The sequence below is a fragment of the Punica granatum genome, chromosome 6 (genome assembly GCF_007655135.1).
Source record: "Punica granatum isolate Tunisia-2019 chromosome 6, ASM765513v2, whole genome shotgun sequence".
NCBI lineage: Eukaryota > Viridiplantae > Streptophyta > Magnoliopsida > Myrtales > Lythraceae > Punica > Punica granatum.
The window spans coordinates 24,805,508-25,076,412 of NC_045132.1; the positions used below are offsets into that span (position 1 = coordinate 24,805,508).

At 41.0% G+C, this 270,905-nt stretch overlaps 41 protein-coding genes, 2 long non-coding RNA genes, 2 other non-coding genes and 1 pseudogene across 80 annotated transcripts in view; 21 read left to right on the forward strand and 25 right to left on the reverse strand.

The window, feature by feature from the left end:
* The window catches only part of LOC116209785 (linoleate 13S-lipoxygenase 2-1, chloroplastic-like), a 20,130-nt gene extending 17,320 nt beyond the window's left edge, over window positions 1–2,810 (reverse strand). The window contains exon 1 of one of the 2 annotated variants that reach the window (XM_031543477.1): window positions 2,385–2,810. In XM_031543477.1, the coding sequence (XP_031399337.1) occupies window positions 2,385–2,754 (370 nt within the window). In that variant the 5' untranslated portion in view covers window positions 2,755–2,810. The remainder of the gene's footprint in view (window positions 1–2,384) is intronic. The other variant, XM_031543476.1, reaches the window with a different exon arrangement.
* An 11,221-nt stretch (window positions 2,811–14,031) lies between these two features.
* LOC116210761 lies at window positions 14,032–20,950 on the forward strand (annotated as a pseudogene).
* A 2,968-nt stretch (window positions 20,951–23,918) lies between these two features.
* On the reverse strand, window positions 23,919–30,321 carry LOC116210758 (linoleate 13S-lipoxygenase 2-1, chloroplastic-like). Its single transcript, XM_031544795.1, is given in 10 exon segments — window positions 23,919–24,412; window positions 24,500–24,980; window positions 25,199–25,465; window positions 25,580–25,881; window positions 25,971–26,081; window positions 26,192–26,277; window positions 26,375–26,692; window positions 27,291–27,528; window positions 27,971–28,239; window positions 29,969–30,321. Coding segments are annotated over 10 exon segments (2,622 nt in total). The 5' UTR covers window positions 30,240–30,321; the 3' UTR covers window positions 23,919–24,133.
* Window positions 30,322–34,713: 4,392 nt separating this feature from the next.
* On the forward strand, window positions 34,714–38,006 carry LOC116210759 (pentatricopeptide repeat-containing protein At3g62890-like). 8 transcript variants are annotated; one of them, XM_031544800.1, is made up of 4 exons: window positions 34,714–35,454; window positions 35,761–37,014; window positions 37,088–37,316; window positions 37,519–38,006. In XM_031544800.1, the coding sequence occupies exons 1-2, from the start codon at window positions 34,774–34,776 to the stop codon at window positions 36,955–36,957; spliced, it is 1,878 nt and encodes a 625-aa protein (XP_031400660.1). In that variant the 5' UTR covers window positions 34,714–34,773; the 3' UTR covers window positions 36,958–37,014; window positions 37,088–37,316; window positions 37,519–38,006. The 8 variants fall into 8 exon arrangements, with proteins under 8 accessions (XP_031400660.1, XP_031400661.1, XP_031400662.1 ...); XM_031544801.1 differs by having other exon boundaries at window positions 37,098–37,316; XM_031544802.1 differs by having other exon boundaries at window positions 37,116–37,316; window positions 37,478–38,006.
* A 422-nt stretch (window positions 38,007–38,428) lies between these two features.
* On the forward strand, window positions 38,429–41,829 carry LOC116210762 (dTDP-3,4-didehydro-2,6-dideoxy-alpha-D-glucose 3-reductase). Of its 2 annotated transcripts, none has more exons than XM_031544805.1 (12): window positions 38,429–38,655; window positions 39,040–39,180; window positions 39,264–39,312; window positions 39,646–39,663; window positions 39,817–39,932; window positions 40,034–40,147; window positions 40,309–40,359; window positions 40,665–40,753; window positions 40,843–40,903; window positions 40,991–41,068; window positions 41,178–41,288; window positions 41,456–41,829. In XM_031544805.1, the coding sequence occupies exons 1-12, from the start codon at window positions 38,530–38,532 to the stop codon at window positions 41,582–41,584; spliced, it is 1,083 nt and encodes a 360-aa protein (XP_031400665.1). In that variant the 5' UTR covers window positions 38,429–38,529; the 3' UTR covers window positions 41,585–41,829. The 2 variants fall into 2 exon arrangements, with proteins under 2 accessions (XP_031400665.1, XP_031400664.1); XM_031544804.1 differs by having other exon boundaries at window positions 38,430–38,655; window positions 41,178–41,291.
* Window positions 41,830–47,996: 6,167 nt separating this feature from the next.
* On the forward strand, window positions 47,997–57,699 carry LOC116212509. Of its 2 annotated transcripts, XM_031547160.1 has the most exons (9): window positions 47,997–48,360; window positions 48,680–48,869; window positions 49,347–49,593; window positions 49,681–49,883; window positions 49,998–50,445; window positions 50,526–50,885; window positions 50,968–51,146; window positions 51,241–54,201; window positions 54,751–57,699. In XM_031547160.1, the coding sequence occupies exons 3-9, from the start codon at window positions 49,392–49,394 to the stop codon at window positions 57,337–57,339; spliced, it is 6,942 nt and encodes a 2,313-aa protein (XP_031403020.1). In that variant the 5' UTR covers window positions 47,997–48,360; window positions 48,680–48,869; window positions 49,347–49,391; the 3' UTR covers window positions 57,340–57,699. The 2 variants fall into 2 exon arrangements, with proteins under 2 accessions (XP_031403020.1, XP_031403019.1); XM_031547159.1 differs by lacking the exon at window positions 48,680–48,869.
* Window positions 57,700–58,536: 837 nt separating this feature from the next.
* Window positions 58,537–68,290, forward strand: LOC116212053. 2 transcript variants are annotated; one of them, XM_031546636.1, is made up of 9 exons: window positions 58,537–58,591; window positions 58,680–58,786; window positions 60,269–60,505; window positions 60,601–60,803; window positions 61,114–61,567; window positions 61,647–62,009; window positions 62,092–62,270; window positions 62,436–65,414; window positions 65,501–68,290. In XM_031546636.1, the coding sequence occupies exons 3-9, from the start codon at window positions 60,304–60,306 to the stop codon at window positions 68,075–68,077; spliced, it is 6,957 nt and encodes a 2,318-aa protein (XP_031402496.1). In that variant the 5' UTR covers window positions 58,537–58,591; window positions 58,680–58,786; window positions 60,269–60,303; the 3' UTR covers window positions 68,078–68,290. The 2 variants fall into 2 exon arrangements, with proteins under 2 accessions (XP_031402496.1, XP_031402497.1); XM_031546637.1 differs by having other exon boundaries at window positions 61,650–62,009.
* A 2,822-nt stretch (window positions 68,291–71,112) lies between these two features.
* LOC116210930 (lysine-specific demethylase JMJ30) lies at window positions 71,113–74,511 on the forward strand. 3 transcript variants are annotated; one of them, XR_004157581.1, is made up of 6 exons: window positions 71,114–71,715; window positions 72,618–72,827; window positions 73,042–73,176; window positions 73,315–73,458; window positions 73,644–73,844; window positions 73,996–74,511. XR_004157581.1 is itself a non-coding variant. In XM_031545090.1 (6 exons), exons 1-6 carry the CDS (start codon window positions 71,263–71,265, stop codon window positions 74,182–74,184), a joined length of 1,224 nt encoding a protein of 407 aa, XP_031400950.1. In that variant the 5' UTR covers window positions 71,116–71,262; the 3' UTR covers window positions 74,185–74,511. The 3 variants fall into 3 exon arrangements, 2 of the variants coding, with proteins under 2 accessions (XP_031400951.1, XP_031400950.1); XM_031545090.1 differs by having other exon boundaries at window positions 71,116–71,715; window positions 73,644–73,736; XM_031545091.1 differs by lacking the exon at window positions 73,644–73,844 and having other exon boundaries at window positions 71,113–71,715.
* Window positions 74,512–75,350: 839 nt separating this feature from the next.
* LOC116210929 (UDP-glycosyltransferase 92A1) lies at window positions 75,351–77,179 on the reverse strand. The gene has a single exon (XM_031545089.1). The coding sequence runs from the start codon at window positions 77,057–77,059 to the stop codon at window positions 75,524–75,526; it is 1,536 nt and encodes a 511-aa protein (XP_031400949.1). The 5' UTR covers window positions 77,060–77,179; the 3' UTR covers window positions 75,351–75,523.
* Window positions 77,180–79,595: 2,416 nt separating this feature from the next.
* On the reverse strand, window positions 79,596–83,092 carry LOC116211352 (IRK-interacting protein). Its single transcript, XM_031545698.1, has 3 exons — window positions 82,715–83,092; window positions 82,375–82,632; window positions 79,596–81,736 (listed from the first exon to the last, which is right to left on the reverse strand). The coding sequence occupies exons 1-3, from the start codon at window positions 82,829–82,831 to the stop codon at window positions 80,189–80,191; spliced, it is 1,923 nt and encodes a 640-aa protein (XP_031401558.1). The 5' UTR covers window positions 82,832–83,092; the 3' UTR covers window positions 79,596–80,188.
* A 5,985-nt stretch (window positions 83,093–89,077) lies between these two features.
* Window positions 89,078–89,806, forward strand: LOC116211374 (histone H3.2). Its single transcript, XM_031545732.1, has one exon. The coding sequence runs from the start codon at window positions 89,187–89,189 to the stop codon at window positions 89,595–89,597; it is 411 nt and encodes a 136-aa protein (XP_031401592.1). The 5' UTR covers window positions 89,078–89,186; the 3' UTR covers window positions 89,598–89,806.
* Window positions 89,793–91,138, reverse strand: LOC116211370 (histidine kinase 4-like). 2 transcript variants are annotated; one of them, XM_031545728.1, is made up of 5 exons: window positions 90,939–91,138; window positions 90,648–90,866; window positions 90,371–90,536; window positions 90,244–90,295; window positions 89,793–90,144 (listed from the first exon to the last, which is right to left on the reverse strand). In XM_031545728.1, exons 1-5 carry the CDS (start codon window positions 91,121–91,123, stop codon window positions 89,984–89,986), a joined length of 783 nt encoding a protein of 260 aa, XP_031401588.1. In that variant the 5' UTR covers window positions 91,124–91,138; the 3' UTR covers window positions 89,793–89,983. The 2 variants fall into 2 exon arrangements, with proteins under 2 accessions (XP_031401588.1, XP_031401587.1); XM_031545727.1 differs by having other exon boundaries at window positions 90,621–90,866.
* A 3,226-nt stretch (window positions 91,139–94,364) lies between these two features.
* LOC116211373 (putative disease resistance RPP13-like protein 1) lies at window positions 94,365–95,993 on the reverse strand. Its single transcript, XM_031545731.1, has 2 exons — window positions 95,172–95,993; window positions 94,365–95,094 (listed from the first exon to the last, which is right to left on the reverse strand). Exon 1 carries the CDS (start codon window positions 95,868–95,870, stop codon window positions 95,235–95,237), a length of 636 nt encoding a protein of 211 aa, XP_031401591.1. The 5' UTR covers window positions 95,871–95,993; the 3' UTR covers window positions 94,365–95,094; window positions 95,172–95,234.
* Window positions 95,994–96,593: 600 nt separating this feature from the next.
* On the forward strand, window positions 96,594–100,312 carry LOC116211369 (putative disease resistance RPP13-like protein 1). 3 transcript variants are annotated; one of them, XM_031545725.1, is made up of 9 exons: window positions 96,594–97,869; window positions 97,944–98,117; window positions 98,217–98,309; window positions 98,538–98,654; window positions 98,742–98,905; window positions 98,990–99,208; window positions 99,404–99,569; window positions 99,662–99,713; window positions 99,818–100,312. In XM_031545725.1, the coding sequence occupies exons 1-9, from the start codon at window positions 96,703–96,705 to the stop codon at window positions 99,937–99,939; spliced, it is 2,274 nt and encodes a 757-aa protein (XP_031401585.1). In that variant the 5' UTR covers window positions 96,594–96,702; the 3' UTR covers window positions 99,940–100,312. The 3 variants fall into 3 exon arrangements, with proteins under 3 accessions (XP_031401585.1, XP_031401586.1, XP_031401583.1); XM_031545726.1 differs by having other exon boundaries at window positions 98,274–98,309; XM_031545723.1 differs by having other exon boundaries at window positions 97,944–98,309.
* Window positions 100,313–103,283: 2,971 nt separating this feature from the next.
* Window positions 103,284–105,046, reverse strand: LOC116211375. Its single transcript, XR_004157652.1, has 4 exons — window positions 104,564–105,046; window positions 104,169–104,422; window positions 103,858–104,051; window positions 103,284–103,760 (listed from the first exon to the last, which is right to left on the reverse strand). It is a non-coding gene; the product is annotated as an uncharacterized LOC116211375 (long non-coding RNA).
* Window positions 105,047–106,806: 1,760 nt separating this feature from the next.
* Window positions 106,807–107,571, forward strand: LOC116211372 (histone H3.2). Its single transcript, XM_031545730.1, has one exon. The coding sequence runs from the start codon at window positions 106,924–106,926 to the stop codon at window positions 107,332–107,334; it is 411 nt and encodes a 136-aa protein (XP_031401590.1). The 5' UTR covers window positions 106,807–106,923; the 3' UTR covers window positions 107,335–107,571.
* LOC116211368 lies at window positions 107,529–110,898 on the reverse strand. Its single transcript, XM_031545722.1, has 8 exons — window positions 109,626–110,898; window positions 109,201–109,548; window positions 108,930–109,094; window positions 108,674–108,834; window positions 108,383–108,601; window positions 108,106–108,271; window positions 107,979–108,030; window positions 107,529–107,879 (listed from the first exon to the last, which is right to left on the reverse strand). The coding sequence occupies exons 1-8, from the start codon at window positions 110,787–110,789 to the stop codon at window positions 107,740–107,742; spliced, it is 2,415 nt and encodes an 804-aa protein (XP_031401582.1). The 5' UTR covers window positions 110,790–110,898; the 3' UTR covers window positions 107,529–107,739.
* A 182-nt stretch (window positions 110,899–111,080) lies between these two features.
* On the forward strand, window positions 111,081–114,800 carry LOC116211367 (histidine kinase 4-like). 2 transcript variants are annotated; one of them, XM_031545720.1, is made up of 8 exons: window positions 111,081–112,429; window positions 112,504–112,869; window positions 113,106–113,273; window positions 113,351–113,526; window positions 113,611–113,829; window positions 114,024–114,189; window positions 114,282–114,333; window positions 114,438–114,800. In XM_031545720.1, the coding sequence occupies exons 1-8, from the start codon at window positions 111,263–111,265 to the stop codon at window positions 114,569–114,571; spliced, it is 2,448 nt and encodes an 815-aa protein (XP_031401580.1). In that variant the 5' UTR covers window positions 111,081–111,262; the 3' UTR covers window positions 114,572–114,800. The 2 variants fall into 2 exon arrangements, with proteins under 2 accessions (XP_031401580.1, XP_031401581.1); XM_031545721.1 differs by having other exon boundaries at window positions 111,084–112,429; window positions 113,360–113,526.
* A 326-nt stretch (window positions 114,801–115,126) lies between these two features.
* Window positions 115,127–117,009, reverse strand: LOC116211371 (putative disease resistance RPP13-like protein 1). The gene has a single exon (XM_031545729.1). The coding sequence runs from the start codon at window positions 116,439–116,441 to the stop codon at window positions 115,818–115,820; it is 624 nt and encodes a 207-aa protein (XP_031401589.1). The 5' UTR covers window positions 116,442–117,009; the 3' UTR covers window positions 115,127–115,817.
* Window positions 117,010–118,500: 1,491 nt separating this feature from the next.
* On the forward strand, window positions 118,501–122,176 carry LOC116211376. 6 transcript variants are annotated; one of them, XR_004157658.1, is made up of 8 exons: window positions 118,501–119,258; window positions 119,364–120,450; window positions 120,557–120,627; window positions 120,715–121,239; window positions 121,329–121,384; window positions 121,572–121,634; window positions 121,724–121,791; window positions 122,007–122,176. It is a non-coding gene; the product is annotated as an uncharacterized LOC116211376 (long non-coding RNA). The 6 variants fall into 6 exon arrangements; XR_004157655.1 differs by having other exon boundaries at window positions 118,502–119,258; window positions 121,603–121,634; XR_004157656.1 differs by having other exon boundaries at window positions 120,715–121,384.
* Window positions 122,177–123,890: 1,714 nt separating this feature from the next.
* LOC116212406 lies at window positions 123,891–127,924 on the reverse strand. Its single transcript, XM_031547004.1, has 4 exons — window positions 127,286–127,924; window positions 125,310–125,593; window positions 124,878–125,105; window positions 123,891–124,773 (listed from the first exon to the last, which is right to left on the reverse strand). Exons 1-4 carry the CDS (start codon window positions 127,716–127,718, stop codon window positions 124,276–124,278), a joined length of 1,443 nt encoding a protein of 480 aa, XP_031402864.1. The 5' UTR covers window positions 127,719–127,924; the 3' UTR covers window positions 123,891–124,275.
* Window positions 127,925–132,760: 4,836 nt separating this feature from the next.
* On the reverse strand, window positions 132,761–136,051 carry LOC116211596 (transcription factor bHLH122-like). Its single transcript, XM_031546046.1, has 6 exons — window positions 135,072–136,051; window positions 134,275–134,558; window positions 134,032–134,196; window positions 133,875–133,940; window positions 133,728–133,796; window positions 132,761–133,607 (listed from the first exon to the last, which is right to left on the reverse strand). Exons 1-6 carry the CDS (start codon window positions 135,604–135,606, stop codon window positions 133,557–133,559), a joined length of 1,170 nt encoding a protein of 389 aa, XP_031401906.1. The 5' UTR covers window positions 135,607–136,051; the 3' UTR covers window positions 132,761–133,556.
* A 1,787-nt stretch (window positions 136,052–137,838) lies between these two features.
* Window positions 137,839–142,417, reverse strand: LOC116210843 (pre-mRNA-splicing factor CWC22 homolog). Its single transcript, XM_031544934.1, has 8 exons — window positions 142,226–142,417; window positions 140,752–141,969; window positions 140,437–140,626; window positions 140,110–140,213; window positions 139,518–139,620; window positions 139,132–139,424; window positions 138,682–138,987; window positions 137,839–138,530 (listed from the first exon to the last, which is right to left on the reverse strand). Exons 2-8 carry the CDS (start codon window positions 141,943–141,945, stop codon window positions 138,165–138,167), a joined length of 2,556 nt encoding a protein of 851 aa, XP_031400794.1. The 5' UTR covers window positions 141,946–141,969; window positions 142,226–142,417; the 3' UTR covers window positions 137,839–138,164.
* Window positions 142,418–145,865: 3,448 nt separating this feature from the next.
* LOC116210844 (AP2-like ethylene-responsive transcription factor PLT1) lies at window positions 145,866–149,730 on the reverse strand. Its single transcript, XM_031544935.1, has 10 exons — window positions 149,551–149,730; window positions 149,164–149,392; window positions 148,528–148,909; window positions 148,336–148,418; window positions 148,194–148,202; window positions 148,005–148,093; window positions 147,733–147,806; window positions 147,489–147,539; window positions 147,300–147,376; window positions 145,866–147,031 (listed from the first exon to the last, which is right to left on the reverse strand). Exons 2-10 carry the CDS (start codon window positions 149,309–149,311, stop codon window positions 146,286–146,288), a joined length of 1,659 nt encoding a protein of 552 aa, XP_031400795.1. The 5' UTR covers window positions 149,312–149,392; window positions 149,551–149,730; the 3' UTR covers window positions 145,866–146,285.
* An 11,992-nt stretch (window positions 149,731–161,722) lies between these two features.
* LOC116210743 (PRELI domain containing protein 3B) lies at window positions 161,723–163,635 on the forward strand. 2 transcript variants are annotated; one of them, XM_031544771.1, is made up of 2 exons: window positions 161,723–161,910; window positions 162,764–163,581. In XM_031544771.1, exon 2 carries the CDS (start codon window positions 162,800–162,802, stop codon window positions 163,355–163,357), a length of 558 nt encoding a protein of 185 aa, XP_031400631.1. In that variant the 5' UTR covers window positions 161,723–161,910; window positions 162,764–162,799; the 3' UTR covers window positions 163,358–163,581. The 2 variants fall into 2 exon arrangements, with proteins under 2 accessions (XP_031400631.1, XP_031400632.1); XM_031544772.1 differs by having other exon boundaries at window positions 161,725–161,961; window positions 162,764–163,635.
* Window positions 163,636–164,170: 535 nt separating this feature from the next.
* Window positions 164,171–166,376, reverse strand: LOC116210744 (zinc finger A20 and AN1 domain-containing stress-associated protein 8). Its single transcript, XM_031544773.1, has 3 exons — window positions 166,213–166,376; window positions 165,975–166,062; window positions 164,171–165,074 (listed from the first exon to the last, which is right to left on the reverse strand). The coding sequence occupies exon 3, from the start codon at window positions 165,059–165,061 to the stop codon at window positions 164,540–164,542; it is 522 nt and encodes a 173-aa protein (XP_031400633.1). The 5' UTR covers window positions 165,062–165,074; window positions 165,975–166,062; window positions 166,213–166,376; the 3' UTR covers window positions 164,171–164,539.
* Window positions 166,377–167,780: 1,404 nt separating this feature from the next.
* LOC116210957 (serine/threonine-protein kinase Nek6) lies at window positions 167,781–172,350 on the forward strand. Of its 5 annotated transcripts, XM_031545125.1 has the most exons (16): window positions 167,781–168,074; window positions 168,281–168,332; window positions 168,554–168,791; window positions 169,171–169,237; window positions 169,375–169,440; window positions 169,549–169,595; window positions 169,724–169,769; window positions 169,851–169,931; window positions 170,010–170,052; window positions 170,141–170,190; window positions 170,568–170,649; window positions 170,739–170,788; window positions 170,871–170,944; window positions 171,037–171,088; window positions 171,186–171,761; window positions 171,888–172,350. In XM_031545125.1, exons 3-16 carry the CDS (start codon window positions 168,679–168,681, stop codon window positions 172,170–172,172), a joined length of 1,632 nt encoding a protein of 543 aa, XP_031400985.1. In that variant the 5' UTR covers window positions 167,781–168,074; window positions 168,281–168,332; window positions 168,554–168,678; the 3' UTR covers window positions 172,173–172,350. The 5 variants fall into 5 exon arrangements, with proteins under 5 accessions (XP_031400985.1, XP_031400984.1, XP_031400983.1 ...); XM_031545124.1 differs by having other exon boundaries at window positions 167,783–168,074; window positions 170,760–170,788; window positions 171,186–172,350; XM_031545123.1 differs by having other exon boundaries at window positions 167,786–168,074; window positions 168,281–168,336; window positions 171,186–172,350.
* Window positions 172,351–172,621: 271 nt separating this feature from the next.
* Window positions 172,622–176,599, forward strand: LOC116210958 (zinc transporter ZTP29). Of its 2 annotated transcripts, none has more exons than XR_004157585.1 (12): window positions 172,622–172,983; window positions 173,723–173,781; window positions 174,076–174,168; window positions 174,267–174,356; window positions 174,443–174,524; window positions 174,624–174,679; window positions 175,029–175,085; window positions 175,245–175,415; window positions 175,541–175,608; window positions 175,773–175,829; window positions 175,939–176,056; window positions 176,140–176,599. XR_004157585.1 is itself a non-coding variant. In XM_031545127.1 (12 exons), exons 1-12 carry the CDS (start codon window positions 172,920–172,922, stop codon window positions 176,183–176,185), a joined length of 831 nt encoding a protein of 276 aa, XP_031400987.1. In that variant the 5' UTR covers window positions 172,714–172,919; the 3' UTR covers window positions 176,186–176,599. The 2 variants fall into 2 exon arrangements, 1 of the variants encoding a protein (XP_031400987.1); XM_031545127.1 differs by having other exon boundaries at window positions 172,714–172,983; window positions 175,375–175,415.
* Window positions 176,600–182,372: 5,773 nt separating this feature from the next.
* LOC116209844 (zinc finger protein WIP2-like) lies at window positions 182,373–185,352 on the reverse strand. The gene is made up of 2 exons (XM_031543568.1): window positions 184,617–185,352; window positions 182,373–183,006 (listed from the first exon to the last, which is right to left on the reverse strand). The coding sequence occupies exons 1-2, from the start codon at window positions 185,235–185,237 to the stop codon at window positions 182,533–182,535; spliced, it is 1,095 nt and encodes a 364-aa protein (XP_031399428.1). The 5' UTR covers window positions 185,238–185,352; the 3' UTR covers window positions 182,373–182,532.
* Window positions 185,353–190,432: 5,080 nt separating this feature from the next.
* On the reverse strand, window positions 190,433–195,502 carry LOC116211597 (outer envelope protein 80, chloroplastic). Its single transcript, XM_031546047.1, has 16 exons — window positions 194,680–195,502; window positions 194,104–194,197; window positions 193,784–193,866; window positions 193,574–193,671; window positions 193,399–193,468; window positions 193,103–193,196; window positions 192,794–192,875; window positions 192,654–192,689; window positions 192,168–192,321; window positions 191,944–192,084; window positions 191,738–191,808; window positions 191,558–191,639; window positions 191,347–191,462; window positions 191,083–191,230; window positions 190,919–190,988; window positions 190,433–190,745 (listed from the first exon to the last, which is right to left on the reverse strand). The coding sequence occupies exons 1-16, from the start codon at window positions 195,349–195,351 to the stop codon at window positions 190,591–190,593; spliced, it is 2,166 nt and encodes a 721-aa protein (XP_031401907.1). The 5' UTR covers window positions 195,352–195,502; the 3' UTR covers window positions 190,433–190,590.
* Window positions 195,503–198,931: 3,429 nt separating this feature from the next.
* LOC116211148 (copper-transporting ATPase HMA4-like) lies at window positions 198,932–204,095 on the forward strand. 2 transcript variants are annotated; one of them, XM_031545386.1, is made up of 9 exons: window positions 198,932–199,339; window positions 199,568–199,917; window positions 200,173–200,918; window positions 201,107–201,578; window positions 201,682–201,849; window positions 202,068–202,322; window positions 202,549–202,671; window positions 202,813–203,301; window positions 203,437–204,095. In XM_031545386.1, exons 2-9 carry the CDS (start codon window positions 199,633–199,635, stop codon window positions 203,842–203,844), a joined length of 2,946 nt encoding a protein of 981 aa, XP_031401246.1. In that variant the 5' UTR covers window positions 198,932–199,339; window positions 199,568–199,632; the 3' UTR covers window positions 203,845–204,095. The 2 variants fall into 2 exon arrangements, with proteins under 2 accessions (XP_031401246.1, XP_031401247.1); XM_031545387.1 differs by having other exon boundaries at window positions 198,932–199,200.
* A 1,275-nt stretch (window positions 204,096–205,370) lies between these two features.
* On the forward strand, window positions 205,371–207,354 carry LOC116211151. The gene has a single exon (XM_031545391.1). It carries the CDS (start codon window positions 205,958–205,960, stop codon window positions 207,185–207,187), a length of 1,230 nt encoding a protein of 409 aa, XP_031401251.1. The 5' UTR covers window positions 205,371–205,957; the 3' UTR covers window positions 207,188–207,354.
* Window positions 207,355–207,480: 126 nt separating this feature from the next.
* Window positions 207,481–210,997, forward strand: LOC116211149 (pentatricopeptide repeat-containing protein At2g22410, mitochondrial). Of its 2 annotated transcripts, XM_031545389.1 has the most exons (4): window positions 207,481–209,786; window positions 209,881–210,126; window positions 210,239–210,422; window positions 210,530–210,997. In XM_031545389.1, exon 1 carries the CDS (start codon window positions 207,660–207,662, stop codon window positions 209,682–209,684), a length of 2,025 nt encoding a protein of 674 aa, XP_031401249.1. In that variant the 5' UTR covers window positions 207,481–207,659; the 3' UTR covers window positions 209,685–209,786; window positions 209,881–210,126; window positions 210,239–210,422; window positions 210,530–210,997. The 2 variants fall into 2 exon arrangements, with proteins under 2 accessions (XP_031401249.1, XP_031401248.1); XM_031545388.1 differs by having other exon boundaries at window positions 210,239–210,997.
* Window positions 210,998–212,656: 1,659 nt separating this feature from the next.
* On the forward strand, window positions 212,657–217,992 carry LOC116211152 (E3 ubiquitin-protein ligase BIG BROTHER-like). 3 transcript variants are annotated; one of them, XM_031545392.1, is made up of 9 exons: window positions 212,683–212,905; window positions 213,816–213,920; window positions 214,083–214,248; window positions 215,034–215,271; window positions 215,807–215,841; window positions 216,214–216,258; window positions 216,401–216,528; window positions 217,152–217,260; window positions 217,525–217,992. In XM_031545392.1, the coding sequence occupies exons 3-9, from the start codon at window positions 214,114–214,116 to the stop codon at window positions 217,588–217,590; spliced, it is 756 nt and encodes a 251-aa protein (XP_031401252.1). In that variant the 5' UTR covers window positions 212,683–212,905; window positions 213,816–213,920; window positions 214,083–214,113; the 3' UTR covers window positions 217,591–217,992. The 3 variants fall into 3 exon arrangements, with proteins under 3 accessions (XP_031401255.1, XP_031401252.1, XP_031401254.1); XM_031545394.1 differs by lacking the exon at window positions 212,683–212,905 and adding an exon at window positions 213,045–213,450; XM_031545395.1 differs by lacking the exon at window positions 216,214–216,258 and having other exon boundaries at window positions 212,657–212,905.
* Window positions 217,993–218,703: 711 nt separating this feature from the next.
* On the forward strand, window positions 218,704–220,459 carry LOC116211150 (extensin-2-like). Its single transcript, XM_031545390.1, has one exon. The coding sequence runs from the start codon at window positions 218,730–218,732 to the stop codon at window positions 220,287–220,289; it is 1,560 nt and encodes a 519-aa protein (XP_031401250.1). The 5' UTR covers window positions 218,704–218,729; the 3' UTR covers window positions 220,290–220,459.
* Window positions 220,460–222,399: 1,940 nt separating this feature from the next.
* Window positions 222,400–222,483, reverse strand: TRNAL-CAA. Its single transcript has one exon. It is a non-coding gene; the product is annotated as a tRNA-Leu (tRNA).
* Window positions 222,484–223,292: 809 nt separating this feature from the next.
* LOC116211272 (extensin-2-like) lies at window positions 223,293–224,527 on the reverse strand. Its single transcript, XM_031545568.1, has one exon. The coding sequence runs from the start codon at window positions 224,482–224,484 to the stop codon at window positions 223,552–223,554; it is 933 nt and encodes a 310-aa protein (XP_031401428.1). The 5' UTR covers window positions 224,485–224,527; the 3' UTR covers window positions 223,293–223,551.
* A 1,171-nt stretch (window positions 224,528–225,698) lies between these two features.
* On the reverse strand, window positions 225,699–232,457 carry LOC116211268 (xanthine dehydrogenase 1-like). Its single transcript, XM_031545561.1, has 13 exons — window positions 232,088–232,457; window positions 231,630–231,729; window positions 231,442–231,550; window positions 229,468–230,955; window positions 228,797–229,354; window positions 228,467–228,706; window positions 228,087–228,371; window positions 227,781–228,002; window positions 227,436–227,597; window positions 227,148–227,282; window positions 226,778–227,014; window positions 226,522–226,695; window positions 225,699–226,282 (listed from the first exon to the last, which is right to left on the reverse strand). The coding sequence occupies exons 1-13, from the start codon at window positions 232,221–232,223 to the stop codon at window positions 226,040–226,042; spliced, it is 4,089 nt and encodes a 1,362-aa protein (XP_031401421.1). The 5' UTR covers window positions 232,224–232,457; the 3' UTR covers window positions 225,699–226,039.
* Window positions 232,458–235,473: 3,016 nt separating this feature from the next.
* LOC116211271 (1-acyl-sn-glycerol-3-phosphate acyltransferase 2) lies at window positions 235,474–239,184 on the reverse strand. 3 transcript variants are annotated; one of them, XM_031545566.1, is made up of 12 exons: window positions 239,120–239,184; window positions 238,896–238,993; window positions 238,444–238,566; window positions 237,928–237,967; window positions 237,641–237,714; window positions 237,226–237,285; window positions 237,066–237,143; window positions 236,816–236,974; window positions 236,436–236,561; window positions 236,212–236,304; window positions 236,044–236,130; window positions 235,474–235,942 (listed from the first exon to the last, which is right to left on the reverse strand). In XM_031545566.1, the coding sequence occupies exons 2-12, from the start codon at window positions 238,974–238,976 to the stop codon at window positions 235,721–235,723; spliced, it is 1,143 nt and encodes a 380-aa protein (XP_031401426.1). In that variant the 5' UTR covers window positions 238,977–238,993; window positions 239,120–239,184; the 3' UTR covers window positions 235,474–235,720. The 3 variants fall into 3 exon arrangements, with proteins under 3 accessions (XP_031401426.1, XP_031401425.1, XP_031401427.1); XM_031545565.1 differs by lacking the exon at window positions 239,120–239,184 and having other exon boundaries at window positions 238,896–239,107; XM_031545567.1 differs by lacking the exon at window positions 239,120–239,184 and having other exon boundaries at window positions 238,444–238,792; window positions 238,896–239,035.
* A 1,075-nt stretch (window positions 239,185–240,259) lies between these two features.
* On the forward strand, window positions 240,260–243,921 carry LOC116211270 (polyadenylate-binding protein RBP47B'). Its single transcript, XM_031545564.1, has 8 exons — window positions 240,260–240,604; window positions 241,215–241,698; window positions 241,798–241,874; window positions 241,984–242,114; window positions 242,432–242,528; window positions 243,051–243,209; window positions 243,325–243,419; window positions 243,520–243,921. Exons 1-8 carry the CDS (start codon window positions 240,449–240,451, stop codon window positions 243,605–243,607), a joined length of 1,287 nt encoding a protein of 428 aa, XP_031401424.1. The 5' UTR covers window positions 240,260–240,448; the 3' UTR covers window positions 243,608–243,921.
* Window positions 243,922–244,137: 216 nt separating this feature from the next.
* Window positions 244,138–249,948, reverse strand: LOC116211269 (origin of replication complex subunit 1A-like). Its single transcript, XM_031545563.1, has 16 exons — window positions 248,972–249,948; window positions 248,763–248,898; window positions 248,320–248,472; window positions 248,081–248,218; window positions 247,839–247,990; window positions 247,656–247,755; window positions 247,423–247,545; window positions 247,187–247,348; window positions 246,998–247,055; window positions 246,733–246,911; window positions 246,459–246,567; window positions 245,768–245,838; window positions 245,309–245,404; window positions 244,899–244,975; window positions 244,540–244,623; window positions 244,138–244,416 (listed from the first exon to the last, which is right to left on the reverse strand). The coding sequence occupies exons 1-16, from the start codon at window positions 249,841–249,843 to the stop codon at window positions 244,353–244,355; spliced, it is 2,574 nt and encodes an 857-aa protein (XP_031401423.1). The 5' UTR covers window positions 249,844–249,948; the 3' UTR covers window positions 244,138–244,352.
* On the reverse strand, window positions 248,335–248,412 carry LOC116212565. The gene has a single exon (XR_004157877.1). It is a non-coding gene; the product is annotated as a small nucleolar RNA snoR28 (small nucleolar RNA).
* A 454-nt stretch (window positions 249,949–250,402) lies between the features above and the next one.
* Window positions 250,403–255,267, reverse strand: LOC116210511 (aldehyde dehydrogenase family 3 member F1-like). Its single transcript, XM_031544395.1, has 11 exons — window positions 255,146–255,267; window positions 252,948–254,937; window positions 252,577–252,645; window positions 252,394–252,490; window positions 252,108–252,314; window positions 251,868–251,992; window positions 251,623–251,727; window positions 251,356–251,522; window positions 251,173–251,263; window positions 250,939–251,088; window positions 250,403–250,834 (listed from the first exon to the last, which is right to left on the reverse strand). Exons 2-11 carry the CDS (start codon window positions 253,287–253,289, stop codon window positions 250,577–250,579), a joined length of 1,611 nt encoding a protein of 536 aa, XP_031400255.1. The 5' UTR covers window positions 253,290–254,937; window positions 255,146–255,267; the 3' UTR covers window positions 250,403–250,576.
* On the reverse strand, window positions 254,972–263,233 carry LOC116210509 (GTPase Der). 2 transcript variants are annotated; one of them, XR_004157514.1, is made up of 13 exons: window positions 262,607–263,233; window positions 262,174–262,244; window positions 261,856–261,939; window positions 261,412–261,705; window positions 260,437–260,576; window positions 259,641–259,728; window positions 259,001–259,183; window positions 258,297–258,458; window positions 257,266–257,459; window positions 256,573–256,723; window positions 256,143–256,305; window positions 255,385–255,861; window positions 254,972–255,269 (listed from the first exon to the last, which is right to left on the reverse strand). XR_004157514.1 is itself a non-coding variant. In XM_031544392.1 (12 exons), the coding sequence occupies exons 1-12, from the start codon at window positions 263,004–263,006 to the stop codon at window positions 255,794–255,796; spliced, it is 1,998 nt and encodes a 665-aa protein (XP_031400252.1). In that variant the 5' UTR covers window positions 263,007–263,233; the 3' UTR covers window positions 255,359–255,793. The 2 variants fall into 2 exon arrangements, 1 of the variants encoding a protein (XP_031400252.1); XM_031544392.1 differs by lacking the exon at window positions 254,972–255,269 and having other exon boundaries at window positions 255,359–255,861.
* A 145-nt stretch (window positions 263,234–263,378) lies between these two features.
* LOC116210510 (pentatricopeptide repeat-containing protein At1g08070, chloroplastic-like) lies at window positions 263,379–265,875 on the reverse strand. Its single transcript, XM_031544394.1, has one exon. It carries the CDS (start codon window positions 265,649–265,651, stop codon window positions 264,074–264,076), a length of 1,578 nt encoding a protein of 525 aa, XP_031400254.1. The 5' UTR covers window positions 265,652–265,875; the 3' UTR covers window positions 263,379–264,073.
* Window positions 265,876–268,661: 2,786 nt separating this feature from the next.
* Window positions 268,662–270,905, forward strand: part of LOC116211259 (dicarboxylate transporter 1, chloroplastic) — a 3,224-nt gene continuing 980 nt past the window's right edge. Inside the window, exons 1-2 of the mRNA XM_031545551.1 lie at window positions 268,662–269,877; window positions 270,602–270,823. Coding sequence (XP_031401411.1) covers window positions 268,759–269,877; window positions 270,602–270,823 — 1,341 coding nt within the window. The 5' untranslated portion in view covers window positions 268,662–268,758. The remainder of the gene's footprint in view (window positions 269,878–270,601; window positions 270,824–270,905) is intronic.

Sequence of the window (270,905 nt, forward strand, 5' to 3'; positions counted from 1 at the left end):
ATTATTAGATATAATATTTTTTTGCACCATAATATCCAAAAGTTCAATGGGTCCGACTAATCTAATTCAAGCCGAATTGGCCTATAAGGGGATAAAACTCTCTTAGTATGGATTTTTTCCATTTGTAAGATTTGAACCGGAAATCTCGCTTAAAGGAAATAAGCGTCAAACCGCTTGAATTAACCCATATCGGTTATTAAATATCATATTTTTACTTGACTAATTAAGATAAACAAAAATTTTAAATGATCCACGTCTCACTGTCTAATTATGTTGTCTCTTCTCTTATCAGCAAGTCTCTCAGCAGTGTAAGCTTAGGAGAATTTGGCAACTCTAATTATTACCCTTTTTTTTTTTGTTACGACAGAGTTCCGTGGACCTAGTACGATGAAAATAGAAATCCTAAAAATTAATAAAGGACAAGAATAATCCTATTAAGTATCGAATTTAAAACCTCTTAATTATCAAATGAAGGTATATGCTACTGCACCACACTCTTTTAACAGAAAATATTACGTAAAAAATCTAATATGATTGATCACCAGTTACAATGCTAGTCATAATAACTATGACTGTTGAAAATTTTATCAAGAAATTGGAATTATATTTCAATATATAACTTTTTTTTCTTTCTTTCAGAATCATGAGAATTTTTAATTTATATATGTGTACGATATTCTTCCTATATTGAAAAACTAGGCATCCAGCCCTTGCTTTGCATGGTCTAAAATGTTATTCTCTGTTTTTCTAATCAATTTTATTATATAATAGAATCGTGATTTACATACAATAAGTTTAAAAATGTACTATAAAATGTACACGACTAATGTTAATTAAGTGATAAGAAAGGTTATATTAAAGAAGATCAAAGAATATAACTTAATATGTGAATAAATTATAATTACCTCTTTGGGTAATTTTTTTCTTTAACGGCGAAACTAGTTAGTCACAATCTGTGTATAATTCTTATTTATGATATGATGATAACGGATCGAGTTAATAAATCTCACAGTATATTATATAAATAACTTCTTATCTTATCAAAATATTTATAAAACAAAAAATTCAAGAATTATCATTTGAAAATTGAAAAATAAATTATGCAAATAAATCTAAGATATTAAAATATTATACTATAAATAGCCATATCTATCCAAAAATAGAGAAAATTCGTAATTTATTAAAAAAATTATAAAAACTGATAAAAATCATAAACTAAAGATTTATTTAATAGTATGTAGCTAAAAAAATTATATTAGAAAATTCAAAATATATTATGTTAAACTATTCATGATTTATTAAATATTTTGTGACTAATATCATCTCATTAGAAAAAAGGTAAATTGCACTAATGATCCAAAAAGTTTTACAAATGTTTTAATATGGTACAAAAAGTTTTTTTGCTACTTGACGGTACAAAATGTTTCAAAGTTATTTTAGCATAGTGCAAACCGTCATCTCGCCATTGACGCCGTCAAACTAACGCTGATGGTACAAAATCGATTTTTGTGGGACATTACATGATGGTGCAAAATGTTTTGAAGTTGTAACTTAATAGTGCAAAATATTTTACGTAAGTTACATAATGGTGCAAAATTTACAGATCTTGTAAAGGACGGCTTGACGGTGGCAATGGCAAGATGACGGTTTGTACTATACTGAAACAACTTCGAAACATTTTGTACCATCAAGTATGAAAAAAAAACTTTTTGTACCATATTGAAACATTTGTAGAACTTTTTGGACAATGCACCCTAAAAAAATAAACATATCATCTTTTATATCTAGATCTTATCAGATACTATTATTTATTTAAAATGATAAAAATTATACTAAGGTCGATTGGTTCAAGCGGTTCGGCGTTTGTTTTGCTTAAGCAAGGTCTCGGGTTTGAGTCATTGTAAATGTAGAAAATTCGTGCTGAGAGAACTTTACCCCTTAATGGATCAACCAGACTCAACTGAATTAGTCGGAGCCTAATTAGGCTTCCGAAGATCAAGGTTCACACAAAAAAAATGATAAAATTATAATTCATTAAAAATCATTATAAAAGCAAAAAAAAATCCGTGAAAATTTTATTAAGCAATCGAGCTTTCTAAGGCCATTAGGACGGGACCACCATGACTTCTTTTGGTGGGTATAATTCTAAGAAAAGGAGAAATGTAAATTTTTATGATGCAAAATATGTGTATATCATATTGATCCAAAATGTAAACTCCAATTAAGGAGTATTTTCTAAGTAAGGTTTGCACTAATTACACTAAAATTCCGGCATTTTTAATGGTTTTGATAAATCATCTCTTTGCTTAGTGGATTTCCATACGGTGAAAATCGTATAAATCGTTGCTATAATATGTAAATATATATCTTGATGAGCTACTTACTAGGGTCAAGCTCTGAGCTAACAAGCTCAAGGAGGAGGGTTTTCCCCATTAAATCCGTAATATCATCGAGCCCTCGGTTTATCCCGAACTCATATAGTGCCCCACCCGTCGGCGGTGTCACAGTGACCACCGCTTTGACAGTGGATGTCATTGTTGCAGTCTCACCAGCGGTCACTATAGCTCTGATGTTCCCCGGGACATACCCTAGTCGAGCTGCCTTGCGTGAGTTCCGGGCAGTCCTCAGTGACTTCTGGTGATGCGGCAGAACAAGACGGCCATTGAGGCCGTGGATGAATTGCTTGGTGAGGATGGCAGGGGCTAGGGTCTGGCAAGGAGTATGTGATGAGTGAACTTGTGGCCTCAACATCATATTTCTATCTTTGGGTGATGGCAATGAGATTCACTCGGGGCTGTGAAGTGGGCAAGCAAATCGTTCCGTTACATATATAGAGAGAAGAGGGGGGGGGGGGGGGGGGGGGGGGGGGTGGTGGTTGGGCGCGGGCGCGTGCGCGTGCGTGTGCCGGTTTGGAAATTAGTGTATTGGATAAACTAATTTTTCTTCTGGGCAGGAATTTAGGGCACGTTTTTATCACCGTGCACGTGATCGAGAATTGATTTATGGCTGAAGATTCAACATGGCAAAGAGTCCTATTTTTTCTTTCTTGCGTCCTATACTGACTTGCTTCGACTTATATGTACTTATATTAACTACATGCACCTCATTTATAATATCAAGATCCCGCCCACACGCATAACTCGTTGATGATATTGAGGCTCCGGTTATCACAATCAACTCTCTTGAGCACGATTTTTGCTGTCCGTTGGCTTCATACGATGCTGGAGCGTTACTTTCACGTCCCATTCAAAGGGACCATATATATGTATCTCTCAATGTAAATCTATCCCGCCATTGCTCTATGTAATACCATTCAAGCCGGAGATCATGGATCATTCAGGATATGCTGGATTGATTTTTTTTAACTCTAAGTAACATTGATGTATATTAAGCTATGTACCTATTAGGACGTGTTAATTTATGAATTATGAACGAATGTGGAATGCTCGATTTCCATATCCAAATTAGATGTATATATACGTCTCAAGATGTTATTTCTAAGATCAATCCCGACATTAGACGACTTGATCTGTCGGCGGGATGGTCATTGAATCATTATAGTTGTTCAAGTTAGAAACAATAAATTTTTGACCATCTCGTGGACCCCATATCTTACTGCAGGATGAAACTAATAATTATGCTTAGGCAATTAAAATTATATATTTCATCAAAGGGAGTACAGCGTAATGGCACACGCTATTGCCTGATAATTAAGAGATTGTAAATTCAATACTTAGTGGGATTATACGTGCCATTTTTTAACTATTAAGATTTATATTTTATTGTATTAGACCCACAGCCCCTACAACCAAAAATATATATATATATATATATTTCAGCTATTGAACGGCCGGTTAGATTAAATCTTTTTTGTTAATTTTGTTGCTATAAAGGAAAAAAATTATATATTTCAGCTATTGAATGGCCGGTTGGATTAAATCTTTTTGTTAATTTTGTTGCCATAAAGGACGAACATGCATGCACACTGATTGCTATTGATGCAATGGGAAGGGTCCCTAATTATTATAAAAAGTTTGTAACGCAGTGACACATGTTCTGACCTGTTAATTATGAAGTTGCATGTTTGATTTTCATGATGAAATTACTGTACCTATTTATTAGCTATTAAAATTAGATATTTTATTTTATTATATTATATCAGGATTCTCCTTCTTAACTAATTAAAATTTTTATTTCATTATATTGGATTCATGAATCTCTTTCTTCACCCAAAAAAGAAAATCCCTAATTATTGATCCCGGTCGTTCATTGGACAGACAGAGAGGACCGAATCATATCATATCTATACTGTTCTGAAGTCCTATATTTCTTTCCTTCCCCTTTTCGTGAAACGGGTTGAAATTGAATATAGGACGTGCCGGTCAACACCGACTATCGATCAAGCTGGGTTATGAATGCAAAAATTTCGTGAGATATAGCTTAACTATGCTCCACATGGGTATGGACTCGGAAAAATATCTCGTGTCCAGTTATCTCTCAAATCGAATTACCTCATTTTGCAACCCGTCCAATTATATGCCAGGCTTCCACATCCGGAGACCAAATTAACTCATCATTTCTAGTTTAGGAATGCCTTAATCGTTTGAGAATTATCTCAGATAATACTCTCTTTTTTTATAACTAATTACATGTATATCCATCTTCGGCGTCTTTTGAGCCAAAAAAAATCTTCGGTGTCTTTGATTTTGACATATTCGGGATTAACCTGCAAACTCACTGGAAAACCAAGAAATTGAAGCCGAACAGTACTTTCGTCATGATCAGCTCTCAGTTGTTTTTCTTCAGTTTTCAGATTTCCTAGTAATAGAACCATTAATTACTTCGCATAATTCTGAGAGAAGGGCTCTCTCGAGTATACATTGATCTTGAGAAAAATGATCTTATGGCTCGCCCGGGTCGTATCAAACTTAATTGATGTCACGGGTAGTTGTCTAGACCGTGATCACTTGTAGATTGATAGTGAGGCCAATGCCGTGCTGATTCGGCACGTATATCCAAATTTCCCTAGACTATCATGTGAAAATTACATATGGGGGGTGTGATGCAATGTCACACACTCTTATCCTGTAATTTAGAGGATACATATTTAATTATTATCAGTGGAACTATTCGTATCTTTTGACTTAATTTTTCTTTCAAGTTTCTTTATATTAATTTCATAGATTTCTTTTGTAACTTTAAAAAAAAATCATGTGAAAATCAATTTCCAAATCCACCGGCTTGATACTAATTAATTACTAGCTCAACTAGAAGTTCAAGATGCCTACCGTGATATATATGGCCCCTTCGCTAACATCAAAGGTTTGCGAGTGCGATCATTTGTTTATACTTTTGAATCATGCTGAACGTGAACGGGACGACGCACATGCACTCAATATCTGCATCAATTGCCGCCGGCTGCATCGATGATTGATTCTTCATCTTTCTATCCCTTCTCCCTCCTATATCCCCCACAGAGTTGTGTGGCTCTACTCAATGTAGGAGAACGCAAATGTTCCATCAGCAAAATTTCTCTGGTCGGACCACACGAGTTTTTTGTCTGTCAAACTCCAGTTAAGCTAACTGTTGGGGGTCCACGCGCAAGAAAACGTACCAAAATTGTGGAAATTAATCGAGCTCCAGTGGAATAATCCTCAACTATTATACAGATCCACAATATGGACCACAATATAATCAGTCCAGATTACATGAAGCCAGATCTCTTCATCGGTCTTCCACGTGTTATATATATCCGCAGATATCATCAGATAGCCTTCAATCACATACATGTACGTGATGTTATGTGCGATATTTGCTCAGTACACTAGACAACACATGTTCGTACATATATGCCCGTGCTTGGTAGTCAGGTTGCTGATTAAATCTCGTGCTTGATAAGTATTGTTCCGGGAGCCCTTTCCTCCAATTTAAATTTTACTAGGAGAATTTATTAGTTTTACGTTGTGGTAAACCAAAAGTCCTATATCTCGAACAATTTCTCTTCTAATTAATTCCTTTTACACTTTTTCCAAATTTTATAAATATCGTTGGCTGATCCCATGTGTATATATACATATATTTCAGTTACACGAGAAAGTCCATAGGTTCAGTATAATGAAATAGAAATCTTAATAGTTATTAAAAAAACAATTATAGTATCACCATGAGAATAAAATCTGGACATCGTCGTTACCGGCGGGTGAATTTGTACGCCCTCTTTCTCGAGTATATATATTTCATTAACCAGAGAGATGTGAGAGATAGATTTACTTCTATAACTATTTAATCGTTCTATTTTAATTTCAATTTGTAGTGGCTGAATCAATTGGTTACAAAATAATATTTGGGAAGTGAAAAGCGAGACTAAATTATTTTTGTTGGTTTGCCGGATCAAAGGAAATTATTATTGGGTTTGCCTGCATAACAATTTAGTAGATACATTTGGTAAATTGCGTCTTTTTCCATCCTTAGCTTTCAATAGAATCTATCACTTCCTAAGTTCCTCTCGATGTTGACACATCATGGATAAAGCTTAGGCGCGGCCATTAGAATTTCCACCAGACGGTAAGCATATATACTTAATTAAGTTTATATTATAATAAGTTCGCAAAATTTGATGAAAATTAATTAATCCAAGAGAACGAGAAGAAGTAGTGATGTGCCCTAGTTATCATCTTTACTTCCCCGTGTACTGCACATGCGTGGCTTTGTGTAGCTATGATGCTCTCGATCAACCATGCATCGTGCTATATACAAATGCACATATTTGTATCTATACTATATATAAAAAAAAAGTGTGAAATTTCTCATAATGATTCTCGGCTTTTGCTTTCCAAAAACACCCTTTGTATTTTTGAAAACATGCATTCGCATACCTCCAAGTGTGTCTTCAACTATGATTCTTTAAAAAAATAACAGTATATACCTTTTCATGTGAATTATATCCTATATATTTTATACTAAATATGAAAGTGTAAAATTCTGATTTTATTTTTTTCACATTTTGATCCCAAAGACACCCGTTATTTTAAATTCCTAAATGTCATTTATATAGAAAAGGTCCATGTACTTCTCTTTTTTCTCTTCATAGCCAGTAGAGAGGGAATATATGTTATTAGAAGGAAAGAAACAAATAAAGAAGAAAAATATCTTTTATTTATGGCCAGAAAGAACTTAGCCAACCCTCCATTTATTACAGATGACAGAATGAATTTTGTAAATTAAAGTTGAAAATAATAATGGTCATCCTTACATTCTTTTTTTTAAAAAAAAACTTTTCGTTTGTATTACTACTATATATATTATGTTGAATATTAGTTATAGTCTTGCTATCTCAGTAATTTCATTCTGAATTACTCTTTGTAATCTCTAAGACATGTTGCTTTTTTCTTTTATTAATGATATTGCTATGAGTTATAAAAATATATATTCTATGGATTTATGCTTCATTTCTTTGCATTATTAACTACGAATTGTGTTGCCATATCGAATGCAATGCACGCATGCATTTAACTACTCTAGTATACCAGAAATATATCAGTCACAATAGTTTTCGCCTAATAGCTGACTTAAACCCTAATTAATCAGTTAACCTTATGTAAACAAAGTATGATAGCTAAATTTTTTCAGTATGTATATATGATGGTTTCCTAAAACTCAACGGACACTGAGTAATCCAATTCGAGCCGAGTCGACTCACTAAGTGGGTAAAGCTAAATTTTAATTGCACGCATGCATATAATTGTAACCGTGTTAGGTTATGAGCATATTTTTATATAAAAGCTATCATCACCACCAATGTGGATTAATTAAAATGATTCAACACATATTCTCTTTAAACAAAGTATTGAATTCGAGTCTTGTAAATTATAAATATCTACGCTGGGAAAGTTTTAGCCGTTAATGGATATACCATACTCTAACTCGATTAGTCGGGACCATTGAGTTTTCAAATACCAAAATACACGTAGGAAAAGCTATCATCACCATTTGCAGATTATACTGGTAGACTTGTCACGCAACAAGAAAGTCTATAAATCAAGGGCCCGGCCGCGCCGCCGCCACCCCCCCCCCCCCGCGGGGCCGGGGCCCCTCTCCCCTCCCCCACGATTTGTCAGTATACTTTAGATATATGTCGTTTTTGGCCACATAAACTTTAGATATTTATCACCTAAAACCTCCTATGAAACTCAACTGGAGAGAAATCATGGAATCATCTATCAACTGACAAGGACGGTCAGTCGATCAATTGTTGTGGTAGCTTAGCTAGTTAACCTCGCTTGCTTCAGGGGCTTGATCACATGGGATGTCTTCTTTTTCCCCTCTTCCCCGTGAGAGAGACATCACGGGTGAGGGTGTTTCAACAAATATTTGCTGGGAGACTAATCTCGTTCTGCATTGGCTAGAGTTCTTCAAGCGAACGTCTTCTCATTTCAACAAATAATTCAATGGACTAACTAGCACCGAATGACAACCAAATGCGTGGGGCCTCCGCATTATTTATGAATGAGGGCATGCAGCACGTACCGGATTAGACACGAACTGACAGAAAGGAAAGGACCACTCATCTACCGATAAAATGAAAGGACCACTCGCACTTGCACTGTTATAAAATTAGAAATATCCATCAACATAAATGTAAATATATAGGATTAATTATAACATGTGTACAAAATGTTTTAGAAGTGTATCACTTCGATACAAAAAGTTTAAAACGTAGTAATTAAGTACACGAAAGTTGAAAATGTTTTAATTATATACATTTTGTCTGATTGACGCCCATACGCAAAATGCAGACGTGGCAAAATAAATAAAATAAAAACAAAATATTAAACCATAAAAATAATAAAAAATTAGAGAAATGCTTCTTGAAAATTCTCTCCCCTTATCTCGCCCTCGTGTCTCTCCCTCCGATCTCCGATCAAGGTCAACAAAGTCCAACAATGGCGACACCCTTCTGGCCTTTCGTACAATATCTCATGTTTCTAGGTTTCCTTGTTTCATTGTCAGGAGCAAGATCACAGCCTCAAGATCAAGGTCAAGGGGGCAGTCCCCATTGATTCAATATGCTTTTCCGATTTATGTAGATGTACTAAAACTAAGGCTTGGGTTGCCCTGTTTATTGAGAATCTTTGGTTTTCTGGTACCCCTGGTTGTGGTTCCTTCTTCGAAGAACACGGACTGATCAGCATCGGCACTGTTCTTCCATTTCGTGGAGAGACCCGCAGTTGGGTACTCCGAAAGGTTGAGCACGGAAAGGAAGAAGTCGAGGAGAAGACAAAGAAATGAGCAGCAGGGAAAAGGATTCCTCCTGCCTGCATATATGATTTAAGATTAGTGAAGAAAAGAAGAAGAAGAAAGAATAAGAGGAGTAAGAAACGGGGCAGCACGAAAACGAAAAAAAAATAATTTGAGGAGCCAGAATCGGGGGCATCCCACTTCCGGTTCGAGGTCACCGGCGAGCTCTGTTCCCACCGGTAACCTCGATTGGGGGTGGGTTCGCCGGTGGGGGCGGCCCACCCCACATCATCTCCCTCCATCAGTAGAGGGACATCTCTCGTTCTTTATTTATTTATTTATTTATTTTAATTCCTATTATATTTATATTTATATTTTTTTAAAATTTAAAATTAATTTTTTATTTTAAATTTTAAATCATGTTTGATGCCCCTTGCACGCAGTGTTATCAGAACCGGACCAGATGATGAACCGAAAAGAGTATGGGTCATGGGTTTATGGATCCAACCGGAAATTCGATGGGTCAAACCGCACATTTAGTTAAAATAAAATAAATGTTCATATTATTAAAAAATTATAATAATTAAGATAGAAGTATGATGATTTCAAAGAAATATAATAATAGTGTAAGAAAATATCTATATTTAATATTTCTTACTCCAAAATAAATATTAAATTTTAATAAGTACTTAAAAGTATAATTTAAAGAACAAGAAAGTAGTGGTGGCTTGATTTGTAATATGCTAGTATGGAAAGCAAGAGGTCATGAGTTCAAATTCTTACACAATCAAGCAATTTTTACACTAAATAAAAAACCCATAAATTAGCCTGTTCAATGAAAGTTTGCTCAAAATCGATTAGTTTAATGGGTCCGCAATTCAAATATGCAATTTGAATTTTTAGGCAAACCGAACCGGACATGTTGTCGATTCTCGATCCGATCCGGTTCTGATAACAATGCTTGCACGTGCACATCTCAACACGGAGTAATGACTTCAATTGAGAATTGACGGAATGTATTTGATTGTAACATTTTCAACCTTCACGTATTCAATTGTTATGTTTTATACTTTTCGTACCAAAATGATATATTTTTAAAACATTTTGTATTTCTGGTGTAATTAACCTAAATATATATATATATATACACCGTCAATTATGCCATGCACGTTAGATTAATGGCGTGGACAGCAAGGAAGAAAAAAAGACGGAAAATATAATCAAATTCATCGCAAAATGATTATAAATGTATTGTTAAAAATACTACGCGTGCCCATACATGGAATCTCCACATATATATACTAATGTATACGCATGAGACAACTAGGAATATGTGCAGGCATTTCTTTTTTTGTTTTTTTTTACTAACCTGGGTGTTCCGATTTCGCTCGACTAATCTCCAAGGCTCTGAACCCACGGTCGCGCACAGAACGAGTAATCAAGTCAAAAGCGCTCCGGTGACTTCAAAGAATTTCAAATTTGAAATCGAATGGATAATTATATTTCTTTTTATCTCTAGACAAAACTCCTTGATATTACAGTCATTTCATATCTAACCTTCTTAAAAGGCTGACCAGCTAGTGATCTATCAGGAAAAAAAAATTTGTTGACTTGTGAGCAGCTTGACCGTATACTCTCACATGATACCTACGATTTATGACTTTGGATACCTACGTACTCTTTCTAATAGTCTAACAATTATATATGTATACATATCGTGTATATATATATAAATATGCAATAGCACGTGTTCAACAAGCTAGTCTGACTCAAGATTGACAATATGTAATTTTGCATATATATAGAGTGAGGACCACAACATCGGAAAAATTAACTCGTGAATAGTTGTACCAATCAATCAAGTCGGCATGTCACAACCATTCATATCATCATCGTTTGAGAATTCCTAATTGAAAAAGTCCGTGAATTTACATTCACATTTTTTAAGCGTCATTTATCTTCACATCCAGCTATTTTGACGTACATGGTAAAGCGATTTGTGTGCGTACCTTCTCCATGGATATAAGATTGAAAAGTCACGTACAAAATTAGAAGCTAAAAATCAATAAAGAAAATTAAATTGAAATTAGCTTATCTTGATGTCCATATGAACTGAGTAAATATGAAATAGACTAGCTAGTTCTAAAAAAAAAGAAGACTAGATATAAATGTGCAATTTTTATATAAACTAGGTTGCTTATGATTAAACTAGATCGGTTTAGCTAATCTTGATGTACCTGGATTATGGGTTAGGTTGAGGATTCCGCTCCAAATTTCTACTGCATCTATGTTGAAACGTTGAAGAAGATCGAGAATTAGGAACTTGGTATAGGAAGGATTTCTACAATTATATTGTGCACCCACCGATGTGTTTTACACTTCCATTTTTCTTTTGGTTAGTTTCGATGAATCTACCGATCTTCCTGATCTCATGATTACCTCTTGTGTATTTTCCTCTAGTATTCAACTTTTTTTTTTTGAATGAATGAAGAATTCTCATTACTGTTTTGAGAATTTTTTTTTTTTAAAAAAAGTTTGGGTTTAGCTAGAGGCTTTTCATTGCAAGTGACTAGCTAGTCATATGAACTGCAGAATATAAAATTATCATCGACTAAGACCCTCTTCCATTTGCTATTTAATTAATTGGAAAAATTGAAGTTAGAGAACATGACAAAAATGTACAATTTGGTTTATCCTTTCACTTGATAAGACCCAGTTTTTTTGTGAATTAAAAAGATGCCATGAGTAAACGTAACATTATTTATACGGTCCGATCCTTATTTTTTTTAAAATAAAATTTAAAATTCGAATTTTGTGAATGGAAAAAATTAACGTTGGAAAATCTTTATCATTTAGTGAGTCGATACGTCTCGACTAGAATAGTAATCGAATAGTTTGAGTTTATTGAATTTCCGAATATAAAAAAAAATGATGCATAGAGCTAAAAAAGTAAAAAAATGCGTACAATTAGTCAGGATGGGTGGGTCTCTGATCTTGATAATTAATTAATTAATTAAAAAACAAATGTGTAATCATCAGCTGAAGAGCATCCAATTAGTTGACATAACGTGCTAAATCCCGTTGCCGTGTATATGTTTAAAGAATCGATCTATCTTCGTCCACAACTGTTACAGTGTTTGTGTGGATAGCATGTTTTAAACAAATATTTTTGCTGCATGGGGGGGGGGGGGGGGTATCGATGCGGTGCCAGAGAATCATAAATCACGTGTTTCATTGAGATCTCAGCATTAGCGATAAATTTAATTATTATACATCATGAGCCTAAATATATTCAAAAGAATTAATTATTAATTCTTTCTGAAATACTGCCAAAGTATTGGCGAGTTTCCCGAGTTATGCATGGATAGCTAAAAATGCTTCGCCAGCTGTCTTAGATTGACCGCAATTCATTCCAAAAAAAAAAAAGGTGGTAAATATATGCTACTCGTGTTTATATATGTGTATGTACGTGTATGTATGTATATATATTACAGTACTGTTCTGTTCACGGCCATTTATGTTATTATTTTGAAATATAAAAGGGGTCTACAATAAGCAGATACTGATCTTTTTCAATCACTTAGTTGGAAAGTCGAAATATAATAATAGATAAATCAGAAATGATATATACTAACCCGAAACTTGACCGCGCTACTCCGCAAGATTAATCAAACTTTATTACTTTAGAAGGTCCCTTTTTTTCTAAGCGGTCCATTCATTATTTAAATATTTGTATCTATATGCGAAAACTATATGCGTATTTGTTTATATTCATTTTTGTTTGTTATACTAAAAATGAGTTAATTTAATGATTTCAAAAGTTATTGGGCAGAAGATATACTGATCTAACATGATAAATGAGCACATTAGTCATTGGGAAGTATTAACAAAAAACTTTCAAAATTAACTTTAAAATAATACATTAAAATGTTATAAATTTAAATTTTTGACAACGTAAATAGCGGTGCTCGATTTCGAAATTAACTTTAGTAGGATGTACTTGAAAGGGAAGGAGAAAAATATATGAAAATTACAATCGAATATATTGAAAAGGATCAGATGGGCAAATGCAATCAAACATTTTTTTTTTTGTTCCTTTTATTTTCGGGAGTAAATTGCCTCACTGATTGAAAAAGTGGGGACCAGCACAGATAACAACTCTAAGCCAAGACAAAAACTGTCAACGATCGGTGCGTTGGAGTTCAACGAAACGAAGTACGAAGTTTTGTCATTATCGAAAAGGAAAAAAAAATACGAGGTTGTGTTCCTCAGCCGTGGGCCCCGTCGAGTACTTTCTTTTTCACATTTTTACCGATTTCTTTTGGTAACTTTCAATTTTTACGACGAAATTGACGATTTCGTCCCTGAAATATACACCGCAAGGCAAATTGGTCCCCGAAATATATTCTGTGTACTAATAATTAATTTGAACGTAGGGGTGATCGGTTTCGGTTACCCTGTATTTTTTATAATACCCGGACCCTACCCTGTAAGGGGCAGGTTCCAAGATTTTGGAATCGGACCCTACCCTGTTGAATCATGGAACCGGAACCTACCCGAAACCTGTATTATACCACAGGTTCCGGGTACCCTGTTGGAACCTGTAAATTTTTTCCTCTCGCTAAATAAAATCGAAAATATCACATACATAATCAGTAATCATGCCAAATAGATTATCAACAAAATTTAGATTAATCCACAACAATGAAATAATAATATGTCTCATCAATCTATCGACAAAATTGAACATCCATAATACGATCTCACACAACAAAGTACCTATGTTCTGATTCATTAGAGAAGATAGTAACTTTACTCTTTCCTCTTTTTTTTAAATAAATAATCGGTTCCGGATACCCTGTAGGTAGGAACCGAAACCGGAACCGATTTTCACAGGTTCCTAATTTTAATACCCGGAACCTATCCTATTTTCAATACGAGCTACCCAGACCCTACCCGTTAGGGTAGGTTCCAACCGGTTCCGGGTATACCCGGTACCCGTGCACACCCCTATCTGAACGTTGCAAATGTTTGAACCAATTGGTCCCTCCGTTCGAATAAATGCTGGTCCCTGACGGAGTTAGCCTCTCACGGCCGTTAACTAGCACAGTGAGGTCGTCCCTGACCTGTCAAACGCCGTTAAACGGCCAAACCTCTCTGCCACTCCTCGATTCCTGCAAATCCATTGACCATGTCTGGCAAGTCCATGCCCAGATGGTGTCGGGCCACATCCTCGGCCCCGTCTCGGCAAACAAGCTGCTGAAGCTCCTCATTGAGTCCAGCTTCGGGTCTTTGAGTTATGCCCAGCAAGTGTTCGATCGAATTCCGGGCCGAAACCGCGATGTCTTCCTGTACAATACGATGATCAAAGCCCAATCCTTGACGAACGGTTCGGCTAACAATTCTGTGCTGTTGTTCAGATCCATGCTGAGGGATTGCTCTTTCGGGCCGAATAGGTACACGTTCGTTCCTCTTCCGGGCGTGAGGGAAAGGTCTGGGAGTTTGTGATGGGGAGCAAGTTCGGGCCCATGGGATTAAAGCTGGGTTGCAGGGTAATCTGTTTGTTACGAATGCATTGATTGGGATGTATGCGGACTGGGGATTGGTGGATGAGGCCAGGCGGGTGTTTGATTGGAGTCCGAGTCGGGACATGTTCTTGTTAAGTTATGGAGCCTGAAGTACTGTGAATCCGGGTCGAGATCGGCGATCCAACCCATATTGTATTCGGCCCATTGGGGATGTAATTAGGGTTTGTTCCCTTTAAAACAGCAGTTTATATCTCTTGTAACCCTAACTCAAAATAGTGGATATACCTGGCTTGGCGGCGCCCCCATACGTAGTCAGAATTACTGACGAACTGGGTAATCAATTCCGTGTGTCACTTTTGCTTTTTCGTTCATATTGTCTTCTACTATCGTACATCAGTCGCAACAGTTCTCATGGAATATAATGGCTAGCGGGTACGTCCGGTCAGGGAAGTTGGATGAAGCTAAGGAGTTCTTTGAGCGAATGCCGGAACGAGACTTTGTTTCGTGGAGCAGTGTGATTTCCGGTTACGTTCAGGTGAGAGAAAACTCTTGCCATAAACAACAGCATAATTGCTCTTAGCAACTGTTAGATATGCAAAATAATAATGTTCACAGGGTGAATAATGGTCCCCGTGAAGTGTAAGCTAGCGTTACATTAATTGAATCGAATTGAATGATGTAGGATATTTCAAAGGTCTGAGATTATAGTAATAAAACTTGTGCTTCAGCATAATCTTTTACGAGTCGCGAATACCATCTTAAATTACAAACTCAAACTGTAGCATGCTTCAACATTTAAATGTGGAAAATTTTTTCTCTGATGTAACCTTTTGATATCTCAGGCGGGTTGTTTCTTGGAGGCCCTGGACCTATTCCATGAGATGCTGCAGAGTGGGGCCAAACCTAATCAATTCACGCTGGTTAGCGCTCTTTCAGCCTGTGCCAACCTAGTGGCATTATTAGACCAGGGAAGATGGATCCATGTTTTCATTGGCAAGAACGAGATTAAGATGAACGAATGGCTCCTTGCTAGTCTGATTGACATGTATGCAAAATGTGGGGAAGTAGAATTTGCGTCCAATGTTTTCTCCAGTGCACGTGGTCTGAGGGGGAAGGTATGGCCTTGGAATGCCATGATTGGTGGGTTTGCGATGCACGGGAAGTGTGAGGAAGCTATTGAAACATTCAAGCAGATACGGAGGTCGAAAAGGTTTGTCCGAACAAAGTCACATTTGTCTCATTGCTAAATGCTTGCAGCCACGGGAACATGGTCAATGAGGGGAGACGATATTTCAGAATGATGGAAAGTGCTTATGGCATCAAGCCCGAGATTGAGCATTATGGGTGTATGGTAGATTTACTTGGTCGTGCAGGGCTTTTAGACGAAGCTGAGGATATAATCTCAAGCTTGCAGATCACTCCTGATGCGGCGGTATGGGGTGCCTTGCTTGGATGATGCGAACCTCATGAATGATTGTGAAACTCGACGACCAACTTGAATTGATTCCTAGATTGCCAAACACAGATTTAGATGAAAATGATATATTGACTCGTTGTTTATGGAGAAACAAGAACCAACAATATCAAGACAATGATTATTGACCTATTGTTTATGAAGAAACAAGAACCGATAATATCAAATTGTGCCGAATATTTACAAGCTGTCACACTTGTTCGTTCAAAGGTGTTCAATGAAGAACAAAGGAGAAAATCTCACCAAAAATACCAGAGTAGTCTCCATGTGATCAGCTACTCAGCCTCCTTTATATAAGCCTAGGAGAAACTGGAAACTAATAAACTTGACAACTGGAATAACCTTAGTTTCCTAAAGTCAGAAATAACAGATGAAACTAAATAAAGGCTATCTAGAATAGTTGGCAGTCTTTTATTCCATCTTCAGCAATTCTCGACTTCCCTTATGCGTCTACTCCAATTTTGGGTGGGCTATCGACTATCTCATGGCAAGTCAGTTGAATAAAGCCATTTGGAAACTCAATTGAATTAGACTCCTCTTGGCCCAAAAAGCCCATCAACAAGCTCTCCATAGTTTGTTGGATTTGTCTGGCTTTCGCCTGAGTGATTGGCCCACTCGAAACATGCAAGCCTCTAAGATCTTATGCATCAGCTCCCTATTCACGAGAGCGACTTCTAAGCTCGTGTGCATTGGCCTCATTGTCATGCCCGCGATCCTCATCATTCCCCCGCTCTTCAAAAGGATTCGTCCTCGAATCGAGACCTACATCAATCGGAGAAATATCAGAAACATTAAAAGTTGGGCTAACATTATACTCACATGGTAAATCTATTATTGTAAGCATTATCATTTATCTTGGCTATGACTTGGAATGGTCCAATTCTTCATAGACTCAATTTGGATTTTCGGTGGTTTGGAAATCTTTCCTTCCTCATATGAATCCACACCCAATCTCCTAGTTCAAAAGTCACTTTCTTCCGTCCCTTGTTGGCACGTTCAACATATTGTTCATTCTTCTTCAAGATATGTTGCCTCGCTTCTTCATGAATCATTTTCACCATATCTGCCTTTTTCTTTCCGTCAAGACTAGAAATCTCACTCATCGACAAATGGATTAGATTCAAAGTTATTAATGGATTAAAACCATACATAATCTGAAATGGTGAGAAGTTAGAAGAAGAATGCATTGTATGATTATAGGCAAATTCAATAAACGGTATGCAATCTTCCCAAGACTTCAAATTCCTTTTATGACAGTGCGAAGAAGAGTGGATAACGTCCTATTAACCACCTCGGTTTCCCCATCCGTTTGGGAATGCCAAGTAGTTGAAAACAACAATTTAGTTCCTAACTTTCCCCACAAGACGCGCCAAAAATGACTCAAGAACTTAGCATCTTAATCACTAACTATGGTCTTAGGTATCCCATGCAATCGCACTACCTCCCTAAAGAACAAATTAGCAATATGTGTGGCATCATCAGTTTTGCTGCATGGAATAAAATGAGCTATCTTAGAAAATCGATCTACAACTACAAAAATGGAATCTCATCCTTTACTAGACCTAGGCAATCCTATGATGAAATTCATGGATATATCAGTCCAAGGCTCATTAGGAACAGGTAAAGGCATATACATTACATGTGGTTTGACTGTTGATTTCGCCTTCTTACAAGTAACACATTTAGAGCAAATTCTCTCCACATCTCTCTTCATATGTGACCAAAAGAAATGTTCTCTCAAAATATCCAAAGTCTTAACTACCCCGAAATGACCCATGAGACCTCCCCCATGCGACTCAAGCACAAATAATTCACGCATAGAAGAATTAGGAATGCATAGCTTATTCGCCCTAAATAAGAATTCGTCATGCTTATAGAACTTACCGAATGTACTCTTTTCACATGCACTATAAATAGCACCAAAGTCAGAAATAACAGAGGAAATTAAATAAATGCTATCTAGAATAGTTGGCAATTTTTTATTCCATCTTCAGCATCTCTCGACTTTCCTCATGCGTTTACTCCAATTTTAGGTGGGCTATCGACTATTTCATGGCAAGTCAGTTGAATAAAGCATTTTGGAGGCCCAATTGAATTAGACTCCCCTTGGCCTAAAAAGCCCATCAACAAGCTCTCCATAACTTGTTGGATTTGTCTGGCTTTCGCCTGTGTGATTGGCCCATTCGGAACATGCAAGTCTCTAAGATCTTGTGCATCAGCTCCCTCTTTATGCATCCAACTTTCAAGCTCGTGTGTATCAGCCTCATTGTCATGCCCGCTATCCTCATCATTGGAGCCTGTAGAATCCATGAAGATGTTGAGCGGGCAGAAAGGATCGGGAAAATCATTAAAGAATTGGACCCAAACCACATAGGTTGTCGAGCTTTGCTATCTAATGTGTACTCTGCTTCTGGGAGATGGAAGGAAGCCAGAACTTTAAGGGAGAAGGTCGAATCAATCGGGAGGACAAAAACACCAGGTTGCAGCTCGATTGAATTGAATGGTGCGTTCCATTAGTTCCTCGTGGGTGATCGCTCCCATCCTCAGACCAAGCAGATTTATTTGCTCTTGGACGAGATGGGAACAAAGTTGAAGACTGTAGGATATGTTCCTGAAGTCAGTGAAGTGTTGCTTGATATAGATGATGAGGAAGATAAGAAAACAGCTCTATCGAGACAAAGTGAGAAGCTGGCCGTTGCTTATGGAATAATGAATACCCCACCAGGAGCTACAATTCGTATCGTGAAGAATTTGAGAGTTTGTGGAGATTGCCATCAAGCCACGAAGTTCATATCTAACCGTTACAGACCCGTTGATTTGCGCACGAATATCGGAACTACGACCTTCTATACCTGTTGATTCTACGAATACCAGGAAATAGGCATCAAACTCGAATCGATCCGAGATTGGACAAAGCACGAAAACTCTGAATTTTATTGATAATCCAAAAGACGACTCTCCTTGCCCTAGGGCTTACAACGTTTAATTAGAGAAACGAGAATAAATCGAAAGAAACAAAATATCTTTAAAGATAAACTATCTCCTAAAATATCGAAATATTCTTAAAGATAAACTATTTCCTAAAATAGCAAAAAACACCCTAATTAACATAAATTGTTCGTTTGAGACCCTAAGCGATGGAATTCGCCTAAAATATCGAAATTTCACTGCCATAGGGCGTGAGTTTTGCTCCGGAGGCCGTTTTCCTTGAGACAAGGTCGTCAAAACCTATTTTTCTCGAGATATCGATTTTGTCACATCTTCCGCCGCATCATTTTCCCCTGGATGGAGAGAATTCGCTCTCGAATTGTCATCGTCCGAATTGCCACCTTTTTTTTTTTGTAGTCCCATAGAGTCTCCTTGTGGGCATGCACAAGGTCCTGAAACTCCGTGCTCGAGGCAAGGAGATGATCAAAAGGGGCTGCTTGCAAGATTTTCCCATCCGACATCAGCAGGACAGAATCGAAAGCTGGTAGGAAGTTGACTTGATGAGTCACCAAAAAGACTGTCTTATCTGAGAGTGCTCCCATGACATAATCATTAAAAAGGCTTGATGTTGTATGTGCATCAACTGCACTGAATGGATCATCCAGGAGATATATATTGGCATCTTGATAAAGAGCACGGGCAAGCCGAATCCTCTGCTTCTGTCCGCCGTTGAGATTCACCCCTCTTTCTCCTATTTCAGTGTGATCTCCATAAGGAAGCAAATCGAGGTCTTTTACTAAGGAGCAGCTCTCAAGAGTACGTCGGTATCTCTCAGTTTCAACTGTCACAATCTCCTCCTCCTCATCGAACTCGGGCTCTCCATCGCCTCCTGCTACAAAAAATGCGTCATTAAACGGATCCTCTTCGGAAAACAAAGTCTCGTCTGTGTCCCCTTCAGAGTATGAATCATACTCGACTTCCTCTCGATCAGGGTCAGAATTCGGATTAGGGTTTCTCCGATTCTGATTCTCCATAAATGCAGCCATCTGCTGTGTTAGCTGCTCCATCATACGATCCATCATCTGCTCCAGATGTCACAGATTGTCACGGTCATGAACATCTTCCACACGATCCCTCCTCCTGGGCAGCATCGCTGATCTAAGATCAACCGTAGGCTCTGATACCAACTGATGCAGCGTACAACGCGAATAATCATCACAGACCCGTTGATTCGCGCACGAATACCGGAACTACGACCTTCTATACCTGTTGATTCTACGAATACCAGGAAATATGCATCAAACTCGAATCAATCCGAGATTGGACAAAGCACGAAAGCTCTGAATTTTATTGATAATCCAAAAGACGACTCTCCTTGCCTAAGGGCTTACAACGTTTAATTAGAGAAACGAGAATAAATCGAAAGAAACAAAATATCCTTAAAGATAAACTATCTTCTAAAATATCGAAATATTCTTAAAGATAAATTATTTCCTAAAATAGCAAAAAACGCCCTAATTAACATAAATTGCCTGTTTGAAGCCCTAAGCGATGAAATTCGCCTAAAATATCGAAATTTCACTGCCATAGGGCGTGAGTTTTGCTCCGGAGGCCGTTTTCCTTGAGACAAGATCGTCAAACCTATTTTTCTCGAGATATCGATTTTGCCACGTATTCCGCCGCATCAATATCCAAGGTTTATTCTCGAGAGATAATCGTCAGAGACAGGATCAGGTTTCATCATATCAAAGATGGAGTCTGTTCATGTAAGGATTATTGGTAGGAAAGCAAACGGAATCGGGTGAACATCGATATGAATTGCAGGAATTCTTCAACCCTCGTAAGTCTAATGGCTCTGCTCCTCCAAAGGCCTTTCTGATTTAATTTCATCAATATCCTGTCATAACTGACACTTTTTGCAAGCAATTGGGCTCATGTCAGTTGTTTGGAAACTCTCTCTAGCACGTCCCGTTTGGAGGATGCCTACCATTTTCAGAGCAGTGACTAGGTGACGGTGGGGTCAACCATTTGCTACGCACGAGAAGTCATTCGTGTTCCAAGAGCATGAGTGTTGTCTTCATATCAATCTTCACTCCGCTGATCTGCTTAATGATGCTCAATAAAATTTTGTAACCGTTCACACGACTCTGCAGGTGAATTCTTCTTGTTTGTATTTTTCTCTTTTCTTAAGATTGCTATGGCTAATATCCTGAAGACAAGGATATTGCCTAAGTGTGTGATGGTTGTTGATTACCAGAGATAAGAAGTCTACATTGCTGTAGCTGATGATGATGATTCATTGCTGCGTATGTAGGATATGCGCCAGTGCTTCATTCACTGGATCATGAATTGCAGGGAGGCCGCCTGTCAGTGCCACCCTGGATAAGAGACGCATGAGAGAGCAGATTCACATGGTAAGGGACTGGACACCGACCAAGATCCGCCTGCGTTCTCACCCTCATGAGCCACCGAAGCCTGCCATGGGTAGTAGCAAGGAGTTGCGCCGTTGGTGGAGATAACCCAACCGGGCCCAGTGATGAGGCATGCATAGCTTATTGTCGCGACAAGACGTGATCCTGTAGCAGAAATAGAGAGGAAGATATCACAAAGATTACAAAAGGATATTCCCCTTGATGAATTCCGTAGTTATTATTTACTAAAGTACTAAATATTGATATCGCCAGAATATCCAGAGCCCACTCACTTCTGGAAATCGACTCCATATAGACAGCCAATATCCGTCTCTATCAGCCTATGGAGTCCAAAATTTCCCTCTTTCAATTCCATCTATAAAAATCACGTTGCAAATTGTAAGATGGAATTTGCCGTCTCGCCTAGGGTAAAGACGGAAACTTGAGACAGCAAATTCTGACTCTATACATCATATGGAATTTTCCATCTTTACTTCCGTCTCTTAAATTAAGACAAACTTTTCCGTCATAATGTAGGCTATCTCAACTATTGAGACGGATATTGAGAAGAAACTATCCATCTCTCAAGAAGAGATGTAATATTTAAAGGCTATTATAAGTATTATGTTAATATTAAATTCACTTAGAAATTAAAAGTGATGGTAAAGAATTTATTTATTAAAGTTCATAAAATGAATGAAATATTCCCTACCCTCTTTAATGCATCAAATTAAATGCACTTAAAATAGAAAAAAGAAATACAAGTAAATTAATCTAATAAATTTCAATTCCTCAAGCTTAAATATATTCTTGAAATCAAATTCAATTTTTTAGTTTTAAAAAATTCAAATATTTTTCAAAAATTTCCACACAAGTTATTTTAATTACAATATTGGAGAAGTAATTTGGAGAAGTTTGTTGGCTCGAATCGGCTTACACCGAACACAAGTATGCTGGAGTACGGAATTTCGTTGGATATCCTCTCTTCGAGACAAGAAGCTTGATGTGATTTGCCTAAAATTACTTTGGACACACTACATTTACAGCATATGGCGAGAGAGGAACGCTAGAATCTATCAAGGACAAGCCGCATCTACAGCGGCTATGGTTCGAAAGATCTTTGCAGATGTAAAAGCAAAGTTATATGTGCTCCCCCGTTTCTCTCACAAAATTGTAAACTCTGTCATAGTCCATCACATCTTTTACCCTCCTGATAGTGCTAATAGTTAATCAATTTTCTCTTGAGGTGTAGACTGGGAGTTATTTGATGTTGTTGATGATGTACTGGGTAAATGGTCTCTTGATGTAAACCCTTTTGATTAATAAAAGTCTCTACCATTTATCCAAAAAATTACAATATTGAAATAGTAAGGACCTCAGAAAAAAAATAATCCAAGTAAGTTAATCTAAGTATTCATACAATTTAGAAAGAAATATATCTTTTCAAATTCAATTAATAAAAAGTATTTTATTTTTCATTTTTCAATTGTACAAATGCTTAATTATATTCTTGAAAACGTAATTGGATTATTTTGAAAATTGATTGAAGAATTCGTATAATTTAGGAATAAATATAAAATTTTCACATTCAATTAATTTAAATTATTTTCTTTATCCAATTTTCAATGCTACGAATGCTTCATTATATTCTCAAAACATTAATTGTAATATTTAAAAGGCTATTACAAGTATTATGTTAATATTAGATCCAATTACAAATTAAAAGTGTTGCTGAACAATTTATTTATTTATTTAAAAGTTGATAAAATGAATGGAATAAACTTAAATTCTATTCTATTAAATTTTCTTAAAGTTGAAATATTTGAATTACATAAGTGATTTATTCATAAAAAATGTAAATCAAAATATCTTCTACAATTTTGATATTGAAAATTAAGAATCTTCTCTACGCTCATTAATGCATCATATTAAATACACTAAAATAGAAAAAATAAAACAAGTAAATTAATCTAATAATTTTCAATTCCACGAGCCTAAATATATTCTTGAAATCAAATTTAATTTTCAGTTTAAAAAATAATGAAATATTTCTCGAAAATTTTCACACAAGTAATTTTACATACATTATGGAAATCTTCTCTACCCTCTTTAATGCATCATAAGATTAATCCATACTGTTCATGTAAAATTTATTGTAAGGTGCAGTTGGTTTGCCGCGCGCCATTCATATTGGAAGCTTCTTGCAATACCTTTAAAAGGAGTTTGTGGGTTCGTTACAATTGAGAATAAGATTACTAGCTATTCCGTGCTTCGATGTGTTGAGACGACAAAGGTCGACTGTACAATGTGATGCTCAATTAGATATTTTCACGAAAAGCATATCGCATCCAACTTATATCTTACTTTATGCATTCGTTTGCAAAGTACAGTACATTCAAGGAACTGTTAGAGCCGCCCTAGTACATCACGATACATGGCGTATTGAACCGAACCGCGCGAAAATATCCCATCTCATCCGCCTTGGTCCCCACCTATTTGGAACAACAATAGGCAAATAATTAAGATCAAGGCGAGGAGGTGATGTCGATATTTCTCTAGATGGATATACTGTATGGGACTCCCTGCCCCGTCACGCCGGATTTCGAGAATGGCTTGAGAAGCTCATACGGCATAACCCCAGCCCCATTCCTGTTCTTCAACTTCATATCCTGGTTCCTCGCGTCGATGATCCCCTCGATCTCCTTTAATCTCCCATTGAACCTCTCAAAAGCTGCATTTATTATCGGGTCCTCCTTCCATGTCGCCTCGGCATTTTCACCCAGGTATTCCTCATCCGGTGAGTGGTTGGAAAGCACATCCAGGACGGCCATCACCTGATGAAAATGTAAATAATTTGTTGTCACAAAAAATGTAATTACGTGCACTCGGTCACACGAAGAAATCACATGATTTATCATCACCTTCGTTGCTTGCATCTGTGAGGGAAAACACTTCAAGAGGGAGGCCTCGGGCTTGTCCATGAACTCCTTCAGCTCTGGCTCCGTGGGGTCCTCAAGGGGTATTTTTGTCCTCGCGATGGTCGGCCGGTTTGGGAAGTAGCCGCCATAGTGGTACTGCCCGAAGTTCACGGACGCATGGTGGCCCGACGTCACCCACGCTATAGTGGTGACGATCTGGATAAGGTTATTGGTGGTCTTCAGCTCTGGCCACCCAGCAGCATCCCTCTTGTCACCGTGGCCAACGTTTCGGACCTCTTCCCACCACGCCTGCAGCTCCTGGTCGGACTGCACAAGGCTAGAATCCTGGTAGTAGTGATTGACGTGGTCGGTGACCCACTCCTTTAGGCTATCCCATATGAGAAGGCCGTCGTTGGCAAAGGGATAGTCTTCAATCGCCAGCTTCAGGCCGTGTGGTGCCGACGGATCTTCCACCGCCAATCCTCTGTCGATCAGCCAAAGAGAGACTTTCCATGTATTAGTAGACATAAATTCATGTGCCCAATCCCAGAATTATTGCAAATCCAACTACATTGAAATTAAGTTAGCTGTTAACGATGTGGAAGGACGATGCTGAAAACGTGAAGGATCGATATAACATAATTCCTAAAAACGTGTGCATTTATAGTTCATCGTGAGCTCCATGGATTGATTCATCCCTACCTGTTAATCAAGTCATTAGGCAAGGCTTGCAAGTCAAACTGCCACAGTTGATCGTAGGCCACAGAACTGAGTTCAATGGAATACTTGCCAGGGGAGAAGCAACTCTCGATGATTCCATCAGCGTTGATGAGGTGTCCACGGGCGAGGGCATTGATTTCCATTGTGTACCGAAAATGCGGGTGCAGCAGCTTGTATATAGGGTGCATCACGCTGAGCTGTCGGTTGGCTGCGATTATGTATGGTTCAGTGCAGCAATGTGTTCGCAACCTGAAACAGATCACCCGCTTTTGGTATCAGCTAAATTTGTTCAGGGTTGGTCTGCACAATCATAGATCTTATGTTGGTCGACATTGGGTGGTATACATATAACTGGAAGCATACCAGTGGCTAACGAGTTGGTGGACTCCTGAGTCATGAGCGAGCACAAGAGCCTTGGCAAGCCGCCAGAGCCAGCAACCGGTGGCGTGAGATGCAGGGGTAAAAACTTCCCTCCACTGTGGCTTTCCGTCCATCTGCAGTCTAGTTAGCTCTATAGCTACGGGCCTTAGCGTGCAATCCGGGGTCAAAAAGAACAGCGTTCTTGATCCATAGAGTGTTGTGCCTTTGAGTTGTCTTGCTTTGCTCACATATGGGAGTAGCAGATCATGGTAGTCCAGAACAAACAGCTTCTTCTGCTTTATCGCCTGCAAACCCGACCAATCCCGAGTTAGTTAGTATAGAAACAATTGACAGTAGAGAGTTCTATTCTTTCCCTTGGTTCTGCTGAAAGTACCTCGTCTACTGTCAGGAATCCTTTGATTTCCAGTTCGATGATCTCTGAGGTGATTGCCGACTCTGCTGGACCGTAGACCGATGGGTCAAGCTTACTCTTCATGGGCCACTCCTGGATATATTTTTAGGCGGAGCTTTAGAAAGTCGACGAAGTTATATATTGTCTATAATACCGGATTTTGTATGAATTGTTATATGAATGTGATCACTGATATTTATTACCGTGACCAACTGTATGGTGTAAGGGTTGATGCCGGCAAGTGTCTGTCGGCTGAACTCCTCATCCCTAAACCAGAAGAAACTGTCTCCTGCACGGTCCAACAGGAGTGGATTTATCAGAAAATTCGATATATTTCCTGAATATCGCCATATTCATGCACCGGGATGAATAGGATTGTTTCTTACGTAGCATTGTCTCTGGGGTTTCGAATCGCAGGACATTTTTGGTTGCGTCTTCGATGGCCTTAACTAGTCTCGGGAGGAGGTCTGAGAAGCCTTTTGTTGGCAGATGGGGCAATGTCACGCCTTCATTGAAGAGCTCATCAATGGCAGTGAAGTAAGGGAAGGGGATGTCAGTATCGATTATCGCCGACTCCAGGGAAGGCACCAAGGCGTGCAAGACCGAATAGACCGTCTTGGCAGAGAATGTCAGGTTCTTCACCTCCGAGAATGCCTCGTCCCTCGGTACATAAATATTGAGGCTCTTCGACTCTGATTCCGGGTCTACACAAATACATAATACCATATTATTACATATTAATAATTATGAATATAGACTATTTACATCCTATTATATTATATAGTTTTCTATAGAATATTATTTTAATATATTATTGTCGAAGTTTGTTTGTCATTCAACAAACGTATATATGTCAGCATCACCATGAAATGTTCACCGAGGTGTAGGCGGAGCTCAAGGGTAATTGTATCCATTCAGATCCTATTACGAACAATAAATGAAAAACTACTGCTCGATCAAGGAAGTGAAGTTTCGGCTTGGATATTTCGGGTAACTGATCTAATATGAGTCTCGTTCTCCACTGCTCATTACGGGGCTAATCCGCTAGGAACTCCTTTTTTCTTCGACTCGATAGTTATGAAACAATCGAAGCCAAATATTCATTTTCAATGGCAAAGGTATGAAAATCCAGACGAGTTGAGTTGCCTCAACGCGGGGCCCCCGACGTCTGATGATCCAAAGCTTAATATAAAGTAAGTCTTTTATCTTATCAAATGGTCCCTCTTAATTTAATGATATGATTGGAAATTTCGAACGGACGGATATTGTCATGTGTATGCATGGTATGCATTACAGGCTTACCCGTTTTGCACAGAGGTCGCCCGGTTCTGCAACGTCAAGGGTAAGGGAACTTTTTACCGCCGAGCACTGGTCGTTTCTTGTCCGAGCTGCTGTCGGGGTCCCCGACGTCGTTGTACACGTCATAGTCGTATATCCTCTCATACGTCTTCCTCTCCCCTTGCCCGTTCCCTCTCAGCACCTTCAGCTCCTCCTCCCTTAGCCTCCTCAGCCCGTCCGGCGTGTCCGAGGGCAAGTACAACTGCAGTATCGCGCCGGTTCCATCAAGAGAACCCAAGTCAGGGCGCCCCAAAATATCTTAACTATTCATGCGGTGCGTTCTAGCTAATTAGCCGACAAAATGTCAATCCATCGTTCAATTCAAAGTGTGGTACCATATTATTCTTTTGTTTGGAACGACTTGAAGTGGTACCGCATTCCTTTATAAACATATGAAAATCCAAACAAACTTTATCACATCTCTCAGAAAACTTGTTTTCCCATGAAACGTATATCATCTCCAAATTCAACATAATTCATTAATGAAATGTATTTTCGCAATTTCACCCCTAAAAAAAAGTACTTTCATAAATATATATATATATATATATATATGAATTTACATCGCGTCATATCTATAATTAAATAAATAAATTCTTAACGGATTCAAAAGTTATGACTCGTTTAGTAAATATCAGGCTGACCTTATTCATGAAGAAGACCCTTTTCTTAGGGTCATCGAACTTGGAGCACACCCAGGATGAACAACTTATGGTAACCGGGCCATCGGGGAGCCCGTTGACGACTATGTCTCGCAGGAACATCTCCTTGTGGTGCTCATTCTCCACGAGGACCGCTCCCACTTCCCCGAAGTCATCCCTGACCTTGAACTCGCACTCGTACTTCACCTCGTTCTCTTTCTGCTCCGTCTTGTGCGCATAGCCCTTGATCGTCGGTTTCTCCAATCCCGTTGCTTCAGTGGAAAATAGAAGCGCAATTAGCTAAAGAAGGAAAATTAATCGAGCGTATTATGACTGTACCCGGTGATATCAGGAAGACAGTAACTAGGTTTCAAAGTTATACTATACATTATTCGCCCAAAAAAAGTTAATTATACATTTCCACTTTTCAGGATTCACGAAGAAAAATGCGTAAATTTCCTTAATCCCCACATCACTTCTTTTACAAGATTCTTCCTCTTCTGGCAGATAATACGATAGAGTGTTGTTTTTTTCTACAGTTAAAGACAAAAAAATTTTTAAAAAAAAGTATTTTGGGTTTCCCTTAGGGACCACACCTACGTACGAATACTTTTCTACAGTGTACAATGTTGTATTTTTGGAGTATGTTTTTAATTTTTTAAGATATTATTAACAGATATATCACATAAACTGTATTATAATACGCAATAAAAAAATATATAGTTTTCTTCTTGAGAAAAAAAAATATATAATTTTTAAATAAGATTATGTCATAAATTTATAACTACTTAAAATGATATGTTTCACGATAGCAAACTACAATTGTATCTTTTTTCTTGATGTTCATTCAATCTTCCTTTGTAGTTTGTCCGATGGATTAACTGTTTGTTTCCGCTCTTGTAATTTCTAATCGGGCATTTTACCTGTATCCGTTTTTGCTATGGATTAATAAAGGGTCCACTTATCTTGATAAAAAAAAAAAAGAAGATATGTTTCACGTTTATTATTTATAATATGATGATAATGGATTGAGTTATTAAATCTCACAATATACTATATAAATAACATCTTATCTTATCAAAATATTTATAAAACAAAAAATTCATGAATTATCATTTGAAAATTCAAAATTTTAAAAAAAAAATTATGCAATTAAATCTAAAATATTATAATATTATACTGTAAATAACCATATCTATCCAAAAATAGAGAAAATTCGTAATTTATTAAAAAATATAAAAACTGATTAAAAATCATAAACTCAAGATTTATTTAATAGTATGTAGATAATAAAATTATATTAGAAAATTCAAACTATATTATGTTAAAATATTCATGATTTATTAAATATTTTGTGACTAATATCATCTCATTAGAAAAAAATAAACATATCATCTTTTATATCTAGATCTTATCAGATATTATTATTTATTTAAAATGATAAAATTATACCAATGTTGGTTGATTCAAGCGGTTTGGCGTTTGTTCCGCTTAAGCAAGGTTTCAAGTTCGAATCCTTGTGACCACAGAAAATCGGCGTTGGAAGAACTTTACCCCTTAATGGGCTGACCATGCTCGACAGGATTAATTGGAGCCCAATTGGACTTCAAGATACCGAGGTTCACATAAAAAAAATGATAAAATTACAATTCATTAAAAATTATTAAAAAAGCCAAAAAAACCCGTGAAAAATTTATTAGGCAATCGGGCTTTCTAAGGCCATCAGGACGGGATCACCATAACTCCTTTTTCGTGCGTATATTGCTAAGAAAAGGAGAAGAGTAAATTTTTATGATGCAAAATAAGTATGTGTATATCATATTAATCCAAAATATAAACTCCAATTAAGGAGCATTTTCTAAATAAGGTTTGCACTAATTACACTAAAATTACAGCATTTTTAATGGTTTTGATAATCATTTCTTTGCTTAGTGAATTTTCATTCGGTGAAAATCGTATAAATCTTTGCTATATATATATATATCTTGATGAGCTACTTACTAGGGTCAAGCTCTGAGCTAACAAGCTCAAGGAGAAGGGTTTTCCCCATCAAATCAGTAATAACATCGAGCCCCCGGTTTATCCCGAGCTCATATAGTGCCCCACCCGTCGGCGGTGTCACAGTTACCACCGCTTTGACAGTGGATGTCGTTGTTGCATTCTCAGCAGCGGTCACTATAGCTCTGATGTTCCCCGGGGCAAACCCTGGTCGAGCTGCCTTGCGGTCATCCGCTTTGACAGGGGATGAGTGAACTTGTGGCTTCAACATCATATTTCTATCTTTGGGTGATGGCAATGAGATTCAACCTCTGACTAGATTAGAGGTTTTAGAGGTTACTTGGGGCTGTGAAGTGGCGAAGCAAATCCTTCCGTTATATATATAGAGAGGGGGGCAAGAAAGAAATTTAATTAGTGCATTGGATAAACTTTAAGTATCTAATTTATTAGGGCACTTCTTTTTTCTTTTGGGCAGGAATTTACGACACGTTTTTATCACCGTGCACGAGATCGAGAATTGATTTATGGCTGAAGATTCAACATAGCAAGAGTCCTATTTCTTCTTTCTTGCGTCCTATATTGACTTGCTTCGACTTATATGTACTTATATTAACTACATGCACCTCATTTATAATATCAAGATCCCGCCCACGCGCATAACTCGTTGATGATACTGAGGTTCCGGTTATCACAATCAACTCTCTTGAGCTCGATTTGCTGTCCGTTGGCTTCATACGAGGCTGGAGCGTTAACTTTCATGTCCCATTCAAAGAGACCATATATATGTATCCCTCAATGTAAATCTATTCCGCCATTGCTCTATGTAATACCGTTCTAGCCGGAGATCATGGATCATTCAGGCTATGGTGGATTGATTTTTATTTTTATTTTGTAACACTGATGTATATTAAGCTATGTACTAATTAGGACGTGTTAATTTATGAATTATGAACAAGTATGGAATTCTCTTTACCGTTTGAAGGGTATAAAATTATCATCGACTAAGACCCTCTTCCATTTCCTATTTAATTAATTGGAAAGATTGAAGTTAAAGAAAGATGACAAAAATGTACAATTTGGTTTATCCTTTCAATTTATAAGACCCAGTCTTTTGTGAATTAAAAAGATAGCATCAGACCAATGTGAGATTATTTAAATAGTTCGATACTTATTTTTTTTAAGTAACATTTCGAGTTTGATTTTTGTGAATAAAGACAATCCACGCTAGAAGAATTTTACCCTTTAGCGAGTCGATACGGCTCAATTGAAGTAGTTAGCGTCTATTAAAATTCCGGATATAAGGGAAAAAAAAGGATGCCATGAGCTATAAAAAAAAAAGGTGCGTGCAATTGGTCGGGATGAGTAGGTCTCTGATCTTGACAATTAATTAATTAATTAAAAAAGAAAGGTGTAATCATCAGCTGAAGAGCATCCAATCACGTTGCCGTGTATATGGTTAAAGAATCGATCTATCTTCGTCCACAACAATTACAATGTTTGCGTGGATAGCATGTTTTGATTAGAAATTTTTGCTGCATGGGGGGATCGATGCGGTGCCAGAGAATTATAAATCACGTGTTTTCATTGAGATTTCAGCATTACGGATCAATTTAATTATTACACATCATGAGCCTAAACATAGTCAAAAGAATTAATTATTAATTCTTTCGGAAGTACTGCCAAAGTATTGGCGAGTTTGCCGTGTTATGCGTGGATGGCTAAAAAATGCTTCGCCAGCTGTCTCAGATTGACCGCAATTCATTCCCAAAAAAAAAAAAACGTGGTAAATATATGCTACTCGTGTTTATATATATAGGTGTGTACATGTATATATGTATATTTATTATAGTACTGTTCTGTTCACGGCCATTTATGTTATTATTTTGAAATATGAAAGGAGTCTACAATAAGCAGATACCGATCTTTTTTAATCACTTGGTTGAAAAGTCAAAGTATGATAATAGACAAATCTGAAGTGATATATACTAACCCAAAACTTGATCGTGCTACTCTGCAAGATTTATTAAACTTTACTTTAGAAGGTCCTTTTTTTTAAGCGGTTCATTATATTTTTTATTATAAATTATTCATTATTTTATATCATAAATGTACCATGTATAGTATGTTATTTACATATTCGTATCTATATGCGAAAACTACATGCGTATTTGTTTATATTCATTTTTGTTTGTCATACTAAAATGAGTTAATTTAATGATTTCAAAAGTTATTGGGCAGAAGATATATTGATCTAACGTAAATGAGTTCATAACTCTAAGGGATTTGGCCTAGTGGTTAATGAGCACCCAAGTTTGCTCTGAGACCCGGGTTCGAATCCCCTTGGGGCCACCGGAGCGCCTTTGGCGTGATTACCCGCTCCATGCGTCGCCGGGGGTTCACCAGGGATTAGTCGGGCGAAGCCTGGACAAAAAAAAATTTCAAAGATGGTTTAAAACATACAGAATAATACATTAAAATAATTATAAATTTAAATTTTTGACAATGTAAGTAGCACGTGCTCGATTTCAAAATTAACTTTTCAGGATATACTTGAAAGGGAAGGAGAAAAATATATGAAAATTATAATCAAATATATTCGAAAGGAATAGACGGTCAAATGTAATCAAACATATTTGTTTTTTTTTCCTTTTATTTTTTGGAGTAAATTGCCTCACTGATTGAAAAAGTGGAGACCAGTAGGCTCGTACGAGTCCGGATATCCCTTTTTTTTGCAATATCCGCGCTCTACCCTGTAAGGAATAGATTTTAAGATTTTAGAACCGGACCCCACCCCGTTGAGTCCTTGAACCTACCTGAAACCTATATTATACCACAGGTTCCGGGTATCCTATTAGAACTTGTAAACAGAACAATACAGAGAAGACCATAGAACACCACACGAAACCATAGAGGCACAACCACAGTACTCGGCAATTCACACAATAGGTAACCAATACACCACAAACCACATAAGAAGATGTATACAGTCAAATTGAACCTCAAAGAGAAGCAACAGTTGGCACCAGCCATACCACAACACTAGACTCGAATCGAACCTCAAAGCAAAGCTAATGCCGGCGCCGCACTTGAGGAGAAAAAGCAGCAGTCATTCGAAGCTCAAAATCCAGCGAATAAGCAAAAGGATAAGCAACAGTTGTGGTCGTCAATTGGAAATTTGGAACGAAAGGGGACGGGAGAAGGAGAAGGGAAAAGAGTTGTACCGTACTCTTTGTCGTCGAAAGGAGAACGATGGAGTCGAGAAAGGGGGAAGAGAATGGAAAAGACTGAATGATAGAGAGAAGAGCGATAGAATAAGGTTCGGTTTCACCTTTTAAAAAAAAATTAGTGACCATATTATCCGGGTTTCGGTTCCGGTTCTGGGTACCCTTATACAAAACCAAAATCGATTTTCACCGGTTCCTTATTTCAATACTCAAACTCTATCATATTTCTAATACGAGCTACCCAGACCCCATCATAACGGGTAGGTTCCGACCGATTCCGATTGTATCCGGTATTTGTGCACACCCCTACGACAAACCACACAAGCAGGTGCATGCAGTCGAATTGAACCTCAAAGAGAAGCAACAGTCGGCACCAACCACACCACACTACAAACCACAACACTAGCCTCGAATCGAACATCAAAGCGAAGCTACTGCCAATACCACACCTGAGGAGAAGAAGCAACAGTCATTCGAAACTCAAAATTCAGCGAATAAGCAAATGGAGAGGCAACAGTTATCACCATTGATTGGAAATTTGAAACGGAATGGGATGGGAGAGGGAGAAGGAGAAGGAGAAGGGGGAGGGGGAGGGGAGTCGTACCGTACTCCCCGTTTTCGGAAGGAGAACAATGGAGTTGAGTCGAAGACAGTCCCAGGGGAGTCGTACAGCTTGTGCTTATCGGGAGGAAAACGATAGAGTCGAGAAAGGGAGAATAGAATAGAGAAAACTGAAGAGATGGAGAGAAGAACGATATGATAGGGTTAGGTTTCACAATTTTTTTTTAAAATTAGTGGCTATATTATTAGGGTTCGGTATCGATTCCGGCTCCTGTTCATGATACCCTATATGCAAGAATCAGAATCGATTTTCACTAGTTTCTTATTTCAACATTCGAATCATATCCCATTTTCCATACGAGCTATCAAAACCCTATATTAACATATAGGTTTTGACCTATTTTGGATATATCCGATATCCGTGCATTCCCTTAGGGAGCAGCACAGTTTACATCATTGATGGTGTGTTTGGTTTTTTAAAAATTTTCAACTCAACTCAACTCAACTCCACTTATTTTCAATTCAACAACACAATCATTACTTTTCTCATTTTTTAATTTTTTTACCATTCAATTTAATTTTTAATATTAAATTCTTTCAACTATTTATTACTTTTTTCACAATTCGACAACACAATCATTACTTTCTCTCAACTATTCATTACTTTTTCATATTTTTTATCACAATTCAACAATACAATCATTATAAATAAATTAAAATCAAAACTAAACTCAATTCAACTAAAAAATCAAACGCATTATAAAACTGTCAACAACCAGTGAGTTGGAGTTCACATAAAAGAAGTACGAAGTTTTGTCATTATCGAAAAAAAAGAAGTACGAAGTTTTGTTCCTTCGCCGTGGGCCCCGTCAAGTACTTTCTATTTCGCATTTTTACCCACATTTCTTATGGTAATTTCAATTTTTACCCCTCATAGATTCCGTAATAGATAATCCACAGCAAGAGAAACCAATCAGCATCGCTCCCAGCGCCTGCTCCCTTGCCTGACGGCGTTCCCCAAAAATGAAACGCTGTTTCTCAACCGTCAGAACGCCGTTAAACGGCCAAACCTCTCTGCCGCTCCTCGATTCATGCAAATCCATTAACCATGTCTGGCAAGTCCATGCCCAGATGGTGGTGTCGAGCCACATCCTCAGCCCCGTCTCGGCAAACAAGCTGCTGAAGCTCCTCACTGAGTCCAGCTTCGGGTCCTTGAGCTATGCCCAGCAAGTGTTCGATCGAATTCCGGGCCGAAACCGCGATGTCTTCCTGTACAATACGATGATCAAAGCCCATTCCTTGACGAACGGTTCGGCTAACAATGCTGTGTTGTTGTTCAGATCCATGCTGAGGAATTGCCCTTTCGGGCCGAATAGGTACACGTTCGTGTTCCTCTTCCGGGCGTGTGGGAACAGTCTGGGAGTTTGTGATGGGGAGCAAGTTCGGGCCCATGGGATTAAAGCTGGGTTGGAGGGTAATCTGTTTGTTACGAATGCATTGATTGGGATGTATGCGGACTGGGGATTGGTGGATGAGGCCAGGCGGGTGTTTGATTGGAGTCTGAGTCGGGACATGTTCTCGTGGAATATAATGGCTAGCGGGTACGTCCGGTCAGGGAAGTTGGATGAAGCTAAGGAGTTCTTTGAGCAAATGCCGGAACGAGACGTCGTTTCGTGGAGCAGTGTGATTTCCGGTTATGTTCAGGTGAGAGAAAACTCTGCCATAAACAACAGCATAATAGCTCTTAGCAACTGTTAGATATGCAAAATAATAATGTTCACAGGGTGAATAATGGTCCCCGTAAAGTGTAAGCTAGCGTTACATTAATTGAATCGAACTGAATGATGTAGGAGATTCCAAAGGTCTGAGATTATAGTGACAAAACTTGTGCTTCAGCATAAATTTTTATGAGTCACGAATACCATCTTAAATTACAAACTCAAACTGTAGCATGCTTCAACATTTAAATGTGGAAAAGTTTTTCTCTGATGTAACCTTTTGATGTCTCAGGCAGGTTGTTTCTTGGAGGCCCTGGACCTATTCCATGAGATGCTGCGGAGTGGGGCCAAACCTAATCAATTCACGCTGGTTAGCGCTCTTTCAGCCTGTGCCAACCTAGTGGCATTAGACCAGGGAAGATGGATCCATGTTTTCATTGGCAAGAATGAGATTAAGATGAACGAACGGCTCCTTGCTAGTCTGATTGACATGTATGCAAAATGTGCGGAGGTAGAATTTGCGTCCAAGGTTTTCTCCAGTGCACGTGGTCTGAGGGGGAAGGTATGGCCTTGGAATGCCATGATTGGTGGGTTTGCGATGCACGGGAAGTGTGAGGAAGCTATTGAAACATTCAAGCAGATGGAGGTTGAAAGGGTTTGTCCCAACAAAGTCACGTTTGTCTCATTGCTAAATGCTTGCAGCCATGGGAACATGGTCAATGAGGGGAGACGATATTTCAGAATGATGGAAAGTGCTTATGGCATCAAGCCGGAGATTGAGCATTATGGGTGTATGGTAGATTTACTTGGTCGGGCAGGGCTTTTAGACGAAGCTGAGGACATAATCTCAAGCTTGCAGATGACTCCTGATGCGGCGATATGGGGTGCCTTGCTTGGAGCCTGTAGAATCCATAAAGATGTTGAGCGGGCAGAGAGGATCGGAAAAATCATTCAAGAATTGGACCCAAACCACATAGGTTGTCAAGTTTTGCTATCTAATGTGTACTCTGCTTCTGGGAGATGGAAGGAAGCTAGAACTTTAAGGGAGAAGGTCGAATCAATCGGGAGGACAAAAACACCAGGTTGCAGCTCGATTGAGCTGAATGGTGCGTTCCATCAGTTCCTCGTGGGTGATCGTGCCCATCCTCAGACCAGGCAGATTTATTTGTTCTTGGACGAAATGGGAACAAAGTTGAAGACTGCAGGATATGTTCCTGAAGTCAGTGAAGTTTTGCTTGATATAGATGATGAGGAAGATAAGAAGACAGCTCTATCGAGACACAGTGAGAAGCTGGCCATTGCTTTTGGAATAATGAATACCCCGCCAGGAGCTACAATTCGTATCGTGAAGAATTTGAGAGTTTGTGGAGATTGCCATCAAGCCACAAAGTTCATATCCAAGGTTTATTCTCGAGAGATAATCGTCAGAGACAGGACCAGGTTTCATCATTTCAAGGATGGAGTCTGTTCATGTAAAGATTATTGGTAGGAAAGCAAATGGAATCGGGTGAACATCGATATGAATTGCCGGAATTCTTCAACCTTTGTAAGTCTAATGGCTCTGCTCCTCCAAAGTCCTTTCTGATTTAATTGCATGAATATCATGTCATAACTGACAGTTTTTGCAAGCAATTGGGATCATGTCAGTGGTTTGTAAACTCTCTCTAGCATGTCCCATTCGGAGGATGCCTACCATTTCCAGAGCAGTGACTAGGTGACGTGAGGTCAACCATTTGCTACACATGAGAAGTCATTCGTGTTCCAAGAGCATGAGTGTTGTCTTCATATCAATCTTCACTCCGCTGATCTGCTCAATAAAATTTTGTAACCATTCACACGACTCTGCAGGTGAATTCTTCTTGGTTGTATTTGTCTCTTTTATTTAGATTGCTATGGCTAATATCCTGAAGACAAGGATATTGCCTAAATATGTGATGGTTGTTGATTACCAGAGTTAAGAAGTCTGCATTGCTGTAGCTGATGATGATGATTCATTGCTGCGTATATAGGATATGCGCGAGTGCTTCATTCACTGGATTGTGAATTTCAGGGTGGCCGCCTTTCTCTGCCACACTGTGTTGACGGGGATGGTCTCACTCAGGTCATCCAGGATGTTATGATCAGAGACACATGAGAGAGCAGATTCACATGTAAGGGACTGGACACAGACCAAGATCAGCCTGCATTCTCACCCTCATGAGCCGCCGAAGCCTGCCATGGGTAGTAGCAAGGAGTTGCGCCGTTGGTGGAGATAACCTAACCAGGCCCAGTGATGAGGCATGCATAGCTTATAGTCGTGACAAGACGTGATCTTGTAGCAGAAATAGTGAGGAAGATATCACAAAGATTACAAAAGGATATTCCCCTTGATGAATTCCGTAATTAGTATTTACTAAAGTACTAGATATTGATATCGCCAGAGAAGTGGTATGCAGGGATGATCATGTTGCTTTCGACTTCTATGCGCGTTAATCTCGACCATGAAATTGTTAAGAGCATGTTTCAGTTTGTGAATGGAGGAAATGGATTACTTACTCCCGAGAAGTGGTAAGTGGTGGAATGACGTTCGAACCTGAGCTGCGTACTAACCAATTAGGTCGATGGTAACATACATCAAAGTTGTAGCGCATTCTGACGCTGATCAAGCAGCCAAAAGAACTTGTTCTACGAGTGAAGAAGATAACACTTCAAACCAATACAACTTAACAGAGGTTCAGCATTCCTGTTGCGGCCGTCCAGGGAGCCCTTCATTGGGCTTACAAAATCCACGAAGATGTCGAGTTGCCCAAGGTCCCGGGTAGTGAAATACAAAATCCAAACTGACCCGAATCCCATATGCTGTCAAGTTCTGGTTGCGTAGAGGGTTGCTTTGGTAAAAACATAAAAAGAACCGGGGTAAACTTATAATTTTGCTGATGTTTGGGGGTCAGAAAATCACAGTTGTAAGTGTGTTCCGCAATTTTGCACGAGCAGAGGACGGATCCCAATCAACGGAAAGCTCAACCCTCTGTAATAAGAAGTTTCCGAGTCTGAGCTCTCGAGATCCCAACATCCAACTGCCATGGCGGAGAAGAGAACTCAGATCGCCATCCTCGGAGCCGGCATCTTCGTCCGTTCTCAGTACATCCCCAGGCTCTCCGAGATCTCCGATCTCGTCCTCGTCAAGGCCATCTGGAGCCGCACCGAGGTACTCGCTCACTCGCCTCCCTCTGTTGTGCTCTCTCTCCGTCTTCCCTCCCGATTTCAGTCAACATTCATCCATACAATCCTTCGCGAGTGGAGAAGTGGAATCACTAATCACATAGTAACGGAATTTTAGCTAGCTGCATTGAGAAGTTGAATCACTAATCACATAGTAACGGAATCCACATTGCTTCAGTGGCTCTCGACATAGCCAAACTGAATGAAATTCGCACGTAGTAGAACCCGATGAATGTATTTGCCTAGTAGGTTGCTATGATTATTGTTGATGTGTCTGCTCAATCGGCACCGATCGATGTAAATTATCATGACATGGTAAGACAGACATGTGGTCCTGTATTTACAGACTAGATGCTCTTTTGTGTGGTAGGAGTCAGCGAGAGGAGCAGTTGACATTGCCAGAAAGCACTTTCCGGAAGTGGAGTGCAAGTGGGGGGACGAGGGTCTTGAAGAGATTATAAGAGATGAATCAATCCCTGCTGTTGCTGTAGTCTTGGCTGGACAGACTCAGGTGGCTGATCTTCCATTTAGATCACCACTATATGCATTGAATTTTATCGTGGATGCTTACTTGCACGCATACGAATTGTGCAGGTTGATATGTCACTGAGGCTGCTAAAAGCGGGAAAGCATGTTCTTCAAGGTGATAACATGTAAAACCCACTATTTTGGTGGGCTCATAGGACTAGGCAGAGAATCCCCAATAGGTTTCTCGGTTATTTTATCATTTCTTATTCAAATATAGGAGGCTCCTGGTAGATGAAATGTGGAGAAAGCTAGTTCTGCAGTGTTGGTGGTTCAAACTCAAACACTGGTGCAGCAGCCTCATGGCCAGGACATGATTGATAGACATAAGTGCAGTTACTGGGATAACATTATTTACATTTTACCTTTGCAATTTATGTCGATTGATACTAAAGTTCTTTTTGTTTGGACATGTCATGTCTGCTCCTGGCTGATTTTGATGGATATGCAGAAAAACCCGCGGCAGCTTGTGAGTTCTTCAGTTTTAACCGAATTCCTTCATTTTCATAGTTAGATTCTTGCACTCACGCATTCATCACTTGGCTGCTTTTCTATAGCCAGGAAATGTTTTCTAGAGACAGGCCTTTTTAGCACACTGCTGAATATAGGTTCATCTCTGCAGCTACTACTGAGATAGAAATGGCTCTGGCAAGCTACAATTCTATTTTGGCAAACTCGCCTGGTCAACCAATTTGGGCTTTGGCAGAGAATTATCGTTTTGAACCTGCATTTGTTGAGGTACCACTTTGTATATTTCGGCTGTTCTTGCTTGGGGAATTCTTTTCAATCCGATTTTTGGTAAGGATTTTCTTGCATCATTCTTATGATTGCTTTGGCAGGGCAAAAGTTTATTGGCTGAAATTGGAGACATGATGACTGTCCAAGTAATTGTTGAAGGATCAATGAACAGTTCCAACCCATACTTCTCTAGCTCATGGAGGCGCAATTTTAGTGTACATTAACATGTTTACTTTTCTAAGATTCGAGGCATGGTCAATCAAACTTTAATTCTGTAACTAAAATAGATTGCATGACTCTTGCTGAGCATCCAATAATATTCTCTTAAACCCATCTCTCAGCATCTTTGTGTTGACAAGCCTCTTCCTTGTGGCAGGGCGGTTTCATACTTGACATGGGAGTGCATTTTATTGCTGGGTTGAGGATGGTAAGCTCTTGCTTCCAATATTATTTCATTAAATATTGCTCTGCAACTTATTTTTGCTTCAAACTGCCAGTTATTATGAAGATCACTTTGAGCTAAGGATCTCCTGAGTCCTTATTACTCATCATTGTTCTTGGTAGAAAGCAAAGTGGAATCTGTACATCAATATTCAACCAGTTAGCTGCTAGGGCGATATCCTAATCTGTATAAACTATTTGATGCATATAAACATAGGATCAAACCCATGCATTCTCAATTTGGAGAATGATAGCAGGAACTGAAGTTGTCTTCCTCCTCTTATTGAGCAGCTCGTTGGATGTGAGATCACCTCTGTGTCCGCTACAACCTCTCATGTGGACTTGAATTTACCTCCACCAGATATCATATCCTCTGCCTTGTAAGTCTCTTCTTCACGGGCTTCCTTCCTCGCAGGAAAATGACCTCTCAGATAGATTGGAAGTAATGTGACTGCAAATTTTCCTGCAGTCAACTGGAAAATGGATGTCCCGGAGTTTTTGTAATGGTGGTATCTTCCCAGTCGCCCAAGGCATGTTCCAGTTTGACAGGATAGATCTTTCCTCATTGTCGTTGCCTACTTTTTATATACTCTAACTCATGCGTGAATGATCCTTAGATATTCTGGCGGGTCGTTGGGTTGAAGGGAACTGTGCAGGTTGATCGTGGGACCCAAGACGGGAGACATGGTTATGTGGTATTGTGAAAACCTCCCGTCCTCCTGACAAGCACTATTTCGCACAAGCTCTGAGAAGTTTTATGTTCTTTAAACTGGGTATTCTTTCTGTTTATGGTTCCAATCACAGGTTTCCTTCTATGGCGCCGATGGTCAGTGCAAGAGCACCTTCTATCCTTTCAGCGGAGTGACTGAAGAACTAAAAGCCTTTCTACATGATGTATCGACAGTGACGGTCAAGGTGGTAATGACACAGATGACTTGAGCCATTGTTTATTACTTCCATAGATATTTTCATCAGATATGCGTGAAAATTGGAGCGAGCTCTTTTTTATGGCAGAAGCATTCGTACTAGTACAAGCACTTTGATCTAATTTTGCCATTCATCTCCATATTTTTTATATTCAGAAGGAGAGTGGATATAAAGCCGAGCCACGCTGCTCATTTGTTGAAGGAGCTCGGGATGTTGCTGTGCTGCTCGCAATGCTCGACTCAGGAAATAAACGCGGAGAATTAGTCCCTGTGACCAAATACTAGCTTCATCCGGACCCTTTGCAGGTGGTGGGCAAGGGAATGTACCATTACTTCACATTTTTTCAAGTTCTTAATCATCCACATTGCGACAAGTCGCTTCGGTTCTCGATTTGAACCTGTAATTTCTCTGAAATGCACGTATATCGCGCATAAACTTGGAAGCATGAAAGAACTGTAATTTTAAGATTTCAACTTTCATTCGAGAAAACTCTCGTCACACAAGGCAATAAATTTTTCATTCTGGATAATGTCTCTCTCGCCTTGAAATATTTCGACATAATCCGAGATTCCGAGGATGAACTAACTTAAAAAAAAAAAAAGGGAAAATGTCAAATTTGGTCCTTAATCTTTAACCATTTTTCTATCTTAGTCCTAAACTTTTTCTTTGGCTGGATTTTGTCCGCAATCTTTTTCGCGCGGTATGAGTTAAGTCATTCCATCCAAAATTCCGTCCATTTTCCCCGACATATATATTCGTCAAATGAGAGTGCGCCACTTGCGGAACAGATCACTGTAATTCTAAACCGGTTGTTATAGAGCAAATCCGATTCTTTTTTTAATCCTATCCGTAAACCGGACTAAGATATTTCCGGTTCTTTTAGGATTCTAGCCATCGCTTCTCTTTCATCGTCTCACGCACCGATAGATGGTTGGAATCCTAAAAGAATCGAAAAATATCTTAGTCTGGTTTACGGGTCTAATTAAAAAAAGAATGGGATTTGCTCTATAACAATCGGTTTAGAGTAACTGTGATCTGTTGCGTACGTAACACACTCTCATTTGACGAATATACATGTTATGGAAAATGGACAGAATTTTGGACGGAAGGACTGAACTCATATCGCGCGGAAAAGATTGAGGACGAAATCCAGCCAAAGAAAAGGTTTGGGATTAAGATGGAAAAAGAGCTAAAGGTTGAGGGCCAAATTTGGCCTTTTCCCAAAAAAAAAGAAAGGACATAATCCGATGACGATGGATGCCAAGGAATCAAGATCCAGTCTTGCCATCGCCAGCACTGGCTTCTCGCCTCGCCGCCGGAGATCCAGGCTAGCGGTGGCGTCTTGAGCCCACCGGTAGGCTCGCGAGCCTCTAACCCAGGCTCCTCAGCCACTCATTCAGGGCTCGCCCAACTTCGGAGAGTCCTGCCCAGAAGGCAAGCTCTCTATTTGTTCTTTTTAAGATCTTTGTATCCTATATCATCATACTAATTATTAACTATTTAAATAAAATGAATAAGCATCATTTTAACCTAAAAAAAAATAGTATGAATAATAATTAAAGATGTAATGGAAAATGATCAGACACCACACACATCAATCGGACTCATGCATTGTTATTGCACGACTTTATGCTATTGAAAGCGCGAGAAAGATTCATTTTCTACGTGTTCTCATCCCCATCAGAAATGATGGTTTTCCTCTAATCGCGGGGTGCTCATGTCATGTAATTTTACTATTTCGATGGAATTAATTTTGCTGAATTATGCAGCAGCAGCTGCTCTCTCTCTCTCTCACATTGCCACATGAATCTCTTCCATGAATCTCGATAGTTGAACTTCACCCTCTCTCTCGATCGGGCTGGGCTGGGCTGTAATCGGCACGAATTAATTCTGTCTTGCACGTGTCTGAGTTTTTCGTACAGGCAGATTATTATGGCACAAATCATGTCGTAATGATGGAATCGACATCTGAATCATGTTTAGGTTTGGCTACTCGATGTCATTGCGCATGCAAACCCTTTCATATGAACACGGAAAATTAGGTCCTTGTTATTTTTAAGGAGTAAAGTCAGTAAACTTGAGCAGTCAATCTATGGTTTATAGCAGTCGAAGCAAATCATTCTTAGCTTAGAACCTGTCTTTTTCTTTTTCTTTTTCCTTTTCTTGTCATACTCCGTCACAAAGCAAAACAGCTAGAAGGTTTCTTGGTTTAGATGATCAGTTTGTGAAAATTATAATAATAATAATTATTATTATTATTATTATTACAAACTTTATAACCATTCTCTGACTGTTGATTTGCATCGCGAGGTCTTGATTGTATGTGATATATAGATATTTCTCTTTTATTTATTTATTTATTTATCTTTTTTTAACGAGCGAGGTTCTCGTCAAACACCTAAGCAGGAGCTCAACCAGAACAACTTTTGGGATTCAGCCACCTCGACGGACCTGGAGGTCCAGGAGAAGATGTCCTTGTTGGAGTGGCTTGCAAATGAGTATAAGAGGTTCGGGTGCAGGCTCAAGATTGTGACAAACAAATCAATTGAAGGATGGCATGTTTTGCATATGGTTCGGTGGTGTTGGGGGTATCCTCCGCAACCAACCCATCAGACGATGATTCTGAACAGCAATCAATACAAACTTCCCCAGGTTGTTGGAATCGGTGAATCTGCATCATGGAACGGGACCGATATGGTACGTCTTGTTTAGCATAGAACTTTTAGTTATGCTTCAAGAATTGAGCTTGTCAAAAAACTGATTGGTTTTACGGTAGAGGGGATGTACCATTTTTCGTGCAGTTTCCACCTACTTAATGGTCCGAAATCACATTGAATGAGTTGCTTATTCAGCTCTCGATCTAGAACTGCACTTTCTCTCGAATGTAGCATCGCAAGTGGACTTTGAACGACCAGACAGATTGACTTCCAATAGCGGTCGATGATGTGTGCGTGCAGGGAAGTTAAACTATGAGGTTGCAAATGATTAATGTTACAGGTAAGTCCCTATCAATTAGAATCAGTGAAGCATTTGGAACGGAACCTTCAGATTGTCTAAGAACTGAACGAGTCTCTATTCGACCAAACTAACGAGGTCGACGGACGCCCGGTCTTAGGATGAAATTAAAGCACGACATAACAAATATTTTAGACGAACACTTCCGAGAAGCTTCACTAGCTGGTGAACAGGTAAAAGGAAATAAAAGGGACTTATTAAATTGGTGCTAAATTGGAAACACTTTTTATGAACGTGATTGGTTTTAGGTGATGTAGCACTTGTGATAGGGAAAGTTTTTATCTTTAACAGACCAGTTTCCCTTAAATCTAGGTTAATCAGATCAGTTATACTTTCGAATATCAGGTGGTGCATACCGAAATAACATGAATTTATATAGTTAAATGAATTAAAAATTTATTTAAAAAAATCAAATTTTATAAAGAAATAAATAAATAAAAGAGGAGAGTGAGTCCCCACGGGGGGAGAAACTCATCCTACTCGCCACTGAAGAGGAGGGGGAGCAAGAGATTTAGTTTATTTAAGGATTAAGGATTAAGGATACTACATGGAGGAAAAAGAAAAATATATATTGTTTTTTGCACCACTTATGCAAGATGCAATCGCGAGAAAGATTCTATTCTTCCAGCTAATTTTTGCATACTAGCTAATTCAACTTTGAACTCGATCGACTCATTAAGAAATAAAATTATCTTGGTCATATATTGTTTTCATTCACAGACTCGAACAGAAAATTTTGCTTAAGATTGATCAGATCTTGAACCACCTACACCAATTCATGTTCATCCATCTTCCTCTTTTTGCATATCATTTTCAACCGATAGGTGCTTACGTGATACTTCTATAAAATTACATTTGCTAATTTATCAGGCAACTGCCTTAACCTCGTATCATAGTATAACTAACACGGAAAAATGGAGACGACTCTTTGGGTTATCTTTACATAATTTATCCTAAATATTACTAATTAGTATATATCCTCTTCTCTAACACGGAAAAATGAAGACGACTCTTTGGGTTATCTTTACATAAATTTTTTGTAGATCTTGACCGGAGGATATGCCCAAAATATACTCTTTTTTTTTGGGTTACAATTACAAAAGAAGGTCCATATATAAGCATGGTATATGAAATACTTATTTGGAAGGCTTTCGTCGAAGGAACGGAAGTTTCCTATATATGGCAGCGCCGCGAGAAGATACTGGTTTTTTTTTTTAATTAATAGATGATACTGGCAATTGGATCAGATCAACCCTTTATATGAGGTCTTGTGCTTGTATGTATCCACTTGACTTCACAAACATGTGACAGATAACAAAAGGAAAATAATAATAATAATAATAATAATAAATGTTAGTGTCAAAATATGTACGGGACCAAAAGTGAGCCTGCGAACAATTCTATGGAAATTCTAATTTATTTGTCTCCAGTTGCGTATTTCTTGGGCTGAAATTAATAATTCGTATTATTTATTTATTTATCATTTTCCTTACTATAAATAGGCAATGTATGTGAGTGTTCTTCTCCACATCACTACTGCCTCGATTAATATTCATCTTGCTGCAGCTGTTTTCTTTTGGTCTTTCTCAAGAGCAAAGTCCCTGCAGGTATGTTAATAGATTTAATTAATGACGAATTATCTTCAACATTATTATTATTATTATTTGTAGTAATTATAATCTATTTTGCTCATCCTTCTTGATTTTAATTCCACTCATTAAGTTATAATGATACTTTTTTTTTGCCATTAAGTTATAAGTACACTTGTACGTTATATTTACTAACAACCGGTGATCGTGACAATGTACTAGTCGAATACAAGCAGAAGTCGGCATGTTTAACTTAACGATTGGTCGAGCTCCATAAACCCAAATAGGAAATCAATATTGATGGGGTAAACTAGAGATAGAGAGAGAGAAAATTAGGGTGCAAAACTCTGCACTATCGATTTGGATACATTCCTATATATATTAGGCCAGAGGCAAATTGAAACCAGGAGCAGGTAGATGTAAACCGTTAAAGCATCCATCTCCAAGGCTGCCGAGGAATGGTGGACTTGCATCTTTCAATGTGCAACGATTCTCAGAGTTTCCAGTAGTCATGTGATTCCCCTCGTCAATTTCGGGACGTGGGATTAGTTAAGAAGTTTCGAGCTAAGCTTACAATATAAGATGCCTCTTAGTCTTAGATCACATAAACACGTATATGCATGTTTTCCAATTTCTCTATTTATTTATCTTGGCCAATGAATGAGCATGTGTCCCAATTAATTAGGCTTACGTAAACATGCATCTACCTCAAATATTAATTGGTTCTTTTTTTCTCGGCTCCATAATTGTACTTAATTATACAGATTTATAGTTATATAATGGTATATAAGATAATGGACATGCCGGCGCCATAAATTGGCCTCACCAGCATGCATGCACGTGTCATGGAACAATTAATTAATTAATTCCACTTATAATACATATATGTGTACGAACCTAGACAAACAGACACACGCGCACACGTATAAATAATATTTCGATCCTTCTAAGTCAACTTTAGGATTTGATTTGATTTTCGTGAATTTTCAGGTTCAGTTCAGACTTGCAATTTGAGCTTTTCAGTTTTAATTTTTCTTTTTCTTTTTTTTTAAAAAATATTTTGGCATTAATGGGCTCATCTGCTTACGAGCATGCATGAAAATGACTTTTATATATATATATATATCAGCAAATTCATATACTTAACCCACCTAACGAAAAATTAATAGATATCACTATTACGGTACCTGACGATGGCCAGCGGAATTAAAATCTCCTTTAAGGTCGTCTCATAAGATTTCTGCAACTATCCATCGTTAATATTGTACGTTCTTATTCGAGTAGTCTTAATGTGTAAACAATTTACATCCAAAGTAATCTACTAGGGAAATAGCCACCAACCATGCAGTATTATGGCCTGTTTGGTTGAAACAAATACGTCCATGTGGCTAACAATACTTAAAAGTGGTGGAAAATTGGCCCCACAATAATCCCATAGATTCTCACTTTCAAATATTCCGATTGGTTGTTATTCATTCACAGTAAATGAGTAACACTTACTAAATATTTTCTCATTTGGTTGGGCTAATGGGTATACCGAGTAAGATCTATAGCCATTTTATAGTCTCCTTCTTGGCAATCTCCATGAATTGACCTTCACGGCAAACATCCCGGGCAGAAATGATTCATGCGTCCGTGTCATTTTGGCCAAAGTCTCTTCCTTTTTGAAACTGCGTGAAGATGAGTTCTAATGAGTTGGAGGGAAATCCTAGCAATACACAAACAAATCGCACGAGCTGAGTTTGAGTTTCTTTCAGCTCAAAGAAATAGGTCCAAAGCGGGTCTCCGGAACATGAAGTATAATATAAGTCTTGAATAGGGTGCACGTCCACTACATAACATGGTAGGGTCTGAGAGTGGTCTTGTAAAAAATTACATGTACGGGGACTCACGCATTCGGTTAGCATAATAGTCATTGATTTGATTGGGGGGGAAGTGATTGTTTCAAATGCAGCAAAACCTGCACGGACCAATAATAATAAATGTCCAGAAAGTATAGTTTTCCAATTCAGGGAAGGAAGCCACTTGCTGCAGATGATGCTTCTTAATGGCCTTTCTTCCTATGTCATTGGATGTGTACAGAGTCGAAACCCGAGGGCACCTACCATGGCTTTCTTCAGTTCCACCATTAAAACCTTCTTCAATTATAGAGCTTCTTGATCCTCTGCTTCTTCACTTAGTGCAATGAGAGCATACAGTATAGATACCACTTACCTCAAAGGTTGTAGATATATCTACGCCCTTCGTACTCGGAAACTTGGACTATGAGAAGGCAAAGTGGGAGAGTTCCTTGAACTAAAATGAACCTCCTCTCGTTTGCTTTCCGAGCTTAGATTAAGGTGCAGCCTCTCTTGTTTGGACCTAATCCTTCGCTTTAGATCGGTTCAGTTCTGCTAATTAGTAGCCTTTGCATTAGCAGAAGCAACAGAGAAGTTTGAAGCCTATTGCAGTTTAAGGTACGAGTGCAATCAAGCTTCTATTATTCCTTAATGTAGTCAGTCCGGCACTTTTCTTGCTGCAGAGGGGTAGGACATGGCTAAATCATTCGACAGTTTCTTTGAGACGGCAACAGTTGATATTTATTTGGTTTGGCTACAGATCTATGAAAATTGAACTTTACTTGGCAGACCATGTTCTCAGTCCTTATTTTGACTCAAAATATTATATCAATCTTTTGTTCTTTCCCTAAAATATGGCGTTTCGGATCTTGTGTGACTCTTGGGTTGATGATATGCTTAGAATATAAGCCTGCATTATATTGTTGTCTTGGTCAAGGAGACGACTAGGGAGAGTTGCACAAAGGGCGCTGCGGTGTTTTACATTGAAGTGGCTAGAGAAATGTGCATTATTTGCCCGGTGTCCTCGTGTTAAGAATGGCACTGCAGGTTGAGGCATAGAAGGTCCATACAGCTCGTGCTCGTGGTGTAGATCTTTGAGTAGATTTCTTTTTACCTCCGTCTTCAAGGTTCGGGTTTTATCCAGCTGCTCTTGCATGAATGTTCTATCATTATCAGGTCTCAGCAACATGATTTTTGGGCAATGTTGAATGTTCGTTTAGAGTTAGAAATGAAGAAAGGTTAGATGAGACAACTGAGGGAAAGAGAGGGCGATAGGACATCTCAAAAGAGGTTTGACTCAATGGATATTTCATTGAGTGGCTCTCCATGTAGTTAGCGGTTCGCTAAGTCGGTGCTTGAAAGCTCCCCTGAGATGTCTCAGGTCCCCGTTTCTCATTCTTTCCTCTATTTTTCCGTCCTAAATAAGTAACTCATAAAATTAATTAAGTTCAATACAATTGCGAAGTCTTACCTGGATGACTTTTCAGGAATAATTACATTCTCGGCTTTTGGTTATACTAAGTTGTAGATTGAATGTGTTCTGATATTAGCTAAGGTTTCAGTAAAGTGATTTCATGCATCCAAACGTAATGCTCTGCTTACAGGTCGATACAGGGTCTAAGGTGGGAGGGTCCAAAGCTTCAGGAAAGATGGACCCCGGAAAATCCGTTGAAGATCAGTTTGAGAAGCTGCATCCATGCTTGCCATTGAACACAAGAATTGGAATTATTGGAGGGGGGCCGAGTGGGCTATCAGCTGCCTACGCACTATCAAAGCTCGGATACACTGATGTTACCATCTTAGAGAAGTACCATTCCGTAGGAGGCATGTGTGAATCGGTTGAGATTGAAGGTACAGCAGAGATACTTGTTTCATATTCTTTTCATATTGTACTCATTTATAATATAATCTGATTTAAATTGCTGTTTCATCTTACAGGAAAGATATACGACTTGGGCGGTCAAGTTCTTGCTGCTAATAGTGCACCAGTGATCTTTCATTTGGCGAGGGAATTTGGAGCTGAATTAGAAGAAATGGACTCCCACAAGCTCGCTCTTATTGACAGCTTTACTGGGACCTATCAGGATATCAATGTTGCAGATGATTACATTTCTCTGATCTCGTTGACCTTAGAGCTCCAGGCAAGTATTCCACTCTAGGAAGTAGTAGTTGCAATCCAACAGTTTCTTGAATACAAAATCTTCACTCCTGGTTCATGTTATATATCGGCCTTAAATTTTGAGCCTTGTGTACAGGAAAAGGCAAAAGATTCAAATCGTATTGGTGTCCATGCTGTGAGTGACATTGCTTCTGACCTGACCCCAGCATATCTCGGGGCCCATGGGGTTGAATCCTTCCCCAAATCCGTGCAATATGGTTACACCGCATCGGGGTATGGATTTGTTCAGGATATGCCTTATGCTTATATTCACGAGTTCACTCGGACTTCCATGGCTGGAAAGATTCGACGCTTTAAAGGTGGATACACGAGCCTCTGGGAGAAGATCAGTGATTCCCTTCCAATAAAAGTTCTACACAACACTGAGGTAGTATCAGTTAAGCGTACTGCTTCAGGTGTTTATGTTGATGCCGTTAGTAGCAGAGGAGAAGTAGAGCGAATGGAATTCGATAAGATGATCATCTCGGGTTCATTTCCCTTCAAGAATGTGAAAACTTACAGATCTCCGGCATTGACTTGTAGAGGTTTGATGATTTTGACGGTTCTCAATTGTTTGATTCTCACTCCTTTTTTGGGGATATCTAATGGACATACCTTCCTGCAGAACCTGGCAAAGAAGTATTAGATATGGGCGACCTGGAAAAGGAGCTTTTCAGCAAAGTACGGACAATCGATTACTACACCACGGTCCTGAAGATCAAGGGGTTCCAACACATTCCAGTTGGGTTCTACTACTTTGGTGAATACGTGGATGACCCTTCGACGATCGGGAATCCTGTTGCGATGCAGAGATTCCATGCAGACACCGACATCTTCCTGTTCTGGTCTTACGGAAACTCGGATGATGTCGTAGGACTTGTCGTCGAGGAACTTGTGATGAAAGCAGTCAAATCCATGAGAGGGGAAGTCGAGAGGGTAATTCTGCAAAGGCAGTTCAAGTACTTTCCGCATGTTGACTCTGAAGGTATGTATGATTTTCCTGGTACATCATATTCCTTTATCTGATGCCAGAACCATGTGAATAAATCTTTTGAATCGGGATGCAGATATGAAGAACGGGTTTTATGAGCGACTCGAATCTGAACTTCAAGGCCTGAGAAACACGTATTACGTAGGAGGGCTGATGGCATTTGAGCTTACTGAGAGAAATTCATCTTATGCAATGGCTTTGGTCTGTAAACACTTCGCTAGTAATACTCCGTCACCTCCATTTCCATATGTGAAGGCAAGTTATGATTTTCTTAAATCCAGGATTCTGTAACCCAAGTGGATATACCATATAAGCGCCATATACTTATGCCTCTCATCTACTTCTGCAGAATTTGTTCCCCCTAAGACGGGACATAGCTGACAGGCGTCCCAAAATATTGGGCGAATTGCAGGAAGTGGAGTTCCCTAATCTTTCTACTCTTGATGGGTATCTGAAACATTGGGGTACTCATGAAGTCACGCGGAGTAAGGTTCTCTACTCGTGGATCGATGAAGAAGGGGCAGTCATAAGTCAGAGAACCTACGGGGAACTTGACGCAAGGGCTGCTTCAATTGCTCATAAGATCCTGACAAGCCGAAAGCCTTTGGTCAAGGCCGGTGATCGGGTCTTATTGGTCCACCTCCCAGGTCTGGACTTTATCGATGCCTTCTTCGGGTGCTTAAGGGCAAGCGTTATACCTGTCCCTGTTCTTCCCCCAGATCCATTCCAGAGAGGTGGACAGGCTCTCATGAAGATTGAGAACATCGTCAAAGTGAGTAACACAGTCGCAATTTTGTCGACCAGAGGATATCATACAGCTGTTCGGGCAGCTTCACTGAAGAACTTGGTTTCTTTCACTCGGAAAAATGCGAAAAGCACAACCTGCTGGCCTGATCTTCCTTGGTTGCATACAGATACTTGGATCAAACACTCCAATGCCTTGCCTCCTCAAGATATCTCAGGTATCCCGGAACCTCAGCCCAATGATGTATGCTTCTTGCAGTTCACATCGGGCTCAACTGGTGATGCTAAAGGTGTTATGATAACGCATGGTGGAGTCATTCATAACATCAAATTGATGAAGAGGAGATACCGGACAAGTTCCAAAACTATGACTGTGATTTGGCTTCCGCAGTACCATGACATGGGGCTGATTGGAGGACTTTTCACGGCCATGGTCAGCGGTGGTTCAGCAGTCCTTTTTTCACCGATCACATTCATCAAGAACCCCCTTTTGTGGCTGCAGACTATGAGCAAATACAGAGCTACACACAGTGCCGGACCCAACTTCGCCTTCGAAATATTAATCCGAAGGCTTGAGTCCACCAAGACAAAGTCCCACAATTATGATCTTTCCTCTCTAACCTTCTTCATGATTGCTGCAGAACCAGTGCGGCATAAAACTATAAAGAGGTTTATCGAGCTCACTCGGCCTTTCGGCCTTTCTCAGGAGGTGATGGCTCCAGGTTATGGCCTTGCCGAAAATTGTGTCTTTGTAAGTTGTGCTTTTGGTGAAGGAAAGCCCATCTCTGTAGATTGGCAAGGGAGAGTTTGTTGTGGGTATGTGGATCATAATGATGAGGATGTTGATATCAGGATAGTTGATCCCGAGAGTGGCGTGGAGATTGAAGAAGCTGGGGAGGAAGGAGAGATTTGGATTTCTAGTCCCAGCGCTGGAATCGGGTATTGGGGCAAGGATGAGCTTAGCCATGAAACCTTCAAGAATGAGCTTCAGAATCATCCTTCCAAAAAGTACATCCGCACCGGAGATTTGGGTCGAACAATTGACGGGAACTTGTTCATCTCAGGAAGAATTAAGGATCTCATCATAGTGGCTGGAAGAAACATATACTCAGCTGATGTAGAGCAGACAGTCGAGACGTCTTCGAAACACCTACGCCCGGGTTGCTGTGCTGTCATTGGAGTTCCCGAGGATGTCCTCTTGATGAAAGGAATTTCCATTCCCGATGCATCAGACCAGGTTGGCTTGGTCGTTATTGCAGAGGCCCGAGATGATAATAAGGCTCTCAAGCAGTATATCATTAGTCAAATCGAAACCCGTGTTGCTGAAGAGCATGGAGTCCAGGTTGCTTCTGTCCAGCTGATTAGACCCAGAACAATCAGTAAAACCACTTCAGGGAAGATCAGGAGATTCGATTGCCTCAAACAGTTCATTGAAGGTACTCTCGACCTTGTTTTGGAGCCAGTTCGATCTTCCACTACAGCAACTTGTGGGAAGGAGAAGGCACCTACATCTGAGCTGGCTAAAACACTATCACCATTGAGTCCCAAGCACAGCAATAAAGAAATTGTGGAGTTTCTTAAAGGGGTGGTGAGCGATCAGACAGGAATTCCCCTCAGAAGCGTTTGTGCAACAGAAAGCCTCATATCTTATGGAATTGATTCAATCGGAGTGGTAAGAGCTTCTCAAAAGATTTCAAACTTCTTGGGAGTGCCTGTTGCACCAATAGATATTTTCACTTCCACGTGCATTGCTGACTTGGCAAACTTCTTGGAGAACCTTCTTGTGAAGTCTCATCCCCCAACCATGACAACCCCTTCTGAACTTCCCGAGCCTGAGATTCTATCCTCTGAGTTTTCCATGGAAACTTCGAGATTCCACCGACTGGGTATATGGTGCTTCCAACTCCTTGCTCTTCTTTATATTACTATGGTCCTGGTCCTTCCAGCTTGCTTGTCTGTCTCACTTTTCACAAATTTGGTGTCGACAATCCCGGCATTTTTACCCCAGTTTCCCTGGGTTCCTTGCATAATTTCCATATTATTGGCCCCTTTGGCTTGGATCACCTGCATAATCTTGACTAGCTTTTCCATCGCCTACTTTGGGAATTGTTTCCTTCAACCGAATTATGTTCTGATTCCTGAAGTGCCAATCTGGTCCATCGATTTTGTCAAGTGGTGGGCCCTCTACAAGGCCCAGGAGGTTGCTTCGAAGGTTCTTGCGGTGCACCTCAGAGGAACAGTGTTCCTCAACTACTGGTTCAAGATGCTCGGGGCTAGGATCGGGTCATCTGTCTTGCTTGATACAGTAGATATAACAGATCCTGCGCTCATCTCGATCAAGGAAGGAGCTGTGATCGCCGAGGGCGCCTTGCTTCAGGGTCACCAGGTTAGGAATGGTGTCCTGAGCTTCCTCCCAATTAGAATCGGAAGGAATTCTACAGTTGGCCCTTATGCAGTCCTCCTGAAAGGAAGTAATATAGGGGAAGAAACTGAAGTACCAGCCCTGCAAAAAGTCGAAGGTGGGAAACCCGAGCTTCGATGTACTAGAAATAGTACTCGTCAAAAGGTTAGTGATATATTGGAAAATTATTTCCCATGCGTTAGCATAAAAAAAGAAAAAAATTACATTTTTGCTTTCCTTGAGTGCGGTTGTCAAATTCAGATTCTTTTGCTCTCTTTCTATATAAATTTACTTGATATACTGAAAAATCTAAATCTAGGACTTATTTAATTGCAAAAAATTTATCTTTTCCCAAGCATCAGTTTTTCTCAAAATAAAAAAGTAATGCACCAGACAATCTCTTAAAAAGTTGTCAAAATACTGGCAATAATTGAGAAGAACATAGCGTCCTGCGTGTTCATATATATGTTGAATTTTTTGTTCTCCATCAATGAATTTGGCCTGATTATATGGATGATTTGTTCATATGGATGACATACACAAATCGAGAAGTGGTCCAAATTTTACTTATCCCCAAAAAACAGTTTTTGGTGGGAAATGCATAGCATAATTTCAAAAATCTATTATGGAAGTGTAACAGATTCAAGCTAGCATTATTTCTTCCTTCTATTACCAGTAAGGTCTCTGACATGCACTGCGTGGTCCTTATTTCAGGATAGTACATCACTATATCTTTCTGCTGAAACTCGAAGCGAGGCCATTTATCATTTCATAGGCATCTATGTGATCGGGCTCCTCAGCTCCGTGTCTGCTGCTACCATTTATTTTCTCTACATTTCGGTCTTTCAACAGCCACCTTCTCTTCAGCACTTGATATTCATTTGCATCTCGGGAGCATTTCACTGGGTCCCTTACACCCTCATCGCTTACACCATCATGTTTCTTAGGCCCCCTCCAGACCTATTATATTTTGCCATATCCTTGTCCATCAGTTACTTTGCTCACGGCTTGATCCTCAGCCAATTCACATGCATCTTGGCCCGTTTACTTGGACGTAAAGAAAATCAAAGTCGGTCCCGTCTCAGACAGTGGCTTTCCCATAGAATCACCGTGGCCTGCCACCTCAGATTTGCTAAACTCCTCTCTGGAACCGAAGCCTTCTGCGTCTACTTACGCCTATTTGGTGCCAGAGTGGGCAAGCACTGTTCTATCAGAGCCATTAACGCTGTCGCGGATCCTCAGGTTATCTCTCTTGGTGCTGGGGTCCACCTGGGCGATTTCAGCAAGTTGATTCCAGGATTCTATTCCTCTGATGGCCAATACGTGCGGGACAAAATTTCTGTGGAAGACAATTCAATGGTGGGAAGCCAGAGCCTGCTCCTTCCCGGTTCTGTGGTTGAAAAGGATGTAATTCTCGGTGCATTGTCCGTGGCTCCTATGGGTTCCACTCTCCAACAAGGCGGAGTCTATATCGGGTCCCAAAATCCGATCATGATCAAAAACACAATGTACGCTTTGGACTTGAGGATTGAAGAGATGGACGCTAAGTATAAGAAGATAATCGGGAATTTGGCTGCAAGTCTTGCTTCCACAACTCTCAAGGTTAAATCGAGGTACTTCCATCGCATTGGTGCTTGTGGGAAAGGATACTTGAAGCTCTACGACAGCATGGAAGGCTTGCCAGACCATGCTATCTTTAGCCCGAAAAAGAGGTACCCTGTGATCATTCGGCACAGCAATTGCTTGAGTTCGGATGATGATGCAAGGATCGATGCTCGGGGAGCCGCGGTCAGAATTCTCTCAGAAGATAGTGATTCCCCGCTTCTCGACCTTACCTTAAAGACAGGCAAGGCCTTCCATGCCCGCACCATCTCAGATTTTGCCACATGGCTAGTTTGTTCGCGCACTGCCCGAGAAGAGTGGGTGAATCAAGCCCCCCATATCGGTGATGCAAATTGGACCTCCCTTAGAAGGGCCGACTCATACACTGAGCTACATTATTACTCGAATCTTTGCAGACTCTTCCGATTCAAAGATGGAAAGGAAATGTATGTTAAGTACAAGCTTAGACCACACGATGAGAATATAGGTGAAGATTCAGGTAAAGTTGAGGCATCTGCAATTCTTCCGCCAGAAACAGGGTCAATCCCAAGAGACGAGGATGATCCTCGTCCATTGCTTTTCCTCGATGAAGACTTTCAAAAACGTGTGAAGTCTCCTGCTGGCATCCGCTACATATTTCAGCTTCAGGCCCGCCCGATTCCAAAGGAAAAAGCAGCTCAAGATATTGCCCTCGACTGCACCAGACCGTGGGATGAGGAGCAGTTTCCATATATAAGCATCGGGGAGATTACCATCGATCAGAGTATTGCCAAGGAAGAATCAGATAAGCTTGAATTTAATCCCTTTCTCCGGTGCAGCGAAGTAGATGTGATTCAGGCCACCTCAAGTTCCCAGAGCGCTTCTCTCGACCATGGCCGTTCGTTAATTTATGAGATTTGCCAGCATCTTCGGAACAAGAAACCTCTTCCGGAGGCCTGGAGGGTGTTCCTAGAGCAATCGGATGTTAAAGTCGACCTCTCGGGCTGTCCTATGGCAGCTTCATTTGAGAGAAAGGATGTCGCGAAGGTGACCCTGGCAAGGTCCTGGGCTCAAACATCATGGCTCCTATTCGTCCAACCAATGCTGCAGACAATCTTGCCATATTTCCTCATCGGGTTGATAGTCTACGCTCCTCTGAGCTCAGTTTTGCACTACAAGAACATGAGAAAAATCGATGTTTACTGGCTGTTCCCCTTCTTCTGGGTCTCCTCGGGGATCCTAGCAGCACTATCCTGCATTGTGGCAAAATGGGTCCTCGTTGGGAGGAAGAAGGAAGGCGAGAGTGCATTCATTTGGAGCGGGGGGATCTTCATGGACACGATATGGCAGGCTTTCCGGACCATCATCGGGGAATACTTCATGGACATGACCTGTGGATCCCACTGGTTCCTTCTGTTGATGAAGCTCATGGGATCGCATGTCGAGCTCAAGCGCGGGGCCTATGCGGATTCCATGGGTGCCGTGCTTAACCCTGAGATGGTTGAGATCAGAGGAGGTACATCCGTGGGAAGAGAAGCTTTACTGTTCGGGCACGTGTACGATGGAGAAGGAGGGATGGTGAAGTTTGGGAAGATCGTGGTTGGAGAGGGTGGATTTGTGGGGAGCCGAGCCATGGCCATGCCTGGCGTGACTGTTGAGAGTGGGGGAAGTCTCGGGGATCTCTCGCTCGCAATGAAAGGCGAGATCGTGAGCTCAAGGTGAGTGGTACAGGTCCTTCCCACAGCTCCACACCGTGGTCAAGTGGCATCGCTAAAATGCCATTAACAGCCCCGACTTAATTTGAGCTGATTCAAAGGAAAAAATGTATTAAGGACAGATTGGCCCGATTTAAATGCGGGCTTTTGCTATGGCAACTCAATGAGTAGTAGGAGCAAATTTATTAGTCGTGCAAGAAAGTGAGGATGCTTCGAGAGTCCGCACTTCCATTGCGATGTGCATCCCTACGGATTGTGTCCGATACCGCACGGAAACAACAGACGTCAGTGTGCTGAATTTCAAAATCAAGGGTGGACTGTGTAGTCTGTGTTATGCGCTTAAATGTGATGTGTATTTTAATTTTTTTGTCTGTCTGATGTCATTTGTTGTAATTGACTGCCCAAATTAATAACCAAAAGAAAATCTCCTGATCGACAGTAGGCAGTCTTACGTTTCTAAGAGCATCCCCATGATCATCGTCGTCGTCATCATTTAATTAAACAAAACCAATTTGTCGAAAAACCTAATGAAATCACATTCTCTTAATCTAATAGATCTTTTCGTTGTGACGTCATAGTTCATGATTAGCCATTAAAAGTTTACCCGAAAAAACGACCTCCCTTCTCTGCCCTTGCAAAAATTCCCCCCCAAGATTCAAACTTTCTGCATTGTTCACAACACAGCGTTGATGGGTCGGCCTCGTTTCAGCCAGCTGGAAGATCCCACTCTGACTCCGCCCCCATTTGTCGCTTCGGACCTAGAAGATATTCCTCTGGCCTAAATAGACCGATCCTTCTCTTTTCCTCATATTCTCTCATTTTATTCGCATCTGTCTTGTCCGTTTACAATCCCGTCATCTATCCATTCGTCGAAAGACATTTAAAATTTCATAAAGCATCAATTACGAGTGACCGGATAGCTAGCGAGGGAGAGATGTGGGGGTTTTCTATGACGTTGACATCCCCTTGGCCACAAGACAGACATAAGATGATACGAGGCGTGTGTTTTTAAGTATGGCTAAATGGTGGAATATCTTAAAAGTCCTGACGGGAGATTCTCGGAGGAACCGAAGTGAAAAGTTGATTACGAAGTCCACAATCTGGTGTTTGTCGTTTACTGCTTGGACTTTGGAAGCATCTCATCTGTTTAAATCCAGGGGAGGGAAGGATGGATGAGTTCAGCAGCTTCGCTTCTTCCTTTCTTTATCGCGCCACTTGGCATCAACTTCGACATCCGTTTGCCCATTTCAGTTCTCTGGGTTAGTTTTCTTATGGTTTAAAGGCTCCGGACATGAAAATCTTTAAGCTTCTTTCAAGTCGAATAACCAGCAGTGATCCTGTAATCAGGGCCGGACAGCATTGTGATGCCGGTAATCGAAAAATGAGGAGTTTGGTTTGAAGATACTCGGCACGTTGCCTTGAAGGAGGCCTTTGCTTCATCTCCCATCTCAAAGGTTCGAATATTCAATTCTCCTCAGCTGTTTAGCATACTCTTGTAATGTCAATTGTCAGCAGTTCGTAAAGCTCTTGGCAAATCTATTCACAGCATCGCTGATGCCTCGTCACGGTTACTTATTATTCTTTTTCACCCAAGCGAAAATAACTGCTAATTACCTTCTCGTGTTTACCTGAGAGAGATGTGAATTTCTAAATTCAAACTCTCGAAGGAATGTCTAGTCACTCTCCTCCGGATGCACCGAATAAACAGGTTATCTATTTATTGAGTGTTGTAGAAGGGGATAATAGAAATTTAAGATGCATTTGGTTTCATAGTAGAATTTTAAAATCAGATTTTGATTTTAAAAAAGAGTGGTATGAATGAGGTTCACCATTTAACTTTGTATAAATTATGTTGTTTTGTTGTGAAAAAAAGTGGTATAAATGATGCCTACTCTTTGACTTTTTATGAGTTATTTTGTTTTGTTGTTGACAGAATTAGGCTAAAGTTGTGATTTTAAAATTATACTCACAAACCAAACAAGGCATCAGTACCTGATAGAATTGGTTGGGATTAAGATCAATAGGGAATTTTGTTTCTCGTCTTGTCTTCCTCTACGTTCTTGAGCTGTCTTTTCCTTCGTGAGCGAATACGAGAACTTGTTTGGTCCTTTGAGCTCTCCCTTCACCTTGTCCCATCTCTTCAATTTCACCAGCATCAGGAACTCGTTAAATAGAATTCATCTGGAGGATGCTGAAGTTAGCTAATAAAAGAGCATGGGTAGTCCAACATAAGTATCAAACTTGTAACCTCTAGGTTAACAAGTAAGGGAGTGCGCAACTGCGCTATAGCCCCTTTTGATAATGGTCGAATATTTAAAAGGAATTTTTTCCCTCTATGCTCATAGACATGTATTTTTGCTGTTATCTTTGATTGGATAAAGACAGTGATACTTCCCCGAGCAGATCTATAGTTTAGTTTCTTTTTATTTTCACTTACGAGTCGGACAACTCATAAGTGATTTGTGTTCTTAATCTTGCCTTTTTCATTTTTAGTTCTTTGTTACTTTCTCTTTTTCTGCTCATATATGATTGTTTGAAGGGCTTTGTACACCCCCGTGTACTTTGTTCTTTCACTCATAAATGAATCGCTATTGACTATATATATTAAAAAAAAAAAGAGTCGGACATCTTAATGGTGCATGACTCTGCAGATTCGATTTTCTCAGCTGTGAAAATTGGGCTAACTTTCTCTCATGTCAGCATCTATTATGAGTGATCAGGAACATTGTTTTGAACGCTAACTGTTTTGTCCCACATGAATTCCTTCCCCTCAAGCATTACTTCTGATCTGGAGAAAAGGACACATAAGAATTTGTGTAGTCTTCCTGGTTTTATTGATTTTTTGGACGTTTGTCGTTGGAATTTAGATCCTGAATCAGTTACAGAAACCATTTCCTCTTATATAAACCTCCTTTTGCAAACTTGGCTATCTGCAGTCACTAACGGTTGGGATCTAAAGATTCTGAAAAGGATGGATCCAAGAAGTCCAATAGAAGATCAGTTCTCTAAGCTGCACCCATGCTTGCCATTGGGCACGAGGATTGGGATCGTTGGGGCTGGTCCCAGTGGGATATCAGCTGCCTATGCATTAACCAAGCTCGGGTACACGAATATCACTGTCTTTGAGAAGCACCATTCTGCTGGAGGCATGTGTGAGTCGGTCGAGATCGAAGGTACAGAAGAAAAAAAAACTTTAGTCCTATTAATAAGGGCTTTTTTCCCCAGTTCTTCAATTCTGATTTAAATTATTTGATATTTCCTCTCACAGGAAGGATCTATGATCTGGGAGGACAAGTTCTGGCTGCTAACAGTGCGCCGGTGATTTTCCACTTAGCAAATGAAATTGGAGCCGAACTAGAAGAAATGGACTCTCACAAGCTCGCTCTAATTGATAGCTCCACAGGAGCTTACAGGGACAATGAAGTTGCAAATGATTATGTGTCCGTGGTTTCACTGACATTAGAACTGCAGGTAAATTTTCATCAAATTGAATGAGAAAACAGTTTGTTAAGTCTACGGTCATGGCCATTTGATTTTGTTAAACTGTACTTGATACACATCATTGGTGTGATTTCGGCATACTTAAGCCTTCAGGAAGACCAGCTATCGACAATAACATGGTACTAGAGTACAGGTTCCGGGTCCAAGACCTGGAAGTTCCAATTCTGTTTTTGTGCTGTCTATTTTTCTTCTGTGGCATTGTTGGTAAACCTTCCTACCGGTTTAAACTTTCAGGAAGATCGATCATTAAGAATTTATGATACTATCATGCAATGTGTAGGATAAAGCCAAGGATTCAAATCGTATCGGTGTGCATGCTGTGAGCGAATTTGCTTCAGACTTGACCCCTGCATATCTTGAGGCCCGTGGGTTCAGATCGATCCCCAAATCAGTGCAATATGGTTACACCGCCTCCGGATACGGGTTTGTGCCGGACATGCCCTATGCATACATCCATGAGTTTACTAGGACTTCCATCGCGGGAAAAATTCGGCGCTTCAAAGGAGGATACACAAGCCTCTGGGAGAGGATCGGTAATTCAATTCCAATAAAACTTCTTGCCAACACTGAAGTACTATCAGTCAGACGGGATTCCTCGGTTGTTCACATCGAAGTAAAGAGTAGTAGTGGAGGAGCTGAAGCAGAACACATAGAGTATGATAAGATCATCATATCGGGCTCGTTTCCCTTCAAGAATGCAAAAGCTTACCGATCGCCAACCTCAACTTCCAAAGGTTTGTCGATGTTTGTTCTTCTGTGTCGTCTCAATATCTTGTTTTTTGTTGAATCCGCCTGATAGAAAAATTTTAACAGCAGAACCTGAGAGTAAGGTATTGGATATGAGTGAGCTAGAAAAGGAGCTTTTCAGCAAAGTGCGTACGATTGATTACTACACCACTGTCCTGAAGATCAAGGGGTTCGAACACATTCCCGTGGGTTTTTACTACTTTGGAGAATACATGGAAGACCCCACAACAATTGGGAATCCGGTTGCTATGCAGAGATTCCATGCCGACACTGATATTTTCCTATTCTGGTCTTATGGAAACTCGGCGAATGTCGCAGGACCCGCTGTCAAAGAACTCGCCATCAAAGCGGTTAATTCCATGGGAGGAGTAGTCAGAAAGGAGATTCTGCAGAGGCGATTTAAGTACTTTCCTCATGTTGGACCTGAAGGTATCCTCGATATTCCTATTCATACACCTAACACCGTTCCGCATCAGAATCTGAAAGATGAATTTATCGAATTCCCTTGCAGAGATGAAGAATGGATTTTATGAAAGACTGGAATATGAGCTTCAAGGCCTCAGAAACACATATTATGTAGGAGGCCTGATGGCATTTGAACTTACTGAGAGGAATTCATCTTACGCAATGGCTCTGATCTGCAAACACTTTGCAACTACCAATCCTGCACCTCCATTTCCCTATGTGAAGGTAACTAAGCATTTTCGTATATGCATACGAGATATTTGCTCGGTCCACCTTCAATTGACTTTGTTTTTCCTTATCACATTCCGTGTTCATTCTATTCTCGGTTAATTTGCATATGATCCGTGTAGTTCCAAGGCAGTCTGTTTAGTGTATTTTCATCTTCTTCAGAGTTTGTTCCATTTGAGACTGGATCAAGACAAGAAACATCCAAAGATCCTGAGTGAATCGCCTGGAATCGAGTTCCCCGATCTCTCTACGCTCAATGAATATCTCAAGCACTGGGGAACTCATGAGGTCTCAAAGAACAAGATGCTCTATACGTGGATCAACGACGAAGGGGCAGCGGTGGCTCAAAGGACCTATGGAGAACTAGAAGCAAATGCTGCTTTCATTGCCCATAAACTGCTGACGAGCCAAAAACCTTCCATCAAGAGAGGCGACCGGGTTTTGCTTGTCCACCCCCCGGGCTTGGACTTTGTTGATGCCTTCTTTGGGTGCTTAAGGGCCAGAGTCATTCCAGTCCCGGTCCTTCCTCCTGATCCTCTGCAGAGGGGTGGACAGGCTTTGATGAAGATCGAGAATGTTGCGAAAGTGTCTAATGCGGTCGCAATCCTGTCCACTGTGGGCTACCACGTGGCGGTTCGGGCAGGTGCAGTGAAGAGCTTGATAACCTTCCCGGGGAAAAATGTTAAGAACCCTGCTCGCTGGCCCGATCTCCCGTGGTTGCATACAGACTCTTGGGTTAAGAACTTGAAGATCGCGCCTTCCCATGAAACCTCCGATCTCTCCGAGTCTCTGCCCGATGATCTATGTTTCCTGCAGTTCACTTCAGGCTCAACAGGCGATGCTAAAGGTGTAATGATATCTCAGGGAGGACTCATTCATAATGTGAAAATGATGCGGAGGAGGTACCTCAGCACTTCAAACACGGTGCTCGTGAGCTGGCTTCCTCAGTACCATGACATGGGGCTGATTGGAGGTCTCTTCACGGCTCTCGTCAGTGGCGGTTCAGCCATCCTATTCTCACCAATGACGTTCATCAAGAACCCACTCATGTGGCTTCAGACGCTGAGCAAGTACAGGGCCACTCACAGTGCAGGCCCCAACTTCGCATTGGAGCTCGTAATTCGGAGGCTTGAGTCAGACAAGGCCAAGACCCATTACTATGATCTCTCATCCTTGGTTTTCTTCATGGTTGCTGCAGAACCTGTTAGGCAGAAGACACTAAAGAAGTTTGTCAAGCTTACCCGACCTTTTGGCCTTTCTGAGGAAGTTATGGCTCCAGGTTATGGCCTTGCTGAAAATTGCGTCTTTGTGAGTTGCGCGTTTGGCAAAGGGAAGCCGATCCTGGTAGACTGGCAGGGGAGAATTTGTTGTGGGTATGTAGTTTCAAACGACGAAGATGTAGATCTCAGAATAGTCGATCCCGATAAAGGTGTAGAGAAAGAAGAAGGGACTGAAGGAGAGATTTGGATTTCTAGTCCTAGTGCCGGAATCGGGTATTGGGGCAGAGATGAGCTTAGCCACAAAACTTTCAGGAATGAACTTCCAAACTACATGGGAAGAAAGTATACGAGAACGGGAGACTTGGGTCGAATAATCGATGGGAAGTTGTTCATCACTGGAAGAATCAAGGATCTAATAATCATAGCCGGAAGAAACATATACTCCGCAGATGTAGAAAAGACTGTTGAGAGCACATCAGAGCTCTTGCGTCCCGGGTGCTGCGCTGTCGTCGGAGTTCCTGAGGATGTTCTCTCCACAAAAGGAATCTCTGTTCCTGATATGTCAGACCAGGTAGGACTTGTTGTCATTGCCGAGGTTAGAGATGGAAAACCTGTGGATAAAGATGTTGTTAAACAGATCGAGGCCCGTGTGGCGGAGGAACACGGGGTGGCTGTTGCTTCAGTAAAGCTGATCAGACCTCGAACTATCAGTAAAACGACTTCAGGGAAGATCAAGAGGTTCGAATGCCTCAAGCAGTTCGTTGACGGGACGCTCAACGTGGTCCCAGATCCAATTGTCTCGAAGCGATCTTTGACTCGGTCCTTCACCACCGGAACTTGCCAGGCAGGGAGAACTCCTCGACCGGAGCTGAGCACAAGTCTTTTATCACCACCAAGTCATACATTAGGCAACAATGAGATCGTGGAGTTTCTCAAAGGGCTCGTGAGTGATCAAACAGGAATTCCCATCAAGAACATCTCTCCTACTGAAAGCCTCACTTCTTATGGAATCGACTCAATCGGAGTGGTGAGAGCTGCCCAGAAACTCTCGGACTTCCTCGGGGTTCCTGTTGGAGCAGTAGACATCTTCACCGCCACATGTATTGCCGATTTGGCAAACTTCTCCGTAGGCCTCCTAATGAGGTCTCAGCCCCAACAAAAAACTGCTGCAGCAAACCTTCCCGAGCCTGAGATTCTCTCTTCCCAATTTGCGACTGATGCTTCAAGGTTCCATCAGTTGGGTATCTGGTGCTTCCAACTTATCGCTCTTCTTTATGTTTCCATGATGCTCATCCTCCCCGCTTACTTGTCAGTTTCGGGCTTTTCAAGTTTGGTCTTGAGCCTCCAAGGATTGACAGACGGGTTTCCCTGGGTTTCTTACACCCTATCACTGATACTAGCTCCTTTTTCATGGATCACATGCATGGTTTTGACGAGCTTTTCAATTGCATTCCTTGGAAACTCTTTCTTGAAACCAAACTATGCATTGACTCCGGAGGTATCAATCTGGTCCTGTGGTTTTGTCAAGTGGTGGGCGCTCTACAAAGCCCAGGAGGCTTCTTCGAGAGTCCTTGCAGTGCATCTCAGAGGAACAGTGTTCCTCAAGTACTGGTTTGAGATGCTTGGAGCAAGAATAGGATCATCTGTTTTGCTTGATACAGTGGATATAACGGACCCTTCGCTCGTGTCAATTGGAAATGGAGCTGTGATTGCTGAAGGAGCTCTGATTCAGGGTCACCAGGTTAACAATGGTATCCTGCAATTCCAACCAATAAGAATAGGCAGGAATTCTACTATTGGCCCGTATGCTGTGATTCAGAAAGGAAGCATTTTAGGCGACGATTCCAATGTACCAGCCCTCCAAAAAGTCGAAATTGGGAAGCCTGTTCCTAGGTCAACCCGAATGACTAATCCTCAAAAGGTGAGTCTGTTTTTCTTTTGGAAGTAGCAATCAAGCGTAATCCTCAAACGTAGAAATGATACTGATGATCTTCCGTCTTGGTTCAGGGTGTCATACCAGCAAATCCCCAAGACGAGGCTGTTTACCACTTCATTGGCATCTACAGCATCGGGTTCCTCAGCTCCCTCTCTGCTGCTATTGTTTATTTCCTATACATTTGGGTCTTTCAACAGTTGCCTTCCCTTCAACATCTTACTTTTATCTGCATCTCGGGATCATTACACTGGATACCATTCACCCTCGTATCCTATGCAACAATATTCACTAGTCTACCTGCAGACCCGGCCTTCTTTGCCATCGCTCTGGCCATTTCCTACTTTGCCCACGGCTTGATCCTCTGCCTGTTTACATCCATCCTGACCCGTTTACTTGGTGACCAAGAAAATCAGACCCAGTCACACCTCAAAATTTGGCTTTCCCACCGAATCTCCATAGCCTGCCATCTCAGGTTTGCCAAACTTCTATCCGGAACCGAGGCCTTTTGCATCTACTTAAGGCTTCTAGGGGCAAAAGTGGGCGAGCACTGTTCGATTAGAGCCATTAACCCGGTCGCTGAACCGTGGATGATTTCGCTTGGTGCTGGAGTGCACCTGGGTGACTTCAGCAGGTTGATCCCAGGATTCTACTCTGCTGCTGGATATGTCCGGAATAAGATTTCCGTGGAGGATAATTCTGTCATCGGGAGCCAAAGCCTTGTCCTTCCTGGTTCCACAGTTGAAAAGGATGTCATTCTCGGGGCGCTGTCAATCGCTCCAATGAACTCAGTCCTCCAGAGAGGAGGAGTTTACATTGGGTCTCAGAATCCTACAATGATCAAGAACACGATGCACGCTTTGGATGAAAGGATAGAAGAGATGGATGCGAAGTATAAGAAAATCGTTGGGAATTTGGCAGCAAATCTTGCTGCCACGACTCTCAAGGTCAGGACGAGATACTTCCATCGGATCGGTGTCAGCGGGAAAGGATACTTGAAGCTCTACGATGATATCAAAGGCTTGCCTGATCACAGTATGTTTGGTCCGGGAAGGAAATACCCATTGATAATTAGGCATAGCAACAGTTTGAGTGCCGACGATGATGCAAGGATTGATGCTCGGGGAGCATCAGTAAGAATACTTTCAGAAGGCAGCGGATCTCCACTTCTCGACCTGACCCTCAAGACGGGCAAGGCCTTTTATGCTCGCACAATCTCAGATTTCGCAACGTGGCTTGTGTGTGGGCTCCCAGCCAGGGAAGAGCATGTCAAGCGGGTTCCACACATCCGTGACGCAGTGTGGAACTCTCTGCGAAGGGCCAACTCATATGCCGAGATGCATTACTACTCCAACATATGTAGGCTGTTTCGGTTTAAGGATGGAAAGGAGATGTATGGAAAGTTCAAGCTGAGGCCTTATGATGAAACAATCGGCGAAGATTCGGGGAAGGTTGAGCCCTTGGGAATCCTCCCACCCGAAACAGGAGCCATCCCCAGGGACGAGGATGACACTCGACCATTACTCTTCCTCGACAAAGATTTTAAGACCCGCGTGGAATCACCGGGGGGTGTCCGCTACATATTCCAACTCCAACTCCGTCCAATCCCAGACGACGAATCTGCTCGGGATATTGCCCTCGACTGCACCAAGCCATGGGATGAGGAACAATTTCCAAAAATAGACATCGGGGAGATTGGTATCGATCAAAATCTCAGCAAAGAAGACTCAGAAAGTCTGGAATTTAATCCATTTCTCCGGTGCCATGAGGTGGATGTGATCCGGGCCATGTCAAGCTCTCAGAGCGCCTCGATCGATCACGGTCGTTCGCTGATTTACGAGATATGCCAGCATCTTCGGAATGGAGACCCTCTTCCTCAGTCCTGGAGGGTTTTCCTGGAGCAATCTGACGTTAAAGTTGACCTCTCGGGTTGTCCAATGGCAGCTGCCCTCGAGAGGAAGGCCGACAATGAGAGAGTGACCCTAGCCAGAACCTGGTACCAGACCACATGGGCCCTGCTCGTCCAACCACTGCTGCAGACGATTTTCCCATACTTCCTCTTAGGACTGATCATCTATGCTCCACTGAACTCGGTTCTCCGGTACAAGAGCACCGCGAGTACGAATGTGCATTGGCTCCTCCCCCTGTTCTGGGTCTCTTCAGGGATCCTGGCGGCACTGTCATGCGTCATTGCCAAATGGGTTCTCGTCGGTAAGAAGGAGGAAGGCGAGAACATGTTCATCTGGAGCCGAGGGGTCTTCATGGACACGATATGGCAGGCTTTCAGGACCATCGTCGGGGACTACTTTGTGGATGTGACCTGCGGGTCCCACTGGTACCTCCTCTGGATGAAGCTCATGGGGTCCTACGTCGAGCTCGAGCATGGGGCCTACGTGGACTCCATGGGAGCCACGCTCAACCCCGAGATGGTCGTGATCGAGGGAGACGGATGTGTGGGGAAGGAAGCCTTGCTGTTCGGGCACGTATACGATGGGGAAGGAGGGCAAGTGAAGTTTGGGAAAGTCGTGATCGAGGAGGGCGGGTTTGTGGGGAGCCGGGCCGTGGCCATGCCCGGCGTGACCGTGGAGAGCGGAGGGAGCCTCAGCGACCTCTCGCTTGCGATGAAAGGCGAGACCGTGAGGTCGAGGTAAAACCATTAGTTCGGAGCAGTGACAGTTTCAGAGTACTCCTCGCGTAACATATAATATACTATACTAAAAATAAAACACGAGCATACCGACTTACTAGTATACGTACCGATTGAGATTATAATCTTTCTGTACGTAGAATACTTGTATTTCCGTAGAAGCTGAAGACAAAGGAAATAAGATCTCAACGTCAGTGCAACGCATTGCCGTTTGGAATATCAAAACTATGATTGATTACATCACACCACAATCATTGATTTTTGTCATTGGCTCGTGCCCCACCCACCTGCAAAGTATCCAACCAACCATATCAATCAACACCATCACCATGATTGGCCATGGAAACTTCCCTCTCAAACATCCAAACGCAGCCTCTCATAATATAATCAATCAATAAATATCTAAAAAATGGCACTATCAAGAAGAAGGTAACAGGCGTTTTACCGAAGATGGCCCAGTCATAACTAGCCGTGCATAAGGGCACTGGAAATCATCTGCACAGCATTACAGAATCTATATATATATATATATATATATAAATGAGAGACACGAGGTGAACTCAGTAAAATAATCTCAGAACCCTAGTTTCTGAATGAAATTTTCTTGACTTTTTGAATTTTTAAAATTTTAAGTTATCTTTTACTATGAAATTAATAATAAATTTCATTTTAAAAAATAAAAAATCATAAAATCTTTTGCATACTATGGTGATCTCGGCAATATGAATCTTCTGAATTGAATTTTCTAGGTTTTTATTTTTATTTTCTTAATTATTTAATAAAAAATATTTTTAAAAGATACTTGATCATAAAATCCGATTTTTAAAAAAGACCAAAAATATCATAAAATCTTTTGGATACTATGTTCATCTCCAATTGAAGGCAATATGAATATTCTAAATGAAATTTTCTAGTTTTTTATTTTTGGAATTATTTTTAATAAAAATATTTTTTAAAGATATCTCATCATAAAATCCGATTTACTGATTTGGTTAATTTTTATAATATATATATAGTAACATAATGTATTTGAAATAAATGAGAGGATTTTATAATATGTATAGATATTATATAATAATCTTGAATTTTTAAATAAAAAAATAATATTTCATCACATAAATTTTAACATCAAAATAAGAATATATTCATGCATAATATAAATATATTAATAGATGACCTTAGAACGCTTGATTTCTGAGTGAAATTTAATAAGTATATATTAGTATATATTTTATGAAAAGAATTTCTTAGGTTTTTATTTATTTATTTTTATTTTTAGGAATTATTTTAATAAAAAAATATTTTTTAAAGAGATCTCATCATAAAATTCGATTTCTTAATTTCTTAAATTTTTGTAATTTATATAACATAATGTATTTGAAATAAATTAAAAGATTTTATTATATGTATGGATATTATTTAATGATCTTGAATTTTTTAAAATTAAAATTAATATTTCATCACATTAATATTAACATCAAAATAAGTTCATATTAGCATATATTTTATGTAAGGAATTTTTTAGATTTTTATTTATATATATTTTTGAAAATTATATTTAATAAAAAATATTTTTAAAAGATATCTTATCATAAAATCTGATTTCTTGATTTTTTTTCAATTTTTATAATTTATATAACATAATGTATTTGAAACAAATGAGAAGATTTTATTATATGTATAGATATTATTTAATAATCTTGAATTTTTAAAATAAAAATTAATATTTTATCACATCAATATGAACATGAAAATAAATAAAAATATATATATACATAATATAAATATATATTTATTTATTTTCGGTGATAGAGGGGGCAAAAGCCCTGTACAATAAAATAACTACACTACGCAAAGATGGGGTATGGAAGTCCCTACAAAGTCGCCCTTCAGGAGGGCGTTAATACCAATCGGAGTAGCAACAAAGAAATAAAAGTCCAATGAGAAGCTAGTTGCCCATCGAGCCATCCAGTCAGCGCACATGTTGCCTTCTCGGTATGTATGACTGACTTCTACATGCCAATCACGATGGAGGATGTTGTTGATGTTGTTTACTAGGGGATCGAGATAGGAATTGGTCGGTGGCTGATTTGATAGCAATCGCTGCACCACTTGAGAGTCGAGTTCTAGGACAACGTATCGGTATCCTTGATCCCAAGCTAGTTCGAGGCCAACCAAAACTCCCCACAGTTCAGTTACATAATATAAATATATTAATATATTATTACATGGACAACCTTTAGTATATATAGGAAGAAAAATATATATAAATTATATGTTTTATAGATATATATTTTAAAAAATACATTAGATAATATTTTCAAAAAACAAATCAAATTTGTTCACCAAAAAAGGTAAACAAATCAAATTATATTTTATTCAGATTTTTTATGATAATTATAAATATGAATCATCATACATGAGCATGTTTGGCTCTCAAACAATACATTTACAACTAAACGTGAACTCGCGAAACGTATGTTTATTCTTAAATGCAAGTGAATCGATTAAATTTATACTTTAACTTTTTTTTCTCTCATTTAATCGTAATATTTTATTTTTTTATTTTTTCTCATACTCTTTTTCAAAATTGATGATGTGAGTTTCATTTTCTAGAACGGCTATCCCTGACTAGTATATGTATATATCGTGTTATCCATCATACAATTGGAATTTACATGTACAACAGTCATCGATCTAATCATCGAAACAAGCTTAGTCATCAGGTATCGTGTGTTTGTCTTTAGACCATTGTACATCACTATTGTTGATCATACGACGATATACTATTAGTATATCCCGTCGCGATTCTTTAATAATTAATAATCGGCACTTGTGGACTTCGAGCTTATATGGGAAAATATCCTAAATATCTTCCGTGACCTTTGATCCTGCTGATGCAGATTCATAAATATCTTCCTCCTTTTAAAAGTGCTGTAAAATTGATTGAATGTCTTAATTTTTCATTTACAAATAAAAATATCTTCCCCTTCTTTAAAAAAAAATAAAAATAGAAAAGGCAAAAGTTGATATTTAGGGGCGTCCGTCGTGGCAATTTTCTCCCGCTACCCTTTTTGCCCTTTTTCTTCCAACCTCCAGCTCCCGCGTCTTTCCACTGTGAGAGAGAGCTTCTGATATTCTTGTATTCCTTTCGCCGCCGCTGCCGCCGCCGCCGCCTGTGTGACGCAGATGTCAGTTCCAGCCGGAGACCACCTAAAGACGCCCACTCTGGACAGGGAGTCCGGCGCCCTCCTCCAGGAAATCGCGGCGCACGGCGGGTATGCCTACGCTGCCATGTCGGCCCAGGCCGCGGCCGGCGACATGCGGGCGGCGGAGGCGTCGCGGGAGATGGCGTGGGAGCAGCTCCACTCCGGGCCCTGGCACTCGGTGCTGCCCATCTGGCGGGACGCCTACTCCATGGCGTGCATCCACGTGGCGAAGTTCCACTACCGGGACGGAGACTTCAAGGAGGCGCTGAGGGTTCTTGACATGGGGCTTATCATGGGAGGGACGCTGTTGAAGAAGGATTTGGAGTCCGCCGTGGAGAAAATCACCGTGAAAGCGAGGGAGGCTAGGGTTTCAGAAGGCGAGCACAATGGTGTCGGTAAGAGGCTGGTTCAGGAGGACATAGATATGGAGGAGGTGAGGTTCGTCCGCTGTTTTCACCATACAATTCGGAATGCTGGCTCTTCAATCAATAGAAAATTGGCTCAAATCAAGCTGAACCAATGCTTGTCGAATGAATTCCAGCCGACAATTTCTGAACTTTGAGCAGATAAAATTTGAAACTTTGTTTGCTACTCCGTGACATCCTCGTATGTCCTTGCATTAGACTGATGATGCATTTATCTGTTTCCACCTGTCAGTTCAAATGTCCTGTATTTGATGAAATTATGCATTCGGCCCACTGAAAATCTGAAAATCCCCCGGCCCTTGATCCGACATCCCTGCGAATAGTAATAAACTCGTTTTACATTTTCTGATCTTGAATGCGGCTAATATACCCACCGGTCAATCGTTTCCTCACTGTAAACTTTCCAATGAAGAGAAGGTGATTTCTTTATTGCTTACCAGTCTAGCCGCAAAGGTCACTCTTCTCTGTTTAGTAATCTGTTAGAAGTCCAGATGGTTCCAGATGATTCAAACTGGCTGGTAAAGAGAATGTCAAGTTGTTTTAACTATGGAATTTTTGAAATCAGTATGTATCCGAGAATGTCTGTGAAGATGTGCTTACAGTTTAGAAAAGGAAGAGATTTTGATACTAGATTGAAATGACATAAAGCAGCTAAGGACCCAGAACTTGAGCCAGTGCCTTTAAGCATTCTATCATGGTGTCCTGCTTCAAATGTATGGTTGTTCGGTCACCTGTTCATCTGAAAGTTCAAATATCAGCATTCTGTCTTCTTATCTATTTAAATATCGTGTTTGGTATTTGTATGACTTTCCAATTCTTCAAATGGAGCTTTCACTCTTACTTTTTCCTGCTGCTAGCTCAAAGTATTGAAACTTTTCTTATCTATTTTATATTGACTTCAAACTTGTAGGTGCTTCGGATTTTGCCTTTAAAATCTCTTTTTTCAAAGATTGTGGCGAAGAGGTCCGCCTTATCTTTGGAGGGATTCCTTCGTGAATTTTTCCTGTCAGGTTCCCCGGTCATAATCAGTGACTGCATGTCTCACTGGCCAGCTAGAGCGAAGTGGAATGACCTGGATTACCTGAAGAGTGTTGCTGGTGATCGCACAGTTCCAGTTGAGGTGGTTACTCTTTTCCTCTTGTACCTACGAGGTGTATTTAGCAGCTTAAAATTTAATATGCAACTCTGTATGCCCCCATGAAAGTGTATGATCTTATTTGAATATCAGACCATATTTAAGAGCATAAATTTCGTCTTGTTTATTCTTGATCTTCCATGCTTAATCCAGTTGGTCCACTGTAACTGAAAGCTGGTAAAGCTTTAATGCTCCACAGGTTGGAAGGAATTATCTGTGTAGTGATTGGAAGCAAGAGCTTATCACCTTTTCCCAGTTTCTTGAGCGAATGCAATCTAGTGATTGCCCTCCTACCCTCCTCACATATCTTGCACAGCATCAATTGTTCGATCAGGTATGCAGGAAAGCTGCTCAGTTTCGTGTCCTGGCATCTCTTTCGTTTATATATATGAGAATACTGCAGTTCACTACTCGGATTTTGATCACAAGTATTGTGGTGGATACATCTGAGTTCTACAAGCTTTGACCTTAGATAAGTGAGCTTCGGAAGGATATCCTTGTTCCCGACTATTGCTTTGCTGGAGGTGGAGGGCTAAGGTCTGTAAACGCTTGGTTTGGTCCAGCTGGCACCGTGACACCACTGCACCATGACCCGCACCACAACATTCTTGCACAGGTACTGTGATTCGTCGTTTATATCTCATTGAGAATCACAACTTGGATCTGGAACAGAGGGCAACAGGATTTCTAATGTTCTGAAACTATTTGTGTTCTTCAACTATTAAACACAGCCGGATTTGCACCCAGCCAAAATCTTGTCTTAAAGTGCCTTTAACTACCCTTTGTCTGGCCCTCTTCTAGGTTGTCGGCAAAAAGTATGTGCGGCTTTACTCTTCTTCTTTGTCGGAGGAACTCTACCCGCACAGTGAAACAATGCTTTGCAATTCCAGTCAGGTAGCTGTGTTGCTGATTTTCTGCTTATTGTCGAAAGAAGGGCGCTGCATGTAGATGTTTACAACTATATATGGTGAAGATGTGGATAGTTTGGTTTAGTTGTGGAGAGTGAGTCTACTATTGTTCTGGTCATACTTGAACTTTTGTATTAAAGTTTGGCAAAAGGAAGATTTCTCTTAAATTTAAATTTGCTTTTGGTCCAATGACTCCGATCATCTTGTTTAATGTGGGAATGCTCATCTCTCCTTCCTGTTTGTAGGTTGATTTGGACAACATAGACGAGAAGGAGTTCCCCAAGATTGTGGACTCGGAATTTGTGGACTGTATTCTTGAGGCAGGCGAGATGCTTTACATCCCACCAAAATGGTGGCACTACGTGCGTTCTCTAACAGCAAGCCTCTCAGTCAGCTTCTGGTGGAGCAACCCCGAGGATTCAACGGACTCATGACATGGGTATTCTGCTTTAGTAACCGTATCATTCTTTCGACGTAGGTTACTCAAGAAATCCCACACTACAGCTGATAGATTGCTTTTTACCAAATGATTGATCATGGTGCTCTCACTACACTGCAGCAGTTGATATGCTCGTGTATATAGATCTTCTATTAGTACTCAGTTATACAACATGCGTCTGTCGTGTGTGTCTACCCACTACTTTCATGCGCTAGCCGTGGCTCGATTAGTTTTCTTTCTTGTGGTGTTATAATAGGGTTCACTGTATTAGACCCTGTGACATCTAATATGAATATAGAGATGCTCTTTCCAATTATTCTCATGCGATTCCGGAGAAGTCGTTTTCATTATGCTAAAAGTGCTATGGAATCCGACGACCGGTCACCAGTTTGTGATGGCAATTGGCATCACTCTAGTACTGGTGAGTAGTCTGTGGCCTTTTCAACCGAATCAGGTCCGCGGAAGGCCAGCAAGTACAATTGGGACAAACAGTTTCCATGCTATTGTTTTTGTATGTGTTCTTCGTGGGCCTCGTGGCATGTTATTCATGCTTGGCCGTCATGATTTTTCTAATCGAGATCAACGACGACTAGTAATACGATGGAATTCGGATGGGGATTGCCCTTGTTGAAACCTACAGTTACATTCCCCTCTATTTGGAGCTGCAAAAGAACACAGGTCAGCGGTTGACTGCGATTACTGGAGTTAGGTAGATGCAACCACCGCCATCCATTAATTAGAAAATGAGGACCACCGTGCACTTGTCCCGTCTGCTTAATTTTATTAGTTGTGCTCGTGAAGTGATATCGGTGTTACTTGTAATTATCAAAATTGCAACTAATGCGGTTTGGTTCAAGCGATTCGGCGTTTGTTCTGTTTAAGCAATGTCTCGAGTTCAAGTCCTTGTAAATGAACAGCGTATGCACTGCAAACTGCACTGCAAACTATATAAGGAGCAAGGAACTTTTGTTGAGCTAATCAGGTCAGGATTCATCGGGAACATAGGAATTGGCGGTGTTCGATGATGTCTGCACTGTCTGATTCTGAATGATAGTAATCAGTAGAGAAGTAAGTTTGCAGAAAGACAATGAGCTCAAAGACACCTGAATGTTGGTTTTCTGGGGACACTTCCAGGAAGAAGGCAAGGATTTCAACGTATTCTAAGCTTCTAACGCCCATTTTCCGGTCGTTAATTCTTTCATTGCCCAAAATATAAGTGCCGGCTTTGTATAAAGTATTAATGCCGTAGAATTACCGATATTCGGTATGATACATTAATCTTCTCAAAAACACAAAAGATTCGAGAAATCGAGTTCTTGGGACAGTTTCCCCGATCAAATGAGGACACCGTTCCGCCCGTCCTCTGTCTTCTCCCTCGATGTGGCAGCCACCTTGAAGAACTCATCCAGGGCCGTCAGGGATGGCCCCGTACAGCCACCCTCGACCTTCATGGCGCTCTCAATCATCGACCTCACCTCCGAGGCCCTCCTCCTCATCTCCTGCCCCTTCTCGGTATCCCCCATTACCGCCTCGATCTTATCTCTCACGTCCTCCCACCTGATCTCGCTTGCTTTCCCCCTCGCCACCTCCACGCACACCCCAACCTCTGCCTCCAGCAGCCTTGCATTGAAGAACTGCTCTGCCGCCATTGGCCACCCTAGCAGTGGCAACCCCCTGCTCAGCCCCTCCAGCACCGAGTTCCACCCACAATGCGTCAGGAAGGCCGAGACCGCCTCGTGCGACAGTATCTCCACTTGTGGAGCCCACTTGCGGACCAACAGGCCCTTCCTTGACTCCTCCATCCTCCGCTCGAAGCCCTCAGGTAGCCACTTCTCAGTCTCGAACTCCGAGTTGACATCACACCCGAGAGGTGGCCTCACCACCCAGATGAAGTCCCGTCCGCTCGCATCCAGAGCAGTTGCTAGTTGCATCATCTGCGAGGCCGATATTGTATTTTGTGACCCGAATGATATGTAAAGAACTGACTGTGCAGGCTTCGAGTTGAGCCACTCCGCGCAGAGCTCCGAGTTGGGGCCTGGCTGGGTCGAGACCGAGCTCCTGCTCTCCTTCGGGAGGAGGATTGGCCCAACCGCCCACACGGGCCTTTCGAGCTTCTTAACAAAGTACCGAAACCCGATGTTATCGAATTCCTCCACCGTGTTGAACAAGATTCCGTTTGAATTCACCCAGACGGGCAGGTTCTTGGCCTGGAATAGGGACCACGGGTCGGTCCCATCGGCCTCAAGGATACTCAGGGGGAGCTGGGACAAGTGGAACTTGGAAGTCTCCGGAAAGTCCGGAAGCTCAAACTCGTCGTCCACGGGGCCTCCCCTGTTCCGGTGGGGGAGGTTGATCCAGGCAGAGTAGTAGCATGCAAGCCCATAGCCGCTCGCTCCGCTGAAGACCGCGTGGAACACGCCGAGCTCCCTCGCCACGTCAGCGGTCCACCCGAAGAAGATGTCGGCGATCACGCAGAGGGGCTTCCTGCCGCCGAGCTCGGCGATGAGGCCCAACAGGAGGGCCCTGAAGGCAGGGCGAAGGGAGGTGGAGGCCTCGAGGAGGTGGATGATGAGGTGGTAGGGGAGGACGTCAGTGTTCTCGGCGCCGGGAGGGAGGCGGGAGTCAGCGTCGGAGGCGGAGAAGGGGATCTCGAGGAGGCGGATGGAGGAGGAAGGCGGGAGGGAGGAGCGGAGGGATCGGATGTTGAGAGGAGTGCTGACGAAGTTGATGGTGAAGCTCTTGTTGTTCCTCTTGGCCGTCTTCTCGATGTGGAGGGCGAGGGCGAGGAAGGGGATGATGTGGCCCTGCGCCATGAATGGGAATATCACTATGTTCTCGGCCGCCTCGTCCTCCGTTTTCGCCGTCTCCATGGCTGCTCTGAGCGAACGTCGCGGCCGTCTGCAAGAAAAAAGCCGCAGCTCCGGTTTAGCTGTTTCCGTTATTAGACAGGAGATGTAGTAGTCGTTCCGTTCCGTTCGTTGAATATGATGGATTGGGCGGGGACTGAGGTTAAAATGGCATAATTGCCCCCACTATGTCCAACAGCTAAGTACAAAACTATAAAATTTTGTTAGAATTTTCCCCCCACTATCATGTTACATTTTCCTTAATCGATCTATCAAATCAAATTAGCCAAAGGCAAGCGTTCATGAGCCCATGCTAAAGTTTCAATCAATTCCTGCCAATATCCACGCCGGGAAATTAAGAACATAAATTCGGTAACCTAAACAAGATGTCCAAATAAGAACATCCACGCCCGTTATAAAGATTTGAGAAGAAGATAATCTTCAGTAGAATTTGCCAATGTGGGGGCAATTTCATCTTTTTGATGTCGAAAAGAAAAAAAAATACCATATTTCCTATGCTTAAGGATCGAACTTTCATTCCAAGAAAAATGATTGAACTTTCAGTAGGGTCTTACATTGATCCACGACATTTATAATTAGCCTTTTTTCTCTTTTTAAGATTACATAATTTTCTCAGCTTATTTTGTTGAGATTAATTATCATTCAAGTACTGGATTAACCATGATTGTAAGGTGTATTAACGAGTTTCGAATATTATATTGCAGATAAAGATTGTTCATATAAAATATTGTCTGTCAATTGTATTACATCTTGTAGTTGGTCATCGGGGAGATTTTTTTTTTTCGTTGAGACCATGAGTATCATCAGCATATTGGCCAAAACATCCAATTCCATCATCAGCTTGATTCAAACCGGTGTCAAACTCTTATATTTTTAGACAAAATCCTTATGCTAAAAGTTCAATTTTATTGAGTCATATGTCGAGATTAAGATGACATAATTGCCCTCACTATGTCTAAAAGGAAAATACAAATCTATAATTAATCCATCAATCATCGGATTTTCTCCTCTCTTTTTTTTTTAAAATTAAACAATCATAATATCATGTTATCAAGATCCGTGAAGGGGACTGGATCTTCCATGTGAAGGGACAATTTCGTCTTTTTGATGCCGAGAAAAAACACACATGGGACCGTATTAGGTATACTAAAGGATCGAACTTTTATTAAAAAAGAAAAAAAGAAAAAATAGAACTTTCGGTGGGGTCTTACTTTAATTGACGACATTTACGACTAGCTCTCTTATTTTTCTTTTTCTAAAGATCGCATAATTTGCTCAGTCTATTTGGCGAGATTAATTATCATTTAAGCACAAACTTTGACCAGCTTATAAGAAATGTTAGAACCTTCAGCCTAATAACAACCTAGTGACTGAAGAAGACACGTGTCTCATTTTAATCTCTTGCAAATAATTATGCTTCTCTCTCCTTATCATTTACTTTTCTTCCTATTTTGCCCTTAATTGCCCCAAAGGCGTAATAAAAAAAATTTCCTTTTTTTTTTCCTTCCCAAATATGTACCCTTCAAATACATTTTTAAGGATAATTTCTTATGAGGATTTAGCATTTTTCATCGGAGACATAAGGTGATTTTTAGGCTAATTTATTAAAAAGATTTTAAGTTACATGGTGTTTTCAATGAGTTTAAAATTTTTATATTACATATAAGTTCGTCTATATAAAATGTTGCTTGCTAATGTACTTTGTTTCGTTATTGATGGGAGCGATATTTTATTTCTTTTATTGAGATAACGAATATTATCAGTTTAGTGACTGAGTCATTCATTTTAATTCGGCTTGATCCAATCCAGTTTCAAATTCTTGTAGTGCAAATAATATTTGCCCACTAAAAACTCAATTCGATTGACTCGTATGCCGTGGTCGGTGGGAGTCATTCTTGATGGGCGATGTGTGCGACTCTTGTCTCAACTTGTTAAGAAGAAAAAGTATTCTAGACAAAGAAAAAGGGGCGAAAAGGGTCATGAATAAAAATTTCTTGGTGGAAGTCAAAATTTGCACACTGATATTTTAATGGTATGTCGAGGAAGCCACTATCGGTCTTTAATGGAGTATTGAATTTAGGCGGCCAATTTCAGTCGATTTCCCAGTCTCACGGTTCTTCAAAAATTGGTTCACTCTTTTCTACTTTTTCTCTGGCTGGTCCTAGTCGTACAACATTTGTAGTTCAACGTCGCAGTCGTAATACCCGGCGAGGGTCTCACTGCACGAGAAAGTTGCGTGTATAACGGATATATTGGGTGGCATTGTGTCACAAGACTCAACGATTTTTTTCCCCCCTTAAAAACGGCTTGTCACAAATTTGATACCATTTGCATATGTTTAATAACCATTAGCTCGTAATATAAGTCCTGTGATATATTCGTTATATGCGTAATCCCTTGGCCGATAATATACCAGCCGACTCAAGCCGAGGATCCAGGGGTCCTGATCTCATCCCATAGAATGGCCTTTGAAGCCTTCTCAAGAATCCATAGGGCACTGAATGCAGTCTTTGGGGCTAGATAGAAGTCGATGCAAATGCAAGGTGCCATAGTGCAGCATCTGGGCTTGGTCATTGTTACCTATGACTCAAAAGGAAGGACACATAGGTACGTAGGGCAGACTGTCCTAATGGGCCCTAAATAGAACATGGGCCCAATGGACCCTAAGTAGACCTAGGCCCAGTAAGTCCTCAACATAATATTGGCCCAATGGGCCCAAATGGTTTCCCATTGAGCTACTCATGCTTTGCACTTTTGCTGCTGAAATATATACTACAGATAGCAAAGTCCATATGGCACATCAGCCTATGATCCCAAGATCATCCAGATTGCCGGTGCCGGTCGCGTCGTTGTTGGTCAGTGGGACTCAGGAAGGGGTCCAAATTGCCTCCACGGGCCGAGCCAAGCCCTTTTATTCGCAGTTTCGGGACGTCAAGTTCTTGGCTTCTGTGGTTAGGTGGTGGTGACGGAATCAGCATCAACTTGTCTCACCTAATCCTCAAACACTTCTTGCCATTTATTGACAAACCACTATTCAATAAACTTACACCTACAGACCCCTCTTTCCCTGAGACTGCTTTTAAAAAAAAAAATCTGAAGAAAAATTAACAGTATGTCTAAAACTCACTCAAGCTAAGTTACTGACTTATATCTGCAGAGAACTTTGCACCTCAAGACCCTGCCTTGAACATAAAACCCAGGCATCACCATGACCTTTACCTTACTCGGTCCGTTTGACCTCTGCCTATCTACTAGCATGTCCTCCATGTAGTGCGAGTCGAATGTTCTGTTCTCTTCTACCCTTAGAATCCCGAGTGGGGGACTGAACGAGAAGGCCAGCAGGTGAAGGAGCCAAATGCATTTCGCTGCCACAAAGAATGCCTGGAGGAGCTGCTCAGGCCACGGCCTTGTCCAGTTCAAGGTTGCGATGATGCCGCTCATCTTCTGGTCGCAGAACTTGCTGAACTCTTCGCTGTAGTACTTTGTCCCCTTTCTTAGGACTTCATTCCAGCTCAGATTCCGGAGCGCGACGAAGGATGTGAACTGGGCTTGTCGGTCTTGTTGGGGGTCCAAGATCTTCGGGGAGCCATTTTTCTGAAAGACGCAGTTCTCAAAGTCTTGGTAGAGGGTTTGGTTTATGATTGCTTCGAGGTGGTAGAGGACTGCCTTCGAATACCGAGAGTTGAGCGACAGTTTGTAGGGCTGAAGCAGCGAGTTTAGATTGTCCATTAACGAGCTGTCGGCTTCTTCAATCTGACCGATAAGGGTCTTGCAGAACTGCTTGATTGATAATCTCGCTTCCGACACAATTTGCAGGAATCCTTCTGTCATCACTTCCTCGGTCACGGGCATAGCATTCTCTCCATTGCTATTGAAAGGCTTCCCCTTCGACGGGAACATCACCGGTTTCTCAGGATTTTGCATATCCTTGGCCGGTGTTGCTTGCCTCAGAGCTCTCTTCAGCCCTTCACAATACGTCTCGAGGTACTCGAGCTTCTGTCTCAGCTCCCCCAAGGAAGACTTCATCTCTGCAACCTCCACTAACGCCGCATCTCTGTGCTCATTTGCCTCTATCAGCTCCTTCTTCAATGCTTCGACTGACATTATTCCCAGGTCCTTGAAAATCTGAGATACTTCCTCGGACTCGGTCCTGTTCGGGGAAGCTTCGTTCTTGTGTTTCTTCTTCAGCCGAGGAAAAAGCCGTGAGAGAAATACCCCACGGCTCTTAGTCTGCGACGATTGAACTGATGACTGAGAATTCGTTACCGGAGCAACCACATTTGAGTTCTTGCTGTTCCTGGTGGCACTCTCCGATTCCGAAGTTATAATCGCAGGCTTGCACTGATTGCAAGAAGATACCGACTTAAAGTCCGCCATACTGTTCCTCCTGCTGGACTTGTAAAATTCAGCTCCCGGGGAGGTCTGAAGCACGGATACGTTATTAGCACAAGAACCGGTGACTGACTTTTGATCCTCAGCGGGGCAAATATGGGACTCTAAGCTGACAAAATTAGAGGGCAAGCCTTTCCTCGAGGACAAGTTATCCCTCCTATACTCGGACAAAATTGTCTCATCATAATTTTCCAATCCCAGCAGCCCGTAGTCGTCCCAGCTCTCTGATAAGGCTCGACTTCTTGACACCGTCTGATGGTATCCATGGACGGGGTCGTCCTCGTAACTCTGTCCAGGATCAAAAATCTAAAAGGCTCAGTTGTTTATTCGACTACATCACCTTCTACTTGCTTTTTCGACCGGATAACATCATTTCATTCAAAAAACGAGTCGATGTCTTGGCATTTACGGCTTAATTCAAAAAGCGGATCGATGTCTACACAAGAATGGCGTCAAAGTCTAATGAACGCACTATAATCAGGAATTCCCATTACCAGAAAGACATGGAAGTTATGGTTCTACGAAAAGTCAACAAAATCTGCAGCACAAAGTCGGCATCTTTGTCACTCTGTTGAGTCTAAAATGAATTCTTCGTCTTTTTCCCTTTTGCCATTCCAAAGATATATCTTTGGAGACTCCATTAACGGAACAATAATGGGTGGCGACCATCCACTGAATCAGAATGGACACAAATGGAAGTAAATGAAGACACAACGAACAGTCTAATCAAATCAAGACCTCCCCCAGATTCATCAAGAGACCTCTGAACTCTCTCCCTCCCATTTATACATATTACTTGTAGGGAGCATATAAAGTTATAAACTTGACTATCTACAATGGACCCAATGAAGAGAAAAACATAAACTGCAAAAGCCAATGAGAAAATTCTGCAAAAGATGAAGAGGATGGCCGGGAAGAGAACTCACCGGGGTGAAGACAGGGTAGTCCTGAGCAGAGAAGTGGGAGGCATGGTGAGGAACAGGGGAGGACAAGGAAGCTGCTACTGCCGTTGCTGATGGTGCGGGGAACCTGAAATTGGACGAGGGGCTGCTGGTGTTGGTGTTGCCGTGCATGAGGGCGGCGTGGAGAGCTCGGAGCTCCACGGCCTTGGCAATGGCGGCCTGTATCTCCTGCCGGCTGACTTCGGGGTTGCCAGCGTTGGTGCTGGTGTGGTCTCGGAAGACCTGGGAGATGGCAGCAGCCATTAACAGAGCATGGAACAACAGAACAGTGAATGCTACAAGCCTACAACAGAGAGAGAGAGACCAGAAGGCTCAGTTCAGGCCAGCAGATGATATAAGGAAAAGCTCCAAGAAAGGAATAAGATTGGTCAGCAAGTGGGAATTTAACGGCTGGATTTGGTTTTCTGGGGGTGAGGCTCATCTCCTGGAAGAATCTTGGACAACCAGAGATTATAGAGAGAGAGAGAGAGAGAGAGACAAGGAGTGTCTGTGAATCCAAAGAGGTCTTGTTTTGTTTTGTGTTTTTAAAGGAATTTGTGAAGGCATGTGAGGGGGGAGAGAGAGACAGAGGGACAGAGAGGATGAGTAGTTTTCACTTCAAGAGCCCAAGAGCAGAGTATGACCATGGGGTGGGAGGGCTGAGATTACCAAACTGCCCCGGTTTCCCAATATGGACCGTGCCCACAAACATGAGGTGGTGGGAGGTTGGGGGAGGGAGAGAGATGGTGTTGCTTTCAATACATGAATACATCATTGCTCCTTTTGCTCCTATATATGCCTAACATCATTGGATGCCCCCCCCCCCCCTCAGGTCAGTTCGGTTCGGTTCGATTGGGTTAGGTTAGGTTCTCACGAGGATTCGACATTTTCTGATTTGGCTCGAGTGCCAAGCCAATCACGCTTTGAAGCCGAACGCTAATTCAGTTCTCCAGCGGAGATCAAACCGAACAAACAGCTAGATAAGGCCTCAAGCCAAACTCCGAACCACGTATACGCGACTCACGTGACAGTGCAGTTTTTTTTGTTACAAGGGATACCTATGCGCTTAGTATAATAAAATATAAATCGTAATAATTAATAAGGGGCATAGGTAGTCCCACTAAATATCGAATTTAGACCCTCTTGATTACCAAGTGCGGCATGCGACACTGTGATAAACTCTCTTTTGTAAGATTGTATTTTTTTCTATGTAAATCATAGTATTCGGAAATCCAATGTGCATGACTAATAAAGTCGAGCCAAGTTGACTTACTAAAATATAAAAACTCTCCTTTATTTGTGTAAGATTGCGTTTTTACAGTGTTACTTTTCTTCCCATGCAACTCTTTCCTATTTTTGAGAATGAGCAAAGCAACGAGACATGTACACGGAATATATTTGGATCGAAGGACGTGTGTGGATCGAAAGTAAATCATATCTCGCAGGTATCGTGAATTAGCTCATGATTCTTGAGAACGCACAAGCACCTGAAAAGGACGGTCTGCACTCGAGTTTTAGTCGCTTTTAAATCTCCTCGCACTCGCATTCGCAATTATGCCAATATGTCTCGTCATGGCCCTTTGAAATGGTAGTTGCCAACACAGTACCAAGTTCCATTTTTCTTGCAAGCACACTAAGAGGGAGTGGAAACCTAATTTGCTAGAAAGGAAAATTACATGAACCTAATGATGCCAATCTTGGTGACGTGTAGGTCTCATGAATAAATGAATAATATAATTGAGAGACTTTGCATATTTATTATTTGTTAAATATAAATATAGTTATCAACCAAATTTTGCGCCTTCTTGCATGCAAACTTATCGATCGGGTCATGAAAAGGTATGTTATTGACAGCAACAGCAGAACCATAAAATATCGGATTAGAAAATTATTTTCAGCTGAGGCACCTTTTATCATGAAAACCAATGCAATAACTAATTAATAAATAAACATACATAGAAATATATGCTTAAGTTTCTTAAAATGATTTGATGGAAAAAATGAAACACCATGCCAAATCTATGCTATTGAACAAATGCATATAAATAATATGCGATATATCAAATTGATCGAGAAGCCGTTATGGCAATTAATAAAAAAGAACCTGATTTCGATACCTTTTATATGAAAGAGCTCTCTCCCTCAAATTAATTTAGAGTAGAAACTTGAGTTGTTCTGCGATTAGATGGAAATTTTTATGTTAAAAGTTAAAAAGATTCATGGTCTAGTATAAGAAAATAAACAATCTTATAAACGTCGGACGTATAGGTAATTTTATTACGAAAATCGAACTTAAAATTTTTAAATTATCAGGTGAAATCATGTGTCACTGTATTATACTTTCGTTTTGAAAAGAGATAAATTTTTATTTTTTTTTATTTACCCAAAAAAAAGTATGAATTTTTGCTTGAAAAGAGTCGAAGGTGTGTGGGGGACAGATAAAATTATTACACATAAACAGAATGCCCTCCATATCAATTTTAATTCTCTCTCTCTCTCTCTGTCTATCTCTTTCTTGAGCAATGAATCCAGTGATGAGGGATGATCCTAAATTGATCAGTGTGGGGACCTAATGGGATGGTGTAGATGCTCATCAATCCACTACTTCATTCGTAAACCCAAAAAAAGAAAAACAGAACAAAATTCAATATCATCATAGATTCAATCACAACTTAAATTGTAAATGAATTTAACGTAAACTTTTGCAGAATCGTTTTCGGAAAGACCCGTCTATATCATAATGTGAGCTCTATTGGGAGAAAATTTGGGAGCTTTTAGAGCATTTTTTAAGCCACAAATAAAGGTCGCAAACATGATTCCCTTTCCTGAGATTACAAAGAAGAAAAACCATTGTATTATTTGTTTATTCATTTTTTTATGTATTTTTAAAAGCTATACGATAGAAGAATAATTACTATTATTATATAAGGATATGGAATTACAGGTCGGAAAGAGAGATTATTTATTGAAATACTAATTGTTTAAATGCATGAAGCTATAGCTTGCCTCCCTTTTTTCTATAACTACTCCTTTGGATAGGAAAAAGGGGTGCATATATGTGTGTGTATATGTATATATTATCAATTTATGAGTATCGTCCTGTTATCATCAGAAAGTAAAAACTTTTTCCGACTGAGTTTGGTATGAGGCCAACCAACCCCCACATCCCCACAAAGCAAAAAGCTATACATGTCAAAAGTTTTGTCAACCTCCGCCCACATGCAGCAAAAAGCTCTCATAGCTTTCCCTTCCTTCCTAATTCCTAATTCCATTTTTATCTTTCTCCCCTTAATATATGCCAAATTCCATTATTATCATTATCTTCTGTGGCTGGCTAGTCCGTCATTTGTTGTGCTCGTGATTAATGTTGATGTTGTATCCTTTAATTGCGTGTAGTAGGTATAGTTTGTCTGCGGGTATTTCCATAATTTCTCCCCTTGCTGAATCGAGAAGCTGCTCGTACTCGGTTATCGAGGAAACGCGTCAAATTAACTATGCGTCATATGAAAATTTGATTAGTATATATCCTGATCTAGAATAGATCAATACATATGTCTTCGACGCGATAGAAAGAAATATAAGCACTTTGTTTCTCTCGATGGGCATACAAAATAGTGGTTTGTCATATATTACCATCTTTTGATCTATATGAATAAAACCCAAATTTTAACGAGTTTGGTGATCTAAATAAAAGGAATAGTATCATCGTATTAAGTTTATGAACTTTCCTCCTAATCGAAAGAAAATAATAAAAGGATCCAATGGCGGACTCAAAACTCTCTCTCTATATATGTATATATACATGTCATGCATTCAAAAGAATCTTCTCAGACTCGAAAGTGGATAATTAAAACGAGGCAGGGATCCGTAGGTGCAAGAATTTCATATAGAGAAGTTCTCAACAATATTAGTAGTTGGTCTGATCATCTTAACTGGCTGTTATATTGTCACCATTCGAAAACTGCCCGATCTATCGAATTTTTCTTTTCTTGGGCAAATAAATTATTTGCAAGCTTTATCTGCATGGCCAAGTTATCCAAAGAAGATATAAGTGACAAAAAATGAAGGGAATTGAAGAACAATCATTGAAATCTCCGGCCACATGGTTAGCATCTTCCAATGCAAGTCCGTTAGCCGTGAGTGGATTGTTTCAGAGCTAAAAATGGCATTATCTGATCCGTGAGCTGCCCCCAAGTTGCTTGTGTCGTCCTCGGTCCCGTATAGATATTTTTTTTACGTACGTAGACAGACTTTCTCAGCCAATAATTTTGTATATAATATATATATATAGATAACACGTTGCTTGTGCCAAATTCTTTTATCCTTTGTACACGTGTCCGTGTAACATATTTTGATATATCGTTCTACATAACCTCAGAGGAGTTGGCCTAATAGCATGAAGGAGTACCAAGCATTCACCCAATCACGGGATTGAGGGGATTAGTTGGGAAAATCCAGGTAACCCCTCGTATAAAAAAAAGAAAAAGAAGATATAATGTTGCATATATATATATATATTATATATATATATATATATATTTCGGTGTGAACCTTGGTATCCGGAAGTTTAATTGGATCTCAACTAATTCAGTTGAGTCGGGTCGACTTACTAATGGGTAAAACTCTCATGGTGTTAATTTTCTACATTCACAGGACTCGAACTCGATACCTTATTTAGACGAAATAAATGCCGAATTGCTTGAACCAATCAACATTGATTATATCTTTGTACATTTGCCAAAGTGGATATAAATATATATATGGACACTGCACGGTTATATATATACTTAGTGTATGTATAAAAGAGACAGACGACCTGCCGAGCTAGCCCTAAGATTAGACCGATCTGGTTATTCGGTCGGCCTGATTTAACATCAATTCATATATATAGAATGTCTTTCATGCAGCCCTACTTATCGTGGGGTATAGTGTGTGTGTCTATATATATATATATATATATATATATATGCAGTTAATTTTTAACATAAAGTATACTTACAGGCATAGTACATATAGATAATTGTATGAATATGATGAGAATAATGGTATAGTAGACAGCATGTGGGCATGTTTGGATGATTTCCAGTGTAATGGAGTATGTTTGTCTCATTCAGTTTCAGTACTTACTTACAGCTAGCATGGTATGATGCACAAACATGCATGAAAGGAACGATAGAGGATCAGTGGCCGATGGGGGATCGAAAATGGGACTGTCTGTGGTCTCTCTCTCTCTCTCTCTCCTTTTCTTTTTTCTTCCTTTTCCCCGATTTGTTTCCTGCAGAGGCATGCCATTGCCATGCACGAGACATTATATATGACAGATAAGATAAAAACATATATGATTTTTACATTTTACATGCGTATTTACGTACACAGACAGGCAGACATGGATGCATGCTTGCTTTTGTGATATATATATATATATATCTTCTCTTGAGCCAAATGCATGAAGTATTAGTATTGAACAATTTGGTCACACTCCCCGCGGCCGGCCGGACTGGTCGGATTTTTTATTTTTTCTTTTAGGGTGTTGGGCGAAAGCGGAGGGAGACAGTTCGAGAGGAAATATTCTTTCCTCGTACAGTGTTCACAGTTTGTCCCCTCCCTGTTGTTTCATCCTCCCGAATGTTGATTCGTCGTCAGGCACTTCTTTTTTCTTTTTCAAAACAAAAAAAAAAATCAAAACCCTCTCTAATATTGATTCTGTAATGCAATGAAATAAGTATAATCTACACTAGTATTACATAGTCTTTATGTCTCGATAAATTAATTTCGCCTACATCTTGCTCGGTCATTCCAATAATAAAATTTCACCGCACAATACTTTACGATGTGATGTCGGTCCTTCGAAGATGTAAGTCTCGATATTTTTATCATGATAACAAGTAAGCGTTATTCATCATTCTATAAACTTTTGCGGCGTGCCATTTTGAATATTGTGTATATATAGGACCTATGAAGGGCTTTTTCTTGGCATAGTAAGACCTAAGTAAGGTTCCGTTGCAAGCATGGTTCCAATTGCCATGATAAAATGGCATATTTTGACTTTGTTATACATATTAGAGTAGGTTTTATATATACACACAAATATTACACAATATATACTTATAACAATTCTTTTTCTAATACAGTCTATTTTTTAGTAGTGTGCCCTAGAAGTAACACGACTAATTAATTGTGGATAGCCAATTAATAAACATTGTATATGTTCTATAGCTACGATCCAAATTAAATTAGTCCAATAGCCTCTAGCTCACGGCGTCTCATGGGCACCTAACTAGCTCGACGTGTCGAAAAAGTATGTATATATTTATAGTAGACTTTTTATTTTTAATTTCGTCGTAATTAATTCAATTTCAACACGGAAGCTAAGACCCCGTTTGGTTCATGGTCCAGGATTGGAAACAGATAACGGAATAAGTGGGCCTGATGGGCTTGGGCAGATTATGGCATGTTGGGTCTGACGGCCAGCCCATAACACACCCCAACTTAATTCAAGGCCGCCGCTTAAAAGAAACTCTCTCATTGGCTGTTCACAGAGTCCACGGATCTCTATCCGCGTGAAGTCCGTATTAGCCTCTTCTGACTGCCCGATTAAGTATCGTTCAACGGTTGAGATCTTCCTCCAAAATCTGGAAACATCTGCTCAAACATTTAAAAATCCCGCCTTTGCGCCTCCTCTGCTATATAAGCCGGCGACAAGATTCCGGCCATCTCCCATCGCTCCATTTCGCCGACAGACGCACGGAAGATCTGTTGATCAGGAACCGAAATCATTTCTCGAGAGAGAAGCTGAAATGGCCCGCACGAAGCAGACTGCAAGGAAGTCGACTGGAGGCAAGGCGCCGAGGAAGCAGCTGGCCACAAAGGCTGCCCGGAAGTCGGCCCCGGCGACCGGAGGAGTGAAAAAGCCGCACAGGTTCAGGCCCGGGACGGTGGCGCTGAGGGAGATCAGGAAGTACCAAAAGAGCACGGAGCTGCTGATCCGGAAGCTGCCGTTCCAGCGGCTGGTGAGGGAGATAGCCCAGGACTTCAAGACCGACCTCAGGTTCCAGAGCAGCGCCGTCGCCGCCCTCCAGGAGGCCGCCGAGGCGTACCTTGTTGGGCTATTCGAGGACACGAACCTGTGCGCGATTCATGCCAAGAGGGTCACCATCATGCCCAAGGACATCCAGCTCGCCCGCAGGATCAGGGGTGAGAGGGCTTAGAAGCCGTTGGCATAGGACTTTTGGTAATTAGGGCATTGCAATGCAATCTTTGTTAGCTAGTAAGGCTGTTTGTTCTTGGGAGGAAAGGGATGGGATTACGGCAATGGTGCTGTTTCTGGGTTGAAGTTGTCTGATTCGAACTGAAGATTACAAATTATTGTATATTGCAATCTTATGAACAAGAAAGTTTGAACCTTTTTGGTGCTCAATATAGATTGGATCTCTATTGCTTCTTTCACAGATGGCAAACACGTTCATAAAATTCACAGCTTTATTGTATTGGGGTTTGTTATCATTGCTGAGTTTGCCTTTCGAATAGCTATCAATGCCTAAAGATTCGCTGACCAAGGAGACTTGTTCATGTTCTGCTCTCTGTGGATTGAACTTCAAAGGGCAAGTTGCTCTGTCACATCTGGAGGTTTGAGTTTTCCCGGTTCAAGAACCTCGTAGATCGAATCTATCAGTCTCTCCCAGCCTTCTCGAGCAACTTGAATGTAGTCCCTTTGGGGTGAAGTTAGTTCCATTCTGAGCACCAGTCTCAGAGTTTCTGCAATTGTGGGAAATGAATACATTAGGACTGTTAAAAATTTGTGTTGCTTTGGAAGTTCATGCCTGTAAGTCGAAGACCATAAGAGCTCAATCTTACCGAGTACACTGTATGCAGGCTTTCTGATTTCCTGGGAAGCTTCTGACAGAAACTGAGAGAAGACAGAAAACAGAATAAGGATGCACAGGATAGAGTAGAATAAAAGATTCGGGAAAATTGTAAGTACCTGAGAATTTGTGGTGTTGAAGGCCTCCGCTTGAGCATTCAATTCTTGAATTTTCAGACTATGAACTGTCGATCCTATAAGTATACATCCTAGTAGGAGTTCGATCAGGATGGTTAAACCTGAGAACACTATTGGGATCCAAGGGAGGGGTGCCTTGTGTTGGTACCTGCAACATCAGAGAAGAGAGTATGGGGAATTCAACTGTCTGCTTGGTAGAATGGAAAGAATTGGCTAAGAGTTGGGGCTGCACCGGATGGAGCAATTTTGATGGACTGACCGGCACATGACCCTATATCTCCGGCATGGATCCCCGAGTTTGAGCTCGCTTTCATGCAGAAGGGACCGAGAGTTCTCGTGATTTCCCCACCGATACAAAAGCAGGCAGTCAGGAGATTCAGTTGCATCATATATAGACACAGAGATTGTATGCCTTACATCTATTTGCCCTAGTACGTGCTCAGCAAATGAGTCGAATCTGAAGATCGCTCCCATGTACCTGTGCCGAGTAGTAGACTGATGAATATTTTTCCCTTCAAAGGAGAGGAAAAGGAAGGAAAAAGATGCTCACCCTGCAGCGGCTTTGCAGCGTTGGTCCACTGTCGAGTTTCCGGAAAATGATAACTTGTAAATGGGGTAAGCCATTGCGAAACGAACATGATGAGAATCAAAACGCTTGAAAGCTCTTGAGATAACAGTCTTCCCCGTGGCCAATGCCTTAAGAATATCTCCCTGCAGATAAGGACAGGATAGCATTTCCGGAAACTTGCAGCTCAAGAAGAAACGTTTATCATCACAAGATAAATGTTTGAAGACTATCTGTCAGCACCCAATTTCGGTCCATCGGCTCCAGGGGGGCAAAATTGTTATTTTTCTATTTATCACCTTTTAAAAAAAAATTAATTAATTAATTAATAATAATAAAAAATATATATATATAATAATAAAAAAGAGGAAAGAAAAGAAAAAAATCTCGGGCAGGGCCGGGCAAGGCCGGGCAGCGTTGACCGGCTGCCCGTGACCCGCCGGCCCTAATTTAAAAAAAATAATAATAATAATTTCTGTTCTGGGCAGGCCGGGCAGTGGCAACCGGCTGCCCGCGATCTGGCCGGCCGCCCAGAATAGGAAATCGCGGATTCCGCGATTTCCTCCCCAAATCGGCTAAAATCTCGACCGAAAACTGCAATTAAAGGGGGGAAAACCTAATTCGGCGGACACACAAGGGAACCCACAGAAAGAAATCGCGAAATTCCTCTCGGATTGGGAGAATTTTGCAAATCGTTGCCCGATCGGAATAACGCCGGAAAACTGTGAAATCGCCTTGATTCCGACCGTCCCAGCCATCAGCGAAGCCCAGATCGGAGCCGGCGTGACCCAGGCGGTGCTCAGACCCCTCACCCGATCCTTTTCGCGTCGTCGTCGCGGCGTCCAACAGCCGGAACCGCCGCTCGCGGCCGATCGGCGCCGCCAGCACCACCTTCCTCCGGAGCTCCTCACTGACGGGCTTCGGCCCACTATTTCTTTGTTGCAGGTCCAGCCCAGTCGGCCCAATCCGCCAACCTCGGCCCATCTATCCTTCCGCAGCCCAAGTCTTCGTCCGGCCCGAATTGCTCCAGACCAGCCCACTCCTTTCGGGCGGTTTTTTCCTTCGGACCGGCCGACCGATCAGATCCGATCCGACCCGTTCGTCCGACAGCTTTCGTATATTACAGAAACGCCCCCAAACTTTTGGTTAGGTAAAACCTCAACTTAGCGGCATGTTTAGGGCTTTATATTAAATATCATGCTTGCTTGAATGATGATGACATGAAATAATTGCTTGTTGGTTGCATAGATTATCAAAATTATGCCGAATCTGATTATTCTAATTTTCTGATTTGTTCCATTCTAGTCCTGCAACGAATTTTCATATTTTTCAATCCTGCCCAAATTCCCAAATCAAATTTAAACCAGTTCCATGACATTTTTGATATTTTCATCACGTCCCTAATTTTTTTCAGAATCAAATACTGCTCCAGCAAACTGTTCCATTTGTTTCAATTCAGTCCCTGGAGCATTTATTATTTTTTAAAAATCAGCCCTAAATTTCAAAATTCATTTCAAACATACTCTGGGCTATTTCATTATTTCTAGCACATCCTCCGAATTTTTTAGAGTTTAAAATCGCTCCAGTAAACTTTTCAATTTGTTTCAATTTAGTCCCTGCAACATTTATTCATTTTAAAACCAGCCCTGAATTTCAAAAAATTAATTTCAAATAAACCCTAGCCCATTTTATACTTTCCCGGACATTCTCCAAATTTTATAGAATTTAGAAAAAAATCATTCTCCAAATTTTTTTTTTGATTTGTTTCAGTTTAGTTCTTGAAACCTTTTTCTGTTACTTTATTAGTCCTTATTATTCTACATTATGTTGTTCGATCTTTATGCAAATTTTTCGAGATGACTGGAAATTAGAGTTTATCGGGCGATCTATTATTGATCGTTTCGACGGCTCGAAACCCAAAAAATAAAATAAAGCATTCAGCGGATTTTAATTAAACTTAATGATTTCACCAATCGGGTAAACGGGACGTTCATTTGACTAATTAATTCACTCGACCTTAATAATTTTGCACGAATTGGTAATTAATCAGAAATACGCGTCGATAAATTGCAAATACGTGTTGACGCCTTCTTTTCAAAATTCGCAAATTTCATACTAAAATCTGAGACTCGTGATCCGATGTGACATGGACGTCTGGGAAGAACTTGCATGTTTTGACTCGAGGCCTCCTAATTTTAGGTAACTCAAGTCGGGGTGTGGAAGTTCTTTTTAGATCACTTCCGGATAGATTGACCGTTTCTTTGACCTTTTGGGGTTCTCGCATAACCCTAGAAGAATCAGGGAATCAGTCAACGCCGGTCACAGGCCGAGGTGGCCCGCATTGCGCAGTCTCTCTCTTTTCAAAAAATAAATTTTCTATACAAAGGCAAAAAAAAGGCGTATTTACAATTTATTGTTATCTATGCATGATCTTGGGTAGTTAGATCGGGAATAACGATTTAAGATACCAAAATTTGACTTAATCGCATACTCGGCCTAATAGAAAACATAATGGGGATAGCGGGCTAGGCACTAGGTTGTAGGATTCTCGTGTCAAAATCCACATTCTATAATAACTTATCATAATCAAAGTGTCACGATACATAACAATTTAAAATCAACCCACACATTCGAGACTTGGTCACTGACACATACAGTCTGTCAGGTCCGGTAAATGATGCTGAATGCTACATGCCATTCCCGTCTTGCCTTTTGCTTGTTTTAGGGTAGGATTTGTATGCCAAGATTCCTTGGTTAATAATCAATTAATCCACGTAAATTCGGTGATAACAAAACCCCATTGATTGTTTATTTGAGCTTACCTTGTTACATCTTTTGCACTTGATTGTTATGCGGATCGAGCCCGATCCTTTAGGACTCGATTCACACTGGGTCCAACGCCTATAACCGTCGATTACGGGGTCCAATGCCCCCATACACCGAGTGCGCATTTAATTTAATTTTTGGTCTTTTCCAAAACTATACGGTGAGCATGAGTGAAATCATGGCCGAATGCGAACCGACCGGGATTCAATTGTTGTATTTTATATTTTTATTTATTTGAGAGAACAATGTAAGGGTTTATGTTGTACATTTATTTATGTAAGAATTCCGGTCGGAGAGTGGACGGTCGGAGTGTTCTTTCGAATTTACGGTGTCAAAACGCGCGAGATGAGCGAAACTTAATTAAGCGGTAATTAAATAAAAATGGCAAGTCTAGACAAGCTAGAGTACCGATAGGGCATGCGAGATATAGGCTCGCATGTAACAGAACCCCCGAATTCGGAACCTCGGGTTTCGCAGACCATATGCCTTAGTTATTAGGTGTACCTCGTACCCCTAGACCCGGGTAACTTGCCGGCCCTCGACCTTTGGGTCGTAAAATGGCAAGTGGCGACTCCTTCTCACGTGCGTCCGTCGCGCGTCCCCGGGAAGGTGGACACTCCCAAGCCGCGTTGCATTTAGGCTCGCGCATGCGTGCCCCGACGAGACGAAATTCGGGTGCGCACACTATACATTTACCTTTCCTGGATTCAGGCATAATGCAGAACTGTCCACATCCATGCTTTGAGTCGCCATGACGGAATTATATACGTTTCTGATAATTGAACCTTCGATGGTCACTGCTTCCAGGAATGGATGGATGTGGACAGTAGCCAACAAGTAGTTCCTGAGAAATTCCTCGCTCTTTTTTTGCAAAATCACATAGTACCACAATTAGAAGAGCGTCCCGACATTGCCGATGCTTAAGTCCCTCCGAATGGCAAAGGGACTTAAAACAAGCAGCTATTACCTGTTCTTTGTCTAGGAGGCGATCTAATCTATGCAGTTGTGTGAGAAAGATTGCGAAGGTGTTGGTGTTGTTAACGTGGTGCTCGAATTGATCCTGGAGCGTCTTGGCCCTGCCGTTGCACATACCGGCCAGTTCTTCCTTCCTCTTAGTAATCTGAACTTTGTTTGCAGTTTCAAATACTGCAACACTCAGGATGCCCAATACAATGAGCCACAGAACACAATATATCGGAAGCCTCGCTCGCTTGGTCTGAATATTCCTAATCTGCCAATGCTGTTTGGAAGCCATCAAAGAGTTGCCACTACCCACAGCAATTGGTTCTCGCCCTTTGGCAATTCCATTTTTGATCTATACTTATATCCAAGAAATCAACATATGAGGCATGAAAACATACCATAGAAAATCGATGATAGGCTAAAACTTACCCTTAGCAGAACGGTTGTCATGTCGTGTGATGAGTCCCATATGTCATCTTTCGGTATCCTATCTCACTCTTCACGATCCGGCTTTGTTCGGAGAAGAATCCCGAGGCTCTTGATAGCTAAAGGAATCCCTCTGCACTTGTTAACTATCTCTCTGCCAATCACTTCTAGCCCCGGATCAGTAATCAAGGATCCACCATCAAATGCATATTTGGAGAGCAGAATCCAACTATCTTCGCAAGGCAGCGGGTTCAGATGATAGGCTGGGAGAGTGCGTATTGTCCCGGCGACATGTTCACTCTGTGTAGTGACAACTATACCACTCCCCTGCTGGCAAAATTGGAAGGGGCTTCTGAGAACTTCCCATTCTATGCGATCTTCAATATTCCAGACATCGTCTAACAAAAGTAGAACTCTTTTGCCAGTAACTTCTTCCTTCAATCTCAGTTGAAGCAGATTAAGATCCTCGATATCACAAGGCAACTTAGTGACTGCTTCTAAGATCGTCTTTGTCACCGTGTATATGTTTAGGTCAGTTGAAGCACAGACCCATACTTTGAGGTCAAAGTACCCTTGGACTCTGCTGTCGCTGTACATGAGCTGAGCAAGTGTACTCTTACCGATCCCAGGAACACCCACGATCACGATCACTCGGGTTACATCTTGGCCAGTCAGATTATCTGAGAGCAAAATGCTGACCATGGCCTCTTTATCATTAGTCCTGCCGCATATACTAGATTCATCAACTGAAATAGAATTAGTCGGCAATATGTGTGACGGGGCCTTCCAGTTGAAAACATCCTTCTGCTCGCTCACGTACTCCAATCAGTTTAGAATCTCATCCAAGAGATTCTTCGCATCATTTACGGTTTCTTCTAGCTCATTCAACCATTCTTTTACAGCTGGGTTTGTAGTTCGCCTCTTCAGCGCATTTTTCAGTATTGCCTCCACCAACAAGATTGTAGCTGTGAGCTTCTTTACAAGCAATCCCTCGTCTGATCTTCTTCGGAGGATGAAATCTATGATGCTCCGGGAAGCTAAGCGATCAAACAATACCTGCAAAGAAGCGGAGAGAAAAGCACCGCCCACCACTGCTGTTGCCATGTTTATGCAGGTAAGGCTAAAGCAGGCATAAACAAGATGAAGAAGGGCAAAGCTTAAGGTCCACAAAGGAGGAGGTATTCCATTAATTTCCAACCTGGGACCCCATGGAAATAGTAATCTAATTCATTCTTGATCCACAACTGTCTTGTGGTCCAGTGGATGACGAAGTTTCCCTCTGAAAAAAAAATGGATGGGCATTGATGCATGATGTTGAACTATAGTTCTTCCATTGACTTCTTGAGGCCCTTTGCTTGTCCTATATCAATGATCCTACTTGCCCTGAAACTTCCTCAATCAAGAATGGGTCAACATGTATCTTCCGGTGCGGGTCCCGTAATCAGAACCTGCTATTCTTTCATTTGACATAACCCTCACTGCTTCTTTTCTTCACCACAACCTGCTATTCTTTCATTTGACATAACCCACCCAAATGGCAGGAGCATTGGTCGGCGGAGCCTTTCTCGCGGCTTCCTTGCAGGTGCTTATCGATAAGTTGGCCTCCCACGGGATCGGAGACTATATCTGGGGAAGGAAACTCGAGGAGGGCTGGCTCGTGAAGAAGCTCACAGTAACACTATTGTCTGTTGAGGCGATGCTGCATGATGCTCTTAAGAAACGAACTCTCAATTCAGCCGTTACGGAGTGGTTGAGCGAGCTAGAAAGTACTATAAATGAAGCACAGAGCCTGTTGAACGAGATTGCTGCTCAAGGGTCAAACGATAAACCGAGAAGCAGATCATCGAGAAGCAAAGCCATCCGGGAGATTCTCGAGAGGTTAGAACACATGAGCAGGCAAAAGGACGTTCTCGATCTGATTGAACTGTCATATATTTTGCCAACAACCTCAATACAGGTGCACGAGTCAGATGTAGTTGGGAGGGTGGATGACAAAGAGGGCATAGTCAGCATTCTGCTGTCGAATCATACAGCTGATGAGGACTCGATAAAGGCGATCGGGATCGTCGGTGTTCCCGGTGTAGGTAAGACCACGCTTGCTCAGCTTGTGTACAATGATAACAGAGTGGGAGAGCATTTTGATCTCAGAGTATGGGTGTGTCTTTCAAGTAGAACAGATGTTTACTCTGTGACAAAGACTATCTTCAAAGCAGTCACTTCGGCTGCTTGTGACGTTGATGATCTTAATCTGCTCCAAGTTAGATTACGAGAACAACTGGTGGGCAAGAAGCTCCTACTTGTTCTGGACGATGTTCGGGGTTTCGAGGATTGTAGAGAATGGGAGGTCCTGAGAAGTCCTTTCAGATTCTGCGCTCTGGGAAGTTGCCTTATTGTAACTACACGATGCGAAAATGTAGCGGGTACTGTGCGGACTCTCCCGCTCCATCATTTAAACCCACTCTCAGATGAAGATTGCTGGAGTCTGTTCTCAAGGGACGCATTTGATGTTGGATGCCCCGCTGCTGATCCTAAACTAGAGGCAATAGGAAGAGACATTGTCCGGAAGTGCAGAGGGCTTCCTATAGCTGCCAAAACATTGGGCGTTCTTCTCTGGGAAAAGCCAGATCGTGAGGAATGGGATAAGATTCTGAAGGATGAAGCATGGGATTCGTTGCGCAATATGACCGACATTCTTTTAAAGGTGAGTTCATGTAAGCCCTTTCTCATCCTGTTTGGCATCTTTCCTGGTCTAATATGCTAATTTGCTGGAGACAGCTAAGAAAAGGAACTAAAGCTCGAAAAACAGTGCAAAAGAGCAGAACCGAACAGGCCACTGATCGAAACCTACATGTTATTGGAAATAACTTGGTGCCACTGAGTAGGAACAGCAGGTCCAAGAAAGCAAGGCTTCCCTTGTACTGTGTGCTTTGGCTCATCTTATTGGTGATTGTAAGCATCTCTGTCTTCAAAAGTGCAAATAAGTTTCACACTAACAAGAGGAATGGAAAGCTGGCCAGCATGTGTGATTTACGAGCAAAAATGCTGCAGGATCAATTCGGGTACCACGTTAACAACTCCTTCTCCTTTGTGATCTTCCTAACACAGGTTTTTAGAATGCACCCCGTGTTAGACGACGATCAGGTACATGCAGCTTCTTCTTGGAAATCTATTTTCCATTTTTTCTGTGTTTAACATTTGGTAAATATTGTTTTGAAGTGAATGAAGAACTCCGTTTATCAAAAACAAAAAGCAAAAAAAAAAAAAATTGGTAGCTTGATCTGCTCGTGTAGAAGATTGTTTGAAAGATGAATAAGCAAGAACTTGCAGGATAATCTTCTGATGAACATTTTTATATTTCTTATGTAATAGTGCAGGGAAGTCTTCTATAATTACGTTTTGGGACCTTTCTCTATGTTCCCGTTTCTGGGGGGAGTAACGTTTCCGTGCCGGTCTCTACCCAATGTCCCCCATGAATATATAGCCGAGGTAAACGAGTCATTTCCGGTTCCCCAACGTATTGTCCTTCTTGCAACTACGAGATTCAATAAATCTAACCATTGTAGCTAATTGCAGACGGACATTATGAATGCAATAGCAACAAGCGACACTGTTATATCGAGGCCATTCCATTTCAAGCAGTGTCATCATCGCCTTCATTTTGCACTGATTGTCCCCCTTGATTCCGTGTATCGAATCTTCAATTCAACGAGGGAAGAGCACATTAGTGCAGGTTCTGGGTGAGGATTCCTCTCTTTTTCCTATTCCAAGAAAAGGAAATATCTGAAGCAGTTGCATTTGTGAATATTGGGAATTGGGTCCAGGTACATTGCAACGTTCTTCAAGTTTGACTGCTTGGTAAAGCACGTACTCGGGCAACTCGATGGAAATCAGACGATCTCAGTGGCTGTACATGATGTAACCAACTCCACTGAGTACTTTCTGCTGTTTGATTCTGGAGATTATAAGAGCAACCAGTTTCATGTTTACGAGAGCAGGCTTGAACTGGGGGACCCGTTCCGGAAATACAAGATCACATGTTGGTAAGTCCATTGATGTACTGCTCGGTTCGTTGCAGTTCCACTCTTCAATATTCCAAATACTTTACAGGCAAAAACAATTGAAAAGCCGCTGCAGTGTTGTTTCTCATCCTCTATCAGTTCTGTTCCCTGGAGCTTTGTTGTTTCATTGGTTCCGTATCTGCAAACACACTCACTGTTTGGAAACTGATATTGCAGGTACCACCAGAAGGCGTCCCTCTCTTGGATTGTAATCTCGATCACATGCTTAACCATTGTAATAGGTTTACTGTTGGGATGTATTCTTCTTGGAGCAGCAATCCATAGTCTGAGAATTCAAGAATTGAAGGCTCAAGTGGAAGCTGTTAATGCTGCCAGCTCCTCGGTACTTTTCCTCTCCTCCACAAATTCTACTCTACTTCATCCACACAAAGTTTCCTCCATGTATCTTTTGATATTGTTTTCTTTTCATCTCAGGTCCTGAGAGCGGCTTCAGGGGAGATCAAAATGCCAGCGAACAGCATCCTTGGTATGATTGAACTTTTGCCCTGTAGGAGACACCCAAACGAGTTCAGTTAGTGATGCTGCCTTTAGGACTCCTTTAATGTTCTTCTCTCTTTTCTGGAATTGCAGAAACTCTAGTGCTGGTTCTGAGCACAGAACTGCGATCTCCCCAGAAGGACTATGTTCGAGTTGCTCAAGAAGGCTGCAAGAGGCTGATAGATTTGATAGACGAGGTGGGTGGTCGACAATAAAAATCCTGACATCCCGATTCGACAGAGTTAAAGTTCGTTGCATGAAGTTTGATCATCGCAACAGGTCTCCATAATGGTCTGGACGCGACTTGGTGCCCGTATAGTATTAAATGGAGCGATGGGGTGAACATAAGAGAATATACGATACATTAGTAGCTATTGTATTTCTGTCATATCCATTATTGCAAAGTATAAAAGGGTGTATTCTGCTATATTGATATTACACAAGAGTGACCTCCTAACAATTGACACCAAATGGTCCCCTAGGACCTCTAGGAACATGCGATCACCATTGGATTCCTTGTGAGGGACGGTCCCGGCGGACTGTAGAAAATCCTTAAGCTAAACAATTATGAATGCTTTATTGGACCAATCGTGATCCAAAGTATCTCCTGTTGTAACTGCAATGTTGCGTTCCAACGGATGAAAGGTTTTGGAGAAACAGTACAGATGGAAGAAGAACAACCCGCTAGTAAGTATGTGAGGCGAAACTGGGAGAAGGGATGCAAAGAGAAAATTATGGAATTCTAATGATAGAGCATCTCCACTTGGGACACACGAGAGGTCATACATCTTATATTCTTATCATTGCTCTGAAGTCGAAATTGCGCGGAGGAACATTGGTTTCCATATTGTTTTACTGCAGGATACAGAAATATGAATCGAGCCAACACCTCATTGTTAGTACCAGAAATCTAATACCCGAACCATCTTCATTTCCAAGAGCTGACCTGTCCCACCCAAAACAATCTTCAGACCGCTTTCCAAAAGTGAATGAGGGATTTTGGATGAAGGGAGGATGGAACAATCATCACCGAATTGATTGCAGCGTTTCAACTTTGGACCCACTCATCCCATACAGAAGTGCAAAGACTGCAAGTGGGAACAGAAACTTTAAATTCTAAGAAGTATCGGAATTTGAATGTACAGAGAAAAAAATACAAAGGGTAATCAACAGGACATAAAAAATGATAGTCCTCATACAAATCGTGGCACACAATTTAAGCACTACACAATTGGATGCACTACGCAATGTCCCCGATGAATATAAGCCTGTCATGAGATGTTACACAACCAGAACTGATAACCCTTTGGCACCTCTCATCTTAGCCAAGGTAAACTAGTCATTTCCGGTTCCCCAACGTATTGTCCTTCTTGCAACTACGAGATTCGATAAATCTCACTATTGTAGCAATTGCAGACGGATATTATGAATGCAATAGCCACAGGAGACACTGTTATATCAAGGCCATTCTATTTCAAGCAGACTCATCCTCACCATCTTCGTTTTGCACTGATTGTTCCCCTTTATTCTGCGTGTCGAATCTTCAATTCAACGAGGGAAGAGCGCATTAGAGCAGGTTCTGGGTGAGGATTTCTCTCTTTTTCCTATTCCAAGAAAAGCAAACATCTGAAGCAGTTGCATTTGTGAATATTGGGAATTGGGTACAGGTACATTGCATTGGTCTTTGATTTTGACTCCTTGGTAGAGCACGTACTCGGGCAACTCGACGGAAATCAGACGATCTCAGTGGCTGTACATGATGTAACTAACTCCACTGAGTACTTTCTGCTGTTTGATTCTGGAGATTATAAGAGCAACAAGTTTCATGTTTATGAGAGCAGGCTTGAACTGGGGGACCCGTTCCGGAAATATAATATCACATGTTGGTAAGTCCATTGAAGTACTGCTCGGTTCATTGCAGTTCCCCTCTTCAATATTCCGAATACTTTACTGGCAAAACAATTGAAAAGCCAATGCAGTGTTGTTACTTATCCTCTATCAGTTCTGTTCCCCGGAGCTTTGTTGTTTCATTGGTTCCATATCTGCTAACACGCTCACTGTTTGGAAACTGATATTGCAGGTACCACCAGAAGGCTCCCCTCTCTTGGATTGTAATCTCGATCACATGCTTAACCATTGCAATAGGTTTACTGTTGGGATGTATGTTTCTCGGGGCAGCGATCCATAGTCTGAGAATTCAAGAATTGGAGGCTTAAGCGGAAGCTGTTAATGCTGCCAGCTCCTCAGTACTTTTCCTTTCCTCCACAAATTCTACAGTACTTCATCCATACACTGTTTCCTCCACGTATCTTCTGATATTTTTTTCTTTTCATCTCAGTTCCTGGCAGTGGCTTCAGGGGAGATCAAAATGCCAGTGAACAGCATCCTTGGTATGATTGAACTCTTGCCCTGTCGGAGACACCTAAACGAGTTCGGTTAGTGATGCTGCCTTTAGGACTCCTTTAATGTTCTTTTCTCTTTCCTGGAATTGCAGAAACTCTAGTGGTGGTTCTGAGCACGGAACTGCGATCACCCCAGAAGGACTATGTTCGAGTTGCTCAAGAAGGCTGCAAGAGGCTGATAGATTTGATAGATGAGGTGGCTGACAATAAAAATCCTGACATCCCGATCTGACAGAGTTAAAGTTCGTTGCATGAAGTTTGATCATCGCAACAGGTCTCCATAATTGTCTGGACACGACCTGGTGCGCGTGTAGTATTAAATGGAGCAACACAGTGAACATAAAATAATATATGATTCAGTAGTAGCTATTGTATTTCTGTCATATCCAATATTGCAAATTATAAAAGAGTGCAGTCTGCTATATTGATATTACACAAGAGTGACCTCCTTACGATTGACTCTTTATGGTCCCCTAGGACCTCTGGGAACCTGCGATCACCATTGAATTCCTTGTGAGGGACGGTGTTGGTGGACCGAAAAAAATCCTAAAGCTAATCGATTATGGATGTTTTATTGGACTGATTGTGATCCAAAGTATTTCCTGTTGTAACTGCAATGCTGCTTTCCGAAGGATGAAAGGTTTTGGAGAAACAGAACTGATGGAAGAACAAAAACCTGCCAGTAAGCATGTGAGGCGAAGCTGGGAGAAGGGATGCAAACAGAAAATTATGGAATTCTAATGCTAGAGCATCTCTGCTTGGGATACACGATAGGTTATACATCTTATATTCTTATCTTTGCTCTAAAGTCGAAATTGTGCGGAGAAACATTGGTTTCCATATTGTTTTACTGCAGGATACAGAAATATGAATCGAGCCAACACCTCATTGTTAGTACCAGAACTCTAATACCCGAACCATCTTCATTTCCAAGCGCTGACCTGCCCCACCCAAAGCAATCTTTAGACCGCTTTCCAAAAGTGAATGAGGGATTTTTGATGAAGGGAGGACGGAACAATCATGACCGAATTGATTGCAGCGTTTCAACTTTGGACTCACTCATCCCATACAGAAGTGCAAAGACCGCAAGTGGGAACAGAAACGTTAAATTCTAAGAAGTATCGGAATTTGAATGTACAGAGAAACAAGACGAAGGGTAATCAACAGGAAATAAAAAATTATAGTCCTCATCCAAGTCGTGGCACGCAATCGTGAAATTCACGTTGATTCCTTAATGATCATCTAGCATGATTTTATTCTGTCATTCAGCGGACCAAGCAGACTGACCGCAGGAATATAGCAGCAATGAAAGGATCAAATTTCCAATATCAGGAATGTTACTGTGGTTTTGGCGGTTTTCCAGTTTCTTCCCATCAGCAACTCATGGACCAAGGATATCAGTATATTGCAGCATGCCAGAGATTACAAGCATAGTCCCCTTTGGTCGAACTGGACTCCATGTTTAGAAGCAGCCCAGGATTTTCTGCAGTCATGTAGGAAAAAATTAATGCATTTGATGTTCGGAAGGGGCTGGATCATGTATCGCAAGAGAGATGACATTTCCAGTAGAATCAGGCTGATATTAAGGATACCATATGCGGTCGTTCAGATTCTCGTGAAGCAGTGGCAATGAACTGAGATGAGAGAAAGCAAAAGACACTCAAATTGTGAGATAATAACTTGCACTGTGTTGGCGAACAACAGATCTTTAGAGTGTCGGCCTTGAAGTACCTGCGAGTTAGCCGTTAGCGGAATTAGCAGCTTCTGCTCGAACTTCTAGTTTCTCGATTCTGAGTGTAGCCTGTCCAATCTTTAGAACATAAAATGTGGCACCACAAAATACAGCTCCTAATAGCAGCCCAACCATGAAGAATAAGAATGTGATGAAAACTGCTACACAAAATACAGGCGCCTTCTCACAATACCTGCAAGATCAGCGTATAATTAATGCTAAAACCGTGGAGTTTTATTTCTTCGTCGCTTCCAAAAAGAGAAAGATGCCTGAGTCAATTTATATGTTGTGATCAGATCAATGCAGTTACCTGCATATCATCTTATGCTTCTGAAACGGATCACCTAATTGAAGGTTGGTTTCATGGGACAAAGAGTGATCCTCACTCCCGTTGTATTGTTGTTGACCATACAACAGAAAGGGCAAATCAGAAGAGTTCGATACATCATGAACAGTCACTGGGACTGTCTGAATTCCATCATGTTGTTGCTGGAGTGTACTCTCCACGAGAGATTCAAAATCAAAAACTCCTCCGAGATATCTGCTTCCAGTTGCACGGTCACACTGCAGCACAGTATATAGTACAATAATTCAAGATATCCCAAAAATAGCAAAGATTTATTAGAATTAGTTTCTTACAGGACACAGTAGTAATTGCAAAAGGTTCCGCTGTTTTACTAGAAGTTAGAACCTGATGATACTCACCCTCCGGTAGCTGCAACGTGCTCCTCCATTGTCGTGTTACGCAAAATCTGAGTTTTGTAAACGGGATAATACAGCCCAAAAGCAAAATGATGAGACCTGAAGAGCTGGAAAGGTGAATCCGCTTTCTCATGCCTTCAGAATGTGAAGGCGATCTACCGGCATTATGCTCATGAAAATGTAAATAGCTGGAAATCATGTCTCCGGAATAGAAGCCTCACCTCAGGTTCCAAAATTTGCCTCCCCCGACAGAACATCCTTTGAAAACATACTAGGTTTGGCTTTAGCATAGAACATGATCGGCGCATGCATGTCTTGGACGGGTGCAACTTCTTTGTCTGTCTTTATCTTCCAGCCATGCTGTCTTTCCAAATTCTCCCTCTCGCCACTGGTCACTCTTTCTGCGTATAACAGATCTGCTAACAGCGGATACTGAAATGCAATGGTGGTGATGTAATTCACGAGAAATTCCTGCATCTGTTACATTCAGAAAACAATCAGAAGAATGAGAAGAATCGCAGCATTCACTTCTCTCTCATAACGTAAGGAGAAAAAAAAAATGATACTAAAAGCACAAGTAAGAGAAAAGCCTTTGAGTGAAAATAAATACTCGTCCGGACTTTTTCTCACCAAAGCAGCCATGTTTTTTATGTCCAAGAAAATAAGGAACAGACCTGTTTTCCATATAATTCATTCTTGGAGTAAAACAATCTCATAAGAAGGATCCCAAGGAAATGGATTTGATTGAGGATCAATGGGCGATGGGGATCGAAAAGGGGACTGTTTGTTTCCTGCAGGGGCATGCCATTGCCATGCATGAGATATGATTTTCACATTTTACATGCGGATTTACGTACGCAGACAGGCAGACATGGATGCATGCTTGCTTTTGTGATATATATATATATATATCTTCTCTTGGGCCAAATGCTTGAAGTATTAGTATTGACCAATTTGATTCTCTAATGCAATGAAATAATTATAATCTGCACTAGTATTACATAGTCTTTATATCTCGATAAATTAATTTTGCCTACATCTTGCTCGGTCATTCCAATAATAAAATTTCACCGCACAATACTTTACCATGTGATGTTGGTCCTTCGAAGACGTATGTCTCGATATTTTTATCATGACAACAAGTAAGCGTTATTCGTCATTCTAAAGACTTTTGTGGGCGTGCCATTGTGAATATTGTGTTCTATAGGACCTATGAAGGGCTTTTTCTTTGCATAGTAAGGCCTAAGTAAGGTTTTGTTGCAATCATGGTTCCTATTGCCATGATAAAATTAAAATGGCATATTTTGACTTTGTTATACATATTAGAGTTTATATATATATATATACACACATATATTACAAAATGTATACTTATAACAATTCTTTTCTTTTTTACTGTTATTCTTTTTCTAATACGGTCTACTTTTTAGTAGTGTGCCCTAGAAGTAACACGACTAATTAATTGGGGATAGCCAATTAATGAACATGGTATATGTTCTAAAGATAGGATCCAAATTAAATTAGTCCAACAGCCTCTAGCTTACGGCGTCTCGTGGGCACCTAACTAGCTCGACGTGTTGAAAAAGTATGTATATATTTATATTAGACTTTTTATTTTTAATTTCGCCCTAATTAATTCAATTTCAACACAGAATCTAACGCTCCGTTTGTTTTTAAAGTCGTGATTTAAGATTTTAACTTTAACTTTAACTCAAAACACTACACAACAAAACACACATTTCAAAAGTCAAATTGGTGGGCCCCATATATTATTAAAATACAATCTCATTATAATTAATTATCTCTACCTTCCATTCATTTTATATTTCAAAAGTCAAACTGGTAGGCCCCATATATTTTTGTCTTCTTCTACAATCACAATCACAATCACAATCACAAATTCGTGACTTTAACTCCGAAAACAAACGCATTGTAAGACCCCGTTTGGTTCATGGTCCAGGATTGGAAACGGACAACGGAATAAGTGGGCCTGATGGGCTTGGGCAGATTATGGCATGTTGGGTCTGACGGCCAGCCCATAATACACCCCAACTTAATTCACGGCCGCCGCTTAAAAGAAACTCTCTCATTGGCTGTTCACAGAGTCCACGGATCTCTATCCGCGTGAAGTCCGTACGAGCCTCTTATGACTGCCCGATTAAGTATCGTTCAACGGTTGAGATCTTCCTCCAAAATCTGGAAACATCTGCTCAAACATTTAAAAATCCCGCCTTTGCGCCTCCTCTGCTATATAAGCCGGCGACAAGATTCCGGCCATCTCCCATCGCTCCATTTCGCCGACAGACGCACGGAAGATCTGTTGATCAGGAACCGAAATCATTTCTTGAGAGAGAGAAGCTGAAATGGCCCGCACGAAGCAGACTGCCCGGAAGTCGACTGGAGGCAAGGCGCCGAGGAAGCAGCTGGCCACGAAGGCTGCACGGAAGTCGGCACCGGCGACCGGAGGAGTGAAGAAGCCGCACAGGTTCAGGCCCGGGACGGTGGCGCTGAGGGAGATCAGGAAGTACCAGAAGAGCACGGAGTTGCTGATCCGGAAGCTGCCGTTCCAGCGGCTGGTGAGGGAGATAGCCCAGGACTTCAAGACCGACCTCAGGTTCCAGAGCAGCGCCGTCGCCGCCCTCCAGGAGGCCGCCGAGGCGTACCTTGTTGGGCTATTCGAGGACACGAACCTGTGCGCGATTCATGCCAAGAGGGTCACCATCATGCCCAAGGACATCCAGCTCGCCCGCAGGATCAGGGGTGAGAGGGCTTAGAAGCCGTTGGCATAGGACTTTTGGTAATTAGGGCATTGCAATGCAATCTTTGTTAGCTAGTAAGGCTGTTTGTTCTTGGAGGAAAGGGATGGGATTACGGCAATGGTGCTGTTTCTTGGTTGAAGTTGTCTGATTCGAACTGAAGATTACAAATTACTGTATATTTCAATCTTATGAACAAGAAAGTTTGAACCTTTTTGGTGCTCAATATAGATTGGATCTCTATTGCTTCTTTCACAGATGGCAAACACGTTCATAAAATTCACAGCTTTATTGTATTCGGGTTTGTTATCATTGCTGAGTTTGCCTTTCGAATAGCTATCAATGCCTAAAGATTCGCTGACCAAGGAGACTTGTTCATGTTCTGCTCTCTGTGGATTGAACTTCAAAGGGCAAGTTGCTCTGTCACATCTGGAGGTTTGAGTTTTCCTGTTCAAGAACCTCGTAGATCAAATCTATCAGTCTCTCGCAGCCTTCTTGAGCAACTTGAATGTAGTCCCTTTGGGGTGAAGTTAGTTCCATTCTGAGCACCAGTCGTAGAGTTTCTGCAATTGTGGGGAATGAATACATTAGTACTGTTAAGAATTTGTCTTGCAATGGAAGTTCATGCCTGTAAGTCGGAGACCATAAGAGCTCAATCTTACCGAGTATGCTGTATGCAGGCTTTCTGATTTCCAGGGAAGCTTCTGACAGAAACTGAGAGAAGACAGAAAACAGAATAAGGATGCATGGGATAGAGTAGAATAAAATATTGCTGCAAATTGTAAGTACCTGAGAATTTGCGGTGTTGAAAGCCTCCGCTTGAGCATTCAATTCTTGAATTTTCAGACTATGAACTGTCGATCCTGTAAGTATACATCCTAGTAGGAGTCCGATCACGATGGTTAAACCTGAGAACACTATTGGGATCCAGGGGAGGGGTGCCTTGTGTTGGTACCTGCAACATCAGAGAAAAGAGTATGGGGAATTCAACTGTCTGCTTGGCAGAATGGAAAGAATTGGCTAAGAGTTGGGGCTGCACTGGATGGAGCAGTTTTGATGGACTGACCGGCACATGATCCTATATCTCCGGCATGGATCCCCGAGTTTGAGCTCGCTTTCATGCAGAAGGGACTGAGAGTTCTCGTGATTTCCCCACCGATACAAAAGCAGGCAGTCAGGAGATTCGGTTGCATCATATATAGACACAGAGATTGTATGCCTTCCATCTATTTGCCCTAGTACGTGCTCAGCAAATGAGTCGAATCTGAAGATCGCTCCCATGTACCTGTGCTGAGTAGTAGACTGATGAATATTTTTCCCTTCAAAAGAGAGGAAAGGGAAGGAAAAGGATGCTCACCCTGCAGCGGCTTTGCAGCGTTGGTCCACTGTCGAGTTTCCGGAAAATGAAACCTTGTAAATGGGGTAAGCCATTGCGAAACGAACATGACGAGAATCAAAATGCTTGAAAGCTCTTGAGATAACAGTCTTCCCCGTGGCCAATGCCTTAAGAATATCTCCCTGCAGATAAGGACAGGATGGCATTTCCGGAAACTTGCAGCTCAAGAAGAAACGTTTATCATCACAAGATAAATGTTTGAAGACTATCCATTTACCTTTCCCGGATTCAGGCGCAGTGCAGAACTGTCTACGTCCATGCTTTGAGTCGCCATGACTGAATTATATTCGTTTCTGATAATCGAACCTTCGACGGTCACTGCCTCCAGGAATGGATGGATGTGGACAGTAGCCAACATGTAGTTCCTGAGAAATTCCTCGCTCTTTTTTTGCAAAATCACATAGTACCACAATTAGAAGAGCGTCCCGACATTGCTGATGCTTAAGTCCTTCCGAATGGCAAAGGGACTTAAAACAAGCAGCTATTACCTGTTCTTTGTCTAGGAGGCGATCTAATCTATGCAGTTGTGTGAGAAAGATTGCGAGGGTGTTGGTGTTGTTAACTTGGTGTTCGAATTGATCCTGGAGCGTCTTGGCCCTCCCGTTGCACATACTGGCCAGATCTTCCTTCCTCTTAGTAATCTGAACTTTGTTTGCAGTTTCAAATACTGCAACACTCAGGATGCCCAATACAATGAGCCACAGAACACAATATATCGGAAGCCTCGCTCGCTTGGTCTGAATATTCCTCATCTGCCAATGCTGTTTGGAAGCCACCAAACAGTTGCCACTACCCACAGCAATTGGTTCTCGCCCTTTGGCAATTCCATTTTTGATCTATACATATATCCAAGAAATCAACATATGAGACATGAAAACATACCGTAGAAAATCGATGATAGGCTAAAACTTACCCTTAGCAGAACGGTTGTCATGTCGTGTGATGAGTCCCATATGTCATCTTTCAGTATCCTATCCCACTCTTCACGATCCGGCTTTGTTCGGAGAAGAATCCCGAGGCTCTTGATAGCTAAAGGAATCCCTCTGCACTTGTTAACTATCTCTCTGCCAATCACTTCTAGCCCCGGATCAGTAATCAAGGATCCACCATCAAATGCATATTTGGAGAACAGAATCCAACTATCTTCGCAAGGCAGCGGGTTCAGATGATAGGCTGGAAGAGTGCGTATTGTCCCGGCAACATGTTTACTCTGTGTAGTGACAACTATACCACTCCCCTGCTGGCAAAATTGGAAGGGGCTTCTTAGAACTTCCCATTCTATGCGATCCTCAATATTCCAGACATCGTCTAACAAAAGTAGAACTCTTTTGCCAGTAACTTGTTCCTTCAATCTCAGTTGAAGCAGATTAAGATCCTCGATATCACAAGGCAACTTAGTGACTGCTTCGAAGATCGTCTTTGTCACCGTGTATATGTTTAGGTCAGTTGAAGCACAGACCCATACTTTGAGGTCGAAGTACCCTTGGACTCTGCTGTCGCTGTACATGAGCTGAGCAAGTGTACTCTTACCGATCCCAGGAACACCCACGATCACGATCACTCGGGTTACGTCTTGGCCAGTCAGATTATCTGAGAGCAAAATGCTGACCATGGCCTCTTTATCATTAGTCCTGCCGCATATACTAGATTCATCGACTGAAATCGAATTAGTCGGCGATATGTGTGACGGGGTCCGCCAGTTGAAAACATCCTTCTGCTCGCTCACGTGCTCCAATCTGTCAAGTATCTCTTGCATCAATTTGATTCTTGATCTGCTTCCTGGCTTATTTTTTGACCTTTCGGTGTGCATCTCATCCAAGAGATTCTTTGCATCATTTACGGTTTCTTCTAGCTCGCTGAACCATTCTTTTACAGCTGGGTTCGTAGTTCGCCTCTTCAGCCCATTTTTCAGTATTGCCTCGACCGACAAGATTGTAGCTGTGAGCTTCTTTATGAGCAATCCCTCGTCTGATCTTCTTCGGAGGATGAAGTCTATGATACTCCGGGAAGCTAAGCGATCAAACAATACCTGCAGAGAAGCGGAGAGAAAAGCACCGCCCACTACTGCTGTTGCCATGGTTATGCAAGTAAGGCTAAAGCAGGCATAGACAAGATGAAGAGGGCAAAGCTTAAGGTCCACAAAGGAGGAGGTATTCCATTAATTTCCAACCTGGACCCCATGGAAATAGTAATCTAATTCATTCTTGATCCACAACTGTCTTGTGGTCCGGTGGATGACGAAGTTTCCCTGTAAGGAAAAAAATGGATGGGCATTGATGCATGATGTTGAGCTATAGCTCTTCCATTGACTTCTTGAGTCTCCTTTGCTTGTCCTATATCAATGATCCTACTTGCCCTGAAACTTCCTCAATGACGAATGGGTCAACAGGTATCTTCCGGTGCGGGTCCCGTAATCAGAAAATATGGCTTATTTCAGTGGGATGAGAAGTTTTGATAGACGAAACATATGAGATTCCCCGTGTGATGACCTTCACTGCTTCTTTTCTTCACCACAACCTGCTATTCTTTCATTTGACATAACCCACCCAAATGGCAGGAGCATTGGTCGGCGGAGCCTTTCTCGCGGCTTCCTTGCAGGTGCTTCTCGATAAGCTGGCCTCCCACGGGATCGGAGACTATATCTGGGGAAGGAAACTGGAGGAGGGCCGGCTCGTGAAGAAGCTCACAGTAACACTATTGTCTGTTGAGGCGATGCTGCATGATGCTCTTAAGAAACGAACTCCCAATTCAGCCGTTACAGAGTGGTTGAGCGAGCTACAAAGTACTATAAATGAAGCACAGAGCCTGTTGAACGAGATTGCTGCTCAAGGGTCAAACGATAAACCGAGAAGCAGATCATCGAGAAGCAAAGCCATCCGGGAGATTCTCGAGAGGTTAGAACACATGAGCAGGCAAAAGGACGTTCTCGATCTGATTGAACTGTCATATATTTTGCCAACAACCTCAATACCGGTGCACGAGTCAGATGTAGTTGGGAGGGTGGATGACAAAGAGGGCATAGTCAGCATTCTGCTGTCGAATCATATAGTTGATGAGGACTCGATAAAGGTGATCGGGATCGTCGGTGTTCCCGGTGTAGGTAAGACCACGCTTGCTCAGCTTGTGTACAATGATAACAGAATGGGAGAGCATTTTGATCTCAGAGTATGGGTGTGTCTTTCAAGTAGACCAGATGTTTACTCTGTGACAAAGACTATCTTCAAAGCAGTCACTTCGGCTGCTTGTGACGTTGATGATCTTAATCTGCTCCAAGTTAGATTACGAGAACAACTGGTGGGCAAGAGGCTCCTACTTGTTCTGGACGATGTTCGGGGTATCGAGGATTGTAGAGAATGGGAGGTCCTGAGAAGTCCTTTCAGATTCTGCGCTCTGGGAAGTTGCCTTATTGTAACTACACGATGCGAAAATGTAGCGGGTACTGTGCGGACTCTCCCGCTCCATCATTTAAACCCACTCTCAGATGAAGATTGCTGGAGTCTGTTCTCAAGGGACGCATTTGATGTTGGATGCCCCGCTGCTGATCCTGAACTAGAGGCAATAGGAAGAGACATTGTCCGGAAGTGCAGAGGGCTTCCTATAGCTGCCAAAACATTGGGCGTTCTTCTCCGGGAAAAGCCAGATCGTGAGGAATGGGATAAGATTCTGAAGGATGATGAATGGGAGTCGTCGCGCAATATGACCGACATTCTTTTAAAGGTGCGCTCATCTAAGCCCTTTCTCATCCTGTTTGGCATCTTTCCTGGTCTAATATGCTAATTTGCTGGATACAGCTAAGAAAAGGAACTAAAGCTCGAAAAACAGTGCAAAAGAGCGGAACCGAACAGGCCACTGATCGAAACCTACATGTTATTGGAAATAACTCGGTGCCACCGAGTAGGAACAGCAGGTCCAAGAAAGCAACGCTTCCCTTGTACTGTGTGCTTTGGCTCATCTTATTGGTGATTGTGAGCATCTCGGTCTTCAAAAGTGCAAATAAGTTTCACACTAACAAGAGGAATGGAAAGCTGGCCAGCATGTGTGATTTACGAGCAAAAATGCTGCAGGATCAATTCGGGTACCACGTTAACAACTCCTTCTCCTTTGTGATCTTCCTAACACAGGTTCGTAGAATGCACCGCGTGTTAGACAACGATCAGGTACATGCAGCTTCTTCTTGGAAATCTATTTTCCTTTTTCTCTGTGTTTAACATATGGTAAATATTGTTTTGAAGTGAATGAAGAACTCCATTTCTCAAAAAAAGAAAGCAAAAAAAAAACAAAAAACACATTTGGTAGCCTGATCTGCTTGTGTAGAAGATTGTTTGAAAGATGAATAAGCAAGAACTTGCAGGATAGTCTTCTGATGAACATTTTTACGTTTCTTATGTAATAGTGCGGGGAAGTCCTCCATAATTACATTTCGGGAGCTGAGTCCATGTTCCCATTTCTGGGGACAGTAACATTTGATGTACTACGCAATGTCCCCGATGAATATAAGCCTGTCATGGGATGTTACACAACCAGAACTGATAATCCTTTGGCACCTCTCATCTTAGCCAAGGTAAACTAGTCATTTCCGGTTCCCCAACGTATTGTCCTTCTTGCAACTACGAGATTCGATAAATCTCACTATTGTAGCAATTGCAGACGGATATTATGAATGCAATAGCCACAGGAGACACTGTTATATCAAGGCCATTCTATTTCAAGCAGACTCATCCTCACCATCTTCGTTTTGCACTGATTGTCCCCCTTTATTCTGCATGTCGAATCTTCAATTCAATGAGGGAAGAGCGCATTAGAGCAGGTTCCGGGTGAGGATTTCTCTCTTTTTCCTATTCCAAGAAAAGCAAACATCTGAAGCAGTTTCATTTGTGAATATTGGGAATTGGGTACAGGTACATTGCAATGGTCTTTGATTTTGACTCCTTGGTAGAGCACGTATTCGGGCAACTCGACGGAAATCAGACGATCTCAGTGGCTGTACATGATGTGACCAACTCCACTGAGTACTTTCTGCTGTTTGACTCTGGAGATTATACGAGCAACAAGTTTCATGTTTATGAGAACAGGCTTGAACTGGGGGACCCATTCCGGAAATATAAGATCACATGTTGGTAAGTCCATTGAAGTACTGCTCGGCTCGTTGCAGTTCCCCTCTTCAATATTCCAAATACTTTACTGGCAAAACAATTGAAAAGCCGATGCAGTGTTGTTTCTTATCCTCTATCAGTTCTGTTCCCTGAAGCTTTGTTGTTTCATTGGTTCCGTATCTGCAAACAAGCTCACTGTTTGGAAACTGATATTGCAGGTACCACCAGAAGGCGCCCCTCTCTTGGATTGTAATCTCAATCACATGCTTAACCATTGCAATAGGTTTACTGTTGGGATGTATGCTTCTCGGAGCAGCAATCCATAGTCTGAGAATTCAAGAATTGGAGGCTCAAGCGGAAGCTGTTAATGCTGCCAGCTCCTCGGTACTTTTCCTTTCCTCCACAAATTCTACTGTACTTCATCCACACACAGTTTCCTCCATGTTTCTTCTGATGTTGTTTTCTTTTCATTTCAGTTCCTGGCAGCGGCTTCAGGGGAGATCAAAATGCCAGCAAACAGCATCCTTGGTATGATTGAACTCTTGCCCAGTCGGAGACACCCAAACGAGTTCGGTTAGTGATGCTGCCTTTAGGACTCCTTTAATGTTCTTTTCTCTTTTCTGGAATTGCAGAAACTCTAGTGCTGGTTCTGAGCACGGAACTGCGATCACCCCAGAAGGACTATGTTCGAGTTGCTCAAGAAGGCTGCAAAAGGCTGATAGATTTGATAGATGAGGTGTCCGACAAAAAAATCCTGACATCCTGATCTGACAGAGTTAAAGTTCATTGCATAAAGTTTGATAATTGCAACAGGTCTCCATAATGGTCTGGACGCGACCTGGTGCCTGTGTAGTATTAAATGAAGCAATGCAGTGAACATAAAATAATATACGATCCAGTAGTAGCTATTGTATTTCTGTCATATCCATTATTGCAAAGTATAAAAGAGTGTATTCTGCTATATTGATATTACACAAGAGTGACCTCCTAACAATTGACTCTCGCCTTCAGAATGTGAAGGCGATCTACCTGCATTATGCTCATGAATATGTAAATAGCTGGAAATCACGTCTCCAGAATAGAAGCCTCGCCTCAGGTTCCAAAATTTACCTCCCTCAACAGAACATCTTTTGAAAACATATGGGTTTGGCTTTAGGATAGAACACGATCGGCGCATACTCGTCTTGGATGGATTCAACTTCTTTGTCCGTCTTTATCTTCCAGCCATGCTGCCTTTCGAAATTCTCCCTCTCGCCACTGATCACTCTTTCTGCATATAACAGATCTGCTAACAGCGGATACTGAAATGCAATGGTGGTGACGTAATTTGTGACACTTCTCTCTCATAACATAACGAGAAAAAAAAAATTGATGCTAAAAGCACAAGTAAGAGAAAAGCCGTTGAGTGAAAATAAATACTCGTCTCTCACCAAAGCAGTCATGTTTTTGAGGTCCAAGAAAATAAGGAACAGACCTGTTTTCCTTAGAATTCATTCTTGGAGTACAACAATCTCATAAGAAGGATCCCAAGGAAATGGATTTGATTAGCATTGCCCGTGAACTCATCCTTCAGCATCCTTGCTTGGTGATCGCGAATCCTCCCCAGGATTTTAACTGTGGAAGCATCGTTCACAGCGTTAAAAACTTGTGCACTCAAGATGACAAATCCGATGAACCAAAGCACCAAGAATAGGGGAAGCATCCCTCTCTTGGAATGAAAGCCGCATATGCTCTTTTCATTGCTGTCTGGTGGTTCCCCATTCGAGCCACTGGGCAGTCTGCACTTTTCACAACATTGGGCGCTAGTGGCTTTGCTTTAGCTCTTCTTTGTTCTGCTTTTAGTTTCCTCCATCGGTTTGCCCCATTCATCCAAAAGAGGAACCTATTACCAACATTATGATAAAGAGTATGCACAACACAAATTTCCTCTTGATTTACACTTACCGCAATCAGGACTGCATTCATGTCGTCTGATGAATCCCACATTCAGTCAGTCAGAAATTCATCCCATTTCACAGGATTAGTTTAGAACGAAGCAGAATACCGAGGGTTTGGCAACTAAAGGAAGTCCTCTGCATTTCTTCACAAACTCTGATATAAATATTGCTTCTATAGCTGGGGACCTGCCATACCGTTTCACTAGCAAATGCACAGCTAACAAAGAGATTACAGCAATTTTCATTGGACAGAGGGTTCAGATGATAAATTAACATCAAATTTACCATTTGCAATGTGCTCTCGCTGTAAGGTGTCACAACGATTCTGCTTCCTCGCCTACATGATCTGAAAGGACCTCTCAGGACATCCCAGTTAAAGCAGTTCCTGTTCCAACCATCTAGCACGAGTAGAAATCTCTTGCCCCGTAGCTCTTCTCCCAATCTAAGCTGAAGCAGATTCAGGTCCTCAATATCACAGGCCACTGTGGAGACTGCTTCTAATACCGTCCTTGTTACCTCGTATATGTCCGTAGTACCATTTGTAACACAGATCCACACCCTGAGACTGAAATGGTTCTCTACTCTACAATCATTGTACACGAGCTGAGAAAGTGTAGTTTTTCCAATCCCACTGGCACCCGTGACAGTGACCACTTGCATCAGGTCAGAACTTACATCATCTCTTGCTCGCAGCAGCATTCTTACGACTGCCTCTACATCATCTTCTTGGCCGTATACATGAGATTCCTAGACCAGGGAAGTTGTTACTTTAAGTGATGGATCTTCTCCGAGTTCAATTAAAATGAAGGCATCCTTTTGTCTTGCCATATACTCTAGCCTGTCGAGGACATTCTGTAGTGTTTTGCCTCTTGATGGTCTACTTCTGGACTTTCTAGGCACACTCTCAGGTTCGGCAATCCCCTCCAATAGATCGCGAGCATCATCCACTGTCTCTTCTAGCTCAGTCAGCCACTCTGTTACAGCTGGGTTCGTGATATGTCTGTCAGCTGAATTATTCAGCACTGCTTCGGCAGATAAGAGTGCTGACCTGAGCTTTCTCACAAGAGCTTCCCTTTCATGTTGTCTTCCCTGGGAAGAGTCTATGATGCTCAGAAGTCAAGCTTATATCTGCAAAAATTTCGTCCATTTCCCAAGTGAAAAATGATACGACTTAAGCGAGAACCGACGATTCCCAACAAGAAGCTGATCGAGTATGTACTCAGGAATACAAGCATAACTCGTTTCGTGATTTTTATCTAGAATACCCATATCATGTCACGCCAAATGATCAGCAACACGATGGACGAAGTTCTTTCATTTTGATGATGAAACATCGACAGAAAAGGGGTGAAAAGTACATATGGCGAGACCCCTTGTGAAATACAGCACAGATCCCCTGTATCCTGATCTAGTAGGTGGGAGTCAGAGGCTCAAACTTTACGTAGCAGGACTGTTGTTATGGCTCTGAAGATTTGGTTCTTGTTTACGAAGCAACTCATGAGACACTAATAGCAGCCTCCTACCATATGCCAGTGCAGTTCGGGCGTGCTCCACCTGGATTGGACTTGACTCTGCATTGAGAATTAGACCAATATTTTCTGCAGCCATGAAAGAAAGAGTCGATGCATTCAAAGATCAAATGGGTTGAAGCACTTCCTCGCCAAGGGAAAAATTATACGATCATCCATCTCATACCGAGGATGCTATACACAGGCGTTCTGATTTCACGAAAAGCGGCTGCATGAAACTGGGAATTGGCAGCTGCAGTGGCTTCTACTCGAGTCTCTAAGTTCCTGATTCTATTGGAAGTCACCCTTGCTGTTGGTCTATGAAATGCTGCACCTTGAGATATGCATCCCACTAACAATCCGATGACAAGGAATGAAGATGCAGTTATGACTGCAGTCCAACATATGGGTGCTTTTTGACGATACCCGCCCAAGAAATAGTATCTTGATATCAAGCAAAAACCATATTTATCACACGAATTTATGTTCCAGACAAGACTCTGAGGTCAGCAATGCGCATACCTGCATACCATCCTATGATTCCGAGACGGGTCTCCAAGCTTGAGCTCGCTTTCATGTAAATGGGACTCATCATTCCCATCATATTTGCCTCTACCATACATCAGTAAGGACTTCGAAGAATTGGTAATATCATATACAGTCACCAGAACAGTCTGATTCCCATCGAATTGTGAAAGTATGTTCTCCGTGAAGGACTCAAAATTGAAGACAGCTCCAAGATATCTGGTTCCAATTTGTTACTGAGATAATTCCGTTAATTAATACTTTTCAATATAGATTTCGCTTCTCGTTTGGATTAGTGATGGGGTTTCAGCCTGTGTTCGAATCTTTGGGGTTTCTGAACCGTGTTAATGGAATTCACCGCTTATCTGGAGAAAAAATTATTCCAATATTTTATCTGAACTGTACTCACCCTATAGTGGCTTCAATTCGCTGTTCCAGCGTTGTATTGGGTGGTTTGGTTCTATAAACAGAAAAAGAGAATACAAAGCCAAAATGACAAGATCGAAGAAGCCAGAAAGGAAGTGACAAACTAACTGATCCAGTGCTTCTTGCCTTAAGAATATTTTCACGATCTTCCGGCAGTGCACAGTGGTAGCAGATGCTCATCAAATGACAGATTAGAAACTATTAAGAGTGAACAGAGGAAAACAGGAGAGCATGACTGATATTTTCAGCGGAGAATATGACCGGCACGTACTCATCTTGAACAGGTGAAGTGTCGAGCGCCCCATCAATCGTCTTTATCTCCCATCCATGGTCCCTCTCAAATCTATTCCTTTCAGCATATGCTTCTCCACTCATATATGGATGGAGGATGGTTGTACTGCTGATGTAATTCACGAAAAATTCCTGCATCTTTTCAGGCAGCAAGTATTTACAACATACAGCCTGATCAAACCGTTCTATGAGGATATAAAATGAACTGTTCGTTTCAAATGTCTGAGCCTCGTGTGAGACTTCTTTCCTTCATTTCTGGGCCAGTTCAACAACAAAATCAACAGGAAGAGGATGGCGCAAACCTGTTTGCTGCCGGATGCATTCTTGGGGTAATAAGTTCCTGTGAGGATCCCTATGGCGTGGATGTGATTTAGACTGAATAAGAACTGATTCTGCAGCATTCGTGCTCGCTGATTTCACAGCCTGCCCAGAGATTCCTTTCCTTTCACAGCATGAGCATTCTTCACGACACTGAATACGAAACCGCTAGGAATGCTCAGAAATATGACCCAAACGATAAAATATGTGAAGTTCATCAATATCCAACGTATCAGTGGCTGCTGGCTGCACTCCATCGGATCCACTAGAGCAGTGCACATCATTCCTGCAATGCTTTTCACTCCTTGTAGTCACAAGAATCGCACTTTCTCTAGCACAGCATGTAAAAGGACTTCTAAAGGTCTCCCACTCCAAGGAATTCTCACTCGAACAAGTAGTCTTCTTGATCTCGAAGTGCTTGTTCGTGAATCGAGCTCTGACTGCAAATGTAAGTCAATTTTCTTTTCAATTTTGTCCGATTTTAGTCTGCTTCCAATAACTCTGTTTTTGAGTTTCCCGGCCTAACTCTGATTGACGGCCAAACTATGTCCAGGTTAGTTTCTTTGATTTTGACTTCTTTAAATTGCGGACAATGATGATCAAAGCTTTGCTCCTCTCAATTTCACCGAGCTTCAATCACGTCGATCGGAGGTTCAATTTTGGATTTTGTCATCTCCAATTCCAAATTTCATCTCTATCTCCCTCTTGGTCTCTCTGTCTTCATCTATCTCTAGTGTGGTTGTTTACTGCCACAATGGAGCAAGCAAACCTGTTGGTGGATCCATGAAAACGCTAACCGTAGGTTTGATATCTCTAGCTCAATATCTTCATCTATCATTTGAATGATAAATCACCAATTCCATAGCTTCTAATGATATTTCAGATGTTATGCCATGTCTAGTCTCTATTTGATATTTTGTGTCATTGTTCTGTTCTGCTGCTTCGTTGTTTTTGATCTGTTTGACTGCAATTGCAGAATATATTAAGCTTCGAAAATGATTTTGTACAGAATTACTGAGTCCGTTACTAATGATTGAAGCTGCTAGTTTGCTTACTTGTCGAGGTTATGCGAAGGTAAATTTAGATATTTTTTTTGTAGATAAGTGTGCGTGGACTTTAGTCGGGATATCTAGAAGTTTTCTGTTCTGGATTTGAAGTCTCTGCTTCTGATCGCTATAGATTAATCCTGTGGATATATGTTTGTTTGATTAGCTCAAATCTCTTTTAGTTCATCTTTTTGCGTAACTTTTCTGTGCGTAGATGATCAAATGTATCATATGGGAATAATGGGACTCATTGCTTCGGATATGCCTGATATTGACTGGGAATATGGGAATAATGGCAACTTCTTGTTGTTCCCTGAATATGGGTTGTTTCTAAGATTTGAATAAAGTTGTAAGTCTCTTATATCTTGCATTTCTGATGCACAATAGCCACAAAGATCTCAAACTAAGGTTCTCCATCTGAACGTCTTCTATGTGAGATTTAAGCAGAAAATTAGATATTCAGAAATGTGTAGGCTATCTTCTGACTAGCTTTGTCGAATTCTGATAATGTTGCAGGGGATTTTGAGTTTGAGTGTGGAGCCATGCATTGGCAAGACTCTCATAGTTACTCCTTTTATATTCAATGGGTCTGAGGTATACATGAATCACTGCATTTCCTTTCTTTTGCATATTTTTCAATTCCTCTACTTGTTCTAATGCTTGATGCAATTTATTATGTCTGCTTTTCCCTTGGGATTAGCTTACCTTGTTGCCTGAAGAAGGAAAATTCCTGCATTTATCGAGAGGGAACTTGAGTTTAGATTTATCGCTGTGAGTGTCTACAATCACCTGTTTTACCTATTACTTTAAGCTTCTGTTTTCTGTTCGAGTTTTCAAATGTGGTTTTCTCCCTTGCAGGTTTTGCTTCGCACACTTGACATATGATAATCTAGCTGCCCATGCAAGTTGACCTTTTTTCATGTTTAAATGATCTTATGGTGCTTTCTCTTTGCATTTTATGGCTAGCCAGTGTGCTTTGTCGACTAAATTTCTGATTAGTGGTAACAATGGGCTACAGGCGTTATGTGCTTTTATAGTGATGAGGAATTCTTTCAAGTCAGATATAAAGGTAGTCATTCTCACCAACCTTGAAGATGCCGTTCGCATACATGTTGATGGGCTTCCTTAATTATATAGGACCTGTCAATAATTTCAAGTCGGACTCTGTGGTGATGGACATGAGCAAGCCCTTCCTCAACGTTACGGTCTACGGCTTCCTCAAGATCGGTGTTGTAAATACGAGCGAATCGCTCCACCAATTTCCATCTCCATATTTTGCACCCTCGATTTCCACTGTTTCATTATTCGCTCAATTGTCTGAAGAATTCTCAAATGCAGTGACCAGAGTAGCTGCTGAGGATGCCTACTACTACATTAAGAGAGGTCTTCGCCTTATCCTTATTACTCATGGAATAGTCGATGGCACTACCTGAGATAATGAATTTCATGTAATTAATAGCTTTGACTTGTAGTTGAATTCATGAGGAACTTGTGGAGGAAGTTTATCCTACAACAAGATTAGCACTCAGTGAGTAATCTCAGGCTACCTATTTGGTCTGATCTGCCTGTACTTTCTGTATTTGATGTAAGGTTTGAACTTGTAATTTACTGATGAATGAGTGAATTCTTTGTACATATAAAGGCCATTATGCTGTTTCGACATGGTTTCCTGTATAATTGATTTGTATTGCTAATGCTTTGGAACTTCAATGGAGGGAGATGATGTGATTCATCTTATCAATGCAGTTGAAGATGTACAAAGAAGGTGTCTACTGGGGGTAAGACATTGCATGCAAATTCTGTTGCTACTTTCAAGTACTTCATGAGGTGATGAAACTCGGTTCAGATTCCTTTTATTGGTGAACAGGAAGTGTTGCTGGTGTTTATGACAGGATGTAGTATGGAGTAGAGAGGATCCGGGGTACAAGAGACTGGGTATGCTTACGAGAATTTTTCTGAGAGTCCATTTTGATGCTTTGACAAACTTTCCTCAAAATGAATACATCGTGTGAGAGGCTGTTTCTCTATCATCTGTGACCTTTGAATTGGCTTCTGAAGGGAACGTGATTATTAGTAATTATGTTGAATCTTAATTTTGTTGAATCCTTCGCCCTTTTTATACTATATTAATACTGTTTAAAATTTTGCAGGTTGCCGTAATGAAGCTTTTACGAGAGAATAATTTTTACCGAATAGCCTTTATTTTTTGTTAGTTTAGAGACAATGTTATGGATACTTTTGACTACACATTGATAAGCAAATATTGTGTATGCTTTTGCCCTGGATTATCAGTACAATTACTCTTCTTACATTTTATTAATTTTTACTGAAGTTTCTATTATTAGAATTTTCGTTTTGAAAAGTTTTTTTTTTTAAAAAAAGGATAAATGGATCCTTAAGGTGGCAATTGTATCAGTTACTTCTTACTTGTGGCGGTGACTATAAGAACCATTAAATTTGGTAAATTCATAGCAATTGTAATTGCTACAAAATATAGCTACTAAAAATATAAACCTTTAGTGGTGATTGTTTTAGCCTTTACCAGCAATTGTGTAAATTGCTTCTATAACTTTTAACCACAATGGATTTTAGTGGGAATTGCACAATTGCTGGTAAAAGCTTTTGCAAGTAATTACAATTGCTGCTAATTGTCATATCGATCGCCAATAAAACGATTATATGCAGTAGTGTCTTCACTAGTATTCCTCTGTTATGTTCTCTTCCGGATTGGGGAACTCGATGGATCTTTAGATGTTTCTTGTCTTGATCCAGTCTCAAATTAGGGAACAAACTCTGCAGAAGAAGATGAAACACACTAAGCAAACTGCCTTGGAACTACATGGATCGTAAGCATGTAAACCGAGTACGGGATTGTCACGAAATGTTAATGAGAGGGAAAAAAAATAAATACAAAGTTACCTTCACATAGCTAGGGAAATGGAGGTGCAGGATTGGTAGTCACCTAATTTTCACGGCTGAGAAAATCGAATCTGCAGAACTATGTACCAGTAAGTTGTCGGACTCATAAGTGAAATTGATAAGAAAACTAAACTATATATCTGCTTAGGGAAGTCTCACTGTTTTTATCCGATCAGAGGTAACAGCAAAAATACATGTCTACGAGCATAAATGGAAAAACCTGCCGCAACATGTTCGACCATTTCATGCATACTAAATTGAAGATCTTTTGGAGATAAAACACTCGAGAGTGACCTTGGACAAGAGAGAACAGGGGAGCAGTAGCATGTTTGGACTCTGCTTGGGAGAGGATCATGGGACATAGATAGAGAGAGATCACCGCGCCCACCTTGCATCTTCTCCCTTCTCTCTCTCCGTTTTTTTTTTAAAAAAAAAAATTTAGAATTATTTTATGAATTATGAAATCAATAAATTAAGCTTTGTTCCGGAAAAGCGATAGGAAAAGTAGATGGGGTGGCACTTTACTTCCTTTTAAGTAGGTTGGTGGGTAGAGTGCAAAATTTTAAAGGTTGGAAGGCACTTTGTCTCTATGCTCAAAACTTGGAGGACAAACTGCATTTTACTCTTTTAAGTTTTAAGAGACGTTAAGTACCCTTGACCTTTTATCATAAGAAAGATACCGTGATATCTGTTATTTTTCTTGATTTTTATCTTTCAGCGAATAATCTTGTGAGGAGCAACTTGATATACAGAACATCGAAGGAGCTTTAAGATACAATGGTCTTTCAATTGTTTATTAGCCTGTTTATCTTATGAGACCTCTTAAGTCTAAATAATCTACAGTTACAGTCGCTTTCAGTGCTATGTATGTTTAGGTGCATGATTGAGTCATAAGAAACTTCTCTGAAGAGAACATTGCTTCAGTGAGATCATCCAATTTGTCATTTACTTGAGCCGAAGGTATCCCTGAACTTTCAATCATCGATCCCAGAATTCGAACTGATGTGAAACTCACATTAAAAAAAAAAAAGGAAAAAAAAATTGTAGCATAACCATGTTTAGTTGGAAAGAATACAGCAGCGAAGAGCATAAACAAACAAGATTCCGTATGATTGAACCTCCAGTCGCTGAATCACAGGAAATGTGTTAAAACCTCCATCTTTCTAACGAAATATGATGAGATTCGGAACCAAATTTCGAAGAGGAAACATTGAAACAAAGGGGAAGGTCCACTTGCCATCGGAATATTACAAGCCATATAACATGGAAAAAACGACGTTAAATAGTGCTTAAAAGTCAGTAGATGTCCTTTGTCTCCAAATTCATGGAAGAAGCAGATTTTGTGATGATCAATCCCTTTGCAGTACGAAAAGCACATATCTGCTCTGCTTAAAAGACCTCAACAACTCAGATTGATCTCTACATATTTACAAAGCACAGAGAAAGCAAAGAAGCTTCATGACATATGATATAACATATATTCATCCCCGTACAATAACTTCACACCCAGTTGTTTGGGGTCGAGAAATCATGAAACCTGAATGAGATGTCCCCAGCTGTATCCCTATTGAGTATGACGTCAGGCTTGTTACTGATGGTATCATCATTGGACATGCCGGGAGGGAGAGGCTGCACCTGATTCTCATTTGGCTGCCTTGCCAAGTCGACTTCAGGGGGCAATGGTATTGGAGCAGCCATGAAGTTAGAGCTGTCCGATTTCTGTGGCAAGGTCGGTTTGTCCCATAGGATAAGGTGGATAAGGATGGGCATCTTTGCGTGCCTGTGCAAGGAGAGCTTTTGGCTGAGGGAAACGGTGTCATAGCATCGAATGGCTCCCGTCGAAGAGGCGATCCATGGAAGGACTTTCTGGTTTGAAATCCTGGAGACGGCTAAAAGTTGAGACTTGCTGATGGCTTCCCTGTACAGGTTCTGGAGCCCCGATCTGGTGGAGGGTGCGTCGTCATCTCCATCGATGACAGAAGAGATATAAATAAACCCCTGTTAATTGCAAAGAAAAGTTAAGGCAATTTTCAGTCTGTGTGAAAAACCAGTAACTGTAAGAGCTTAAACTTAAAAAATAAATCGAGGAATAGACAGGAAACCTCTTCTGTGCGGCTGATGGCAAACCCGAGCTTCGTGTCACCTTCTTTGAGCTTGATCTCTATTGGAATCTCTCCTCCGAGAGGAGCATACCAGAGACGAACTGCCCTCACAACTCCAATGTCCACGCCATGGTAGTCCTCGAAACCATACAAGCTCGCATTGGCAAGATTGGATAAATCAGACAATGAACCAGTATTCGCTGTGGAAGAAGCCGTCTCCCCGGAAATCTGTACCAAGTGAAGAAAGTCTACATTATACCAAATTATTGTAAGAGATCAAGTGAATATAATTTTTTGCACAATTCCATGCTGCTCTCTTTATGTCTTTATATTCCAATTTTTCCATTGAGTCTCGTGATGTCCTTATTACCTCGCATCTCTATTCTGGTATGACACGTGATTTTCTATTCCATACCATTCTGGTATGATTACCTTTGTGAGCAGGGACTCGGTTTGAATGTTCATGAAAATGATCGGGACGCCAGAGGCTTGGGATGCATTAAGCCATGCATTTGCTCTAGCAAGGGTGTCTTCCAAGTCATTATATCGAGAGCCAATTCGATCAGAAGCTTTCGGAAGGAAGAGTATGGAAAGGAAACAGCTTGAGTTTGGAACTTGAAGGAGCTGATTCAGCTTCTTCTCCCATCTATAAGAAACGTATCCATCCTGAAGCGGGGTCCTGGTTAGCGCCTTCACCATCCTTGAACTCCTTGAAGCTGCAAAACATGACACACAATCTCAGACATCGAACAATGCTGTCTTAACGTCCCAAATCACATTCATTCCTTTCCTCCACCATACTGTTCAATTTCATCTATATAACTTTCTTTAATGGATGACTTTATTTCCAAATCGACATGATTTTGATGCAAAGCTTCAACATGCTTCGAAAGAAGGATCATCAATGAGGTTAGACACATGCATACGAATGCCAATTAATAGCCTTTTAAATCTTCCATTTATGCATCTTTGTTATGGTTTCGTTCAGAATGCACAGCCAAGATCTGTATTCCCAGTGAAATCAATCATGAAATGCTCGTTGGAGAGAGGACGGCGACAACATCTGAAGTCCGATCGAATCAATCTTTCTAAGGAAGCTGTCCTGTTTCCCTGTAGTGTGGACCAGAACTCGTCGAGTCAAGGAAAGGCAACATGGGACTGAGAAAAAGCAAGCCCACCATGAATCATGACCGGTAAGACAAACTTTTAGGTGAACTGACAGAGACAACACAAGACAAAGTCACACAACTTAGTTAGCAGTCAAATCACACAAAAAAAAGGCAAAAGTGACGAGTCCCATGCGGCTGCTAACTTTCAAAGAAACGGAACACGTTCTCGATTTCATGTTTTCACTCAAAGTCAGCAGAATAAATTCTTTTCCTCTGCAAAGGGGATCAGTCGGGGTGGTTGAAGCCAAATGAAACCCCAATATCAAATCCACAAGGTTCCTAATTCATATGGTGATCAACTTTCCAAGCTGAGCTCGTGCAAGAGCTGTTGCCTCCTATGAATTTTGACCCATCCAAGCTCTTGGTCTCATTCATAATGCGGTCGTGCCCTGAAGAACTATGCTAACAATGCAATCAAATGTTAATCTCACTGATCTTGGGCTAGATTGGGTTATTCTACTACTGCATCCCTACCGAATCCAAGTCAGATAAGCTAACGCAAAACAAACTTAACAGATAATTATTAGTCAGCACGAGTCTCGGAAAGCTTTGAACTTTGGCTAATTGTATGTCCCATGGTATACAGTAAGGCTTCCGTACCAGGACGTGGCAGCATTATTATAAGGCCAACATATAACTTCCTAGCATAGGAAATTTATTGCACCAGAATTAACTTATCGCAACTTTCTCTAGTTCTTTGTTTAGTCTGTTAGCTCTAGGATTTAATCGAGCTACAAGACCAAACGAATCAATCCAATCCTATTTCCATCGAAACGATCGAATACTTAACGGTTACATTGACCTGACTGATTGGGAGAATAACAAGGTTATACTGGAGGTTAAATTCGGATCTGTAGCACCCCAGGGATCGTGTTAGGGTGGCTGGGAACCCGGGACAAGACACGGAAAGACGTAGCCACTGTTAATGCGGCCAACTTCCCGACGAGAGAAACATATCCTAAGATAAGACCCTTTTCTCAATAACATTATATCCGCGATTCGACTCGACTGGCCAATGATGTTACAAAGTTTTAAGCGAGCAGCGGTTCGTTTCGATCCGAATGTAAATGCACGAGACGGCGGCCAAGTAAAGTAGTTGCAGCTGCAATGAGAAATATGGTCGTGTGACGGCCGCCTCACACGTGCGAGGAGGAGCCGCACGCGTGTACGTGACCAATAGAACAGCACTTTTAGGAGCCGAAGAAAAGTCAAACGGAGACTCGGAAAAGTCAGACGAACCTATGAGGTGGAGGCAGTCGGACTCGGAGCGGTCGCAGAAGCCGACGGCGTAGTTGGGGTCGTCGATGGAGCGAAGCATGTACTGCTTGTTCTTCCCGAAGGAGTCGCTGCAGGGGACGATGCAGGCCTGCAGCTCGGAGAACTCGGCTGGGCCCCGGCGGACCCTGACCACGATGGACGTGTCCTTGCTCTTGAATGAGCTGTGCAGTATCTTCTGCACGCCGATTTTCCCGTTCTTGAACGGCGGCCTTATCGTCACCGACCCCCCGCCGATCCGGAGCTCCTCGACAATGTCCCCGGTCTGCAGCATGTCCCCCGTCCACTCCTCCGCCTTCGAGCTCCCCTTCAGGCACTCGATCGACAGCACTATCGGGGACGACGACGACCTTGACTGATCCGATGACTGCGACGTCTGCGTTCGGTCCATTGTCATTATCTCCCTACCAGCAGCTCGATATCAATGAATCGGAGGTGCTTACTGGCTCATCAATTGTTTCTATATATGTATATAAATATAGATATATGCATGTGTGAGTGTATGGGTAGCTTCAGAGAGAGAGAGAGAGAGAGAGAGGGGGGAGGAGCTACGGAAGGAAGGAAGGAAGGAAGATGAGGAAAAGAAAGTGTACGTATGCACTGAATATCAGCTGTTGACATTTATACGATAAAACAAAAAGAGGAAAGTTGGAGTAAAATGTTTTTTTTTTTTAAATACAATTCATGTTTTCTTAAAAATAGTTGTTTATGTTCATAGGACATTGTCTCAGTTAAGAATTCATATAAAATAGCATTAAAATCGATGCTTTTGATCTGCGGCAAGAAATAATAACTCGTGGTTTCGATTTTAACCGGAGCTTTTCATGCACTAGACTTTGACTAAGGTTTTTGGGTTGAGCATGACTCCATGTTTTTCGTGCTTGAGAAGGGATTGATTGATGTTTTTTTGGTTCGAAAATAATGGAAATTTGTTTTGTGAATGAAGAAAATCAATACTAGAAGAGTTTTACCTTTTAATAGGTTGACTCGACTCGACTGAATTAGTCGGAGCTCAATCGAATTTTTGGATACCGGAGTGCTCCCACCAAAAAAAAAAATAGTGAACAATTCACTGACAGAACGATGGGAGGATGATCATAAGTTTCAACCGCAATCGCGGAAGAACAGCTTCTAGAAGTTATGATAATAATATGCAAATTGAGAGAGGACCAAGGAATTATATGTGTTTTCTATTGGTCATGTTTGGAGAGAGGGAGAAAATGTTCATTTATGTATACAAAGTCAAATATTCAGAATCAAAGTATTATATAGGTAGTTCTAACACTTTTTTTTTTAAGTAAAGTTTGGAATTTGAGTTTTTTTAATAAAGAAAATTTATATTAGAAGAGTTTTATCTCTTAAATGAATTGACTTGATTTGAATTCAGAATAGTCGGAATCCGGGATAATGCAAATCGGAAGAAATTTTAAAACCTAGAAGATAATTCCAAAAAAAAAATACTTAGAGGATATTTTTGGACTAGTAGAATATTCAAATGTAACCAAAATCTTCAGGATATATTGGCCAGAGACTTTCCCCAAATTGTAATTATTGGCCAGAGATACTTTGGACTTTCCACATTCTTCCTTCTGCAATCGAGAAATTAGAAAGGAAACCATGATGAGTGAGTTTGAATTACTTCATATCGTAATATATGCATGCATGTAAAATCATTTAAAATTTCTTACAATTTTCATTCAACTCATTTGATTACGGTTATACTTATGGCTTCGTTCTCTATAGAAAGTATGGCCTCGTTCTCAATGGATCAATATCAACCATATTGTGCACTGTCCAAAATATAAGTACAATTGTTCCATAGTAATCATATGGCATGCATCTCCATACGGATCCTGGGATAAAAAGCGGACACATCGATTGACATGTAGTTTCTCAACATCAGCCTAGAAAATATACCCACACCGCATACAAACTCGGGGCATATACAATAGTAGCTTCACGTGGAAGGAGTTTGGCATAATGGTAAAGAGGAGTTTAAGTATCCATCAAATCCTAGGTTCAAAACCCCTTGGAGCCACCGGAGCGCCTTTGGCGTGATTACCCGTTCCGTGTGTCGCTGGAGATTCACGGAGCCTTGGGGATTAGTCCGACGAAGCCCAGACACCCCGAGTTAGCAAAAAAAAATCTCCGAACATGATAAATCTAACCTTTTCATTGTGCATGTATATATGCAGTGAATCAATATATATAGTAAACTAGAATTGGTACATATTTATTATTAAATCAAATAAAAGTAAAAATATAAAATGTGTAATAACATGCATATGGTATTTTAAGTATCCACACCCCATCAATCATGAAAAAAAGAAACTTACGTTCCTAACAATATATTCTTAATAAATTGATTAAAATTCGAAATATCCACAGCATTTGAGTGAAAAATGCATGCAATATTTACTATGGGTTCTATTTAAATAACTAAATCGATGAATCGTAAAAAATACAATTTGTGGCCTTAATGTACAATTTTGACAAGTTAATTTATTAGAACAACAAAATATCTTGCTAACTAACTTAAAATACAAATACTCAAGCACTTGATCCTGAAAATAATTAATATGCTAATTACTTTAATAATTTATATGATTTATTATATTTATGTATATGTATAGCAATTGCATTTATAAAGTGGATGATCTAGGTAAAATACTATATAAATATATGTTTATGATATATTTATATCAAGTATACCATGCTAGAAGAGTTTCTTTCTTTATATGTTTAAAAAATATTACTAAGTAGGGGCGAAGCCAGGAAATTATTTTAGGGAGGGCAAAATATAAAACGAAAATAGACGTGTATATCTCGGGGGCAAATACTTTAACAAAGGCATATTTTATAATATTTTGAGGGAAAATTGGGGTTTTGGGAGAATCTCAGGGGGCCGCCCCTGTTACTAAGGTAATAATCAAAAAAAGAAAAAGAAAAAAAATCTTATAATAATTAAGACTAAAACTTTTCTAAGACTAAAAGTTTCTCACTTTAATAATTTATATGATTTATTATATGCATGTATATGTATATCAATTTTATCTCTAAAGTGGGTGATCTTGGTAAAATACTATATAGCTGTATGTTTATGATATACTTATATCAAGTAAACCACGTTAGAAGAGTTTCTTTTTTTATATGTTTAAAAAATATTACTAAGGTAATTATCCAAAAATAAAAATAAAAAATCTTGTAATAATTAAGACTAAAGTTTTTCGCTATTTTATTATATTTCTATAATTATAAATGAAGTCAAGTTAATTATACATTGGGAGGCTAAAAAGTTGAGATAGAAATTAGAGTATGTCCAAAAAATTAAAAAGAAACTCAAGAGAATATCAATCCTATTAAAATCTTGTGCAAAACTTTCGCTTATGTTTAAAAAATAAGCAACGATGCACTTATGTTAGATAATTAACGCGTCGTATTTGATTATGTTAAAAGCATTATAATATATAAACATGATATATTTTTATCTAAAAAAATATTTGTATTAAATCTTGAATATCTTTTCATTGCTAATATATATAAAAAAATGATGCTAAAAATATATATAAATAGAATTACGAGACATGTAATCAAGCATAATTTTTTTTCTTTTTTTTTTAGTTACAATAGAGGCCTATGAGCATAGTATATAAAATCAAGTATGAAATTATATATTTATACGATAAGTATAATTAATTTTACTAATTTTGATTAATAACATATGTAAAACTTCGTGCAACGCATGGGGTAAACATTAGTATGTTATGATAAATAACAAGTCTCGTCGAAATTTCGTAATTGCAACCTTATAGGGAAATAATGTACATGAAATCATCATGAATATCGTGCAACGTGCCATTCGAAGACCATGAATGAGATATTAATGAATGTCCCTTCTTTTTTCAAAGAATTTCTTTGTTCCCCTCCCTTCTCCTGCCTAAGTGGAAAGATGTCGATCTTGACCCAGACGCATTGACACGAGGATGCGAGATGGTATCGTGGCCTCAACAATTCTTTCTCCCCGGCAGCCAAATAGGGCTAAGGGACCAACCATATGTTACTGTAGGGAGAAGCGTACAATAACATCATAACTTGTCCAAGAATTATCAGCTTTCGTTACGCGGACGACCCCCTTATACCTCGAAGGCCGACAAATCTACGCCGACAACCGAAAGAATAGTGGAGATCTATAATGCACGCTAACGCGGCGAAGAATAATGATATAATTCTTCGCGTGGTGAATTAGAATTTGAGAATTTGGACAAGAAGGAAAATCGCCTGGGTTGGGCCCCACACTAGAATTTCCGGGCTTAATCATCGTTACGAAGACCACTGGTGATCTGAGGAATTTATTTCAGCAGTGTAATTAAAAACAAAACAAAACAAAACAAAAAAGAAAAAAAGAACCTGGGCCAACCAATGAGGGAACCGAGTTGAATGAGATCTGACGTAGCCAGACCCGATGAGGCTGACGGCGGGCTGACGTCGGCCTGGGTTTTCTTAGATGCCCGCTCCGACCGAAGCACACGTGGACTAATCTGACGCGTACGGACATGATCGGTTCTAGTCCGCATCTTGTGCGTCTGGTAATAATCACATGCTCCATATAATCGTCATTGTATTTCGAGACATTATCGATCATGACATTGGCACGAGCAATTGAATTCCCCAGTCAAATGCAAGTGTGGTCGGTTTTGATATCTTGACAGTCCCACAAATTATTTTTAGTAGCTAGGCAATGGCGACAATGCTGTCTCGGCCAGTGATCGGGTAAATTCAAGATGAGTTCATCCCATGCCTTCCATCGACGGCTGTGCAAGAGCCATGCTCATCAACGTTCAAGATATGCCGAAGGCAAAAGCACGGCTTTTGGGTTTCGTTTTCCAAAATCGGTAGGGCTCGGTGGTAATTACTCGAAGCGGCCAAGTGAAAGTCTCTCATTTAGATTCATAATACACAACGGGCCCTCTGGCCCATTTACTGCTTCCAAGATAATCTTAATCCATGGAACCGAAAAGCATGCAGTCGACTGATTGGCCTATTTATTGCCGAAACTCCTTGAACTAGTTAATGTTGGATCATGTTTCGCAGAGTCTTCCGAAATATCTCTTGCCATTCTTACCATAATGCCAAGGCGGGATGATATCTGTCATTGATGATTATGCACCCACTTCCATTGATTAGGAGAGACTATTTGCCGAGCCAAACCATAGTGTCCTGGGCCTGTGGAGACTACATGGATTCCGCCTGCGATTTTGCCCACAACTGATGCAAAGAGCCGGATCAATCGGATGTGTTAAGGCGGTTATCGAAATAACCGGATCCTCCCTACGCGTAATAATTAAAGGGCAAGAATCGGGTGCCGCCAAAAAGAAAAGATGATCTTTCAAGTGATCATCGAATCACCAAACCAAAAGTGAAAGAAAAGGCAACTCAAGAGACCATCCCAAAGGAATTGCTTTTCCCTATATAATCGATTGTGGGGAGGAATGGAATCATTGTTCACTTCACCAAACATTATTCATCATGAAAGAAGAGAGGCCCAAACCCATAGAAAGAAATGCCAATAGAGGAAGGAACAAGACAACATAAGATTGGATCTGATCCCTAAACAGACAATAAAGAGGAGGAAGAAAGAAAGACCCAACAGTGGCCCTCCCCGCCGGTCTGGCTGTCTTAAATGAAATGAGATTAGACCTCTTCTCTCTCTCTCTCTCTCTAACACGAGACCTCATCTCCTCCACTCATTTCCTTCCCTCTCTATTAAGATAAGACTCAGATCCAAGAAGGAGAGCAAAGCAAAAGCAAGGGCAATGGGGTTGTTGGTGGGCCCCCCACAAACTTTCTGCCCTTCTCCCGCCAGTAATGGCCCAGCCATTGACATCAACATGCCCCCACCCCCCCCAACCCCGCAACTAACAAATCCCCCCCTGCCTCTCTCGCTCTCTCCATATTGTACACATAAAATCATCTAACAAAAACTATAATATAAAATCACAAACCTGAGCAGTTGCTGTACAGCTTTCATGTCTTTGCCCTGTTCTTATTTCACTTTTCTTCTGCAGGTTGTGGCTATTGTGGTCGTCTCCTACTGCCCCCTTTTTATCCCTTCACCACCTAACGGCCATCTCTGGTTGACTTCCCACTTTCTTCCCATAATTTGTCCAGCACCATTTCTGCAACTATTCCTCGAGATTTGTCTGTGGACAAGTTAATTCGGGGCCTTTCGATGCTATCACATCTGTCTGTTCGAGCACACGCACTTCAATTTGCTGTCTAAAAGCGCCTGACCAAATAGAAATTCGAGAAGGGTCATCACTTTAGTAGTATCATGAAAGTAATATATTTATTAAAATGGATAATGGATTGTTGTTTTTAAGAAAACAGTCATTGATGTTTTTATTACCTCGACCTGTTCTTGGAGCTCCTTGATGTAATCGACAGCTAAATCCAACATTTCTGCTGTGTTCGTTTGCTGCAAAGAGAGACATTCGATGATTGGTATCTCGTAGATGACGATGAACATCAGCAACTTTGAGAATTCTATGTCTACCTTGTCCATGTTGGGAACAAGATCCTGCAGCTTCCGTATTCTTTCACTGATTTTGGTTCTCCTGACCTGAACAAAGCCGAACTCAATCAGTTAACATACTCATTGATGTGTGCACAATAACCGGAACGGAAAATGAGGACGAGCGATCAATCTTTACCCTCTCAGCAATGCTTCGTGGGTGCGTAGCGCACCCCCTCTTGGCCCGAATCTTGCACGGGACTGAATCTTGAAACTGCAGAAGCCTCTCAATCTCCAGTGAACTTTTAGGGAGGCTCGAGTGGTGAGCTAAAAGAGTGGGAGGATCTCTCCTCCCCTGCCCCTCCTGAATTAAAATCAGATTTCATCACAATCAGACAATAGAAAACAAATGAAGCTATTAATAAGAGAGAGAGAAAAGTACCTCAGCTTCCGATGCATTTAGACATGAATCATCCCAGGAACCAAGCGGGAAACTCGCATCATAGTTAGTACCATCACCTTCATCAAAACCTCCACCTTCAGGGCTATTAGTACTCTTCCCTAAGCCCTTGCTTTCCATTTCAGCAATCGGACTCATCTTCCCCGAAGACAAAGGTTGCCCGGCAGATAGATAGTTCACGGCGTCACTGAATCTGGGAGCGGGAGAGTAGGATGTTTCTCTAGAACTCGTACCGAAACTTCCCATCCCTCTCATAGTACCATAGCCTGCCACCCCGACAAAGAATCATCAAAGTCCAGCTCACTTGTCATAGTTCATTTCAGAAACAATCGCCGCTGGGGTATACGATCCAAAGAGCCACAGCTCGAGCAACTTGATCAGTTGCATATTTAGCCTCGGACGATGAATACAAAATTTAATGCAAAGACATGGCCAAAAAAGTGCTAATAAATATGCGGCAAGTTGGAATGAGAAGAAAACATATACCAAATCGAAACTTCTTGTCTTAGCATCTTTTTTTTTAATGGAAATATTAAATTACGCTCTCTTTGTCAAATTGGATTGTTCCCAGCAGTCAAGTACCGAGATCATTCATTTCATTAGCTTTTGTCTCTCTCAAGAATTGCTTCGTTTGTTGTTTGTACTTCCCACCGTGCAGGAGGAGAAAGAAGGCAGACACATGATTGCAGAATAGTGAAAGGAAGAAAAAGGAAAGTTGCAGACAGGGAACAGACACAGAGAGAGAGAAACCCTTTTCTATGAGTTTCCGAGACAAAGACCTTCAATGCTGTTTGAATTGTTCAAGAAAAGCCCTGCAGGTGAGCTGCTCTGCCTCAGAAGACCTGAACTGTTACTCCCACTGCCAATGGAGCCCACGGCCCGGTAGTCCAAGCTCTGGTTAGGCAACGCTCGGTGGTGAGAAGAGCTCTGGTTAGGCAACGCTCGGTGGTGAGAAGAGCTCTGGTAATAGTTCTGAGAAGAGGAAGCGGAAGCAGAGTAGCTGCCCTGCTGGGGTTCTTGTTCTAGCTTCGGTTGCCGCGGAAAAATCTCGGCTTTACTCTTCCCCGGCCCAGGAACCTCCGGCTGCTGGCTACCCGCCTCATCCCTCGGCCGGAAATCCCCCGACATGAGGCCGCTGAGTATCCTCTCGGTCTCGGGGCTCGTGGGCCGGTTGAGGAACTCATCATAGAATTCTCTCTCGAGCAGATTGGTGAAGTAGGAGCTGGGAGCTGATCTGTATCTCGTTAGGCCCGGGTTCGTCTGCTGCTGGTTCTGAGCTTGGGATTGAAAGTTCTGAAAAGGATCGGACTCCATGGCTTCTCTGTCACAACACCAGCAAAGGTTTGTGCTTTCAGAGCATTGTGCTGTCGGGAAGTTGTTGCTTCAGCTCACAATTGCAGGAACGGAGGCCAATTCCTGAGGTTCGAGTTCTTGCTGGGGGAAGGAAGAGATCAGACCAAAATCTGATGACGACCCACCAGAGCTTTTCTTGGTCGGACTGCTCCGAGGAATGAAGTGGCCGGAGAGAACACGCAGAGGAAGAAATCAGTCTGTGACTGAAAGTTCCTAACTGTTTCAGACAAGCAAGGTTCGTTCTGATCTCAGAATGATGCCATTGAGAGAGAGAGAGAGAGAGAGAGGATGAAGAGTGGAAATCAGTCATGTGGAGAGGGACATCAGAAAAGGCAGAATATTGTCTTTCAAGCTTCCTACTTTTTGGGTTACCTGAGCTGAGGGGAGAAGCTGTTTGTGGAGGTCCAGACAATGAAATGGAAAGCCCCCATTTTCAGCTAGAAAAAGAAAATGAGTCTACCAAAAAAAAAAGTTCAAATAGTTGGATTTTTATTATTTTTAAATTAAATAAAATCTTATATTTAAATTTAAATCTTATAAATGAAAAAAATCTTTAATTGGAGTGATTTAGACTTTGTTTGGGAAACTCCATTCCATTCTAATTATAAATAATTATATTTATTTGGAATTGTAATGATTGTGTTGTTGAATTATGAAAAAAAATAGAAAAAATAATAAATAGTTGAGATAATTTAATATTAAAAATTAAATTGAATGGTAATTAAGATAAAAAAAAATTAAAAAAAATAATAATAATAGTATTATTGAATTGAAGAATAGTGAGCTTAAAATGAAGTAAAATTTTAAAAAATTATTCATTTATCAAATAAGGCTTCACCCTCGATGAGCCGACTGAGTTTGATCAGCTTTTTGATACCGGAAAAAAGAATGATTTTGCTTTTCTTTTCTTGCTCCCTCTCTATCTAACAAGTCCTTGCGTTCACATGTTATTGTGGAGCAGCCCCTAATCTATTTTCTTCTTTACATATGACAACAATACTTTTTCCTGCGTGATTAGAGTCCACACTTTTTCTAGTTGCAATTTCGATTAATGATTATCACGTCAAAATGATGAGAGCAACACTTTTGTTTGTGCAAGAAAAATGAACATTCGTAAGCATGAACTTCTAAAAATCATCTGTCAAACTTCATCTCTCTAATTAATGAAGAAACATCTCGAACTAGAAGTAAAACGATCTCCCATTCTATCGTATTAGGTTTAATGAACTGGCAGTCAATGGAGAAGGAATCAAATCTCCATCAATTTTGGAAAAGGGATTACGCATCACTAACGTGGATTATTATATGTCACATCTTGGTTTGGCAATGAAAAGGTTAAGAAAAAATTAAGGACAGTTTTATTATATTTTATCTTAACTGAATTTATATATTTTGGCAACAACAAAAGTCAGACCAGGCACAATCATTATTGGCAAGTGTCTTTTCCGAACACAAAGACAATCCCATCCCTGCTTAGGGTGGACTTATCTTATGATAAGAGGGGCAATTCCGCCTTCGTGGCTTCACCGACAACGTCGAGATTATTTTCACTTGCGGGGAAGGGTTTTCCACACCTTTATGCTAGAAATATCATGTCTAAACCTCGATTAATTTAGCACATTCATATTACGACTTAGGAGAGCTTTTGGTATCCTGCCAGCGGCACGGTAACGCTGGCTTTACTGCCATTAGATTCGATATTTCATTTATTTATCAATCCAACGGCTATATCGTCAGTATTATCATACCGCTGATTGATGCCAAAATCTTCCTACGGCTTAATATTCAAGAAGTAATGTCTTTATTGCGAATTCTGTAATAATAAGAGTATGAAAGGCACTCCCGCACTTCCAGGTCACATCCTCTATAAATTATATGTTATCAGATGTCAATGCCCTTCCCGTGTTCGACGATTTATGTGCGGCTAATTATGTAATTACCCGTACCATCACTGTCATTGCCTCGTTTAGACCCCGAAAAAACAAAACATTAATGCCAGCCCATCATCTCAAAAATAATGTAATTTATCAGTCTGGAACCTATCAGAGTCCTCTAACGTGATTCATGAACCTTAACTTACTGAAATTAATTAACAAATCTTTCTCGATTATGTGAAACATATGATACGTACATATCAGATCACTACACTAAGTGACAAATCAGCATTTTGAGTGGGAAAATTTACAGGTAATGTTGGCATGAAAGGTTCTCCTTTGCTGATCTTTATTTGTATTTGGGCATCCAATTTGATGATATTAACTTACATCATTCATCAAATATTAGTATGAGTCTCGATTTGCGAATCCGTAGAATATCGCCACGAACTAGCGGAATACAAGTCACTGATAAAACGGGCAATAATGGTACACCGTAACCTGATGACACAACAACCGAAAAATATCAGTGAAAGCAAACGGGGAAATTGCTGATGTTGCAGATGCTGCTATTGACGGAAGGTCTGCTTCACAGTCAAAATACTAGGCAGAACAACTATTTGAGATTCGTATTCCTCTTCGGTACTAATCTCTTCTCCTCCGCTTGCTGCGTCTTCTCCTGTCCCTTTCACTTCCATCGGAGCTAGAGGAACCCGAGTCGGATTCAGAGTCTTCTTCCGAGCTTGACGTGTCGGAGCTTCCAGATTCATCTTCCGACTCTGAGCCTGATGGTGCTGCCTGCTGCTGCTGCATGATGAGGCGCGGCATGTTCTTTAAGTACTCCCTCAGGTTCTCAGTGATGCCACCAAGACCGATGGAGGTGAAGAAGTTGATGGAAAATCTCGTGTTCTTGGGGTTGTCCTTCGGGAAGATGGACTCGAACGAATCCTGCATAGTCGGATCGTTGAGACGTTCATTTAGCAAGCGGATCCCCAGATGCTCCGACAGCTCCTGCAGTAAGGAAAACAGATGAGAATTAAAGTATGAACGCCTTTCTTCAATCAAATTATCCCCTACTACGCATTACACACAAAACTGACAACATGGGATGACTCGGACCAGAGTGGAAGAAAATAATAAGTGCCGAAGCTTTCTAACTTACCTGGAACAGAATTTTGATGAATATACGTGAGGAGGAAGTGGTGTCCTCTTCAGTCAATCGGATATAAGCCAAAACATGCCATGGCAGAGCATCAGTTCCAAGCAAATGAGCAAAGAACTTTGCCACGTTTCTCAACTTATTGGTCTCAAGCCGATGGATCATAGAATATTGCTGGACAAAGCACTTCTCGAAGTTCTCCTGATGGACTTTGTTGATCATGCAGAAACGCTGGCCCAACAGACCATAGTAGCGGAGGTAAGTTCTCTCCTGACTGCAGCACTCTAAAAGCATAATGCACAGCTCCATCTGCGAAAACAATGCAATGCGACAACAATCGAGATTCTCAGTAAATATGCAAAGTAAAATAATCAACAATGAGCAGAAAGATGATAGCAAGAAACAGGAAGTCAGAAGTTGTAATGCTGCAACTTGAAAGAGACAATGTCTGACCTCTTGCCCTGGCTCTAGCTTAATTTTCAGCAGCTTATGCCCAGCTTCCTCAAAATCCACACTTGACATAATAGTGAGATAGATTGTCCTCCGGAGATTTATAAGATTAGTTTCAGTCTCATCCCTAATTTTCATCTCCTCCTCATCTTCTTCATCAGATTCCTCATCAGATTCATCATCTGACCCTGCATCGGACTCATCTTCTTCCTCCGACTCGTCACCCAGTATGCTTTTCTTTATTTCCTCATAACGCTTCTCGTTCTCCAGAAACTGAGGATCAGGCTTGAAAATATCTGATCCACAGACAACGCCAATAATCAAATTCAGAATATCTACGTAAATAAAATTTCCGAAAAGAAAATGTTCAAGTCAATGTTGAGACATACCAAGAGCAATCTCAGGGTCAACTGGATCCTCCAGTGATATCTCATGCGTCCACTGGTCTTCTGGCTCGACAAGATCCAACTCCGGACGAACAGCCGGGTACCCCTATATACACACAAAAGAACCAATAGTTCAGCACTTGCTCTACAGTGCATTCTGAAATTAACCGCGAGAGATTTTTTAAATACAAGTTCTGCAAGGCTTAAGCTTTGAGAACTCAGAACCGCAGTCCTTTCTTACGTAATATTTAATATGGCACACTGGAAAATGAACCCTTTTTTTTATTTATTAAGATTTTGGAGAAGTCAAAGCAACTTAAGGCATCAGCGATACATCTAAAATCTTTCGACTTCAAATTCCAAAAAGAGAACATATAGCCTCTTTAAGTATTGTTTTCAGCAGTTCATTTAACAAACTAGAAAAATTACTTCTATCTCAAAGTTTTAAAGAGTAGAGAGAGAACCATTTGAGAGAGCGATGGTTTTTGGTTCATCAAACAGGGTTATACAGAATTCACCGAATAATCAAGTAGACTGGATAGCACAAACATTCAAAGTGCAATTCAAATTTCCAAGCAATTAAAAGATACCACACCTGAAACTTAGCCTTCCTTATTGCAAAGAGACCTTCAATCAAAAATTGCACTCTCTTGTCTATTTCACCCTCATGTAGGATTCCACGAAATCGTTCAAATATACCTGCATTAATTACAAAAATTTTAAATAAAATGTTAATCAGATAAGCATAGATCACTCTACATACGGTCATTATCTTATGAGAAGAAAATGCACAGAATGAATATTTTCAAAAAAAGAAGGGGCCACAAGAAAAATCTTAAAAGTGACATTTTGCGGCATAGAAGAAAACCGAAACATGGAAGAGCAACATAATTTGAACCCATAATTCCAACAGAATACCCACCATGTAAGCCTTTTGGTGAAACATCTTGAAGCATTGATCCACATTCAGTCACAAATCCAACCGCCACTTCTACGCTATCGTCAGTTGGCTTCTCGAGCAGAACTGTTAACAGCTCTAATGCGATGATTTCATGAGCCACTTGTTGATTTACCAGATGGGCTATGAACTTAACAGCGGCAAGCAATTGAGGCTGTTCGGCAAATAAGACATTTAAGCGGGCATAAGAGCATGCAGAAAGATAGGCATATGCAAATATGATCATCAACTTAAAAGTAGCATCACATGATGCAATAGCCAAAAAGAAAAACATCATACCTTGTCGTTCCGTTTATATGCTCTCTTGAGCTGCAAAACAATCCTTCTCAACAAAAGCTCACCCACCTCAGGAAACTTTGTGTTCACGACAGCAACCAGTGCAGCAAAAACATCAGTAAATCCAGGAGAAGCCATTTGAGACTTCATACAAGACCGGCAAAACAGACCTCTTCCACGGATCAAATTCTCAGCAAAGAGCTCCTGAATGATATTTTTTATATTGGTTGCATTGACCTTGTTAACAAGACCATTTATACTCTTGCGAAGAGCATCCCATGTCAACCGTTGGTACTCCATGCTACTCTTGTCTTGAACCTCTTTCATCATCCGAGCTAACTTAAATGGGGGAATATAAACTCCTCCACTTCTGCCCAAACTCGAGGCATCAGGATTTGTATTGTTTCCTGGCCCTGTTGATTGTCCAGCTGACTTTAGACTTTCAGGCTCTTTACGATCTCCATCTCCCTTCTCCTTTTCCCTACGAGTCTCCTTCCGTTCATCTTCCTTTCTGTCCTTCCTGTGTTTCACATCACCACCATCATACCGCTCCCTGTCATATCCACCATGAGCAGTCCTGCTTCGGTCCGATCTCCTATTTGCATCCCTATCATCCTCATCGTGTCGATTCCGTCGGGAATGGCTATCTCTATATCTCTCTCTATCCCTATCCCGCCGATCACGCCCATTATCATCTCGATGGTGTCTCCTTCTATCCCGCGATTCCTCACCCTCCTCAGACACATCATCTTCTTCCACTCCTCTGCCGTCCTCATCTTTCTTGGTTCCTCGCCTACTACTACCATTTTCATGCCTACTCCGACGGCCATCCCTTTCCCGTCTATCTCTCTTTCTGTCTTCCCATCTATCATCTTCTTCAGAACTCTCCCTATCTTCCTTCCGTTCTTCTCGCTCATCTCGTCTAGCTCTAATTTCGTATCTAGAGTCCCTGCCGTCAGCCTTCTCCCTATCTTCCGTCCGTTCTTCTCGCTCATATCTAGAATCCCTGTATTCAGCCTTCAACCTATGTTCTGGCCGTTCTTCCTGCTCGTCTCGCCTCGCTCTACTTTCATATCTGGAGTCCCTGTCACCATCCCTCTCCCTATCTTTATCCTCACGATGTCGACGGCGGCTATGCCTGCTCCTTTCGCCGTCGGAATCATCGCCACCCGATTCACTGCTGTACCTTCTCGCCATATCACTGTCGACTTAACTCGATCCCTGAACAAGCAAGAACCCTTCAAAATTAGCGCCAGCACGCACAAAGACGATGACAAAATGGGGGCACGGGGGCAGGCAGCTGACCCCAATGAGATTGGGGAGTAGGCAGTCCCCAACTAAAAATTGATACTTTCTCCAGCTTGAGCTGGGATCGTAAACATCAGGGAAACAACTAATTGGCAAATTGAATGACCCATAAGCTAACTAGGGAAACAGAATCGAAGAATTTGCAAAATGGAAAGACAGAAACTCTCACCTAACCAAATTGTAACGGCAGAGCAGATGCAGAGGCGGAAGAAGTTGCAGTCGAAGAGATCAGATGTCGCCGAGAGCAGAGATGCAAGCGGACGAAAACGAAGGCTCGGGATCAGCTTCACAACCGGCCGGAGGACAACGGACGAGCAGCAGAGCGGGGAAGATGAGAAGAACAGAAGAGGGTTTAGGAAGGGAAGACGATAATGGCCGACATGGGCCTGTACGGAGGCCCAGGAGACAATTATATTAGGCCTTACACAGTCGGTCCTCTTTTTTTTGGGGGGGAACTTCCTTCTTATTATTTTCCTACCAGAAAAGAAAATACAAAAAATAATCTAAACAAAAATGTGATTTTGGGTTCGTAATTCGTCGAAAAAAAATATATTATTCATTGATTATTTTGGGTTAAATCTTATATCTGGATTATATAAGGGGGGCAAGTGTAAGGAATATGGGGAAAATCAAATTGAAAGAAAACTGTTTTCGATAATTGTAATTTCAATATGGAACACTAAGAAATAGATTTAGAATTTTAGTCGAAGACATGATTTTTTTCCCTATATAACCCTTTCAATCACTTTAATTTCTTGATAATTTTTAATGATTGTGTAAAAACATATATCTTGTTCGATTAAATTGTGAACTCTGTAACTTTTTAATATTATTATCTGCATATGCATTATGTTGTGCTCATAGTTCTAACACTAATGGATGAACTACGTTAATAACAACATATATAATCGTCGCATAGCAATATTCATATTAACATACGACATGTAAGATTTTATATATGGACAAAGACATATGGATCAATAATTACAGCACATCAATTTTTCCATCATACAAATTGATCATTTTCAATTCCGTAAAAATGATGATGAAGCATTTGTAAATATGATTCATTGTCATGTCATTGATGGACGCTATTAAAGATAGAGAGACTTAAATAGTATTCTCTTAAATGATTATTAGATTTCTACTTGTGTTACGTGCATAATTGCTCAAATTTTTATTAATTTTAATAACGGTTTTATAATTAATTAATGCATCATTTAATATTTTTAATTGAAATACAATCCATTTTAGTAATAATTGAAATGTAAATAGATTTTTTTAAAATATTAAAATTTACAAAACCATTTTTATTATAATTAAGTGAAAAATAAAGAAGGAAAAATATAAAAGCAAATGGCGAGAAAAAAGAAAAAGACGAGAGATAGACAAGAGAGGAAGTGAAAGAAAATAATGGTGGAATGGTGAAATGCGTGATTAAAGAAAAATAATAAAATTACAAAGAGGGTTAGCGCATTGGGTTAGTGGCATGCCTCATCACCTAATAACCAATATATTCTATGTTTGATACTCACTGTGGCTTTATAAGACTACTCGTGTATCTTAATTAAATATTAAAATTTTTATTTTATTGTACTAAGTTCATAGATCTATCTTGTAACAAAAAAAATATCAACTTGTCCTTTTAACTTCTTGATAATTAAATAGTTCGAATTTAATCAACAATGATTAGTTCACGGGTCGCCACTTGTTCCATTTAAGTAAATGTCTCAGGCTTGAGTCGTGCGAATGGAGAAAAACCCTTAATTGTGAGAGTTTAATTCTTATTGTTCCAACTTGACTCATATGGAATTAGTCGGAATTCGTTGGATTTATAATACAAACAGAAAAAAGCTTAAATTTATAATTTTTGTTCCTATAATAAGCATTTGTTGGATAACGAAAATTACCCACGTTCCTTCCCCTTTTCTAATAATGTATATTATAGATAATTGTAGATGTTTGTAACAACAATTCATGCAAATATGATTACTTTTTTATTGGGTTACAAAAAAAAATTGAACTTAAACTTTCATGGATGGAATAGTTCGGGAGTTATCTAAACTGTGAACATTATATTGATAAAACAGTAAAAAAAAAACTACTATTTACATTGGTAGCGAAATTTTTTTTTTCGATTATAAAGAAGTTCATAATTCTAATACAACAAAATAGAATGTTAACGATTGTAAAATAGCTTTTCCGGTTTCGTCGTATTGGATGGGTTCTCGAGTTTCGTTTAAATTTAACTTACACCCCTAATGAAATGGGTGATTAAAGAAAATAATAAAATTAAAAATTTATCCTTTTTTCTCATAATTTAAGTAGTTAGAATTTATAATTTTTTACTCTTACAATCAAATTTTTTGGGATAACGAAAGTTATCCCAATTACCTTCCTTCGTCCTTTTTTTAGGCTACATTTGGTTCGCTCGAATGGAATTGATACATAATAGAATAGACATGGATTAAAATAAACAGATAATAAAATATAAATACTGATGAACTTTTATTTGTTTGATTGGAGGAAATGCCAAAACTAATAATTATAATTCTGAAATTTTGTTGACTTGATTAAGGAATGGAAATAATAGAAATATAACGAAAAGACAGAAATGCCTTTCATGCCAAATCTAATAGGATTTAATAGGATAAATAGATAATTTTAATGATAATTTTTATAATTAAAACAATAAACATTTTAAATAATTAAAAAAAGTAATTTTTTTTAAAATTAATTATTTTAATTAACGTTAATGAAAATTGTGATTATTAATAAAAGTAATTATTTGAACACGGAAGAAGCAAGGATCCCACTCCAGTTTCCATCGTCTCCTTCTTATCCTTTTTCTCCTCTACCATGCCCTTGAAGCCCCGAAACTCCGTCACCATCACCTCGATGCTATCCCTCACATTCCTCGCTCTCTTCTTCTCTGGCCTCCTCCAATTCCCCTCCCTCTCCACCCCTCTCCCCTCCTTCAGGAACCGGCCCTCTTCTCTGGCCCCAATTCCACGCCGGACCCGTTCACCGACCTACTCTCCACATACAAGAAATGGGATTCCCAGGTGGGCTGTACCCAGTTCAGGGAGAGGCACAAAGTTTCGATCTTGACTTCGAGGGAGGAATCAAAACCATATGAGGGAGGAATCAAAGTGGTTTTCGTTTGCTCTGCTGCAGGTTTTGTGAAGGCTCTGCTGAAACCGGGGCAATCTGCAGAAGATAAAGCTGGATGGCATGAGATTGTAATAACTCAAGAAAGTTGAGAGTATTTATAGTTTTTCACGTCATTTTCCGCATGGAGAATACTCATTCCAGACATTCGAGGGAGGCACATGTATTCCTGATGCAAGTCGGATAGCTATTTTGAACCTGAAAGGTATTCCACATTCCGTTGTTACCAAACGTCGGAATGAGTACTCCGTACGGAATATGTAGGAAATGGAATACCATAAGATGTGAACCGAACATGCCCTTAATGTATAGATATATGTAATTGTAACTTACAAAAATATTTGTAGCAACTTATTTTAGAAAAATATTTTTAATTTTTTCCGTTAAAAAAAATTATTAACTTAAACTTTTATGAATGGATAGCTCGAGAGTTACCTGAACTATGAATATTAAATAGATAAAGATTGTAACAAAAGATTCCTACTATTTAAATTGAAAGTGAAAGTAATTTTTTTCCCGGCTAAAAGGAGGTTATGAGATTAATATAACGAAATCGAATGCTAACGGTTGTAATTTATGCAAATCACTGGAATGATACTGCCAATATAGACATAAATATAAAGAGGAGAAAGTGACAATGGACAAACTTAAGTTAGATATCATATAGCATTTGGATCCAAAACTGAATTTGGATCAACAGTATACAAAATTTGGGTCCATGCTTTTGTTGGAACCCATATGCAAATGCTATTTTTGAGTCGGGTGAGTTTTTATTTCCCGAAAATGATTCCCTTCCCTAAATAAAGTATGCCTCCACAGGAAAATCATAAACCAAAACCCTAATTAATAATGTAAAAGAGGTAGCTTAGACGATTAAATATAAAATTAGAAAAGAAAAAAGGACTTTTGTAGTAATTAAGCTGCCCCCCCTACGTACCCCTTCGAGCCACCCCTTCAGATACACTCTCCATGTCAGATATTATAGATCGACATTGATAGATCATGTTATTCAATCATAGAGTCAGCACTGCACGAAGTCCCCGAATTCGGACATCTTATTAGTCGTTCCACATCGTGAACACACCGGTGTTTGACCCCTGAACGGAGTCCGTGGACCAGCTCCCATACCCGCCCGCTGGCTGTTGCATATCATAATCGACCTTAACCATAGGCAGTTGCTCCTCCCCGTTCCCAGGACCAGTATTCGGTGCCAAACCTAGCCCGCCACCAAAGTACCCACCGCCACTTCCACCACCACCGCCACTATAACTCCCACTGGAGCTTCCAGTATTGTTAGTGTCCATGACAGATGAGGAACCCACATGGCTCATCAGCCCGTGATATATGGCCGGGTTGCTCTGAATGTAGCTGCTATAGTACTGGCTTTGGCTCGACGGGTAGTTCAAATTATAAGCAGTCCCAGAATGGATGTGAAACGAGTTCGGGTCTTGCTGCGAGGTGTATTGGGTTATCTCTGGGTTCTGGAGGGTCAACAGAGGCTGTGGGCTCTCATAAGATTGGTGCAGTAGTGGGTAAGCCTGATGGTGAAGCCTCGCCCCTGATCCCGTTCCCGACCCGTAACCAAAGCTCGAGCTGAGAGCCATCATCTCCTCCCTCTGCCTGGAGGACTCGATCGCCTGGGCCTCCTTGAGCCGCTTGGCAGCCCCGCCTCCTATTGGCAGCGTGTTGCTCTCGAGGATCGCCTTCACGTCGTAGCGGTTCATGTCAAAGTTGGTTACTGCACTCGGGCCTCGGAACTTTATCGCTGCAATGTCATAGGCTTCAGCTGCTTCCTCCTCAGTGCCTGCGATAGGATAATCTCATGAATTAGAATGGGATGCATGAAATTATTCATGCATGAACGTACTTTTGTAGCTAGACAGAAATTTATATTAGTGATGAATACAAATTCAACTTATTAATTAGTAAAAGTTACAGGAAACATAAATCCAGATATTGGGATCTTGTCTCGCTTGAAAAAAAAAATCAGTGGTCCCGACCAATTAAAAAAATCAAAACGATGCAGCTTTGTATGTGTATATCCACAGTTTAGTTCATGATTAACAACTTACTGAAAGTTCCCAGATAAAGGTCCTTATTTCCTGCAACCCTTCCAATCCTCGCCTGCCAACGACCATGCTGGTGATGCCTGTTCAAAGGGATCATTTGTTCAAGGTGGAGCATCGAAAGGATGATAAGAGACACAAAACCGAACATTAACCAACTTAACTGCACATTACTAAGAGTATTTTAGTTTATACCTCGTAACTCCACGATACATGGAAGCACCCCTAGAGAAGCCACTGCTCTTCCTGAAATATGTTAACCCCCAATAACTATATAAATATAACATTCCATTTGATTATATCACTTCAATATTGCAAATTCAATATGTACCGTGAAGAGGAATTTAATATATATATATATATATATATATATAATGTATGTATGTATTTAAAAAGCATAAGACTATTCTTATATAGGACGATACGAGTTAGTTCAGACCTTCGAATCGATGCCACAAATTCCTGTCTAGTCATGTGCTTCATTTCCTCTAGTTCCTTCTCATAGTTGCTAATCTGCAATTAGCAGTAACTAATTATTGTAAAAGATCATGTACAACTACCATCTCAAAGATCGTTTCTCCCTTGATAAATTCAATTTCCGCCTGAATTAGAGAAAAGAAATAATTTCATTCACAAATATTTATTTGTTGCTTTCATGCTAATTACGTAATTTTTTCCCTCTTTTTTCTTGTGTAATGAAATTTTACTTACGGGGAAATTGGTGGTGGTAGAAGTCCCCCAGTATTTAAGTGCAGCTAGATCGTATGCCCTAGCAGCTTTCTCCTCCTTGTCATACCCGCCTGCCAAAAACTCGACGGAAAAACTATTAGTTCGATGTCCTCTTCTTATAAACAGGTCTATAAATTGAAAATGAAATTGCTTGCAAAGAATGGTGCTCACCCAAGTAAACTGGCATCGAGAAATTTGGTAGAAAGGATAATGTATCCGTGCACCACAAGATAATAACGCACAATTAAGTTAGTACTTAATAAGGTAGAGAAAAATTCAACTGATTAATCAGTGCAACATTAGTTTACATTACCTTGTCGACCTTTCCTTGATTGTCCTTCTCTTCTACAACTGTTGTCCCAAAGATGTGCCTCGTACCTCCCTGTCCATCTATGCCTGTAAAATTGAGTTCCGCTCGCCATTATATATATATATATATATATATGCATATGGATTTATAGAAGCTCCGGTTTGATATAAGAATAAATTGTTCGTGATTAATCACCTAGTCACACCACGATAAATTGATGTCCTTTGTCCGAACGTGTCCAAGGTCCTTCTTGGAGCATTTTCAGCAGTGTTCGGACTATTAGTGTTATCCCCGCTGGTTTCACAAGCAGAACCCTTGCTGCCACTGCCCATAGACAAGGTCAGTGATTGTAGATTGCCGACATTCTCAGGGTACTCATAATTGCTTGAGGTGGCCACTATGCTGCTTTGCACCGGCACCAAGCTGCTGTTCGAGAACATGTAGTCAGAATCATTTGTTTGAATATCATTCAGGGCCACAAGATCAGAAGATTGGTTCTCTGCCGACTTGGTGACCCCCAGAAAATCTGCAACCTTTGGGACCTCGCCTCCCCCGTGAGCCGCCATCAAGTTCCATTCTGAGATAAGTTAACCACATAAAATTAGCTTATTCTGGAATATACTTGTAAATAGAATCAAAGTTTAATGGTTAGTCTAAACATGAAAGAACTAACTACCACGTGTATACATATCGGTAAAGAAATCGACTGAAGGCAGTATGGAGCAAAAAGTAGATTTGTCTTTAAACTTCAATACATATATGACAAAGGGTTTGTGGAGGGAGATTCTTGTGTGTGTGTGTGCGCGTGTCTATATATGTATATATTTGTACCTTGGGTTTGAAAAGGGCTGTCCATGGGTTCATTGACTAACCCTAATGAGAACTGATGGGACTGAGATGCCTGCAGATTTGCTTGTAAAGAGGACTGATTCGGCGAAAGAGGAAACGAAAGCCAGTTGTTCGAATTCACAGAGCCCATCTTCTCAATATTCTCTTCCTTTTTCCCGTTCTTTTACAACGAAAAAGCCGATTTACAGATACTCCCAGCTACGTCAAAAACCTGAAATGATAAAGAAAACCAAAAGATAAGAAATTAAGCAGACCATAACCATATATATATATATTCATGAGTATCTATATATAGATATACACATGCAATAATAGCTTGAAGGAAACAAGAAAATTTATGACAGACTGATAGGAGAGGGAAGAAAGTACAGGCAACTTAGGGTTTCAACAGTGCTATCTCTCTCTCTCTCTCTCTCTCTTTCTCTCTGATATATCTGATCTTAAGTTGTTGAGCTTATGGGAGAGATGGAAGGGGCTGTGTGGACATGGGAGAGGAGAAAGGAAGGGGGGAAGAAGAAGAAGGGAAGCTGAAAAAGAAGATACTTCATCAGGGATGACCTATTTAAATTGTCCTTCTTCTTCCTCCTCTCTCTCTCTCTCTCTCTCTCTCTCTCTCTCTCTCCACTGCCGTTTCGGCTCTGCGTGTTCAGACTGTGCTTACTGCTCACGTATTCCAGAACGTATTAACAATGATCAGGGTCGTCATAAATTAATTAATACCATAACATTTTTAATATACACAATATAACACGACGCACAGGAACATGAGTCAGCTCTTGCACTCTCAATTCATTGAATATAATTTGAAGGTTCGGTGACTATAATAGATCAGAAAGCACCTCGTACATCATATATATATATATATATATATAGTTTGAGTTACTAGTCTCTCCTTTTTTTTTTTTAAGCAAAAGTATATCATTAATAAGAAGAAGCGTTTACAATATTAGTAAGGTTCGGATACCGTTCAAAAATACAAAGCGATTGAAATGATTTACTAGTCTCTCGATATACAATGAAAGCCTGTCATAATATAAAATTAAGAACACAATATTGATGAAATAAGAATAACAACAATCATATACGCACACATATATTCTTAAATTAAGAATCAACTAATTTGGTCAAATGGGGTTCAAATGGCCTGATGGTTGATTGGCTGGTTTGAGCTAAATTGAATTTTTTTCTGCTGCCAAGAACAATAAGACTGGCTAGCTGTAGTGTGTGTGGAAAACTATAAGATAAGGTCCAATTATACCAGTCTCTGTACTGAGAAAACCCCCACAATCCCAACTGGAAAAAAAAAATGAATTGAATTGAATTCAACAGTATATGTTTGCATACACATTCTCTCTCTGTATCTCTCTATCCCTCTCTCACTTCAGACCCCACTTGTGTTCATCGGAACTCTCGACCTCTTCTCGTTCTCTTCAACATATGACTCCCCAAAGCCCAGCATTCCCACACTCCCCACATCCTCTCTCTCTCTCTCTCTCTCTTTCCCCCCTAAAAATATCCACTACATTTACTAATTATATATATATATATCATTCTAAATGAAATAATTATATACTTAAACTGATTAATTGATTAATTACCTCTTTCGAACTTAAAAAATAAGAATATCCATCATAATATGATATGATGATGAAAATCGTAAGTAATGATATCTATAGAAAAAAATATGTGAGCCTTCGACCGCACGGGTAAAGTTATATGATAATGTAAGTTTTTTTGGGTGAATATACGATAGAGTAAGTTTTAATTTTCTCACTCCTGGTCAATCAGTCATAGGGCAACAGCCAAAATTCGTAGATCCCCGAGTCATGCATGTGTTAAAGATGTATTTGTACGGACATGCAATATTTTATCCTGAAAACCCCGACATATTAAATAATAAAAGGACTCGAGGTTAGAGTAAGAATTACTTCAGTAAAGCTTATACATATACTATATTACACACCAATGCTCTCTCTGTTGATTAAAAAAACTTCCCCTTAAATTAAATTTTTGGAAGATTGAAGGGATTTTTAAGTTTGGTTCCCAAGTAGAAATCTGTTGACCACTTAATTGGTATTCGCACCCAGTCAAAATATTGTAAATAAAAGGAATTGGTGGGGCTGTAAAAAAGTAAAAAATGAAAAAAAAGGGAAGTCTTTTCCAGTGCATGCATGTCCAATTTTTACATTCACTAGAAGCTTGTATTGGGCAATCGTAGATCTTTGTTTCTGTGCCCTACTAGTGAACTCCAGTGAGGCAAGCTGGTCTACAAATATAATAAAATATCTTTGATAAAATTAAAATACAACCCTTCATGTAAATAAAAAATGCACAAGTTGAGCATATAAAAATTGCTTTGATATAATGTGTGTGAATTGTACATGAATTGTGTATGCATGTTATGACCTTTTGCAATAATGGACATTTATTCACCTTCTAAGATATTTTTGTTCCCCGGAGACTATGATATTTACATTATTACATATATGCAAAATATATCAACTATTTATACTTTTCCACTCACTGCAACTGCTCTAGTAAATAATGCTTTTCATCGATACATATTGACAGATTAATTAAAGAACATATATACATTATAGATTCATGTACATATATATGTATTTTAACTATTAAAAAAAAACCAGCAGGGGCCAGGGAGGAAACAAAAAGCATCAACTGCAGAGCTCGAATTTGTCAGAGTTCTATTATAGGAAATGTCTGATAATTCCTATTAATATGTAAGGACTGCCAGTATCATGAGATTATCGGTGCCCCTCGAGTTCAACCCTTAATGAGTTCACTTGCATGCGGCTAGAACAGTACAAGTAGAATATCCCTGGACATGACCTATCCCATAGGTAATCACATATATACATACATGATACATGTACATGACTTGTGAGCCCCTAAGCTGAGTAACACGAGTCATACCATATGTAGAATAATATATAACCTATATACGTACTTTTTATTGCCTATGCATTTTTACCGAAAATATACAATGTAGCTAGAATAAGCTATGCATTATATATATCACCAAAAGAAAAACCATTATATAATTGAAACTAGATATAGTAATATGCTAGATCATGTGCGGGTTATAGAGATAAAGCATGTGCCTCGTCTACAACCAAAATATTTTTTATTAACACAAGCTTGTATGTGGAAATTATGGAATTATCTGTATTAGTCAAACGTTTGATAACCCACGTTTTTAAAGTTGGGAGAATTAGGGCAAAGGTTCTTGTGTGTCAGAGAATCTATCGTGTGCTAACAGATAATTAGGACCATGCCTCTCTTCTGGCCACATATATCAATCTATATATCCTCGGGCACTTCTGATGAATTAAACTAATAACTGAGAATCCGAACCCCATTGACAGAAATAATAAGTTCAAACACCTCCATGCATACAAGAGAACAAAAAGAGATCAGAGTTGGAAGCAGATAATAATTAAAAAGATAAAAAGAAAATCATCACCTGCCCCTTTTGTTTATCGAATAAACGATGATGCTACAGCTTTCTTCATTAAGCTGGTCGGCCCACTTTCTTCACCATCTTCATCTTCCCCTCATCGATCAAGCCTAGAAACAGAAGAAGAGAGAAAAAAGATTGTTCGACTTGATCTTATCGAAAAAATCAAGGAAAAAGAAAATCGAAGGTATACGTATAATTTCAAATCGAAAAGATTTGTATTTCTAAAGGGAAAAAAGAGAGAGGAAATTAAAGTTAAAAAGATTGAAAATGTACTTCGAAACTGTATCGGCAAAGGAAAAAGAGATATCTTTTGGGTCTTGTCATTCTCTTTGTCATTAAATTAGAGCATTGAAAGATGTTGCCGGGAAGAAATTTCTCAGACCATCGGGCCGGTTCATATTTTGCGGCCAGGTTCGGACTTCGGGGGAATTAATGATAATATCACCGACACGTGGCCGTCCGAGGAGCCACGCCAGCCGGTTTTCCGGTTCGTATGCCCGCAAAAGAAAAGGCACGATCATAACAAATATATTTATTAAGTAAATTGTATTAGTTAATTAATTTTAAAAAAAGAATATACTTTAACAAAAAGGAGAAGTTTGACGACTTGTTGACCACCACAGGACACCAAAGTCATTTTCTTTTCTTCCCCTCCGTAATCCTCTTTTGTTTGCAGACAGCTCGCTCAGAGACTTGGAAAATTTGTCTCTTAACCTATGTGTTTAATAATAATTAACTGCAATAACAAAATGTCTAGTTGTTTATTAATTTTCATATATTAATAAAAAGCTTTGACTAGTTTGTTGACTGATGTATGGGCAATTACATACGTATAGTACTCTCTTCCATTTCTAGATTTGACAGAACTATATATAGAAATTAATATTACTCTTCGAATGCATATATAGAATGCCGAAGTTATCATGTTAGCGGTATTGATAAAAACTGAGCTTTTCTCGTACGCTTTTGCTGCAATTGTAATTTATACACGTATTGTGTGTGTCTTCGTGTATAGCATGTATATATATACAGACACACAATATTCTTGGTTAAAAACTGTATATATACATAGAGAGAGTGTGTACGTACGTCGAGTGGGGGAGCATGATTCAGTAAATATTAATGTTGTGTTCTAGTCAAAGATTGGGCGGCGAAGGTTTTACTTTCGGTCTCAAAGGTAAATTTTCCTTTCTAGGAATTGTAAAAGAGCGTTGGAGTGGAGATTAGAACATTAATTAATTAATTATATATTTTTTTCGGTTACAAATGAGATCCATGGGCCTAGTATATTAAAGTAGAAATCATGAATATCTAATAAAGAGATACGGATAGTCTCACTGAATATCGAACATGAAGGTTGTGTTTGGCAAATGAGTTAAAAAAACTCAACTCAACTCATTTACACTAGAAGACAAATTTTTGTGTGTTTTGCAACTCATGGTGGGCCCCATGTTGCCTTTTGCTTCCAATTTCAATTTTCCTTCCAACATCAATTTACCTTCAAGACACCATTTAATAAAAATTTGACACTTTCAATAGCAAAACAGTACAATTCGCTCACTACATTCAAATACAAATAAAAGAGCGGGTCTATCATCGCCCTCCTCTTTCTTCGCGCCATAAGCGATTAGCGATACGGTCTCGCACAACATTCATTTCGTCACTACTCATATCCACTTGAGTTCTAATTCCTTCTTCTGGCGGTGGACTTCGAAATTCATCGTATTCTGTCCACGCATCGCCGTACTCCGCAAATAATCTGTCGTGATAATTATTGCGTCGTATAAAATTATGCAAAACAAAACACGCAAGGGCAAGTTGCCCTTATCTTAACGGTATGAAGTTTGGCATTAATCTTAGTATGGCAAATCTCCTCTTCAAAATACCAAAGCAACGTTCGATGACGTTGCGCACTGATGCGTGACGCTGATTAAAAAGCTCCTTCTCTGTTGTCGGTGGATTGCGCCGTCCGAAATCACTTCGGTGATATCGTTCCCCCTTGTATGGAGCCAAATATCCAGGAATGTTTGAAAACCCTGCATCGACAACATAATATTGGTCTGGGAAGAAAAAAAGGAAAATTGTTCAGTTAAACATGTTATGGTTGAAATTTTATCGAAAAGAGAAAAGTAACCAGTAAATACTAACCACCACGTGGCGCTGGAAATTGCTCCAATGTAGCAGCTTCGGAAAATATTCTTGAATCATGTGCCGAACCCTCCCAACCTGTCATGACATATGTGAACATCACGTCGTGGGAACAAGCGGCCAATATATTTTGTGTTATCTCAGCATTTCTATCGAGATATGGTACTCTATTCTCTCTGGGGATACATGCAGCCACATGTGTTCCATCAATTGCTCCGATGCAATCCTGCGTGACAATACAAAATTATTATGTAACTTACATAATTTTACGATATAAATTATTCATAGCTTGGCTTTATTAGGAAAATACCCTAAAGAAACGCCAACGTGGTTCCCTTTCAATTTCCGGCTGTACAGCTACGTTCCTCGGTCGAATATACTCGGGTGATAAGGCTAGTATACCTCGGAGAATTTTTATGACTGATCGTGACACCGTTTCTTTTGAATGTTGATACCTTTCCGCCACAATTGCATAGCGTGAACTATGTGAAATAACCAATAAGAACATTCCTACCATCTCTTCCACGGTGATACCATTCCTACTGTCAGTGATACCACAGCGCAGCCGAAGTGTGTCGCAAAGATTTCTAAACACATACGGTTCCATTCTAAACGACTCGAAACATCTAACGTCATTCCCCAAAACTTCAATTGTGTATTGTCTTCCCTGAAGTGCCGAAGTTCTGCATGGGATGTTCCTTTGAACCACTCGTTCGGCCTCCATTAGTTGTACCATCAATAAGAAGAACCACCGCTGTCTAACAACGATCTCGTCATCGTCAGAGTTCTCGGCATACCGTGCAGAATTGCTATTCCTTGGCATATTGAGAATTGCTACTGTACGCCTATAACTGTTGTAAGAATAGCACACTGTACGTTAACATTTAAAAACCACATTTCATACCACACAAGACAGTCAAAGCACGCATTAAAAATATTCAAATGAAATTATTCCAAACACCCGAAACAAACATTCTGGGGATAAGAAATGTCATAACAAAGTAAAGTAAAAGCAATTAGCGGAACATGTTCAACTAAACGTAAACCAATATACTCTGCGCGTCGATTCAGGAGTCGGCAAGGTTCTGCAGCCATTCAATTCGCTCGTCCTCGTCTAAGAACATGAAAACCTTCCTTATTTCCTTATCTGCCAGCGCCATTGCGGCTTTCACATAAAAGCGACGCGGGACCTTCTCCTTCAATTTTTTCAACTCTAACATGGCTTCGTTGACGCTATCCTTCTCTGGCTTATCAGGGCTTGATACGGACTTGCTTCGCTTTGATGCCGATGGGGTTTCGAGACCATTCTTGTTGAAGCTATCCCTAAACAATTCCATGCACTCATGCATTATGGACTTTTCCAATGAAGCTCTTTTAGACACTCGACGTCGGGACTCTGATATTATTGGATCTTCAACATTGACAGGGTCGTCACTCTCGTCGGAGCACTCCACGATGTTGACAGCCTGTTTCTGCTTTCCCCTCGACGCTGATATGAATGCCGCATGCAGCCGTCGTTCCTCAGATGAAGTTGTCGGTGGATTGGTGGAGGAGATGCGAAGAGCACCGGTAGCAGTTGAAGAATTGAAAAGCTCATTCAATAGGCTGTAGTGCTTGCAGCCTTTGGTCCGGAATGCCTTGAATGCCCTGTTCTTCTGCACATTGAGATACGGTATATGTTACGAGAACAGTAACAGTAAATAGTGAGGAACTATAGAAAGCCGACGACATCCCGTGAAGGACATGCCAATATCTAGAAAATTGAACAACCAGTAGGCATTTTAAATAAAAGGAATTGTTAGCATTGCATAACTCATATTATGAACTCAGCTTCAAGCACAGAAGACAGTAACATATTTGAAGCGTGTACCTTGCTAAACATATCCCAGACATCGGGACTGGCCTTGATGGTGTTCGTGTCTGCATCCCATCCCACTCTAGTGTGGTTCCTTAGCTCAGTGAATTGCCTGTATGTCCCTTTCAATCTAGCACACTTGTCCCTTACCTTCGTCCAACAAAGTTGTGCTTCAGGAAATTGCTTCTCTATTTCCTTAGTCATCTCTTCCCAATGAGATCTCTTCCAGGAAGTCGTTTGGGTCACTTTGAAGACTTCAAGCATGATATGTATGAATGCCAACTCCATCTCATCACTCCATTCCAGTACATTCTCACCCTTTGGAGCCATTATCGATGCAACTTTTGGACCACAACTTCCACACATAATAGGCAAAAAATAATATTAACAGACCAGAATCAAATTGTGTAAAATTGGACATCTCCATAAGCAGAGAAGGTCAGCTATCAAACATAAGATTCAAATGACACTTCCTATGAATGAAGACATACACTAATTACTTTGACAAAGAATTAAATGGTCTTCAAACCATTCAGATAGTAAGCTACAGGACATATGACTTCATGAGAAACTTACAAAGTGAGTTGTCCTAGAATAATTGGACATGCTAAAGATATTCAAAGAACATGCTAGGAAATGGACCACAAACTACATTAAAATAGGAAGACAATCACAATACTAGTAGATAGTTAGGGAGAAAGGCTTTTAGGGATTTGACTGGATGGGATTGCAGTGCCAAGGAAAAGGCTTCAATTGAACTTCTCCCTATTAAGATGAGACCAAACATGATTAACCAAGAGAGACCCATTACCATTCTTCTCTAATAATTGAGCATGCTAGCACCCGAGATGGGCCAACCGGGTCCTCGGAACCTATCGGATAGTAAGAATAGCACTCAACAAACAGAAAGAAGAAAGAAGAATAACAACTTCACAGAAAGAAGAAAGAAGAACAGCAGCTATCGGCTAGCACCCGAGAAGCCAACCGGCTTCTACCTTTCAACTTTGGATGTACTATATCTTGTTCAAATGCCATGCTCGACCTGTTGAATGTTATTCGATAATATTTCTAAACTGTGGCTACATAATATTTCTTAACCGCGGCTGACTCCAATAACGAGTAATGTCCCCAATAATAATTTCGCGTACTGGTTTGATCTTCTCCCAAAATAAGAATAGCACTCAGCAAACAGATAGAAGAAAGAAGAACAGTAGCTTCACATTCGTATAAGAGCTAGACACAGAATCAGTAATCGACATAAGGCGATAAGCATAGCACTCAACAAACAGAAAGATAAACTGTAACTGCACATTCGCCGAACACGGAACAACAGAACAACCTTCACACGGGGTTTCAGCAAAACAAGAACAACATATTGGCTCTCAGTGACCAAAGAATGCAGTGGAAGCCATAAAATTATGCAACAAACATCTTCAACTGGCGAGAGGAAATGTAGAAATTACTTGAAATGCAGAATGCGTTCGACACCAGAGGAGACGCCGGGATTTAAAGCCTCGCGTGCTGGTGAATTTTAGCAGTGCAAGGACCCTCGAAAAAACCGAAAGAAGGGAATCTTTGTCCTTCTGTGGCAGACGTTGCTCAGTTGGGGGAATCGTATTCCTGACAAAGGGGGGCCTTTGCCCTGTTCTTGCAGGTACTTTCTACCGATTCTTCTGCGCAATCAAGACCCATAGGGAAAAATGTGCAAGATGGGATGTTATATCCGTGAAATCATCTATTGCCTATTGTAATTGCGAAATTCGGACATCGCTTACCTTCTTCGAGCGGCCGATTGCAGTGAATTCTGGACCGATTATGACTCGGCAATGTCGATTAGGAGGCTTCGCTGCCGATGTCGATGTCTTCTACGCGGCGACGCCCCTAAAATGGAGTTGAAATCGGGGCAGATTCAACAGCTTCACCACCGTCGAAGTCCGATTTCAAATCTCGGTTAGCAAGATCGACGACACAGAGGTTAGATGGAACTCGGCTGACCGTTCTGTCTGTGAAACAAAAAAAATTAGGGCAACAGAGGACGGAGAAGATGAAGGCTTCTGGCAGTGGGTCCCTCCATATTACCGTTTGACCCCCATTTTTTGTCCGTTTGCGAGTTGAGTTAAATTTTTTTCGGTTGCCAAACAGACCCGGAACCTCTTAGTTACCAGGCGAGAGGTGCGCCACTGCGCTGTACACTCTCTTAATTAAATATTTCGAAAGAACATGACATGTTATTTGGAAAACCCTAGCGCCAATCAGAGAATATATATATAGGAAGAAGAGGAAACCCCAGAGAAATAAGAAAAAAAGTTAAATTTTTTCTTTTAAAAAAGCCTCCAGAATTCTCATCACTAAAATTAACATCTTGATCTCTGCTATATATGTCATCAAGAAAATCAATTTAAATGCAATAATATACTTCTACTTTATCTTAAAACTAGGTTATTAATTCCTTACTATATATATATATATAAATATATGCGTGTGTGTGTGGTAATCCCTAGTAATTAACATAGTTGTTAATGCTTCGACCATCCATATGTATTTCAAGAGTTTAAATTTTGGCTTGAAATTTAGCACAGACTCAGATTGATAATATTCCGAGGAGGAAAATTGGTATATCAGACATCGAGAAACACGAGCTGGGATCCAACAAAACCTATAATTTATATAATTTTAATATCGAATCCTTGGGGATGTGGCCACCCTCTCTAATTTCCATATAGAAACAATTTCATGCATTAATTCCTCCACTGGAAGCGCGAGCAAACATTTTTCTGCAACAAAAAAGCGTCATAATATTTTAATTTGGCTGAGTTTTCGTCACTCCAGCCGGGAACGAGCATGGACATGGAAACACATGCATTCGCGCGTGCTCGTGTTCGTACGCATATGATGCAATACCATTGATTTGGTACAAAAATGAGAAGGGAAATGGGGATGAAACTGTTGTGGAAAGGGGGTTTGAATCCTTTGATCTTTTCTGCAATTGAGTGTATGCATGATGAACTGAAGCTGAAGTTCAGAGAAGACATGAGTGGAAATAAAGGGAAGGGGCGAGGGCAATGTTGGGAAAAATGGCACACGAGAATCCATGCAGAAGCGTTGAGAGTTTCCAAGGGAGGGGAAGTGGTGGGTGGTGGTGGGAGGAAACGCCGGTAAAGTGCTCGTGTCGCCTCGATTATATATATGTATGTACGTATGATTGTATGTATATTTATAAGTTTAATTTCTGATAATTATTGTTTTCTTGTTCATAAACTCTTCAGTTAGGGTTATGGCTAGGGTTAAGACACACTTAGCTAAGGGACATGGATTAATATATTAATTAGGTTATAAGGTCTTTATCTATATACACATATGCAGCCGCAGCTAGCAAGGACACGGTTAATTATATATCAAAGTTTTAATTAGGGTTAGGGCTAGGGGCTAGGCATTCGTGATGTTCTCTTTTGTCTCCTGACTGAGGTCATTGAGAACAACACAACATGCGCACAAAGACAAATGGTCCAAAAAATATAAAAGGGGTGAAGGTAAGGATTCGATTTTTCTGGTTTGCATAAAGAACGACCATGGCACGAGCAAAGCCCATTCTATCTTCTATTATTATATTTCTGTACACGCAAAGCAAATATATTATTGGACCTCCGACCTTCCAGGTTAAGGCAGGGTGAGGTTGTGAGCATGAATTAATCGATGTGTGTCCCCCTCCTTCGAGAGACCCGACACGAAATACTTATAGCTGGATGCAATTACTGATAATATATCCTTGTGATCATATAGAGAACAATAGTGCCCTAACACATTGCTCTGCTCTGCAGTGTTCCTTAGGCTAGAAATTTCATTGTTTCTTGGAGGGAAAGGTTAATAGTAAGAGGAGATTGTGGGCCCATTGGGCCCAATACTTGGGGATGCTTTGGGTTTTTGCCCCTAACGACCATGCAGAACGTGAAATTTCCGTTAAGGTGGAATGGACGCACATGTCTCGAATTCAGATCTTCCCAATCATAAGTTGAGAACGTTGTACATTAGATAGATGCATTGCTTCTCTGAAGAAAACAATCTATTATGAAACTTATAGGGCACCTGAATTAAGGCTCTTTTAATGTAAAATGATATTATTGACCCTGCCTCAATCTCATGTTTCCAAAATTTGCCACAAAAGAAGAACAATGAAGGGGGACCGCAGGTGGCCCAAAACTAACGACCATCGCACCAACCAGATCACCAGCTGCACTAGGACTTGCTGGCAACCTAGACTGGGGCAGTAGTAGTCGGTATCAGGCCTCCATTGCCAGAAAATCATTCCCTTCTCTCCTCTTCTCGAAGAGAGCGAGGGAGAAGGGGGCGGCAGAGGCTCGACAACGGCAACCACTGCCTTAATCAAAGTTGTGTTGCGGCATCACCGGCAGCAAAAGACAGTGGTTGTCCGCGTTGAGCCACCACCATCCCCTCTCTCAGCTCCGCAGTTCGCTGCGTTTCCTTTTTGCTTTGTTTATTTTTTTTAATCACAAAAATTATAGTTTGAGGAATTTAAACTAGAAAAATAATTCAAGAGCATTTTGGTCTTTTCAATTTCATATCCCGATCCTATTCTTTGACATTTATTAAAACTGATTAAAATATCTGACATTCATGGGATTTTAAATTCCATTTTATCCTCTCCCGGAATCATTATCCAAAAACATAGTCATATTATTATATGCTCGCTTATAACTAATTGACTTGCTCAGGAAACCAAAGCTCATATACGTTGTGATGTTGCATCTACGACAGGCTATTATATTTTTCCTTTTTTTTTATATAATAGTAATTATTACTTTTCCCATTTGATGATACGATATATTTGATTGATATATACTATTGGGCCCATCGTTTGGTTTCTTGGCCCACGGGTTTACTCGCCGGCCCGGCCCCATTGGCCGACCTAGGTTTTATGCTCATCCAATCCAAAATCATTCATTAAAATAAAATAATTAACAAAAAGGGGCCTAATATCTGCTGCGTCCGGTCCCACGTGAACCTTCGGGTACGGTCACCGCCATCCAACCTCAAGCAGGAGTAATCCCATTGGCGGAGCACGTCGCCGTTGCATAGACTCGGCCCACTGTATAACATAGTCCTCGTCTCTCTCTCTCCCCTCCTCGGCCTCCTTCCTCCTCAAGCTTCGCAGGTCGGAGATCTTTAAGGACTTCCATCCTCAGCTTGGCGGCTCCTCATCCCCATACTCACTTCCCCTATCTACCTCAAGGTGCGAGCTTAGGTTCCTCGTCTCTTCTTTGAATCGCTCCCGTCTTCTGCGGTATTCATTCTTCTACTCGTCTAGGTTTGCTAACCTGAACGAAATTGATCTGTAGTCCGAGCTGGGATTGAATATCGATCGTATTGATTACTGGGCTTTTCTTTTTTTCTTGGATTGATTGCCTCTTTAATCGATCGAGCATCGTTAATTTGAGAGGAATGTGGTGGAACATTGATCTCAATTATCTATAATCATCTCATTGATGAGGAATTCCTGTTGTTATTTCTGGGTTTTTCCTGCAGTATTGATTTAAGCTGCAGGAAGATGCGACCTTGACGATTCACGGTGTTCCCTCGGCAGACAGAGCCTATTAAGTTTTCTGCCAGCGAAAATTTGGTGTTTTAGAATAGATGGGATGCTTCAGATGGATGTGAAACAATGTAGACTTCTTAATCAAACATAATTCCGTTAGCCATTCCGGATGAGATCCACGCGAGTATTAGAATCGTTGAAAGGCATTATTATTATTATTATTATTATTATTTATTTATTTATTTTTCATGCTGGATCATAGGTTCTGATTTTGATCAAATTATCTGTGTCATATTTGACATGGAATTTATTTGTATTCATATAGCTTGCCATTGTCCATTGATATCATAGCTGCCAGTTTGTGTTTTAAATCGCATCCGTGATCATTTGGAGGCATGGATCCTCTTTCTTGAGGTCATCCCAATTCGTTTGCCCTGACATATGCTGGCTTTTGTTAAATTTGGATTTGGATTTGGATATGCTAATGAATCAGATATAAATTAGTAAATCTGTCTTTGCATTGACTAACTTGAAGTATTTGTCTGGGCAGAGAGCTATTTGATAAAATAGAAAGGAAAAAGGCGTGATGGTGAAGGCATATAAGCAAGAGCATGTTTACAAGCATCCCTGGGAAATCGTAACATCCGCCTCTTGGCGCAAGTTTGCCGACCCCGAGAACAAGCGGACTCTATCCCACGTACTCGAGGTTGACACATTGAACCACAAGCTCGATTCGGAATTGGGGAAGCTCTATACAACACGTGCCATCACCATACATGCTCCTGGACCATGGTTTGTCCGCAAGATTGTGGGCCAAGATATATGCCACTGCGTTGAATCAACTGTGGTAGATGCGCAGTCTAAGTCAATGCAGCTCACGACTCGAAACGTCAGCCTCCAGAAGTTCATAGAGGTGGAGGAGAGAATCAGGTATGATCCTCATCCTGATGATCCTGCTCGGTGGACGGTCTGCAGGCAAGAGACTAGCATCCGCATCAAACCGCTCTCGGCACTGGCTTCAATGGCTGAGAAGGTGGAGCAGAGATGCGCCGAGAGGTTCCTGCAGAACAGTGTGAAGGGTAGGGAGGTAATGGAGAGAATCTGCAAGTATCTCGAAGCGGAGTCGAGGGGAATAGCATTTTGACTTTCCTGGAGTCTTTTTGGCCTTTGATACCATAGCTTTCGGGGCTTACATGGCCTTTCGAACATTAGAGAATAACAGAAAAGTTAGTATCTGTGCCGCAAGGTTTCCATCCATCTGGACTTCAAATGTGATGTTGTAAGAAAGATTATAAGTTAGAAGCTGTGATGTTTATTATTGCTGTTCTCGTCTTGACTAATAAATAGGACGATGAGCTGCTTGCCCCATCTTTTCTTTCTGGAAATGGTAGATGCAAGTGCGATCAGTTTGCACTCTTTCGATGAGAACCGTTTTGCTGTACCAGCTTTGGAACAAGGACATCTCGTCAAACTTGCAGATTACAATCGTTCGAGATTGATCATTAGTAACAACCAACTTGAGCTCACACTCTGCCATTGTTTGAGGATGCTTGGCAACTTTACAGGTTGTGGCTGTTCAAACAAAGCTTGAAGGACTAGAAAATGCTTCTAGCTTAGGAACAACAATTGTCCAAGTGAGATGTCTTGATCTAGAGAAACGAGAGATCTTGACGAGGCATTGCAACCATCGGCGATGATTCAGGTTTGATTATAAGTAGTGATCAACCATTGCTCATGATTCGGGTTTGATAAGTAGTGATTACACGAAAAAAGATCAACCAAGACAAATGTTATATGTAAATTAACACAACTCGTGGGAATCTGAATGTTCATGCCTGCAAAGCAGCTTATATAAACGCGAATACATTAAAAAGAAAAGGACCTACGAAACTAAAAAATATAGTAAGAATTGTAGCAGTTGAAAACGTGAAGATGATGTACAAAGCAACCTGCAAGATCTGTCTAAAGCTCGTCTTCTATTCGGTTCAAGATAGCACATACCATTCTGACATGCACTAGAATGAAAAAAGCATCCATCTTTCAAAGCAGAGCATGGAAACATAACGAAGCTACTAATCATCACAATATCCATCAAACCACCACATACTCGAACTCGAGAAAACACCAGAGCCATCACAAGGAAAGATAAAAGAGTTCATCGCACCACAAGGATGCTCTAATCTTTTTCTTATATGCCTCCCAGCAAATATAACACAAAAGTGACACCACCACCTCGCAGATTATGCAGCAGCCAACTTGAAGTCGCCACCTCGTGACTGAGAATAAAGCATCAAGACTCATCTGCTGAGACTTCTTTTCCCCATCATTATATCTTATCGAGTTTCTCGGCCTTGATAAGCGGGTTTGCTTTAGCAATAGCGTCACGGGCAGCAGTTCTGTAATCAAACGGGCAATCATGTTTGTCGGAGTAACGATGGGTGCCGCAGAAGAGGTTCCCGCAGCGGCAGCTAAAGCCTGTTAGGCCAACGCGTTTCTTGCAGGTGGTGCAGCGGTTAGGGCCCTCCTTGGGTTTAGATTCAACGTTACCATTTGAACTCAAAGGGACAGCGGGCTGTCCGGTGACTATCGGAGGTTCCACTGGACCAACCTCTGCATCAACAGTAGCTGCAGCAGCAACAGGTTCAGTTTCCATGCTGCTTGATGATCCATTCACTAGGCTCCCAATGGAGGATTCTGCCAGCTTTGCTTGGTCCTGTTTTAGGAGAATGTCCTTGTGGCACTTGGAACACATGTTCATAGTTGCAGGACTCCCGAAGAAGCCGCAGTTGTTAATGCACAGGATGGGACCCTCTGGTGCAGCTTGGCATCCGGTCTCATCGTGTTCCATTTTCTCGATCCTCCTGCAGCACAATCACATCAAGCCCATGAACCTAGAAAATGGCATATGCACATACATATATAGACATACATAGATGTAAAAGGCAGTGAAATCCAAACATTATCAAGCAAAGTCCTGTTTCGAGTGACAACTCCGGAAACTTATCAAACAACAAAGAACAATTGAATTTGTTGTCTCAAGAATTCAATTATTGTGTGAAAATCAACTTGCTTATAATGATTGTTTCTCAATACGCCCTTCTCCTTATTTGTTTCAAATCAAATGAGGCCAAAGAAGAGGCATTTTCAATTAACCTCACAGTTACAAACTGCCTTCTGCACTGATTCTACAGTCTGAATAAATTCCAAGGAATCAACTTCCAATAAATCCTAAGTGAAATTTCGATATGCCAACATCCAGCTCAATCGAGTCATAGTTCAAGCAACTTGAAGTTAATGCTTTTAATTTGCTCCAACGCACAACAACTCCTTAAAATCGCATATTAATTCAAAAAGGATTCAATCAACAATCAAAAAATTCAACAGAGCCTCACATTTCTTCCCCAAACCTATGCAAAATGACATGATGATCACTCTGAGTTTAGAAACAACACGCAGCTCTATTTGACTTGTACCACAGAACACTTCAGATCGAATTAAACCAAAACCAATTCGTTCCCACACACAGGAGCCGTCAAATTCAGCTGCAAAATCACCATTTCCGCCAATATCTCTTAAAATACTCATAATTTTTCAGGCTTCACTCCTAAATTACAATAAAGAAGCTCGAATTGATCACTACCCGGGGAACAAAACCTTCATCAGCTAACAGCGGCATAAACTCAAAAAAAAAAAAACTTTGTGACATAAACTGTACAGGGTACGGAAACAAGAAAACCAAAAGGTTTGTCATAAACCCTAACCTGTTCGCCAGGGTAAAGAAGGAGCTCTAGAAATGAATCCTCCGACAGCCGATCTCGGAGCTCAGAACCTCACCAGACACGGGCCCCCCTGACAATCACACAAGAATCAGAAAAAACTAGTCATTCCCACGACAACCGAATCGTCGACAACCAAACTACGATCCGACCCAGAAAGGGATTCGAGAGAAATGGACGGAAAAATCGAAACTTTACGACCGAAACACGATCAAACCCTAACCCTGTGTTGAAATTGAGCCCGTCGAGGCGAGAGAGAGAGAGAGAGAGAGAGAAAGCCGGAGAGAGGGGGAGACGGAGGGATGCGATTTATTATATTTTTTTCCTTGCCAATTTTCTCCCCCCTCTCTCTCTCTCTCTCACAGTGCGCAATTTAACGAGAGGGGACCTTTTTCTTTGTGCCAACGAACGCACTCTTACTGATGAGGGTCGATGTGTAACCTTTCCATTGGCACAGATGGCTACTAACCCTTCGCCCCATTTTCTCCCCCAGCCCCCTCCCAATTAACGGTTTTTGCCACTCGATCTTTCAGCCAACCGCCGTTGCACTACTGTGTTTTAGAGCTCGGTCGGGCCACCTGTGCTTTGAGCTTTTAAGGCTAGTCTCTGTCTCTTTCGGAGCTCCACTTGTGTAGTCCTCATACGTGCTGCGCCGGAGGCAATGCGCCGTGAGTTCCGGTGAAGCAGCCGACGAAGCCGGTGTTTGTCTGGGCTTGGGAGAGTGGATGTCCATCGACATGGGGCCCAAAGGCTTCATCAGTTCACATGGAAAAATAAAAAATAAAAAAATCTTGCTGATATTTTGTTGATAAGCAGAAAGATCTTTCATTGATCGCACTGTGCCAATGTGATTGGGAAATAAATTAATCATCAAAGATTCTGATTTTTATATTTCCTGCTGTGATTCACATATGTTGCCTAATATGCGGTAGAAAGAGGAAGATGTTTTTTTTTTTTTTCCACATGTTGGGATTTGAATGGTCGTTTGAGAGGAGAACTGTGATAGAGACATTATTTCTATCTGCAGGCCAATGCTTGCCCAAAATCTGTCCCATTTTAATGGACCAATCAGGCTCAGTTGCCCCTGGCAACCCTCTTGATCCTTAATCTAACCAAACTTTGTCCAACACAAGTCATCATCTTCCCAGTGGAAGACTCGATAGAATTCTTATAGCAAGTGCTCGGTTCCTACCTTGAAAATCTTTCAACATTCACTATGTTGTCTCGGCGTGAGTGCAAAGATATTGAACGATGGCTCTTGCGGTGTGAAATTTGAAATGCGGGCATCGCTGAAAGCATCTAAAATATTGAAATATTCCTCACCTTTTATCGCCATATATCTATAAAGAGAGAGGGGGAGAGGAGCTTTTGACAGCTCAAGTTGTCTCTTAACCACAATGGCCTTTTAATTGGCCTGCCTTTTTGTTGCCCTGACAACTACCTCCATAGAATATGTCTATGGGGCTTCCTTTCCACCACATTCTTTCTGGGTATGTTAAATAATGCAGAAGACAATTACCAAACATGATGAATAATCAAAATCAATAATTGATTAGCTCAAAATCCTTTCCAACTTCGCTCAAATTCAGCTATTTTAGGCCTTAATGATCTGGCCATTAAGCCTTAGGGGCAAGAGTGTGCGTCTCTTGTTGGGTATAATTGAGTTTTACTGAAGTTCCTTGTTCTTGCCGCTGAACTTCAACTCACAGCCAGTGGCCCCCACCAAAGGGTGGATGAATGAGACCTTTTCGGAGTCAAACCGCAGATCATATCTTAGCTCTGGATTGGAATCGAGTGGACATTGGACATTTGGCACCCGCAAGGGAAGGGGGGAAAAAAAATAAAAAAGGAAACCATTTTCAGCGCTCGCTTGCAAGGAGATCTGTCAACGGAGGATTTAATAGACCACAGTGTGAAAGCTGGGAAAGCTTTCGTCCCATTTGTGGCTTTGATGGCGGCCTACCTCCAATCCATGGAAGACATTCTAAAGCTGCTTCCTTTCCTTTCCTCCTACCCCGTTCTTGCGGGTGTGGTGTCAAATATAATGAAGCTTCAGATGGAAGCCAGTGACCCATCACCAACAGGGTCAGTAATGATTTCCCATGAACCTCTAAGTTGAAGCAAAAGCTCCCACCTTTCTTTTCCATTCTGTGTTCACTGCCCCCCTTTTCTCTCCCTTTGCCCCACTTTGCTTTTGTCCCAATTTTCCTTTCATTCAAAATTTTGAACCTTTGATGTGGTCGTGCCGTTCCTGGGTCGTTTCATATAGTCGGGTTTCCATCTTCTCGCAGGCTTCTTGAGGTTCGGCAGTTCCAAGGACGCCCCTTTGCTGGTGTCCATCAGGTAAGTAAGTACGTCTCTTAACTGCACCACTTGATGGACTTAAATGTGGGAATTCAATGCTGTACGTTTGCTCAGGTCTCTTGCATGAGCTTTTTACTATGGACATTGTCTCCTGCAAAGAGTTAATTCAAGATTCCTGAGGAGCCTCTTAAATTCAAATTTATTGTCGAGGGGGAGTTTTGGTAATACTTAAATGCATCCTCCTGAAAATTTATCTGCAGAGAATTGAAGAGCTTGGAGGAGGAGGAGGAGGAGGAGGAGGAGGAGGGGGAGGAGGAGGAGCTGCAGCCATTTGAGGAGAGCTTGTCCTGGTTTCAGGGCTTCAGAGCCAAAGGTTGTCCGGGACATGGAAGAGAACCGAGTTTTGTCGAAGATGGACTGCTATGAGGTGATTGAGCAGATTGGGAGAGGAGCTTTTGGAGCCACATTTCTTGTTCTCCATAAACTCGAGAAAAAGAAGTAAGACAATGCAGTATCTAAGTTCCATTAACTCGAAGAGCATCTGCCTTTTCCTTCTCATTAGAAAGATTGGTAATTTTAGCTGTAATAAAAGCATATGAGATGAAGCTTGCTGTGCCTGTGGATTTAGGAGCAATATCGTTGTGAGTTGTGAAGTTTGAGTTACTATTTGGTGCTGGATCCATTGTCCTGGCGTTAATTTTGCAACTTCTGTTGGCAGTCATAATTTAAATGCTTCCTTCAAGGATCCTCGTTTTTGCTCATGTTTTCTTAAGCTTGAGTTCAGTTTAGGAGACTGTTCCATTAAGTTTCTTTAAACTCAGATAGATCCTTCAAAAATTGCTTTCTTATGCATTGGCATATTTGCTCCTGCTCTTAGGTATGTTTTGAAAAAAATTCCTTTGACTAAGCAGGCGGAGAAGTTCAAGCGTACAGCACATCAAGAGGTTATCTTCTCTTAGCATACTCTAACCTCGTATTGATGGCTTTTGTTTTACACGCCTGCTTACCAGCAGTCGGCTCTCTCCTCTGAGAAGGAAAAGAATCAGATTGTTCGCTTACGACCTTTGTTGCTGTACTGCAGATGAATTTGATTTCAAAGCTCCAGAGCCCTTACATAGTTGAGTACAAAGATTCATGGGTAGAGAAGGTATACTTGAAGCATTTATAAACTCTGTTTCTGCAGATTTTACTCATATTCTGAGAGCAGTTTGGTCTGTATTTGTAATGACTTGTATTCTACATGCATCTCTAACAGGAATGCTATGTGTGCATCGTAACCAGTTATTGTGAGGGAGGAGATATGTAAGTGATAGACCTTTCTTATATTTGACCTTAAGAATTTGTCGTTCTACAGCTAATGTAACATAATTCAAACATCGGAATTTATGCAACTTTCTATTTTTCTCTTTGGTTCCTGATATCCGGAGCAGGGCTGAGGTGATTAAGAAAGCTAAGGGATCATTTCTTCCAGAAGAGGTAAAACCACTTCGATAATGAGGCACCATAAAAGAATTGGACTGCAGTTGGTGATCATTATCTCCTGTTCTCCTCTTACAGAAGCTTTGCAAATGGCTGACCCAACTACTGCTAGCCGTGGACTATCTCCATTCGAACCGTGTCCTTCACAGGGACATAAAAGTGAGTGCCCTGATCTCTTAAAAAAGAAGGAAGTATGTAAGCTAGCTTTCATCTTAAGCTGACTTCGTTTCATTTCAGTGCTCTAACGTGTTTCTCACAAAAGACGGTGACATCAGGCTTGGTGAGTGGAAAAAGATGCGAGTTCCTCAACTAATACCGTGCATCTTAAATAGTTGCCTTGCTGTCTTACTGTTATGTTCTGTAAATAGGTGACTTTGGACTTGCAAGATTGCTCAAGAAAGATGATCTCGCTTCCTCGGTACGGACAAAGACCTTTCCCCTGTCTTGCACTAACCTAGCTTGGTTCAGTTCGTGTGATATTTCCCTTCAGGCAGAAAAATAAAGTAACCTTACGAAAAATTACAAGCAATAGATAGATAAAACAGACTTGGAACTAGATTATATGTCGAATCATGCCATCATTAAGCATATAACCCCAAAACCATTTGAAACTTCACCCCACTTTCTGCTTAGAAATACTTTATGCTTCTTCTGCTTAAGCAGCTGAGCTTTTTGTCATCAGTTTGGGACCTTTTATCCTTCTTCCTTTGTATCGTCCTTCTATTCATTGTCTTACTTTTCTCTTTTCACTCGTCCTTCTAATATGTACATTTGAATCATTGACGAAAACTGTAGGTGGTGGGAACTCCCAATTATATGTGTCCTGAACTTCTTGCGGACATACCATATGGCTACAAATCAGATATGTGGTCACTAGGTCAGAGAAACCACTGGAACACTTATTTCTTACTGGGTTGGCATATCTCTGAGTTTTCGTCTTGTCGAGTGATGTTTATATGCAATCAGGTTGCTGCATGTTTGAAATAGCTGCACATCAACCTGCATTCAGAGCGCCTGTAAGTGTTCACTGGGAACATTTTTTGTCTGGAGAAAAGATATGTTCCAAAGATCTAAAGAACCATTGTTTTACTTTTTCAGGATTTCTCAGGACTCGTGAAGAAAATAAACCGTTCTTCCATTTCTCCACTGCCAGCTGTTTATTCATCCACACTGTAATCAGCTATTCACATTACTCCCCTTGATATTTGGCTAATATTGCAAAACGGTTGAGCATTTTCACTTCTCGATGTAATTTTAAATGCAGGAAGCAGCTGATCAAGAGCATGCTTAGAAAGAGCCCAGAGCACAGGCCAACTGTAAGTTTAAAATTAAAAAATGACCAATATTTACCGCAACTAATATGAACCAAAACACCTATTCTGACAATTTACTTTTGGCCGTGTTTTTTTTTAGGCTGCTGAGTTATTGAGGCACCTGCATTTACAGCCCTACCTTGTTAAATGCCGTAACCTTTCTCCGGTATTTCTCCCAGTGAAGCCATCTGAAACCAGCTCTGACGTCAGACTAAAAGGGACCCCTACGCAGAACAAATATGGGACTCGTATTAACACTGCTATTGACAAACATGAAATGACAAGCCCATCTAAGGAGTCAGAAAGAGCTCAAGCCACATTTTTTGATCACTCTTCTAGAAATATTCGAGAAAATGGCACCGACTCTAGTAGGAGCAGTTGTGAGGACATAGTCAAAGCAGCAGATGCTCTGATACCGATGTCGAAGTTTGAAGAATCAAGACGTGCCAACTCTATTGGGCAAATTAGTTTCCCGAAAGTCTCTGAGCATCCCAAGATAGAGAAAGAGAAGCTAACTGGCAAGGGACAAATGGAATTAGAATATCTGGATTCTCATGACGTCATATTGAACTCCAGTTCGTCTTCTGCAGCTAGTGCTGTATTGGATGAGACGTCACCGGAAGCAAAAGGTAGTAACCCTTTTCCCTCTAAGCAAAAAGGAAGCGGTCATACGCAGGAGCTGAACAGAGCTTTCAGTGAATTATCTTTGCTCAGTACAATGACTTTGCTGAACGGAGAAGAGACGAAGATCAATTTGCCTCCTAAGAACCAGCACAGAGCAGATGGAAGCGGTCATACGCAGGAGCTGAACAGAGCTTTCAGTGAATTATCTTTGCTCAGTACAATGACTTTGCTGAACGGAGAAGAGACGAAGATCAATTTGCCTCCTACGAACCAGCACAGAGCAGATGCCCTGGAGTCACTGCTTGAGCTTTGCGCAGACTTACTTAGACAGGAGAGGTTCGAGGAACTCGCCGGCGTGTTGAGACCGTTTGAAGATGACACAGTCTCATCCCGTGAAACAGCCATTTGGTTAACAAAGAGCTTAATGAACATTCATAGAAAGGAAAATCAAGCAGCAACTTGAAGTGGAATGTCCGTCTTCCTTCCTTTTTTTTTTTTTTTTTTCACTTCTTTGTCTATTGTTTGTTAAAGATTAATTGTGAGAACCATAAAAAGTTAAGGTTCTATTGGTACTATCAATTGTAGCCGTCCACAAAGTTCTTTTGCGGTACGTCCGAGCAAAGACACGTTCGACCAGTAAATAGAGCGATCTAAGTAAAATGTCGACGTAGTCCATACATACATATGGATTCTTTGCAAGGTATGGGCCACGCATTAATGACCAAGGATTGAATATTCAATCAATACGTTCTGCAATTGGGAAAAAGATCTATTTTTTATTATAAAAATTGGAAATATTTGGTCTTCTTTGCACATGCCGATCGTCTATCCATCAAGAAATTCCATTTCTACGGGGGGAATCGCCAATGCGAATCAGTAAAGTTAGGTATAAGGACCAGTACAGAATAACGAAAGATCATCAATTGAGGGCATTTTCTTGAACCTCTCCCAGCAGCATTTTCTTTCTTCCGTTGCACACATTCTCTCTCTCCTCTCCTCCTCTCTCCCCCCTCCCCTCCCCCCCCCCCCCCCCCCCCCCCCCCCCCCCATCTAGAAAAAGCCCCCCTTTGGCCGGTTTTGACTAGGGACTGGGACATCCTTAAACCCTTTTGAGAGCTGTCAACGAAAGTCGCGGGCTTTTCGCTTCTTGCTGTCTGATTTCATCTGGGTTTCGAGGACTTTGCCGGTGTAAGCTTTGGGAGGAGCTTCCATGGATTCTCAGGTCATGGTGGCTCTTGCGCTCTCACTTGTGGGCGGGCTCAGTACCTCCGTAGGTGAGATGAGATGTCCTCCCTGCTGTTTGTTTTGATTATGGCTGTGTTTCATTAACCCTCAGTAGACTGTGGAGTAATAGTTTTGAGCTGCTGTTGATGCTAGAGTACCCTTTCGCACAGCTACTTGTTTGTGTCTCCCGCTTCAGAAGCTTGAGAATTGTAGCCGAAAATCTGCTCATCAATAAGATTTCATTGTCTCAATAATGCCAGTCGTAATTCATAGTATGCCTGCTGGCCCGTTTTCGAGGTCTATCCTCCAAAATTTTCAGCTTTTCCTGTTCTCTGAAGAATGGCAAAGTGAGCCGAATTCATTGTCTCGATAATGCCAGTTTTAATTCATGGTATAGCTGTCGGCCCGTTTCCGATGTCTATCCTGCAAAATTTTCAGCTTTTCATGTTCACTGAAGAATGCCAAAGTTTGTGCCTTTCTCCACTGCCCGTGTTTTTGGGAAGGATCAGTAAGCATACGAAAGACATGTTCTTCTATTTTCTGGATCTCTCCTGTAGACCAAACAACTTTCAAGTCATTTTCCTCTCGTTTTTTGGTTATTCAAGCCCGATCGTTTATTCTCTTTTCGATATGATCTGGGGATTTGTCCCATGACGCTTCTGGATTTTATTTTATGAAGGACTAGTTTTTTCATCCTGAGCACAGTGTAATTGATGTTCAGATTGCACGTTTGAGATATTTGTAATTGTTCTCTCTTTCAGTTCTAATTGTTGGTGAAATGTCGAACAGGTGCACTCTTTGTAATTCTCTATGAAGCTCCCAATTTAAAGATGCTTGGGCTGCTGCAGGTTTCTTTCTGAAACTAGACCTTCTGTTTCTACTTTGGCGTACTTGATCCTTTAAATGTTTTACAAGAACTCGATATTTTTAAGATATGCGATTGAGCTATTTTTGTAGCTTTAGGTTCTAGCTGTGAGATGCATTATGCCGATGTCTCATAAAAGCACATGTTGAATTCTCGGGGCCAGAGGATTTGAGTGCTGGAAATCTCTGATGCTGTGTTTTTAATATTCCGCTTTTGCTTTTGGAACTTTATTTTGAAGAATTTTTTATTGCTCTAAACTGAGATGGCCTGTGGGCAGGGGTTCGCTGCTGGTCTGATGCTCAGCATTTCATTCCTAGATCTAGCCCACAATGCAATGAACTCTATTGGCTTTCTAAAAGGAAACCTTTGGGTAAGCCTCTATTGTTTTTTAATATTTAAGTATGTTCTATTTTGCCATGAACCATTATGTTGATCTAGCTACCAATGATATTTTGGTCGGAAATGCAGTTTTTCGCTGGTGTCATATTCTTTGCTCTTGTTGTCAACTTTATCCCTGAACCATCTATGTCTCCAAGTTCAGATGCTAAGGAAAAGAAGGTATAATATTACAGCTTATAAAATGATCAGGTGAGGTAGATCTTGCAATTGCAAATGGACTGTCTTCTGTGTTTCTTTCTTAACAGAAAAGTGGTGATCACGGTGGTAAGGACATGATAAAGAAGCATCGGCGCCAAGTTTTGTTCAGCGGTATTATTACGGCAATAGGTATGGCTTTTTGGGCAGTATTATAAAATCCTTTTCTCTGACATCATGCTGCATTTCTTCCATTTTTTGGTACAATACCTTTTGTTAAATGTATTGCAGGCATTAGCTTGCACAACTTGCCCGAAGGAATGGCTGTTTTCCTTGGTTCCCTTAAGGTAAATTTCCACTATATGAATTTTCTAACTGCTCAGTCAAAATAATCGACTCTTCTTTATGGTGTCTAGTTGACTTTTTGTCCACGTCCCTTATTTTTGAGATGGCATTTGACTAAGAGCATCCCATGCTCTCATGAATAATAAGCTGGTCTTTGAAAGACTAAATGTATTATCTATGGATGGTTGATTTTCTTGAAGGAAAATTTAGTGGTTGCATAGACATGAAAAATGATCCGGTCTCAATTTGGACCGTTTGGGAAAGATTCATTGAAGTGCTTTATGAAGGAATTTTGGAATCTGTGAATGTATTAGCAGATGCTGTTAACTAAAAGGATTCTTCTTGTTGCAGGGTCTTCGCGTGGGTCTTAATTTGGCCTTGGCTATAGCTCTGCATAACATACCAGAGGTATATGACTATTGTTCTGAATCTTAAGGTTATGAAAACTGCGGAGTTGTTTCACCCAAAGGTTCAAACTATGCAATAACAGTTTTTCCACCAAAACCTTGAGCCAGCTCTATCACCATGAGTCGGGGCATTACCTTAACATCGGGTTTCTTATTTCAGGTTGGACAGAATTTTAGCAGTTTCTGGCCTCTCTTGATGTTAATAGATGCATTTCTCTTGCTCAGAATTTCCCTAGTGAAGGTACTTGGCTGCTATTACTTTGTCCTAACTTCATGCTCTCTTTGTACAGGGTGTGGCTGTTGCACTTCCTGTTTATTTCGCTACACAGAGGTAAGAAGACGTAAAGTATTGGTGTAAAATTTCCCTGAAACAGAGCAAATACCTCTGCAATCACACGATTATAAATTTTTGCCTACTTTTACTGGCAGCAAGCTAATTACCTTTCCTTATCTCAGCAAATGGCAGGCATTCAAGCTTTCCACACTGTCTGGTTTTGCAGAGCCTTTGGGTGTCATAATCGTGGGTATGTGGACAGATCAGTTGTTTCTGTGAATTATATCAGCTTGATATAGGACTTAAGGGTAGGAAAGAGAGAGCTCGGCACTGAAACATGCTGTAGCATTGTATTATTAATTAGATTATCATACTTGCAGTGACAGCTTAGATATTTTCTCGTGAACTTTACAGCATATCTATTTCCAAGCAGCTTAGACCCTGAGATTCTCGAAGGCCTCCTGGGTGCAGGTCAGTAGCCTCACCATTCTTGAATGAAAAGCATTGTTATCTCCCGTTCCTTTCTCTGTCCTTCTGTAATAGTATTACACTATTCATCCGTTTCCTGTTGCAATTGCAGTTGGCGGAGTAATGGCCTTCCTGACATTGCACGAGATGCTTCCGCTGGCATTTGATTATGCTGGACAGAAGCAAGCTGTGAAAGCTGTGTTCTTCGGGATGGCTTTTATGTCTGCAAGGTTCTCAGTGTTGCTTTATCGATATTATATGTCTTTTTCTTTTCTCACGTTCTATGATGTTCTTACAAGTATTTCTCATGCAGCCTGTACCTGTTAGAAATCAGCTTACCCAAGGAGATGAGCTTATAACCGAATCAGAATCCGGAACATTGCTATGAACAAGCCCAAGGAGCCTCACATAGGACAATCTTTTCTCAGTAGCAGAAAGCCCGACTGAAACTCAGAGATGAACTTGCACCCGAGAACCTCAGGCTTCTCAGGTGCTGCCAAAATCATGCCTGCCAATGTAACAGCATTTTCTATTGATTTGTACAGATATGTTAACATTTAAAGAAAATTTCGCTGGCTTGTTATCATCCTATCAGACATTCGAAACATCTGTCCAACTGAATGAAAGCTGATTGTCTGCAAATTCTGTCGTCGGAAAAGTTCTCTTTTCCACAGAGACGTTTTCCCTTCTCTCCTTGTTGAGAGAGAAGGAGGGGAAATGTACAATTAGTTGATTGCGTGAAACTCTACTACCGAATGATAAGTGTTCGACTATATAACACTCTCTTTCTTATTTTACAAGTGTCATTCATGATAGAGTTTTATACGGCTACTTGATTGTGCATTATTCGCCTGATATTTTCTCAAAAAATGAAGGGCCGAGGGGAAAGATCGACTGGTCATGGTCTTCCTGACATTGCTAAATATAAGGGCTGGCTCCATGGTGCAATTGGAGGACATCCGACAATCACGTGAAATCTGAATTACAAACATTTCTAACCTTGGTTGTCCTTCTATATCGTATTTTCCGAATCAATCTAAAATGAAACATTTATAGGTATTGACTGTTTAGAACGTATCTTGACTCATGTTGGGACCACAATCTCTTGTTCTCATCGGTCCAAGCTTTGGCCTACATCGGAATACGGGTTTCTGAATCATACGAAGATCCTCTTACTGTTAAAAACGACATGGCAATGTCCCATCCTTTTCTTCATGCTATGAGAAAGGTTTTTGAATGTGTTTGGCAATAAATTCATGGAGGTAATATATAAGAAATGAATAAAGATACCTATGAAAAAAAAAAAGGGTGCTTGAAAGTAGAGAAAAGGAGGAAATTTCTTGGGAAGAGCAATTAACTTTTATGATTGGATCAAAATTACCTATGAACTGATTGATTAAAAATCGACACTTTTGGAAAAGGCTACAAAGAAATAAAAGGAGGAAGGGAGAAAACAGCAAAACCATTTGGATTGAATCACTGAAAACGAAAGGCCTGGATACCATAGGCTCGGCCTGTCACGTCGCAATAATTTACGTTATGGAAATTGGATTAATTCGTCTTTCTAACTTTATGTATCATGTTCACTTCACACGAAGACGGGATCCCTAATATATCGAATCGCATACGCCGTTCTCCCATTGATCCAATTGCAATTTGCAGCTTTGCAACTCTTGATCTGAACTGAGGGATCCTGGCAACGTTATATAAGGTACTCTTCTGTTGGATAAAAGGGTAAATTGATTATTCTTTGCGGCCAGATATTTCCGCTTCGGATCAGTTTTGCACCCCCGAAGTTTATATATCGGGCCAGTTCGCGCCCCTTGCACATGCAGTCGTGGGCACGTAATAAGATCTTTTTGAGGATTAATTGGCAGTCTTCTGCACGTTTATATGTAGCAATTTTTATCAGTAAAATCGTGTACAATATTGTAATCGGGTGCAACAATGACTGCAATCGAAAGTTCACATTCGCAATTTGCAATTTGGGTCCCTTTTAAAAAAAAAAATTCCCAGCTAGATCAGACAAAAAGCGTATATATTTAATTTAATAATTGAAGAGGCAGCAAAACACCAATTTACACGCCTTTTCTGCAATTTTTATCACTTTCTTATCCTTTTTCTTTTTCTCCTTTTCATATGTTTTGTCCAAATTTCTCACACCAACATGACCCCGCAAGTAATTCGCAACTTGAATTAACGCAAACTAAAGGTCAAATCTAGTTGATCGATCACTATATGATGAGCAGAGTCATGCTCAGAGTTAGACACGATAGCCAAAAAGATGATTCAACATACACGATATCGGTATCGATTTCTTTTTCTTTTTTTTTGATAATTACATGATATCGATATTGAACTTTCCACGGCTAAAAGAAAGATTGGTTCAATTGATTGAAAGTCCGGGTATTAATTTTCCGAGTCGATGAATCAGCCAAGAGCCGAGACAAGTATTCGGATCGAGCAATGACACATTTATTTAACAAGCCTTCAATGTTTGAGAGACATATAATATGTCCAAAAGAATGATTTTTGTCTTTTTTCCTTCTCTGAATTTCTCTTTTTCCACCAACATCCCTTTCACTTTTGTTTTTCAAAAGGCAGTGACTAGTAAAAATTATCAATCAAGTTCCTAATTATTATTTTATTTATCTATTTTTTCTTTTACCCCATTTCTTTTCTCTAGGGTTTGCTTCATGAAATAGCTTAAAATAAAAAAATAAGACATGTATATATGTAGTAATATATATGTATGTGTAGGATAATTACAGCGATCAATCAATCATCTCTGTTTCTCTTAAGTGGGTTTTTTTATTCTGCATCCATGACAGATCATGGAGATCACACACTGAGGAAGACCATTCAGTTATTCATCCAAAAAAAAAGAGGAAAACCATTCAGTATATAAATCTTTGTATGAATATTCTATGGTACTAATTCATCATCATTTCCTTGTTGTCCAGATATCTTTTCGCATCAAATCTTAATATAGTCCGAATTCCATGCAGAGACACAACATGGGGATTTCTTACATATATAGCCAGAGCCCCCACAAGAACACATTGTAGTACTATTATCATGATCGGTGGGGCCGGTGCAATCGACATGAGAGTGGATCATATGTAATTTATCAAATTAGTATCTTAATTAATTATCATTAGTTTACTATTGGAGAGGGAGAGAATAGGACGATGCTTAGGTTCAGTCGGCTGAAAATTCAATCATCCCCAATTACAAATGTGTACAATAGTTTTGTGTTTTGTATATTGTTGTACAAAAAGTCTTTGTACAAAATTCAAAACTCTTATACAATAAAAATAAATATTTTATACTTCAACAGTCGATTGAAAAATTCGTGACCCGTCTCAAAAATTTCCGGAGAGAATATATATAGAGAAGAGGAGATGTGTGGGAGAGGAGAGGGGAGATCCCAAAGTATATGATATGTCTGTCTGGTCATGGGATCTTTGGGGGTGGGGGGGACAGTTGCTGTTAGGGGACAGTTCCATGTCCTCAAGGGAGTAAAAAGGAAAGAAAGAAAACCAACTGTGCCCTTTGAAATGACATCTCATGGCTCTCCTGATGATCTGATACAATATCTGACCTACACTCCATCCTTTCCTCTCGTGTTTCAATTCTGTCTTCACTAAGATTTTTATTTTATTTTATATAATATATTTATAAATGTGTGTATATATATATATATATGATAAATGCATTCGCACTACGTACAGGTAAAAAAAAGGAAAAAATAAAATAAAAAGGGGGACAGGTGAGGAAAAATAGAAAGAGGGTGAGAGGTGGAGAATAAAGTGAATGAATGGATTTGAAAGTTCTTTGATTGAATTACTATATCGTCCAACGTATAATTGTTATAATTAATTAAAGAGAATATATCATGTAATTTGAGAAATAAAAAGTTTCATAAAAGAGAAGGTTTTGGCTAGTGTATATATATATATATACATATATATGTATATGCAATGTGTGCAATTGGATTGCATTAATTAATCTCGAATTCTGCAATATCAGCTAGCTGTTGTACTATGCAATGATGGGTCTATAGTTGGTTGCCCGTGTACAGTTTCATCTCACCTGTCGTCGCGTGGACCAGCGTACCGGACGTTGTGATAGATTGAATTTTGTTCGAACATGAAGTAGTCTTGGCAAATAAAATTAAAGAACCGTCAACTTCAATATATATGATCTATTTCGTTAATTCTTTTTCTTTTTAGCATCTGGGTAAGTCATCTCGATAGAATAGAAAGAGGTATGAAATAGGGGCGGAGCCAGGATTTTCGTCCAGGGGGCAAAAATGTTATTCGATATAAATAATATATAAATGATTTTTTTCGGGGAGGTAAAATACTAATTTTACATAGTTTTGAGATAAAATTTTAAAGAAATTCAAAGTTTAGGGGGGCAATTGTCCCTGCTAATGAGCTGGCTCCGCCTCTGGTATGAAATCATGACCTGATTGCGATTGGAAAATATCTATGGCGGATATTCATCGATTTTCCCTATGCATTCTCTAGCCACCAAACATGTCATGTACAGGCATGAGATGAGAGGTCATTGTGCATAGTAATAAGAAATGCAGCCATTTGGCCATTGGTCCAATTGGGAGCATGGCCATTAATTTGTGCAGTAACTTCAACAGTGTGACACATATCTTTCTCTCAAATAATATATATACACACCTCACGGTTATATAAATAGATCAAGGTTTATATATATGAAAAAACTAAAAAGCAGATTCAGTTCTTCTCTGTATTGCTATATATGAAACAAATATATAATAAACTGAGAAAATTAAATGATCAATCATTTGATAAAAAGGATAACTAATTCTATATAGGATTTACATGAGTCCCTATTATTCTATGTGTGTGTATGTGTATGGGCTGCATATTAATGATATTTGATATAGTTTATATTCTGAATGTGAAAATTATACATAGCATATGGCACTCGCGCCATCAATATCTATAGGGTATCCCCTTGCAGGACAAAAGGCCACTCTTTTTCTCTATAAATAAATATATATATATGTATATACATATATATGTCCATTTAACTCTTTGGTAGTAGCTTTTTTTCGTGGGAGGATCTTATTGCCTGATCTCTGCCGGTTTCCCTTTTGTCAATATATATATGTTTATATATTTCAGTTTTATATAATATATAGGTCCTACCAACGTGACTTGATTCAAATAATTTGGAACCTATTTCGCTTAAATAAGATATCAAATTCGAGTCTTTGTGAATGCATAAAATCAACTCTTGGAGAGTTTTACCCCTAAGTGGGCCGACTCGACTCGACTGAATTAGTCGGAGTCCAATTGAGTTTTTGAATACCAAAATTCACATTGAAAATAATACTGGCCCTAAAAATAGAAATATACATAAACTAATTAATTATCCATGTAAAAGGGAAAAGAAAAAGAAAGAAAGAAAAAGCTTGATTGTCTTTAGTTAATCCCAAAATCCAATTAGGCTTTTAGACATTTTATAATAATTTATAATTACGTTATGTGCAATGGGTCCAAAGAATCTTGTTGAAACTTGAACTGGCAAAAAGCAATTAATAATTTGCAGCGGTATGCAATGATTTTGACAAAAGAAAAAGGGAAAAAAAAAGAAAAAAAAACTATCCCACTTGAAATTAACTAATTAAGAAAAAGAAGTAAAAACTACAGTGAATAGTAAAAACAACATGTTGATTAAGGTTTATGACCCGTTCCAATTTGTCATGGCGCTACTGCTTTTATACATTAAATGAAAAGAAATCCCTTGGCAAATACAACAAGAACTACCAAGTCAATTAGGTCTAAGTTAGTAGGCTCGAGGTAGGCCGATTAACTTTACTAGTTGAGCCGATGTTATTCCCGAATTAAGTTTGTTTCAAAGCCAAAGCTTGTTATACACACGAACACTAATTTAATCATTTATTTCTACCCGAATTTTTTTTCTTGTGATACTTGTACGCGAACTTATATTTGTAGAAAACAGTTCAACTTTCAGATATTCATATATCTTATAATTTGCTAATTATTAGATAATAAAAAGAACCAGACAACTCCTACCGGGGGGGAAGAACAAGACAACATTAATTTTTTCGAAAAGAACTTCCTTATAAACCTTGGAAGAGAAATTAATCACCAAAAAAGCAAATGTAACAACCAATGTGACTTGATTCAAGCAGTTCGAGATTTGTTCCGCTCAAGTAAGATCTCGAGTTTGAATCATTGTGAATACAGAAAATTCACGCTCGGAAAGTTTTATCCTTTAGTGGGCCTACCTAGCTCGACTGAATTAATCGAATTCTAATTAAATTTCCGAATACTATGATTCATAAAAAAAGAGCAAATGAAACATATTACTATGCATAGAGCATCAATTTAGGATGACAGATCTAATCAAGAGCTTTTGCTTCAATTAAAACACCGACTAATTCAAAAGAAGGGAGGGACTGGCTCGTAAGCTGGTAAAATCTTGCCTATATATCGGTGTCCATGTTCCACGCATTAAGGATCGGCTGTCACATACTTTCGAATAGCATGGACTTTTTATTGCTTATACACCAAGTTTAGGCAGGTTGCAGCAGGGATATATATGTAAAGATCGAGCCCTCGGATCGTATTAACTGAAAGCTGGAAATTCAAAAGGAAACCTCAAAAACCCTAGAAAGCTAGCTAACTTGATATCACTTGGAGCTGGCGGACTCACAATTACAGCAATTAATATCCTGCTGATCGATCTCCGAAGCGGGCTCGTCCTCCTCAAACAAGCAGCACTCGGCATCGTCGATCCCAATTGCCTTGTGGCCGCTCCCGAAGGCCCTGATGTGGTCCTTGAGGGACCTCTTGTGCTTGAAGTCAGACCCACATGAGCAGTACCAGAGCCTCCCGCAGTTCTTCTCGTGGGTCCGCCAGTCCCCTCTCACCGCGAAGGCCTTCCCGCACTTGCGGCAGGAGAATGGCTTGATCCCGTGCTTCCTCTTGTAGTGCGTCTGCAGGGTCCGGAAATCCTTGAGCGGCCTCGCCCTCGGGTGGTCGATGTTGTTCTTGCACCCGGGGGCGCAGCAGTAGCACGGGAGCCTCAGCATTGCCGTAGGCTGGGTCCCTCGCAGGGACTCCGGGCCCCTCCTGTACTGCGACCCATGGCCCCACATGTGCATCTGCAATGATACAAGTGAAACATTGATAACAATGATTCTCATGACTGAAGGTCATACATACAACATTGTCAAATCGCATGTACTAATAGTATCCGTCCCGGCATTTCACAACACAACTGATTAAACCTATGACCTTCAGAACATACGGCAAAAGTTCCCAAATAATAGTACATGTCACAAAAGGGAAAAAAAAATCCCAATAATTTGAGAACAACCAAGAGTAAATTAACACTACACCTTCAGGTCGAAAAACGTACATAATTTAAAACATATTTGGTTCCGGAATGCAATTCCAAGAAGAAATTTTCACACCTAGCTGGCTAAACAGAAACATAAATATATTGATTATTGTTCATATGTCAAATGTTCATTGATAATTTACAATGCGCATGACATATATCAGCTTGGACGAGCGTGAGTAATGCCATATATTGACTGATCTATTTACATCAATAAATAGGGTCCCATGTCCTAGAAAAACATTGACCAAAATATAATGTCAGCCAAGATTCAAACTTTTCATTTTTTTTTTCACCTGAGAGGTTGGTTTTTTCCCCTTTCTTCTGCTCTTTGAACATAATTATTTAGTCAGAGATTGATCGGAAAGAAGAGTAAAGTGAGTTATTGGTGTTGGTGAAAATCGAATTTATGAATGAATCTAATTCTCCACCGAGACATCATCAAACACGTAACTGTGTGTGTTCGTGGGAAAGTTCTCATCAATCATCATCATCATTCAAAAAGGGGGGGGGGGGACACAAACCTCAAGAACATACAAAAAGGCATAATGACTGACTGAGAGAGAGTGTTGTTCAATCACATAAAGAAAAGACCCCTCTGATCATATTCCTTTGTGTTGGGCCATCCAAATGTACATATGCATGTATCTCTCTATGTATTGATTGTGCAGAAGAATATCATCGTAAAGATTTGTTCTTATATATTATTTTTTTATATAATAATACATCTGAAAAATCCCCCAAATATACTCATTCATGCAAAAGGTATATATAGTGTGTGGGCTCTTCCTTTTCTTTTTTTCCCTTTATTTTTGTTCATCTATCCTTTGGTTTGAATAAAAAGATGAGATGGCAGGGTAAATTCATAGAAGTGAATCCAAAAAATCTTCAGGGAAAAAAATGTGAAATATATATAGAGTGGGAAAATGGAAAAGGAAGTAGGACCCTAAAAGTGAGATTCTTGAAATGGAGGTAACTAACCAAAAGAAGGTCAGTGAGGAAAGGAGATAGGGTGGATTCCTCTTGTTTGCATAGTCAAATATGGGAAGAAAGGATATGCAAGAACGCTCTTGAGGGAAAATATATATATATATATATATATACATACATATATATTTATGCATAGAATTATATATAAAACAATGGATATACTCTAAACTCAGGTCTTCAATTTACAATAGTTAAACACTAATGACTGATGGCGCCCAAAGAGGAAGATATTGAAATGGGAAACCCTAATTATTCTCTGGGTAATGAAACCGTTAAAATCAATCAGCCAGAAATTGTGTAATAAGACAGGATTATGAACTGACGACTGGCTTTTACTTTCTTAAATTTTTAAGGTTAATTAGGGAAGACATATATACACACCTGCATGTTGTTGTATCTATTGAAGGTCTTGAAGCAAAGAGGGCAAGAGAACTGAGTTGGGCCGATCAGAATCTGGGCAGGAGTTGGTATCCAATACTGGCCCTTGTTGAGCCTATTACTACTATGATCTTCCTTGTCCGATGCAGCCTCCACGGAATTGTTAGAGATCGAATTGCCGTATCGGCAATGCGAGGGGCTGGAAGTGGAACTAGGGCTCGGAAGCCCCAAGTGGAGGGCAACTGTGACTTGAGCTCCATCTTCATCATCGTTATCATCAACTTCCATCGGGACCTGGCCTTCTCTCTTACGGTCATCATCGTGCCTCGTGGGGCTTAAGCTGAGCAGTGGGAGGGCTTCCTTCAGGGGTGGAGAGGAAGGTGGTGGCGGCGGCGGTGGTGAGGGAGTGAAGTCGTTGTTGGTGTTGAAATTGGTAAAAGGAGTGGTGGAGGCAGCAGTGATATTGTTGTTGTGGAAATTGTGGCCATGGAGAGAGTATGCGTATTGACCAGAAGAAGAGGAGGAAGAAGGGGAAGAAGAGAAGTGGTGATGGTTGAAGTTGATCCAATATGCATCATTGATCAAGTAATTACTAGAGGATGAATAGCAGTAAGGATCAGTCATGATGCTAAAGTTGTGGGAAGGAGAAAGTGGGAGAGGAGAGAAAACAACCCTTTGGATTAGAATGGGATGGGAAAATTATTTGAGAGAGAGAGAGAGAGAGAGAGAGAGAGAGAGAGAGAGAAGATTAAAGGTGACCAAAAGTTTACAAGGTGAAGACTCATTAAAGGGAGGGGGGAGGGGGGAGGGGTGAGGGTTGGGTGGCTCCCACATGGTCCCATGGCGCAATAATCTAGACGGACTCGAAATAGGAGACAAATACAGAAGACGGGTTAAAAGAATTCGGTCAAACTGTATCAGTGATAAAATGTGATATTAAGAATTACTCTTACCAGTAAACAATTATACGCACCTCTTTAATCTTTGACAATAAAACCCGTTGTTGTTGATACCTTCTTCTCGGTTCATTCCTCTCCTTCTTTCATAATCCGAGCTCGGAGAAAGAAGAGATAAGAGGGTCCTATGGAGAATGTCGTTAGAAATCCATAATAGACTCCGACCATAACGACCGAATTGATTATCTTCATGCATAAGGATACTAGATTACCTAGTATAAAAGATTTCAAAATCATCACAAACCTCCACTTGGCACCAATTATATGCTACACAATATCTTATTTTGTGATCACAGCCAAGCACAAACAAGGTCCAGGCTCTTTAGTTTTGATTACTTTCTTCATTTGTAAGGATTTGAGTTAGATTTGGATATTGTTCCTAGTCAAGTCTTTGGTGTTTTTGTGAAGGAAAAAGAAAAGGAGGCTTGAAAGGGTGAATTAAAAGCAAGAAAATCAAAAGGGTTTTGATTAAAAGAAAAGCTTGCATAAAGCCTAGTAGAGCTATAGACGAGATATCACTTGTGAGGTGGAGGTGTGACTAAACAATGCAGAAAATTTCTCTAAAAGGAGACTAATCGAAGGATCATATCATTCATTCACCTCTCACATGGGAGAACATTTTCTTCATGAATTATTTTCCGAGCAAAAAAAAACAGAAAGAACATTTTCTTCATATTTTTTTTTTTTGGTTTACAAGGGAGTTCTTGAGCCTAACTAGGTTATACAAAAAGCTCCACCGATGAAAACTGTAGTCGAAATCTCTTGATTGTACGCGAGGACATGATTCATACAACATTACTCTAGTAATTACAAAAATTAATTTGGGTGTTTTGAAACACGAGAAATAATTGGGATGAGAAGGGGTTAATCTTATTGGGAATTGTGAGAGAAGAGAGGAGGAGAGAAGAAACTACTCGCAAACACTATGGCTATTGAACCGCGTGAAGGGAGAGTAATATCAATTTGTGCAACCAAACGTGAGGACAAAAGCCAGAGTTAATCGCACCAATCAGAGTAGGATTTGAGAGGGAATGTGAAATGTATAGGAAGCCTCCAAATTGGACGACAAGATCTGTAATCGAGTCTCAGCCTCGAAGCTTGTCTCCCCCCATATACATAGCTGTGCATTATTAATACATATCAGCCCCTCGTGTCGGTCGGGAAAAACCTAAAATAAACTAAAACTCTTGTCCCATATATATAAATACGAAGCCAAGTCTCAAACTCATGAATAATACCTCAATGTAAGTGATATTTCAGATAGGCTTTGAATCATTTTTACGAACCCGTGGAGACGTTTATGGATAATATGGTGTCTGTTCAAAAGGGCAAGATCTCTCTGCTTAGTGAGTGTGCCTTGGTATATTGAATGATATGACATAAATATTGGGAAGCACATATAGTTTCTAGTGCAAAACCCGACATTCACTTTGGTGGGCAGGCCCTTGTCTCCATTTCCATTTTTGGGGAGAGAGCAATTACGATATCATCGGTGTTTGTTTTACAACATGAACTGATCACATATACGAGTTTTGGTTTGGATCCCGTATAATATAATATTCGATAGGTATAGCTGAGATCGATTCGTTATGATATGCGTGCCGTACCGTCTAATTACTTGTCGGGACAAGCATCCTAGATCAGTTGGATATAGAATTAAGTAATTATGCTTGTTCGAGAGAGAGAGAAGCTTCTCGCATAATGTATCGACGCAATTAGTTAGGAAGCTTCAGTTAAAGTGGTGAAAAAGGCAGCTAGGAGGGAAACATATATATAGCCGTACTGTGTCTAATCAATTGCTAAAGGGAACGTGAATCCACAGGCTGTGATGGATTGGAATGCCGACGGTAGCCGTTGCTCCTGTTTAAATTTTTTCGACATTTTCTGTGAGATTTTGTATACAGTCACTTTTAACGTTTGAGAGAATTTATCATTTTCATCCTCTATTTAACTTTAATAACTAAGCTTTAATCAAATTGTTTCTCACTTATATAGTTATATGTCAATGATTGCTTTGTCTGATATATTTTCTCATAACTGATCGCTTCCGTTTCCCTTAATTGATTTGCTTTTGCTTCCACCGGCACGAAAGATTTCCACTTTGACAAAAAGAAGAGTGAAAAATGGGGTAAAAGTTACATTTAAATGGGGCCCGGCCGACCCCTTTTGCAACGTGAGGAAAAATAAACATTGATGAGAGATTGCGTTGGCATGATCCGACTTTGGACTGTGAATTTGAACGATCGATAGAACATGCATCGACCAAATAGTATGTCGAATAAACAAATAAAACGTAGATACTCTTTCCTTTATAAATGTTGAAGCTGACTTGTGAAAATGAACCATATATATGCATACATAAAATGCGCACACACTTTCACCAAAAAAAAAAATGCGCACTCACATTTTTGTATATAAATATCTAACTGACAAAAAATTAGAAAGAAAAAAATTTATTTAGTGAGGAAAACTCTTGAGTATCTCTCTCTCTCTCTCTCTCTCTATATATATATATATATATATTTACTCTTTTAGTTTTAGGGATTGGGAAATTGCAACTCATTCGTTTGGAATTATTCGATAAATTTAGGCGTCAAAGGGACAAAATTATGCAAACGCAGGCACATACAAATTATCTTGTCTGGCACTTTAATTATAGGACATCTATAGTTGAAATTCAACATATTTCTAGAGTTTGACGAGAGCCTTTTTTTTTTTTAAATGTGAAACAGAAAAAAGTTTCTAAAATGATAAAACCAAGCAATACAATAGAGAGAAGAGTCGTTTGTAACAAGTTACAACAATAAGAATATATTACAATGGCCTCTCGTTTGGTGCATTGCGTTTTTTTTTTCCGATAAGATAATGAGAATTCATTCCACAACAAATGACAAGTACAAGAAAGAAAATGTTCGAGAGAAAATTATAAGAGTAGGAAGATCAGTAGATCCATCCGAACTACTACAAAAGAAAATAAAAAGTGATAAACATATCAAATAAAAAAACAATACAATTGTAGAAATTCTTCCAATACTTAAATCTTATTCTGGACCTCTCGACCTCCTCCAATGTTTCCACCGGTACATTGTGGTTTTTTGCATTTACTAATGTTCTTAACATATCTAATGGAATTGGCCAAAAAAAAAAAGAAATAAAAAAATCTGAATATTCTCGATGATGGTATGTCTCGACTTAATTCTTTTAGAGCCTAATTATGATATTTCGGGTTTATATATATATCATCATCACAGGAACTGGTAGAATGTCAAAAGACCAGTTTAGGGCAACGGATAATAATGTCTCCCTCCAAAGGGACAAGAGACATGCATTTGCATTGCATTGCATGCAAGAATTTTATGAAACTTAACCTAACCAATTAATTACGACATATGCATATATATATATATATATACACAAACACACACACACATGCACACACTCCCAAGAATTAGTTCTTGAATTTGACTGTTGTTGGGATGGGAGAGTTGGAGTTGGTGGCAGCTAATTAAATAAATAAATTGATTAATTGATTAGAGGAAAGTAGCCATAATATTATTAATTGAAATAAGTAAATTATTAAATTACAAGGAAATATGGGAACACGCACGTGTGCTGTATGAGTAAAAGTCCAATAGTTAATTTGCATTGCAGTATCTTGTCGTCCATAATGTTTTGTTGCTTCAATTCGCAACATTTACCTCTGAATCCTAAAACATATACAAAAACACAAAATCCCAACTCCATCTCTTCGATCGCAGCCTTTTTGGATCAATGCTTTCAGATTGGAGGAGATCGATCGCGGCTGCAATATCCATACCATCCAAGATCAGTACATAGTTAAATCCTTTTCCTCCATGCATACATATTAATATTTACTATCGATGTGTCATCCATATTATAATCTCGAAGTAATATAAGTTAAGATCTGTAACCTTTGACTCGTGACTCTGCACTATGGGGTCCATTGCAACAGGCTGAAATGGTCGGCCTTATCGTGCCAACAATTCTTTACCTAACTTTGGCTGGCATATGCGTACGAGTGGGATAGGCCAAGGCTGAGGTGGCTGGCGTTCGGAAGAGGACTCGTTCCGAGCCTGGTCCTCATGAAGACGGCATCTCGTGATTTCAAAAAGTAGAAACCAAAAAGAGTACACAATGAACGAATCGGTAATGTATGTCAAAGTTTGTAAGTTGATTGATGATTGATGCAGTGTTGCCGCGGTCCTTGGCTTTCCAGACTGGACCGATCGCGGCTGCAGCCAGAGCAAAAGCACAGAATCATACAATTCGCTCCGGTCGGGGCGGGGCCATGTTTTACGGGTAAACAGAGTGGGGACAAATGATTACAAAAGGAGGCACTGTACACATAAATGCACAGACGTCACACGCACACTCTCTTTGTTTGGGTGGAAGTCGTAATCTCTGTGAGTTCCATATGGGGATGGGGATGGGGATGGGGATGGGGATGGCCATTGCCAATATTCATTCAATGCTCTCTTGCACTTACTACTGAGTCTTCAAAATTTTCAGCCCAAACCCTAAAAAGACGAACCAAAGCAATATGGGAGGACAACAATCTGTGGGCCTCTCTCTCTCTCTCTCTCTCTCTCTCTCTCTCGGGCTTCCATGTCAAGTAGCTTTCACACCCCCACATGCCCATGTTCTCTCATCCCAGGGTCTGCACCTCATTATACTCTTCCCACATCCCATATTAAAAGCCCGATCCCTGAATCCTCTGTAGTTCGGTGCAGTTCGAGTAATTCAAAGACGATGCTACGGACTGATAGCGTCGACCGTCCATAATGCTCAACTGTAGATCATAAAGAACTACACCGAACTACAGCGGATCCGACTCTCAACAGAGGGGGTAAAGTGGGAGTTGTATTCTCATTACTAGTCCACAAAAAATTAATATATATATATATATATATATATAAAGAAAAAATCAGATAATATGACCAGAACCACCACCGGAACAACAAAAAAGAATCAGTTTATCCAAGTATATTGTTGCAGAGAAACTAGTTCCGATGCCCGACTCCAAAATGGAACCTGCCAGCTTGCCTGTCGTTGAATGCATACTCGAGGCGCAGAGGACCCAGAGGCGAGTCGACCCGGATCCCAAGCCCGTAACCGTATCCACTACCTGGCTTCAGCCTTGCTCCCGCAGGATCACCTGACAAAATGAATTGGATAAGCTTGAGTATGGGTGCCCGTAAGAACCATGGTAATTGGGTAACATTTGCATCTTATACTTTCGGATGGGCAGTTTATAAGAATTCCCTTCTTTTCTAGATTCATAAATGGGCAACTGTTTCGCGTGTTCAAGGAAGGGAAGCAGGAGTTTACCCGGTACTGTGGGACCTGATCCTAGATCACTTCCATAGTCTGCAAAAATAGCTCCATCGACTGGTCCCAACTGCAAAGGTAAGAGCAGGCCGGTGAGCAAACAGGGAAATCGAGAAATCTAGAAAGAATTTGGTGACGAATAATAAATGTCAGCAACAACCCACCAGGGGGAATGATATTTCTCCAGAACCCACAACATACGAGCGACCAGAGCCCACGGCACCTTCTTCATAACCTCTTACACTATTGGTTCCGCCGATGGCAAATGCTTCATGAGGAGAGAAATTGCCCACCACATGACCACCGGCCAAACTAGAAAGCAATACAAAGTGACAATTAAAATGATCCTTACTAAGATACAAAACTGAAAGCAAGAAGCTAAGAGACAACTTCTCATTCGCAAATGAAGAGATGGAGTAGGAGTATACCTTACGAGAAAACGAGCAGGGCCGATTTCTATGCCCTTCCGAGCACGGGTACTGACCCTGTTGAAGAACAGCCACTCAGGCAAAATAGGGAGTCCTTGTTCCATGTTAAACACGAACTGGAGAGAGGGCAGAGAGTAGTTAAAGTGCGGCTAAAATAACTACAGGCAACCGGCTGATGAAAATGCTTCTAAAGATGGTGTGGTTAACCCACCAATGAAGACCCAAGGTCCCCTGAGCCGGTAGTATAGACAGTCTCGAGCTTAGCTAGAAATGTATCATCATATGGATTGCCACTAAACAACAGAGAAAAGATAGAAGATCAGCCTATTTTGGTTTTCAACAACAATTGCTCGACCAAATATGAAGTGCGTCAGCCTATACAAATGCATACCTTGCTGTAAGAGGGCTACTGTAAAAATCCTTTATAACCGGATTTCCTTTTTCATCACGAGCCCCAGCATGCTGCAGTAGCGAAAACAAGAGTCTACTAAAACACATAAATGGGATATAATATAGCGGAAAATAAATCTTAAAACTCCAGATGATCACGAACAAAGCATTGAAGCAAGCGATGAGAAATGAAGAATTGGAATCCACCTGGAAAACAATCCCGGCTGTTCCCCTCCACCTTGGCCTGATTGGACGACTGAATTCCATGCCAGCTGTGACCCTTCCAATGGTCAAGCTGCTATCATCAGGTTGATTACCATGAACAAGTGACCCTGGTGTTGTTGAATTCTAATCCAAACAGAGCACGTATTAGTGAAAAAACTCATCTTTTGATCACTATCACAAAGGAAAAACTGACTACCCAAGATTACCTGAACCATAATTGTCCGGGATGTCCGCTTATCGTCTCCTTCAATCCATGGATCCGTGTAGTTTATGCGGAATATTGAATCTATCTGACCCCTCTCTAAAGAGATATTGAGTTTTTGGTTTCTTCCAAAAACATTTCTATGTGAATATGCAAAGCTGCAGCAGAGATGAAAATAGCAGTCAGTAAGCTACAAAAGCATGCAATAAATCAGAAACATCTGAATCGGACCAGAAAAATTTCAGAGATTTTCTCATGTATCAATATATGATAGTAAAATTTATGATTTATGGTGGAACAGAAGCTTGCTTTTGTCAGAAAAGGTTTTCTTCAAGAGCTATATAACAGCATGCGACTAATAATAGTCAAGGAATCATATAGGGAAGAATGGATGAGCAGCGCTAGGAGACCCAACAGAGATGAGAGACAAAGACAAATCAATTAATAGAACATTTAACAGAACCAGTCAGAAAGCAGTCTTTAACATTACCTCCCAATCAGTCCTGATAGAGGTCCACTAGTGATCCTACAATTAAAAGAACCAAAAAGGTAGTTATTGTCTATGATATTCACCAAAAAGCTGATTCCATCATTAAAAGAATTCTCAAACAGAAAATGATAGAACCTCACCCGCTTGATATGCCACCACCAGCAGAAAAGCCTCCACTTTTACGTTCGACAACATTCATCACAAGATCAACCTTGCCCGTGTCTGTTTAATAAAATGCAGACTTTCAGTCATATGTGACAGGAGAAACAGATGAAAATATCAGCGATGAACTTATGTGAAGTTTTATGACAATACTAAGTCAAATGCAGAAATAATACATCTTGTGGAGTCCTATGACAATCATTTAATCTTGAAGAAAATTTGTGAGCTTCATCGTGCGAAAAGTGGCAAATATATCGATCAGATCAATCAGATATTACTGCAATCACCTCCAGCAGGCTGGGGAATAATGCTGACATCTTCCATAATCCCCATGGCCAATACCATCTCCACGTCTCTTTTCCCTTGGAGCATACTATATACCTGCAAACACATTGTTAAAAATCCAGTAAACCATTAACTGAAGTATGAACTATTGATTAACACAGCAAATTTTAACCAGAAAAAAAAAACCACATCTCTGAAGTGATTTAAGCAGAACAAGGCACATGTCAAGCCAGTTAATCATACAGGGATATATGTAGCACAATAATGAGCAAGCTCAGTTTGCCAATATGATGAGTACCTGCCCCTTCTTAGTGGTGAGTTGTCTCAAAATAGTTTCGGGTTTTGTCTTCCCAGTTGTTGGCTCACCACTGAAAGATCAAAACTCTCTAGTCACAATCTGTTCAGTATACAATGACATAGAAAGAAAGTGGAACTATAGGCGTATGCCCTTTTAAGTGAAGGCAGGTTCTCACGTCTTACGGTCCAAAAATCGTACAGATATGTTATTGACCTGGGCTTCCGCAACATGCAACTTTAAAATTCCCCCAGAAAGAATCTCAATATCTGAAACCTAAAAGAAGAGAAATGGATGAAAGCTGCAATCAAATTATCGGAGGCTTAAAACCATAGAACCATGTACATGATCTGATAATAAAACGATGCAAGCAAGAACAGGAACCAACCAAGCCAAAAAGACCACGTTCCATATACCAACCGTTGATTGAGTTTATTACTTCATCCAGTCTCCTGATATTGACCACTTTTCCTGCACGACTTGACACCAAAATCAAAACAATGAAGGTTTCACATAACAAGGACTCATCATCCAGGACTGAGGAACCTTACAGTTTCATCCAAACACATAACAACTCAAAGCAATTATAATTTGATTAATCTGCAATAGAAAACGTACCATCCAGGACTGAGGAACCTTACAGTTTCATCCAAACACATAACAACTCAAAACAATTATAATTTGATTAATCTGCAATAGAAAACCTACCATATCCATCCCGGAAAGCATCCTCAAGAAACTTTGCTGGAAGAACATTTGCTCCTTCACATACTAACCCCTGGAACTCCTGGTTTGGTTCTACCTTATGACATGACAAAGCATTTTTAAAAAATCGATTCACACCAAAGAAACAAGCAACCCTCGTATAGGCAATATAATGTAATGACTCCCCAATGGTCATTCAGGTGCTATCTGTTGCAATCTCATTTGCATCATCAAACCTTCTTCCATCTTATTATTTCAGGAGAAATCTCGATCCCTGTTCAATCTATTGAATTTCTTCTTACCCTCTATTCATGACATGCTTCTTTAGGTCGGGCTAGAGAACATTCCTTCAAGTTAACTTCCAGCTTATGTTAGACTAGCATTTGGTCGGGCATCGCAAAACCCATTACTAAACTCTCCATTCAGGACAAAGGGACACGCATATATAAGGGCCAAATAATCCAGGCCGAAATTCTACTTCATCAAGCCATCAAAAGGTGAGATTTCTATAAGCTACCCCAGTTCAGTTTCAATCCAACGTAAATGGAAACTTATTAAGGGTTGGGACAACAAGAGCACCTGAAACACCAGCCTAATCCCATCTCGGGTGTCCACGGCGACGGGCATGCAAGAGCAAAAGTAGCCACTGTCAATGATCCGGTGAACATCCTCCTGAACTTCCCGCACAGTGAGAGCGGAGTTGGCCCGGCACGCTCTAAGCGCCTGCAATGCCTCCATTTCCAAGTCCTTCCTCTCAAGTTCCTCTCCATCCTTATTCCTCACCAGCACCTCGCTGATCAACACCCTCTCCTCCTCGTGCCTACCCACTGAGTGCCCCTTCCGCGTCTCGGTATCAGACTGAACCAATTCTCCCGGCCGGCCAGCTGAGCTCTCCTTCTGCGGCTCGGACGGAGCTGAGCCCTCCAGCTGCTGAATCAGCGACAGTGAGGCGGAGCATAAAAGGCGTGACTTGTGCGGTCTTGACTCGGAACGAGCTGACTCCCAGGGACGAGGGAGAAAAAGAGACAGTGAGCTCAACAGCGGCAGCTTCGGGCCGAACTGGCGTGCGTCTGGAGGGGTCTGGAGCGAGTGGATGAGCTGTGCCAGCGACTGGGTTGTCCTGGAGAAGTGAGACGTTAGAGTTTTCGACCAGGAGGCGGGATTGAACATAGGAGACGGAGCTCGGTGGGCTGATGACTGTGGGACTTTGACAGAAGATGATGTGAAGCGAACGCCGTCATTCCTGGGCATCGTCGTCGGCGGGGGAGCTCCGAGCTGGAGAATGGTAGGAATGGAGGGGAATTTTGAAATAGCCAGGCTATATAGCTCGAGCTCAGACTAGGGTTCAGGGATGGTAGAAGAAAAAGAAGAAGAAGAAGAGAGCGGAGAAGATGGCCGCTGTCAGAGTCAGACGTCAGAGCTCGCGGCCGATGGCCTTGGAGTCGGGTCGGGTACGGATTCTGTTCATGGGGCATCCAACTTACGGATCGATCGTATGGGCTTAAACGGCCCAAAGCCCACGAGTAGGGACAAATATTCCATTGACCTGTGGTTTATGGGCCTAAAATAAAAATATATTTGCTCTTGTTTTTTGACAAATTTTATAAATTGAAGAATATAAAGGAAGAGGATGGCCCAAAAAGAAAATTAATTAAAGGAGGAGGAGATAAAATCGTACATGGTGGCCCGAAGGTCGAACCACGGGGTAAAGAATATTGACAATATATATAGAATAACTAAAATCAGGAAACATGGAATCTAAAGATACAGCTAATACAATAAATGGAAAATAAAAAGGAGCGACAAATTATTAAGAGTTAATTTTACACGGAAAAATAGAATAAAAAAGTATGTGTTTATAAGATATCGGGTTTCATAATTTATCGGCTCGAATTTTTGAATTGAAAATTGGCACAATCATTTATAGGCCCACTGGATATTTTATATAATATCAGAGCGGATTAAATTTTCATACAGGTTTATAAGAGATTGGGTTTCACAACCTACCAGCTCGAACTTTTGGGTTGAAGATGAGCCCAATAACTTATATGTTCATGGATATTTTACACAACTCGTATATTTTTTCGATTACAAAAAAAGGCTCGTGAATTTAATATAAAAAATAGAAAAACCTAATAAAGGAATATGGATAATTTCGTTAGGAAAATCGAATATGAAATCTCTAGATAATAATGCAAGATAAGTGTCGTCACATTATATTTCTTCTTATTACTTTGTTAAATGATATTGACGTATCTTGTTTTAATGGTATTATTGCCATTATAGTCTTTATCGATGTTTCTTTGATCAGGCACCATCAGAGGCATGTTATCCACCACACCAGTGTAAATAAGTTAAGGTGTAATTTATGTTCTTGACATGTTTGTGAGTTATCTAGATCCATATACGTAAGGCACTTCAATCATCGAAACGCTTTTCTTCGGCACATGGCCGTCCTTCAAGTGCAGAGCACATCGTGTAAATAGCCTTTTAAGAAAAGTCGCACGCACATCAAAAGTTCACTCGAGGAAAGGCCGAATCTCTCGAAAACATCGATGCTTTTCGAAAGTATGGTGCGACTTGTACCATTCGCGCGGGCGACGGGCACTGGCAAGGACGTCTATGCAATTCATTGAAGAAGTAAAAGGAGGTTAATAATAATGGAGGTGAGGGACGCGAAGTAATTGGTCCATGGTACCATGATAGCTCATTTGATTAGATACGTCCAAGCCAGAGGAGGTCGTACCAAAGTTGGTAAAAGGGTGAGGAAATGGAATAATGGGTCCGCATAGTGGATGTGGAAGAAGATCAAAGCTGGTAAAGTTGACACGGACCACTTTGGAAATGTAAGAGCAAGAGGACAAAATAATGAATCCATTATCTCCCTAAGAACGTAGATCCAGATCATAACAAGTTTCTACTGCCATCTCGAGACAGAATGTTGCCATGAGATCACCGATCATAATTCTATTGAAGGCATTTATATTTATATTTATTTATATAATAATAACAAAGTCCTCAATTGACGTGTTATGCAGCCACGCATTTAAAAATTTAAACCGTGCTCTTTCGTGCTACCATATCATCATTATTTATACTAACAAAATTTTTGTATAGTTATTAAGGAATATTTCATACAGATTATTTTATATATTCATAATTTTTTTTGACGTTCATATTTTCTTATTTAACATTAAGTGAATGTACAGTGCAACATACTATATATATATATATATATATATATATATATATATATATGGATGTCGGTTGATGTTATATTGGAATATTTTAATGAATAGGAAAGGAATTTTCATACTCAATTGTTGTAGAAATATTTTGTATGTATATTCTATCTTGAAAATAGTAGATTATAAGAAATATTTGAAATATGCACGATATAATAATATTTACTAATTTGAGGTTAAGAAAAAATAATTCATATACGGTGTTTCCGATTATATTTTCTTAATTCATAATATAAAATCCTATAAATTGTGTGATATACAACTACAAGTTTCGTGTTCCGTTTCTTCCACCTCCGAACTCTCTCTTTAGGTTCTTTTCTCCTTTAATTATCGTCTTCTTATTTTTTACAGGCATATGTCTACATGCAATTGTAATTTTATTTTGGTGAATGATCGCACGTTTTTATATAAAAGAAATAGTTTAATAGTTTAAACTTTTTCTTATCTAAATTCATGTAATTAGGTTTACATTGATTGAGGAACAATGCAGCATTGAAAGAGTCAATATTGGAGATAAGCTTATAAATTTTCTGTTAGTAAAAATTCCCTGTTTTGTATTGTTATAGCTATTTTGTATATCGTATTTTTGTTTGGTGATTATGTATTATGTTTTTAATTTAAAATATAATGAAATAATTTTCTCAATATTAATTATCATCATCATCATCATCTTCGTTTAGATTATGTTCTCTTACTAATTCAAATGGACATTTTTTTTATAGATATCTACCAAAATAATTTTTTTTTCTTCCAATCCCACGCATCGCACGGATCATCGTCTAATTACTATTATAACATTATGAAATTTTTGTCTTTAAGCTGGCACCGTATTGCACATTATTATGGTCGTAAAAGGAAGTAATTGGAGATAATCTTTTAGCAAATTAGGAATTAGAATACTAGATTGTTTGGATCAATTAAGTCAATATCTAAGATTTTTTCTATATCTATTTTAGATGTTATTATGATGGTATTTTGAGATCACTTTGTTTTCCAATTGATTATGTCGTCGGGCCTATAAATAGGCGAATTCACTATGTAATATGTCGAGTCATTCTATTCATTTTTTCTACTCTTCTTATAACTCCTCATTATACGAAAATTTGTCAAAGGTAATGTCAGTTTATCGTCCAAGTACTCCTCTCATATCTTTTTTCTTTTTTCTGATCCAAGGGCATTCGGACTTCGCTGAACTAATCACCCAGGCTCTGCGAACCCCAACGGGATATCAAGTGGGTGACGCTAAAAATTCTCCGAAGGTCATGAGAGGTTTCGAATCCGGGATCGAGTGGATACACGAGCTCCTCCTTCACCACTATAACAAATCATTTGGGTTAGCCAACTACTCTTTCATTAAAGTGTCGTAAGAGCTATAAATTCATCTGTAGTAGGAACCAAATGCATTTCAGTGCGAGTATCCAAATTTGGCAATGGACCTCATTTACAATAAAAAGAAAAAGGCGCGGAATGATTCGTGTCTCCGTGCCGGAGGCTACGGTTGCCGCGGGAACCGTCATAGAAGGGACGGTACGCGCGCGGGGCGCGTAGTCAAGAAGAATAAGAAGACGTTAAGATTCAAAAATTTAAAAGACCTAAAGCCGTGTCGTCAATGCCATCCCAGCCACTGAACCTTCTTCTGCCGCATGATCTGTTTTTATCCTCCGCCCGCCGTTCTCCCTCTCTCTCTCTCTCTCTCTCTCTCTCTCTCTATCCCTGCCGACCCGTCAAAGACCCTAGCTTCCCGCCCAAATCACCCCCTCCGATCGAAACCCTAGCCCCTTCCACCGCCGGGGTCCCGTCCCTGTCCTCTTCTTCCTTATAGAAACCTCACTTTCTCTGCTTTTCAAGGCCCAAGGTTACTTTTTCTTCGCTCACCGCACGTGATCATTGATTGGGGCCTTTCCTTTCGTTTGTCCGCTTCCTCCCTCTCTCTCTGCTGTGTTGTGATAAGACCTTTTACCTTTTGTGTCTCCCTTGGATTCGACGAATTCGAGGTTAGGAGCCTGAGTGGATCGATTAACTTTGATTTTGTGAAGTTGTAACTTGTAAGCGGTGGTTAGTCGACGAGGGCTGATGATGTTCGAGTGTGATGTCATTAATAACTAAATTAATTTTCAGCTAACACCTTCGTGCTTTGTGCCACAAAACATCATTTTGTTTCTTTGGTTGCTGTTTGTTAATGTTTAATTGAATCTCCCGCTAATCCATTATGTCTCATTCAGAGGGGTGATTCCGAGAAGGACCAGAGACGGCAGGTTTAAGTTTTGCTATTGGGTTTTTTAGGACAATGGAAGGAAGGTCTGTTAGTAGCAAAATGGAAGCTAATGGGACAGATGAACTTAAGGTGCCCCTGCTACAGCCCTCAAATGGTGGCACCACCTCTGCTTTTCCTACAGTTCTGGATAGAGACGTTAGGGTTCGCGCGGTGACGTTCAGGGTTGGTGGCATTTCGTGTGCGTCTTGTGCTGTTTCCATAGAAACAGCGGTGGGACAGCTTAATGGGGTTGAGAGCGTGGCCGTGTCGCCTCTTCAAGGGCATGCTGCTGTGAGATACATACCAGAGTTGATCAGTGTAAGTCAGCCCTTGCCACTGATTCGTGAGAAATTTTCTGAGTTGCAGTAGCTTATCTACCGCATATCCTTATATATCATGTTATTCATCTTGTTTATGTGATATGCTGGACCAATCTCATAATGATCAGTCTTTTACTTATGTAAAGCAGCACTGTACCCCGTCTTTTCTTTTGATTTTATTGACTCCAAACTCTAATATGTATCTTATTCCTGTTTTGTGTGGAACTGTTAATATTGGTTTTATGTATTTCAGCCACAGAAGATCAAGGAGGCCATTGAAGATGCAGGATTCACCGTTTCTGAATTTCCAGAACAGGATATTGCGGTGTGCCGGTTTAGAGTTAAAGGAATGGCATGCACTAGCTGCTCTGAATCTGTTGAACGTGCCCTTTCAACGGTCGACGGAGTCAAGAAAGCAGTGGTCGGTCTAGCTCTTGAAGAAGCAAAGGTCCACTATGATCCAAATCTAACAGACACCGCCCATATTCTCGAAGCTGTGGAAGATGCTGGATTTGGAGCTGAGCTCATCACAGCAAGTAATGATGCGAACAAAGTGCATCTGAAGCTTGAAGGAGTCACAAATCCAGAAGATGTGAACATTATCCAGTCCATCCTTGAGTCAGCAGCTGGTGTGAATCATGTTGAGATGGATTTGACTGAAAAGAAGGTGACTATCACCTATGACCCAGATCTCACTGGTCCGAGGTCTCTAATAAAACGCATTCAAGAATCTGGCCGTGGCTCAGATTCTTATGGTGCGAGCTTGTATGTCCCTCCAAGGCGTAGAGAATCTGAACAGCAAGAGGAAGTACGGAGCTACAGAAATCAGTTTTTCTTAAGCTGCTTCTTTTCGGTTCCAGTGTTTTTGTTTTCCATGCTCCTTCCAATGCTTCATCCTTATGGGAATTGGTTGGATTACAAGATCTACAATCAGTTCACTATCGGGATGCTCCTGGGGTGGATACTTTGCACACCGGTGCAGTTCTTTATTGGGTGGAGGTACTGTTTGGTGTTGTTTTATTCTTTCCCTTTTCGTCAGTATTTCATACTTGGCCAATATGTTAAGCTCTATGCATCTAAGAGAAAGTTTCCATAACTTAGCATCTTGAATGATGTGGATATATATGTGTGTCTGCATGTCTAAAATAACGTTAAGTTTTTCTATTTGTTTATTTGTATTATGGTAGGTTCTATAGCGGAGCTTACCATGCATTGAGACGAAAGTCAGCAAACATGGATGTTCTAGTGGCACTGGGCACAAATGCGGCTTATTTTTACTCTGTATACGTTATGATAAAGGGTTTGAGTTCTGATAAATTTGATGGGCGCGATTCTTTTGAGACAAGTGCCATGCTCATATCCTTTATACTATTGGGTAAATATTTGGAGGTAGTGGCCAAAGGACGGACATCAGATGCATTAGCAAAGCTTACAGATCTTGCACCTGATACTGCTTGTTTGGTCACATTAGACAGTGACGGGAATGTTATTGCAGAGGAGGAAATAAGCACTGGCCTGATACAAAGGAATGACATCTTCAAAATTGTTCCTGGCTCAAAGGTTCCTGTTGATGGAACCGTTATAAATGGTCAAAGTCATGTTAACGAGAGTATGATCACAGGAGAAGCAAGGCCAATTGCTAAAAGACCAGGTGATAAGGTATCGCCATTATCTTCTTACCTCCTGGCTTATTTTCAATGCTTTGGCATTTCCACTGCATGCTACTTGAGGTTTCCTAGTTTACTCATACTTTAATGCGCAGGTTATTGGCGGAACCATGAATGAGAATGGTTGCCTGTTCGTGAAGGCCACTCATGTTGGGTCTGAGACAGCGCTTTCCCAAATCGTTCAGCTTGTGGAGGCCGCTCAGTTGGCCCGGGCACCAGTCCAGAAGCTAGCTGACCAAATTTCAAAGTTTTTTGTTCCAATAGTGAGTCTCTGGTTATTGACCTGTTTTTTATTGTTCTCCACGATTCTTTGAGAATGATGGAGGTTAGAGCAGCGGCAACAGCAGCAAAGAGCTTTTTCCTCAAATCCCTGTTGTACATTTATGCCATTTGAACACTTTTTTTTTTATCCATATTGTTTGTGCATAAATCACATCTTTTTCTACTCAAAAGGTCTCCGTGATCTTACTTTCATGTGCAGGTTGTTCTTGCTGCACTTATTACGTGGCTGGCATGGCTTGTTCCTGGAGAAGTTGGTCTTTATCCGAAAAAATGGATACCAAAAGCAATGGATGTATTTGAGTTTGCTCTGCAGTTTGGTATTGCGGTTTTGGTGATAGCCTGTCCTTGTGCTCTTGGACTGGCAACACCAACAGCAGTAATGGTTGCCACGGGCAAAGGTGCTTCACTAGGTGTGCTCATCAAGGGTGGAGATGCACTGGAAAAATCACACAAGGTACGTTTACTCTTCTGGTTTATAGAGCTATGCAGTTAAAAGCTGAAATCAGATCGTATTTTGAGTGGTTTCTGCTGATTATGGGAAGCTCTATGATTTTCAACTAGTACAATGGCTCTACTGGTTTCAATATCAATATTAGTTTTTTCGCAAGATTACTCCTCTGTTGAATCTGCTCGGCATGGATTTTCGTGAGAAAATCGTATGAAAGCTTCTTGCTTGGCAGGTGAAAACAGTTGTCTTTGACAAGACTGGGACATTGACTAGGGGAAAACCATCAGTAGTTAGTGCTGTTCTCTTTTCGTCTTACTCAATGAAGGAGTTCTGCGACATGGCTGCTGCTGCAGAGGTAGGTGATGCCTCGTGTTAAATGCTGGTATTTCTAACATGAAGAATAGTTTGAATGTTTCTCGAGTACTAGATGGGGGAGTTTAGATAAAGAGTTGCCATGTCTTCCGTAGTTTATGCTGGATTTTTGAACGAATTGCAGGCTAATAGCGAACACCCAATAGCAAAAGCTGTCGTAGAGTACACAAAGAGGCTGCGCCAGAAATTTGGATCCAACGCCGCCGAGCATTTGCCTAAGGCAAAGGACTTTGAGGTGCACACGGGAGCTGGCGTGAGCGGAACAGTAGGGGGCAAAAGAGTTCTTGTTGGGAACAGGAAACTCATGAGGACTTTTGACGTGGCTTTCGGCCATGAGGTTGAGGACTATGTCTCGGAGAATGAGCAACAGGCTCGCACTTGTGTGCTTGTGGCCATCGGGGGGAAGATTGCCGGAGCCTTTGCTGTGACAGACCCAGTGAAGCCCGAGGCAGCACGTGTCGTGTCATTTCTGCATTCTATGGGCATCTCGAGTATTATGGTGACGGGAGACAATTGGGCCACTGCAGAGGCTATATCAAAGGAGGTTGGGATCCAGTCGGTTTTTGCCGAGACAGATCCTTTGGGAAAAGCCGATAAGATCAAAGATTTGCAGGTAAATTCGAAGATTACAGATCTGATGCAGTGTTTATTGGAAAATGAAAATGGTTCTTAGCCATCCGTTTCCTTATCTTTTATTGGATGGAATGTCAATACTGAAAGTCTCGTCTTGGACCAAAAAAATATGCAGGCGAAAGGGACGACAGTGGCGATGGTCGGAGATGGGATCAATGACTCACCAGCGTTGGTGGCGGCCGACGTGGGGATGGCGATCGGAGCAGGGACTGATGTGGCCATAGAAGCGGCTGATATCGTCCTCATCAAAAGCAACCTCGAGGACGTGATCACAGCCATCCACCTGTCCCGGAAGACCATGTCACGGATCCGGCTCAACTATGTATGGGCCCTAGGGTACAACGTCCTCGGAATGCCGATCGCAGCTGGTGTCCTCTTCCCATTCACGGGGATCAGGCTGCCCCCGTGGCTCGCTGGAGCTTGCATGGCCGCTTCCTCCGTGAGCGTGGTCTGTTCTTCCCTCCTCTTGCAGTCCTACAAGAAGCCCCTGAACCCCCACGATCCTCGAGTTGCTGATAAGTGATAACTAGCCCAAGTAATGTAAGTCGAATCGTTATTGATTGTCAGGAGCTCCTCGAGCCTCGTCAATGTGTTCATATCATTTAGTTTTCGATTTTCATTGGCTTGATGGAAAATATGTACATTTCAAGAATGCGATGTCTTGCTTTAGTTTAGTTTATAAGAACAGGATCAACTCGAAACTCGAGCATCCTCGCTCTCTCCTTTGAATGTGATTGATAATTCTAAGAACATCAGGTCGATATTTTCATCTAAGAAACTTTTGCTATGATCTCTCATTCAAGAGCAGTGGTTGGATACGCGCATCAGAATTGTTGTGATCATGAGTTGGGCGGCCGACCTAGCTTGAACTTGGGCAGGGACTGCAAAACCTATGATCCATCTATTGACCCGAGCTTGGCTCTTAAGAACTGGCCTTCACTTTCGCTCGTGACCGAGCCCGGATTAGTCCTGCACGTGATCATGTTTTACGCGGCTGCAGATAGCCAAACGCTATTAAGTATTAACTCTGCTGGTGGAGTCGGCCCGTCTGATTTTAAAATTTTAACTCTAACTTTTAATTCTATTCACTGCATAACAAAAGTCAACAACACAATTATTATTTTTTAAATTTTTTAACCATTCAATTTAATTTTTAATAATAAATTATCTCAACTATTCATTACTTTTTCCACAATTCAACAATATAATCATTACTTTTTTACATTTTTTTCCATAATTTAACATCACAATCATTACAAACTAATTAAAATCAAAACTCAACTAAACTCTATTATAAAACCAAACACACTATAGATTCACTTGAACGTGACAAAGAAGAGCTTTCCCCAATAGCCGAACCAAAAGTTTTGCACGTGAGAGTTCGAATTCGTGTGCTTTTATCAAACTTGAATCCCCTGCCAAATGGTAATGTGCCTGAGTTGATGTGCAACCCAGCTAAAATTTCCATGTGAAAGACGTGTTTATCTACACTTATATCTATATCTATATGATATATAAAACAATTAAATGCAAATAATCTAGTGAAAAATAGGGGAAAAAATTCTTTTTTCTTTTTGCCATTAGGCTTATTCGGTAATGAAAGATGAGAAATATTTTAATTGTTCGATTAAATTGAGAAGGGTATGGATAGGCGCATGGTAAAATTGAGAGGTGTATGGATAGGCATATGGTTCGATTAACGTTCCGAATTTAGCACGCGTTTTATATAATTACATAGAAGAGACCATGCGGTTTAATATTTCATCCCAATCCTAGCATGATCATTGATGTCCGCAAAAGAATTCCCATAAAATGCATTATATAAAGCCCTTGCTAGTCCACCACTGCACATGCATTTAACATGAATTATTAATGGACATGGACCGTCACGTTAGAACTTAGACAAAATTTAAATCATATGCCTGTAATTATATAAAACTTGTACTAAATCTCAAATGTCTACCCATGTTAAAATTCCGATCCAGAAAGAAAAAGAAAAAGAAAAGGAAATTATATATATATATATATATATATTTATATAAAATATAGGCTTAATTAAAGCTGTCAGCAGTCCCTCTAGAGAACAGAATATTCCACCTTCGGTCGCAATTACTCGGGTCACTCCGCCAAAATCTACCCCTCCTCCCTCCCTCTTTCTCGGAGCTGATCGGAACCTCCATCTCCGGTCGTCGGAGGTAAGCTCTCAGGCAACTCAACCTTCTCTCGCATATTCCGCCGCCGCGTCGAGCATACCCAAATCTAGTCTTCGGGCACATTCTTTTGCCCATTCTGCTCCTCTAGCTTTCTCGATGCTCTAGGCGGTACCCTCGGCGATCTCTGATATCGTCGGGAAAAGATTAGGTCGAATTACCAGTGTTTGATCGCTTTTGGAATCCCGAGTAGCTACCTTTCCGGTTTTGGATGGTCAGTAGCTCGGACATAACATCCGGCTGATGTCCGTGACTCAGTATGAATCTATGCAGCTCCATCTGATGAATATATAATATGTGTTCTGCTGCTCTCCTCGGAGCAAGCCGTAATTTTATTACCGAGTTTGGTGGAATATCGGCTTCTGTTCGTTATTCGTGGAGGAGAAGAGAGGCTTTCGGATTTTTCGAGTTTTGATTGTTTGAAGGATGAATAATAGTTGGGGCTTGGGAGGTGGGTTTATGTCGGGTCCTAACGGGGGATCGCTGGACCTGGAACCGCCGATGCATAGACACCATCACACCCAACTGGCCCATCCTTCCTCGAGCAATCAACATCAGATCAATCTGATGACGGTGGCCCTCGAGAATGATCATCAGTTCATAAGGTTTCACAAAGGAAAGGCCCCTGCTGCTGCCTTGGATAATAGTAATGCTAGTGATGAGGAGGGCCCTAATCTTGAAGATGGGAATGGTGACAATCCGCATGGGGGGAAGGGCAAGAAGGGCAATGCCCCCTGGCAACGTATGAAATGGACCGATGATGTGGTCAGGCTTCTCATTGCTGTTGTCGCCTGCGTGGGTGATGATGGTGCTTTGGACGGGGTCGAGGGGCTTAAGAGGAAACCGGGGATGATCTTTCAGAAGAAGGGGAAGTGGAAAACCGTTTCCAAGATTATGATCAAGAAAGGTTGTCATGTTTCACCTCAGCAGTGTGAGGACAAGTTTAATGACTTGAATAAGAGGTACAAGAGGCTGAACGATATTCTTGGGAGAGGGACCACCTGTAGGGTTGTGGAGAACCCCGCCCTGCTGGACTCGATGCCGCAGCTTTCAGCAAAGGCAAAGGATGATGTGAGGAAGATCCTGAGCTCGAAGCACTTGTTCTACAAAGAGATGTGTGCTTATCACAACGGGCAGAGGATTCCCAACTGCCAAGATCTCGACTTGCAGGGCTATTCTTTACATCTTGAGAAGGAGAGTAACGGTTCTGGAGATGAAGGTGAAGGTAATGATGATGATGACTCAGACGATGATGATGATTCAGAGAATGAGGATGAAGATAATGCCGATGGAAACATGGATAGAATGGAGAGTTACGGTGAGGGTGGCTCTGGTGGGAGAGACAGTTTCGAGTTTCAGATGGCGGGGATGTTCCGGGACCCATCTAAGTCGGCAGCAGAGCAGAAGGAGTGGATCAAGTGGCAGAAGCTACAACTCCAAGAGAAGAAAGTACAGATTCAGGCCCAGTCCTTTGAGCTCGAGAGGCAGCGGTTCAAGTGGCAGAGGTACTGCAGCAAGAAACAGAGGGAGCTTGAGAGGATGAGGCTCGAGAACGAGAGGATGAATCTCGAGAGCGAGTGGCGGGAGTTGCAGCTGAAGCAGAAGGAACTAGAGATGGGTCCCAAGAGGTCAAACCTTATCCCTCGTCGCATCTAGAAGTATTTCTTGGGCAAGAATTTGCATTGTCGTGAATTGTGTACACATGTAACATTCGATTGTGTATGTTAACTTCTATTACTTTCGGGCAGTCGTGAGCTTTCTAGCTGTAATCATGATAGAAAATGCAGTAAGTGATCGTTTCGAGATCGCGGTAATTATTGTTTCGCCGCACATTGTCATATGAAGATCATTTTGTGATTGCTTACTTAAGATGCATAAAATTAAATAAGAGCAAAAGTACAAGAAAATCGACATTCGAATGAAAATGAGTGTCAGCTAATAGATTGAGTACACCCCGTGTCCTCGACAGAAAAAAAAATACGTTCTTTTATCAGAAAAGACTAGACATAATATAATTTGGTTGTTAGACCGGTGAGACAGAGATTTACGCGGGAAAAGTATCGGAGCTTCGAAAAATCGCAAGTTGTGTGAACTCTGAGCTGACTGAACATTCGACGGGTGAGTTCGGATGCTCTCTGTCAATGCCCTTCACCGCTCCTCCGCATCGTCTCTCGTACACCGTCTCCTCCCTCCTAGCCACCTCCACACTCGTCCCCGATCCGCTGCCGCTGCCGCTGCCGCAACTGCTACCTGGAACACCACCCACATCTTCGTCCTCTCCAACCCCATCCTCTCCCTCCTCGAACGGTCCACGTCCCTCTCCCACCTCAAGCAAGTCCAAGCCCAGATGACTGTCACCGGCCTCGTCTCCGATCCACTTGCGCTCAGCCGGCTCGTTGCCTTCTGTGCAATATCCAATTCCCGTGACCTCAATTACTGCACCAAGATCCTGTACTCTGCTTGCAACGCGAATGCGTTCTCGTGGAATGTCGCGATCCGAGGATTCATTGAGGGCGGGGACCCGAGGGAAGCGTTCAATCTGTACAGACAAATGCTGAGGAATGACGGGTTGAGGCCCGATAATTACACTTATCCTCTGCTGCTCAAGTTGTGCGGTGGGTTAAAGCTGAAAGATTTGGGCAGGGAGGTTCTCGGCCACGTCGTAAAGTTGGGATTTGATCAAGATTTATTCGTGCACAATGCAGTGATTAACCTATTAGTAGCATTGGGCGAGCTGGGGGATGCTCGTAAGTTGTTCGATGGAAGTCCAGTGAGAGACCTAGTCTCGTGGAACACACTGATTACGGGGTATATTAAAGGCGGGCAGACAGAGGGAGCACTGAGATCATATAGGAAAATGGAGTCTGAAGGGTTCAAGCCCGATGAGGTCACTATGATTGCCATGGTCTCTTTGTGTGCCCAAGTTGAGGACTTGAATTTAGGCCGAGAATTCCATCGATTTATTGAAGAAAATCAATTGACAATGACAGTACCTTTATCTAATGCGCTTATGGATATGTATGTTAAGTGCGGGAACCTTGAATTGGCAGAGAGGATATTCGACAACATGACAGGAAAGACAGCTATTTCATGGACAACCATTCTTTGTGGGTATGCCAAATTTGGTTATCTCGACAAGGCCCGCAACCTCTTTGATCAAATTCCGGAGAAGAATGTCGTTCCTTGGAATGCACTGATGGGGGGCTACATCCAATCGAAGCGTGGCAAAGAGGCTCTCTCATTGTTCAATGAGATGCAAGCGGGTGGCATAAAGCCTGATGAGGTGACAATGGTGCATTGCTTAGCAGCTTGTTCCCAGCTTGGGGCACTCGAAGTTGGAGTATGGGTTCACCACTACATAGAAAAACACAAGCTTTCATTGAATGTTGCTTTAGGGACTGCTTTAGTGGACATGTATGCCAAATGTGGGAACATCGATCGAGCTCTCAATGTTTTCCAGGATATGCCAGCAAGAAACTCCTTAACATGGACGGCTGTAATTTGTGGTTTAGCCCTTCATGGGCATGCTCAGGACGCATTATGTTTCTTCTCAGAGATGGTTGATAATGGACTGAAACCTGACGATGTCACCTTTCTAGGGGTTTTATCAGCTTGCCGTCATGCAGGTTTGGTTGAAGTTGGGCGTCGATTCTTCAACCAGATGATGTCTGAATTTAATATAAAACCACAGCTCGAGCATTACTCTTGTATGGTCGACCTTCTTGGTCGGGCAGGTTTATTGGAAGAGGCTGCAGAGCTTATTGATAGTTTGCCAATGAAGGCAGATGCCACAATATGGGGATCACTGTTTTTTGCCTGTCGGGTTCATAGGAACGTGTCACTGGGTGAAAGAGTGGCCTCAGAACTCCTGAAATTGAATCCCGATGATGGTGGCAATTATGTCTTACTGGCGAATATCTATGGAGAAGCAAACATGTGGGAAGAAGCGGGGAAGGTGAGGAAGATGATGAGGAAGAGAGGAGTTGAGAAGACTCCAGGGTGCAGCTCAATTGAGGTGGATGGCATCGTGAATGAGTTTACTGTGAGGGATAAATCACACCCTCAGGCGGAAAGTATATATGAGTGCCTTGTCCAGTTGACAGGGCAACTGTGTCTTGTGGACATCTCTAATGAGTTTTCTCTCGACTTCTGAATTACCTCTCTTTGAGAGGAACAGCTGTAGGTTCTTTCACTTCTTTCGGTGCTAGTCGCTACAAAATCATGGCCAGCGAAGTAAAAAGTCAAGTTGCTTCCAGTAAGGATTGCATTTTCTGTTTATTTTGATGTAACGATGAAACTCTTTACTAGGTACTGAACATCTTTGTTGTTGCAATGAACTGGTGATGCAGCTCAAATAAGTGAGGTGTAATGGTCGACCATTGCTAGCATAGACCATTTAGGCGGCTGTCTCCGTCCAATCTGAAAGCTTTGATGAACTTAGCCTTATTGGTGGGTTTGAAGTTTCGAAGGTCTGGGCCATTGTCTCGTTGTCGTACATCAGCAGTTCAATCTTTTAACAGAGGCGGCCTCTGTCTCTAGTTCTGCTTCCATGGCTGCTGCTGCTGCTGCTCTGATGAAGTTTAAGCAGATTATCTGTGAGTATTACTTTAGGAAATAAGCATTTTTTCGGGTCAGATAGAACGTACACTTAATGTTAATGTGGCTGTAATTTATGTTTCTAATATGTAACGTGCTCTCACCTTTCAGGCCTTGGATATGAAGTTCAAGATCTTAAAGCATACATGGTTGATCAGGATGTCAAAATCAAGTCTTAGTCGGTGAGTGGGATATTCGAGTTCCATTACATGCAAGAGAAGGCTGAAGATGAAGAGTTGCAATTAGTTAATCAAATGAGTTGCATGACTTTAGATAAGATCAACAAGCGCAGGAGGTACGTGTTAACTACTTAGTAGGATACTGAAGAAGGCGGCTTTGGTTTGTATTGGTCGAAACTCATTGATTGATGGAATTCTCATGTGGCGCGATGCTTCACGACAGGAGTATTTAGCATCAATGCTAGCATCTACTGCAGATCCAACCAGCAAAATCAGAATGATAAGCGGTACTTCTTTTTTCTTCCTTCATCCTTTTCATTTCCCATTGCCTACGGATCTTCCCAAGAGCCACTTATGCCAATATCTGAGCCCCGACTACGGTCTACCGTGGCATTCCAAGATTTGGGACTTTGGGTCACCAAAGCCTGTTGGGCTGTAGGAGGAAGTGGTGTCTTTTGGACCACTCCCGTTTCTTTTCCCCATGGTGTCCCATTGACAAGTACTCCTCTTAGTCCCAAAGTCATAAAAAGAGAGGACATTATCTGCAGTGAGTGCCCATTTCTCCCTTTTGGTTGGAGGTGATATGTTGCCAAGGAGGACCCCCCCGGGGCTGCGGCTCGTAACGGTATTAGATTGGAATCGACTAACCATCAAGACATGAATATTGCCACACTCCCATGAAATCACGGGGCTAACAGTTCTCCCCGGTTCATTAATCTGTCGAGAAAACATTAATGGTTGATCTGCTTGAGATTGATAAGCAATAAAGGGGGAAAAAAACAGAAAAGAAGGCTTCTCTTTTCTCTATCAGCAAGCAATCTGACAAAAAGAAGGTTCTCTGGCAGGCCTTCATCATAGCCCATGGTGGGCCCAATCACATCTAATTAGTCACCAAAAATTTACTCATTGAAGGACGACAAGAGACACTATTTCGTGGGTCCCAATTATGCTTAATTTTAATTATTTTATTAATTTAAATTGTCCTTTTTTTTTGTTTTTTTGTTTTTTTGTGGCTTTGGGAATGTACGTGTATATGAGTGTAGAGAGACAAAAAAGCGGGGGAATGATTGGGAGAATAATAGGGGAGTTGGGTTGGAGGGGATGTGTGGTGTGTGGTGTTCTTCTTCCTTCCTTGCACGTCAGGTTTCGTACAATCTGACTCCAAAAAAAAAAAAAAAATTTGTGTTCCTGTTCTCTTCAGTTTTCCCTTCCAGCCTTTGCCTTCCATTGTCACACCCACCCCCCATCATCTCACGTGTTTTGACAAGCCTCCCTTTCCCTCACCATTCACCTCACGGATCCGCCGTGAATTTCGTGCTATGGATGGAGTTATGTATGCGTTCTAAGACGGTCAGTCTCTCTCTTGACATGAAAAAAGAGAAAAAAAAAAGGAGAAAAAAACTCTTAACGCTCTTGACTAAACCATTCGTATTTTAAGTTTATCGCGGAATTTTATTATTACATGTGAATCTAGTTACGTAATTAAGAAACGAGACAGAACGTCCTCGTTGATGGGATCATCTGGTGTTGGATAAGGCTCCTAACTACAATGTGAGAAGCATTGGGAGGATTAATGAAATTAGGTTAGTGGGTGATCCACCTCTAGTCTAATCTATCTAAAGAACAAGAGAACAAGGAAATTGGCTGAACTCCCATTGCTAATTTCTCTCCTAGATGTAGATGCCCATACCCACCAATAATAAGGACCCACAATTCTAGTTCCTATTTATTTCCTGGGGAATTAATAATAAAAAAAATACACAAATAATTTTGTTGGATTGTATATATATAGAGAGAGGATATATGTGTGTGTAATGTGGGCCCAACCACAATGTTAAAACATGGTAAATGATTAGGTCACCTGCGTATCATGATCTGCCCTCGCCCACGCCTATCCCTTCCTCCCCCTCAATTCTCTTCCCCTTTAATCCAAGTAATTGTGTTGCTTCCTCCCTCAATCATTCCCATCCCCATTCCCTTGCCTAAGGAATCAATCAATCCCCTCCTCGATAATCATATCTCGCGTCCCGTCTCCGCTCTCCCCGCTTTTAAGAATGCTCTGCATTCCATTCGATTTATCTGTTCGCGTAATAGAGTTAAAGAGCTGGTAAAGTGATAATAATTATGTTTGAAATAAATGAATCAAAATAACCGAGGTAGATTTATTAGTGATTCCTTTTCTAATATATGGATTCTGCACTGCAACCATGTTAATTGAAGTAGTTCGAAAATCGTTGTTCCGAAAACCGGAATAATCATTCCTAAGGTACGTTATTTATAATCTATTGGATGCATAGTCACGTTTGGTCTCGGGCCGAGGTGGTTTATCAAATGTCCCATGGAGCGGCAGACACCTAATTATTTCCCCGCTAACGGAGTACGCGTGTTACTGAAACCACTGCATAAAGGCGCCATTACTCTTTCCCTCTCTCTCTCTCTCTCTCTCTTTCTCTCTCCACAGCAGCAGAGCACACAGAGATATGTGTGAGTGAAATGCTTATGCCTTCAGCAAGGAACCCAAGTGGTGGAGGAGAGAGAAAGAGGGGAGAAGGCAGAAGCAGCGAGCGAGCTCTCTTCCTCTTCAAAAGCGAAAATCAATGTCGGTCTTCTCTTCTCTTCTCTGTCTGTCTCTCTCTCTTTTTGCGTGATTTGTTTAATGGAATCTGCTGCTGCTGCGCCTGCTCCGCCATTTCTTTTGCTTATTTTAGCTCCCACGTTAGAGCTTTGTTTATGTCCGTGAGCTCACTCTCAGCATCTCCTTCTCTCTCTCTCTCTCTCTCTCTCTCTGTTCCCTTTCCTTCCTTATCCTTCCCCTGATAAACCAGAAACTAGAGATTTCCTCGCCGGGAATCGCGCTCTCAGATATCCCATTTCCATTTATTTTTATTTTTTTTGTATATATGTAGTTTTTGTCGTCTTCGTCTTCTTCTTCTCGGCCACCTCGAGCCGAGAGTGAGAGAGAGAAAATTTGGCTGTTAAATCAATCGGAGACTGTTTCCGAGTCTATCTCCAGCTGAGCGTAATTGCTGCCGGTCGATCCTCTTTATTATTCTTGTCCCCTTCGGTTTCTTCGCTCTCGGAACTGCATTTTGCTCCCTTGAGTGGCCGAGCACGCTAGGAATCCGAATCTCTCTCTGTTTGTTTGTAAGTCGTTTGATCGTTCTGCTTTATTGATCGGAACGCCGTTCCTTCCCCCACCATTATTGGTCCTGCTTGCATGAGAAGTTTCGTTAATGTTGGCTGCGTGAAATGTGCTTTTTTTATGCGTCATCATCCTCTTTCGGGACGACGGTGCATGCATTCGGTCGGATGAGGTTCTGGAAGAGTTTGTCTAGTCTGTCAACGATCATTGTTGTGTTGTGAGTTTGGTTTCATTGATGGATCCGATTTAGTCCCCACTTTGAGCAAGAATCGAGCACCAATGCAGATTTTCTTTCCTGGTTACTGTTTCAGCTTTCTGATTTTTTCTTTTTTCTCTCTCTTTGATTGATTCTTCTTTACCATTGTAGGATCCTTGGGAGTAGATAAGAAGGATTTCCTGAATGGCAGTAAGGTTATCGGTGCATGAGAACTGATCAAATGCATCTGCGGGCATAAATTAACAGGGAGATCAGGTTCTGGTCCATATCCGCCGACTCTTCATCCTTCTTTGCTTCACTGCTTTTGCAAGCAGTGGAAGCTTAAGTTTTTTTGCTGAGCAACAATCGACGCTCTTGATAGAACAAGAATTTGGTTATTGGTCGTTTATTTAGTGTTCTATATGTATGACTTTGCAGGTTAGAGAACTGGCTGAGTTGTTTTCCCAAGATGAGCTGGAACATGGATGTTCAATATGTCGCCACTAACTATCCTTACAACACATCAGGGAGCTTTATGGAATACTTTGAGGGTCTGACATATGACCACGTGAATTTCATATTTTCTGGCACTTCGCATGGTCAGGTACTGGTGCGGTGGCTGCTATTGCCATTTGTTTGTGACTCCGATAACTAGATTCTGATGCCTTGAACATTTAATACATACAATTGTGAAAAATCATTAGTTCAAGTAAAGTTGTTTTGAAGTTTATACCAGTAGTTAGCTGGTCCAACTACTATCCACAAGCATTTCTAAAATGACCAATAATTCTAGCGTACAATACAAACTTGCTAGCTTGAGCTTCAGAAAATATGATTGAGCACCAATTTATTGGTGCCCTGCTTCCTGGTGTGCTTAGTTTGTTATTCGCACTTCAAAAAACCACCAGGGAAAAGCACTTAATGCCAACTTTTCGTGTCTTTTTATCACACCACTACAATTTGGTGCTCCTGGGACTGCAAGTGCATTTCTCTATAATAGGTCTGCGCCAATTTTCCCGCTGGAAGCATGTGCAGTTCCATCCTTAAGCAGATGTATATTCATGTGGATGCTGGTGTCAGTTAATTTCTATATATATATTTTTTTAATAGCTACCTTTGTCTGAATCTAATGCCTTGGTTCTATAGCTGGTTATATTGAATTTCACTTCTTGATGGCTGGTTTGCAGATATATTATTGCTGCCATGATTATATAGGCTTGCCCATTAGTGTTCATCAAAGCATTCGCTATTGGATTATGACTACTTGGAATTTGAATTCATATTCAAAGTCTAAGTACTTGGACTTTGAATGCATTATCTTGACATGCTATAATGAGTAACATTTGCCCAATGCTGAAGCTATTTTTTTGTTCTCTTTTGCTCATTCAGGATAGTTTATACCCATCGATGAATACAAGTTATTACAAGTTTGGTTCGTCGGAACCTGGAAGTTATTCATATTATGATCAGGGTCATGCTTATGAGGTGAATGCCCATGGACAAGAATATTATGAGAATAGAAGGCCATTGGTTAGCTCGCCAATGACACCTCATCAACAGACTGCAGCTGCAAATAGTGAATGGGGTGGAAGCACAAATGCAAATTCACATGAAAATGCAGCAGAGTGTAAGTCGTGCATTTCATGGCCGCCACACACCAGGGTGGATGTTGCACAGATTTCTTTTCTGAATGCCATAAACTCCACCTATTTAGTAGCATAATGACAAAAAGTGCTCAAAAGTTTGGCTAGACATAGAAGACTGGTTCTCTTTCAGTGACCAGTTCAGCTGCTAACAGTAATTATAGAATGAAATTATCTCCTGGAAAAGACAAATTTCGGAGTTCATGATTGATATAATCTTGTAAGAGACCAACTGGCAAATAGTTTCGCTTTCTACAGTTGAGCAAATGCATGCTGTTTTGGCCATGCTTTTTATCTGTAACAATGAAAAATTAATTTGTGGGGAAATGTTGTCCACTCACTTCTAAGCAGAAACTCGACTGTTACTCATAGAATTTAATTGTATGCATATATAAGCTGGTAAATTCAGTTTGTTTCATGTCTCTCTGATCTACTTGATGGATAATCTACGGAGTTCAATATATTTGAGTCCTACAGTGTCCGATTATTCTCATTTTTGTAGAATTGGGTAATGTGCAGGTCCTCGGAGACATCAAACCTCACATGATTATCAGGTTTCTCACCTTCCATCTTTTTACTTGCTCCAAAGAAACGGCTGGATCATTATTATCTTGCTTTATATTGGCCTCTGGTAGCCCTACATGATAGGCTCTGAGAGATACGTGTAATTTTCACTGGGAACATTATTAAATGGAGAAAACAAGTATGTGCAACAATGTTAGCTCTTATTAGTACACTGCACCAGCATTATCTTAATCATAATTCAACGCTATGAATTGATTGGAGCTTGCCTTCTTCTGCTTAGAATAATGCGAGCTAAAAAATTCCAGGATGAAGTGTACTTTTCCAGTAATTTATGTTTCTAACTGGCGACAGCTGTTGATAAATTTTTGTATGCGTGTATTTTCCTTCCTGGGACCATGCAGGTAATTTGGCAAGATAATATAGATCCTGACAGCATGACTTATGAGGTCTGTTCATATATTCATGATTGTTACCTTCAATACTTGAACATTATGGTCTTTTGGGCTTATGTTCTTCTGCGTTCTATATTTTGATAGTTATTTTTTATTTTTTTCATGAAGTGTGCTTGATAGAATTTCCCATGTTCAGGAACTGCTTGAGCTAGGCGAGGCAGTTGGAACTCAAAGTCGAGGTCTTTCCCAAGAACTCATATCTTTGCTTCCTACCTCTAAGTACAAGCGCGGTTTTTTCTCGAGAAAGAGATCACGACACGAAAGGTAAGTAGATTTAGCCATCTCTCTCATCCCTCTGAATCCTTCTATTATTAATTTCTATCTTTTGAGAAGATCAGTTACAGTAATTAACTTTTTAGCTGGAAAAATGGTGCATATTTTAGTACTATCACCGGGTAAATCCAGTGATGATAAGTTTATAACTGAAAATGATACTTTAGCAAATTTTAGAAAAAATAGATTCATGGCAACAAACAAGAGTACTTGGAAGGAAGCTTCAGCATAAGGATTGTGAAGAAAGTTCTGTAGAAGGTTAGGAATACCGGAGGGTTGGAGTAATTTCTGTTCTTATATTATATGGATGCTTCAATAGACGGAGTTGAGTTGAACGAAGGCGATATCCCATGTAGAATAAGTTTAGATGTTGGACAGAATAAATGTGAGAATCAGTTGTAGCAAGCTCGATAGAGATTACTAACGGAAGTGGCGCTTACTATAATAATAAAAAAAATGATCACAACTATATTACATTGTTCACCAGAATGGACAGAATTATGAATTGATGGCAGACAACATACATGTTCATTACTCTTTCGATTTATGACTTGAGCTCCAATTCCGATCCTTATCCATTATCTTGAGTGCAACGCGGTATTTGTTCCATTCAGATGCGTAATATGTCAGATGGAATACAAAAGAGGAGACCGCCGCATGACTCTTCCATGCAATCACATCTACCATGCTGGGTGTTGCTCCAGATGGCTTAGTATTAATAAGGTAAGATCGGTTTCCATTGCATCCATTTCATAAACATGCACCCTGCTTTTTCCTCCTGAAATCGTCTCTTCCAAAAGCATTTGAACAGGGAAAGGTCGGCATGTACTTTCCAGTGGCATTTGGTGCACCATAGACATCTTATATGCCGACATGATTTTTACTTTACCGTAGATAATACTGCTCTGATATCTGGATAATGTTTCTACCCAACTTATCTTTCCCTAAAACAAAACAGTTAAAAACTTGTTTGACTTCATTCCTCAGGCTTGCCCCATATGTTACACCGAGGTATCCATCGACACATCGTCGACGACGACAGTAAAGAAGTAGTCGCTCCATTGGTGAACATAAAAGGGATTGTTGGTTTTCGTTCTTTCCCTCTTTGATTTCGCTCGCTTGTCGAGCTGGGGACACAGAGGGGCTTGCGTGGCGTTTTTTCGCTCCTCTAACTGCCCGGTAGAAACTTTGGTTTAAAGGCAGGATACATAGTGGGGTAACATGAAGGAGCGGGATGGTTTGTGAGATAGCTGGAGGTTTTTTAATCATTCTATTAGATTACGATTATCCTATAGTTTTTAAATCCTTCATTACATTCATTAATATTGTCCCACTTGGGTTTCATCTTTCTCCCCGTTTAGCGTGCTGCGTTTTCTAAGATTGGGCATGTATCGTCCCATGAAATCAATGACAATGCTTTGAAGCTGGTGAAGAGTGAAGGATTACAAATCCCAAGCTAGCATTAAATGTGTTGAAAGACTTGTGGGGATGGTGCTTAACATGTGATAAGTCTCTGGAAATCAGTGAAAATCAGTAGATTAATCTTAATTAGCAATTTGCTTAAACGGTCAAACAATTCAAACTCCCGTAGCCCACTTGCCCTATTGTATTGACTGCCCCCCCTTCTGTTTTGCCCTTCGAGTGAGCTTTCAGTAATGAGCTGTGGATTGGATTCTACTAATTGACTGTAAATATGGATGCATTGATTCGCACATATGGTTTGAAATATAGACCAGAGGTTCGGAAAACACATGCAAGTTCTTCTTCGATTATAAAGGGAGGGAGGCCGAGACCTGTCGGCTTAGTAAGAAGCTTCGCATGTGAAGATGCTCGAACATAGCTTGTCAATACACATTCTGTGTAAGGCAAGGCAAGATGTTAATTAACATCAATGCACCTCTTTTGACTCTGGAAATTGAATTTGAATGCTTCTTCGTGGAAATTCCCCTTTCATTTATTTATCTTGAAAACCCAAATCATCAATTATTTCGGAATTTTCTGGACGTTTGATTGGCTGGTTATATTAAATTTTGAGTGTAATTAGTAGTAAGTACATTGACCCAGGCTGTCTACTTCATTAAACAATATGCACTTGCCTACTCGATTCACTGTATAAAAGGTCCCATTGACCCATGCATGCATCTCACATTCAACTCCATTAAGCATAGAGGGTCTCCTCTCCTTGTGAACATATGAGAACCCTAGCTAAGCCGAGCCGGCCCCGGCCTCGGCTAGTATTCGTTTTGGCCTTTTGCCTCATTGCTGCCACCGTCTCGGCCAATGACCCTTATGCCACTGCCTCCCCGCCACCACCACCTTACGCCTCCCCTCCCCCACCTTCCTCACTTTCACCTCCGTTGCCATACATTTACCTCTCCCCGCCACCGCCTCCACCTCAATATGATAAAAAGTTTCCCCCACCATCCCCACCCCCGCCACCAACACCATATATTGACACATCCCCTCCACCACCACCGCCTCAGAAGCACTGCCACGAATCTCCACCTCCACCGCCCCCTCATAAGCACCACCCCAAGTCCCCACCACCATCTTCATCACCACCACCACCACATAAGCACCATCATTGGTCGCCTCCGCCGCCACCATCGCCTCCTACGATGATATATCCACCTCCACCACCACCACCTCATAAGCATCGCCAAAAGTCTCCACCACCACCTCCCCCACCACGTAAGCACCCCCAAAAGTCACCACCTCCGCCTCCTCCACCACGTAAGCACCACCAAAGATCACCACCCCCACCACCTCATAAGCATCGTCATAAATCACCACCGCCACCGCCTCCACCTATACCACCCCCTCCACCTCCATCACCTCCAATTCCCTATGTCTACACATCACCCCCTCCTCCTCCACCATCACCGCCTCCTCCTTATCCTTACAAGTCGCCTCCTCCTCCACCAACTCCATCACCAAGAGAACCATTCCAGTTTAGTCCACCCCCACCACCTCATAAGCATCGTCATAAATCACCACCGCCACCGCCTCCACCTACACCACTACCTCCTCCACCACCCCCTCCACCTCCATCGCCTCCAATTCCCTATGTCTACACATCACCCCCTCCTCCTCCACCATCACCGCCTCCTCCTTATCCTTACAAGTCGCCTCCTCCTCCACCAACTCCATCATCAGGAGAACCAATCCAGTTCAGTCCACCCCCACCACCTCATAAGCATCGTCATAAATCACCACCGCCACCGCCTCCACCTACACTACCGCCTCCTCCACCACCCCCTCCACCTCCATCGCCTCCAATTCCCTATGTCTACACATCACCCCCTCCTCCTCCACCATCACCCCCTCCTCCTTATCCTTACAAGTCGCCTCCTCCTCCACCAACTCCATCACCAGGAGAACCATTCCAGTTCAGTCCACCACCACCACCTTTGCCATCTCCACCTCCGTCTTCACCGCCACCTCCTCCAACGCCTTCACCTCCACCTCCTCCATCTCCGTCACCTCCTTCACCCCCACCTCCTCCAACACCTTCACCGCCACCTCCTCCATCTCCATCACCTCCTCCGCCTTCGTCACCTCCACCACCTCCACCTTCTCCGTCACCACCTCCTCCTATTTATGTATATCCATCGCCAACTCCACCATCTCAATCGCCACCGCCACCGCCACCATCTCCATCACCACCACCACCCCCGTCACCTCCTGTTTACTTCTACCCGTCACCACGACCACCATCTTCATCACCACCACCACCTCCTATTTACTTCTAACCATAGCCACCTCCATCATCCGCATCATTACCTATATACAACACCACGCCCAGCAGCCGCCGCCGTTGAAAAATCCTCACCCTATGGGTAGCACCCTAGCAGCAGCAGCAGTTGTTGTAACAAATAAATTCCTTTCAAACAGAATAAATAAACTTTTCTCTTTTATTGAATTTTCTCATTCTTATATATATGCAAAAAGTTTGGCCAAATAAGACGATGGGTAGTCTCCATGCTTGGAGAGATCATCGTTCTATATGCGTGATCCACTTGTATCACCCATTGTACCCGGGCACTTCCAAAGTACGTACATATGATTTATTTGCAGTATATTAATGGATGTTTAAACAAGTTGCCGGGTTGGGCCATGAATGGATCCGTATCCACGTACACGGATTGTATGTTCCAGCCACAACGTTAGTGTAACTACGGAAAAGATTGGCCGTATCAGTGCCCATCTTCGCTAGAAGCAATGAGACCGGGAGTTTAACATATATATTCTCTATATACCCTCGAGGAGGTGGAAATTCAAAATAATAAAAAATAAAAACAAAAATTGTGGATGCACATGCATATCTTGAACACAGTGTATGTCTATGTATGTATGCATGGCTGCATGCAAATATATATATATATATATGTGTGTGTGTGTGTGTGCGTGTCTGTGTGCGCGCGCGTGTGAAAATGCGTCCAAGGCAGTAGTCCACATGTACGGATCTAGAAATTAAATTCTGTGAGGCGAAATCAAAGCGAAACCAATGCAAAACTAAAACCATAAAGTTAAGGAGGATCGGATATGATAATTTCATGTAAAAAATTAACAAACTCGTTACAATATATATATATATATATATATATATATATATTGTAACTTTTTCTGGGTCCAAGAGGTGCGACCGCCCCCGGTGCCCTCCCTTGGATCCGTCCCTGGTAGTCCAATACTCGTAGTTGGGACTACAACGTGAAACTTGACCTCATTTTAAAAACTGAAATATAATATGATCGGAATCGAATTGGGCAGTGTCGATCAGTCGAGCAATCGTGTATATACAGTATAGGTTTATGGTGACGTTTCAAGTCGTGATGTCTCCACAGCCAGCAATTGTGCGCGTGCACATATATATTATAAAGGACGTGCTTACTCCAAGGATACCTGGCTATTTTTTTATTTTTTATTTGGGTAGTAAATGGGGCAAAAGCGCAGTAGGATACCTAGCTATTTAAACATAGACAGAGCAAGAGACATGATCGATAACGATCATCGTACATAAACACTATACATCTAAACCAATCTGGATCTTCACCATGGAAAATTTCACAAAAGATTAAGAGGGAAAAAAGGGCGTTAGCATTCCCCCTATTATTTATTTCCTTGTATGGCCTACAAGCTATGGGAACATCGTACAGCTATCGTCTTGTCGTACACCATGGTCACTGATGATCAAATAAACTGTATCTCTGTTCTTAGTTTATTTGACTAATATATTCTAGGGTTAATACAAAAAAAAAAAGAAAAGAAAAGGGATAAACTTTTCACATTTTAATAATTTTATCACGAATTTTTGATTTGATTGCAATTCTAGCACACCCGTCAAATTTTTCGTTAATTTACATGGAAATTGTTGTTGTTAATTGAGGATTCTCCCGATTTAGACTGGTGAGGCCACTACCCCCCAATTAAGGTCGCCGATGGCCCCAATCGGAGGGTGGTGGCCGGCGACGAGGCCTCCACCGCCGGCCATAGCCCCTCCTCCCCGATTTTATTTCTTTTTAAATTTTTAAATTTTTTGAAATAATTTTATTATTAAAAAATAATGGGTCCCACTCGACCTACACAACAGCAATTTCCGTCCAATTTAACGAAAAATTTGATACCGTGCTGGAATTGTTATCAAAACGAAAGTTTATGCATTTTAGGTTAAGAAAAAAAATCGTGTTAGAATTATTAAAATGTGAAAAATTTATATTTTTTTTTATTAATCCTATATTCTATCATTTTAGTTTGAGATCTCCAAGCTAATTAGGTAGAGAGAGAGAGAAGGGAAAAAAAAGAAGAAGCGAGAAGCGAGAAGCCATGGATTTGTTGAGGGCAAAAAAAATAAGAAAATAAATTTGTCAGAAGTGGGATTTGAACCCACGCTCTCTCACGAGAACCAGAACTTGAGTCTGGCGCCTTAGACCACTCGGCCATCCTGACCCGTCTTGATCGATAATTTCAGCTAACAAAGACTACAAAAAGTGGATGCATCAAGCAATTACATGAAGTTCTGAATTTAACAATACCCCATATAAATAATATTTATATATTGTTCTTACCCATCGAACAATGCACTCGTCGAAACCATGGCCGCAAGGCTATATGTCCTCGAAAAGGGCTAGTCGGCTCTCAGACAACTACAAAGGAAGAGTTCATTTATCAAAAGAAAGTAATATGGAACCAATAACTTATATGGCAATATGAAATGTTCTGATAAGCAGTTGTCTATTCTGCGATGTGAATTGTCCTTAATAATGAAGTTGCCCCCAGCTTTTGTGCCTCTTCAATCTGTATTTATGAAATACTAGCTAGCTAGACTTGAAACACGTGTATTAATTGTCGGGCCGTAAACTAATAGTTTATTACAAGCATGTGGTTATCGGGCGAATATATATATTTATAGTAATAGTCAAATGTGTTCATTTAACTCCTGCATTTATTTATTAAGTATTTAGTGGATAAGTCGTGCAATGAATATCAAAGTGCAGATTTCATCTTAGACCCAGACATTACGTTTTTCCTTGGGGTCGAATACTATGCTTTCTATAGCGTAGAGGGAGTGAGGATTTGGGCTGAAATGGTAACTAGGCCCAGTCTCAAATATGGGCCGGGTGGCTTAACTGGGCCCATCACCTAACGATGGGCTTTGGCCCGTTGATTCAGCGGATAACTCGATGCACAAGAAGGCGACAAGATAAACAGTTTTGTTGCACGATTTATTTTGAGTTTAATATCGTGAAGATGAAGCATACCATGAAGATATCGTTGCTCTCTAATATCATACCGAAGTACATTATTATTACGATCATCATCAATGTAACAATAGAAAAGAAGGAAAATCGAAACCGAGAATACTCTGCAACATCATGTCCACAACGTACTCGCTTATTTCATAACATGTAAGACCCAAAGTATGATTTCAGTATACAATCACGCCTGTGGACGAAGATGACAAAACTTGTAGAAATAGGGACATGGAGGTGAAGTCGAGGCCCGAGGTTGTCATTATTAGTAGATGTATGGTGGGGGAGGTGACTTATAGATGTAAGGAGGAGGCGGAGATGGAGAAGGCGGCGGTGGGGACTTGTAGATGTCTGGTGGAGGTGGTGATGGAGATGGCGCCGGTGGGGACTTATTGATGTACGGTGGTGGCGGTGATGGAGAAGGCGGAGGCGGGGACTTGTAGATGTATGGAGGTGGAGGCGATGGAGATGGTGGTGGTGGGGATTTATACACGTATGGAGGAGGTGGTGATGGAGATGGTGGTGGAGGGGAATTGTACATGTAAGGAGGCGGTGACGAAGGAGATGGAGACTTATAGACGTATGGAGGTGGTGGAGATGAAGAAGGTGGAGGTGGAGACTTGTAGATGTAAGGAGGTGGTGGTGACGGAGAAGGGGGAGGCGGGGACTTATAGATGTATGGCGGAGGGGGAGAAGGAGAAGGTGGAGGTGGAGATTTGTAGATATATGGTGGTAGTGGTGAGGGAGAGGGTGGTGGTGGAGACTTATAGATGTACGGCGGCGGAGGTGATGGCAAAGGAGGAGGTGGTGATTTGTAAATATACGGTGGCGGCGGAGATGGAGAAGGTGGAGGGGGAGATTTGTACACGTAAGGAGGTGGAAGTGATGGAGAAGGCGAGGGCGGAGACTTATAGATGTAAGGAGGCAACGGCGATGGTGAAGGAGGTAGTGGAGACTTATAAATATATGGAGGAGGTGGAGATTTGTAAACATATTGTGGTGATGGGGACGGTGATGGCGAGGGAGGAGACTTGTAATAATAAGGTGGTGTCTGTTTGAAAGGCGAAGACAGTGGAGCTGAGACGTCATGGAAGTAATTAGGCTTCTCACCGACAGCGATACTGGCGGTAGCTAGGCAAACGGCTAAGGCGACGCCGAGGCGTGGCCAAAGATTGGCCATGGTTGGTGAGCTTCTCATTGCAAATATTGGAAGCCCTTTTTGATGGAATGAGACAATTGGATGGATGGCCCCAAGGGGGCACTGGAGTTTATATAGTGACCGTTGGGAAGAACGAGAGGAATTATTTAATGAAATGGAGCTAGTTGAAGGTTTCATTTGAAAAACTAATTGATGTTAAAATATAAAAAAAAATCACCGAAAAAGAAAGAAATAATAACTTCTTAGCTATTCGAGAACGTCATCCCACTATGTGGACATTTTCATATTGTTATATTTAATTGAAAAAAAAAATGTGAAAAAAAGGACATTGTTTGACTTGGGACAACATTGAAACGGTTTATTATTATTATAGAACATTGAAAGTGTAAACGGTAGCACCTAGTAAACTTAGAAGTTTTCCAATGCTATTACCAGTTCAAGGAACGGCGTTGAAAGGTCCGCTCGGTGGAAAAAAAAGAAGAAAAAAGGTTGAGATAAGGATATGATGGGTTGCCTATCTCAAAATCATAGTGAATAGATTAAGTTAGAGTTCAATTAACGTGCACCGAACGATGACATGATTCTACATATGCACTTGGATTTCAATACCAGAAGTGTAAGATGAATCAAGATTATTTGTCTTCTGTTTAATTTGTACCATTGAAGTGAACTGCATGTGACATTCATAAGATATTTATAATGATGGGAAGTGTCATGTAGACTCATGAGCATGTACCTGTTGGAACTTCAGCTGCAATAGTTGGCATATCACTCTCTCCAATCTAAAGCATTCTGATGCCCACAAAAAAATAATAATAATAATAAAATTTCCAAAGTCTTTTTTCAGATAAATTTATTCCGTTAATTCTCTTTTATATTTTTTTTCTTCCTTATTTATTTATCCATTTATTTATTTATTTTATGATAATATTAATAGTTGAACCAAAATCTGTTGGATAGGTCATTGCCGAGGCTGCAATTTTTGCACAGATTCATCTCTCTCCCCCTCCCCTCCCTCCCTCTTTATTTACAGCTAATTCATCGTTTGAGTTCCAGAATTTAACTGCTCATGTCGATCAATCGCGACATTTACTTCCCGAATTATATCGGCCTTTAGAAATGCATAGCATCGAGAAGAAGCATCACATGTCGATACCATTTCCAACACGAGGACTTTTCGTAGAGTAGTTGCTTACCAATTCTTTTTGTATATTTTATGATTGAAAGTTACAATAGAGGGTGCCATTTTCAGGTGCTAATAACCAAATGCCATGGACTATGAAGATGGAATGTCCATAGAGAGTCATTCCCCTCATATGTTCAAAAATGTCCGGAAACTAATTTAATTCAGGGAAAATGTTAATTTGAAATACTTATGGTTTTCCATGAAAGTGATGGTTTTCCACTATGTACATCAACCGACTTATGGTATCCCTTTACAGGGAGACACATTCGATCTCTGCAGAAATTACGACATCGCTCTTCCTAGTAATGCAGAGGAGTTGCCGAGATCCCTGCAGGTTCATATGCCGAGTCGGCGATGCGCTGAGAGTATCCAGTGCTTTCTCAGATGGTTGAGCAAATCCTAACTTCATCAGACGCTGAGCTTTGGGCGGAAATTGGAGCTTACAAACGGTGCTGTGAACTCGTCGAGACAAGCCATCCGGATGCGCTCAGGAGTTGCTGGGTTATCGAGAGGGAACCACCCGGTATGACCAGATTCAGCTCTTGCAGCAATAATTGCATCCTTGATGGCGAAGAACACAGATGAGGCGAGGAAAAACGGGGGTTCCCCGACAGCTTTGGAAGAGTGGATGGCCTTCACATTGGGATGTCCCTGCATTATATCACAGATGCCGAGTTAAATACTAACAATGTCTTTGGTTCCGGAAAGCTGTTCCCAGTTTTTGAGTTTCCTCAATTTCGAAAATGAATTGACATGATCTTCGCTTAGTTAACAATTGAGGAATTTAGCATAACATCGTGTCTTGTTATTTAACATGCCTTTTCTGATCTTCTTCGAATTTCAAGATGAGAAAGTGGAGAAATGTATAGCTGGAAGAGTACTATCATTACCTTCAAAAGTGAGACGACGAATTTCAGGGGAACATCGTTTACGGAAGGAATTTTGTAGTTCCCGGGCCCGGCCGTGAACAAGCACCCTGGCGGAATCCATTTGTGAGCTCCATCGCCCCACTTAAGTTCTTCCAGGGCTACCCAACCCAGACCTTGCACAAACGCTCCTTCAACCTGTGGAAACCCCAGAAATCATGACTATTCTTCTGACACATTAATCAGAAAAATTTAAGCTTCTCATCAAAACCAGCCTTACCTGTCCAACATCAATAGAGGGATTCAGCGAGTAACCGAGATCTAAGATTACATTCGCTTCCCTCGTGTGGAAATCTCCTGTCAACGTGTCGATTTCAACCTCAGCAAATGCAGCCCCGTATGTGAAATAACGGAATGCATTTCCCTTTCCAGACTGCCAGTCGAATCCTATCTCAGGCGTGATGTAGAAGCCGTGAGCGGAGAGATCAACTCGCTCAAGGTAGCAAGCAGTTGCTAGCTGTGTTTTTAAAAAAAAAAAAATCAACACTGCAATTAGAGTGAATTTAATTTCATGTCAAGCTATCAAAATATCAAGGACGTCATGAGACTGCCACAGAATTGCAGCATTACAAATTACAGAGTACACTTGCCTCAGCAAAAGAACTGAAATTGCGCCTGGAAGCAATAGGCTCCATCCGCACCTTGATCTGCTCACAAGCATCTAATACTGCTGCTCCATACAAGTCGGAACTTGCCGATGCAGCCGTTGGTGATGTATTGGGAACCTACATGATTATAGAATTAGAACAGGTATATGAACCGTAGGTTGGATGTAAATTCATTGCCCTGTATCTTAAGCTGGGTGTACTTGCACTGAGCCATTTCAGCGATCTAAATGAGTCTAGCCGACTTTCTTGCGAGTTGGTGTTACTAATTACCTTGTCAGTGCTTGTGTCCGATATAAAAATGGAACTCAGGGGAATGTTGAAAGCAGAGGCAGCAATCTGCGCGACCTTTGTATGTAATCCTTGCCCCATCTCCACTCCTCCATGTGTCACCAAAACTGTTCCATCTGTATAGACATGAACAAGCGCTCCTGCCTGGGGATGCAAAAGAGAATCCAAGTAAGCACATGTACTTGTTCCAATTATTTTAAAATGGGAAGGAAAGGGGGGGGGGGGGGGGGGGGGGGGGGGGGGGGGGGGGGGGGGGGGGGGGGTGGTGGGGGGTGGGTGAGAGAGGGACGGAGAGCATGAGCTGCAGGGAACTATTAGAACCATTACCTGATTCATGAACTTCGTCGTAAAAGAAATCCCAAACTTGGTAGGAACCATAGCAACACCTCTCTTCTTCCATCGGTTCTGAAGATTGAACCGATCAGCTTCCTCACGAGCTTTGGCAAAGTCACATGACTGCTTCAGCTGATTCCATAGAGGGCCAAGCGTACAATGTTGAAGTTCTTGCCCATAGTGCAGCATCCATCCTTCACTTTGGAAATTCATTTCCTAAAGGAAAATTTGATTTTGTAGTAATGGAGAAAGAGTGAATTCGTAGATCAAGAAGCAAAGCAACGTGTAAGAAGGATTTACCCTTATCTCTTCAGGGCTTTTATTTACTTCAACGGCAATTCTCTGGATCCAATTTTCAGCAATAAGCATACCCTGAGGCCCACCAAATCCTCGGAATGCAGTGTTGCTTGGAAAATTTGTGAAGCAGACCCTCCCCAGAATCCTCATATTCGGTATCTTATAAACGTTATCTGAATGAAACATTGCACGTTCAAGGACTGCAAGAGAAAGATCAAGAGAATTCCCGGCATTGTTATAAATTTCAAGATCCAGTGCCAGTACTCTGCCTTCTTTCGTGAATCCCACCTACCAAAAATCAGTAGTAGGCATCAACATCTTTCTGCAGTAAAATATATGGAACACCAGTATGTCTACCTACTACATCAGTGTGAGTAAGTTACCTTGTACTTTCCGAGAAAGCTATGGCGTTGTCCAGTTATCATCATATCTATGTCCCTGTCCAGCGTAAGTTTCACAGGTCTATTCAACAGATAGGACGGAACAGAAGCTGCTGCAGCAATAAAAGCCGATCTCGTCTCCTTTCCTCCAAACCCGCCACCAATTCTCTTGGTTTTACAAACTACTTTCGACATAGGAAGACCAAGAACATGAGAAACATACTGCTGGTGCTTCATAGGAGCCTGCACATGGAAAAGTTTAACCTTAGTGTTGCCGAGTCTGCTGCAGGTCGAGTAAGCTAAAGTAAGTTTGAGGAAATTGGAATTGCTTACTTGGGTAGAAGAAACCATATGGACTTCATTCCCGCCATCGACTGACCAAATCAAAGTGCTCTGAGGTTCCAAGTAGAAGTGTTCCTGACCTCCCACATGAACTTCCCCTTCTATGATTTTGTCGCACCGGCCTGACTGGAAACACAAATCTACATCACCTTTTCTCATAATCTTCTCTGTGTTAGGATGAAAACTTTTCGCATTGACTGCATCTTCGATCGATAAGATAGGTGGGAGATCTTCATACTGAATTTGAACCTTTCTTGCTGCAAATTTCGCATTCTCGTGCGTATCAGCAACAACTACTCCAATAACCTGACCAACGCAAGTAACACATCTGGTAGCGAATACTTCCTCATCATAAATGACTGGGCCAATGCTATTGTGGCCTGGGACATCCTTTGCAAGAAATAGGCCCTCAAATCCAGGAGAGGCCTTGGCTTCCAAAGAATCAATTGAAGCTATTAGAGCATGAGGCTTTTGGCTTAATACTAAAGCAGCATGTAACCCATTGGATGGCAGTGGCAGGTCATCAGCATACTCTGCTTCACCAGTAACCTGGGTGTGAAAGACGCATTATATTTTTGCAAATTTAATAAATAAATAATGAAAACACCACCAGTGCAGGGCTCGGCAATATTGAAAAGGAAATTAGTCAAATTAAAGAGCACCTGGAGCCTTGCAGAGAGATGAATTTGAGGAGACCCAACAGCTGTCCCACGCTTGATTATCTCATAATCTTGACTTCCAATCACTGATGGAAGCTTGAATGGTTTTATCGCGGACAAATGTGATGAAGGTATATTTTCCCTGATAGGCTTAGTCGTCGGTGCTTGATGAGACACCCAAAGGAAGAACTTGAAGAAGAAACTAAGTGTTAAAGATCTTCTGAACTCCACCATTCCTCCTGGAGCGTCGTCTCTAATGACTATATCGCTGCGGAAAATTTCAAGAGCACCCTTCAGGAGCTCTTGATTCCAGGATTTTCCAATCAGGTAGTCTTTTGTCTGACTAGCAAGTTTAGATAAAGGAGCCACTCCCCCATATGCAATCGATGCATCTGCAACGATTAGATCGTCATCTTTCTCCTCAAGAAAAACGCGCATTCCTGCATTGACAAGTGCAATATCATCCTCCCTTCTGTGAGCCTGCTTAAACTCCTTCACATACTCGAGGGGACGGGTCCATGGTAGAAAAACTGAGAGCAATATTTCTCCATCTTGAAGGTCAACCTTCCGATAACCCAGAAAGAAATTTTCCGCTGCCACTGTTCTGATAGCTCCTTTGCAATTGATGATTCGGAATTCTGCCCTTGAGACCATCCATAGAGGGTTTAAGTCCGATATTGGGCTTGCAGTGCAAATATTCCCACCAACAGAGGCAACATTCTTTATCTGTGTCCCAGCAAACCACTTAAGCTGTTCGATGAGAGCCATACAAGAAGACGTTTTACGAGAACCTCGTTCTGTCACAACTTTCCTTAAAACATTCAAAAGCTCCGACAGTCTTACAGCAGCACCGATCTCTAAGCCATCTTCCTTCACATTCAATGTGTTTAATTCAGGAACGTGGTTTACCCAAACCAGAACCTTGTACTGTATCCTCTTCAGCCTCATCTCGATTCCAACCTCTGTGTTTCCGACCAGCAACTTTGCATTTGGGTATCTTGTTCTCAACTCTAGTAATTGTTTAAGGCTTAAAGGTCGGTACCACTTAAGGCCATTGAAGCCGTTCAAGTTCAAAAAAGTGGGCTTCCTCAAGGTCAATTCAGGAGGAAAGATAAGCTCCTTTTCCATGAATATCTTTCCATCGATCTCATTGTAAGAGATGGGTTCATACCTTTGGCCACAAGTGCTCACATCAGTTTTGGATTTACATGAACATGGCTTGCCAGTAGAAGGGCAGATAGATTCGCTTTCTCCAATACTCAGTGAAGAAACATCAGGTCCATAACATCTATCATTTGTTTTAGCGAAGACACGAAATGCATCCAGGATCGGTCGATAACCTGTACATCGACACAAATTTCCTGAAAGGCACTCTTCAATCTGTTCCTCAGTGGGGGCTGTTTGGCTAGACCTTAGTAGTGCATACATGGACATAATAAAACCCGGAGTACAAAATCCACATTGTGAACCGTGAGTCACTGCTAAAGATTCCTGCATATGAGAACAACTAATAAGATGAAGAGTAAAAAGAAAAGATGATGGAAAATACGCATCTATGTTGCTACAAGATCGTCAGGGACCTTAAGATGATAGAGAATATGCATCGATGAAATGTCACTACATGAAAAAGATGTATGGTGCCAAATTAAAAGGGGGTTTTTCATCACCTCCTTCAAAGAAGGCGGTTGAAGCTAGTAGAGTTTCAAGATTCTCGATATTGAACACATTGAGAAAGGGTGAAATTACACAGAATGAGCTACCCCATCTCACAACTGAGCCAGCAAGTTATGAAGGATGATTTCTTGCCAAGTGACATAATTTCTCCTATGAGAGGCCAATCAATCAGAGATGCAAATTTCTGCAGAAGCTTTCTCTACCAGTCCAGAAGACTTGGTAAAATTGATCAAAACCATGGATAAATGACAAGTGAAATAGCAAAAAGAAACTATGAATATGGATAAGATTAGCAAATAGTACTTGAATGGGGTGCAAACCACAGGGACGATTCCCAACTCCCTCCACAGTGATTACGTGCATTCCTTCGGCAGAATACAAAGGAGCCAAGCAAGCATTGATTGCATAGTGTCTGTGAGAAGTATAATAACTGAATTTAGTCCTTAAGATATAGTGAAAGACGCAGTCTGGGAAGAGAGTGAGACACTCACACACATTTCTTCAGGCTCTTATTGTATTGAGACACCATTACAGTACACACTCCGCAACCGCCTTCTCCACAGCCGAGCTTCGTCCCCGTCAAACCGATATCTGCTTAAACCAAAATTGCTCCAATCATATAGAACTCAAACAGATACCACAAAGGCAATTTGGAGACAAGACAAAGATGAATGTCAATCCAAAGTAAAAGGTTAAATCTCGACTCGGAATGATAAAACAACCAACTTTATGAGGAAGTTTTTTCGTGCTGCAGAAAGTCCGACATATAAAAGATAAAACTCATATGCCCGACAACGATATCTCACTCTACCAACATTACTGTTCATGTCCAACCCAGAAAGCTTCGTATTAAAAAACAGACAGTCCTCTCCTCTCATCAAAATGGGTCCTTTCTTTCTTTCTCAGCTGAACAAAGCAGACAGAGCAGAAAATCGAAATCCCAAGCTACCTCGGAGGTACTCGAGAAGGGTCAGGTGGGCTAACCCATCGGGCAACACCCTGCGGACTCCGTTGACATAGAGGATAGCCGCCTCCTCAGTGTTCTGCTCCATCTGATGATCATCTTCGCTCTTCAGTGAACCCATCTCTTCGACTTTTCTTCCGACGACAAAGCAGGAGCTCCCCAACCACTGCCGGTCGTCTCTGTTCTTCTTGTTCAGCGAATCAAACCGATCGATCAAAGGAAAGAAACCATGGTCTTATGGGTCCGCCGCCGTTGCGTAGATTGATCCACACATATGGAAATGCATACGGCATGACGTGGTCCCGGTCGTCATGATGGAGAAAGATCCGAGCACGACAGGACCTCTCGAGACTAGTTGGCAACGACACGTGTCGCCTGCCCTGCACCTGGAGGATATAAACCCACGTCAAGTCTCACTGGTATTGCTGAAATTACTGAGCTGTACATACTACATTCCTTTTTTTTTTTAAAAAAAATTTATCTAAAATATCAATGATTTATCCGTTTTGTCAAATTTATCATATATTTTTTTTATCAAATCTATCTTATGATTTATTTTTTGTATCAAATCTATCTTGGCGTTATTTTTTTCGTCGACATCTAACGGTCGTGCTGACGTGGTGCTCACGTGGCAAGTGTGGCCCACTATCCCTTCATGTGCCACGTCAGCACGGCCGTTAGATGTCGACGGAAAAGATAACGTCGGGATAGATTTGATGTAAAAAAATTTCTTTTTTCGACCATGAAACACTAACATAAAATTTAAATATTTAATAAAGTGACATGAATAATTCTAGGAGTAAATTCGAATGGGTGACCTTTTTGTGGCGGGAATGTCTGCCCCATCTATACAAGCCGAAGATATTTATAGGGATGATTATGGAAATGATGACGCGTCTCCCGAATACTATGTCAAAGGGATAAGAAGTCAATCTTAAATTCTTGTCTTACAGTCCTGGAATGTCGGACCTTTTATAGTGCTAGATAGAAAGTCGGATTTTGCATTCTTGGAAAGTCGGTTCCTTGGCGATATGATTCATCATCACTAGCTATCACCATTAATAAAGTAACTTTACCAAATTGGTGTTTGGGTAATAAATCTATTTGCCTACCATTCATTTATTTGTCATTAGACTTGAAAATAGTATGGATTTGCTTAAGCTAAACTCGATAAGAAATTTTGACCCTATGCTATGATTAGCATGGCAGGCATATCTAATCTCTAATAGATGTGGGTATCATATTACTTTTTAGGGCATTTATTAAGTCGTCTAAGATGACTGCATTACGGCCAACGATAAGTATGGGCTGACTGGCTCCTCATAATTATGGACTTTGGCCCGTTTATGGCACACTGGGTCCAATACTTAATTATAGGCTTGGCTGAGACTGAAGTTCGAAGATTAGAAATTATTATCTCGATATATTTTGGGTAAAATTATCATCACAATATATATTCAATCCAAGAAAGTTTCTAAAAGGAGACAGTCGTTACAAAATTACTATATCTTATGTATAAAAGCGATACTTATGGAAAGAGAAAGAGATGGAAGGAGGAAAAAATGGAAAAGGCCAAAAAAATAAATAAATTCCGAGTATACTTTGCAGCATGATCATGGCCTCGAAGTATTTGCTTATTCACAAGGAGCAGCAGTCCTCAGATATGATCTCAATGTATTGTTGCGTCATTGCTACCATTGTTTAATAATGGCGCGGAGGAAGATGAAGCTTGTAGAAGTCGGAAGGAGGAGGTGAAGGTGAGGGGGGAGGTGGTGATTTGTAGATGTATGGCCGGGGAGGTGTTGGTGAAGGTGGCGGCGGGGATTTGTTTGAGTAAGCTGGCGGTGGTGATGGAGACGGTGGTGGTGGGGACTTGTAGATGTAAGGAGGCCGGGTGGATGGAGAAGGTGGTGGTGGGGACTTGTATACGTATGGAGGAGGTGGAGAAGGAGAAGGCGGAGTTGGGGACCTATAGATGTATGGAGGTGGCAGTGATGGAGAAGGTAGAGGTGGTGAATTATAGATGTAAGGAGGAGGCGGTGGAGACTTGTAGATGTATGGTGGAGGTGGTGAGGGAGACGGCGGGGGAGGGGACTTATAGACGAAGGGTGGAAGGGGAAAAGTTGAAGCTAGGGTTGGAGATTTGTAGATGTATGGAGGCTGCAGTGAGGGCAAAGGTGGCGGTGGAGACTTATAAATGTAAGGTGGAGGAGAGGAGAATGAAGGAGATGGAGGTGATTTGTAAACATATGGGGGATGAGGTGATGGAGAAGGAGATGGTGGGGACTTGTAGATGGAGGGAGGCGGTGGCGATGGTGAAGGCAGAAGCAGCGATTTATATGTATATGGAGGCGGTGGAGAAGGAGATGGCGGAGGTGGAGATTTATAGATGTACGGTGGTGGTGGAGACGGTGATGGCGGAGGAGAAGACTTATAAATATAAGCTGGTGGAGGCTATTTGTAATGATATCTTGCTTCTTATCTTTCCCTTGCTTCTGGTGTGGAGGCAACAAGTCATAATGGGAAGACGATGATGGAGATGGTGGAGGAGGGGACTTGTGCAAGTCTGGTAGTCGAGACGGGACCTTATAAGTATAAGGTTTCTCGCCCGCCGCGATGTGGCAGACAACCAGGCAAAAAGGCCACCGCGATGACGAGGTGAGGCCATAGATTGGCAATGGTTGGTGAGCTCCTCATTGCAAATTAGAAGCTTTTGGAGAAGGAATGAGAGAATTTGATGAGTGGCTTAACGGGACATAGGAGCTTATATATATAGTGACCGTTGAGATGAATGAGAAGAATTGTTTAATCAATGAATTGGAGAATGGCACCCCACTAGTCCTCTAACCGACCCTCATTGTCTAGGCCTTACATGTACATTTAGATATCAAATTAAGTTTGATCGAAGAAGAAATACCTAAAAAGGGGAAAACATATCTAATAATCGTCGAAGTATTATATTACATATGCAATCATATGCAGATAATATATTTTACTAGAGGACTTTTATGGAGTCGGTATATTTGCGTATTAATTCTGTTTATTAATTTGAAATCGATTAGTAAACAAATGCCAGGGGTTATGAAGATGGAATAGCCATGAATCATGATGATGATGGTAGTGTTTCCAGTGTCTACAATAAGCTCGAGCTCTGATTACAGGGAGATGCATTTGATGTTTGTAAAATTTACAGTGTCGAAGGTGTTGCATCCAGGCACTAGTCGACTAGTCAGGCCACGAGACACGGACTTGTCTTGATGAACATTCGAAGGTAATAAATCGAGTTTAAACGAACGGTTAGGAGTATCACAAAAAAGCAACTGGTCATCATCTCGGATCATGTGAATAATTCATCCCGTGAGGACTCAACATAATTCAATATATAAACGAATGCAATATATCAGTACGTAGAATGTACACATGGATGACGTACAAAATCATGTTCACTCAGTCTGTTCTAAAGTTACTCGTAAGGACAACAGGGAAAATACGGCTGGTACTTGCATATACAGAGACACTTGAGCAGAAGGCATAGATAGAAGCCTGACTCCCGAGTGATCTTGGAAAGATTTTTTGGGAAACATATCGTAGATTGTGATACGAGCGGACGATCGTGGCTCATTTGTGGAGGAGTTTCTCCTTCGCAGGGTCTTTTTGAAGGGCCTCGACTGGAGTTGATCGCTCGGACTCGGAGGACTGGATGAGGATTTGCATGACAATGGCTATGATGAGCAATATGAGGCCCACTGAGAGCATGCCTTCCCATGAAGAGAGCAGAGAGGACCAAAGGAATAATTTGACGACTCCGAAGGCCAGCAGACAAGACCAACAGAGAACGACCTGCTCGATTAAAGATCCAGAGATGAGAAACCTGATTATGATTACTGCCGCTCAAGCTTAACTACCTGCAGGTGAAGAAACGGTTTGCAGTCTGCACTTACAATTAATGATTTTACGGGACGACCAATGTCTTGAACTGGAAGGTTGCCGAATATGTCTTTGGTACGATACTTCTCCAGTAAAGCATCCTAATAAATCGGGAACAGGAACAAAGATCATGATGAGATAACACTGTACTTGAACATAATTTTCCATATCGAAGAGCCTACCTTGGTGACAAATGCATCCTTGCACCACTGTGCAATGCCATCTGCGGTTTCCGGCAATTCTTGTATTGTATGTCTCCTGATTTGCACTTTTACCTGAAGGAATGGAACAGTTGGGAGCCTTGTGGTTAGATATTATGCTGCTGGAGCAAAATCAGGATACCGCATCGCTAGTGAACAACTACAGATCTACGGGTAGGAATTATCCGAGGTTTCTTTTTGCTTACCACAGAAGACTGTCCTCTAATAATTCTCAGCATTGAAGGAGCAGCATGTGCTCTCGAGATATCCACCGTGCAATCATAAATGGCGGGAACATATGAGCGCATATGTGCTACTGCCGAAACAAACCCCTGAAACAATCAAATAATAAGTTATTCCTGTTGATGTCATTTGTCATGAGAAAGTTACAATCTCATGGTCATGTCATTGGAAGTTAGCATGACAAGCTTGAATCAGCTCTATATTATAAATGTGAAGAAATTGTTTAACCGTAAAGCTCTGAGATGCTACATTCAGTGCCATATCATGATAAGAGTCATCACGAAATTGCATCTAGACTCGAAAACATCTCTTCCTAGAGTGATTCAGTTGAGATGACTATAACCTTGGTGCGAGGAATCAAAACATTTCTGGGAATAGGCAACCCTCTTGAGGAAGCATACTCTTGAGCAGCTAAAAGCTTTGCCTTGGTAAACCGAGTTCCCTCTACAAAAAGAGCCAACCAAAATGGCATTGGGAAATCAGCAAGTCTTTGGAAACCTGACTGGAGCATACAATTTAGTCAGCCAAATAAAACACAAGCACATTGTAAAACGACTAATTATATCGAGCAAAGCAGGCGAAGAAAAATATACCTTTAATGTGGTTTCATCCTTTGCCCAGCTCCTATCCAAGAAAATATAATCCGAAAACCACATTGACCAGCCTATGACCTGCATCACATAACCATGGAAAGTTGTTAAGATTGAAGCATGTTTTCGAGAATAGAGAATAGATGATGAGATCAGAACTCACGGGAAGGAATTTTGCGGATTTCTTCATGATAGCTAGGGCACTACCAAGACAACCTGCACGCTGAAAAGGCAACAAAAGAATCGAAGGAGTTAAGAACAGCAGCACTTCAAAAGACAGAACTGTTTGCTGAATTTAAGAATTATAACTGCTGTCCATACAAGAGTACCTCAAGCATAAATCAGCTCATAAGAAGAGTTCAATCATGTATAGATGCCCGCCAAGCAATCGATTACAGTATTGATCAAAATTATATTGAAATTGGACAAATATTATACTCGGAGAAATGGATAAAGAACTTGAACGGAAACAATTTTTCTTGAAGTTAACTATTGGAAAAGCAAGGTGTTCAATCCAATGCTGAGAAAATTCAATTGAGCTGATGCAGATTATTCGATTCAGCTTTTGGAGAGTGTACCTGAGCTAAGACCCACCCTACAAGCCAGTCAATGTCACTCTTGTGATTGCAAATGAGGAGAGCGTGTTCTTTACCTGGCAAATATTAGGCGCTGATCCGATTCAGGTTACGGGACGTTAATAGTTCAAAAAGATATGTAAAAGACGGTTAATTTCCTTGTTTTCATTGTTATTGAACATTCAACAAGTGGAAGTGAAGGTTCCATGTAAAGAGGGACTGCAAATTTCCCCGTTTTCCTATTCATCGCGATTGCAAATGTTCTGCAAGGTTTCCCTTGGCGGACTTACCCATCAATTCGAAAGTCTGGGAGTCTGCGTATACTTCTACCTGTGTCATCATCAAAGTACTTACCATTAGAAATAGATCTATCTGGTTTAGTTAAGAAAAGAGAGACTGCAGGTATGCAAGTTAGATGATTTCATGCTTGAATACGCGAGAGCCATTTCGGATATAATTCAGCATATCATTTTCAAAATTGGAGATGAAGTTATTGGTATTCTTAACTACTTGAAGGGACTTATAGATGTAATTGTAACTTGGTTATATTCATATCATTTGACCAACTCAACTTCGTGGACGTTCCTACGAGGAAACACTTATAATATTGGAACTTGTGCCTTATCGAGCATGTGATCTATATATCCTTCTGTTATGTTGGAAATTGATGGTTTTCCATTGGTGCAAATCCAATAATTTGAATTGGAAAAGAATAGGCTAGATCTTTACACTGTTCGTGCAACTTGGAGGAGGAACACAGCTCAAGAACAAACGACAACAGAACGAAAAGGTGACAAAGTACTTACCTTGACGCCTGCCCACCAATCGATGAGCCAAATGAGCTCCAACCAGAGCAATTCTGCGACTACTTTATTGATCTTTCTGTACAAGTTCTTCGAAATCGGACGGACGAGGATGTAAACTACTGCCTGCAAACACACGTAAAGGGTGCGCATGATATGAACGTTCTCAAACAGGAGCCGTCGAGAAGAAACATTTGCAACAAAACTGCTTCAGCTCCGACAAACACGGTGCCAATGATGGCACGGGCAAGACATCTCCGGTTCTGGTAGATAAATTGGCAAGCCGATGCAGCATTCGAGCTTAAAGAAAATGCCGGACATGGTATAGATTTCGACCAGAAACTCAATCATGCTGGATTACAACGCCACATCGATGGATTCAGATAGAGAAGCATAACCGATTTAACATAACCCGAAACATAGCGAAGATTGAAGAGGAATCTGGGTGTTGGGACCTGAATGAGGTTGACGGTGAAGCCGGAGAGGATGAAGAGGAGACCGATGGGGATAACTGCGAGGGCCGCCGGGACCGCCATGATGCTAGGATTCACCTCTGATCAAGAGAGAGAGAGAGATGAAGATGAAAGGATTGGGAGAATAATGCAGAGAGAGAGAGAGAGAGATGAAGATGGAAGGATTGGGAGAATGATGCAGAGAGAGAGAGAGAGAAGTTCGTTACTATTTTAAGGCTACGGAGTCTCTGTTCTGTTCCATTTCCAACCGGAATGATTGTTTCTGCGCGGGGGCGGGGATCACATGATGACAGTTTGGCTCCGGGCCCCACCTTTTCTCCCCCAATTTTATTTATTTATTTATTAAATGCGAAAATGGGATGAGAAGCACGTGCGGGCCACGTGCATAAGCACTCTGCTGGCAGTGCGCCTCTCGTTCATTGCCATGGGTGTGCATTGTCCATCCTTTGTTGTTCAACTCTGTTGTTTTCTTCCCCTTGTCAATCGCGTGGTCCAGACGATGGGAGACAAGAACCAATAACATCCCGTCGATTAGGCGAAACGGTTAAGAATGGTTGTGTATAATTTGATTAGACGTTTAATGATAATATATTAAATTTAACGGTGCATTGAACCAATCACACTGTATAAAATATGCGACTTTCGCGCTCAGTCAAGTAAGAAATATAATCGTCCGGTGAACTCTGCTCTAAAATACAGTGTGATTACCGCTTATGAATGCGACGTGGTTGAAGCTCATATCCTCGATTTGCCAAATTTGCTTTTGAAACGTCAAAAGATTGGAATTAACTATGTCGGTATATGATTAGTAGAACAGTTATATACATTTTTTTACACCTGTAGCGACGTTTTTCGTGGTTGCCAAAAGTCTTGCGACGCTTCCGTAAGCATCACACTATGTACAGTTGAGATAGGTCCGGTGATGCTTAATGAAAAGCGTCCATGAGAACTCGACTATTAGGACGGGATACCGTCAAACCATGGTACGACCACCATTGGCCATTAGGGGTGGCTTACTTGCAGCCAATCGGGTGACCACTAACTTGAGCTAGATGTTCGTGAATCTTCAAATGGTACGAGTGTCGTGCCCACTCTTTGCATGGTTTTATTAATGTATTTTTACTTTCACACGAAATGATTTAGTTCAAGCGGTTCAGAATTAATCGGAACATAACAGCATGTCATCCTAAACAAAGTATGGTACTAACTACTAAGAGTTCAATTGAATAAAATCATATTGGGCCCCAGCACCTGTCAGTCCAGCCCACTGGCCTCTCGGAGAAAATGGCCCGAGAGAGCCCAGCCCACCCGTTAGATTCGGAGCATTTAAACATTTGCCGTTTTACCGGCCCCGACTACCCTCGTTACCGAAGAAGCAGTGGCGGAGCGGAGGGAGAGGAAAGTTTGACGATCACGACCACCGTCCCTGTCCCGAGCCCGGCGGATTCTTCGTCAACACCGCGGCGATATCGGCGACCGGCCGATTGTGAATTTCTACCTGCTGGGAGAGGAGCTGTCGTGAGAGCACCGTATCAATGGCGGCGGCCTCGGCGATGGCGGTGGCGGCGCCTCAGCCGCATGGGTACCACCAGCCGACGACAGCTGAGGAAGTGAGGACTCTGTGGATTGGGGACCTGCAGTACTGGGTGGATGAGTCATACCTCTACTCCTGCTTCGCTCACACCGGCGAGGTTCGCTCTCGCTCTCTCTCTCTCTCTCTCTCGACAAGCATGAACTTTGTTAGGTTAATAAAAGCCGAATTATCAACAGAGGAATCATAATTTCGTCGTTGCCAGTGTATGGGAGAGAAAGATAAGTTTGTTTGAGCTTAAGTTGAGCTAAATTCTTCTAAGCTAGACTGCCAATTTTACTTGGTCCTATCGAAAGTTGGATTGCGTTCAGCATTTCATTTTTGTCGCTGAGAAGAAACATTGGAGTTTCAGATTTAAAAGAATGCGTTTTTCAATGTTTTTCTTTGAGTGATTAATTCAGAGATGGCGGTGCATTTATGACCGTTTTGGCATTGAAATTCTTTGCTGGGTTTCGGGAACTTGCACTCAGCAGCTAGGGAGAGATCTAGAATTCGAGTGTAGAGGTTGGAAATGGGCAAGTAAGAAGGATTTTTGGGTGGTTGGGGGGGGGGGGGGGGGGGGGGGGGGGGGGGGGGGGGGGAATTGGTTGGTGGGAGATGAATTAATAGACCTAATGCGGATTTCTCTCTAGTAAGTTTTAAGAGTGCCATATATTTTTCGCAACAGCTTTAGACAGGAAATGAGCAGAAACTCATATGCTTTTATGCAGGTGGTGTCAGTGAAGATAATTAGGAACAAAATTACTGGCCAGCCTGAGGGCTATGGTTTTGTGGAGTTCGTTTCTCACGCAGCGGCAGAGAGAATTTTGCAGACATATAATGGGACACAGATGCCTGGGACAGAGCAGACATTCAGGTTAAATTGGGCTTCATTTGGTATGGGGGATAGGCGTGCTGATGCTGGACCGGAACACTCTATATTCGTGGGTGACTTAGCACCCGACGTTACTGATTACCTGTTGCAAGAAACCTTTCGAGCTCATTATTCCTCAGTAAAAGGGGCAAAAGTAGTGACTGATCCTACTACTGGACGATCAAAAGGATATGGATTTGTTAAATTTTCTGATGAGACCGAAAGAAACCGTGCCATGTCGGAAATGAATGGTGTCTACTGCTCGACTAGGCCGATGCGCATCAGTGCAGCCACACCAAAAAAGACAACTTCTATGCCACAACAATATGCTACTATGAAGGGTAAAATCCTTTGGTTTTATTTTGTTTTGCAGCTTTCTTAATATTGAACAGTAATTCGGAATATAAAAACACGTTTATGATGAATTATTTTTATGGCAGCTATCTATCCAGTGACAGCATATACAGCTCCCCCACCCCAGGCGCTTCCAGTGGATACTGATGTGAACAACACAACAGTAAGTGGAACATATTCATTTTTTTTTTCAATGACATTCTTGTTCGCTTAATTATTTGTCTGATTGTCTCCTTTTTCTGGTAAAAGTCTGATTTTCTTTCCTCTTACAGATATTTGTTGGTAATTTGGATCCAAATGTTACCGAAGAGGAGTTGAGACAGACATTTTTGCAGTTTGGAGAGATCCTAAATGTCAAGATTCCCATGGGAAAAGGATGTGGTTTTGTGGAATTTCGAGCAAGGTTTTCAGCTTGTTACAGCTTGCTCGTTTTCTGATGCATATAGTTCTTTTATTTTCACAAGTCAATTACATCAGTAGCAATTAGTTCTGTGGGATGATTAGATTAGTATTTCTTTTCTTTCTTTCAAATAACCTTTTTCTAACTTCTCTTTTGCTAGACAAAAGGATTTGCTCAAATACAAGGATGGGGAATGGCAGAATCTTTAAGAGATCATATATATCTACCCTGTATCATATCTTGTGTTTATGATTCCTTTGTCTATATCCTTCCTGAGTTTTCCATCCTTTGCTGACTGATTGCCTATTCTATTTCTCTAGAGCATCTGCTGAAGAAGCTATACAAAGGCTGCAAGGAGCTACAATTGGTCAACAAGCAGTTCGTGTTTCTTGGGGAAGGACTCCTGCAGCTAAACAGGTAGTAGATCTGTCTCCACTTATTCTCAGAATTTGCAAGTTTGTTTTGCTGGCAAAAGGGAAAGTGGAATACGTAACAGCTGCTTTTTCTGCCATTTTTTTTTACTATAGCATATATTAGCTGCCAGAGCGTCCCTTTCCTGAAGTGTGTGATCACTGAAACTCCTTGCTATGTGCTTGCCATGTGAAAAGTTGCTCTGGAGATGCCTCTGTTTTGAAAATGCAAGCCCATGAAAAAGTTGTAATACCTGCCCATGGTATTATAGGAAATTCAAGGAGGGATTAGAAGAAATTCAACTAAAATCTTTTTTTCTGATTTTTGAAGCCTTAATTGGACAGAAAAGTTCACCAAGGAATTGTTGAGGAATCATTTTCGGAGAAAGAGTTGTGTAATTTTAAGAAATTTCTATTTTGTACGCATCGTCTGAATGAAAAATTTTCTTCCACATAAATTTAAGCCTTGTAAGATTGCGAATCGATATGCATTAACTAGCCTATGGACACTATATGGTGTGTGTTGCAGGAGCAACCTGGTGGGTGGGGTCAGCAGGTAGACCCGAATCAGTGGAGTGCATACTATGCTTATGGACAGGGCTATGATGCTTATGCTTATGGGAGTGCTCAAGACCCATCGTTATATGCATATGGAGCTTATGCTGGTTACATGCAATACCCGCAACAGGTAAGTTATCTTAAATTGCATTTAGCCTCAGCATTTCATCTTTACCGTTTATTCTATTGATATCTCATTCTTGAAGAGATGCTTGGGATATTAGGGCCTTGTTTTCCGGTTTCAGGTAGAAGGTGCTCAAGATATGACTGGTGCTGCTCCTGCCGGAGACCAAAGGGGTGGAGAGTTGTATGATCCGTTGTCTCCTCCAGACGTCGACAAGTGGGTTATTAAGATGATCTTGCCGTAGCTATTGGGACATATTAGGCAAAGATTTATCAATCAACTTACTCTGAAACGGGTTGCTTCTATCATAATGCAGGTTAAATGCTGCTTACCTCTCGGTTCATGGGAATGCCATTTTAGGCCGGTCACTTTGGCTCAGAAACTCATCCTTGTCACAAGCTTAGAGATATCACCACGGTACCTGCTTCTGACATTCTGATTGTCTTCCTGCTGTTGGCTCCTGACCACAAGCTCAGGGATGTGGCAGAAGAACGGGGCGGGTGTTGCTGCGTTCATGGGCTGAAAGAGCCATTTTGGTTATATTTTGGACCTTCTTCATACTGTGTCGAAGACTTCTTTCTTTCTCTGTTCGGGGAGCGTTAGGAATTCATGAGACGCTTGTGCTGTACGAATGCATTAGGCTTTCCTTGCTCCGGATTGCGAGTTGTTGTACTAAAACCGTGTTGTTGAGAAGTTAAGGAGAGGCAATTTCAGGAAATCGCGTGGGTCTCGGCTTCGAACCTGTGGAAAGCATGTTGGGCCAGGGGGCTGTCGAGGCCAAGCCCAGAAGTACTTGGCCCAAAGGTGTCCATTGGACCAGGTCGTGCTACATGTGTTATTCAACTTCCAGAAATCCATATAGAATTTCAGCCTTCTTTGCTGGAATGACTCCATAAACCACTCAGACTCGATCAATCTCAAAAGGGTAATCATATGATCCATAAAAAAATGTATCTTTCATAATTTCGAACTGTCCTGAAATCCCAAGTGTTTATCATCGTTGAGAACCAAAATTGATAGTTCTCCCATAAATTGATTCGGACATAAATAGGAAAGGGAGCTATAACTCAGAAGATGAGTCTGAGATCCAAGTTCCTCTACATTCTGAGTTTTCTGAGCATGATGATGACGGCTCGGCGAATCATCGAATCACAGGTACTTGGCGAGCCAAGGCAGTTCCTTGCTGTCCTTAAGTGCAAATGTGACATCATCACTGCCATAGACCAAGCGAAGATGGGGTTATGATGCAAAGGAAAGAGCTGATAAAATCCGTTTCCAGGAAAAATGATGCTCGGAAGAATGAATGCTCATGTCATGCTCGAGATGCAGAACCAACCTAGGGAAATTGAGCTGCAACTTTTGTAGCCGGTGCCTCGACCCAGGTTCACATAAGATGATTCTGCATTCACCCAGCATGCAGCTGCAAAATGGAAAAGTTTCCAGGTTATTATAAAATTTTGATCCTAATTGAAGTTACGATGAGGGTTGTCTTTCTGGCAAAAACTACGAAAGGCTGTTAAAAATTACGAAGCGGTCTTAACGTCGGGTTAGACGTCTGCACACAATAGAAAAGAACAGAGTAACACTAAGATGCCCAATCATCTGCTGGTGTGAATGAAAATTAGCGCACAGTGACATATAAATATGGGTCTATTCGTCCAACTCATGGAAAGGAAATGATAGAGACACGCTTACCCAACTCTCAAGAGTGTGTCCCATCCGGGAAAAGTTTCTCCATTGCTTGCACAGAGACATGAAACTGTTGTTGCCAACTGCGAAATAGAAAGTCTCAAGTTACATATGACAAAGCATGAAAAGAAGCTAATCAAGAAGTGTTTTTATTCTTTCCGCATACTAGCTGCTTAGAAGTGAATAATAAGGTCGACAAGCCCCCGAATAATAATAGAAAATACCACCTCAGTCAGAAAAGGCAGAGTTCTACTTTTGATTTTATGCAATTTATATATCACTTCAACTGCCGTTTCACTTTCTTTTTCTCCACTCCAATTTTCTCTGCCTATTTTAGTATTTCTTTCAAAAAGTCCAACATGTTTATGTAACTCAAAAAGAAAGCAGTGGAGGAGAGGAAGTATTAGAGTTCAGACCTTCTCAAAGGTTGTTTCACCCATCCCTGTTTTGTACAGCTCATGAACCATTGCCGTCAGTAAGATTTTACTAAGTTTGGAGCCAGATTTCATTACCTGGGAAATGAGGAGGAATATCACACGTCAAAATAAGTATCAATACCTGAAAAAGAAGAATATGCGACGGCTGCCTAAGCAAAATAGTGCAGGCAGCTACAGCTGAACTGAACATGTTTAACTGCAACTCTCTATAAACTCCTCGTTCTTTTCACAGGACTCCAGTGGTCATAGGCAGTAAAACCTTATACTGAGATAGAGAACTATTTGGAGGCAAATACTTTTGGTACCATGGACTATCTCTCGTAATGAACCTATACCTTTATTATTTGAATCCAACAAGTCACAGCATCAAGCTTTGCTCCTGACAGATTATGCCGAAGAATAACAATTACTGCAGAAATATAGTTGCCACAAACTCACTTGAATATGAGGAGCTTGGAACATTTCCTGAATGGCCGTCTCAACGTCCACCATACCAACAAGAGCTTTCCCTGTGAAGTGTTCAAGCAAATATTATGAGAACCAAAACATTCCAAGAAGAGAATAAGCACTCATGCTCAATAGATAATAGTTTGTTGAACCAGAGAAGATGTATTTGAGGAAAAGTATATATAATATAAGACAAAACCAGAGCAATTCATGATCATCTGACAACATCTTGTAGTCTCTAACACTTTATCAGTGATATATATAGACTATATGCACTGCTACTTAACAACTATGTCATGAACACTTGCTTCGTCATCTACTTCTGCTAGAGCATTGAGGTTAATCATTTAAGCCATAATAATCCCTGAACACCAATTATAGGATAAGAATGATGAGGTATAACAGGTCTATTTTAGCGTAACGTTTTGTCCAAATAATATGCTCTCACTCTTCACTCCAACTTCTAGTGTTTAAATATGAATCAGAATGTTGCATAAAAAGGCAATAAATAAGTATGAACTATATCTCGGTGTAGAACTTCTGAAAATTACAATGGCTTTAGTTATTTGACACTAAATAGTGTATTATATATCCTTAAATTTTCACCATCTTGAACACAGAGAAGCCATTCTTTCTTCTTGGACCATCCGAAGAACAAATTCTAGTGCATCAAACAGATTACCTCCTGAAGAAACAGACTTGGAGGAAGTCTTCATACAATAATCCGCAACTTCTGCTGCACGTCTACATATCTCCAAAGCACGACGTGCATCTCCTGAGATAGCTGCAACCTAAGTGCAAAAAAGAATGCAATTCCTTCAGGATTTCAGATAAAAGAGATTAAAGTTAAAAATTGTAAGTTACTCATGTAATCTATCATCAACTTGCTGGTATGTTTAGCCGAATATGTTAGAGCTGAAGTTAAACAAGTATTTAACAACAGAGAGAGAACTGACCTTCCTGGAAGCAAATTCTATGGCTTGCTTTTCAAATGCATCAATTCCTTTGAGGCGAGTGGATATGATTTCTTGAAGCTGCAGATAATTATAAGGACCAAAACAAAGTCTTTGGATGCCCATCCTACTTGATATACGCGGAAGTAGCTTCTCTGGAAGGTCCATAGTGTTTGCTATACCTGAATTGCAGGTAAAACAGAAAATGATCTTATAACCGCATTTATGCGTATCCTCAAGTTCATAGTTAGAAGGAAACAAACATTACCTATTACAATCAATTTGGAATTGGATTTAGTAGGCCAATCAAGAATGTTATAAAGAACCTGCAATCACAAAAGGCTGACCACATAAGACTATCAACAGTGAAGTAAACATTCACCAAAATTATTTTTCCGAAAGTTGAAAGGCTATTTATTCAATAATACATCATATATTAGAGCAGAAAGGAAGTTACCAACTGATTTCTGGTTACAAGCAGATCAAGTTCATCAATCAGTAGAATGCAAGGCCGATTATCCTCTTTGCCATTTTTCTTTCCATCTGAAAAACGCTCATTGAGAAGTTGAAGGGCCTTTTTCCAGCTAACTCTATGTCCAGTTAATGCCTCATAAATAACCTGAGAAAATGTCCAATGTGGTCAATAAAGAGAGGAAGGATACAGTCCAAGGTTAAGTTCGCCTAACTTTTTACCCTATAGATATTCTCTGGTGATGCCAGCTTAAGACCATTAATGTCCACGAAACAGTACGGTTTAATGCTACCAGCATCAACTTCGGACTTCAGATTCCTCATTACTGCAAGTACAGTCATCGTCTACAAACCAGGAAAAGATAAGATGTCAATAAGTGAAAAGCAGAAATAGAACTGAAATAAAAGTGTATATCATTGTCAGCATACAAGTGAGATGAATCAATGATGTGTACCTTGCCAGTTCCTGGAACACCATGTATATATAGGCAACGTCCCAAACATTGATCTTCGCAGATGGCTCCTTTTATAAAGGAAGTAATCTCGTCCATTTCTCTATGTTAATACAGGTCATTTTATTAGGAAAAGACCATCCAGTCAAAGGAACAATGGCTCATAAATTGTGAGATGTTGCATACTTATTCCTGCAGGGTAAAGATTTAGGTAAAGTTGCCAGTAGAAGTGTGGATTTTGCTCTTTCGAGTTCAGTCTGCTTGTGGCAGCGCACATGCTCTGGAATCTGCTTTGTGCCTATTTTTTGGAGTCCAAAGAACTTCCCTTTCCTTGAATTCTGCAAAGCAGTGGAAGTGGTTAACTATTCGTTGGGAGTACGTTGTATGGTAAAATTCACAAAATGAAGAAGGAATAGTTTCACTCGTACTGCAGCAAATTCACCAGTCAATGATCTTAACCGCAAACCCTTTTCTCTTTCTTCATCGAAGTCCATATCTTCGTCAGACTCTGGATCAGCATTACTTGGCAAGTTCCAATCTTCATCACTGCCAGCTTTTCCGCCATTCTACATAACAAAGACCGCTAAGTCCAGAGTTTCTAAAGTTGCTCCAAGTTGACAAATCAGGAAAACAATAACTACTGCAGCTTACAAGTTAAATGTGATACCTCTTCATCATTGTCAATCTCAGCGATACACTTGAAACTGTGCCAGTGTATGTCATATTCATACTCGCACATAAAGACATCATCGCCTTCATAGTCAGCCTTGCCATATTCTTTAGGATTCTTGACAAAGCAGTGTCTAAGGACACATTCCATCTATATAAAAAAAACATAGTATCAACAATCAAGGGTCAATCCAGATGAAGAAAGCATATCTTCCATGAGACTCACAGGTCAATATGATTAGATAAATATAATGAGGCACTTGTTCCGAATCATTCACAATTAACTTATATCGAGTTATAATTATGTGAGGTTGAGTTCCTTAAATGACTATATGTTGCAAATTCATTTCTCTGCTGTAATTCCATCTTCACTATCAATGGCTAATGCTAATTAGCATTTGCAGTGGTGATAAATTAAATTAGCAAGCAATCGAGTGTTACCTCAATATCAGAAAAATGATTCGTTCGATATATTTCCCTCCTCAGGTTATGCAGCTGCCTTCCAGCGGCAGTCTCTTCAGGAATTATGTACCACCGAACTCGACACCAGTAAGTACCATTGACTTCTCTCCACAAACTGTGCCGAGCCATAAATCAGATGTTGCTCATAATACAGAGAATAACATAACTTATACAAGCAAAAGCTTTACCTCTCGATTCGGGCTGCCCAGAGATCACTAGAAAGAAGCTTCTCCCTGGCAGTCCTGACCCTTTTCTTCCCTTCGGGTGGCTTCGGAAGCTCAACCTCCTTACCTGATTTCTTTGCCTCGCAAAACTTGCATGCCCACTCCCCTTCAGGTACTTCCTTCAACGGTGGCTTCAAGCATTTCAAGTGAAACCCACCTAAGCAATCCTCGCACTCGATCATGATATCCCCAGTTTTGAAGCAAATCCTACAGTCCTCCACCTCGGGGTCCTCATCATCCGAGCTCGCATATTCTCTCCTCTTGACATACACATCATCTCCTACTCCAAATTCACCTCCATCGTACACTACTACCTTGTAGTAAACCTTCTTCTTCGGAGCATCACGGCCTCTCTTCTTCGCCCCATCCTCCGAACCCCTTGAAGCCCTGGCTCTTGTGACCACGTGCACTGGCTCATTTCCCCCTTTTTTCCTCTTCCGACTCTCTGATTGCTCCGGTGATACCGGAGCAATTGGAGCCTCCTCCAACTCTTTCTCAATTCTACGCCTTAACTTCCTCGCTGAATTACTCGTCTCCTGGGTTCCGTCATTTCCCGCAGAAATGGGATTACTGGGGGTTTTACTAATTTCCGTTTCCTTAGCATTTCTCCGGGACTTTTTCGACGAGTCCCCTGTGGATTTCACATCGGCTTGCGTCTTCAATGCAATATCCTTAAATGAAAGAGACGACCGGCGGGCAGATCGGCGAAGCGGGGTTGCAGTTGCTGGGGTTTCAGGAGGGACCGGAAACGGAGAAGGGGACGGTTTAGGAGTGAGCTTTGGCGTCGCAAGCTTCGGTTTCCTCGGCGATTGTCTCCTCTGTGGGGTTTCTGCCATGGAATCGCCAGCGACGGAGCGGAAGTAGCCAGTCGGAAGAGAGAGAGGAGAAGGGAGATAGAGGAACAAAAGAGAGAAAGGGAAGGAGGCGAAGGAGAAGAGAAATGGCGGGAAAAGTTCCCGCCAATTGTTCAACCTAACGTAGATGCTCTCGGATCGGATCTTGCACAGAGGCCCAACACCACGGCCCATTTATAATTATTCAGGCCCAAACAAGCGTGGCAATTTATTTTCCTTAATTAATTAGTTAATTAATTAATTTTTCATAATCCGATGAATTTGATAGTTCCTGAAATTACCCTTTCATCTATTCAGAAATCACTATATCCCGAAGGCCTTAACATTAGTCGTTTTCCCCGGGATTTACTCGAAACTAAGTGCAAGATATCGATTGTAAGAAACATCAGCGATTCAGTAACGTATCGTTTTAAACATAGATTTGACATGTCCTCTTAACAGAGAGAGATATGATCGGAGTTAGATGGCAATGTCATCATATTCCCGATAGCAACATCAACAAATCTTAAAACCAATCGTTTATGGTTGAGACATATATAGCTATGTTCACAAAAAAACGAGATGTATTTCGGCTATTTTATGGCGTAAATTCGTACATATCGGACTGTGTATTTACTGCACGACATTGAGATAATTGAACAAATCACGTTATACTCCTTGAAATGACTGAGATGGGTGCACACATGAGCACACCAATCTAACTGAATAACTGCACTCAAGAGGCTGAGCTCGGCTTCGGCTTCTTGAGTCGTAGGACAGTGAGGATTACTCCGAGATAGTCATATTCGTAACAGTGCCGGAAGAGCTGCAACTTGTGATCGTTCCATGGAGGGAACCGGAACCAGAAGTCGACGAGGAAGCTTCTCCAAGCGACCGCCTTGTAGTGGGTGAATTCATCAAAAGAGAACTTTCCATGGTACCTGCCTATCCCGCTGTCTCCAATTCCTCCGAACGGGAGAGTATCAGCTAAATACTGTTGGAAGTGCCAGAAATCATTTTCAGTCCAAACAAGAGAATGGTTTCTTAGGACGATTAGCTGCGGAGTAGTTTCTGAGCAAGATTTTTTATAAGTTGTACCTGAATCAGTGCGTCGTTGAAAACCACACTTCCCGATGATGTTTCCGATATTATCCTCTTCCTGAGGCTTCTATCATTGGTGAATGCGTAAAGAGAGAGAGGTTTAGGCCTCGATCTTATGAACTCGATGCTATCTTCAATCTTCTGCAACTGTAAAAGCATCAAATTGTATGATATTGCAGCATCTTACTAAGAAAAAATTGGAGGACAAATTTCGAAGATATTATTCCTTACTGTGATTATAGGGAGTAATGGACCGAAAATCTCATCCTCCATGATCATGGACTCGAGTGGTGGATCTACCAAGATCGTTGGCTCGATATACCTGCATAAGTTAAGTTATATTATGGAAAGACTTATAGACTACGAAATCAGATCCTATTTTACTACCCATAGCATGAGATACGACTATGAGGCACCTCTTGACTCTTTTTGGTGTGGACGATGGAAGCTCTGACGTTCGGATCATCTAAAAGACACTTCAATCTCAGGAAATGATGCCTGTTTATAATTCTAGCAACGCTGTGCGAATCTCTAGGATTTTCACCGAACATCGTCTTCAACTTGATTTTTATTAGTTCAACCTGAACATGAAGAGAACCAATAAAATTTCCAGGCATGACATTGGCCGAACAAGTACCGAACCGAGGAGAAAAGACTCGAAGTACTTATGCGCATCCCTACCAAAGTTGGGTAGAATTTCTTCTCCACGAGGATGTAATCGATGCCTATGCATGCTTGCCCAGCACAGGCACTGAACTTTGCCCCGAGAACTCGTTCAACAGCCACCTTGTTCAAATAGCACGATCAGTTAAATTTCTTTATTGCTCGACACTGTTTCTACTATCTCAAATACGGGATATTATATTCGTTATTCAATGAAAGAGCAATCTTCTGTCGATTCAATGGTGGCACTCGAGTGAATTTACCTCTATATCCCAGGAGCTCGACAGGAAATCAACAATAGCAGGACATTTTCCGCCTAACTCCAGAGTCACGGGGGTTAGATGTTTCGCGGCAGCAGCCATCACGATTCTTCCGACTCCGGCACTTCCTATATGATTTCATCAACATCGAGTTAGGCTACACGAGCAACCAAAAACAGATAATTCTTTTTGTTGTTCCTGTGTCAAAATAATAATAATAATAATAATAATAATGCACAAAACCTGTGAAGAAGATCTTGTCCCATTTCTGCTGCAAGAGTTGTTCGCCTACGGTTGGACCGCCTTCTATGACTTTGATCCCATTACTGTCTAAGTAAGCAGGTATCTTCTGGGCAAGGAAAGAAGAGCATGAAGGAGCCAACTCTGAAGGTTTCAAGACCATCGAGTTTCCTGCAGCAATCGCTCCTATGAGTGGCTCAATGGACAGTCCTGGTTATATTTTGTGAACTCGTCAGAAAATGCAAAATTGAATTCAGTATCGGTCTCCCTGTGAAAATAATTTACTCACCAATGGGGAAGTTCCAAGATGAGATGACTAGGACAAGCCCCAGTGGTTCGGGAACTATCGCTGCAGTCGTTAATAAGGCCACCTTCGGTAGTTTAGCCTAATGAATAAGCACAATGGTACGTTAGAAATTTGCAAGCATCACAAACTTCAAGTTAATTCGAAAAGAACCAACCAGAGTTGTACCTTTTCGCTGGACATCCATCCTTTCAAATTGTCCAATGCATAATTTATGGATTTTATCGTGCTTCCTATCTGCAGAAATACATGAACATGTCAATGTAATGGAAAACACGGTCGTCATAAACCGCACCACCTATAGTAGGACTCTTCCTGAAACACGTAAAAGGAAAGATATGGAGTCGTTTGCCGCATTTTGTTTTCGTCCTCTGTGTTTCCTTCCCATGACAAACGAAAAAGTTTTTAAGGAACAAAGCATCATCTTATGCCTACTTGTGATCAAAACACGCACTGCATATCAACCCGAGGGAGAGGAGAAACAACAAAACAGAAACGAAGCAGAGGTTGATGATAGCTTATTATTACAACACGCGAACCTCATCCCGGTAAGCCTCGGCAGGGTGCTTCCCCAAGTCCTGCTTCAGGACATTGAAGATCTCGGTCTGGTTCTCGTGAAGGAGGAGGAGCAGACCACGGAGCTGGGCCCTCCTCCAAGAAGCATCCCTTGTGTTCCCGCTGCTGTAGTACTCTCTCATTGCTGCCAACTCTTTCTCCAAATCTACCATTTTTTGTCTCCGTACGACGAGGTGATGGGTGATGATGTGTGCGAAATTGTTTGCTGCCTGGTTTTTATCATAAAGGCGCTGTATATATCCTTCTTCCCTTCTCTTCCAACCACCCGTCTTAATTCCAATGATCGGTTGGGCTCGCCATATCATTAACTCCCTGTTGATGGGTCTTTCTACCCTTGCTTCCAATCCTCTCCCAGCTCGAACACACACACACACATATGAAAGAGGAACATGTCGTGTAGATCATGCCAACTCCTTGATAATGTGACATCAACATCATATACCATAATGGAAAAATGATGGCATGCATCACATACACGTATACAATCCAGAATTTTCACTAAATATACAAATACCATAGAGTGTCGTAATCAGACCTGACCATGGCTCTATCAACCGCTGGCGTGGCAGAGCTCGCTTCCAATGCTGCAAGTCCTGGAGCAGGTTGAGAACATTGTTTTGCGAATCGAGCTGAGTTTAATATCCAAGCCTGCTGCTGTTCCTGAATTTTCTACTGAAGTCTGGCTCAAGCTCGCCACGTATATTAATCTTGCAAATAGAAAAGAAAAAAACGAATGCTTAATCTTGCAATGTTCAAATTACTTTCAGGATCGATCCAGTACCGACTTGCTGAGGCTGCATTTTTCACTTCCACTAACCGCCCTAAATTCAAAAATCTGGACGGACTACTCGTCTTTTCCATGATCACCATGTCCGTAGTCAAATTGCTCGTCCCGACGAATCCAAATCCAAATGATATAAATTTGATGTCCTCATAAGCTATGAATTCACTAACGAATTTGTAGTAAAAGCCCAGTTGAAAGAGACAGAGACACGGTGACATGATGAAATGGGTCGCTCGGGTGGTCTTTTTATTCACAGATCCATTTGCAGGCTTCCTCATTAACACACTTGTGCTGTCCATTTTCCGAATAATAGGAGGCTTTCTTCTCGCGGATGCAGAGTAAAGAACAAAGGTGGTGAGAGTCGCCGACCCCCCATCCGTGACAGTCGTTCTAGGCTGCTAAGGTTCAAATCTGTCTCGGCCTTTTATCGAATCGGAGTTTCGAAGATTGCTGAGACCGAAAATCGATTGCTGCAAGGATAAAACTTACTTGGCTACGTTCATTGCAAGAACTAGTAAGTTCTTGCTTGCACAGATGGAAGAGCCCAACTCATCTGCCAGCTGCAGTTCCGGAATCACTTAATTGGACTAAAATCGGCACGATGATCTATGTGGATATGCTGCCCATTTTCAGGGAAAGTGCAGTCTTCTGTGCTCTCTTCCTTCCCTCAGAATGAGACAACCCCACGCAGGGACAGATGTAGGAGTTTGATCCGATCGAGGGAAGAGAAACTCAAAATAAGGTACAGAAACAATAACATCATAAAATTAAGAAGGGCGAAATGAGAGAAATCTCTCGAAGAAAATGACAAATTCTACGTAATATTGGAACGATTTTATGACTTTTATCGACTCCTATGCTATGGCCCTTTGAAGCCCGGGGGGTTTCTGTTTGCCATCACTATCCTATTAACAATTCCTGCGGGGGTTACGTATTTATGGAGGGGATTGGGCGGTTCTACCTAACCATGCCAATCTATCTGGCCTTAGACAGGCCTCACCAAGAACTACTAGACTGATGATTGATAATTGGTGCGACTTCTCGTGGATCTAGTCCCTCGATCTCCTCTACAGTTCTCCTTGTAAATCGATTAATATCAGGTGCACGCATTCGTTCTTACTTTCTCCTTCCAAAGAAATGATACTGTCAGCTGATAAGAGAGTCTAGACCTATACGTAGACAAAAGACTAGGATTACGGAGAGTACACACGAAATCTAATATATAGAATTCGAGAAATTACAGCATGAACTTAGTTATCCTTGTCATTCATGACATGGTTTCTCATATCTAGTGTCTATGATACCACTTCCTCATCTCTTTCTAGATCCATGAGCGATTGAGCGTCACCCATTTTCCAAAACCAAACAAGGGCTTACCTGCCTCACTTCAAACAGCAGCAGCAGACTGCGGAAGATTACTATGTTATCCCAGCATTGAAGATGTCTCTAGTCGGGGCCTGATCCATTGGACATTAAGGCGCTGGTCCTGCAATTTAAAGAGCTAAAGTACAGAGGACAAAGTCAGAGATAAGAGTTCCTAACAAAAGAGACGAGCGGATTTAGTGCAAATAATAAAAAAGATGCGTGAAATACAGTTCGATCGAGTCTCTATACACCTTTCATTTCTTGGTGCTCCTGAAAAAGAAGTTAGAAAATGGCATAAAGGGAGTTTCCTACAGCAGTTTTGGCACTTCTCCATGCATTTATTGACAAGCAAATGTCCTCCAACTATATTTTCTGGCAAAATATTGGTTGGAACATTACAAGATATACATGAATTCAAGTCCCTATCCTTCCCATACTGCTCCCTTTGAAAGAAAACCACCATTTTGTTTCTCGTCATGAAATGAATACGCTGAGCCCCTTGATGGAAACATGGAAAACGAAAACCATCAGCACCATCTGGCTCCCCTATATTTTCTCTCACTGTCGGTAGTGACTGCTTCAATAATCTACATCAGCTCAGAACTCGCATGCAAGTTTCCAAATATCTGGATCCACGCATATGAATAAAAGCATATTTACTCATGCAGCTATCGCCAATGTTCTGTCACGAGCTGCAACATCCCTTTGGGCATTTGCCGATGCCTTACCTGGAAACAGAAACCACAAGAAAGATTTTTCGGTTGGCCTTAGGTGTAAAATGATAGCAAATAGTTCTCGAAAGTTGAAATGCCTTGATACAACATTGGCAGCCCCTTTCAAGCAGGTGCTTGTAAAGGGAATGTAATTTTACAACATTATAGTGTTTATGCCATTCAAAAGAGTAATTGCTGAAATATACAGATGAAATTGGCATGTGCTGGGGGGGGGTGTTTGGGGAATCAGTGACAACGCCATTACAATTTAGTTTTTCAGTTCAAATTTCACTCACCATCTTTTTCCATTTTTCTCCTGCTTCGCCACAGAAGCCGAATAGGAGTGCCCGAAAATCCAGCATCTGCTCGGAGTTGCTTCTCCATGTAACGACGATATGTCTCGGGGAAAAGTTTTGCATCATTCACGAAGAAAACAAATGTAGGTGGGCGCACAGCTGCCTACAATAGAAAATAAAATCAGCTTCAGTATTTTCTTTACAACATTGAAAAGTCAAAATAAATACCAGTGGATCTATAGAACAGCACTTTCGTGATTCACGTAATCATATTGCTTCTAAATACGTGATGAAAATGAAGAAGTGATTGGTCTTCAAGGATAGATAGCAAGTTTAAGTTTGTCAACAAGCATTTTCAGAATATTCACTTGTAGGGCAGTCACAATTACTTCCCTCGTGCACTCAAGTTAACCAACAAATTGATAAAAACCTGAGTGCAATAGTAAACACGCCCTCTCTTGCCACCACGGGTTCTTGGAGGTGCTTTAAAAGCTACAGCCTCCTGCACCACTTGGTTCAGTGTTGCAGTGCTCAGCCTTCTTGATCTCTCCTTTTCAACTGCTGCAGCAGCTACAATGATCCTGAAGGAGAGAGAGGGGGGGCGGGGACCCACAGACACCACAAGATAATTAAGAGATCGCGGCAACCATATATGCAAAAATTTAAAGATAGAACTGATAAGAGGAAAAACTAAAATCATGTAATAAAGCTGATTTTTTTTAAATTAAAACTTCTGTGGTGCACTTAAATGCTAAAAAATATTAAGATATTTTTTTAATTTCAAGCCATATGAAAACAGATCGATAGTGTTAGTTTTCTTCTCTCTTTTCTATCAAATAATAGTAATAGATCAGAGTGGTGCAGGTGACAGGAAGTCTTAGAAAGAATTCAATAATAAATAAATCAACAAGTACAATGAACTATGACACGGTACAAATTGTTCTCCTTTGGAAGTTGGATTCCTCCAATCCTATAGGAGGAAAGTACGGACTTGGAGGAGGTTAAAACATGGCCAGGCATAGGAACGGAATATGTCAAAATAGTTGTTAAATTCAGAAAAAAGAGCTGCGGAACATGCGTGGTGGTTTTCTGCCAGTGGTACAGGCTATATATCAGAACTTACTTTTCAACGCTATGACCAACTATTGCAGTTGAATAGATGATAGGTGCCCAGTGGAGAATACGGAGTTTCTCTCTAACATCTTGCTCGTAGTATGTCGCAGTTTGCTGATTTTTATTCGGTATAGTGTCCCACTTGTTAACAACGATTAAGCAGCCCTTCCCTTCTGCTTCTATCCTCTCAGCAATCCTGTAATCCTGAAGATGAGCCAAGATGATTTTCATGTTAACAAGAGATTACATGAACAAGCAATACTAGGAACAGAGATGAATTCTTTTACTTATGCCAGTGCCATCTGGCTATGCCATATGTAGACAGTCTCATTTCAGAATGTATAGCAACCACACAAGGGAACCTCATTTTTCCCACATGGGTTTCTAGGGCTTATACCTTTGATTTCATGGGTGGTATCTACTATATTTTAGAGGAGAAAAGGTCATTGTCATTCGTCTAAAGTTGAAGAGAAAAACTGCATCTACCATGCCAAATAGATGGCAACTGATCCCTAGAAACCAGGAGGTGACTCAACAGGATGCCTAACCCGAGTCATATAATGGTAATGTCCATGAGAAAAACTAAGCAGCCATCTGTAAGGGAAAAAGTGACAGTATTCTTTGATAGATTTTGGTGATCCACATCTATTTATTGTTTACACGTATATTAAGGTGGAAAAAAACCTAAATCTTAAGGCCCGTTTGGTAAACCAAAATTTTTTAGCTCTACTTTACTCTACTCCACTTATATTCAATTCAACAACACAATTATTACTTTTCCTTTTTTCTTCAATTTTTTAACCATTCAATTCAATTTTTAATACTAAATTCTCTCAACTATTCATTACTTTTTCCACAATTCAACAACACAATCATTACTTTCCCTCAACTATTCATTACTTTTTCACATTTTTCTCATAATTCAACATAATCATTACAAACCAATTAAAATCAAAATTCAACTCTAAAATCAAATACAACCTTAAATTTTAAAAGAAAGGTGCAGAAGTTGTTATCCAAAAGAATTGATGTGAAGGATACCTGTTCTGTAGTGCAAGCCATTGCCTCAATGACAAGAGCAACAACATCAGAACGCCGGATGGCACGGAATGCTCTATTCACTGATAAAGCCTCTGTTGTACTTCCTGATGATGCCACAGCTGCCCTTCTTCTGATTCCAGCTGTGTCAATCAGCCGGAACTTCTACAGAAACAAGTAATCATGTGAAGGAGCTCCACTTACAGCTGAAAACTGAGAGCAAAGGTACTTATTGATACTAAAAGCATTCTTATTTCTCATATTTAACTTGACATGCAAAAAGAACTGTAGAAATTAGAACCAATTCAACCAATTAGAAACTGATCTCTTCCTGTCTAATACTGTTCCAGGCTCAGGCATATTATAATCACGAAGAATGATTGTTGATTTGGAGTTAATAAAACCTAACCAAACTCACAGGTTGTGACAAATCAAAGCTTCAGCAAGAAAGTCAAAATCTTACTGCCTAATTGAAGTTGCTAGTACTACAATATAAGCCCAATTATGAAGAAACAATTTAATACTGACCACCCAATTCATACAAATATGAACCTAACAGGTGGGCCGCTGAAATAATAAATTAAGAGGATAGTAGCATATGGTCATTTTCCTGTACCAAAACAAATTTAGTAGCAAGATGACATGACCTGCAAATGGAACAAAAGGCAATGATTGTCAATGCAGATGAATATATTAATCTACAATACCTGTCCGTCTGGTCCAGTAAATTCGGTATCAATAGCATCCCGTGTAGTTCCACTGATTGGACTAACAATTGTTCTGTCCTCTCCAACCAACGCATTCAGTATGCTACTTTTACCAACATTTGGACGGCCAACAATAGCAATTGATGGAATATAGTTCTCTTCATCATCAAAATTCTCTGGTTCCTATGCATTCACAAACACATAGATGATTATCCAATTATAGCCGAATGAGAAACCAGTCAATATCTCAAGCCTTGATTCTGTATACCTTGCTACCCAATACAGATACTTCACTAAGCAGAATTTCACAAAGAACAATTGAGCTCAAAATAGTGAGTACTATTTACACTGTCAGTAACTCAAGCAGTTTGTAGTAGTTCTTATAGTTAAATGCTCTTTTCCATATAAACAATTGGAGTCTGAATGAACTGACAGAATTATGACACTAAATTTTCGAAGACAGAAATTCTTCTTAAAACCTTCTTATAGTGGGTAAAATTTAGCAGCTTTGTAAATAGTAACTCAACAACTAAGTGATGATATACCCATTCCTGAGTGTCATAGGGCGAGAACATCTAGATCGAGAGCTCTATTATTCTGAATAGTGAGAAAGATACAGCAAACTACCAGTCAAACATACCATAATCTTCTCGAGTCCGGCACAAACAATATCAAGAAGCTCACCAGTCCCAGTTCCAGAAATAGCCGAAACCGGAAGTGGTGTAAACCTGAGGACAACCAAGTGCACAAAATTACAGGGTATACTTTTACTACACTTGTATAACACTCTTAAATTACAGAGATGAACTCCTAATAACAAATTTTATATGCGATGCTTAAGTATGATTCCACATGCAGTCTTTTCAATTAGAAATATGAAAATTTGGAAGCATATACTTATAATAGGAGATTTTCAGTTTATTCATTGTGCTCACCAAGATGCAGTCTCCCTGAATTTGCTTACACTAATTACTAAGCATCTGTGGCATTAATGATCTTGCAATCAAGAGTCTCATGTCTAGAAGTAGTTAACTTGATTCTGTAAATCTCTAATGAAACGTGTAGGAAAGATAATATCTACTAAGATATGAGCTGATATTCTAACTGCAACGGCCATATGCTAACCCATGAAACAGATCCTTATGCTTATTAGGTCCCATTTATGAATAACAATATATATGCTTATTCTGTATAGTATCAAGCCGCACGGTGCTAGAGGATAATGGGGCAGAAGGATCCTTATTACTTTTACTGTCAGAGAGGAAAACTTATTGAAGAGGCAACAAGAACGTGCAAATTATAAGAAAATAAATCTTATATGCATAGTACTCCCAAGCTAGTGAAGTGGAGCATTATTGTGGTTATCAAATAACTAACAGTAAAATCTAGCCATCCCATTGAAAAGCCAACACAGCAGTGTAGAATATATCACTCACCCTAATGACCAAAACTCAGCTGCCTGCATTATTCCTCTTCGTGGAGATTCACACTTGTTCACCGCAAGTATGATGTTCTTGTGGGAGTAATTCTTCCGCAACCAGTCAGCTATTTCCACATCAGCAGCTGTTAGACCAGCCTGCCCAATTTTTCACAATTATGATCTTCATATCTGGTGAAAATATTTTCTCTGAAAATAAACACTTGTGTTGGGTTTCAGGGGTTAAACAACGCTTTGGAAATTCAAGTTAAATCATGTGTTTATGTAGATCAGTGCATGTAACCATTCAATGAAATATAAAGCATCTCAACCATCACTTCCATGGTCAACAGTGGCATGTCTTTCAAACATATCAAGGGGTGTGAACAGAGAAACTGCCGAGATTTAATTAGATATGAGTATTTGACAGGCAGTTAAAGGAAAACTGTGTGGGTTTAACAAAAGCTGAGAAGTTGTATTACATTTACTTCCAGAGAACAATTTCTTTTTTTCTACTATAGTGCGAGCCATCTTCATTTTTTGGGAAGCGGTGCATCACATTCACTTACAGTAAACAAAATTCTCATTTTAACATGAATGCTTGCTCCATTCATGTCAAGCAACAACCGAACTCCATCTTTTAATATTAGTTTTACTATAATGCATCCCACGTTCCTTAATCTTTTCGGAGGACTGAAGATAGGTTGGGATCAATTTCAATCAACTATGAGAATGATGATCATCTGCAACTAAGGGTAAGAACCACGGACCCAGATAGCATGTCTATCATAGCTCAGTGGCCAGGGTGCATTCTGACATCTAAGTTTTTTTTTTTGGATAAATATTCTGACATCTAAGTTTGAGAACAAATTCCCAATAAAATCTTAAAAGAGTACAAGATGTAGCTGGATAGAACCACATGATGCTGATGGCCCCTCAAGCTTAGAATAGAACTTCATATGCATGAGCATAAAGCGTGACAAAGCTAAGTTACCTGGCCATCAACGAGGAATATAATGACAAATGATTCTTCCACAGCCATAGCAGCTTGTCTCTCAATCATGGAGGGCATCCTTGCAACAGCTGCTTCCCTTGTCGCAAGTGGTATCCCATCCATACCTATAGTAGTTGTAATAGCCAGGTCTTCCATGAGATCATCTTGTGATGTCGAAATTGTGAGAACGCCTCCAGTATCCACCGCCATAAATTCATGTTCTCCCCAAAAGGATCTACCATACAAACGATCCCTTGTGACCCCAGGTTCATCCACAACAATAGCTTTGTTTCCCTGAAAATTTGAAAAATGCACACGACACACACACATATATATATATGTATATGTACATTTATAATGCAATTTTAGAGGCATTGAGGCACATATTAATTAATAATATCAAGGAAACTGATAGATATACACAATGGCTAGTTGGCCACTTACCCCAACAAGACGATTAAACAATGCTGATTTACCAACATTTGGCCTTCCAACAATAGCAACCCTTGAGAGAAGATTGTCGGGTATCTGGAGATGGAAAACTGTGATTTATAAAAGCAGAACTACATCCATTTTTTTCCTAAGAAATGTAAAAAACCAATGAAGTTTAATTTAAACATTATCTTCTAGGCAAGGAAAGTTGAACGTCGTCGTTAATTAGAAACACAGCAATATGGAGATTATTGATCAATTAACAGATGACAAAATGATATGTTTCTTTAACAAGTTGTCGAAGATATCGGATCAGGAATGGGTTCTTACTGTATTCCTTTTCAAGGTTGCACGCTTATTTCTCTTTCCACCACGTTCTTTTTTATCAAAGGCCTCATCTTCTGATGCTCGTGAACAAAGCAAAAATTAGATAGTAAGTCAATAAATCACAATTCTGCAACTTTCCTATCACAAATCACTTATCCATTAAGTCGTAAATCAGTGCTAGAGTTCGCTGAAATGAAGCTCTAATTCTTCCTTTAAAGGCATAATTCTACAAGCCAAACGGAAAAGAATATATTTCCACAACTTATGATTAAAACAAGATCATGGAGACTCCTAATTCACGGCAATGTGCAAATGCTTCCCCGAAATTCCATTGCATCAGCTTGGATTTCACTTTCGCTTCAAAATTCCCAGTCACTAGCTAACAATACCGTAACGGAACACGGAATGCCGCTGACTACTAGCTGGACAGACTCACCGATCTTGAGTTCACCGGAGAGAGAGCGAGAGTACTCCCGTGCAGCATCTTTTGCTTCCCGCTCGAGAGCCTCGAAGTCGATAGAGTAAGCCCCCTCGTCATCGCTCTCCTCAGGTGCCTCTCCGTCGTCATAGAAATCTTCCAATTCCGGTTCCTCTTCTTCTGCACCAGCACTGGTTTCAATTTCGGGAGCTTCGCTATCCGCACAGCTCACTGTATGGCAGGTTTGGTTTGGATATTTTCCGGCGGAGCTGGTGAGGGAGGGGAAGATGACGGGAGGTGAGACTAAGCGGAGGAGAGGAAGCGAGGCGGAGGATGGAGAGCATTGAGGTGAAGCGATGGGAAGGTTCGGGAAGGCGGAGGAGGAGCCATGGAGAGAGAAGAGATGAAGAGCTGACATTAGCGAAAGCGGAGAGTGAGCTTTGAGCTGCGAGCCGCGCGAGCTTTGGTGTTTTTTGACGGTTAACGGCCGAGCAGAGTCTGGGTTTATCCTCTATTTCTCGGCCACTGGAAGGGGTTTTAAGGGAAAGTCACGTGCACCGGGACCAGGTAGACCAGAAGGATTATCCACGCGAGCAGCACCCGCCTTTTCTCACCTGGGTCAACGGGAACCGGGCGTAGCTAATATATTCAGTAGGCTCTTTTTATTTGCAACCCGGCCCAACAGATCCTTAGCCTACTACATATGCATCCGCTTGAGGCCCAGCTGGGACCAAGTAGGAACTTGCCTGATTCGATTGAGCTGTCCCTAATCCTTAGCACACATCAAACATGTAAAACAATGGCCCGAGCCTGAAATTGAATGTCCATTCCGCAATAAATCGGACATCGTCCTGAGACGAGGCTCACAAGAGCAAGATGAAAGTTGCATGTTATCTATGTACATTAACGGGGCTGTCCATCCATTGATTCAGGTGAATTTTTTCGTGAACGTGAAAGAGAATATGCCTTGCTCTTAGGTCACACCAGTCCATAAGGAGTCGGAGTCCAAAGCTTTCATATGCAGCAATGAGAATGACCACCTTCTCCTGTATATATAATGGTTCTTGATTATGTGCACTTCATCGGAAAATGAAATGAGATCCATCACCAGAAAAGAATAAAACTCAGTAGCAATCAGAGTCGGCGTGCTTGCTCTCGGGTTAATCCTCCGGGACATAGCTTCCTTGAGAAGGATGTGTTGATTTGTTGGAGCCTCTGTGATCTTGCAAGTCCTGCATCTTTAATATGTGCGCATTGCTCAATCTAATGCCCCCAGTATAACAGCTTCTCGTTATGGTAAATTTGATCGCCCATGTCAGACTACTAGGGCCGTCACCTAGGAACAGGTTGCTCATGCTCCATAGTTCGGCAATCTAGTCCTATCGCCAAAGATAAAGTCTGAGCTGCCCCAATTTCATTGTTGGGGCGCAAACCGGATCCTTGCACCAAATTTTCATCTCCGTAAAAGATTGAATTCAACGTTCTTTACCCCAAAGATGCAGAAGTTAGCTCCACCTCATCCCCGTTGATCACTGGGCTGACTTCAACCCAACTGGATCCTGCCATCTTCTTCAACCCCCCCAGCCTCATTTCATCCCTGACCCTGTTAGCGTCCTCCCATCTCTCGCAACCAGCATAAGCATTCGATAGTAAAGCCAGAGTCCCAACACTTACGCTTCTACTCCCTACAAGCCTCTTTCTGACTCTCTCGAACATGATCTCATTCCCATGAATCTTGCAGGCATTTAGCAAAGCTCCCCAAACCGACCCATCAGCCTCCACCGGCATGGCCCTGATGAAGGCCTCAGCTTTCTCAAGAAGCCCCGCTTTCCCATACATATCGACCACACATGCATAGTGCTGCATCTGGGCCTTAACCCCATAAACCCGATCCATGGCTTCGAACAGCATGAGCCCTTGATTGATCAGACCAGAGTGGCTACAAGCAGATAACAGCCCGATAAATGTTATGTCGTCAGGGGAGACCCCATGGACCAGCATGAGGGAGAAAAGCTGCAATGCGTGATTTCCACGGCCATTCATGGCAAGTCCACTGGTAATGGTGCTCCATGTTATTATATCCTTGCTCTCAAGCTTATTATAAACATGAATTGCCTTATCCACGTCGCCGCACTTGACGAACATGTTGATCTGGGCATTGCCCACGGGACCGTCCAGTGGAAAATCAGGCCGGGAACTCAAGTAAGTGTATACCCACTCACCAGAGGCCAATGCCCCGTTCGAAGAGCAAGCAGAGAGCACGTTAACAATCGTGGCCTCATTGGGCTCGGGACCGACCCGTAACATTTCCTGGAACAGCTTGATCGCTTCTTCATGGCACCCCAATATCGCATAACCTCCGATGATGGTGGTCCAAGAAAAGACATCTCTCTCAGGCATCTTCACAAACAGGTTCCGTGCACCTACGAGAAACCCGCATTTCGCATAGAGGTCCAAGATTGCATTCCAAAGATTGATAGTCACCTCGCTCCAATTCCTCAAAACATAACCATGAATTGCCCTGCCGTAGTTAAGCTCCCTCAGACCACAACAAGCAGACAAGACACTGATAAGAGTGGAGCAATTCGGCTTCACGTCCATGACCACAAACTTATCAATGGCTTCCCTCTCAAACCCACATCTCGATAGGCCCGAAACCACGCAAGTCCACGAGACCACGTCCGGGAAATCAATCGTCTCGAAGACCTTGTCAGCTGACACGACGTCCTCGTGGACGAAGTAGAAGTGAAGCAGCGAGTTCTGGATGAAGACATCACTCCAGTGCCCTGACTTCAGAACGCGGGCGTGGATCTCCGTGCCCTTGTGGCGAGCTTGGAGAAAGGAGCAAGCTTTGAGGGCGTACGTGAAGGTGTAGTGGTTGTGGGCGGCCGGGAGGCCGATCATGAGGTTGTAGAGGTGGAGGGCGCTGTGCGGGGCGGCGGAGCTCGTCAGGGTCCCGAGGAGGGGGTTGAGGATGTGGGGCTGCGGAGATTTAATGAAGTGGGCGCGGATTTGGGAGATTTGCCTCCAGCTCAGGGCGGCGAACGTTGGTCTTGGCGGCATGTGGTGGTGTTGGGTTTGGGCGTTGGTGGGAAGGCGAGATTCTCCGGCGGGTCATGGAGGAGGGAAGGTGGCGGTTCGTCCGGCTATGGCGGGAAAAGGCTAAAGGCTCTTGCAAAATAAGATGACAATGAATCGTCATAAAATTAAAGCATTATTACTTAAAATAAATAAATGCATCGCCTGAGAGATTCCAACTATCGCCGCGAAATTCAGGTTGTGTTTGGTTTTAGAGTCGAGTAAAGTTGAATTTTTGTTTTAATTGATTTGTAATGGTTGTGTCGTTGAATTATGAAAAAAAGTGTAAAAAAGTAATGAATAGTTGAGAGAAAGTAATAATTGTATTGTTGAATCGTTAAAAAAGTAATGAATAGTTGAAAAAAAGTAATAATTATATTGTTGAATTTTAGAAAAAGTAAAAAATAATTTATAGAATTTAATATTAAAAAAGTTTAAAAAAGAATAAGAAAAAAAGTAATAATTATATTGTTGAATTGAAGATAAATAGAGTTAAGTGAAATAGTCTAAAATTTTTTTTTTATAACCAAATAGGTCGTCAAACTCTCATGGGAAAGCCCGTGTCCTTAACAAACACACGCCTTAACAACTCGATCAAAGCGACGGTTTTGGCTTTTATCAAATAATTGTTATTTTTTACGATAGTCTATACATACATCGATGTCTTTTTCAAATTACAAGGAGGCTCTTGGATAATATAATAACGAGTAAATTAATGATTTGGTCTTTCTAGAAATGCATGTTACATCAAATCTGATCTCAAGAAATTTTTTATGTAAAATTGAACCTTGAGAGATTAAGTGTACATCAAATCTAACCTTCCGTCAAAATACAGTCGAAAAATGGATGGAAAAATCTAACTTGGCATTATTGTTTGATTGTTTTCTTCTATCATATTGTCCATTCCCATTGCTTTATGATATTATATATTTATTTTATTTCAATTTTAGTTTATATATTTATTTTATTTCAATTTTAATCATTTCATCTCTTATTACTCATCTTACCCTTGCGCAATCATATTTTTCAACAAAACTAAATTAAAGGTTAAAAGTATTGCGAACCAAAAGAATAGTTTGATTGAGCTTTCTAAACCCAGTTATCAAAGTATTTACAAACCAACTACGCATAAAGATTTGCAAAAGCAAAACTAAACATGAAATATTTGTTATTTTCTCATTAAAATCAAAGCTGGACACTAAAGAATAAAAAATGACAGCAGCAATTGAGGCAAGACTTGATTAAATCATTTGCATTTAAAGGAATAGAAAAACCGTCTCTCGCTTGCATCTCCTGGAGAAACAACAGTGCTGATAATGAATCAACCTGGGATTTCTCATCACTAGAACAATAGAAAATGCTACTAGATAAATTGATATCATTGTTCCAAATTGAGACAAAGCCCCAAATATTGATACTTACCCACCAAAAAAGAATACCCAAATATCAAGAGAGAAGATCGAATTTGATGTATACTTAATTTCTCAAGGTACAATTTGATGTAAAAAATTTATTGAAGTCGGATTTAATATACACTTCATCTTTCAATGTTCAATTTGATGTACACTCAATCTCTTAAAGTACAATTTGATGTAAAAAAAATTTTGAGGTCGGATTTAATAAACATTTAATTTCTCAATATTCAATTTGATGTACACTTACTCTCTCAATGTTCAATTTGATGTAAAAAATTTATTGAGGTCGGATTTGATGTACACTTAATCTTTCGAGGTTTAATTCAATGTAAAAAATTTATTAAAGTCGGATTTTATGTACACTTAATCTTTCGAGGTTTAATTCAATGTAAAAAATTTATTGAGATCAGATTTGATGTAATATGCATATCTTGATGACCAAATCATTAATTTACTATATAATAAATAAATTCTAATAGGTATTAGTTGATAAAAGGTCAAAATGGTATAAATAGTCTCACAGTGAGTATCAAATATAAAATATCTTAATTAATAAGTGAAAACGTGTATCATTAAGCTACATTCTATTGGTAATATATCGTCACTTAAGCCTTCGCCAATAGCCATCTCAGGTCCAGAGTCCAAAAGTTCCAAACCTTGGCCCCTCGGATGCTCCAAGAGCTCATCATGACATCAGTGGTTATCGCGTCTTGTATTTTATTAGCCCACTATTTCTGAAGTGGAATAATAGTCACACACAAGATGCGGGGATGGTTATGGAAATAGTCAATGTACCCGGCTCCATCTCGTTGTATCCCGTATTCGCTCAATGCCCCCAAGTGCAACGTCCGACTAGCGCCACCTCTACCGGCGATGATAGAGTAGGTTAGCCTCGTCTGCATCTTGTGCTCACGACGATATGTTGCTAAATCGGACTGACAGTGACCCTCGATGTTCTATTCCTCCTTTTTCTCCGTCTCTCTCTACCTCTTCTCGGGCTTCCCTTGTCCTTACCTGGCCCGTGTCCCTTGTCCGGGTCCAGCCGTCCCTGTTCTGTGGTTCCTATGATACCAAATCCCACCCCTGTCGGGCCCAGTTCTGTCATTTTGCTCTTCGAGCCCCGCTGGCTCTGAAATTCCCAACCACTTAAACAGTCTGACCCCACTTCACCTGTACTTTCAACCACAGCTCGCCACGTGGACTAGTCCCTGTCTGATTGGTCAGCCCCAGATATACTTTTTAACCCACGTCAGACGCACTACCCACGGATCACTAACGTGCGCCACGCCCTTCAGCCGCTGGACGCACGCCACGTGTGAGACGAGCCGGCGCAAGCTAGCAGGGGGACCTTCGGGTGAGTCTAAAAACGTGGGCCTGTGACGCACCAGAGGATCCAAAGATCCGACGGCGGAGGTCTCAACCATCGGCGACAAGCGGGCGGCGATTACGAAGAAACAGAAATCCCCTGTTAACGTCCCACGAAAAGTGGAATAGTCAGAGATACTTCTCTGCCGTCTGATCAGAATCTGACGGCACAGATCCACACCTGCTCTTCTTTATTTGTCTTTTCTTGACCTTCGGATTCAGTTCATCAGTTGAACTTCCATTTCTCTTCACAAGCTATGCTTCTTCGGTGAAGCCGCACAGAGGAGAGAGCGAGAGAGAGAGACCACAGAGATGGCGTCCATGGCCCTGACTTCGTCCTGCTCTCTCGGCTTCAGCCCCCTCAGATCGCGCTCCGTGAAGCGCCACCTGACGGCCGCTGCCTCCACCAGCAGCGTCAGATCCGCTCCTCCCCGTCCGCGTCGGCTCAAATCCAGCTCCGCCATCTCCACCTCCTCATCGAGGTTTCTCTCTCCTCTCCCTGCGCTCTCTCCCAGATCAAGATCCCCCAGCCTCACCGTCAAGGCAGAGGCGACGGCGGCTGCTTCCCCCGGCGCGCCCTCCTCTCCTCCGGCTAAGCCATGGCAGGGCGCCGCCATGAAGCCCCTCCTCGCCTCGATCGCCACCGGAGTCATCCTCTGGTTCGTACCTGTCCCCTCTGGCGTGTCGAGGAACGCGTGGCAGCTGCTCGCCATCTTCTTGGCGACAATCGTCGGGATCATCACTCAGCCTCTGCCTCTTGGTGCCGTGGCTCTGCTGGGCCTTGGAGCGGCTGTTCTCACGAAAACGCTAACTTTCTCCGCAGCATTCTCTGCCTTCGGGGACCCGATCCCGTGGCTGATTGCTCTCGCCTTCTTCTTTGCCCGTGGATTCATCAAGACTGGTCTGGGTAACAGGATCGCCTACCAGTTCGTCAAACTGTTCGGTAGCTCGTCGTTGGGGTTAGGCTACAGCTTAGTGTTCAGCGAGGCGCTCTTAGCTCCCGCGATTCCTTCGGTCTCTGCCCGAGCCGGAGGAATTTTCCTTCCTCTGGTCAAATCCCTCTGTGTCGCGTGCGGCTCGAATGTTGGGGACGGCACCGAGAACAAGCTTGGGTCTTGGCTGATGCTGACTTGCTTCCAGACCTCTGTGATTTCGTCGTCCATGTTCTTGACTGCAATGGCAGCAAATCCTCTTAGTGCGAATTTGGCGTACAATGCAATTAAACAGACCATTGGGTGGACTGATTGGGCTAAGGCGGCAATAGTCCCGGGTTTCATATCCTTGCTCGTAGTGCCATTGCTGCTTTATATTATTTACCCACCAACTGTGAAAAGCAGCCCGGATGCGCCAAAGCTTGCGACGGAGAGGCTGGAGAAGATGGGGCCCATGAGTACAAATGAGAAGATCATGGCGGGGACCCTGCTTCTGACGGTATGGTTTCGAATCTCGAACTAATTTTGCCATAAACTTTATTATATTCCATTGCAAGTTAATGATAGCAGGGACATTTGTTCGTCATTTCTCATGTTCTATTCAGTAACCGGATCCATGCTGCATAAATATGTTGCCTTTTTTTATATAAACCTTGTAATAATTGTCTTGCGCTTGGTATATATAATTGCTTGCAAGGTCACTGAACAGTATGCTCCATGCAGAAAATGTGGAGTCTGATGTTAATTCCTCATCCAAACGTAGCATGGCTCATGTATTTTTCTGATTTGAGATCAGAAAATCCTTTCTCCTTGTGTGTCTAAGAACCAATTCTCGGCATATCTTTGCCTCTATCTTCTACAACTCTGATTGGCTAAACCAATTCATGGGCATATCTGTGTCCAGGAAAAGTAGGCCGTTTTTTAAATTCATTCCAATGTGCTGAGTCACTTATATGTTATAATTAAACATTTGTGAAGTGTCTTCATAGAGTCAGAAAGTACTTAAATCGATCATTTGATTTAGTCTAAGAATGTATGGTACATCTATTACAGTAGAAGAATGAAGTGTCATCAAATTTTTCACACTTGTCAGCTTCTCGTTGAAATCATAATGTGGTGAAAATTGGTAAGCAGCACTATAGATTGCTTTCATAAATTATACAATGAGGTCCTTCCTTGCACATGTGCTCTGTTCCGTCTCATGTTTCCATCTGTTGCAACAGGTTGGTCTATGGATCTTCGGGAGTGTGCTCAATGTTGATGCCGTTACTGCTGCCATTCTTGGACTATCCGTTCTGCTCATCACTGGTGTGGTCACATGGAAGGAATGCTTGTCTGAGGCTGTTGCCTGGGACACACTCACATGGTTTGCCGCACTCATTGCTATGGCTGGTTACCTAAACAAATATGGCCTCATCTCTTGGTTCAGTCAGACTGTGGTTAAGGTTAGTCTGTCCTTTTCCTTTTCCAATGACATATTTCTCTCCAACCCCAGCTATTACTCCTTTGCCTCCTCCCTGAACTCGG

Excerpts from the sequence above, each read along its gene's own strand:
- LOC116210759 (XM_031544798.1), top strand. The coding sequence starts at position 34,774 with ATGAAACGCTGTTTCTCAACCGTCAGAACGCCGTTAAACGGCCAAACC. Across the intron at positions 35,455-35,760 it reads TGATTTCCGGTTATGTTCAG|GCAGGTTGTTTCTTGGAGGC; the intron begins GTGAGAGAAAAC and ends TTGATGTCTCAG.
- LOC116210762 (XM_031544804.1), top strand. The coding sequence starts at position 38,530 with ATGGCGGAGAAGAGAACTCAGATCGCCATCCTCGGAGCCGGCATCTTC. Across the intron at positions 40,148-40,308 it reads CATGGAGGCGCAATTTTAGT|GGCGGTTTCATACTTGACAT; the intron begins GTACATTAACAT and ends TCCTTGTGGCAG. Across the intron at positions 41,069-41,177 it reads ACGGGAGACATGGTTATGTG|GTTTCCTTCTATGGCGCCGA; the intron begins GTATTGTGAAAA and ends TTCCAATCACAG.
- LOC116212509 (XM_031547160.1), top strand. The coding sequence starts at position 49,392 with ATGGACCCCGGAAAATCCGTTGAAGATCAGTTTGAGAAGCTGCATCCA. Across the intron at positions 49,594-49,680 it reads TGAATCGGTTGAGATTGAAG|GAAAGATATACGACTTGGGC; the intron begins GTACAGCAGAGA and ends TTCATCTTACAG. Across the intron at positions 54,202-54,750 it reads GAAATAGTACTCGTCAAAAG|GATAGTACATCACTATATCT; the intron begins GTTAGTGATATA and ends TCCTTATTTCAG.
- LOC116212053 (XM_031546636.1), top strand. The coding sequence starts at position 60,304 with ATGGATCCAAGAAGTCCAATAGAAGATCAGTTCTCTAAGCTGCACCCA. Across the intron at positions 60,804-61,113 it reads CACTGACATTAGAACTGCAG|GATAAAGCCAAGGATTCAAA; the intron begins GTAAATTTTCAT and ends TGCAATGTGTAG. Across the intron at positions 65,415-65,500 it reads GAATGACTAATCCTCAAAAG|GGTGTCATACCAGCAAATCC; the intron begins GTGAGTCTGTTT and ends GTCTTGGTTCAG.
- LOC116210930 (XM_031545090.1), top strand. The coding sequence starts at position 71,263 with ATGTCAGTTCCAGCCGGAGACCACCTAAAGACGCCCACTCTGGACAGG. Across the intron at positions 71,716-72,617 it reads AGGACATAGATATGGAGGAG|GTGCTTCGGATTTTGCCTTT; the intron begins GTGAGGTTCGTC and ends TCAAACTTGTAG. Across the intron at positions 73,177-73,314 it reads AGCATCAATTGTTCGATCAG|ATAAGTGAGCTTCGGAAGGA; the intron begins GTATGCAGGAAA and ends CTTTGACCTTAG.
- LOC116210929 (XM_031545089.1), bottom strand. The coding sequence starts at position 77,059 with ATGGAGACGGCGAAAACGGAGGACGAGGCGGCCGAGAACATAGTGATA.
- LOC116211352 (XM_031545698.1), bottom strand. The coding sequence starts at position 82,831 with ATGAGCCTCACCCCCAGAAAACCAAATCCAGCCGTTAAATTCCCACTT. Across the intron at positions 82,633-82,714 it reads GGCCTGAACTGAGCCTTCTG|GTCTTCCGAGACCACACCAG; the intron begins GTCTCTCTCTCT and ends GCCATCTCCCAG. Across the intron at positions 81,737-82,374 it reads ACTACCCTGTCTTCACCCCG|AGTTACGAGGACGACCCCGT; the intron begins GTGAGTTCTCTT and ends GATCCTGGACAG.
- LOC116211374 (XM_031545732.1), top strand. The coding sequence starts at position 89,187 with ATGGCCCGCACGAAGCAGACTGCAAGGAAGTCGACTGGAGGCAAGGCG.
- LOC116211370 (XM_031545727.1), bottom strand. The coding sequence starts at position 91,123 with ATGCTATCCTGTCCTTATCTGCAGGGAGATATTCTTAAGGCATTGGCC. Across the intron at positions 90,537-90,620 it reads CATCAAAATTGCTCCATCCG|GTACCAACACAAGGCACCCC; the intron begins GTGCAGCCCCAA and ends CTGATGTTGCAG. Across the intron at positions 90,296-90,370 it reads TCAACACCACAAATTCTCAG|TTTCTGTCAGAAGCTTCCCA; the intron begins GTACTTACAATT and ends GTCTTCTCTCAG.
- LOC116211373 (XM_031545731.1), bottom strand. The coding sequence starts at position 95,870 with ATGGTCAGCATTTTGCTCTCAGATAATCTGACTGGCCAAGATGTAACC.
- LOC116211369 (XM_031545723.1), top strand. The coding sequence starts at position 96,703 with ATGGCAGGAGCATTGGTCGGCGGAGCCTTTCTCGCGGCTTCCTTGCAG. Across the intron at positions 98,655-98,741 it reads CCCATGAATATATAGCCGAG|ACGGACATTATGAATGCAAT; the intron begins GTAAACGAGTCA and ends AGCTAATTGCAG. Across the intron at positions 99,209-99,403 it reads AAATACAAGATCACATGTTG|GTACCACCAGAAGGCGTCCC; the intron begins GTAAGTCCATTG and ends CTGATATTGCAG.
- LOC116211372 (XM_031545730.1), top strand. The coding sequence starts at position 106,924 with ATGGCCCGCACGAAGCAGACTGCCCGGAAGTCGACTGGAGGCAAGGCG.
- LOC116211368 (XM_031545722.1), bottom strand. The coding sequence starts at position 110,789 with ATGGCAACAGCAGTAGTGGGCGGTGCTTTTCTCTCCGCTTCTCTGCAG. Across the intron at positions 109,095-109,200 it reads GCCTCCTAGACAAAGAACAG|AGCGAGGAATTTCTCAGGAA; the intron begins GTAATAGCTGCT and ends TTGCAAAAAAAG. Across the intron at positions 107,880-107,978 it reads GCCTGCATACAGCATACTCG|AAACTCTACGACTGGTGCTC; the intron begins GTAAGATTGAGC and ends CCACAATTGCAG.
- LOC116211367 (XM_031545720.1), top strand. The coding sequence starts at position 111,263 with ATGGCAGGAGCATTGGTCGGCGGAGCCTTTCTCGCGGCTTCCTTGCAG. Across the intron at positions 112,430-112,503 it reads TGACCGACATTCTTTTAAAG|CTAAGAAAAGGAACTAAAGC; the intron begins GTGCGCTCATCT and ends TGCTGGATACAG. Across the intron at positions 112,870-113,105 it reads GCGTGTTAGACAACGATCAG|TGCGGGGAAGTCCTCCATAA; the intron begins GTACATGCAGCT and ends CTTATGTAATAG.
- LOC116211371 (XM_031545729.1), bottom strand. The coding sequence starts at position 116,441 with ATGCTGCTGCGAGCAAGAGATGATGTAAGTTCTGACCTGATGCAAGTG.
- LOC116212406 (XM_031547004.1), bottom strand. The coding sequence starts at position 127,718 with ATGACAATGGACCGAACGCAGACGTCGCAGTCATCGGATCAGTCAAGG. Across the intron at positions 125,106-125,309 it reads CCGAGTCCCTGCTCACAAAG|ATTTCCGGGGAGACGGCTTC; the intron begins GTAATCATACCA and ends CACTTGGTACAG. Across the intron at positions 124,774-124,877 it reads CCATCAGCCGCACAGAAGAG|GGGTTTATTTATATCTCTTC; the intron begins GTTTCCTGTCTA and ends TGCAATTAACAG.
- LOC116211596 (XM_031546046.1), bottom strand. The coding sequence starts at position 135,606 with ATGGAGTCCGATCCTTTTCAGAACTTTCAATCCCAAGCTCAGAACCAG. Across the intron at positions 133,941-134,031 it reads CACGAAGCATTGCTGAGAGG|GTCAGGAGAACCAAAATCAG; the intron begins GTAAAGATTGAT and ends GGCTTTGTTCAG. Across the intron at positions 133,797-133,874 it reads TTGTTCCCAACATGGACAAG|CAAACGAACACAGCAGAAAT; the intron begins GTAGACATAGAA and ends CTCTCTTTGCAG.
- LOC116210843 (XM_031544934.1), bottom strand. The coding sequence starts at position 141,945 with ATGGCGAGAAGGTACAGCAGTGAATCGGGTGGCGATGATTCCGACGGC. Across the intron at positions 138,988-139,131 it reads AGCTAGAGCCAGGGCAAGAG|ATGGAGCTGTGCATTATGCT; the intron begins GTCAGACATTGT and ends TTGTTTTCGCAG. Across the intron at positions 138,531-138,681 it reads TCATCAAAATTCTGTTCCAG|GAGCTGTCGGAGCATCTGGG; the intron begins GTAAGTTAGAAA and ends TCCTTACTGCAG.
- LOC116210844 (XM_031544935.1), bottom strand. The coding sequence starts at position 149,311 with ATGGGCTCTGTGAATTCGAACAACTGGCTTTCGTTTCCTCTTTCGCCG. Across the intron at positions 147,377-147,488 it reads ATGTATCGTGGAGTTACGAG|GCATCACCAGCATGGTCGTT; the intron begins GTATAAACTAAA and ends CCCTTTGAACAG. Across the intron at positions 147,032-147,299 it reads CCTTTATCTGGGAACTTTCA|GCACTGAGGAGGAAGCAGCT; the intron begins GTAAGTTGTTAA and ends ATCCTATCGCAG.
- LOC116210743 (XM_031544771.1), top strand. The coding sequence starts at position 162,800 with ATGGTGAAGGCATATAAGCAAGAGCATGTTTACAAGCATCCCTGGGAA.
- LOC116210744 (XM_031544773.1), bottom strand. The coding sequence starts at position 165,061 with ATGGAACACGATGAGACCGGATGCCAAGCTGCACCAGAGGGTCCCATC.
- LOC116210957 (XM_031545123.1), top strand. The coding sequence starts at position 168,679 with ATGGAAGAGAACCGAGTTTTGTCGAAGATGGACTGCTATGAGGTGATT. Across the intron at positions 169,770-169,850 it reads GATCATTTCTTCCAGAAGAG|AAGCTTTGCAAATGGCTGAC; the intron begins GTAAAACCACTT and ends CTCCTCTTACAG. Across the intron at positions 170,789-170,870 it reads AACCTGCATTCAGAGCGCCT|GATTTCTCAGGACTCGTGAA; the intron begins GTAAGTGTTCAC and ends TTACTTTTTCAG.
- LOC116210958 (XM_031545127.1), top strand. The coding sequence starts at position 172,920 with ATGGATTCTCAGGTCATGGTGGCTCTTGCGCTCTCACTTGTGGGCGGG. Across the intron at positions 175,086-175,374 it reads CTCTGCATAACATACCAGAG|GGTGTGGCTGTTGCACTTCC; the intron begins GTATATGACTAT and ends CTCTTTGTACAG. Across the intron at positions 175,609-175,772 it reads TTTGGGTGTCATAATCGTGG|CATATCTATTTCCAAGCAGC; the intron begins GTATGTGGACAG and ends TGAACTTTACAG.
- LOC116209844 (XM_031543568.1), bottom strand. The coding sequence starts at position 185,237 with ATGACTGATCCTTACTGCTATTCATCCTCTAGTAATTACTTGATCAAT. Across the intron at positions 183,007-184,616 it reads ATAGATACAACAACATGCAG|ATGCACATGTGGGGCCATGG; the intron begins GTGTGTATATAT and ends GTATCATTGCAG.
- LOC116211597 (XM_031546047.1), bottom strand. The coding sequence starts at position 195,351 with ATGCCCAGGAATGACGGCGTTCGCTTCACATCATCTTCTGTCAAAGTC. Across the intron at positions 191,640-191,737 it reads AGTAGCCCTCTTACAGCAAG|TGGCAATCCATATGATGATA; the intron begins GTATGCATTTGT and ends TCTGTTGTTTAG. Across the intron at positions 191,463-191,557 it reads GGGACCTTGGGTCTTCATTG|TTCGTGTTTAACATGGAACA; the intron begins GTGGGTTAACCA and ends CCCTCTCTCCAG.
- LOC116211148 (XM_031545386.1), top strand. The coding sequence starts at position 199,633 with ATGGAAGGAAGGTCTGTTAGTAGCAAAATGGAAGCTAATGGGACAGAT. Across the intron at positions 199,918-200,172 it reads ACATACCAGAGTTGATCAGT|CCACAGAAGATCAAGGAGGC; the intron begins GTAAGTCAGCCC and ends TATGTATTTCAG. Across the intron at positions 201,579-201,681 it reads CTAAAAGACCAGGTGATAAG|GTTATTGGCGGAACCATGAA; the intron begins GTATCGCCATTA and ends TTTAATGCGCAG.
- LOC116211151 (XM_031545391.1), top strand. The coding sequence starts at position 205,958 with ATGAATAATAGTTGGGGCTTGGGAGGTGGGTTTATGTCGGGTCCTAAC.
- LOC116211149 (XM_031545388.1), top strand. The coding sequence starts at position 207,660 with ATGCTCTCTGTCAATGCCCTTCACCGCTCCTCCGCATCGTCTCTCGTA.
- LOC116211152 (XM_031545392.1), top strand. The coding sequence starts at position 214,114 with ATGAGCTGGAACATGGATGTTCAATATGTCGCCACTAACTATCCTTAC. Across the intron at positions 216,529-217,151 it reads AAGAGATCACGACACGAAAG|ATGCGTAATATGTCAGATGG; the intron begins GTAAGTAGATTT and ends TGTTCCATTCAG. Across the intron at positions 217,261-217,524 it reads GATGGCTTAGTATTAATAAG|GCTTGCCCCATATGTTACAC; the intron begins GTAAGATCGGTT and ends TTCATTCCTCAG.
- LOC116211150 (XM_031545390.1), top strand. The coding sequence starts at position 218,730 with ATGAGAACCCTAGCTAAGCCGAGCCGGCCCCGGCCTCGGCTAGTATTC.
- LOC116211272 (XM_031545568.1), bottom strand. The coding sequence starts at position 224,484 with ATGAGAAGCTCACCAACCATGGCCAATCTTTGGCCACGCCTCGGCGTC.
- LOC116211268 (XM_031545561.1), bottom strand. The coding sequence starts at position 232,223 with ATGGGTTCACTGAAGAGCGAAGATGATCATCAGATGGAGCAGAACACT. Across the intron at positions 227,283-227,435 it reads CGGACACAAGCACTGACAAG|GTTCCCAATACATCACCAAC; the intron begins GTAATTAGTAAC and ends ATAATCATGTAG. Across the intron at positions 226,696-226,777 it reads CCTCTATTGATGTTGGACAG|GTTGAAGGAGCGTTTGTGCA; the intron begins GTAAGGCTGGTT and ends GGGTTTCCACAG.
- LOC116211271 (XM_031545566.1), bottom strand. The coding sequence starts at position 238,976 with ATGGCGGTCCCGGCGGCCCTCGCAGTTATCCCCATCGGTCTCCTCTTC. Across the intron at positions 237,715-237,927 it reads CCAGACTTTCGAATTGATGG|GTAAAGAACACGCTCTCCTC; the intron begins GTAAGTCCGCCA and ends AATATTTGCCAG. Across the intron at positions 236,131-236,211 it reads AGGATGCATTTGTCACCAAG|GATGCTTTACTGGAGAAGTA; the intron begins GTAGGCTCTTCG and ends CCGATTTATTAG.
- LOC116211270 (XM_031545564.1), top strand. The coding sequence starts at position 240,449 with ATGGCGGCGGCCTCGGCGATGGCGGTGGCGGCGCCTCAGCCGCATGGG. Across the intron at positions 241,699-241,797 it reads ACAATATGCTACTATGAAGG|CTATCTATCCAGTGACAGCA; the intron begins GTAAAATCCTTT and ends TTTTTATGGCAG. Across the intron at positions 242,115-242,431 it reads TTTGTGGAATTTCGAGCAAG|AGCATCTGCTGAAGAAGCTA; the intron begins GTTTTCAGCTTG and ends CTATTTCTCTAG.
- LOC116211269 (XM_031545563.1), bottom strand. The coding sequence starts at position 249,843 with ATGGCAGAAACCCCACAGAGGAGACAATCGCCGAGGAAACCGAAGCTT. Across the intron at positions 248,219-248,319 it reads AGATTGACAATGATGAAGAG|AATGGCGGAAAAGCTGGCAG; the intron begins GTATCACATTTA and ends TTTGTTATGTAG. Across the intron at positions 246,912-246,997 it reads TTCCAAATTGATTGTAATAG|GTATAGCAAACACTATGGAC; the intron begins GTAATGTTTGTT and ends CCTGCAATTCAG.
- LOC116210511 (XM_031544395.1), bottom strand. The coding sequence starts at position 253,289 with ATGATATGGCGAGCCCAACCGATCATTGGAATTAAGACGGGTGGTTGG. Across the intron at positions 252,491-252,576 it reads GATGGATGTCCAGCGAAAAG|GCTAAACTACCGAAGGTGGC; the intron begins GTACAACTCTGG and ends CTTATTCATTAG. Across the intron at positions 251,993-252,107 it reads GGACAAGATCTTCTTCACAG|GAAGTGCCGGAGTCGGAAGA; the intron begins GTTTTGTGCATT and ends GAAATCATATAG.
- LOC116210509 (XM_031544392.1), bottom strand. The coding sequence starts at position 263,006 with ATGTCAGCTCTTCATCTCTTCTCTCTCCATGGCTCCTCCTCCGCCTTC. Across the intron at positions 261,706-261,855 it reads TGTTTAATCGTCTTGTTGGG|GGAAACAAAGCTATTGTTGT; the intron begins GTAAGTGGCCAA and ends TCAAATTTTCAG. Across the intron at positions 256,306-256,572 it reads GTGTTTACTATTGCACTCAG|GCAGCTGTGCGCCCACCTAC; the intron begins GTTTTTATCAAT and ends TTTCTATTGTAG.
- LOC116210510 (XM_031544394.1), bottom strand. The coding sequence starts at position 265,651 with ATGCCGCCAAGACCAACGTTCGCCGCCCTGAGCTGGAGGCAAATCTCC.